We start from the raw sequence: 223,558 nt of genomic DNA on the forward strand, positions 1-223,558 counted from the left end.
TATATAAATCACATTTCTGATCATGAATACACAAACTTGAAATTAACATAAAAAGAAATTAAACACAATATCATTTACATAAGAAAATATTTCTATGTTAATTTAATGTCTTCTCTACGCTTCCGTAGTAGTGACGCTATGTGATTGAGACACACACACACACACGTACAATGCCGTGCGTTAGCTGCATGAGGGCATTAAACTAGCCTAAGCATAAGCGGATTAAGGACTGAATTCAGGAAGGTGAAATTGCAAATAAACTGTCGCTAGTGAATGAGATGCAGATAAGGACAAATGGTCGGGAGTTGAAAGGTGAAATTGCAAATAAACTGTCGATAGTTTATGAGATGGAGATAAGGACAAATGGTCGGGAGTTTATCGATGCAGGTGAGGATATTCACATAGGTAATAATACTACAGACACACCGCGCATATGGATGCTGGGAAGAGTTAATGAATGGCCCTGTATTCTATAATTGTACCCAAGTTAAGAGAATTAATTAAACCCCAGAGTTATTTGACTCTCATCACATTATAGTTATTCAGTGAAAAATATTGTACTGTGGTGAGCTTCATTTGGCCTATGGCAAGTTCGAAGTTTACCGTTATAATCTTTCATTTAAAACATTCATAGTGTTGTATTTAGCATCATTATTATTCAAGTTATCATATCCTTTTATTTCAGTTTTTACCCCTGTCTTTTTCTCATCATTTCGCTAGCTGTCTAGTGTCGCATATCTAGACGCGTCTGCGAGGGCAGCATAGCAACTATTGCGCAATTGGGGATTCCCGAACTTTTGTAACACGTTAAACTTGTTTGCAGTAGGTTCGACCTTTTACCTCATTGACATCTGTGATTGTTGTTGGAATTTTGAGCAGCATTCGTTTGCGTTACTTGTGACAAATATTCTACATAGGCCTAACGCACGGTTTTTTTAAAAACAATTTCACTCTTACCGCGACTCACCTCGGGAACACACGAGTCGCGATATAGTAAACAAACTCGTTAACAAGAAGACGTTCACGGAAAGAGAAATGTTCATTCTGTGACGAAGACTGCACAGGAAATTGTTCTTTCTGGTGATAACAGGACAGTACAGTTTTTTCTAGCCGATGACGGTGCAAGGCTAGCCTTGGTGAATCGCGGGACGACTTTAATGTGTTAGCTTGTTTCAGTGGGCATTATGTCAGAGTCAAAACGCCTACGAGAGGAGGGGAACAAACTGTTTTTGAAGGCTTTAACAGAAGGCTTGTCACCCTTTCTTGCCAAAGACAGGCTTTCAAAGGCTTTAAAATATTATTACCAGGCAAATATAAATGCTCAAACGACAAACGAAGCGAGCTCAGCGCTTAAAAACATCGGAAAAACACATTACCAGATGGCCAAAATAATATGGAAAGAATGCACGAACTTGACATTAAGGTCTTCGCTCAAAAGGAAGGAGAAAATGGAAGACGAGATTAGATTCCATGCGAAAGAATCTTTAAATGAATTATTTTCATCGCTGCAAAGAGGCTGTGGCCAATCAGAAGCTTGGCGTGATAAGATGGATTCCGATATCTCTGCGGTGTTTAGCGATGTCGTTTCGTTCGTCAGTTTCGGTGATTTTGACCGACGAGTAGCGGCCATGTTTGTTCTAGCCAAGTGCATGGCTTGGAAAGAGCTGAGAGCCCTTCTACTTGTCCAGATCGCTCAAGTGTTGTATCAGCATTCAGTGAATTGCCTGGAGGAGGAGGATTTTCGAGGAAGTCTGAGGGCGGTCCATGAAATGCACTATCCGTTGGAGGAAGCCGAACGTTTGACGTCATACGAAGAGATGAAGACAGACATCCGGGTACTTAAAGCTGATTCTATGTACCAGCTAGCTTCAGCCGGTGAGTTTCATACTAACAGCTCTTTGCGATATATCAAGAGCAATGCTCAGTCATGGAGCTAGTCACATCTAGACAGTATTGGGCAAGAGAAGTGACCTTCATTCGAACACTGAGGATGGGATAGGGTGGGTGGGTGATTCGTGAAGCTACTGATTATAAATATTATTTTCGCTTTATATGAATCATTTTTTATCGACCAACATGCATGTATGTATAATGGAGGAGAGTTGCGACATATACTGCCTACAGGACTAGTATTTGTTTTGAAGCATGCGTATAAATTTCCCCATTACCCAATCCGGTTCTGTTGACGACTCTGGCTCACTGTTTACCACTCCCTCCACCAGTGTCGTCGAGGGACAATTTTTCATATCACAGGGCCCTCTTTTTTTTATCAAGTCTTCATGTTTCCTTAAGCAAATTATGATAATGAAAATACATTATTCTTTATTCCATATTTTTCTGGTCCCCCTATTTGAACCCGAGCGTCGGGACTGTAACCTCTGAGTACCTCTCGTCGTAAACTCCACTATACCATACTTCCCCCCCCCCCCCCAGCCCAACCACCACCATCCTTGTGTAACTGCTTATTGAAAATTAGATATGAAGTTTAAACTGTTTTTCTTTTGATTTTTTCTTATTGTAACTGACCACCTACTCCAATGCATTTCAGAATCCATGCAGACTTCAGCAATAGCTTGTGAACAACTTGCACGTTTGTTGCAACAAATCGAATTTTTGAACATGAATATGGTTTTCGATACCTTGGACATGTTTAAAGATGCTGCATTGAAAGCCAGAGAGATCAACCTAGAACAAGAGGCAATGGCATGTTACTATCAGGGACATATCTTCGAAAAAGTTTTGAAACTCAAGCAGAAAGGGAAAACGTTTTATATGAAGGTTAGATAATGTTTTTTTTCTCTGAAGTTTAAGACTTTTAGTAACTCAACAATATCAATGCACTTGCTTACTAATGTTTCACTTTTGTTTAGGCAATGCACAGGAGGTTGATGAGGGGAGTCTCTATAGCGGCGCTTCTGCGTGGCATAATTCTTGTAGTGCGCGTGCGTTATACAATATTGTCATTACTAACCAAGTGAACGATACCTACGCGTGACTGGACGTTGAAAACTAAAAGTTTCATATAGTCTCAATACATTTACAGTTACAGAGACTAGCTGCGTAGCCAACTTATTCTGAGCCTGTCACGGCGCTCACAAGCGCCCTAACTTTCTAGGTACTTACATAACCCAACTCCCTGGTGTGTTGTCCGCCCAAAAAGTCACACCATGAACAACCGAAATGTTCTTCCTAATAGTAATACTGATAAGCCCTCCACGCGCACTACAATACTGCGTATTTGCAGGCAAATGCAGTTCTAGTTTGTAATATATTTGGTATTAATCTATTTGAAACATTCAGGTAATGGAACTAACAGAGGCTGCCAAACCGAAATTATTCAACAACGAGAAGTGGTACAGAGATTGTACGGCCTCGTTGAAGATAATGCAGGAAGAAGCCAGGCAAAGAGATGACAGAGCCCAAGAAGAAGCGAGAGCAAAGTTTCGAAAAGAAATGGAAAAGGAATTGAACGCTTTAGCAGAGGCTAAGAATAGTAGAAGTGTCGTGGAACTACTCAAACATGTGTATTCTAAACACCCACCTAAGGTAAGAAAAGCCAAACCCATGCGTTTGTTACTTTCTTAATACACGTCAATTTTATAGACACACGGGGGTGCCAAGCGATTGCCTACATTGAATTATATAACAAATATACAAATGAAGTCTGGTAATTTCTATAATTTCGATTACAAAGCCTCAACCTTATCTATTTTTTCCCCCATTTTTTTCTTTACAGAATGATCCCCCAAAGTTAGATATCAAGGAAGTTGAAGACTGGGATGAAAAGGAACAGAGCGTTAAAAAGCGTCTTCTGATAAAGGCCATGAGTGACTACCATCCAGACAAAAATTCAAAAGATGAATATGGAGAAAAATGGCATTTTCTGACAGAAGAGATTTCCAAGAACATAACATACTTCCATGAAATGCTCAAATGATCTCAAGTCGGACTATTGAATACCTAGAAACTAAACTGGTTTCGAATCTCTGGAAATAAATCAGGGTCCATAGCCTAGTGGTTAGGGTGTCCGCGTACAGAGCGGGAGGCCTTGGTTCGAATCCCGGTGGAGGCTGGAAGTTTTTCACTGTTCTTGATTTTCCAACTCATTACGATTTTCAATTATATATATTCATTTGCCTTTGTCATTAACCTCCATTTCATTGAGAAAAGTATACAAAGTATCTCTTTCGAGATCCTGCTTTAGGAATCACAAATGACTTCGAGTTGTTTAGAATCATGTTTGATCTCTAGGTAAGGCAAATATGTGACCAAAACAGAAGTAGTATTTTTCGATGCAGGTGACAAACGCCTACAGCGGAATTACGACCTTCCTTACCGGTTTCGAATCCCTGGACATACAATCAGCGTCCATAGCTAAGTGGTTAGGGTGTCCGCATATAAAACGGGAGGCCGGGTTCAAATCCCGATGGAAGCTGAGAGATTCTTCACTGTTCTGGATTTTCCAACTCATTACGATTTCAATTATATATATATATATGTATATATATATATTTTATATAAATATATAAATAAATGAAAATCGTAATGTGTTGGAAAATCAAAAACAGTGAAAAAACTTCCAGCCTCCACCGTATATTTAGTCTACTTATACGGTAACTTACAGCATGTTGTTACTCGAGTTCCACGCCTGCTATGTGCGGCGATCATCAGACTGGACGTAAACATTGTGTATGTGACCTTAACATGTTATTTCTTCCTAGCACGGTCGGGCGGTTTGTTGACATGGTGACACTTTGAGACGAGCTCTGTTAATTGTTTATATTGTCCTTGGTATGTAAGATTGCCAGATTTTCTTCTTCGCAGAGGACCGGACCGACCTGGCACTGGACAGATTCACGTGTATGCGTATTTGATTCCTTTACTATCTCCCAGCTTATATTGTAGCTTTTTTTCCCTCTCTTTTCAGGTTCCATACGTACTTTGACAGTTTTGTTTCTTTTTGTTACCTTTCATGCCTGAGAGATTTTATGTGGTTGTTGAATCGCTGCTTCAAGGGTCCTCCTGAAATGCCGATGTACGATGTGTCAAATGTGACATGGGTTTTATACACTATTGCGCTGGTTAAACATTTCCCGTGTAGGGGGCAGCTTTTTCCAGATCTGCAGAAATGCCGTGACAGTCAGCTACAGCTGCACGAAAAATATGAAGTCAATTATTCAATCTCATAATTCTAACATCACCAAGCAGACCAGCAATTCGACCTCTACTAGGTCATGCAACTGTAGATCTACAGAAAGCTGCCCCCTACGCGGGAAATGTTTAACCAGGGCAATAGTATATAAAAATACATTTTGACGAGTTAAACACCTCTCGACAAAAAGTTAATTTTCAAATTGTTAACATGAAAAAGTTCATTTTTATATTTCAGGAGTTTGGAAAGTTCTCAATTTTATTTTACTTTTTTGTTTATTAAATCGGCCATAGACATAATTAAAAAGGTGGAATCGTTCCAATGTCCGGTAAATCGTTGATCTCTGAGTGGAATTATTACAACTAGAACCAAAGATTGGTCTACACTCTCCCCTGTATTGCTTATGTGCAGTATTTCGATGAACTAGACTTGTCCCCCAATTACTGCATATCATTTGACCCACCTCTTGGGTGAATCCATGCATTAGCTACACTGTTGTTTCCGTATTGAAAACGATAGTTAGGCCTACTACTTTATGTGATGGCTGCGAGATATTAAAATGATAACGGTATATCAATTCCTGGGTGTTATTTCACTTTATAGACTGTGTGTTAGAGGAGGAAGGTGATGAAGGGTGGTGGAGCGGAGCAACGAGTGCAGTCACGTGAACAATATCACTGATACAAGTGGCTGTAGCCAAAACGTAACAGTCATCAAAGATAAAAGGGGTGTTACCATTTTGCTGGTTCAAAATTGCGAGAGTTGTTAAATAAAACATATACAAAATAAGTGACTTTTGTTTCATTTTTCTGTACGTTTATTGTGTAAAAAAAAAAAATCCCAAACAAATTGGAAATCATAATGAAAATTTAGAGAATATAGTCAGGTTATTTATTATGCCAACAAAACCATAATGTATCCACAGTGTGAACCAATACCTTCTGAAACATGTAAATGATGGGCTTTATGTACAGCCCCCCCCCCCCACCCACACCACCCCTTCCAACTCCCTCCAACTTTTGGTAATATACTAACCGAAGAACAAAATGAATTAATGTCACATATTCATATGACGAAAGTGTAATACAAACTGGTACTTGAAGCAAGTTGCTACTGACACAATTGTGAATATGTGTAGCAGCCTAGAAAAGCATTTTATAAATGGTTACCATCATAAACAAACTTCATGAACATCAAAGCAGCTCTGCCAAGTTTTACACTAAATTCTTACCTGGGTGTTATTTCACAAAATAAAGTCTGTGTCAGAGAGGAAGAGTGCACTGTGGGAGGGAGGGGTACTATCAAAATTGACTCACAAAGCGTGTATTTAAAAAGTTTCAGTACTGGGTTTGAAATAGCTTTCGACAGATATGGCAGGTTTTATCTACGACAGTTGATTATAATAATCGTTATTGAATCATTTGGCGATGTGTTAAGAGTACGAAGGGAAAGCAGAAGGGGGGGGGGCATTATTAACAAAATGAGAGAATGCTTAGAGCAAAATACTGAAAGATTTCATATTAATCAGTACTCACAGCCACCAATGAGGACAATAATTGCTGTACCATTAATCCGATTAACTCCAAACCGGTCGGGATTTGAATGAAAATTTATGTTGCGTACAAAATAGATATTTTTACCCTGTATTAAATTATACATACAGTATAGGATGCTGCTGGGATGTAAGATATTGAAATGTAGATATTGAAACAAGAAATACAAATCTGCATGATATAAAGCACAAGCTACATATTTGTATATTTTGAGAATTGACATCCAATTGATGCCGATATATTAATTTCTGCCAGTTTCATTTTTCAAATTATGAACTTCTACCGGATGAGTCATAATTCTCTCCATCGAAATGGCCAATGGTTATCGTCAAAAACAAGGAACGTTTCCACGTTAATTGTATAATGGCTGTTTAAAGTACACACTGAAGATTATAAAAAGCACAGTGCAATTAAGAAACATTAACATGATGGCTGAACTGAAGGTTTCAAGAAAATGACAAACTTTCACATTAAGTTAAACTATTTTTTTGTTAGTTTGTGTCAAGTCAAGAAAACCAGTTTGGGGTACTTTAGTTTTGAAGAAAACTAATAGATGAGATTGTCAAAACTATTGCAAACATTTTGAACGGTCCTTTACAAGATGGCGGAGGATTGCATACTGTCAACTTTTGCTGAGCTCGGTTACAAACTCACAGAGTAAGAAAATGCTTTTAATGAAATACATATAATAGCTAAAGATATACTGATATAAAAAAACACATTGTTAAACATATAAGCTAAATAATACAAGTTTGTCATTTGATGCTATACAAACACATGCATGTAAACTTCACAAAATACGGTGGCCAGTCAGTCATTTTGAATAAACTTGGTTGTATGGATGTTGTTTATGTCATAAAATTGTACAAAAAAATGACTGGAAGCGTCTTTGACAATGTTAACAATGTCAAGAGAACTCATACATATTGTTTTGGTGATAACTTAACTATAAATAACCTTGTCACGAGATTGTTAGCTGAGATGTTTATAAGTAAAAAAACAGAAACAATATCAAGTTCAAAGTTATTTTTCTACTTTGGAAATCTTGTCTTTTTCCTAGCGCAGGCAAGCAAATTATTTTAAAAGAAAGATTCGGTTAAAACAAATCAAGCGCTATCAGAAATTAAAGCTTTAAAGTTCAAAGAATTTTTCACAATACGACGTGATCTAATATTAATCTAGCACACATTTAAGGCATTAAACAGTTTATTTCCTAGAGCTGCATAGATTGCATAATTAAAAAATAGATGAATTTCTTGAACATTTATTGGTGGTGGAAATACAGACTGCAAGACAAAGTTTTCATAAATTATGAGGGACCAGTTTACCTCTGTCTGTCTCTTGTTAAGTACAATATCGATTAAATACCAACTCAAAATATGGGGTTTTAACACTTTGGTCAGTAGACTGACCACAAGATTAAGGCTATAGACCATTTGGATAAGGGTACTGATAGTTTCAGCAATAGTGGTTAATTCACAGATCAAGTTACTAACGGGAACAACACGCCAACTAGAAACACCTGTGTATTCCCAATTCAGGGGGGAGGGCAGGGATGTGTGGGGGTTGGGGGAGGGAGAAGGGAGGCAGGGATGCGTGGGTGGTTGGGGGAGGGAGAAGATCTGGAGGAATAACTTTTGTCTCCATTCCAATTCCTCCCCTAATCTCTTATCCTTAATTATGAAAAATAGATTTTCAGTGTGTGTTACTGTGGGATGAACTAGAGCGCTCAATCCTGACGAGCTCCACGAAACGTAAACTTGGCAGCTTATGATAACTTGTTCTAGTGATCTGTGCTCAATGCAGCAAGGATGCGATGTTTCCAAACATTTCCCATTTTAATTCTGACCGAGAAGCTCCTAAAATTCATTTACAATAACCCTGGACACCTGTTTGATTCCTTTTCTTTCATTATCAGATTATGAGCAATGTAAACAAATTGGCTAAATATGCTAAATTGGTCACAAAATTGATAAAACAAACAAAACATTGTAACAAACATTACACCATTCTTTGACAGTTTTGGAATATCTTTTTGGATGACGTCACATTTTTTTGACATATTTTTTTGTAGCAACAGAAACTGAATGAAAAACAGTCTTCGCTGACATGTAGTACAATCAAGCGATACTTCTTTTTGCTCCACCCATCTCAACTCTTGATGATGGCGATACTGATCTGTTACCTCAGTCAGTAACGGTCGTTGCATGATGCAGTATATTTTCTTCCACATCAAATCTTTGCATGGTTTTCTTCGTACCGACATCCCTAAAACAACGATTAAGTCAATAGGTTTTCAATTGTTTTACCTCCGATCTCATAGAAAGATAATTACTATTCATAATTAGCGCCTGAAAAGTAATTCTAACAATTTCATAATAAATACCGGATTAGCTCTTCTTCTTCTTCTTGATTCATTATAGTATCGACACTAGGCTTGAATAGTTTGTACAGAAAATTGACATCCTGATCATACTGTCGTTGATAAATCATATGTCATCTTGAGCCGATAGAAAACAGTCTTGCCTCTTCCGTTAAAAACCTGTCCAAAATTGAAATCCTTTCTACACCGTCCAGTTCCCATGACGATTTCAGCAAGCGGTCTCTCTTCTTCTTTTACCACCAACCCTTTTCCTCTTGATCCGCTTGTCCAAACATCTGCCTACAAGCCGGAGAATTCTCCTCAAACAGTTTGAACGAATTGTCTTCGACGTAGACGAATTTAGAGAGGTCTGCGGAAAAGGCTCCCTCAGAGTTTTCACTCTGCTCATATTTATTCACGAAATTCCTGCAGTGTCAAAGAGACAAATAACTTGACATACATAATTTTGGCCAGCACCGAATATCATGGGGGATTTGTTACCATTTAACTTCCCTTTTATTCTCAGCTTCTCTCCTAGAACTCTTCCCCAACTTCTCTCTTCCCCTCCCCTCCTCTCCCCGTCCCTCACCTTAGAAAATAAAATAGACAATGGCTAAATCTTTAATCACATACTAACTTTTCCTCTTGCTATTTTGCCTTGCCTAGGCTTCCTGTTTTTTTTCTTCAAATAACCAGTTTGTAAAGACATCGCTATTAAGCTATAGTTAAAGTTTGTTCGTCTTGCAGGTAAAACTTGCTTGGTTCTTAGAAACATTGTTTCGGTAAGAATGTTTCAGCGTATGTCATATATGTCTTATCAAGCAATCATTATTGAATATGAAGCAACATTCAGTTGATTCCAAAGTTCGTTTTTAAAAAATTCATAGCTCGGACCGATTTTTCGTGTTAGCCATTAATCATACCTATACAGAAGGCAAATCTTTAGCATTGAACTGATAGGAGAAAAACTAGGAGGAAAAAAAAACAGGCAGCAAGCAGGACAATAAAATATATAAAAAATGTCTGACCTATACTGCAATGGATCTTGAATCATCTGTAGACAAAACTGTGGTGGTAAAGATGCAAATTTGACTGAAGTTACAAAATTGACCACACCCATGGCATCTGCACCATAGTTGATTCCGGTTTTAAAGGGGGCGACATCGATGGTCGTAGAGCCTCTTATTGACATAGCACCTCTGTTAAAATGAGAGACAGGAGAAATGTGGACGGTCGTAAGAAACCGATGCATTCCGAAAACTTAGACAAAAATGAACAACATTCAAATTCAACGTTCAACTTTCAAAAGGAGACAAATATCTGCTTGGATACCAAACTTACGTCCGAAATAGCACAATATTTCGCAAAAAAGTCTTACCAAAAAGTTAGGAATGCAAGCGGATGTAAGCATGCTATATCATATTTCCACTGTGTAAGTTGTTTCGATCGAAACTATGTTCCAAGCTTCAACTTTTAATGTCAAAACGATTTCAAAGGGGGAACTCCTGGGACTTCTCTGTGGTTTCTGCCCTTGTCATATGGGAAGAGCAATATGGTAGATATTTCGACTGCTTAGATGTTAACTTAAGTGAAAAAATTAAACCCCAAGAAAACAAAATTACAAACTTGTTAAATACAGTTGTAGTAAAAGTTCTCTCCCATAGACTGAAATCTAAGTCTCCTCCTAGATCAACAGACGCACAACCCTGGACTTCCACGTTAACTGTGACACCGGACTGAAGGGTTAATTTCTGAAAAGGAGAAAGAAACAACCATTTTAAGTTTTGCTGTTTTTTCAGAACATTGATTATGTGAATACCTACATATATACCCCATTTGATTACGATACATTATGACGTGAATGTCAAATAAGTGTTACCAACTGACATGACCAAATATCAAACAGATGGGTTTCTAGAAATCTACATTCCAGCAGTCATGTTAATTTGATAACTTGTCCAAAATGGCAAAATGACTGGCAGCCCCAGCAAAGAAATGATTACATAGTTATCTCCACCAAATTAACTTAGGGCCGACTAGCCAAGAATTTCTCTGCTGGCTCTGTTCAAGGTGTTTGGCATGATTAAAATGATTGAAACAGGGAGTGTTAGCTCAGTGGTTAACGCCGGTACCTTTCAATCATAAGGTCTCGAGTTCCAGTCACTCCAAGATTAATGTATGTCGTCCAGTTACAGAGTTGTTGACAATTGACAATTCATAATCATGGACATTAAAATATGAATCTTAGAGACTGACTTCGGTCAGCTTGCAGCTTTGATAAGCCAATGATGGCTTCTTTGCGAGTTCCTGCTTGCAGGAGGATCTAAAAGACATACAATACATACAAAATGGGTAAGGAAAGGAGGTCCTAACCTGTGAGTGGTCATGTAATAAGACGTTGCCATGGAGAGGAGAGATGGCGGTATCGGCTGATCCTAGATTCCAGGCCATGCTCATGATGTTACCACCTCCAGACATGAAGCTAAGTGGTCTTAGTTGTATGTCCATCAGTTTCACCGATACTCCAGCCGCCACATTCCCTTGATCGCCGGTGTCTTCTCCAAAAAAGGATTCCAGACCTCTCGAATATAAGTTAACCTGACGTTAGAAGAAACGGGACGTAAACAAAATGTACACATCCTGCAAAAATGCCGAAAAAACTGCGAGCTATATATTGAATTCATGATTGCCCCATTTCTACTGGAGGTGATTAAGTGAAAACAAGTCTCCAATGTGGTGGAATGACAAGAGTTTTACAAAATTTTGTAATGAGGTAAAAATGCTGTTAGGAACAGAGTAACCATACGTCCATGTTGCCTGGATATGCCTCTTCTATATCTCCATCTTATATGAGCGTCCAGGCGGATCTACATGTCCCAATGTCCAAATTTTTGGGGGGTTCTTTTTGTGAAAGCAAAATGAAAATGTCTCTACAATGTATTCATCAAATTTAGTATCACTTTCATGTGGGTACCATTCAAAATGATCTTATGCTACTTAATGGGAAGGGAAGAGGGCACCTTTCAACTTTTAGATCACTACTTAGGCAGCAGCAGCTTAGCTTTTCCTCCATTATTCAGATAACAAAAATATGGCAACCCTAAAGAAGGGGAAGTAAAGACAGCTAGGAAGCCATGGTCAAGATGGGTTCATGGACTCTCTCGATTAGTTGTCACTACATGATCCTCAGCCTTTATCCATTTGGTAAAATATCAATGACTTACCTTAAGGATTTTAAGAGAGTCATTTATCCTTACCCATTTGTTAAAATATGATCAAGGACATACCAATAGGACTTTAAGAGAGTCATTTAACCTAACCCATTTGGTCAAAAAATCTAGGACTTACCAAAAGGATTTTAAGAGAGTCATTTAAACTGACCCATTTGGTAAAATATGATCAAGGACATACCAAAAGGATTTTAAGAGAGTCATTTAAACTGACCCATTTGGTAAAATATCAAGGACTTACCGAAAGAATTTTAAGAGAGTCATTCACTGCGTCAAGATCGACATCAAAATGACTTTTTCTAAGAAGGCCGCTTCCCGTCATTTGTAAGTCAAGCTCATAAAAAACGGTAGAGTCGCCAGTGTCTGGAAAGTAAAAAATAAGATTAAAAACAGAGAATTATGGAAATAATTCCCAGTTTGTAACTTGTTGTGACACATTATAATGTCACAACATGAATTGTTTAATACCCCTGAGAAAGTCAAACCATCACTTTTGAAAAACATATATCTCTACTTACCCTAGGCCTCTAGCATAGCAGAATTACAATGGCCTAGCCTCACACACTTGTCAAGATATATTCATGAGGGGGGATTTATTCTGATCTATGTACAAAACTTTTCCACTAAGTATACTCCATTTCGTTTTTATTCTGAATGTTTGGTGGGTACAGCTCAGCCAACATGACATAATGCATTATAGAAGGTTAATTAGGTTTATGCCAGATAAATTATTTAAATTTTCTCCCCCCCCCCCTATGACATGTCATCCCTAGTGGTAAGACACTGGCCTTATAGATACAGTCTATAAATGTTTTGGGTGGGTACAGCTCAGCCAACCTGACATCATGCATTATAAAAGGTCAATTAGGTTTTTATGCCAGATAAATTATTTCATTTTTCTTTGCCCCTACCCTATCACATCTCATCCCTAGTGGTCTGAGCTTATAGATACAGTCTATAGTTTTTTTTTGGGTGGGTACAGCTCAGCCAATCTGACATAATGCATTATAGAAGGTTAATTAAGTTTACACCAGCTAATTTATTTCATATTTCTTTTTCCCTATCACATCTCACCCCTAGTGGCCTTATAGATACAGTCTATAGTTTTTTTGGGTTGGGTACAGCTCAGCCAATCTGACATAATGCATTATAGAAGGTTAATTAAGTTTACACCAGCTAATTTATTTCATATTTCTTTTTCCCTATCACATCTCATCCCTAGTGGCCTTATAGATACAGTCTATAGTTGTTTTGGGTGGGTACAGTTCAGCCAACCTGTTGTAATGAACATAGTCCAATGCTATGTATATCTCTAAATGCACATTAATCTTCAATGCAGTCAGTTCAGTTGATCTCTTGTGCTCTGCCCTGACCCTAGATAAAGAGTTTTACAAGGCTTGTGGTTAGACAGCATAACAAAGCCTGATACTGACATAATACAGCCTGTTTACTTCTGTCTGGGTATAGTGAACCTACCTGCCTACCTGATGGCGATACATAAATAAACAAGCAGACAGAAATCAATGAGTAGTGGGAAAAGTAATGATGGCAAGTCTACCTTCAAGAGTCAAGTTTGGCAATCTGTCATATTTTCAGTTTTCCAACAGGAATGACAAGTTACACACATGATGTGAGATATTTTGAAATTTGTGAGAGCCATGAAAAGGACCGTTTCTTGGCAACTGTTTCTGGAAGAATGCCAAATTACTCACTTGAGATATATATTCATTAATTTTACTGCAATGTTGAAACAATTAAAAAAGTGGGGGTATTATGTTTGTTATTGGTAATTAAACTACTGAATCATTTGTTGATCAATTGTAAACATATTTACATCTACATAGAAACAATTTGACCATTTTGTTGTACTTGATCAAAATATGCCAACTTATAAAGGGACAATCACAGTACATCTGGGAATCAATAATTCTTACGGACAAAACTTTGTTGCTTACCTGCTAAAACATTCCTATAAGATTTAGAAAAGCCTCCAGTTACAATATTAGCATAATTTACTGCTTGGGTTTCCTCCAAGACCTCTCGTATTGTTGCCCTGTTACACACACACAAAAAAACAACAATGTCAAATGAAAGAGGAGATTTTTAAGATGTTGTTGGTAATTTAGAGTGTATACAGGATGATATAAACCAAAACAGCAGTACATATTAACATAAGTTGATCATAAACATAACTGATTCATTTTCATGACAAACAGCCACTTACTTGTCAAAGTGGGTCCTGGGTTCTGGGGTTATGGGATAAAGTGCTAGATGTTACCCAATTCAGTAGGTTAGATATATTTGTGGAAAATGTGTAAGCAGATTGGAGATGGGTAGAACAAAAGCAAATAAATCATCAAGCTATATATTAAGCTCCAACAGTTTTACAATAGTGTGTTTGTTTACATTAATTGGTAATTAAAAAAAAAAAACAGAGATATCCCTATGTGTACTCACCCAGCAGCACTATCTAGTTCAGACAATGTCTCCAGTTTAGAAGAAATAAATTTACTGAGCTCAAAAGTCTCCAGATGTGGCAGAGAGAGGGCGATGTTTAAGACGTCCTGTTTGCAGGGTTTCTTGGTGAGCAGTAGGAATACTGCAGATGCTCGAATAACGTTTGAATATCTCTTATGGTTCTGATGATAGAAGTTATTCAGTTGTCTCTTAATCTGAAAGAAAGGAAGGAGAGCGAGAAAGAAAGACAGGTTTTTAAGATTGGTAGACTTATGACTGATTAGAAGAGCGATTACAGATTGAAAGGATTAAGAATGTTTAATGATAAATAGGATTAAGTGTGATTAGAAGGATCAAATATTCATAAGCACATATAGAAAGAAATGCGAAGAAAATCACATACGGGGCAGATGTGAGGGAGTGAGGGAGGGAGGGAGGATACCCTTTATAGAATGTCTAGGTAGGTAACTAATCATTTAAGTAATACCTGAAAGGAGGGAAGTGTTACCTATATCGATATACATCAATTTCACTGAAACTTTAAGTACATTGATTTAAATTTGAGATTGACAGGTCTTCTTCATGTTGTTAATGTTGTTTGTTCATGTTGTTTGTTCGTCCTCTGTAACATGCATGCTTTCCTCCATACCGTGGAAAACTATAACATTTCAGAAGACCATGCTTTGATCACAGGGTAGACACACTCAGAAGCTATCCTTTGAAGTAACTAATTCCTGTATGAACATACATTAGTAGGGTACTGTGTTGAGTACATACATGTATGAGTACAAATCAACAAAGCAAGATAGAGATAGAGAGGGAGAGAGTACAGGTTACTATGCTATAATAAGGGTATGGGTACAGGTCTACTGTCGGGTACACAGAGATAAATACAAATGTCCTTGAAATAGGGTACAACTGCCTCCCAGCGAATCCTTTACTGCGATGTCTATACTTACGTCTCTTGTGAAGAGTTCTTCTTCAAATACATCTATAACATCGAGAGCGACCTCTATGACGTCCTGGTCCTCCTCTTGTCCTATCATCTCAACGATGGCAGGAAGGGTAGAGGGTTGTCCTGCATTCCTAAGAGCATACAGGGCCAGTTTACGAACAGAGTCCTCTTCAGCCGAGAGAATGTCTGTGAAAACTCCCAAGGCGTCTTGCACCACCTACAACAAAACAGAATGAATAAAATACTGATAAGACCAATGTTTAAGTAGATAGAGGATGGGTTAACTGGGAGGGGCGGATGGAGATTAGGCAGGACAGGATGGCTGGTGAAACGGACATGGAGGTGATTGGAGAGGGTGGGATGGGATAGTAGAAATGAGTTGACTTAGGATGGCACGTTGAGGCTTTTCTCTTCTAAGTTATAATCTATTCCACTTTGTGGCAAAGGGTGGGGGAGGGGGTGCAAGGGGCAGAGCATGAAGCCTCAATGAGGGATACCATACCTCGATGCACTACTGTATACATCACAATTACAGCTTCAAAAGACTTCAATCATGTACCTTAATTAAAAGTTTAATACTGAATGCAGCAAAGGGTTCTTCGTTCGCATTTGATAAATGTGCATGCAGGTCATATGGGAACTTAAATTTGAAAGTTAGTGGCAAGATATAATCATTTCAAGACAGCCTCTAAGCTTGCTCTTGTCAAAAAGTGAACATTCCACCAATGAACAACAGTCAGATCTAAATAAGTTTCTGCTGCTACTAACCTGACCAGCACAAACTTCTTCTTCGACACAAAGAGTCTTGATGAGAGCTCCAACGGTGAGAGCCAGAGATATCTGAACATCTTCACTGCCGATTTCACCTCCTTCCACAAGTTCCTGCCAGACAAACGGACACATATTCATTACATTTCAATAGTGTTTTGGAATTGCTGCAATTTGAAAATTGTAATCTTACCCTGTGTAAATCTGAATATGTCTAATGACATGCTACTCAGGCACGTAGCCAAGGGGGGGGCGAAGGGGGCAGCCGCCCCCCCCTTGAGCATATTTTTAAATTTTTTTTTTAATGTTTTTATGATATCGCTAGTATTTTCAAAAGAGAAAATGCTAAGATGCAACTTACAAGGCCTGGGAAGTGCCTTTTCCAGCTATCTGGGAGGCATTTTCAGCCAAAATTTTCTTGTACGCTTTGCGACAACCATGGTGGCGCTACGCTTAGATAGTTTGCAATGCCGAATCTACAGTTTCGCCCCTCCCTTGGCAAATTCCTGGCTACGCGCCTGATGCTACTTGAGAATGTTTTAATGGTATGACTCAAAAAGTAACATAAAATACATCAACAAAATATTAATAACAGAAAAAGTACGAGCACTAATTTATCAGTGGAAATGTCAGGCATTCACAAAGTGATAGCTGAATGTAATATTAGCAATATGTGTGCATAAAATTCATACCAATTTCAAGGAGAATGCTCTCCCACGAAAAATTAATTTCATCTGATTTAATTTGACTTATAGATGATTTATTTTTCACTTACCATTAAGTTTGAAACCTGAAGCTCTAATGGGTGAGAGTTAAAGGCTGTGACCACCAAGAACCTCTCCAGCATTTCTGCTGATTCTTCGCTGCTAAAATCAAGGATCTCCATCGCTGCTTCCCATGATGAACTGGTCTGAGTTGATGCCAAAACATCTAACAACTGTGGGCTGCAATGACAGAGGATTCAATTTAATTTTTCAATTTATTCAATTCATATTTATTAGAGCAAGACTAGGTATGTCAACATGGTTACCATTCCTGGTGGCGCAAATGAAATACAACGTATATGGATTCTATAAAGTGTTCATATAAACATACATGTTCATGGCCCTTCCTGACTCAGAGATCTCTCCAGTATTAAGTTTTACTTTATATCTTCTATGTCAGGCAGTAATTATTCATAGGTTAAGGTATTTGTACATTGTTTGTTTAGTAAAACTCAAGGGATAGGAAACAAACAGATGCTAACCTAACCATGTTATGATCATGGACGTTCACCTGCTTACAACAAGCCTTCCCTCTTGTCCACTGAGTGTTCATAATTGTTACACATTTCTCTTACCCAGGATTGCCACCTATAACATCCCCACTGGTAGGAGTATTCTCAAACTACTGTAGGAGGCAACGAAAACCCTAATCATCATCCCTGCAGTTAATTTGCTAACATTGACAGTGCTTAGATGCAAAAGTAGTGCTATATTTTGCACATTTTGAAACAATGTTGAAGAATTTCCAATTGCTCAGGGTTGTACTGTAGTTTAACTAGATATCATCAATGTTTTAATGTACTGTACTTTACTCTCTGGAACTTATTGTAAAATACTATGTCGATGGAGGGAGGGGGGGGGGGGCGGGTTGGGGTGGTTAAGCCCCTTGCTTTTTCTGGGGGAGAGCTAAGGCCCTAGCCCCAGAAGTACATGTGTTTGTGCCCCTGGTTGTTAGAAGGCACTCTCACTGCCACACCATACCACAGATTGTCATGGTTTAGCAATATGATAAATTATGTTACTCACATTATGTCCTGGTTTGCATCATTATTTAAAACATCTAGAAGGCTTTGTTTCCCTGACGATCTGAAGGATGCCAGAACTTCAAGGAAGGACATGGATGAATCTGCTTGGGCAAGTAGATCCGATGAAAGGCCTTCGTGGTAGGCCTCCACGATATCAGCTGCCTGGTAATTTAAAAACACAGACAAATCAAATATCACATGTATGCACGACTCTAATATTCCCTTAGGGAGGCCATTAGTTGTTCATGCATAATTTCACTTATTTTAATTTGGGCACAGGAAAAAACCCAGATTGATCACAACCCCTATTTGAAAAACAGATTTTATTCAAAATTTGACTCATCAGAGTTTCCTCTTCTACCGTTTTTAACAGATTCAGTATAGCACATAGCAAACAAAAAATGCATTTGAATTCTCTACCAATTCCAAAGTAAACTTGAGTTTTCAAAGCTGTAAATTTGATATGTATGCATGCTTTGGAATGAGGCTAATGAGCCATCACTGGGTTTTTCTAGCATTGTGTATCAGTCATCTCTTCTTAGATGACAACCTTGACTCATCCAATGCTGGTGATGCTACCTGGTTAGAATTTGCTCTACAAATGGCTGTACATTTTAGTGACATGCCAAAGTGACAGATAAAAATATGTATAAGTCAACATTATTTTATGGCAAATTATTTGAGTATAAAAATCCCTCCAAGGAAGCTGGCAACTAAAATCTATTTTAATGTTAACAACATTTCAAAGAACATTTCTGTCAAAGGATATCATCCATTTTCCATTTAATTCTTGAGAAAGTGAAGTTACCTTCCTGATTTTATTGTCATATATGATTGATAAAACTCACAACACAACACTTTACAGATTCCTGGGCCATAACCCAACTTACAAGAGTAATAATATGCAAATTGCATAAAAAATGAATATTCAATGAAAAACTTATCAATTCAGGCTATCATGTAGCTAATGCAATTTGAACAAAACACAACGATACAGTCAGTAGCACTCACCGATTGACACTCATCACCACACTGCTGTTCGATTAAAAGTAGATGCAGCGATTGTTTAATATAGTCTCCCTGACTGAGGGCGACAGATTCCGCATTGTCACCGGCAAGTTGTTGACCTCCAGCTTCAGAGCTCACAAAGGCAAGAGCTTGGCTGCAAGAGAATAAATGATTGTATTTATATCAGACTTCAAAACTTTTATTGTCAAGGGTATCCATCAGGGGAGGGTACACTCCCCTGTACCCATTCTTTTTGACATGACAGGTAATTGCTAATTCCTGGCTTCCCAAGCACCTCTATCTCATATATACTGGTCACAGATGCACTTCCAATGGATACAAGTTTGCATTCAAAGAGAGAGAAAAAATCTGCTAACTAACTTCATCTCTTGCAGAAAGGCTGTATAGGTAGATAAATAAACTTTAGGGGGCAGCATGAATGTAATTACAGTACAGAGGCAGTGAGATCATTTCCTATCAGTTCTCTTTGAACTGTCCAATTTCAATCTATTGAGTGTTCAATGTTTCAATCAATTCATCTGTCCATCTGCCTAATTTACTTGTATCCAACTTCCTTTGTCTGTTTTCCTTTTAGTCCATCTCTGAATAAGATTCTGTCAGGATCAAAATGTCTTTCCCTCAAACTCTTAAATACAATTTTTCAATAGCATCACCTATCACACATTTTGATAAGCTTATAGCAGCAGTCTTGCCTCCTAAATGCTGGTGTTTATGGCTTCTTAAAGGCAATCCCCACCTAAATCCATTACTATACAGCACTGGTGAACTATCTGTGCTGCACTCTTCCTCCATCCAAGACAAAAATTTGCAAATTACAAAAAAAATAAAAATAAAATTACATTTAGTGAGCTTACTTTGATTTCACAGACGATGAAATAACCTCCCGGAGATTGATATGGGTAGTGTGTATCTCCGTGGCAACAGCTGATTGGATGATTCCATCTTCTGAGACAGTGTATGCAGACGATGCATGTCCAGGTAGACTTACACTAAGAATTAACTGTGGATGACTAGTGGATACCCATTGGCTGTCCTGTTGACAGGTCTCAAAATCCTTTATTTTGGTTACTTTAGAACCATCTCGTGTGTATGTCACAGAGCAGTCCCCTGATGCATCTGACTGTGGTATAAGGAGAAAGATTAAAATTAAGTCTTAATTGTTTTATATTTATCTTCAGATTTTAGATGGGAAAGAGTTAGCCAAGAAAATACATTCCCTCCAACAATGAAGTTTTTTTCTGCCCAGCCCTGTACCTAACAGCAACATTTGCTAAACAAACTCAGAATATCCTCACCTTTACAATTTATCCATTTTATTCATTACAGGTTTAGATCATTACCTCACTACTGTCACTCCGGCAACAGGAAATATCATTAGAACTGTTAACAAGACAAAACATTACATCTTTTACACATGGAGTTCTGTTTTAATGACATACAGTATTTAACCTATAGCAAACGAAGTATAGGTAATAGTGTAATACTTACATTACACGTTAAGTTTCTAATCTCATGTTCCAAACCGAGCTTAAATTTAAGTATTTATGTTTGCCAAACTGAGTGGTATCGAAGCAGAAAACTAGAGTTGGTATTTGGAATGAAAATATAGCAGTCTTCTTTCCCTGATACGTCATGCATGCATGGTGTAGCTAGATGTAGGACCATCTGATATGAATGTGTTGTAGAATACCTACCACAGAGCTGTGGAGAACTGTTTCTAAAAAGCACCATCTGACGTAGTGGCGGGACTTTGTCGGGAATCCGCACTTGAGGCATTTAAATATATTGTAGATACTAGTGCAAGATTCAATTCATGTGCTGGTACTTAATGACTTGTACTCCAACTGGTACTCAAGCGAACGGGGAATTCGAATGGTATTCATGGTTATTTTGGTTTTGGTGTATTCATACTAAAAGTTTGCATTAATTCACAGCTCAGATATTAAACACCTTTTGTGGGATTAGGGCAGCGAACTAATGACAATATATATATATTTTGAATGTTTCAGGTTTGTGTATTGTTGCAGACACAATCAGCTGCTCCTCACTGTGTCAAAAGTATGTAGATATTGTCAACATGATGAAATTCATAATCACTGGAATGTTTTGAAGGTTTGGCATTGATGTGAAATGATATTAAAAGACTAGAGACAAGAGGTTAATAGAAAGCTCTAGATATACAGAATACAGGGAGTGTGTGCAGAAAAGTAAGCTGAATATAAATATGATGCTAGTACACCTCACCTCAGTGACTGTGCCTTCAGCATCTTGGAGTTGAAGAAATCCTACGATGCCCTTTTTCAGGTTAACTGATGATGATGAATCTGATGCCGAGACGAAAATGTTGGCAACTTTGCCCGCGACCCACTCGAAGAAGACAGGTTGACTGGACATGACCTCCTCCGATGACAAGAATACATTCTGGTCGTCGCTCCTCCCAGAGACATTGAAGACTTTCGTATCTTGAAACTTGAAAGATGGAAAAAAAAAATTAGTTTGACTAGAAGTAGCTCAACAAAAGCTAATAATTGACACTGGCATTTAGAAATGTCAGATGATTGGTCCAAACCAAAGCAATCATACAGTATTCCAAACCATGTGACCTGGTAAATTAATGTTTTGATGAACAATGTATCCACCTGAAACACTCTTGTAGCATGCACAGAATGCCATTTGTGAACAGTCTCAAATGGAAGGTGGAAAGCCTCAAAATGTTACTGAAAAAATTTGCCAAGCTACAGTCAGTTCTAGCTTCAGAGTAAACTCCAAATTGAACCGAAGCAGGTAAAGAGCAGTTTAAAGTAAATTTATAGACAATATATGCATATGGAGCAGTGGAACAACTACCATTTTTGTTATGGAGTGTGGGTGGCAGGGTGGGTGGGGGAGGGGGAGGGAGCTAGAATCCTTGGGGAGGGGTGTCAGGGAAGGGAGTTGTCTCCCTTCTAAGAAATGTTAATAAACTGTATTTTCAAACTTAGAAAACAATGTTGAAGTTTTAACTGTTTTAGGGTGAATTTATGTGCTTTACTAGAGAAATTCTTTGTAATATTCTGTCTGTCAATGGGAGGCAAGACTCCCCCCCCCCCCCCCTTGATTTTATGCAGAAGCGAATAAAGCCCCTGACACCCTCCAGCCATAGAAGTATACCTGATTGTCCCTTTGATATAGAGGATTAGAAGATTCAGCTCACCACAAGTTTCATGAGTTGACTTTGTTCCTTTTCCCACACAACGGACAGGTCTAGCTGGGTTGATAATTTAAAACCAACGTCACTGAATGCGCCTTCTGTTTCCTCTCTCTCTTTGTCGTTTAACCTGACTTCATTTTCATAAGTGTACTGGTATGTATTACCCTGTTTGAACTGAAGAGAATAAGCTGCAAAGAGAAAAGATGTGCAATATTACAAATAAATATATGCATGATTTGAGGTTGTGGAGTTATTGCAATTTTTAAATTTTGGCCCCTCCACATTGGGTTCGATAACAGTTTGCGCCTAAATGGTCCCAAACATAATTGGCCCAAACAAGATGGCTCAAAAGTATATTTGCCCACCAAAAATTGAGCTCCCAAAAAATATTGGGCCCGAAGAATGTGTCCCAAAATGCATTTGTGGCAATAAAATTTGGGCCCACAAATTGGCTCAAAATGTTTGGGGCCCAGATTGCCTACATGTACCAGCTATAAACCAACAACTGTATACCAAGTAAGGCTACAATCCTACATATAAGGTTGCAGAGTTATTACAAGGTAATGATTTTTATGTTTGACCCCATAACCTCATTAATATTCATAAGGTCAGCGCCAAAACCGATAGGGCACACCTTCTTACTACAATACATCTACATAACAAGTATGACAAATATCCGTCACTTCTTGCAGACACAAGCAAGTATCACAAATGCGCACACGCACACACCAACCTGACTGCATAGGTTCCTTTGCTTCCAGCAAGGAACCACAAAAACATTTGACAATTAAACCCAATCAAACAAATCAAACAATCAAACCCTGCAGTACAACTGCAAAGCTGACACAAACAAACCAGAAGTGAGATAAGCTACATGGATAAACTAAAAGCAATATCATTTTCATTGACATGATTTCAGACAATGCATGAATGAATGCCATGGAATATTTCTGAAGGTGAGTTCAATGACAGAATCTCAGATGTTACCACGGTGTATATATTTAACCCCCTTGAAACCACAGACACTACTATCACCAGCTTTGGGAGGCTAGTATTATCACAATACTGTAGATAAACAACCCTAAGAATACCAACATTATCTCAACCTTGAATGAATCTGTAGTAGTCCAAAGGGATCACTGATTTGACTTTGTCCTTTAAACTGTTTGAATCTGATAAAACAGAAAGCAGTATGCTGTGTTCTAAATTTCCACTGATGCCAGTTACCACAGCTGTTGGTATCAATTCCAGTTTAAAATCGGTACACAATGTACATAAATCAAAGAGTTATCGACCAATTCACAAGATTACCTGTTTGTATAAATTATTCAGCATTGCTTGGCAAAATGCCTCGCAAAATGGCAAAAAGTGGATATACAATCCAAGAATGACAATTTCTTGTTTTACACAGGAACCATATGGTATGTTATAAGAGACAATAGTTCAGAGTTTTCAAAACTGCAATTATACAAAAATTTGGACACTAACTTATTCATTTTGCTATAATTTCAATCCAAAATATGTGTCCCTAAGTTTCAAATTAGAATCAACATATTTTAACACAAACTACAGGCAATTAATATTGCTTGATTAGCTGAAAGTTTAATTTTATACTTTGACTTGTAACTAGTAATAGGGTGAATGACAATGCAAGATGCTGCTTTAATGGTCACTACTGTCCCAGCTTATTAAACTTGCCAAGGAGCTGATGCATGTGCACCACTGCTGTACATATTACATGTGTACTCAAACTTATTAGCCACATAATGTAGTACAAAATGATTATTAATGCAATTTATTACCAACGTATGTGCATGTAATGGTAATCAACAAAGATATATGTCAGGGTCACTTTACAGCTTTTTCTTTCTTCTTTTTATGTGTGAATTGTTATATTGTACACGTTACAACCCATACATGTATATATATCACCTAACTATTCTAGAAAATCAAATGTGAAATACAGAGCCCTTCTAAATAAGTGGTGTGCATAGGATTTGAGGGGAGGGGGGAAGGAAAAATTTGATCTTTCCTCTGACTGATTTAGATAGGGGCATGAACCTTTATGAATGGGACATAGGAGAATAAAGGACTTTATAAAGGGTTCTTTAAAGTGGACTCTGATGAAGGGGTTCTGGAGGATATCCTCCACCCCACCCCACTCCCCCCCCAAAAAAAGAAAATCTGAAAGAATGGATGTCAAATGATGCACTCTACTCTAATTTAGGTCTATCATTAGCTCAAAACAAAAAAACATGTGTTTATAAAATACTCTTGACTTATTGTTATGAGATTGAAAAGGAGGAGTTGGGAGTACAAGCATAGCAGTGGTGTAGTTTCTCCTGGCTGAATGTAAATGACCCCTGACCGAATCATTTTCCCACGACTGGCAATAAGTGGTGAGGTGTCATGGCCTCTTCACCCATTCCCTCTATGCGTGCCACTGGCGTGCGAAACAACTGTGACTTTCAAAACATGTTTTTTTTTCTCTTAATGAAGACACCATCCTACTCTCTAATAATTAACAGATTCCTCACTGTCTGGCAAAAACTGAAAAATCAGAAACCTTCATAATTAGTAGTTTTGAAATGAGTTGATGCTGTTTAAATTTTACTTTCTTGTGGGATGGACAGTGACTGATTTAATAACTTCTGTCATAGAAACAAAAGTCAAAGTTATAATCAATAACCACAGTGCATATACTGTATCTTACCTGCTGCCATGCAGACTGTGAAGAGTACTGCCACCTTGATCATCATCGTCTGTTAAGGAAATATATTCATTATAAGCATGTCAAGTAATGTTCATCAAAAATTGTGACGGTTAAAGAACATTTAACTTACCACCAACTTTTAGCATGTAGAACTTCCAGCTGACAGGATGGCCAGTGTAAAGTGTTGTTTTTATTGTTTAAGTGGGGGTATGGTTGGGGTTGGCAAACGGAATTGTGTTATTCCTTATCCCAGTATGAGTATCAACAACAAACTTTAGTAGAGGACAAGTGTTCCAATGTATGACTACTTGAGTGGAGCGCACAGTCACCTTGGTCAGCTTCCTTTATTGTTTACTTTCATACATGTACAGTACATGTGATATTGAGTATTTATGCTGGAAATAAACTGTTTCATTTCATTTCATATTTTGGGTGATCATATGTAACGTTTTCTTTTTCAAGGAAATTTCATGGAAGATTGTATTTATCTACTTTCCAAATAGACTGCCAGAGTGCCAGTCACCAAGAAGTAATATGCGAGATAATTAAATGTTTCAGTGAGAAACAGAAATGCACTTGAAAAGACATACTAGTCTGTAGCCATGAATTTTCTAGCAAACTTGAGCCAATTCAGATGTTTTTCAACATATTGTTACAAACTTCAGGTCCAATTTGATTCTTTGATTCAAATTTAAACCTAGGCTTAATGATAAACAAAACAGGGAAGTACTGACAGTAGTAGTCCATATAATCTTCAAAATATCTGTCACCATATTTTGGCAAACTTACTTTGGAAACTGTACACTGCTAGCAATTTATTTTTATTTTACCAGCTACAGCAATTGCTCAAGGACCCATTGTTCAGTGTGTCACCAGAAAAGTATCCATAATATACAGGATTAAATACATCCCACTTATCTCTGCCAAGGATTATTCAAGGTCCGAAAACCATACACTACAATTAGCAACATAGCTGTTCTGTTACCGTGACAAACATGATTTGTACAACACTAACCCTAGCGTAAATGCTTGTCACATAGTGAGACCTGATAAAACTAACGACTGGGTAATTGTTATCTCCAACATCTGTAACATGAACTTCACGACCTAGGCCCTATAAGTATTTTTAACAACACATAAAAATCACGATTTTTGTTTCAGAATCTAGTTACATGTCGTTTTTATCGCGCTTACCCTCCTTCAAATGCCAAACGTTACACAGTGAAGAAGATGACCTTCGTAGGATGAACAACGTAGGCTAGCAGTTTTATAGGCCTACTGTAACCTAATCCCTAGATACGGAACCTCCTACTAGCGAAACGGCAAACTGTATCACGTACCCAGAAAGCAGTGTAAATCAACCTACCTCACACAATATTTCTTCTGGATGTGAAAGAAATTATTCTTCTCTGTCGTTTTCTGTTTCAATGAAGGCTTCAGCTTGTCCCTTACAGTGGAAACCCAGGTACTCAGCTTGACGTGTACTGTATTACCGGTTACGAAGTTGAAAGAAAGTTTACGTTAGCTGCAATTGTCAGTTATCCCTTCTGCACAATGCAGACCCCAGCTGATTGTATGTAAATTTGCTAACTACAAACTGCAGACTGTATTTCTTCCATATCATGCAAGGTAGCTGTTGTTTGACAAATGGCCTTTACAGGTGGCATGCTCGTATGAGAGTCTACACCAATTCGGTAGGATGTTCCAAAATGCAACAGGAGAACCAAAATGCAACAGGAGAACATCTTATGTTAGCAATCAGGATCTGGTTTTGTCGTGCAAAAATCGGGCCAATTGAGGCAATTTTAGACCCGTTTAGGTCTCCTAGGAGTAGCATACGAAAATTGCTTACTACCAACTGAGTGATGTTTGTTTGTTTACAAGTGACGAAAACTTCAGGCTCTGATAGTATGCTATAATTTGGGGCCAATACAGACTACCTTTAAGGTAAAATTACCCCTGATTCTAAAATTATTATTATTGTGCAACTTCAATAGACCGCAATCAAAATACACACACGCTTAAGATATAAAGGGGAGGGCACGATCTGAGAATTTACATTTAATCATGCTTTTGCAAGAACAAATGTTTTGAAAGTGATTTTTTTTAAACCAATTTCCTAGGATTTGGTATGAACTTCCCCCTGAGACCAGGAATTTGCCATTGTGTGGTTCCTACCAGTCATTATGATGTGCAATATTAAGGAACATTTCTTAGCTTTATCACACGTGTAATTTGTCAATTTTAATTCTTATATTTCTTATGGCTATATTTGTGAATATTATATATTTATTTTAGTTCTTAGTCCCTTATTGTAAGGGTGTACAGGTCTCCGGGCTACAGGAATTTGGTCTCCTTTTGTACATCCTGATCAGCTTTGTGTTTTCATATTTTGGTGTTTGTATACTCTTTTTGTGATTGGATCAAATATATAAGGAAATGAAAAAAAAAATGAAATCCTTGTTTTGGTTTAGTTTTAAAGCGCCAGTTCATTTAAATACCTCGCAATACAATATGGAAATCTGACGCTTTAAAGAGACAATAGGATCTTCATACAAGGTAATACAATGAGGGTATCATCATGTCAGAAAAAAATTAGTCGTTGAAATGAGAACATGACTAAACATTATTTGACTTTCTGGTACATATGTAATCCGTCTTCCCCCCCCCCCCCCTTCCCATGCCGCATACTCAAACTTGTGTCTGGGTCCCTGCAACTAGTCAGAATTGTATTCAGCTATGGTTATCCTCCCAACTGAAAAACAAAAGGTAACAAAAATCCAACAATTGTGTATACACATATATGTGCACCGTACAGATCGTATATTTCGTCACTGAAGCGAGTTTCACCTTTGATTTCCTTTCGAATAGTGCGTTCTGCAATTTGCACCAATCTTGAAACTGTGACAGTGAATCACAAAAAGATAGCAAGGTCGAAGGTCACCTTCACTGTAGATTGCGCAACACCTTGGCACGATGGCAACACTCTTCGAGCTCATAATAACAAAATTAGAGGATTAGTTTAACTGTAAAGTGACTGTAGACGAAAGGTTAGAAGATTATTAAGTTTTCAACAATACGACTGTTTGACCCTTCTATGTTTTTTTTACAGTAGTTGTAACCAAGGCAATGGTCACTGTCCTATATCCTTCAACGACCTAAGCCTAACGTTACGGTTCACCCAGCGCTATTGAAATTGAGCTAGGCCCTAGGCTTAGTTTTAATATTATGTTACAGTTACTCTACAGTAACCAGTATGGCAGTAGCACAGGAATTCGTAATACGAAGCAGCAATTTCATTTCGGTCAAATCTAAGATGCAGAGAACAGTTTCTGAAAATACAATACAATCAAAACCTGTCAAAAGCAAAATAAAAACTAACATTAAACTGCTTATAGCCTATCACTATCAGTTCTTTAGTTTAGAATAGAAGTTGAGTTCAATTTCATCTTCATCTTCAATTTCGCTTAGTGCACTCGATAACACATGCAGAAACAACAAGTATGCACAGGCCTACCTTCAATATTTCTTTTCCACAAATGACAGTGTAATATAACACAATTTATTGGAAGGGAAAACCTCATATTGCTAGACCAATTAATGGAAATGTCTGGTGGAAGATATTGATTAATTGTCCTCATAGTTCTTATTTTTCTCCTTCTAACCATGTGAAAATTGTCCCCATTCGACGTCTTCTTCTTGTAGAAAGCTGGTTTACAAATTCACCAGTTTCTCACCAAATGCACCCTGTTCGAAGGCATCAATTTGGTGAATGACGTAATGCGGGCAAACAGGCAAAACGGGTGCTTGAAGTTCGCACTCCCATTTCAGCAAAAACACACTGTCGCATTTACACGCACTGGTGGTTGCCTTAATATTTATGTACACATTGCAAACGCAGTATGAAGCCTACCATGCCCAGTTGGTACATACATAGCACTACACATACTGTAATACACGCTCACTCTCAAATAGGGTTGGGCGATATTTGCTTTTTAATGTCACGATAAATAGTTCAAAAATTATCGCGATATTTCAATAATTACGATAATTTTTTCTTGTTGTTTTTAGTTAAAGTTAAAGTTGAAGGTTTACAGTCTTGTATGAGGCTAATGCCTCCTCACACGACTTTACAACTTAACCCCTGGTCATTGGTAACTTGTCACACCCACACACCAAAGTGTGCACAATTCAATCAGTCTCTCCTGGGACACCACAGTGCACCACATCCACGTGTCCCCTGGGGAACTTCCCATAGGGTGCAGCCACAAGCCGGCGCACACAACTATATTTACAAGTTACCTCACAAGTCCCCATTCATACACCTGGGTGAAGAGAGGCAATGGAGATAAAGTGCCTTGCCCAAGGACACAACGCAATGATCTGGCTAGGACTCGAACCTGCAATCCTTAGATCACAAGTCCACTGCCTTAACCACTTGACCACAACGCTCCCACAACGTTCGCGAACACACTAAAAACAACTGCCTTTTTCCCACCGGTGTTTTCGCGCAGCAAACACACCGAGCATAATGGCGTGGGGTTCAGGGGCCCGCCTTAGAGCCCCGTTGGGGTCAAGGAGTGGAACCCCTTGTGGGGGTCCAGGGGGCGAAGGACCCCAGAAAAGTTAAGTAGTTTTGCGTGTCTGGCGATAAAAAATTCGCAATTGAGGATTCAAAATACTGACTAACTTTATGAATTTAAATTGTCACGAAACTGATGAAAGTTTAAAATGACAAGTTAAAGTAGCTATATAATGTGATAAAATGAAAACAGAAGTAATCTGTCTTACAATCTTTATAAAGTTTAACTTACAAAACTGTCGATATTATGAAACAAACTACGTTCGGCAAAGCCCCCTTTCTAGACTGCCTAACAATCAGTTTACAACTGCAGTGTTTAACCGTACTTAAATATCACGGTAGGCTACATGTGCTTCCAATTTTCCCAGGTACCTTACCAAACATGTTACAACCCCCCTGTCTAACACCTGTTTGTTAACATTTTTGGCACGGTTCCAAAAAACTTTTTATGGAGTAAACTATTTTGGCTCCACTCTAGAATTAATTAGGTCAGTCAGTAAAGGATCGGTAAAGTTATGCGAAATATTATCTTAGACGTTAAAGGAAAGTAGGTAAATATCCCCGTAACATTAAGGTAAGTAAAACACACCTCAAGCCAACCGACTCCTCCGCATGAACAAAACAATCTATTCCCCATGATACACGAGGCACAGTCTATACCATACAGACATAGCATGATATCAAGGCCCCAATAGCTACAGTATGGCCATCTTTATGAAATTAAACCCTGTAATTCCATGTTTTAGGCCACCAGGCGTGATTAACTTAATGCTAAATATTGTTTCCATGTCCTTGTAGAAATCGTCAACTTTGCAAAATACAATTAGTTGTGTTTTTGTTGTTACGTGAGATCCGTAACCGACGAAGTGGTTAGGCTATTTACTATACACTTAACTATGGTAGGATATTATTATTTTTTTGGGGAAATTCTAGAAAATACTTTCTTTTCCCCCCGCTTTACACCAGATGTGGTCTTCTGGTTTATTCATAAATGGGTGTACTAGAGCCTTGTTTACATGACACTTGTTGCATTTAGCACGGCCACTTTCGCGTGAATTTTTTGAAAGTATTTTGCTCGATCTTTCGTAAAATTAGAAAGGTGTACCAACTTACTTTTCGTACACAATTGGTAATTTCTCTACTGATTTTCAGAGTTTTGTTCTCTATACAGTCAATGTTGTAAAGGACGGGTTTTTTACGAAGTGCAAAAGTCAGTAAATGTAGTTGATAAACTTTATTTCTTTTCAACTTTCTTAACCATGGAATGCTAGAATAACATTTACACATAAAATGGAGATTTTTTTTCTACATTTATTTCAAATTTCTTTCACAAGAAATTATCGTCATTTGTTCAATCCTCAAAAAATATCGTCTTGAAAAAAAATTATCGCGATAATAATAATTTTCGATATATCGCCCAACCCTACTCTCAAACCACAGTTCATAAACCTTTCTTCGAAATCGCTGAAATAAAATTCACTGATCAACTTTACAGAAAAAGGAAGCTTCTTTAATATTACTTGAAAAGTATTTGGAACATTGAAAGATGAAACTTGGCGGAAATGATGTCAGAGCAGAATGTAGTACCAGGAAGCTTAGGCTTCGTAGAACTGTGCGATCGTAAACTTTACAGTAGCCTTCATGCAAACATTCTTCACATTGGAGCTGGACAGCTCAATGTAAACAAAGAAGAGACTGCTGTTCAAACTTATTTTGTGTTACACAAAGATCACAGAATCACCAATGCACTACATATATTACGGCCTTGCAATTTTGTAAAACATATATAATTTATAAGAAATTTCACCAAAAATTAAAGAAGAAATTAATCTGTATTCAAAGGTTTTTTTTGTTGTTACTACTGTAGGAACTGTATGCAGCTTGAAAACATGTTTGGAAAATTGTTTATCGTTTTTTAGGTAACTTCTAAGGGCTACCAGACTATTCTTTTAAAATATAAAAACAGAACATTTCAATTTGAATGCAACAACAAAGTTGCTGTTAAACATTTTGAGAACTTCAGATGCAAACCCAGGCTTAATATCCAGATTGAATTTCCAGCCAACAACAGCAATATTTCTGGATGATATTAGAGTGATAGTTATGTATAAGTCAGAAAGTTGTTCCTCCTGCAAAACGTTTAAGCTCTCACTGAGTTTCTTTATAAACTGATTGTAAATTAATCTGGGTAAATCGATCCCCACGATATGTCATCATACTATATATGTGTCCATGGTGTGAAAAAAAAGTACCTGTTATTTGTAAATTAATATAAAACAGTCGCTTGCAATGTTAGCCATTTTTCTATTTTAATTAATGTAAAAAAATCTTCATCACTTTGTTTTGTTGCAGAGAGTGTCTCTCCATTATTGAAAAATGGAAAACAACCTGGTATCACATAGTGGTTGTGACGACATTAGCAATCTAACTTCTATTGAGAGCAGAGTACCGGATTTGCACCCAGCAAAGTCACAGGAACCCTCATTGGTAGTGTCAACGCCACAAGCAGTGCACATTTCATCAGAGAAAGCAGGAAATGCTGAAAATGGTGATGCAGAATTAAAACCAACTTTAACGATAAGAAATGAAGCAAATGTGGCTGGAGGTCAAGAAGTGGACAAGCCAGTATCGAAGCGGCAAATGAAACGAATGGCTAGGCATCAGAAATGGCTTGATCTTAAACCTCTGAGAAGGTAAGGAACAAATGTTTTGGGTTTTTTTTATGCTGAGGGTCAGCAAAAATAAAGTTCTCGAATAAACTGAGTACTTATTAATCACCATGTGGGTCTCCAGGCTGATGATGTAGGCATAACTTATAACTGGAGTTTGGGTGTCGCGAAGAGTCATGACTTGTCGTGAGTCCATAATCATACGGTCTGTTTTTGTATTCTAGCATCGTTGCTTGTAGTTGTAAGCATCCTCATTGACTCTTTACTGGTACGTGTGGCATTTTGGAAATGTAGATACAAGTGCAACATTAAGTAAATATTCACACTCCCGTCTCCGAGCCATTTACAGTACTTCTACTTCGTATCCACACCTTGGGAAATTTCATTTCTATTTTGTACTCTTGCTGTTGTACTTGTATTGCAAGTCTGCCAAGGTTCTGGTATTGAAAGCAACAGGCAGTGGGGGCAGAACCGGGGGGGCTTGGGGGGGCTCAGCCCCCCCAATAAAAAAGTTGAGGGGGCAAACGCATGAAAAGCCCCCCAATATTTACCAAGGCTCCGAAACGTGCATCTGCCCATTTTTCAATGCATACTTGTCGATCTGTTAGATGCACACGTATACTATATTGGTGTAATAATTTTAGTAAATGCTGGGGGGACCCTTGGCCCGTCCCCTGGCTATAGACCACATTGTCACCCCAACCGCGTCTTCACGCCCCGTGAAAAGTGGAAGCAGTGAGTGTGAGTACCGGTAAGCGTAACACAACTTCGTCTTAGGACAATGACTTGCCGCATTTCAGCCAGTTCTCCAACATCCCCTTACTCAGTGGCGAAGCGTCCATACAGTCAGGGGCGGATCCCCCCCCCCCCTCCTGACGGACTCAAATGGACTGCTGGCGCCCTTTTCAGCTTTTCACTACGTTTTACTTATTCGCGATTATTGACTATTTTATTGCGCTCTCATCTACCTATTGACATTTGTCATATTCTGTTGGTGTAATTTTCCGACAAAATGGCGACGACACCTATTTATTCTCCGTTTATCTGCTAATTAGCAAGGCCCGGCAAGGGTCATTTCCTGCAATCTATAGAGTATCTTTACTCAAAAATTTTCTGTACGCTCCGCGCCAACCTGTGGTGGCGCTCCGCTTAGATAGTGTCGAAAGCGCCCCTACAGACCAATCTTGCCCCCCCCTGACCAATACCCCTAGCTCCGCCACTGCCCTTACTACACTCTAGAACGTCTTTGCGAGTACACTACGAGTAATAGCTACTCTCTTAAAACACCATCGAATATACAAATTACAATGCTTTTACAGACTTTCTCGTGCAATCTGAGAAATTGCAGGCTTGAGACCCATATTTTAGGGCTAGGTATTCGCAGCATAAAACACTCGGGAAGTGCCGTTTCCGGCCATCTGGGGGTTTGAAAAAACCCAAAATTTACTTGTACGCTCCGCGCCAACCGATGGTGGCGCTCCGCTTAGATAGTCTCCACACATTAGCCCCCCCAATAATTTTTCCGTTCCGCCGTGCTTGGCAACCGGTTTAGTTTTCATTCCCCTAAATTTCAGGAGATAATGCCTTATTTCTACTTTCCAACAGGCTCCACTCAGTTTAGTATTATTTACATTCACATTCTTTATATAACAAGTTGTTTGAATGGAAGATTCACACTCAAGATATATAATAAATAGTTACGGTAGCCAGGTATACTGTATTTCCAAGTATGCTTCTTATAAATGTACATTGACTTGATTCTCTAGACAAAAACAGAAGGAGAAGATGAAGGATAAAAAGAGGAAACAGAAGGAAGAGAGAGAGAGACTGGGAATCGATGAAGATAGTATAAGAGGTCCCAAGCTGATCAAAATGTCGGACCCTGAAGCTAGCAAAGTATCCATTGCTATCGACTGTGGCTTTGACCACTTGATGAACGATATGGTGAGTATATTTACATCTATGTCTTACAGGTGTTTGAATAGTGTTTGAATAGTGTTTGAGTGATTGGCAGCAATCACTAAGGCTGGGAATAGGGGGTAAAATATAAAACACACAACAAACATGAACTGTGTATGATAAATGAAAGTAAAAATAGGCTGGTCCCACATAAGACACTAGATTTGCTTAAAATGCTAGTTAATAAGCACAGGGTTATGTTGCTGTTTTCACTATAATAGTTACTGTGTGCCTTGGAACACCTTCTGTTCAATTAAACTAAGGATCTATACCCAGGTATCTCCCCCTCCCCTCCACCCCACCGATTTCAACCACATTTCTTTTCCCTCTTTTTTCCCCTACTTGTCTTCCAACTTTGTCTGCACTATATTTTTCAAATGTACACAAATGGCCTCTCTTCTGGGCAAAAATTGCTGTCCCTAGCTAAGGCTTTCTGTTCATGTCACTGTTAGAAACTTCTTATAATCTGGATTTTCACTTTTTCGGTATGAAATCTGCAGGAAGTCCGTAAGGTTGCCAAGCAGATTCAAAGATGCTATGCGGCCAACAGACGTTCTCCGTCACCATTCCAGCTCCACCTCTGCAGTTTCAAAAGCAAGACGAAATCCTGGTTTGATGGAAGTATCCAAGGCTATTCTAACTGGGATGTAGGTATAAAAGCACCCTCCTGGTCATGTGACATGCCAGAGTATTATCAATTAATATCAATCATATCAATAAAGACAGGTATTTAACACAGTATCAACTACAATGAATTTTGTAGCAAACATTTGAAACTCTTAAATTGCAGTTTTAAGTTTATAGGAGATGAAAATTTAAATACCATCTTTATCTTAATATGACTGAGGCATTTGTTTTGACCAACTTCTCAAATATCTAAGGAGATTTTCTCTCCCTTGTAGAAGATAACAGGGTTTAAAAGTTTAAAGTAACTCAAAATTACTCCAACCATAGCTGGTAGGGGTTGTGGAAGAGTACTGAAGAAACTGATATGCTATTTCAACTTTTCAAATTTAAATTAAAAGTAGACAGGTATTTTGTGACGGATGGTGATGAGCTTTTTACAATCTCCCAATTGTTTCACAAGTATCATATTTTGGATCTGTTTTTTCACCTCCGACTAGGTCCACATTCACGATACATCTGTCGAAGAAGCCTTTCCTAAAGAAATGGTAGTTTACCTGTCTTCAGAGTCTGAAAATGTCCTGCAGCGACTAGATCCTTCAAAGGCCTATATTATTGGAGGGTTAGTGGATCACAATCATCAAAAGGTAATTATATATAAGCTACAGCTGCAGTTTTGGTGTTTTACTTCCTTCCTATAGGTGCTGGTGAAGATATTCAAAAACAAAAAACATACCTTTTGACAGGAAATGAAGGTTAAACTAGCATACATTGTTATAATAGAAATGAAATAACATCATCTGTTGAAGCCATTAAGTTTATTTTAGCTTTAAATAGTATTCAATATTATTAATGTACCACTGAAAGAGGAAACTATAAGTTACAAAAAAGGTAAAACATAGGAAAGCATGTAAAATAGATGTTAAAAAGGAAATATTTTCTTTTATTTCTGTTAAAGGGTATAACCCTTCTTTTTACTTTGCTGTTCAAGGGTTTATGCCATCAAACTGCTGTTGAGAAGGGCTGGCAGCATGCCCAACTACCCATCACTGAATTTGTAGAGATTAATGGACGGAAAGTTTTGACAATCAATCAAGGTAACAAATGTTAACCTTTAATAGGCATCTTAAAAGTTCTTAAACTTGAGTGCTAAATATACCATATGGTCTCATGTTAGAAGGGGACATTGGCATGAGTGGATGTGGTGGGTTTTTCTATTGTTCGCAGAAATCCAACTGCATTTCAAGTTAAAGTGTTGATGAGAAATGTATTGAAAAGAGAGAAAAGCGTTGTGATATTTTAATGATACCTAACAGTTTAGAAGTTTGTCCCATCCCCTTCGCTCTCCTCTCTTTCTGCCTACACTGCAATTAAGTGCAAGACTGTTGCATTAAATAACAATATTAGTTGATCATTATGTGTAATTTCATACAAGTATATCCTTTCTTCATATCATGTTTATCTTACACCAATTTTACTACGAAAGTGATTTATGAGGATATTCCAGTGGTTGAAGCTGATTTCGAAAGAAAATATGGCTCTGAGCTTTCTTATCAATATCTATAGAACAAATCCTGTTATTAGTTTTCACCCCAAAGATATGAATTGTAACATTTCTAAGGAATTTTGTGAAGGTATCTCCAAATAGTGTAATGTAGTAACTGATCTGGTGAAATGGTTGGGTTTGGTGGCGCTCACTGTTCTTACGGTTTGGGCCATGATAGCTGCCATAATGGATAATAAAGTAGTTCTATGCCAGTTTAGCATGTAATTAATTAATTAACCTCTTCATATTTAATCATAGATGTCATTTTGTTATAAGTTAATTCCTTCTCTTCAGACAAAAGGCCATGATTGATGCTTTTTTCAAATTTAAGTTATTATTTGACTACTAATAGTTGACATGACTATTATTTTTTTCCCCCCTTTTCTTATCAGTGTTTGAAATTCTTCTTGGATTTGCTTCTACTAATAACTGGAAGGACTCATTTTATCAGGTGTTACCGGCACGGAAAGTGAAGACTTACGCCCAAGACAGCTCGGCAGATAAAGCCGCTATCGGATCGGAAGAAAGAGAGGCAGGACTATCGTCAGGTGGAGCGGACCAAGAGAGAAAAGAAGAGGACAGTTGCGAGGAGATGAGGCTGATCCAAGCCAATGAGCAGTCTTGATGTCCTTTCAACCAAAGAGAATTAAAGATGATTATCATCTCACCCTTACCTATGGTTAAATCTTTGGCCACAAAGATTGATGAAAATAGTTTCTCATCTAAAGAACCACAAGTACATCTGTTTAATGGTTCATGCCTACCTTTGTCACATTTGAGGAGGGGAGGTGTAGATGGCTGCAGGAAAGCAATGTGATGCAAATTTATGATAAGATTAAACATTTCAAAGCAGATAGAATGAAATGATAACTTGTCTACTGCCCAAAGAAATATACCCGGGGTGGGATGGTGAGGACCTATTTGAGTCCCCATCCATCTCATATGACCAGGTGGAGGAAATAGTTTTAATAATGTATGTACTCATACCTGAAGGCTATTATTTGTTTAATAACCATTAGTCAATATGTGAAGGTTTCCAAGGGGAAGATGCAAACAAGGAAATAACAATAAAAATGAAAAGAAAAATAATCTAGTTGATTTATTTTTTCTTGTATTTCACTGCATATTACACATGAGAAAGTAATACAAATGTAGCAAAATATACAAAGCAAGCCAGGATTTCAGATAATAAAAAGTGCATCCAAAGATAAAGAGGGATTTTAAAACAAGCTATGATTGTCAAGAAATTTTATCTAGACTAGTCATCATGTCCTGCAGATAAATAAAAACTTGTTTTAAAATCATTCATTATAGAGATGAGTTGCTCATTGCAATAACATAGTTATATTTAAGCACAGGAACAGTGAAAGCCGCACCAAGGCTGGAAATATTTATATCCTACATTAATATTCAGTATTCATAAACTATACGACACAACACACTCCTACATGATACAATGATGATATAAATATTAAATTTTGTTGTTTTGAATGTGGAAAATATTTATCCACCAACAAACTTAACAACTTAACTGTTCATTTTAATGTCCACTTATAGGCCAAAACAAACATAACAATATCTTACTTTATTGAAATTGCTTCAAAATTGCAATAGTAACCAACTATTTCTTGTTTTAGTAATAGGAGGTTCAGCTGTTTTCTCCAACAGATTTCTTTCTTCATGTTATAATGTTATAAATATAAATCAGAATTAATTCATAACCCATAACTTTTTAACTATAAGCACATATCTCAACTCAAAAGTTTTTGAACTTTTGAAAGCAATAGGATGTTTGAAAAGTACTGTTTTTTCTTCCAAAATGTGAAACCCTATGGTAATAATCGTATTGGAAGTTGCTCTGAACTAATATATATTTTGTCGCAATTAAGAGCAATGCAACTATTGTTTACTATCTTCTACTAGACTACTGCTAGGAGCTTTACAGAGAATCTCCCCAAGCTATTCAATAGGGTAATTAAAAATATATTAAAAACCCAAATTAACCTTTATTACCCTAAAGGAAATTCCACATCAGGGCAAAGGAATTATTCTGGTTGTCTGAGGGACAACCAAGCCATACAGTTTGGTTGTTCACACAGCAAAGTTGGTTGTCTGAAAATTTAGCACAATATCAAGGATCCGTATGTCACTGTAGGATGTACACTGTAGGGGAGATGGGTAGGTTGGTGAACAGAACACCAGCTTTGGGGTGGTAGCAATTTATCATTTTAACTTTTGGGAGTACTAAGTTACAATTTAGTTGCAAAAAGCTAGTTGTCCATTGGACAACCTACACAGCTGATGTGGGATGACCGAACAGACATTTAGTTGTCTTGGACTACAGCTCTACGATAAAAAAATTTGCCCTGCGCATGATGTATAAGGTAATTTTTTGTCAGGTCTTCCAAACAGCAATGTGTTGTACTTACTAATCTATGAATAAAATGAAACTTTTGACACAGAGTTATCATTAAGCCTTAAGGTAATAAACTGGTTGTCTGTCGTGAACTTCAAATAATATCTTGAAAGACGAAATGCGAAGCCATCTTAGACAACCCTTAAAAGTCAGCTGTGCCCTAACAGAATCAATTTTTAGCATGGTAAATCAAATAGGCTGCTACCACACGGTTCTCTGTAACAATGGATACTATTGGGTTAATTTACTCTCACTACTGCTCAACAAGATCACTGACTTGTTGCTCTTCCAGCGGGAGATAAACGCTCCCGTTGAGGTGACTCGGGGGAAGATGGTACTTATTCTTGGTTTCCTTGTGTCCTCGATGATATGTGTAACCTTTGAGGCGTGCCGGGTACTGGAGATGTTTGGGTGTGGCCCTGTGCACCACCTCTTGGTGAACCAGTCCGAGTCTGTGGTCGAGATGTTGGACGAACGGAATGGTCTATCTTCAAGATGTCTGGTTTGTGACTGAGAGGTCTGAGTGACGGGTTACCTAGTTGAAAACAGCAAAAAAATAAAACAATACAAAAAGAATCCTTCATGTAAGATCCTCTCAGAGGCATACTAGCATAACCAATAAACCCCAAAATGAAATTGTCAGGGTTTGAAATAACCAACAACACAGTGTCGCTATTTCATCTTTTTGATTTTCTTTTGTTTGAGACAGTAGAGGTTAACTTTGCTATAGTACCATACAAACTTTGACTTCCTTGTCACTTTAGACCAGGTAACTGTCATTATCCCTGCTGTAAAATTGGCTTTACCATCAAGTCCATCTAGATGTTGGACATTTTGCGAGCAAGTGTGAAGTAGAACAGTATTACAATAAACAAAAGGGCGAGGAGGGTTGGGGCTGGTGGGGGGGTGGGATTTCAAGGATATCTAATGTTACCTTTGTATATATTCTGATTCCATGACACAGAAGCCCAAGTATATTTGGAGATTCTATAAAGGTGATTAACAAGGAACGCTTATGCCTTAAGGGTAACAGTCCCTTTAGGTACTGCAAAATGACACAAACCATACATCTAGTTTAGTACAGCAAACTATCAATAGGTCAATGTATATGCTGAATGTGAATATATACGTACCATTGCCATCAAATTTGAATTGTTCCCTGGGAGAGCCGGGTAATTTCTTGTCTCCCTGGTAGGAATATCTGGAGAAGCCGGTACCAAGTCTACCCATGCTGGTACCTGCACGGAGCCTGGGGGAGGGCCTATCCATCTCTGCGTACCCGTTTTCAACAATCATATTTGACGGTGGTTGAGACATTGGTCTGAAATCCAAGAAGCTATCGAATGGAGTCACTGCTGGCTCCTCCAGCTGTTTCCAGTAGGTGTCCTCAGCTCCAAGAGCCACTTTAATTATGTTCAATGCCAAATCTTTTTCTGTGGAAGGAGTAGAAAAACAGTTATTTGTTTTTCCTTCATAATCACTGTTATCGACTTTCACACCCTTATTCCCTTACGACTCGATTTTAAGAAATGAATATTTGATGATGAATGCGAAAAATTGACATCAAAGCTAGCTCCTACATATATATAGAGTACATGGGGAAGATGCCTGAAGGGAGATATTGCACCTGCTCCTCACCCTACATCAGCACCATTTACAGCAGGCTTACCAACCCCCCCCCCTCTCCTCAACCCCTCCACCCAAGAAAAATATGTATACATCACATACCAAATAGGAAACAGGAGTGCTTACCTTTATCCCCACTGGAGACCAACCATTCTTGCACTGCTCCGATTGAATCTGTTTGTAAAATTTGACACAGCATCTCTAGAACCTACAGAGGACAGCAAAAAAGGAGTTAATTGGGTTACTATGGAAATGGTGAAAGGAGATAAAATGGTGAGTTAGGTAGCATGGTGGAGCACCAGCAAAGTACATTGAAGTAAAAATTTATTTACAAAATGTAAGCCATGATAATATTGTTCACTTGTCATTCCCTCCCTGCATGACGTAGTCTTAAAAAACAAAACATTCAGCTTAACATTAAGTGCAATGAAAAATAAAGCAAAGATTTTCTACAAAAGTGTTGTTAATTTAACAGCAAGGGCATATCTTAAATTTAAACTGCTCTTTAAGAAACATAAAATGAGTTCCAAAATTTATTCCAGAAAAACAGACAATTTTGTTTTCTAGTTTTTTTACTAACTTTATTTCGAGAAATACTGGTAAAACAATGAAAACATGATAACAATGATGCAGAATGGAAGTGAACTTTTGTTGTCGATGTAGAAATTGATATACAGACAACTGACTGGGAAACTTATTTTACAGAATCGAGGAAGATTTAAATAGCTATAATCATTAACACAGTTAGTGCGAAGGGTTGCACACTTGATTTTCTCAACAATAGTTTGCATGCCTCATAAGCAATCAAGCAAGATTTTCCTTAAAATTTGTAATTTAATTTACATATATACTTCTTTTCTCTTTGTGCAACTGGTATTCAATAGGAGATATTACACTGTAAGTCAACTAGACTAACATACTGCTCCATCTGTATGTAACTCTTACTGTACTTAGATCGAGAACATGTATCAAAATATTTGCAGGTATTACAATAACTTGGTCCACATGATCCTCACCTAACTCAAAAACCAACTTCAAAGAATTCAAAAAATGGATAAACAGCTATGCCTTTTAAACTGGATCACGACTTATGTTACCTTGAAACTATCGTATTACCTCACCATAGAAATGGATACTGTTTAGGAGAGAAATTCTACAGGTAGACATGACACTACCAGCAAAGTGGTGCTGTGTAGCTTATCCCAAGGCTTTGAGAAAGGAATTACCCCGGTAGTAACAGTTTGGAAGATCTTACAACAAGTACATCAAAGTGGTGGACTTACAGATCCGCCTTTACAATGATTTGGGTTTTTGAAGGAACTGATTTCATTCTAAGCAAGTAATTAAATGTCAGAAGTGACCAGGGAGCTTTCATATACAACTTTTTCTTTGTTCAGACTTTGTGAGATTATATTGGTTTTGAAATTTAAAGTAAATGTAGCACTGTGTGTGTTGGAGACATTGAAATAACTGATCCTACACACATGGTGAATACAAGTTGAATGATATGACTGAATATAACCTTTCAGACAAACATATTTGTTCAATGCCACAGGTAAGGCGATAGCGGCAGATGAGAGTGCAAATGAGAGATGGTGGGGTGGAGCAGGGGGGGGGGGAAAGGGGGGAGTTTGGAGATTCCCTCTTGGCTCATTTTTCTTCTCCTTCCATACCTTTTGCAAGAAGTATTACTGAGCTACAATATCTTTTTCACCCACCAAATTTTCATTGCTCTGTTCTGGAGCTATGTGGAGAAACGGTTCCCTCTGTCTCTGACGAGATGCACCCCTGGACATTGCCCTTGATGGGGGCGGTATTAATCTACCAGTCTCAGCTGAATACACACTGGTCCTCTTTGGCTGTTCCCTCTGGTAATCCTTCACCTCTTTAGGAAGTCCGAGCCCTGCCTTATCTACCAGGGATACCAATTCATTTCGCCAATCATCAGTATAAGGTACTGTGAGTGCAACAGAGAATTACTGTAAAACATCAAATAATTGTGTACTGTAAGATGACATATAACAAGAGTAAAACAAAAGTCCTAGGTAGATACGGTGGGGGGAGGGGTAGGGGAGGACAGGGGTACGAGAATACATGGCTTACGGAATATTATCTGCTGGAAAGTCAAAATTCCCAGAAAAACTATTTCAACACTGTACTTTTGAAATTGTGATAAGCTAAGACAATGTGGCTTGAGATTATTGTAGAATGGAGATGTTTTACAACAATCACAACATGAAGCTGAACACAAAACTAGTTGGACTGCAAAGAAGACATGTTATTGGCTTGATAATGGTGGAAAATTCAACTTCTAATCCCAGGTCACATGGTATTCTCACGATTAACAGAAAACAAAATATTCACAGAACGAATGAATGAATAGTGCATTTTCATAATAAATAGAAGACTGATGTTTGTGATCAATTGCTGATGAACAATAAAACCTGTCTAATGTGCTATCTATAATGAACTTCTAAAGTATACTATGGATGACATTTCAGTGTGATGAGAAAAACTTTCAGGCTTTAAGGTGGATTCAGGCTTTAAGGTGGAACCTTTAAACTATGTATCACTTTGTCTAAACTACCTGTTATAATGACTCAAGAGTGTATGAAAGACCAGTGGTTGGCCAGCAACTGTTTTCTCATGAACATCTATAGGCTTTGTCAGGAAAATGGTGTTATTTAAGGAAAGACCAGAATTCAGTTACCCTGACACAGCTGTAACTATGCATAGCAAACATTGCTGACCATGGGACTATAAAAAAGAAGGTAAAATGGTCAATTTTTTTAAATCAACCAGAATTTTGAGCTCATATCCAGAACTAGGTATTACCATCATTTTTGTAAGTTTGCTAATCGAATTAGTAGCCTCTGTAGCAACTTTGCAAATCTTACACACAAACATGCTATTTGGAACAAAATCCTTTGGTACTTTTAGAGGTGGATTTAAAAACACAAACTTCCCATAACATCTTCAGAGAGTAATTCTGTAAATTGAACTTTGTGAAAGTGGAATTTTGGAACGACTTGAACAAGTTGAGCAGAAAAGTTGAGTAAAATCATAAGACAGTAGCCTACAGATGAGTTTTTTTTTAGTTTTGGTTATGTAACATTACTATCATTCATAAGTAAGAAGTGTCTAAACTGTTGTTAATATAGGTACAAACTACAAAAGACTACAAACTAAATCTAAGATTTTGCCGAACTATTTCTATTTCTTACAATGATTAGCCAAGTCCTTGAACCCTTTAGGGTAGGTGCTCATTCCTGTAATGGTGTTTATTGGGTAACGATGGGAGTTGAGTACAGGGTTCTGGTTGAATATCCTGTAAGGAGCGCTTGAAATGCGAGGAATGTGAAATGAATAAAGGCTCCTCCTCTCGGCAGAGGAGGGAGCCCTGAGCAGATTGGATGGTTCTTTAATGCTGCCGTCGTCATGTACAGCACATATTGGCACATCCAAGAGGCCTAATGGAAGGAGATGAAGAAATGGAATGAAGTAAAAATATGAAATGATATGGTGAAAAACCATTCTTTTCAGCTTTTTTTTTTTATTGGAACAGACATTTTCAAACAAATGATTAGTGGTAAAATTGAAGGAATGTACTCCTTTTCTTGCTTTTTTAATTTTTTGACAGATAAATGGAAGAAATCAAAGATGATGATGAAAAGTATCAACTGTTTAATAATGTCTGGTATCAAAAAAGCTGGAAAGAATGTAGCTTGGGAATCAGGATATAGCGTCATGTGATATGAATGTTCCCGTTATTACTGAAAGGGTTGTAGAATTTAGTTATGAATTTGCAACATTAATCAATCAGAAAGAACTGATCAATAAAATGTACAATTTGTATCTGTATTTGTTCCCTAAATTTTCTTTAAATTGCTGGTGAAATTTCATATCACATGGACACTGCATACTGTTCCCAGGAAAGTCATTTCGACATGCACATGGTACTCGTTAACTTACTCAGCCCAAAGTTTGGATCAGCCCGTTCTCTTACTGAGACAGGGTTCTTCTGAAAATATTTGCTGGCTTCAAGTTGATTTACTTGGTGGGCTTGTAAAGGTGGATTGATATGGTTTGGATGGTAATTTATGGATTGAATTGGCAGCCGTACTGGAAGAGACTGCCTCACGTCAGTGTTCCGCTGGTTACGAAATCGTAACCGTGGATACTTAACAAACCCGTCATCGTGCACTGCACAAATTGGGAAATCTAACAGACCTGGAAAAAGATGCGAAATCTATTGGATCAAAACATTCACATAGTTAGCAAAATGAATTTTTCTTGAAGACTTACCAACTATGTAAAATCCATTCTATTAAGCAGAACAGTTTTATATTGCTGTAAGAACCAGTTTAATGTTCAACATAGGAATTCATTCTGCCAATTAATAAATAAGAATTCTGTGACTCAATGCTTCTCATTGTACAGGGTGCAGTCAAGGAGTAATAAAGTATAAATAATTTGTTTGCTGACAGTTTTCAGCAACTTTTGCCTATAATTACTGAACATTGTGTGTAATATTCAGCTATAGCTTGATCTACATACATGTTTTGGACATATACTTAACATTCCAGCAAAGTTTTTAAGCACCATCTGTAATTACATTAATGCAACAGTGTACCAAACTACGAAATATTATACTATTTTAAATTAATATTATATTATTAACTGTACCGATCACTTTGACAAATGATATTACTGTCCTTTGGCCCTCCACTTTCTTTTTTTCAGTTCTGAATCATTTCTCCCAAATACGGTAGAAAGCCCAAGCAATGGTCACCCATGCGTGATTGACCTTTGATAACAATTTCAGTTCTTGCGCACCTGCAAAGTATTTCCAACACCACATTTAACATTCAATTGTCTATATTTGCCCTTCTTTATGCACATGTATAGCTTTCAACTTTTCATGATGCTGGCAATTACTCATGCAAATCTTGACCTGGACACTTTGGCCTACACTCTCCACTTACCTTTAATGTGTCTGACACGGCCTGGTTGTGGGTTGTGTCTTGCGAAAAAGGAGCTTTGGGTCAACTGACCAAACCGTACTTTAGCACCAGTGGCTGGTCTGGCACCAGCAAAATCTTTTTGAGTCATTGGTAGCATGTGGGTTTTGGCATTGTGTTCAGGAACAGAACCCAGTGTACTCCTTACAACTAAGGGTTCACCTCCCTCTGGTTTGAAGAGTGGCATGATGGCAAAATCGTCTCCACTAGCTGAAGAAATTATCGTGAAAATTCAAACTAAATCAAAGTACAGAACAAATGTCAGTTCTAAACCAAAAAAAAAAAAAGGTTTGGTCACTACAGGTAAGTATTGGGCCTCGGATACAATAGTCTACAGCAAACAGAACAACTTGTATTCTAACCTAAACATTCACTTAATCTTTTACGATTATTAACGATACGTGTTTAAATACAAGTATTAACTGATGCTACCAAGTTAATGTAAACCATTAATTTAAAGTTAGGCCAAAGTAAGCAAACTTACATAGCGTTGATCCACCTGTTGTTCGCTCACTTGTTAGTAAATGAATCCTTAAATCCCGTCTTCGCAGCAACTGTAAATTATGCCTTCTGTTTCTTCTTCAAAATTTACTCATATTTATCAAATCAACATTTTCTATTACAGAAAGATAATTGGCTTTATTGCTAAGGGACACTGTTTGGCAATCTCAAGCACTCGTTGTCCTGTCTGATCTGATGGGTACGCATGGGGTACGGAAACAGCACAACCGGTTGCTCTGTGTTGTTCCGCTTGAAGTGTCGGTTGCTATGCAACAGGCTACTTTCACTTGTACGAAATACATGTCCCACCGGTTTGTTGATCTTCACGCCATACATTGACAACGGATGTCCTCTAGGCCTTGCGTTCAGACAATTGGTATTACGTAACGACATCAATATTACAATAGAGTGCGCAGACGGTGTCACCTTGAGGACACTTCACAATCGATAGGATGAGTGTTTCGTCACATTGTTGGAAAACAGATGAATTTAGGATCCTCTCAACTACAATATGTTGTTATTATTGTCTGATGCGCTATTGAAAGCGCTCACACATATAAATATCACGGTCATTAACATTCACGTCGTTTATGCATGGCAAGCCATATGGGACAAACACCGCATAATATCCTCTTATTAATTCGAATATATACACAGACAATAACTGGCTTGACTTATAGCTTTCACAACAGGCGCGTAGCCAAAGGGGGGGGGGGGCGACCCACCCCTTGAGCATATTTAAAAAAAAAAAAAATTGTGATATCGCTAGTATTTGCAAAAGAGAAAATGCTAAGATGCAACTTACAATGCCTGGGAAGTGCCATTTCCAGCGATCTGGGAGGCATTTTCAGCCAAAATTTTCTTCTACGCTTCGCGCCAATCATGGTGGCGCTACGCTTAGATAGTTTGCAGAGCCGTATATAGAGAGAGTTTGGCCAACCATGTAACCGATTTGGATTGGTCGAGAGGGAAAACGCCCACACAGGGTGGTAAAATAGGTCCACTTGAAAACTTTATAGCAGACGACACGCATACTCACAGTGTATAGACTATCGTTTGTGTACACGAAAAAAGTACGAAATTATGAAAGAAATGGTGCTGGGGATGCTGCAATCGGTCAGAACATGGATATTGTTGTTTGATTATCCGACTGACCATAAAAGAAGAGGAATTTTTGGAAGTAGAAAGAACAAGATGGAGATCTAATGAAAAAAAGTCTGTGTAGCCTAGGCCCATACTAGCCATAGGCCCTAGTGTAATACGAGTAATGTACAAGCAATGCGAGAATTTTACGTTCAGACTGGTTTATGTAATTACATGCATGGCTATTCTCTCTCGTTTTACGATCCACAAATTCGATTTCAGCTCTCCTAATCATAGGCATGGCAGTTTCAGTCGCACATATAGTTATCCTAATTCCTAGTTATTGTATGCCTAGGCTATGCCTAGCCTAAAAAAGTATCACTTTTAGTTTAATGTAAAAGGGTGGGCTAGCCTCTAGGCATCACGTAAAGCCCTAATCCTTAGTTAAGCCCGAAGCATAAGTTAAGCCTGGGCTTAGTTAGACCTGGACCATTCTTGCTATTACTACAACTGTTATAGCACATTACATAATATGGCACAGTATAAGGCCCAATTCAACTAGGTCTAAGGAAAACAAAGTAGCCTAGGCCTAAACTAGTTAGGCTAGGTCTATACTCATTGGCAACTTGTGGGTTGTGTACACATACAGGCCTAATTATATAGACCCTTTTAGTATGCCATAAACAAGTGCCCAAATGGTTAAATGATCTTGGTTTGTGTTAATTGTCAGCATTGGCCTAGCCTTTTTAGGCTAACATGAATTCAGCCAAATTTTTTCTTCTTCAAAAGTATAGCCTAGGCCTTGGTTTAATTTGGATGCAGTCAACTATCATTTATCAAAGTTGCATCAGTACCTCCTTATTCCCTTAATTGACACCCACATTGACGATTGAAGTTAAAAAAAATCTTTTTAAATTATCTTTAGACAGTAAATTTTAACTCCCTGAATTTCAGGACTTTTTTTACAAATCAAAGGTGACATGTGCTCTGAAGAAAAACTCCTAACATAAAAAGCCACAGTTAGCATACTGTGATAATGACAAACCTGGTGAGTGACAACTAGACTGAAATCCAGTTCCTGCAACCACAGCAATAAAGTCTTTGTTTTAATCAATGCACTTGTGTGTTTGAAACTTTCAAATGGACACTCAATGGCAGTTGGTTAAGATATAAGGTTTTACCTTCATCATGGAGAGTTGAAGGGAATCTGCCTCATCATCTGAATAATGGACTCAAGGATAGCAACAAATTATGATTGGATAATGATTTTGAGTAAGTAAATATCTGGCAATTTGAAAGTTTGTATTATTTTTTTACTTATTATTTAAGCTGTTTAGCTCACACACAAGCAAATGATCAAGTGACAACAACCGATGCAGTATATTTAAAGGTATTGAAGACTTGCCCTAAACCGCATGCCCCGCTCTGAAAAAGTTTACTTTCTGTTGCTTGCAAGTGAAGTTTTTTTTGTGTCGCTACAAAATGCAGACAGTAATGAAACCTGATACCTTGTTATCTTTTATCTAGACCTGAGATGTCCACGCTGCTATGTGCACTGTGTTGTGGGTATTGACTGTGATGTTTGTATTGACTGTACACTAATGTCTATTTACAGATGGTAGCAAGCTGTATGTGTATTTTCTGGGATCAATGGTGGTGTCTAACACTTCTGTTACACCGCATTCGAAACTAGGTCAGATAACCGGCATGAGACGTTTCTTTGTGCGGGAGTCTCCACACCCTTTAAGGAGAAATATTTATATCCCATTAATAGAGAAAGAATTATGTTTCAATTGGTAGCATGCAACTTAAAATTTTGCAAACATTAGATACAATCAAACAATAACAAGGTTCATTTACAAGGTAATCTACTGCCATTTATTTCACATTAGTCTGTCACATCAGAAGGTCACAGCTTTCAATAATTATACAAACAAATTCCCTTGATGGGTGCTTGGTTAGATTCCTGCAATTTTCAAGTTTATCAATGTAATAAGTTCTGAATGTGGCAATGTGGAGAAGCTTTGGGATAATCTGTGGATAAGACTGCCAGACTATCAACAAGATTCCACATCCATGCAACTCCAACTGCTTCCTTCACCTCCTTGCAGATGTACCACATGTCCAAAAAAAAGTCAGCATTTAATTAAAATCTGGCTTCCTCCTGAGCTGGCAAATACACATGAATTGTCAAGTACAGAGGTCAGTGTGAAACCAATGAAAGATCTTCTCAGCTTTCAAGAAAACAAAGACTTGAAGCCAAATTGACAGAGGCCACACTGATACCATTCCACTCTCATAAGATGAAGGTATAACCGTATAACACACACTTCATTTTGCTTCTGCGATGCAGTGCCTGGTAGACTGTGAGGGTCACCCAATGGATGTTTTAACAACTGCCTGGTTTATAGAGCTCTGCAACAGATAATTCATCCTAATGTCTAGTCGTCATCCTGTCATGGCCTTGAGCAAGTTGAACCCACTTCAACACAAAGCAGCTATTGAATTCTTGTCTAGGTACTGTCAAATCCACATCACCATCATTGCTGGTTCCAGCTACGCTGACCATGATAAAAGAGTACAATGAGGGTTTTTTAATTCACCCAACAGAGCTTGCATTCCAGTACCTTTGGGCAGCTGAAAAGATATTCAGAAATTGTTATATATGAGTGTGTTTGTATGCATGCATATGTGTGATTTTCTTGCTTTACAGAACAGCTCCATTTTGATAAGCTATGTAACGCGGAAACCTGCCAATCATATGTTTGAAATAGGACAGGCTGAAACGATTCTTAAATGAAAAGCTTAACGACTTCTTGCATTTTTATACATCACTGTTCAGGTAAGGCCAGTAAGGGCAGTATGAAGAATAAGTAACAATTAATAATTATCATTATGGCCATTTGCTGTCTGCATAATAACAAACTGAATGATGTCATCAGCCCTGTGCTCAGTTGACAACACTGACAAGTAGGCACACTATGTCAGTGTGATCCATTAAACCTTATTAAGGACATGACCGTATAGTATATATGTTAATGGAAAATACATAAGCTACAACATACACCAGTATTCAGTTGTTGCAGGTTTTTTTTTTCTCGACAGACCCATTCAATCTGTTGCACCTACTATAGCCTAGTACTACATTCCTGAGAAATTAACACCACAATATCATTCTTAGGTTTGCCCACAGACTCCCAACTATTGCTAACTCCTACACTCAAGTATATAGTTTAGTTTAGTAGAAAAAAAGACCAGGAGAGACATTCAAGTCCCCATTAAGGACCCTAAGGCTATATGAGAGGAATAAAACCGAGGACATCAAATGTCATACCCAATTACAATGCTTAATGTACTCATCCAAAGTATTCTTAAACCCATTCACACTACTTGCAATTCAACCTTCTCAGGCAAACCATTCCATTCATTCACAACCCTTGTATAAGTTGTATTAGACTTTAGAGAAAAAGTTATGCCGAATATTAATCCTACTATGTAACTTCTGGAGTTTAATACAATGACCTCTGGTACAACTACTTTTTGGCAAACCTGAAAAGATCAGTGAAGCATAAATTGTCATTTTATGTGTAGGCCTACTTTATTTAATTGAAGGATCTATTAATGTAGGCCTGATGCTATACAGTAGTTGTGCGTCTGTAATCTAGCCTAGCCAGGACTGTGATGTGTGCTTTTCGTTTGTATGACTAAAGTAGGACTAGTAGTATGAGGCGTAAAATAAAACAAGTGTAATGACAGGTTTTCAGCTAGTTTTCTATGCATTTCAGGTGTGAAGATAAACGTAAATGTCATTAACTAACGCATACTCTAATTCATTACCTGATATCCATTTTGTTCCTCGTATGCCTGTCAAAATCTGACATTCTGAGTCGCTTCGTTTGTTCGCAACGAGCACAGTGTGCAAAGCTGCTATATATTGTGTGTGGTGTTTTTCGTGTTTCGCGCAACTGGTAACGACAACTGGACCTATTTTGATGCCCATGGTTTGCGTGTGACGTCACAAATCGCCAGTTGGCCAAACTCTCTCTATATACGGCTCTGATAGTTTGCAATGCCGAATCTACAGTTTCGCCCTTCCCTTGGCAAATTCCTGGCCACGCGCCTGTTCCACAAACGAGTTCAGGAGAGATTGTTAAGTTAGTCTATATTAACGTACACCCAGGCCAAACGTATATGGTAGGCCCTGTGAGACGAATACGCCATATTGTATACACGTATTAATTCGAAGACATAGGGCCTACACGTATTCATTCGAATATATATGGGTATTTATTCGATTATATATACGTTTTGATTCGAATATAAGCACATTAAATCAGTCAATCACACTGGCAGGAATATATACAAGTATTAATTCGCATGTATCAGCTGATTTAATATGTGTATTAAATTCGAATCAATAAGTATATATATATATATATATATATATATATATATATATATATATATATATATATATATAGATATATATATATATATATATATATATATATATATATATATATATATATATATATATATATATATATATATATATATATATATATATATATATTAAATCATTTTGACAGGAAAATTGTCTCAGATTCAGATGTGGCTAAACGGTACTCAAACGCGTGCACTTATTTTGAGAACCTGGGGATGATAAACCATGGTGATGTGATAACTGGAACAACTATTTTGGCACCCTGAAAAAAAAGAATTGAAGAAAGATAATTGGGCTGTTATTTTATCATATAATTATAAGAAATTTGATGAAGAACAATATATTGATTAAAAATACTGGACCAATTCATTGGTAATAACATTTAATTCAATAATGTCAGAACACAATTGCATTGCTCAAATTAGATGACCAAACGACCTCAACGCATCATCCATTGTAAGCATGTTTTAGAACAGGGTTATCCAACCTTTGGCAGAGGAGGGCCACATGGAATGATTATGATGAAGGAGGGGCCGCATGACCCTACGCTCGATTTTTCGATTTTTTTTTTGCCCAAAGCCCAAGGCAACAAAATGTGAGCACTGCGCGCGGAGCGCACTGATTTATTTTCCTTCCTGATAGAACAGATGAATAAAGTCCAGACGCCCCCCCCCCCCCTCCGCTGAGAGAGTGCCACACAAACTGATCTGTATGCAGTTTTTTTGGACCCAGAAGGTTCGAATGATTGATTATATAGCTTCAAATTGTTATCAATAAATCTGCTCACTAAAATTTCGCACCGTAGAGCATATCTGGCGGGCCGGACGCAACCCTGCGGCTGGCCGGACTGTGGCCCGCGGGCCGTAGGTTGGACAACCCTGTTTTAACAACATTTAAATTGTTAATGTAATTCTTTTGGGCAATATTGTAACCAATTACAGCATATCTAGAAACATTAATTAGAATCGACAAATAATACAATTACATTATATATACATGTAACATTAAAATACACAGTAATCATTAAAGCAACAATAGGCCATGTCTGCGAATCTTGAACATTTGAAAGAAAACCAACATTATTATCTACTTGAATATTCATTATGAAAGTATGCAGTAATTAATGATCCATAATGGTGAAACTAATTGGCCGTTTCCCTAATTCTTGAACGATAAAATAATATAATGTTTTTTGTTAATTATTATTCATTCCATACAACATTCAAGTATACACAGTATTTGATGACGTTATATTGTTAAACAATGATGAATTTGATAGGCCATTTCCTCTGAAGCTTCAATCACACTACTTTCAATACAATACAACGGTACAATAAATCTACCAGCAATTTTCTGACTAGAGGTTTACCATTTCACAACACCAAGGCCAGGATGTATGGCGAATATTGCATAAGCCACAGAGCGTTCATCGTGCATACATCAATCTTGGTCTCCGCAGTGACATATGGTCGTTAGCAATCTCGGCAAGAAGAAGAAGAAGAAGTCAAAATGTTTCGCGGTCTACTTTCACCAATTTTTCTCGTTGTGTTAACTGACACTCTCCGAGTCACGGAAAGTACGCTGCACGTTGGTAACGGGAACTTGTCACGTTGTTATGATGACGCTACGAGCATTCACACATTTACGCCAGTCGATATTGACAACGAACCCGTGAAGTTGTCCGACTACGAGGGGAAAGTCTTGCTTATAGTGAATGTGGCTTCATTTTGCACTTTCACTAGCCAATACCATGATCTCACTAAACTTAAAAAAATGACAGATTTGGAAGACAAATTTGAAGTTTTGGCATTTCCTTGTAACCAGTTTGGATATCAAGAACCAGGAGAGAATAAATACGAAATTATGAATTGTTTGAAGTACGCCCGCCCTGGATACGGATACGCTCCGAATTTCCCAATTTTCTCGAAGATCGAGGTCAACGGAAAAGACGAAATCGGGCTATTTACTCACTTAAAGGTAAACCATATAACTCACACCTATTCAGCCATGTAATTGCATGTGTTGTGTTTCACAACTAGTGTTGAAATTTTTAAAATCTTATGATACAATAAAAAAATTACAATTTATTAAGTACAATATTTTGGTTACCAAATGAATTATATATTGAATACTTTATCGATTATCTATCATCATTTTATTGGATTATGAAAGTTTCGTCGCCTATACACGGTTGCTTTAATTAGTCAAAAAACAGGCGTAAAAAAAAAAACACCATGACAAAAAAAATATGAAATAAAAGTTACTGACTAATCAAGTCATAGCCTTGTAAAAGTCATTAATTTTCTCTAAGATATTTACTATCATCGCACCGAAATCGTTTTGTATCGAATATTTTTTCATTTATTTCATTTTTTTCATTTTTCATTTATCTTAAAAGCTTATTAGGTCAAAGTAAAAATCGTATTGTAACGTGTTAGCGTTTCTTTTACCAAGATGTCAGGGATGATGTTGAAATCAAAAGGTTAACACCCGGGTGGAAAAGAAGAAGACAGGAGATTTCTGTCACTGCAATATACTACTTTATTAACACTAAGCCTCCTACGACATATAACAAATGTTCTGTACAACTGTTTACAGAATTACAGAATGTTATCGAATCATCTTCGATCATTCTCAAATCTCCAAGCAGCTACACTCCTGGACCCTCAAATGTTATATCAAAGACACTTACATACATATTGACTCTCAAGTCTAGACTGACGCACTATAGTGACTAAAACTGAGCCTTTACACTTGTTAGTATAATACTGTTCCATATTATGCGGGCTGTATACTATTCTACGTCATCTGATAATATTCCAAAAGGTTAACCCAGTTAACTGTACAAACTGCCATATGTTAACCTTGTTTACTAAATCCAATATGTTAGCATGTAAAAAAAAAATGCCATAGGTTAGCATGGACAAAATCTCATATGTAAGCATGGACAAACAATGAGTAAGGATAGATACTACGCTATAACTGCTAGAAGTTTTCAAAAAGCAATTTCCTGGGAGGTTTTTCTCTCTCCAAGCTATTCTCAGACAAGGGCGTAGGAACCCCCCCCCCAGTAAAAAATATGGGGGCGGAAGTATCATTCCGCCCCCCCCCCCCGCTTCGCAAGTCAGAAAGCCCCTTTTTCATTTCCAAATGAGAAAAAAATCTCATTTGGAGCACCATATTGCATCTAAGGCCAGGTGAAAATGCAAAATTATTTACAAAATGGAGTGGGTGTTGAAGTGTGCTATATTTCACCAAATTGCATCTGAGGCCACCTGGAAATGCAAAAAATTTCCAAAGGGGAGGGGGACACCCCTCCCCTTAGACCCCTCCCCCAGGCCGGCCATCAGTCTTCACCCCCCCCCACTCAAAAGTACCTTCCTACGCCACTGTTCTCAGACATTTTGTATGGACACACACAAGATGACTGAATGTCCCAGTGAGGTAAATTTCCTTGAAGGTTGTAATAAAAACAGTTTACGAATTTTGACCAAAGGTGACTGACCGTTTTTGAATATCTAGCATATTTTGGGTCAATACCGCATACCTTTGAAACATAAATTACGTTGGCTAGCTACCCTGCAAATGGTCAGACGACCTCGGGCAGAACACCACGTACGCTCTTTTATATATGAAGACAGTGGCGTAGGAAGGTACTTTTGAGTGGGGGGGGCTGAAGACTGATGGCCAGCCTAGGGGAGGGGTCTAAGGGGAGGGGGTGTCCCCCTCCCCTTTGGAATTTTTTGCATTTTCAGGTGGCCTCAGATGCAATTTGGTGCAATATAGCACACTTCAACACCCACTCCATTTTGTAAACTTAATTTTGTATTTTCACCTGGCCTTAGATGCAATTTGGTGCTCCAAATGAGATTTTTTTTTCTCATTTGGAAATGAAAAAGGGGTTTTCTGACTTGCGAACCGGGGGGGGGCGGAATGATACTTCCGCCCCTCCACATTTTTCACTGGGGGGCTGGCGCCCCCCCCCCCCAGCCCCCCGGGTCCTACGCCCTTGTATGAAGACACTTCTGGGAAGAGTGTATAGCTTGCAAAACGCTCATCAGAGCATGTAAAATACTAGTACGAAAAATGCTGTCTCAAAGTGCTTTCCTCTATCAGCCCCCTCCCCATACCACCATGGAAAAAATTGTACCACTGAATATAGGTAATTTATATTTCTTTGTTATTTTTTATAAATTGATCTTGCAGATCACTGTGAACTTTTTTTGTACTCATTTCGTGGGATTCATCTCTTCGTTACTTTCCAATGACTCCACTGGCAAAATGGAAAGAGAACCTTACAGCCTATATCTGTTTTGCTGAAATATCATATCGAGAGAGACCCACAGAAATTCGACCAAATTCTTTAATTCAGTTGATATATGCTTGGTGAAGACATTACGCCGATATTATAAGCATCCACTAGCGTCTTTGATAAAGTTTTGAAAATCTCATAGGCAGCAGGACTATATTTTACCCTCCGGCCCTACCTTGCCCATGAGAGATCTACATTTACATTTTGCGGCAAAAAAATTTGAGTAACTTCTTAACTTAATGGAAGAGAAAAAAAGAACAATTAAGACCAACTATTTCCTTGATATTCATATGAAAACGGAAATCATCAATGTAAAGATTTTGATGTATCAGAGTCCGAGTCCTCAAGACATAGACTCGAGTCCAGACTAGAAAACTAGAAAACAATCGATTACATGGAACATCGTCAAATGTGTAGTTGAGCTAACCATAGACTACACTGAATGTATGTCGTTTGCAATGTACAGTATGCTACGTTTCGTATGCACTGTTTTTTGTCCGTACTATGCAGAGAAAAGCTGGTATTTACCATACATGTATAGTCTACGCCTATATACAAGTAATGTATAGTCTACGCCTATATACATTACTTGAACATGACCTGCATATATAGAAGGTATTACATGTATGTCTGTCAAACGCGAAGTTACAGTTGTTGTCAATTGATCAAACAAGTAATCTTGATTGCTGAGGAAATATTAATTTGTTTATCAGACATGAATCAAGAATTGATTCTTCTTCTTCATAATTAAATCTCGTTGCAAAAAACATCACAACGATAGGATTATTGTAATATAGTACCATGACACATATTAGTTCATATTTATGACGAAGTTTATCCTATAACGTGCACTGTTGTAGTCATATTTAGCCGCACTGAACTGCATTGCGATATATATGTGACGTGTATATGATTTAAAGGGGTTGGGTGAGGGGGGGGGCAATTCAAAATTCCACGTCCGACTGCTTTGGGTAGGGGTGTGAATGACTTACCTTTATGGAAAAGCCAGAGGCGAATGAAAATATTCCAAGGGGACAATTTCATTTTCAATGAAGGCCCAACTTACTGTAACGTGGTATATCAAGATTTTTTATTAGTTAAAGAATTCACAGGAAGGACTGAGACCCAGCCCCCCTCTCCCCCATCTAAAATTAATATGTTAAAAATGCCCTGTGGTTAATTCTTTAAAATTCAATTAAAACTATATTTGGCCAAACATTATAATATTTGGAGTAAGGCCTTATAGCCCGACCAGAGGCCTTCTACAGAATACATACACGGTGCATGACAAAATTTATACTGACACTTCTGTATAATAATTGTGTTTTTGTTCTTTCACTTTACGGTTAGTCCTTGAAAGAAATAACAATCATAAGTACTTGCCTGCCTATAGTATAATGGAACCTCTCATGTACCGCATGATTCCTAATTAATATCCTTAAGTACGAAATGCTCAAGTAGTCCTTGAAAGAATTAAGAGCCTTGAAAGAATTAAGAGCCACTATTAACTACCTGACTATATGTACAGTATAATGAAACTTGAAAAAGGGTCAGGGCAAGACCAGTTTAGCTAATGATGGCATACCAGGCATGTTTTTTTTATGCAGGTTATTGACATGGTTTTGAGTGTTAATTATTTGTGTTTTGACCATTGCTTTTGAAAATTTATGTACATATAAACGGCGAGATTCGCTTGAAATATATTTCCTTTATCTCTTTCTGTATCGGATCGATTGTTGAAGATGTTACCTTTATGGAAAATCCAGAGGCGATTGAAAATGTTTCAAGGGGACAATTTCATTTTCAATGAAGGCCCATATTACTGTTACGTGGTCAATGAGATTTTTAATTAGTTAAAGAGTTCACAGGAAGGACTGAGACCGAGCCCCCCCCCCCTCCCCATCTAAAATTAATATGTTAAAAATGCCCTATGGTAAATTCTTTTAAATTCAATTAAAACTATATTTGGCCAAACATTATAATATTTGGATTAAGGCCTTATAGCCCGACCAGAGGCCTTCTTCAGAATATATACACGGTGCACGACAAAATTTATACTGACACTTCTGTATAATAATTGTGCTTTTGTTCTTTCACTTTACGGTTAGTCCTTGAAAGAAATAACAATCATAAGTACCTGCCTGCCTATAGTATAATGGAACCTCTCATGTACCGCATGATTCCTAATTAATATCCTTAAGTACGAAATGCTCAAGTAGTCCTTGAAAGAATTAAGAGCCTTGAAAGAATTAAGAGCCACTACTAACTACCTGACTATATGTACAGTATAATGAAACTTGAAAAAGAGTCAGGGCAAGACCATTTTAGCTAATGATGGCATACCAGGCATGTTTTTTGTGCAGGTTATTGACGTGCTTTTGAGTGATATTTGTTTTGTTTTTTTTCCATTACATTTGAAAATGTGTATACATATAAACGGCGAGATTCGCTTGAAATATATTTCCTTTATCTCTTTTTGCATCGGATCGAATGTTAAAGATGTCTTATCCCTGATGGCACGACTGTAATGTTCCGCTTTGATTCCTTAAGCATGAAATGGTCATCGGGATTCGACTTTATTGTGGTGGATAGCTGGTCAGTTTATAGTGTATATACAGATATGACCAATGGAGTAACCAGCCTTTTTCATCTAGGGAAGTGGGTGGGCAGGGGGGTGAGGGGGTGGGCAAAGAGTTCGAGTGGTTGGGCAAGTTTCGCGCGGATGCATTTCGGTTGTTTTAGGTACTTTTGCAATATGCCCCATTCCCAAACATTTGAAACCATGGTAACGGTTTTGATATGAATGTTTCTTTATACTCAAATCGATCAGTTTGTTCCTGAGAATGCATGCGCTTAATTTTTAAAGGGATAGTCCAACTAAATATGTGAACTTGATATATTGTAGATAAAGTCAAGCGCGTAGCAAGGATTTCATCTCCGGGGTGTGGGGCGGATTCAATGACCTGAAAACGAGAACGCTTTGCGCTATGTGAGTGGGATTCAGAGGCGTATGGAACGCCAAAAGGACCACAGTGACATGTACCACTACTAATTTGACATGTACTACTACTAATTCGAAGTGTACTACTACTAATTTGAAGTGTAATACATGTAAAATGTCGCGTACTACTACTAATTCGAAGTGTACTACATCTAAAATGTCGCGTACTACTACTAATTCGAAGTGTACTACATCTAAAAAGTCACGTACTACTACTAAATTGGAGAGATGGCGCTATTCACAATCTTTCCGATACCATGTCATCGAGTTGCGCATCTGCATTAAAATAATGATGAAGAAAACATATTCTTCAATACTCTGTTGATTCAAATGTCTATTTTACAGTTTATACCTTAAGGTCTGTGGCAAATATAGAAAATAGCATGTACTTTGGCACAGCTGGGGAATTAGTAGTAGTACGCGACATTTTACATGTATTACACTTCAAATTAGTAGTAGTACACTTCGAATTAGTAGTAGTACATGTCAAATTAGTAGTGGTACATGTCACTGTGGTCCTCTTGGCGTTCCATAGAGGCGAAGCCCCTGGAAGCTATACGGTCACCCTCCCGGAGGCGAAATTATTTTTCCCACTTCGACGCGGCCATATTAGCATAATGGGCGTGGACTATCGGTCGTTGTTACGGCTTATTGGCTACGTCACAGACTATGCAGTGATATCTCTCGGGTGTTTGTTTGGGTGCTGAAAGTTCTCAATTAAGTTACATGTCAGGGATTCTAGTACACGTACCAGTATAATAAATAGTATAGTACAGAGGGACATTGCTATTTAGTCATAGTTATAGCAGGGAGCTGCTACTCTAACAGTAACAGCTCCCTGGTTATAGTTAATACAGACGCAAGTGACAACTGTTTAATAAAATGGGTAGAATATTTCAAGTCCGTAACAATACCCAGTAGCGTACGTAAACTAATGATGAAAGCACGTAGGCTCCTTACTGCAGTTTAAAAGGGGGTTCATTTATAAATGAACAAATAATTTAGAATGATGGATAAAACAATATGGGGCACAATACAATACATGTATCTTTGTAGGTTTTTAGCATTGAAAGGTCAGTGGGCCTACCTGGTGTAATATGAAGTATAATAATCAATACCACGTGAGGTTCATTTATAACTTTTCCAGACCCTGCTGTCACGGGAGGTTCTTTTCCAAACTTTTCCTGACACGGGAGGTTCATAACACATCTAATAAACAAACACAATTTGATTTTGTGATGGAATTTACCTCAAGAGCTCCATAAGACCCGATTGACTGGGAGAAGCAGTCGCACATCATCATGGATCTCATGAAGTCATGTCTTAGGCCTGAGTATATTGGGCCTGAGTATATTAGCTGAGTATATAATTAAAGAGCTATATACGTAAGAGCTCGAAGTCGAAGTCACAAACTTGCCGGCCTCTGACGTATTTCATAAGCCACGCCCATGTGGCCGCGTCGAAGTGGGAAAAATAATTTCGCCTCCCGGAGGAAGGGCCGACGTTCGAGGTTTTGGCACTAGAAATTCGAGCGCCACGGCCATGGAAAGGACCGCTTTATGATGGATTTTACTGAGGCTTCAGAGCTTTGCATTTTTTTCTCCAATCGGCCGAGATTTTAGCCATGTAAAATTATATCAGAATGTTCAACATACTGCATATGATTAGCCTAATATTGATTCGGGTTTGGTAGAAGTTATACAAGTAGAGAAGGTAATTCTAGCCCGGCGGCCTAGTCAAGTCCGTGGCACATGTGACACTGCGTAGCCAGTAATTACACAACGAACAATACGAGGGTGTCACGGTGGGAAACAAGTTTGAAATTTACAGCCTAGGGCAGGGTTGCCAGTTTTTCTCTAACACAACCGGTCAAATTGAGATAATTTACCGGCCAGATCTAGTGATTAAAGGCCAAAACATTTTTGTTCGATTTCTGCCCCGTATACTATAGCCTACAATTTGATAGTTTGCATTCATTTTCCATAGGGTGACTTTGTGTAGGCTGCCCGCCTAGACAGCTAGCTTTTCAAAAGAGTTGTGAGGGGAGGGGTGGGTAGCTTAAATATACCGCTAGGCATATGAAATTATTTTTAGTCATTAATGAGTAAAGGGTATTCCAATTTCCATACATATGAAACTTTGTGTGAGATCTCTCCACGTTGTTCTCCAAATTCTCCCCGCTAACAGTCCCCTTTCTCTCTCCCTCTCTCTCTCCTTTTTCCCTCTTTGCTTGTCTCTCTTTTTATTCTCTAATTTTTCAGGGGAGTGGTGGAGACCGCCCCATCGCCCCCACCCCCGCTACTTGCGTGGAGAAAGTCACTATATTTGCTTTTAGCTGATAACACTGTTTGCTCTGTTCTCATACTCTTTGCCATACATACCTGTATCGTTCACACTTTGTTTACAAAAGCCTAATTGGATGACCCATTTTTCTTAGTAAAAATTGTTATTTGCCGAATCAAATTTAGAATTTGGATAAACTTTTTGTACTGTTTTGAACTTTTATGTGCGAGACACTAATTTCCTTATTTGGAGCAATAAAGTTTTACTTACTTACTTACTTACTTACTTAAAAAAGAAATTGGCATAGCGATGGGATTTTGACAATTAGGTTCAGGATTTTGGGCTTTCAATTGTTTTGTCTGAAGTTCTCATTTTTGGTCTGGGCTATTCTTTCAAAAGTAAAGTTTAAGCTAACTCATTGTCTATGATTTACTATAATTATGATTTATATGAATTTGTATATGAAGCTCAGTTTCATTGACTTAGGCTTCACTCATTCAGTCACTACAAAACTGTGTGTCCAGCGCCATAGTACATCGTTTTTATTACATAATCGGCTTAAATCTTTATATTCGTTGGAAACAAATTTTCGGTTAAGGCTCTTCTAACGACTGATCAACTGTGTGAATTCTCTCCTACGATGTTGAAATTACGCAAAATGTCATGCAGCAGGTTACAAGTAACAATACCGGATTAACTTCGGACAGTCGATATAACAATGGTATCAAGTGATAAACATACACATGATGTAACAAACATTGTAGCAGGTTATCACGTTGGGTAGCGTATGTGGCGAGGGGAGAGGGCTGGGGGACCTCCTAGCGATAACAGAAAGCAGAATGATGGGATCATATAACTTGAGATGCAATTGGCTGGTATTAATTTAAGAATTCCTGTCAATTGCGGATTAACGTCCACAGCGAACTGGTTTAACTGAGCATTTAAATACGTTGGAGTTTTCGTCCAATATTATATTTTTGGACCACCAATGTCATTTGGGGGGGGGGGGGCAAGTAGGGGTAAGATATTTAACTGGGGGGCTCCCGCCCTGCCCCACCCCGGCCGCTGGTAACGCCAGTGGCTATGACTTAAAACGTCTTCCTGACCAAAATTGCTCTATATCAAAAACGATGTACTTTCTTGGCACTGCATGGGTATACATTGATGTGGATATAAATCCTGAATTCTTGTATTTTTTTTGTCCTGCCAGGAATCGTGTCCTCCGGTTAAACTTGAGATTGGCGACAAAGACGGCCGTTTTTGGACACCATTTAGAGTCAATGACATCACTTGGAATTTCAACAAATTTCTGATCGATCAACACGGCGTTCCTTACAAGAGATATGATTCGAAAGTAGAACCTCTAAATATTGCAAAGGATATTCGTGAATTGGTGAAAGAGAAATAAAAAGATTAGTCAAAACACAGAACAGGCCCGTAGCCAGGGGAGGTGAGGGGAGGTAAGGGGAAGGGGGAGGTGGGAGGGTGTACGGCGTGCGCAGACTGAGCCTACATCTGAGCCACTATCATATATATCAAAGCTTCACTGCAGTAAACTGAAACGAAGTATTGTGCCGCTCCTTAAATTGGTGGTGCACCATCTTATAATCTTTGGGTGCCCATCCAACTCATAACTCCTGGCTACGGGCCTAACAAATTGGGCGAGGGGGAGAAAGAGAGAAAATAAAAAAAAAGGATAGTCCGTGGATGAGGGTTGGAGTGTGGGGGAGGGCGTAAGTAGGGGAAAGGTAAGCAAGCTGGTTTTAATTATGAGTGTTACGGTTAATATAAAAAAAATGTGCTAGAATAGTTTGGTATATAACATCCAGTGGCGTGGTCTTAATATGTATGTTAATGTGCAAGATTGCGGGCTGCCTATTGAGAAACTTGGTCAATAGTATTAAGGCAACAGTTCTCTTTAAGGTAGCTGGTGTTTGTGATTGTGAGGTGGAGGGGTATGATCACCCTCAATTAAAATACTTGAGCTGTTCAATTCTTTTACAAAAACATGCCAAGAAATGTAGGCGTTCATGTATTATATTGATATTCTGTTTTTAATTATTTTCAAGCACAATTATAGATAAGTTCAAATAATTCATAGCAAGTATACTCAAAAACGCACTACTGATGCCGTTTTGACATTTTAAATAACTGACTATTTACAAAACAAACAAAAATTAGGTCTTCATAAATGTTTCAGAATAGGCTAAAACATAAATTAATTCTTGTTAATAACTAAAACTGTTGAAGATAATTCCTGGGATTTTCCAAATGCGCATTTTGATACTCTTCTTATTGTACGGAACATTTTTTTCCCCAATATCTTTGCAAAGCAAAGTGGTTCTTTGACTAATTAAAAAGAAATAGTTTGGATAAAATTTTGTTCCTGAGATGTAAAGTTCTCTTTTTCTTCAGTTTTCAAGCAATCGAGTTTCGTTAAGCGTCACACAGGTAGGTTTGAATTTTATTTTAAACCAAGATCAGATGTTTTGTCATAATTTCGTTCACCAATATCAGTAATTCATTGCCATTTATCCAGATGGAATGTTTTGCACAACAATGAATTTTCCTTTAAGTAAGACGTACATAAACCACAAGTATATTGTCCCGGCCAGGTTATATAACAATAACAGTAAAAAATCCTTATATATAAATAAAGTTACCCATAATTTAGTGTAGGTTTGCAATTATTGTGACTATATATGATTACAGCTTGTTTAACATTGAGGGGGAAAAAACAGTATTATAAAAAAAAGGTTTCAAGCTATGATATGAAAACACGATTTGTTTGTTATAGAATTAGGAAAAGAACACGTCTATATAAAGGCTCACGCGCAGTACGATATAATTATGAGGAACGGTTCGAATATTATAAGAGGTACTCCTAGACCAGTTTTCTGCGTCCCGTGTGAAGGTTTTCAACACCTTTATAAGGCCGAAATGATAAACAAATTTGGATATTCTTAAAATCTTGTGCACGTTACAGAAAACAATAAATGTTGCCACTTCTGACAGACTTTCACAAAGTGTAGATACCTTATTATCTTCTCGTCGGAATTGATAGTAATTTAACCTTAAATTACTGTTTAAGTAAAATTCAAATTCAAATCAACTTTCGACAGAGAGTTTCTCCTTTAAAATTTATTTAATTAGCCACATCTTTCTTTCGGAACTAAACGTTATACGCGTAAAATAGATAGTCTTTTTTGTCAGCAGAAATGACCGAAATGAAACATGAAATATTTTTCATCATAAAAAACAAGACAACAGATAAAGAATTCTAAATTGACATAGATTTTCACTATTTGTCATTCTAAAACTAAGACTACACCCGGCGGACAACGTAGGCCTTTATACAGATTCTAATCTTTCTGTTAATTATGATAATAATGATAATATTAATAAAATTAAAACAGACATTGAAATTTATTGTGTTGTCACTTTCTCATACACTTAAAGGATATCCTGCCTTTTTATTCAAAACAGACTGTAATAAACCAGGCGCGTATCCAGGGGGTAGTGTGAAGGTGTGGGGATGAACCCCCCTTTTCTTTAACCTCACACGAAATTCAAAGTATATAGTATTACATTTACATTTTGAATTCTGGGTTCTTTGGAATCGAAAACAAAATCTATTTTTTTATGGTTTACTAAAAATAAATAATATAGTTTACTTTTCCAAACGGTTATGCATACTTTCGGTAACCTTTATGCCTATCGATGTGTCTGATCGATTGATGAATCATTACCTTTAACTTAATATGTCACACCAACACGTGCCATTGCCCAACACCGCTTCTCGGGGTGGCAATCATATCCCTCCAATGAGAAGCACCCTCCGCACCCACGTGACGTCCGACGATACACCGGCCAACCACACGGTGGAAACCGAGGTGGTTTAGCCGGACGCACATCGCCAGAGTTAGACAAACATCATCCAGTTCAGTTTGTCGTACTTTCAATGCAAATCCTTCGTTGTAAACTGGATTACACGATTTTCGGGAAAGACGTGTTTGTTTGTACTTCATAACCTTACCAGATTTGACCAGAGTAATCTTCACAAAGTTATCCAAAACTGCAAGATTGGAGACAAAAAAACAAAACAAAAATGGGCTGGAAACAGAAGGACAAGGAGAGGAGAACGCACCCCATATTGTTTTATCCTGAATCGTTAAATATAATATAACTTTTTGATCTTCCAACTAAAAGACTTCATTTTTGCAGGTCTTATATAAAGTTATGAGTAATTAAAATCAACATTAAGTTCTTGCTTGTTCTTATTCAAACTAATATTTTTCATTCAGGTTCTTGCTTGTTATTTAAGATATGTTATTTTTCCTTTCTTCTTGCAAGTTTAAAAAGAATTTACGTTAATGTAAAAAAGAGATAAGCAAAGAATATTCGGATATTGATGGAAAAAGAATTCTTTGAAAACAATTTGCCCTGTTCTTCCCCTGTCTTCACCAAATTCCTTCCCATAAAAAGCCCCACCCTTTTCCACAAATCATCTTGTGTATTACATGTGATCTGTACCTGATTTTCCTGGCGTCGATGTCCTCCATTCTGCCAATCTCAGTTGTCTTGCTTTTAGTACTACCAGAGTTAATTTTTCTGCGTTCGGTAAGTAAGTTAACGAGATCAAAATTTCACCTTTACTTGCACTTGGAACCTTGAGTGAATTAAAAAGAGAGATTTAAACAAAAAAATGTTAACAATTTGGTTATCTACTGCAAGCAACAAAATTGTGTTCGCAATGAGTCTAGGCATATACGACCCCAGACTCCAAAGTCAGAGACAAACATTTAAGTTTGACAAAAACAGTCACCAAATGTATCTTATCTTAATAAACGACTTTTGTTGTGACCCATATATATATACCTTCCTCATTAACGAGTATCGCAAATTGTAAATCAACCAACAGTTAGGAGGGCGCTATGTTACAATGCCTTCCAATCCGCACAGTATTTACACACACGCTAGCTGCGCGCCTGCATTTAAAATGTAAACACACTGCCTGACATGGGGGACTCGTGACCAGTTGGTAACCCCCCCCCCCCCCAAATTTTGTTTTTATGTCTGGCCTACGCTTCTCTCCTATCTCATATAGATCCCTCATCGTTTCATGGGTGTCAGCAGTTGGATGGCGCTATATATGTTTACCTTCTCAGGTTTCTTGAGATCACGCCAGATTGTCACGGCATTGTCCAGATCATGATTCTGAGAGAGTGGATATTCCAGTTCGCCGATGGGATCGTTATGAGGGAAATCATCAAGCTCAAACACCTAAATGAAAATGAATTTGAAAAGATAATAAAGTTTCAACTTTTGAGGGAAACTATAAGACTTATGATTTGGATATTGTTAGTAGTGATACACAATAACTTCAAATGATTGTTTTAGCTCTTTAAAATGAACGTAACAATAACAAGAAAAAACAAATCTTACATTGAGACTGTTACGGCTTGACCGATAGGGAACAACATACCATAAAACGAACACCAAGAAAGAATTAGTTTGTGTTTACATTTGTTTGGAATGCATTTTCTAACAATGACAAACCATTTCAAAACTATTTTGACATGCAGACTGTTATAACAAAAGCAGCACAACGTATTCGTTCTTAAAGCTCGAATATTCAGCGATTACTAGAAGGCAGTTCCATGCCGTTTCATATATACTCAACCAGACTAGAACCAGTGTAGCCTACTCTTCGTCTTCGTAGTAGTAAATTATGTAAACATATGACGTAATATATTAAGTAGCCTAAATACTAAGGTGCTGGTAGTGTACTGCTTGAAACAATTCTCTTCTGGAGTTGAAAGAAATAAATTACCTGAAATTTAATCACGAGTTCCCTCACTGCTTCAGGCGTTACACGGAATATAAAATTTTGGCGATACACCGGACTATTGGTTTTACAAACAACCCTGGTTAAGGATACCGGTATACCGTGGTCGGGAGAGAGGGAGACCTTTGCGAATGTATCTGCAGAAGTAGCCTTGTGAAAAGATAACGGAAATTGAAGGTTTTTGATTTTTCAGGTGAAGGAAGGTGAAGAAAATTGGAAGGCGCAACAAAAAGGATAATGTGAACCCTTAATTATGTTGTCTCTATGTTCCTTCCAGGTGACTATGGGCGGAGAGGAAGAGGAGGAGGGGGGGGGGGGGGAGGGGCAAGTCTCTTATTTATGAAGGCCCTCAATAAATGTTATCAATATTTTGTGTATAAATTAGTAAAATTAATATATATTAAGCAAAAAATTACTTTGTTATGCAACCATCCCGACGCACACTATAGCGCCACTGTTTAAAATTGGAATAAAATTTTATTCTAAATTACCCGGTCAACAAATTATCATTAACAAAATGGTCATCCAATCTTCCCTTGAAAGTTAATTCTTACAACATACACTGAAAAGTATATTATTACATACCATAAACTCGACATGAACATAACTTGGAAAATATCATGTACGCTCTCAACAGGTGATACCTTAAAATTAGCCTGTGTTGCACATTATTTACTGTTCTAATCTTTCGGGTCAGTAAAACTAAAACTCCACCCACCTTCCCCTCCGCCGCCCCTCCCCTCCCCCTCCACCCGACCTCACCCTCCCCCTAAACACACCAACTCTTACGATAGCCTAGTTATTGGCATCATACGCCATAAAGACATAGTAATGATTTGGCTTACATGTGGTGTTTTAACCGCTACTTGTGACATTTGCTCAAGGAAAACTCTCAGCTGTTCTAACTCCTTGTCATATGTTATTGCAAATGAAACCTTGCCATAGGGTGGTGGCGCTATCTCCTCTTTTGGAGAAGCATCTTCCTCACCAACAGAGGTCGCACCTTCTGGTTTGTTGTCCGGTGTGTCCACACTTGCACCGCACAAGTTGGCTGGTGTCGACTGGGATTTCTTGGCAGCAAATAAACTTCGCTTCCTCGCCGCTGTGGTCGCGTCATCCTTTAAGCTTACACCGCGGTATGATAGCATTTAACGCGATGTCTTTCCAAAACGGTCTTGACCCGGTTGCGGAGAAAATTTGCCCATTGTCACTGGCGGTTTTGTTAACAGACGTGCTTCTATGGTCGGATCAGAATTCGCACGTGAAAGTCGATGATCAAGTGGTGGTATTCGGGATGTCGTGCAACCGCTACTGTGTCCGCGTTTGGTTCTTTTAGGGTGGACTAAGAAATAATCGGCACCGAGTTTCTCGTAATCATCCTGCGATTCTCGATCTTCCCTTTGGGAAAAACAACGAAGCAGTATACAGATAAGTATTGTCATTTGTATTGTGACACAGATCAAGAAGAACAAGATGGCTATTGGTGGGATTCCTCTAGCGAGCAACCAATCAGAGGCTTTTTGAAGGAATGCCTGAGAGACTTGCCCTTTCATGTTGTAAACGTTCATGTCTGATGACGTCATTCCTGCCAATGTTCCTCACTTTCGAGGTCGAATGATGCATTCGTGTTCCGTCTGCAAATCAAGTAACAATCAAATTAAAATATGGTTATAATACCGTATTAAGTACGCTACACACATATTAACTGGGAAAACCGACGTATTGTGTACTGGGGGTGGGGGGGGGGCATGTGAGAAGGGAAGAGGGGGGGGGGGGTTGAGGACATATACATATAACACGTTTCAAGGCTTAACATATATACGTAGAAACGTTCTAGCAGTCGCATTGCAATGTAAGGGCAACCTTTATCAACGCTCACATTCTATAAGTGATAGTAGTTAAGTTTTGCTAGTCATTGATTCATTCAATAACTGTTAACATATTAGAAACTTTCAAAGAAGGTAAACCCTTAATTTTGATTGTGTAGAATAATCGTATCAATATCTCATCTCCGCTCCCTGTCTCACCCACCACTCACTCGTACAAACCCACTCACCCACCCCCCTCCCCAACCACACATACACACACACACACACAGCAACTTCCAGTGATTTGTTAAATAATGCACACAAAGATTGATTAAAGAGCGACGTGTTTCTATGCAATTATAATCCGTAAAAGATGGGAAATTTACCAGGAAAAGAGACTGTAAAATCCACACAATATTGACAACCAATAACAAAGCAGACCTCTCAATGTTAAGGCCCAGTTTCCATATAAATGAAAATTTAAAAACTTACTTACAACGTAGGAGATTGTTTCCAGTGAAATCCACCGCTGAAAGTAACTTGAAAGACGCCCATTCTACTCGATACTACCACAGGTATGTGGTATAGGCATGTTAGTACGCTTTACATAGAGAGATACACAGGAATTTTAAATGGGGTTGAATTCGTTACGTCATTTGGAATGTAGAAACAAAGGAGAAAGCATGGTTAGAATGTTATGTCTTGCACATGGGATAATATGGTCAAAATTGAGCCATCTGCAAGATTGGCTGCTAAAAGCTGATGTTGTCACCGAAATGGCCTGGGGAGGGGAATGTGCAGAGCGAGGGGGGGGGGGTGGAGGGCTGGAGTGGATGGTGTGGAAATACTTCATGGCGTTCGTATGGAGCCCTACACCAGTTACTTGAGTAAAACTATACAACTAATGAGGTACCGTAGTTGAAAATTGCAAGTTGGGATATATTACTCTAATACTGAAGAAAACCCTGCTGACTTATCTAATATGAAGGAAAAAATCGTTCTGTGTGATGAAAGGTGTCATAAACATGCTTGGTCAAGAAATGCTTTAATTTCAACGTTCAATCTCTTTAACAACTGCCAGTTGGCGTGTACCGAATTAGAAAATGTTGGCACCACTTATGAAATTAATTTGCAGTTAAGGTGATATCAATTAACCGTAAATATCTCACCCCCTGTTTTGTGTCTCTCATTGAGTAACGTCATAATTGTGGACCGCATACAATATTTTTTTACAAAGGATTTAAGTCGTTTTTGTGCCTTTACAAAAGTCTAAACAATAAAGCAACTTTCAAGTATATATAGCGGACCGTAAATTTCCTTTTCGCGGTCCCTTCTCGTTTGGGTGACGTCAAAGGTTGGATAAAAAACCCTGATCATTAACAAGTTGTAAGACGCTTTGTGTGTGTATAGGTGTCCTAAAGGTTATTTTAAAAGAATGTAAATGCACTATTTATTTAATATCATAATTTCCCAAGTTACTCAGTATTGTCCCGGTTCACCTAAGTAACTGCGGGCCGTAGCCCGCTTGATCACCTCTCGTCGGGCCTCTTTTAGCCTTTATGAAAATCTCTCTCTTTCTGTTTGTAATAATAAATATATAATAGTATATATAATAAAATGTATTATAAATAAAACAAAAACCAAACAAAATATGCAGTTATTACTCTACTGTATTGAAGATTGTTAATTAACTCTTTGCATGTAGCGCTATACATACAATACTTGATAATATATGCTAATTCTTTCCTGATCGATAAAATAATTGGACATAAAATATCGTCAATCTTGAGCAAGAATTATTGTCATCGAATGATGAAGTTCACTGCCAAGAACTATGAGGCAATAGATTACCCCTGTATATGAACCATGTATAACTATATAGTATTCATAAGATAAAATGTAAAATTAGTGTTATAACGAATAATCATAATAATAAAAATGATAATGATGATGATTATGCTGGAAATTATGCTTTTACATCCACGACACCGTATCACATCAAAGTACAATGCGATATAATGCTATTTGGATGCAATGTAAGTCTAATAGAATGATGCTGTATATGTACAATTGAATACAATAACTATATACAGTATAAAACAACGCAAGACGCAGTTCGACGAGTGACAATGCAATTCAATCATGCAATTTACTGAAATACAGTGCACATTACAATACAATTATTACTCACTGTAATGTAATACAACGCAATGCATCATAATGAAAAATGTAGGTCTATTTCACAGCCATATAATACCTTTATGTTAGGCTGCTGTTGCATCGTTGAATGATCAATATTATACTCATAGGAAACCTAGGCGTCTGCTGTCAATAGAGAACAGCTATAGAATGTTTTTATAATGTGGATTGTCCGGTGATCATTTGATTTTTCCATCTTATTAGCCTCAACTCCCTTAACTTTTATTTTTATATTTAAAGCATTAACTTTTAAAGCATTAACTTTTAAAGCAATATATACAATGGAATTCACTTCCGGTAAACAATATAATAGAATAGAATGCAACATAACAGAATACAATGTAATACTACAATGCAACACAACGCAATACAATGTAATGTAGTACATCACAATGCAACACATTATGCATTTCAGTGCAGTACAGTGCAATTCACTACAATCTACTCCAATGCACTGCACTGCTATTCAATGCTTTGGTTTATTTCATTGCACGGTTGGGCCATAACATTGATCCATCCTATCCAATGCAAAGCCATATTGGGTGTGTATAGTTTATAGACATAAAGAGGGCGTGTTTGATGTGGACTGTCCGTTAATCATTTTTGCTGTACGTCTTATTTGACTCAAACAAAAACTTCCTTTTAGCTAAAATAAGCCCCACAATCAACCATACAAAACGAGAACAACACAAAGAAATATGATCAAATACGCATTTCAGTGTATAGTACAACTCAATTCGATACAATTCACTGCAATCCACTCCACTGCAATGACATCCAATGCAATCCATTGCAATGCAATACAATGAAATATCATGCAATATAATGTCATGGCACTGTACCACCTTTTATTTGTTGTCTGTTGCAGGAGAAGATTTAATCGTGGTATTCACATATACAGATTCACTGTCGTCGGCTGTTGCTGCACTAGATGGTTTATTCGTGGGAGTATCATATACAGATTTACTGTCGTCGGCTGTTGCTGCACTAGATGGTTTATTCGTGGGAGTATCATATACAGATTTGTCGTCGGCTGTTGCTGCACTAGAGGGTTTATTCGTGGGAGTATCATATACAGATACACTGTCGTCGGCTGCTACTGCACTGTAGAGTTATTCGTGGGAGTATCATATACAGTTTTACTGTCGTCGGCTGTTGCTGCACTAGAAGATTCATTCATGGGAGTATCATGTACAGATTCACTGTCGTTTCCTGCCGCTCCAGCTTCAGATTGATTTAGTGTACTCGCATATACAGAAGATTGAGAGCCGCTGGATGTTGCGCCGTAAGATGGATTCAATTGATCCATATGTATCGATTGCCTGTCGGGTTTACGCGACTTTGATGTAGTCGGTCTGCTAGATTGTGTGGTACTCCGCGTCGATTCAACCCTCTTAAATTTTCTCCTAAATTCAGGATTGGCCACACACAATAGGAAGAACATTAAGATGCCCTGAATTGAGATGAAGAAACAGTAGAGATAATCAAATATCAGAGTTTTGGTATCGACGGCGGCGAGAAATCCAAAAAGCCAAGACAGACCGAGAACGAACCAGAAGAGAACTGCGTGGCGGACTCGCTTGATGATTTCGTTACGTTTGGCGTTGTCGATAGTTCGGCTGACCATGAGAGGGCGACAGAGTATCTTACGAATCACCAGGATGAAGATGACGAAATTAAACACAAACATGGCGACGATTTCCATCAAGAAACCAAAGTAGTATGCATAACCAGGATGGATGAAACAGCTTCGGAATAGAAGAAAGAAAATAAAACTGTTAGCCAATGGAAAAGAAAAACAAGAAAAAGAAGGAATTGATAGAATATATTTATTAAATACATCTGTGCTTTAAGAGATATAAACATAGGTCGGTAAACAATGTTTCGGATATAATATGCCAGTAACGTCCATTGATAGAACGCGAGGATTTTCCAAGTCCCGATAAATGTTTGTAACATTTTTTTTATAAAAAAAAATCATTTAAATATGATTTACATAAAATTAATAGAAAAACTACATTAATTACTTACTAGTCGGAAGTTTGAAAATTAGTGGTTTTGTCGAGTAGCACTACAAGAAGGGCACATAGAGCTGATAATCCTGAAAATTAGTAAGAAATAAGAGGTTAATTTTTTTAAAGTTTAATGGGTTTGATCGGCAACGCTATCAAATCTTACAGAATATCCCTCAAAGTAAGACTATGCATGTATAGGCCTAATAAGTGTACAAACTAAGAAATCATCGTCGATTCTCTTCACCAAAGGCAGTTTATAACGTCAAACGAATTAATGATTCCATTCGCTGCTCAACGTTTTCATTTTGTCACCCAGAAAATGTCCCCATATTAGTGTACATAATTTTTATTGTTGAAAATTTCACAATTTTTGTATTATTTTGTTAATCATTATCCGAGATGATAAACGTTCAGTAATTTAGCTCATTTTTAGTGCCAAATTTAGTATCGAAACGATCAAAATTAATGTAGGCCTACAACCCGTACGTCTATCATAACAGCATATGGTCAGGCCCTTCCCATACCTTTGTATGTAAATGTACCAAGAGTATGTACATCGATTTAGTATAGGCTACAATGACCACCTAAGGTTGGTTTTAGCTAGCTGTGATATGAAGTGCGAACATGACGAGTATGGAACGCCAAAAAGTCACCTTAAGATCAGCAGATATAATGATGTTCTGAAGGCAGTTGTCCGTGCATCTAAACGATGTCCCGTTGCCATGTGGATGTTAGAAAGTTATCGGTATCAAAAATTGTGTTGATGGGGCAAAACTGGACCATACAATTCGTTAAATGCACGTCTATACACATTATTGCCATGTTAAACTATTTCCCCCACTTTTTGAAGTTGTACTATCGAAGCCCCGACCCCACCCCACCCCGCCAATGATGATCCAATTCTGTGTAACTTGCCTCAAATGTAAATTTATGTTTGGAAACATTCATCTGAGAACTACATTCGCGTTGGGATATTTCTATAAGGTTATATATTTGTATTTAGATACTTCAATATAGGCTCACGTACCATACGCTAGTAGACAGGCTATTGGTATAAAGTGTCGAACAGTGCTCCTGTCAGCTTTCAGGAATAAATAGTACATGTTCATAGCTTCTGCGGACATCCAAGCTGAAGTAGCAAGGGTAAAGAAATGGACGAACACTGAGGCTACCGTACACCGGACCTCCTTTCCCACTGCTAGAGGGTTCACTAAGATGGCGATATAGAATCCCAGTAGAGAGAGACAAAGGTTGATGTGGATATGAGTTGGCTGCTTCGACCTAAACGATCTAAAGTAAAAGAAAATGATGTTTTCACCTTATCAGAAAATCTGTTGAAATATATCAATAATTACTGGCATTTATATTACTGTGATAGAAATGATTTTTTGATGAATGATTCTCTGTTTGGGAAATATTATGCTTGGAGTATCCAATATGCTAGGTTTAGTAAGAACCGAGTAACTCCACGAGGTGACGTCATATGGCCAATATTCTTCTTGAACATTTCACCACCTATACTGTATCCATTCAAAATCATTCTCTTTACTACCGATAGTATCTTGCAGCATACTAACAAAACACGGTGCTACTCTCTTAATTCGTAAGATTGACAAAGTCAGTGGTAGCTAAGATTGACAGTAGTTTTCAATCTATTTGATTGAAAATGAACTGAAATCTAAGCTAATAGATTGAATACGTCTTATCCTTGACTTAATCGTTTCTTAGATTTACAGATATATCCAATGAAAACGCTATAGAATCAAGTCACGTGGTGCAAATAAAAGTCAGTCTTGTAAAGATTGACTTTTATCCAATCAGATTACGCCAAAACAAATACCAACGCTGCCTATTGTCCAATCAGATTTCGCAAAACCAAATACCCACTGCTGCACCGCGTACGTACACACAGCGTAATACATTATACCGGTCTTCTATATACTGCTCTGCACAACGCACTGCATGAAACGTATATGATAGTACACAGCACTGATTGACTGATTGTGCCAAAACAGCGGTGTAGTTTAGTTCAGTTTCTTAAAACCTTTCGAAGAAGCCTTCTCATTTCAAGAAAGATGACAGGAACCGTTAGAAATTTTCTGGCGAAGAAAGAGTTCACGGAGGAGATAATCACTATTCTAGAAGGTTCGTATTTTTGACTTTTTAACACCTTTCAGCTAGTTGTCGATCATGTAGCCTAGCATTTCGCTGTTCAGTCTGCTTAGTTGCTGATCTACTAAGCCTATGATAACGTTAGGCTTAACGTTAGGCTTTTCTTATTGTCTGTATTTCAAAATGCTCGTTTTATACGCTTTCATTTACTCCTTTAATTTGTGTATCTGCCCATCTTCAATTTTCCTTTTCTTTTATTGTTGCATTTCCTACTTTAATTATATTAGACTTAAAGTTAGGCAAGGGTCTATTGTGACTTTTGGCGAAATGAGGTTTAACGCACTGCAGAGAAAATCACATGCGTATGTGCATGCGGTTTAATTCAATTACAGTAGGCCTAGGCTTTATCGTGATACATTTGAAACATTCATTCAACTTCGGTTGTGTAGTCTAGCAGCATGATAGATAAAGACCATCGCCATATTCTTATTGAAACTTGTTAGGCCTATGGCAGGCAAGGCCTAACGTTAGACCTAGCCTTGGCCCTTGCTAGTGCTAAAATCAACTGTTAAACACTACAGTGCTGTGTTTCCTTCATACCTTCCCACCACATCCCTTGTGCAGAGTGTACAAAATTCTTCACACAGTGACAGTCTAGAATAGTATAATATCACGCTAGAATTGTATAGGAGAAAAAGTCATCAAATGATAAATCATTAATCACATTCCAGTTACTACTAGCTAGGAGAAACCCTCATGAGGATACTATGGCGCGAGAAAGCGGAATATATTGTGTACAACAATATATATGCTTTACTTGCAAAATATATACATGGTTTACTTCAAAAATACATTTTAGACATATTTATATATATTCTGAAAAAAAAATATTCTCTGACACAAAAACATTTATAATATAAATATACATTCTCTAAGAGAAAAATATATATTTTCTTTCAATATATATATATATATATATATATATATATATATCTTGTTAAGAAACATATATATTCTCTGACAGAAAAATATTTTTCTCTAACAAAATATATAAATTCTGAGACAGAAAAAAAAAATATTTTACAGGAAAAATTATATTCTGTGCAAAAATATATTTTTATTGTGTGTACGGAAAATATATATATTCTCTAACAACAAAATTCTATTCTGTGCGAAAAAATATATTCTGGTCGAAAAATATATATATGCTGTACAAAGTACCAAAACATATATTCTCTGACAGAAAAATATTTTTCTCTAGCAAAATATATAAATTCTGAGACAGAAAAAATATATATTCTACAGGAGAAATTATATTCTGTGCAAAAATATATTTTTATTGTGTGTAAAGAAAATATATATATTCTCTAATATTCAAGACCTATTCTGTGCGAAAAATATATTCTGTACGAAAAATATATTCTGTGCGAAAAATATATATGCTGTACAAAGTACGGAGCTCTGTAAGTGCTGACTGAGATGTTCAGTAACTTCAGCAGTGACCAGCCTGTTCTTTACACTGGCCATTCATAAAACGCACATGTTTGCTCAGAATCTTAATGCAGTTCATAGTTAGTGGGTTTGCGATATCACATTGCACATGATAGTACCAGGGATTATTCCATAACAACTCCCTGATTGTACTACGGTACGTTCGACAGCGAAGCCTTCTGTACCGTACGTAACTAGCCGGCTTAACAGTAACTGCTCACTTCTTCACATTTCAAGGTTATTAGTTTGGAACGTTAGCCGGTGTGTTACGTAAGCAGTTTGCCAAACCTTGCAAAGGAAACGAACGTGTGAAAGTCATTTGCACAGCTCAAATTTCCTGCGATCTACCGCAAGTGCCTATTGAAATCTGTAAGGCAGGTAAACTGTTACGTCAGTGGTGCAGGGCGCATTTCACTCAATTGTATATTCTTTTTAGAGATATATATTTGTACGTAATATATTCCGCTTTCTCGCGCCATAGGATACACCTTATTGCCCAAAGGTTAATGGGACCCTTGAACTACAAGCAGTTCACAGAACAAGGTCAGCAGCTGTGGGTTGGTCATACTGAAACTGTATATATGTGCAGTATATATATAAAAAGTGTGTATTCTCTGGACAGTAGGGTTAAGTGTGTAGTGATGCTTAATGCTTGTACATATCATGTTGTACTTATATGCAAGAAGTTTACTGCTCATTAAAATTGGTAAAGGCTTGTGACTTCTCTTGTCAGTTCAATATTATAATCCATATCGGCATAATATCATAATATCAAGCACAGTGCCCACAGATGGCAAAAGTGTGGATAGTATAGACTATCTAGTACATTTATTGCACTGTTACGGTACACCTTCTACGGTTACTGTGCATACATAATTACATGTGCAATAAAACAATTTGAGTGCTTTTCTATGATTTTTCTCAACCTCACTGACTCCACTATGCCATAACGACATACATAACTAGCCCATCTATTTAAATCTTACTTCAAATGGTGGCATAAAAGTTGAAAATTTTGCAACTTTCAACTGTGTTTTTCTCCAAGATATTATCCGTTGGAATCCCAATAAACCTCACCGATAATATGAATATACACTACGAACGTCATTGACCAATCCATAATACAACACCATGCTTGATTTGTGTACAGTCTATATGGCAGTTGTACCAGGGAGTTCCATTACAACTCCCTGGTTGTACCAACGCAAAGTCTTGAATCTATTTTTAGCAACGGCTCATCACTAAACCTGCATATCTCTGATTGGTTGAATTCAAACTAGTAGGTTTGGGGGAACTGTATGCGATTAATTTTAAATATCGAGTTTGTCGTGGACACTTTTCTCATTATCTGCAAATATCTTATAAATATCTTAGTTGGCTCTTTTGTGATTGATATATGTAAAAAACTTGATGGACATGTCAAAAAAGTATAATACGGCGACCAAACGCAAAATGCTACTTTAAAAAGCAGTTGAACATATTTTTCAAGCTTAAGCGTTAAAGAGTTAGCTCAACTGCAGAAATCATCCTCATTTCAGAAAATGGATAAAAGGAGAGCATTACCATGTGTTACAGTTATTACTCTTTTCTGCTTGTTATCCACAGAAAGGAACAGATGTTGAAGAAGCAACAAAGTTGAAAGAAGATCGTTTCAAGCAGCCATTGTTGCTATCCCTTGGTGCAGAAAAAGATCCGAAACAGTTCTTTGTAATATTGGACCGCATTGCAATTTCAGGAGGGCTTCATGTGGTGGATGCTTTAGACAGACTGTTTAAGTGTCATTTTGTTTTTAATGTGGAGTACTCTCCAAGTTTGCAACAATTTTGGGAATTTATTGCTGCAATGAACTATGAAGTACTACCTCCAGCAACAGCAAAACCACAGGTCCGAGCTCTTGGTGCAGCAATAAGAGCACCACCCAAGTAATGATATTGACTTAAAATGGTGTTTACTGATGAAATATAAATAAAAGATTTAGCATTTAAAACAAGCATGCATAATTTTAGTTCAGCTCGGTATTCTTACCAGGTTGTTTTGTTTTAACCAAAAGGGACATAGCCTCAGTTTTTTTTAATCCAATTCAGGTTCTTATTTGCCTATTGTATCTATAGGAAAGGCTAATTATTCAAATTTTCCTTTTACACCTGAAAAAATCTTCAGTATGTTATTGCAAACTTCATTCTTTAACTTTAGAATTATGGAACACCAGTATTAAGCCTTCATCTTTAGCACATGAAAATGATTAAACTTATGGAACTCCAGTATTTCCCATGTTTTGTTTATCACTGCATCAGTAAATGCATGCCAGTGTTTTAATTATGTTTTATTTTAGCCTTCATCTTTAGCACCTGAAAATGTTTAAAATTATGGAACTCCAGTATTTCCCATGTTCTGCATGTTTTGTTTTCTTCACTGCATCAGTAAATGAATATAATTCGTCTACAAAGTACATTCAGTCTTTTCTGTTTCTGGTGTTTTCCTCAAGCGAAACTAAGTGGACATACTCTTATGTTTATAGCTTCTGTTTGAGAGTAATTTAATTGGGTGACAAAACCAATTGTTTCAATATATGTTTACAAAATTAACGTTGAAAGCTTAAACATAGACAAACTGCAAAACGAGTGACAATCATGATCATATTGATTGACAGTCCCAGTCATATAAATAAAAAACATTTTTAGACTAATAGTCATTCTAAATTAGATTCTAAAGTCAATCTATTAGATTTCTACCTTTTCAATCTATAACAGATTGAAAGTCAGTTTTTATGATCGAAGAGTCAATCGTATGGAATGACTTTTATCAATCTAATTGACTGATAGTTACAATCGTTTTAGATTGAAATTTAAAAGTCAATCGAATTTAGATTAAGAAAACCAATCCATTAGATTGATATATTAATCTTAAAAAACACTGACTTTCAATCTTTTAAGACTATTTTTTTTTTCAATCTTAAGACAGATTGAAAGTCAATCTAAGCCGATTGGTCCCTAATATCAATCTGCCAAAGATTTAAAATTCAATCTTTAAGAGTGAAAAGTCAATCTTGCGAATTAAGAGAGTATACTAACGTGCCATATGGCCAGGCTGAAATCGACATATGTTTAATTACATTGGCATATGTCAATTACGTACAGTGTGACCCCTATAATCTGAATATGAGCCAATGAGAACACGAGAAACTCTCATTTGTTGAGAAAGCGAAAGATGTCGATTTCTCGTAAATATAAACAGTTTGGGAATTGAGAGTCCGAGAATATGACATATGTAACACTTCAGTTGACATGTATGTGTCAGTTTCAAGACCAATGGCGTCTTTTTAATTTCCGTATAGATAATTGGTTACATACATCATAAGACAGACAAGCGTTAAGTGTGGATAACTTACTTTAAGGAGACAAATGTTACCAGACATGCTATCAGAGCCAATCCTGAGATTATCGATCCGATCAAAGTAATAAACTGTAGAGCAATTTGAGCCTCGAAGGATCCCTTTCGAACTCGCTGTTGGAGTGGAGAGCACATAAAAACAAAACAAATGGGGTTGAGTTTCTGAAAGGTGGCCGAAACAGGAGTTTCTTATGTGTAATCATGCTGTTGTATATATATATATATATATATATATATATATATATATATATATATATATATATATATATATATATATATATATATATTGTTACTCAGAGTTCCACGTGTCGTGCGACCATCAGATAACTGGACCAGATTTATACTGCGCTCTGTCCACCGGACATAGAGCACTCTGCGCCAAGATAGACGCCAATCAACCAAACCAATATATCGCAAATATATATATATATATATATATATATATATATATATATATTTATATATTGTTACGTTGGAATGCGAGAGGTCTCGTTAACTCATTTTTAACGAGACACAAGCCTGGGTTCGTTTCCGTAAGGAACACAGACAAATTGACGAGTCTAGAGAATTTGAATGAGAACGTAAACTATATTGAACAATGGAGTCTGAACCAACAACAACAAGTGGTTATTACAAATATATAGTTTCCGGTTTCTACGTTTCGCGGAAGTCCTTTGCACATCTCGCGAACATTCCAGAGAATCCACGAAGATGTGCACAGCTTTCACGCGATCTCACGTAAACCGATGTTAACCCGAGACCAGCGCGTCATCATAAGGAATATACCAGAACAATCGTGTATTATAATATTCTGACACGGTAACCCGACCTAATTTCTCAAATACTGATTTATCACGTAGGCAATTTCAAAGACTTTCTATATAATAACATTAGGTTCCTCACTAGCAGTAACTAGCGTTAGGCTACAATGGGCCCTCATAACAATATATACATAAAGTCTGTTCAAAGTATCTCTTTCGAGATCCGGCTTTAGGAATCACAAATGATTTCGAGTTGGTCAGCATCATGTTTGATCTCTAGAATAAGGCAAAATATGTCACCAAAAACAGAACTAGTATTGTTCGATACAGGTGACAAACGCCTACAGTGGAATTACGACCTTCCTCCCCGGTTTCGAACCTCTGGACTTACAATCAGCGTCCATAGCCTAGTGGTTAGGGTGTCCGCGTACAGAGCGGAAGGCCCGTGGTTCGAATCCCGGTGGAGGCTGAAAGTTTTTTTCACTGTTCTTGATTTTCCAACTCATTACGATTTTCATTTATATATATATATATATTTATATATATATATATATATATATATATTATCCAGGGGATGCCATCCACCCCCACCCCCCGTCGAACTGTCATAGATATATCGTCAATTAACGATGACTTCTAAAAGTGATATTGATAGTGATAATTGTCCCCGTTCCCGAGCTACGTTTGCTGGAATTAAAACTGAAAATTCTCTATGAGCGGTGGAATACTAGTATTTTCTTGATATCTCTTGTAATATTTTAGATTATTTTTTGACATATATGCAAAAATAAAAGAAACAACAGTCTTTCCCTGCTTTGAAGTGTACTACCAAGGAAGGGTTCTAAATAGCGAGAAAACTTTGATTATATTACTCACTATAAGAATCGCAAAACTGCCCAGCTTATTACATGAGCACGTAGTCTGAGCAGAATTATCATCCGAGATCCTTTCACACCCGTCTTTTGTCCAAAATCCTTCCCCGGTTTTTTCATCATAATCCCAGACAACACAGTCTTGTGCTTCAATAGCTTCTTGCTCAGTTATCGTCTGCGGGAAGGAAAAAGCAACGGGTTTGTAACAGATGGGCATACAGGGAAGTCTCAATCCGGGATTATCGGACCTGCACTTGAAAAACTGTTAATGGCTATATTTTTACCGAACAGCTCCCATTCTAATATTCAAGATATCCTGATACTAGGAGTACAATTAAAATTTTACTGAATTAACCATTAATATACATAGTACATGGATATAACCAAAACAAAACATATTTTGTTCGTACATTTAAGTTATAGAACATACGTTTCTATATCATGTGATGACCTTCCATGAAGGGCGTTATTGCTTAAACAGGGAGGGGCTCCATGGTGGTCAGTATGTGGTTATCTACTTGTTTGCGTCATTATGCGTATACAAGTCCTCTACTTTGCGTATATGCGTATGTTAGTCCTCTACAGGGAGTCCTCTACTTTGTTAAGCCATCTGAAGGTTTTTTAGAGGACTTCCTATCACATTGTTTATATTCACGTGATAAAGCAAATAAATCAATCAAATCAATCAATCAATATGTGGACCCAATGTGTGTTAACATCAAATTAATTTCTTCTTTGTTTGAAGCTTGCTTCAAGATTCCGTTTTCGTTGCAACGCAGAGTAAGTGTCATCGATGGTGCTATATCCAGGGTCAAAGTTCGATACAGTAGACTTATATATATGTCGACGCCTTAACACTTTCACCTATTTGTTGTATAATACTGTTTCTCTCTCAAAATACCTCACCCACTCCCCCCCCCCCCCGTACAGCTAGAGGTCCACAACATGTTTCCAGATAATCCGCACTTTTAGGTCTGAACTAATTTTCATAGAGGAGTCGGGAGGAACGAAGTCATTACAAATGCACATGATACAATTTCAACCAAAGTAAAACTTTACCAAAATTGTTTTGAATGTCGTGACGACAGCAGGTGAACCCGGTGGAAGATTTTCGATGCTGGTATCCGCTAACCGTAAAATGGCTGAGATGATTTGACTTGCAACCCTTTCTGTAACTGTTGAGTTATCGCCCTCGTCTTTATTTTCTTCTAAGTTTGTGGGCATCGATGGTCTGAACAGAACATCGTTACCGTAGAGTATGAAAGATACTGGAACTGCTGTCAACTCGACACCAGCTATAGAAGATAAATAAACATTATAGATTAAGTGGTAATGTAAACACATCATTTCTCAATAGTTATTCAATTTTATTCAAATGAAAGCTAAATATGGCTTACGTCACTGCTTAAAAGTACAAGTGATATACAAAAGAAACATTTTACCTTCTCCAAGCAAGTCTAGAACTGTAGAGGGAACCGATATGGATGTAACCGTTCTCTCGAGTGGTAACTCGTTTCCATCAGAGAATAGTCGAGTATTGCCTTCTTGAAGAGCGCCACCGATTACCGGCGTCTCATGTTCCTGGAATACATTTGCAAATGCTAAGCTACTACCGATAGTCTCCCTATTTATTTTCACCGCAGTTACCCCAACGTTGTCAAGGACTGTCGAGAAATTTCCTTCACTGCTTTGAAAGTTCGTGACTTGTTCCTCCAAGGCGGCGACAGCTCTTTCACCTCCTACCATTTTGTCCTCAAACGTATCTTGGTCCAAATCCATGAGATTGTTGATGATTCTTACCACTGGTTCGGTGATCTATCTCCAAGGCACAGAAAATATCTTATTATTATTATTATTATTATTATTACTATTATTATTATTATTATTATTATTATTATTATTATTATTATTATTATTATTATTATTATTATTATTATTATTATTATTATTATTATTATTATTATATAAACATGAATTGTTCTTCATTTGCTTCTTTTTCTCAGAAATGACGTCATATGTTCCTGACCCACTCCCCTTACCCATCCTCCCCCCTACAATCCCCACCCGATCCTCATCTATGCAGTAAGCAATGAATTACTACCGACAGATGTCGTGTAATGACCCCGTAGTATTTAACTATGAAAGTATAGCGGTGAGTGTCTTTTGAATACCGCTTACGACTTGATACCGTGTAACTCTGTCTACTTACATTAACAGAAGCCTCTCCTGCTCCCGTGACCGCTTCCAGAGTCAAGATTACCAACCCTAGTACCTCTGGGTCTTTTTCCAAAACTTCCTGATCATTTGATATTGTTTCTATTGATTCTGCATCCATCTCGACCTCTTCAGTTATGATATTTCCTTCGGCGAGAGTCTTTAAGATAAGTAATTACAATAATTAAATATAATTATTAGTTAATTAAATTCGAAAATCATTACGAGGCGGAGGTGAAGGAAATGGGAAGGTATGTTATCTGTGTGTTGGGTTGAGGTGGGGGGGGGGGGACACCGTCATGTACAGTTTTGTTTTGAAGGTTTATGGTTCATGATTTTAATATATTTTATATTTTACTATAAAACGTACACAACTCGAAACATTATAACGAAATTGCAGGTGTTTCCTTAAACGTAACTCTGTGAATCATTACATAGACCCCTACCCCTATAAGTCTGCGACCGACCCAATGATCTCCCTACCTTCATTGTCTCTGCCGCAGCAGAAGAAAGAGAAGGAAAAAATAGTTTAACAACATAAATAACCACTAATAAAGATCGAATTAAATAAGAACGTAAAACTTACTCTTAAAATGTCGTCGAGTTCCAATACAACTGCCGAAGTTGAGTCAGTGGCTGTTAAGAATGGGTTAACATTAGAGCATAACCATGCAGTGTCGAAATATTTAGGTTAGTCAAAAGGTTATTTATGTATCGCTGAATGCGTTGTTAATGAGGAAGGTTGTCTTACCGGGGCTGGAGGGGGGGGGGGGGGTCTTGCGAGACTGGGCTTTCAAGTGGAGCAATAAATCAAGGTTGGGGTTTAGAAATATTCCCTTTAACTTGATCTGTTCACCTCGATACACTCGCTTGTTATCATGCTATATTTAATTTTAGAATTACTGTCCCAGTCGTTTTAAGCGAATAGATTGATAGCTGTTGATACTCAATTGAGAACTCAATTGTGTGATAATGGTAGCCTTACAATGTAATATATTTATATTTTCAGGTACGGTAGAGAAGAAGCATTTTCTTTTCAGGCGAAAAGAGCAACGGTGGTCGGTGTTAAATTCAACACTTCTTAATCTTTCCTTTAAAATCCGAATTAATTAGTACTGAAATAAATTATTTCGAAATGGCAAACTTACTTGTTTCTTCCATGGGCGGTTTCGCATCAACTGTTTAAAGAAATAAGAAAATTTGCGTTATTCTAAACAGTGTGGCTGCAGTTCTGCCATAATTGCAAGCCAGCCAAGTATGCGTTATAGGCAGACGTTATGACCCCGTCGGTGTCCCATCGACAAAAACTTCTATAGAACATAGCTTAACGTGTGGGTTTTGTTTTTTCCTCTTTCCGAGCGTTGAAACGGAGTTGATATAAAAAACAGTAGGACTTTATGGGCGAATCTCATTGCCGATTAAACCAAACTGCAATAATTCATTAATCCGTGTATGATTATCAATACCATTCATTAATTATTATTATTATTATTTTTTTTTTTTTTGTTGAAATTTTTATTTGCATCCATCTCTTCTGCACAACATATTAAGTTGAAAAGAAAGAAAAAATTCGCTTTATGACACCAAAAGGACATTTCCTTTATCAATAATGCAAAGAATCCCTTAGCAGTTTAATTTCTTTGTGCTTTTTGTTATTGATAAGTATATACATTTCAACACTCAAGAAAAATGAAAGCTTATGCTTGAAAATATCATAACTTGGAACGCTTTTGTTAATTCTGCAAAGGTAAATATAATATTTGGCATAAAACATTGTCAGGCTATACCATTTCATTTTGTTCTCGTAATCATAACCAAAACACACGTGTTCGTACTCAACTTCAACTTTTGAATTAAAGATTTCAAGATATATTTTGTTCCAAATATCTCCAACTGCGCTACAGCGCCAGTAAAGGTGGTCTAAAGTTTCAGTAGACTCGCCACAAAAACTGCAACTTGGGTCGTCAATAATGTTAATTTTACTAAGAAAACTATTTGTAGTAATGATACGATGGATAAACTTGTACTGAAAGCTTCTTAATTTAGTATCTCTAATCTTGCTACAAGAACCAAAAATTTCACTCCAGTTTAAAGTGGTGCCTTTAAAATCATTGTCCCATTTTAAACAACCACGTGGTTGCTCAATACAACGGCTGTTAAATTTATTATAAGCATATTGACAAATCTTAGTAGTACCATATAGTTGCGCTAACATAACCTGCTGACTACATGGTTGCTTCGGCAGCTGCAATGAATATCTGGATGGTACCCACGTACGTGGGATAGAATGTATAATCCCATTCAGCTTAGTAAAGGGGAAGCTTGGACAATTAAATTTAGCAATAAAAGCAGTATACGATAGAGGCCTGCCAGACATGTCATAAAAATCCCGGACATAAAGCACATTTGAATTAAAACACTTCCTGTACCAAACTACTTCATTATTAATCTTGATAAAACTGTTGTTCCAGATAATCTGATCACCGTAATTCGCCACCGGGGTTTCAAAGGTGAGATCGCTCCAAGCACAACAGCAGTTGCGAAGAAACTCGTGTTTAACCTTGTTAAAAATATCATTTCCCTTGAAATTACAGCTAAAAAGAAAATCCTTACCAACGCTTTTCAAAAAATAGTCGAAAAGGACTTTCCAATGGCCAAAATTATGATCTGTATATCTTTTAATCCAAGTGATTTTCATACTTTTCATGAAATCATGCACGTTAATCATATTCAAGCCGCCTTCTTCCTGTGGCTGCATTAAAATTTTCCTCTTTATTTTGTCGCCCTTTCCTCTCCAAATAAAGTTAAACAGTAAACTATTTAGTTCCTTTAAAAATGATTCTGGAGGGTTAGGCAGAACAGAGAAGAGGAAAACAAGTTGTGACAAAGCAAAACTCTTTATGATAACAATTTTACCATAGGGAGTCAGATCACGAGGAGACCACATATTTAGGACACTTTTCAAACGTGAAAGTTTTGGCAAATAGTTTAAGGGAAAGAGGTCACTTCTATTATTCGTAAGTGTAATACCAAGAACCTTAATAGGACCATCTGTAAAGGGAATATTATAAGAACTCTGACCATTACCATTCTCATTATTATCGCCGATAGGAAGAATGTTAGACTTTTCGAAGTTGATCTTCAGACCAGAAGCTTGTTTAAACTCTGTTAGTATCTCAACAACTCTCTGTAAAAAACGATCGATATTGTCCAGAAAAATAGTTGTGTCATCAGCATACATAGACACTTTAATGTTAACATTGCCTACTGGAAAACCGACATACATACGGTCAGCTCGTAATTTCAAAGCCAAAATTTCTGCACACAACACAAAAAGGTATGGGCTTAAGGGGCAGCCTTGGCGCATCCCCCTTTTAACAGGAAAAAAGCCAGAGGAAACCCCGTTATTCAAAACGCAAGCCGTACAATTTGCATAAAAGGTCTTAACCCAACGAATAATGCTATCCCCAAAATTGGAAAGTTGAAGTGTATGGTACAAAAAATTCCAATTAACACTGTCGAAGGCTTTTTCAAAGTCAACGAAAAGAATGTAACCTGGCACATTTTTATCCTGTGCATACTGTATAACATCTAGGATCAGTCGAATATTTTCTCCTATATATCGGTTTTTAAGGAAGCCGGTTTGATCATGATGGATAACATGCGGCAAGACCTCTTTGAGTCTTGCAGAAATACAAGAAGCAGCAATTTTGTAGTCTACATTTAAAAGTGAGATTGGCCTCCAATTACTAATTTTCTTAATGTCTTTACCATCTTTAGGAAGTAAAGTAATAACAGCTCTGCCTTGCTCCGAAGAAAGTTTACTTATCAGATATCCCGAGTTCAGCGACATAACAACGAAAGACTTAATTTCTGGCCAAAAAAATCTATAAAATTCAGCTGGCAGACCATCGCTGCCAGGTACCTTACCAGAAGCCATACTCTTAAGTGCATTCCAACATTCCTCTTCAGTTAAGGCACCTTCACAATTATTTCTTGAATCGTCGTTCAAACCCGTAATATGAAGCGACTCAGTAAAAGTATTATCCAAGCAAGCATCATTACAAGTAGCATATAAATTTTCGTAAAAAGTTCGCTCAACGTTTAGAATTGCGTGGAGATCGGTAAACTCAGTCCCATTGTCATCAACTAGAATTTTAATTGACTTGCGCTCACTGTTTCGCTTCTCTAAATTTAGAAAGTATTGTGTATTCCGTTCACCTTGTTCAACCCATCTCGCTCTAGAGCGAATAATAATACCATCAATTTTGCCCTCGTAAATGTCGTCAAGGCTGTGCTTAGCGTTTGAAATTTGTAGTTTAAGGGACGGAGTGGGGTTGAAATTGTATTCAGTTTCTAATGAAACAATACATTTTTGTAACGTTTTTTCCCTCTCCCTCACAAGACGAGACCTTTCTTTAGAATATTTCATGGACCAGGAACGAATGAGGAATTTTAAATATTCCCAAAAATGTTGTGGATTAGTTGCATCTAAATCCCATTCTGCCAAGGCACCAGAAACTAACTTACGAATTCCTTCTACGAAATCTGCTTCTTTCAATAGGGAAGTGTTTAATTTCCAAAACCCCCCGCCTCTCTTAAAAGTCGAAGCACGCATCTTAAAAATTACCGCATTATGATCAGACTGAATGGTCGATAAAGTATAACAGTCGTTACACAAAGCTAGCAAGTTGGTTGACACCAGAAAAAAATCTAACCTACAACTATGGCCATCAATAATATTGGAAAACCATGTAAAAAGGTACTTCTTTGGGTTCCTCTCCCTAAATACATCAACTAAATTAAGTCCCTGTATGCATTCAAAGAGTATCTCTCTCGCTCTAAAATTATTATTATTATTATTACTATGATTTTAATTATTATGATTATGATTAAGATTAAGATTATTTTTATTATTATCATTATTATTATTTTTTATTATTATTATTATTGTTATTATTATTATTATTATTTCTCTTATCATCATCGTAATAATAATAATGATAATAATAGAGAAAGAAAATCATGATACGCTCTCCTCAGATACACTTAACAAGCTAACTGTCGAAAGAAATAAACTCGAGAAATGCTTTGATTATAAATTACATGGTATTATTGTCCGTTCTAGAGCTAGATGGGTGGGGCAAGGTGAAAAAATACAAGCTACTGTTTAAGTCTTGAAAGACGTAACAAATCCTCTAATGTTATTCGTAAGTTAAAAGATCGGGGTGGTACCGATATTACTGATACCATCTTAATTCTTCGAGAACTCTTTCTATTTTATGAGGATTTGTATACGAGCCAGGGTAACGACAATTTTCTCTTTTTTCAAATTTTCAAAATTGTTAATTGTTTAACTGTTTAACTGTTGATGAAGCCAAACGTTATGATGGTCCATTAACAGAGGATGAGTGTAGATCTGCTCTTTTTTTCAATTTGTAATTGAAAAAGCCCAGGGAGTGATGGCCTTTCAGTTTAGTTTTATAAACATTTTTGGCCAAATACTAGTTCATGATCACTCATTCCCTCAATTTTGCTTTTCAGCAATCTGCTCTCTCCATGGAGCAATCACGTAGTTTGATAACGCTCATTCCGAAACCAGATAAAGATCATACTTTGGTCAAAAATTTTCGTCCAATCTCATTGCTAAATATAGATTACAAAATTTGTTCCAAGGTGTTAGTAACGAAAATAAAAATTATTAACTTGATCATCGGCTCCAGTCAAACAGGCTACGTTAAAGGTCGTTTTAATGGAGAAAATATTCGTTGTAATTTGGACACTATGGACTATCGTAGGAATAATTCGATCCCTGGATTTTTACTTTTAAAAGGCTTTTGATAGGTTGAAATGGGACTTTATTTTTCACTGCTTACATTTATTCAAGTTTAATGATAACTTTTGTCGGTGGGTTCGTACCCTCTACGCATGTTCGTCTGCTACGGTTTGCAATAATGGTTTTGCATCTCATTATTTTGACATTACTAGAGGTGTTAGACAGGGCTGTCCCTTAAGTCCTTATATTTTTATAATTTATGTAGAACTGTTGGCTATGAAAATTAATGCTAACGAGACTATTAGAAGGTACTTCTGTTCTTAATGAGGAGCTTAAAATTCTTCAGTACGCAGACGACACAGTTTTGTTTTAGATGGTTCTTATAATTCATTAAAGGAGACTGTTTTAGTTTTGAAGCATTTTGAATTGGCCTCAGGACTTACAAGTCCAATATTTTCCCTCTTGGTCCTTTCATTGGTCGTTAACCAAATTTGATTGTTTTGTATTCGTTCAAGTGGATTGAAAGCCAGGTTACTGATTTAGGAATCGTTGTGAGTAATGACCGTGACAGCCTTTTCTGGCTGAAGTTTATGTCAAAATTATCTCGGCTAAAGAGTATTTTGAACTTGTGGTTATGTCGTGATTTAACCCCAATTGGTAAAATTATTCAACCAGATATTCATCCTCAGGAATATTCTGGAGCAAGTAAACGAATGGAATGCTACACTGTACATCCACTTCGTCGACTTTGAAAAAGCCTTCGATTCCATACATCGAGACAGCCTTTGGAACATCATGCGCCAGTATGGAATCCCCCAGAAACTGATCCAGATGGTCAAGACCCTTTATGAGGACTTCCAGTGCTCTGTCATCGATGAAAATGAAACAACAGACTGGTTCCCAGGGAGTGAAACAGGGCTGCTGCATGTCAGGTTTCCTCTTTCTACTGGTAATTGACTGGGTCATGAGGAAAACTGTAGAGGGTGACAGAACTGGAATCCGATGGAACTTCACAACCATGCTGGAGGACCTCGACTTCGCAGATGATCTCGCCCTTCTATCCTCAGCAATGAATCACCTTCAGCACAAGAAAACCAAACCGGAAGACAATGCAGCCAAAGTTGGACTTAAACTGAATAGCAAGAAATGCAAAGTCATGAAAGCCAACAGCAAGACTGATGACAAATTGAAGGTCAGAGTGAATGAAGTGGAAGAGGTAGAGAGCTTTACCTATCTTGGTGCAAGTGTTTCAAAGGACGGTGGAGGCACAGCAGATGTCAAGAAGAGAATAGCCTTGGCCAGCGCACAGATGAAGCGACTATCAAACATCTGGCAAGCCAGTGACATCAGCAGAAAAACAAAAGCCTCCCTTTTCATGAGCCTTGTCTTGTCAGTCCTACTTTATGGATGCGAGACTTGGAAACTGACGAAAGGAGAGGAAAAGAAACTTGACATCTTCCAGACCAAATGTCTAAAGAGGATTTACAAGATCAGATGGCAACAGCACGTCTCAAATAAGATAGTTCTAGAGATGACAGGGGCAGAGAAGATCAGCGAGGAGGTGAGGAGACGGAGATGGAAATGGATCGGCCATGTGCTGAGAAAAGACCAAAACGACGACTGTGCTGTAGCCCTCGGATGGACACCTGAAGGAAGAAGGAAAAGAGGCCGCCCGAAAACCACGTGGCGACAAATGGTGGAGGTTGAGCGGAACTGCGCAGGCTGGAGTACATGGAACATGGTACGCCACGCAGCTGCCAACCGAACCCAGTGGAGGATTGATGTCCGGGACTTGTGTGCCTTCTGGCACAGAGAGATTTAAGGTTAAGGTTAAGGTAAGGTAAAATTATTCTGGTTAAATGCTTTGGTATTCTCAGTTTGTATAGTTATTTCAATGCTTGCTTAAACGTAATACGTTGATTAGTTCTATCCCAGAAGGTGGGCTGAATGCAGCTCATATTAAAAGTTTCATACACGGTTTGAAATGTTCCTGGGTTAAGCGTTATACTAGTAGTAACACTGCTTTTTGGAAGTTGTATTTAATTATCACCTTAAGGATTATGGGGCCCATTTGGTGTCTGATTGTAATTGTAAGGCAGTTCCATGCACACAAATAATGTATTTATCAACGATATTTTACACGGTTGGACGCTTCCAAAAGTATCATTGAAAATTTTGAAAGTCAAGTGATATGGAATAATCACTACATAAAGGTGAATAATCGTATTATTTCTTATAAAGCATGGTATTACAATGGGATCAAATTTGTAAGCGTCCTATCTGTTACAGTTGCTGTTTGAGATATATCATTACAGGTTGGTTCTTCCCAGCTGACTTGAGTCCCAGCTGCCATACCAACTTCTACTTGTCCAATAGGGCCCATTGGAACATTCTCACAAATTGGTGCCGTTCTATCGACTGAAGGGAAAATGAAGTCAGTCAGTGCAGTCAAAGGTTGTACAGTGTCGTTCACATGTCTATTAAGTTTTGCCAAATCATGATTTAGTCCCCACAGGCACATTGGCTGAAGATTCAGCTCCACATAAGGATCCTTTAACTCTTGAGATCTGTCCATAAATAAACCATTTCCTCTGAAACTTATATGATAAGGAAATCTCTTCAATATCAATTGCCAGATACTTCATCAAAATGATGTCCACTCTTCACTGCTGTGTTTATAGGTTGTGAAACTAGATGCAAGAGAGAGATCTCTATAAGAAATAGCAATTACTTTAAAGTTAATTCAAATTAAACTATATATTTCTGTAACTTAGACAATATTAATTACCAAAAGTTACAGTGACTGTGAAGGAACACATTCCACTGTTCAGTGCCTGATCTGTACAGGTGTAGGTCACAACTGTCATTCCCATCGAGAAAAATGACAGAAAATGTACATACTACTACAGGTGGTGTTGTGTCCACTATAATACATAAAAACAACAGTATGAAAGTAAGCCATATCGGATTTTTTTCAAAGCAACCCCATATGGCACTCTGTTATTTGAATTAGGAATATGATACCAACATGGTTAAAGTTGATATCAACTATTTGAAAAGTTTTCCAAGAAATCCTGCCACAATGCTACACTATGTTGATATTGCTACACATTCAAACAATCTACCTGATTTTATAAATGATACCTCTTAAGCAGCAATCAGTTTCTATATCTGATATTGAATATAAACTCTATCTTTTCTAAAAGTTACCCAAAGAAAACTTGTTTTACCTGGACTAACAGTTATGGAGAAAGTACATGTTGCAGTGTTTGAGCTGGCATCAGTAAAGATGTAGTTAACTATGGTAGTTCCCAAAGGAACAGATTCTCCAGGACCAATTGATCTTGACAATAACATTGCTGTTCCTGAAACATCAGTGGCTGTTGGTTCCACCCAGAATGCCACAGCCGAAGTAACTCCCAATTCAACTTGAATAGTTTGCTCAACTGGACACAAACTGATGATTGGACTAACTGTATCAACTGCAAAGAGTTACACGATCAGAATTTGTATTTTATAGTAGACTGAAGGCATATTATAGAAATGGTTGGTAATATCTAGACATTCAATATACACTCAACAACTAATCCACCAAAATCACGGTGGTTATGCAAAGTTTGCCTTCATCTGTTCAATTTCATTCCACAATTCTGGATGTTCAGACAACTCATATGATACCATGTATTAAGAATTTCATTTCATTTATTTGTTTATCAAAACGTACAAACGTAGAACAAGCATATATTAATTAATACGATGTTTATGTACATTGCAAAGAAAGTGACCTAAAGAATCCTTTGTAGGCTTGTCCAGCACGTCACATGCAGTCAAACCAATACAAATGGATAAGGAAATGTATATACTAAGAACATCACAAATCAAAATATAACAAAAGAAATGCAGAAGAGGGAAATGTGGTAATTTCTCAGATAGATATTTCCTAATTTTCTTATGAAAGATGTAATAGTGCTAAAATGTTTAATATCCTGTGACGATGAGTTCCAAGAAGAATTTCCACAAATTCTCAAACAATGATTTGCAGTTTTAGTTCTAAAACGAGAGGTGTGAAGGTTATCAGCCGACATAGTGTCATAATTGTGGATTTTAGAATTGTTAGCAAAGAAATTTGCTGGGAGTAGATAATGAAAAATGTGGTAAGCTGCAAAGGTAGCTACATTGACATTCATTTCATTAACAAGCTTGAGCAAGTTCAGAGAAGAAAACAGAACAAATATTGTGGCTTCTGAAAGTTATACATAATCAAAAGTCAATTTGGCAGACAACCCAGCCTGCTTTTATTGACAAGTGAAGCATACTAAATGCTAGTATTACCTGTTATCGTCCATTGATTGAAAACTTCACACGATAATCTCGTTACCGTATACACAGAAACAATTAAATAGCACAATTAATACTTCTATAGGTTAACATAGGTATCTAGAAAGAATATATGATGAATATTGATATCTTCTTACTAGCGTCTATGGTCACTGTGAAGGAGCAAGTATTCTGATTTGACGAAGCATCGGTGCATGTATATGTGACAAGCATCATCCCAACAGAGAAGAAAAACGGTGAGGTGGCTGATTGCATAGAAATTCGACCAGTTCCTGACAGATCAAAACAAGTAGGCTCTATCCAGGAGACTTCAGTACCAGCTGTTCCAAGCTCTACGATTTGTCTAATATCATTTGGTAGGTTAGTACATTCAGGTGGTGTTGTGTCCACTGTCAATCAAGATACGAATAGAGTATGACAAGATGAAAGAAATTAAGCTGTCAAAAAACATAAAGGGGGTCAACAGGAACAACAAAGAATACCTTCAGCAATGAATGCAAAATGTAACAAGAACAGAGAAATTGAAGTAAGGATTTGATTTCATTAATAGAAACAACATGGCTATCAGATATAAACTACAATACTAACATCATACATCAGAGCCACAATTAAGGGAGATGAAAGTCTTGATCATATTATTAGCTCACGATTACACAAGCTGAGCAAAATAGTGCTTGATTAACCAAACTATTGCTATTTGTTTTCCTCCACAAGTATGTTGAAAGTTAGCAAATTCACAATTTTCTTAACTCATATGTAAATGATAACCACCTCAGTTGAACTGAGAAGTTATTCAGCCAAAGTTGGTCTTCAGTTACAACTCTCAGATGCAAATAAAATAGTTTCAACAGCTGCTCTATCATATGAAACTGTTACCTTCAAAAACTGTGACACTAAAGACACACATTTCACTGTTCCCTGAGGCATCAGTACAAGTGTATATAACTTCTGTCTGTCCCACTAGAAAGAATGAGCCTGGAAGGAACGTCCTATCTGTTACAGTTGCTGTTTGAGATATATCATTACAGGTTGGTTCTTCCCAGCTGACTTGAGTCCCAGCTGCCATACCAACTTCTACTTGTCCAACAGGGCCCATTGGAACATTCTCACACATTGGTGCCATTCTATCGACTGAAGGGAAAATGAAGTCAGTCAGTGCAGTCAAAGGTTGTACAGTGTCGTTCACATGTCTATTAAGTTTTGCCAAATCATGATTTAGTCCCCACAGGCACATTGGCTGAAGATTCAGCTCCACATAAGGATCCTTTAGCTCTTGAGATCTGTCCATAAGTAAACCATTTCCTCTGAAACTTATATGATAAGGAAATCTCTTCAATATAAATTGCAAGATACTTCATTAAAATGATGTCAACTCTTCACTGCTGTGTTTATAGGTTGTGAAACTAGATGCAAGAGAGAGATCTCTATAAGAAATAGCAATTACTTTAAAGTTAATTCAAATTAAACTATATATTTCTGTAACTTAGACAATATTAATTACCAGCAGGTACAGTGACTGTGAAGGAACACATTCCACTGTTCAGTGCCTGATCTTTACAGGTGTAGGTCACAACTGTCATTCCCACCGAGAAAAATGACAAAAAATGTACATACTACTACAGGTGGTGTTGTGTCCACTATAATACATAAAAAACAACAGTATGAAAGTAAGCCATATTGGATTTTTTTCAAAACAACCCCATATGGCACTCTGTTATTTGAATTAGGAATATGATAGCAACATGGTTAAAGTTGATCTCAACTATTTGAAAAGTTTTTCCAAGAAATCCTGCCACATGCTACACTATGTCGATATTGCTACACATTCAAACAATCTACCTGATTTCATAAATGATACCTCTTAAGCAGCAATCAGTTTCTATATCTGATATTGAATATAAACTCTATCTTTTCTAAAAGTTACCCAAAGAAAACTTGTTTTACCTGGACTAACAGTTATGGAGAAAGTACATGTTGCAGTGTTTGAGCTGGCATCAGAAAAGATGTAGTTAACTATGGTAGTTCCCAAAGGAACAGATTCTCCAGGACCAATTGATCTTGACAATAACATTGCTGTTCCTGAAACATCAGTGGCTGTTGGTTCCACCCAGAATGCCACAGCCGAAGTAACTCCCAATTCAACTTGAATAGTTTGCTCAACTGGACACAAACTGATGATTGGACTAACTGTATCAACTGCAAAGAGTTACACGATCAGAATTTGTATTTTATAGTAGACTGAAGGCATATTATAGAAATGGTTGGTAATATCTAGACATTCAATATACACTCAACAACTAATCCACCAAAATCACGGTGGTTATGCAAAGTTTGCCTTCATCTGTTCAATTTCATTCCACAATTCTGGATGTTCAGACAACTCATATGATACCATGTATTAAGAATTTCATTTCATTTATTTGTTTATCAAAACGTACAAACGTAGAACAAGCATATATTAATTAATACGATGTTTATGTACATTGCAAGGAAAGTGACCTAAAGAATCCTTTGTAGGCTTGTCCAGCACGTCACATGCAGTCAAACCAATACAAATGGATAAGGAAATGTATATACCAAGAACATCACAAATCAAAATATAACAAAAGAAATGCAGAAGAGGGAAATGTGGTAATTTCTCAGATAGATATTTCCTAATTTTCTTATGAAAGATGTAATAGTGCTAAAATGTTTAATATCCTGTGACGATGAGTTCCAAGAAGAAATTCCACAAATTCTCAAACAATGATTTGCAGTTTTAGTTCTGAAACGAGAGGTGTGAAGGTTATCAGCCGACAAAGTGTTATAAATGTGGATTTTAGAATTGTTAGCAAAGAAATTTGCTGGGAGTAGATTATGAAAAATGTGGTAAGCTGCAAAGGTAGCTACATTGACATTCATTTCATTAACAAGCTTGAGCAAGTTCAGAGAAGAAAACAGAACAAATATTGTGGCTTCTGAAAGTTATACATAATCAAAAGTCAATTTGGCAGACAACCCAGCCTGCTTTTATTGACAAGTGAAGCATACTAAATGCTAGTATTACCTGTTATCGTCCATTGATTGAAAACTTCACATGATAATCTCGTTACCGTATACACAGAAACACTTAAATAGCACAATTAATACTTCTATAGGTTAACATGGGTATCTAGAAAGAATATATGATGAATATTGATATCTTCTTACTAGTGTCTATGGTCACTGTGAAGGAGCAAGTATTCTGATTTGACGAAGCATCGGTGCATGTATATGTGACAAGCATCATCCCAACAGAGAAGAAAAACGGTGAGGTGGCTGATTGCATAGAAATTCGACCAGTTCCTGACAGATCAAAACAAGTAGGTTCTATCCAGAAGACTTCAGTACCAGCTGTTCCAAGCTCTACGATTTGTCTAATATCATTTGGTAGGTTAGTACATTCAGGTGGTGTTGTGTCCACTGTCAATCAAGATACGAATAGAGTATGACAAGATGAAAGAAATTAAGCTGTCAAAAAACATAAAGGGGGTCAGCAGGAACAACAAAGAATACCTTCAGCAATGAATGCAAATTGTAACAAGAACAGAGAAATTGAAGTAAGGATTTGATTTCATTAACAGAAACAACATGGCTATCAGATATAAACTACAATACTAACATTATACATCAGAGCCACAATTAAGGGAGATGAAAGTCTTGATCATATTATTAGCTCACGATTACACAAGCTGAGCAAAATAGTGCTTGATTAACCAAACTATTGCTATTTGTTTTCCTCCACAAGTATGTTGAAAGTTAGCAAATACACAATTTTCTTAACTCATATGTAAATGATAACCACCTCAGTTGAACTGAGAAGTTATTCAGCCAAAGTTGGTTTTCAGTTACAACTCTCAGATGCAAATAAAATAGTTTCAACAGCTGCTCTATCATATGAAACTGTTACCTTCAAAAACTGTGACACTAAAGACACACATTTCACTGTTCCCTGAGGCATCAGTACAAGTGTATATAACTTCTGTCTGTCCCACAAGAAAGAATGAGCCTGGAAGGAACGTCCTATCTGTTACAGTTGCTGTTTGAGATATATCATTACAGGTTGGTTCTTCCCAGCTGACTTGAGTCCCAGCTGCCATACCAACTTCTACTTGTCCAATAGGGCCCATTGGAACATTCTCACACATTGGTGCCGTTCTATTGACTGAAGGGAAAATGAAGTCAGTCAGTGCAGTCAAAGTTTGTACAGTGTCGTTCACATGTCTATTAAGTTTTGCCAAATCATGATTTAGTCCCCACAGGCACATTGGCTGAAGATTCAGCTCCACATAAGGATCCTTTAGCTCTTGAGATCTGTCCACAAATAAACCATTTCCTCTGAAACTTATATGATAAGGAAATCTCTTCAATATAAATCGCAAGATACTTCATCAAAATGATGTCAACTCTTCACTGCTGTGTTTATAGGTTGTGAAACTAGATGCAAGAGAGAGATCTCTAGAAGAAATAGCAATTACTTTCAAGTTAATTCAAATTAAACTATATATTTCTGTAACTTAGACAATATTAATTACCAGCAGTTACAGTGACTGTGAAGGAACACATTCCACTGTTCATTGCCTGATCTGTACAGGTGTAGGTCACAACTGTCATTCCCACCGAGAAAAATGAAAAAGGGGCATTTGATCTCATTGTCACCGTTGCTGTTCCCGAAAGGTCGTCACATGTTGGCTCTTCCCAGTTTACAATGGCTCCAGGGACACCCAACTCAACAAACTCCACTACACCAGTTGGAAGATTCACACATGTAGGATCAGTTGTGTCCTCTGGGAAGGAAAAATAACAAGCAGTCTTAAAGTAGATTATTTCAAAGCGGAAAATAACAAAAGAATCATATAGGAGGTGAATGAAGTATTAAATCAAGTTGGTATCAAAGAAACAAAAGTCATCAAGAATATCAGTGACAAAATAGTTTGTTCAATATAAACAACCAAAGTGACTTTAAGGAATAATTCTGAGTTTTCAGTCACTTACAAACTCTGGTATAATAGACTTGAAACCAAAGAGATCAGATCATAAAGAAACAATCATGACTCATAAACAAACAAACAAAACACCTTTTACGTTACCCATTATTTTTTTTTACCTCTACTGCCATTTTTATCACAAATCAGAGACACCAAGATCAATTACATTACCCACAAATAAACAGTGAAGATTAAAGTTTGAATCAATAAATGATCTTTCTCATTTCAGCATACACACTATGATCATTTATGTGACATGTTTCACCACTGAGTCAATCAATGTCAAGTCTGGAAACCACCATTACCTGTTATTACAGTAACTAAAAACGGACATAACTGTGAGTTTCCTGAAGTATCAGTACAAGTGTAAGTCACTGTTGTCATTCCAACTTCAAAGAATGAAGATGGATTATGTGTTCGCTCAGTCACAAATGCTGTTCGAGATTGATCTTCACATGTTAGTTCTACCCAGTCTACTAATGTGCCCGTCACTCCAAGTTCTACTACCTCCAAGACTCCTTGAGGAACATTTGCGCAAGTTGGTGGTGTTGTATCAACTGTGAAAGAAAGGGTAAATCATTTTCAAGTCACATGTTCAGAGATATGGGTTTACTTATAGAGCAAAGACAAGAGACTGGTAGCTATTAAGTTACTATGAGAATGTGTAAACAAACGTCATCGATATGAAAGAATCAAAGCTCATCTAAAATTGCTGCTGTGCAACCACTGAATGAGGACTTTAATTAGTGAAGGAATGGATGCAACAATTCTATGGCTGTCTAGTAATTCTATGAGCACTAATTGATAAGAGAAATGTTTATCCACAATCATCACATGTATATGGTTTCAAATGACCAAATGTAGTCTTCTTAACTGTAAAGATTTAATACGGATATATGAACTAAATGTTCACCCAGTTACAACATCATGTACTGAAATAAGCTAACCTGTTGTTATGCATACACAAAATATACAAGTTGCTGAGTTGCCAGTATTATCAGAAAACACATATGTCACAGTAGTTTTTCCAACAGAGAAGAATGACCCTGGGCTTTGAGATCTCTCTGTAAGGGATGTAACTCCAGAGATATCTGTAGCTGTTGGCCCTGTCCACACTGCAATAGTCCCAGTGGTACCAAGCTCAACTTCAAGCGGTACATCATCTGTACATACTACTACAGGTGGTGTTGTGTCCACTATAATACATAAAAACAACAGTATGAAAGTAAGCCATATTGGAAATTTCTTCAAAACAACCCCATATGGCACTCTGTTATTTGAATTAGGAATATGATAGCAACATGGTTAAAGTTGATCTCAACTATTTGAAAAGTTGCAGATAATTTTCCCAAGAAATCCTGCCACAATGCTACACTATGTTGATATTGCTACACATTCAAACAATCTACCTGATTTTATAAATGATACCTCTTAAGCAGCAATCAGTTTCTATATCTGATATTGAATATAAACTCTATCTTTTTCTAAAAGTTACCCAAAGAAAACTTGTTTTACCTGGACTAACAGTTATGGAGAAAGTACATGTTGCAGTGTTTGAGCTGGCATCAGTAAAGATGTAGTTAACTATGGTAGTTCCCAAAGGAACAGATTCTCCAGGACCAATTGATCTTGACAATAACATTGCTGTTCCTGAAACATCAGTGGCTGTTGGTTCCACCCAGAATGCCACAGCCGAAGTAACTCCCAATTCAACTTGAATAGTTTGCTCAACTGGACACAAACTGATGATTGGACTAACTGTATCAACTGCAAAGAGTTACACGATCAGAATTTGTATTTTATAGTAGACTGAAGGCATATTATAGAAATGGTTGGTAATATCTAGACATTCAATATACACTCAACAACTAATCCACCAAAATCACGGTGGGTATGCAAAGTTTGCCTTCATCTGTTCAATTTCATTCCACAATTCTGGATGTTCAGACAACTCATATGATACCATGTATTAATAATTTCATTTCATTTATTTGTTTATCAAAACGTACAAACGTAGAACAAGCATATAATAATTAATACGATGTTTATGTACATTGCAAAGAAAGTGACCAAAAGAATCCTTTGTAGGCTTGTCTAGCACATCACATGCAGTCAAACCAATTCAAATGGATAAGGAAATGTATATACTAAGAACATAACAAATCAAAACATAACAAAAGAAATGCAGAAGAGGGAAATGTGGTAATTTCTCAGATAAATATTTCCTAATTTTCTTATGAAAGATGTAATAGTGCTATAATGTTTAATATCCTGTGACGATGAGTTCCAAGAAGAATTTCCACAAATTCTCAAACAATGATTTGCAGTTTTAGTTCTAAAACGAGAGGTGTGAAGGTTATCAGCCGACATAGTGTTATAATTGTGGATTTTAGAATTGTTAGCAAAGAAATTTGCTGGGAGTAGATTATGAAAATGTGGTAAGCTGCAAAGGTAGCTACATTGACATTCATTTCATTAACAAGCTTGAGCAAGTTCAGAGAAGAAAACAGAACAAATATTGTGGCTTCTGAAAGTTATACATAATCAAAAGTCAATTTGGCAGACAACCCAGCCTGCTTTTATTGACAAGTGAAGCATACTAAATGCTAGTATTACCTGTTATCGTCCATTGATTGAAAACTTCACATGATAATCTCGTTACCGTATACACAGAAACACTTAAATAGCACAATTAATACTTCTATAGGTTAACATGGGTATCTAGAAAGTATATATGATGAATATTGATATCTTCTTACTAGTGTCTATGGTCACTGTGAAGGAGCAAGTATTCTGATTTGACGAAGCATCGGTGCATGTATATGTGACAAGCATCATCCCAACAGAGAAGAAAAACGGTGAGGTGGCTGATTGCATAGAAATTCGACCAGTTCCTGACAGATCAAAACAAGTAGGCTCTATCCAGGAGACTTCAGTACCAGCTGTTCCAAGCTCTACGATTTGTCTAATATCATTTGGTAGGTTAGTACATTCAGGTGGTGTTGTGTCCACTGTCAATCAAGATACGAATAGAGTATGACAAGATGAAAGAAATTAAGCTGTCAAAAAACATAAAGGGGGTCAGCAGGAACAACAAAGAATACCTTCAGCAATGAATGCAAATTGTAACAAGAACAGAGGAATTGAAGTAAGGATTTGATTTCATTAATAGAAACAACATAGCTATCAGATATAAACTACAATACTAACATCATACATCAGAGCCACAATTAAGGGAGATGAAAGTCTTGATCATATTATTAGCTCACGATTACACAAGCTGAGCAAAATAGTGCTTGATTAACCAAACTATTGCTATTTGTTTTCCTCCACAAGTATGTTGAAAGTTAGCAAATACACAATTTTCTTAACTCATATGTAAATGATAACCACCTCAGTTGAACTGAGAAGTTATTCAGCCAAAGTTGGTTTTCAGTTACAACTCTCAGATGCAAATAAAATAGTTTCAAAAGCTGCTCTATAATATGAAACTGTTACCTTCAAAAACTGTGACACTAAAGACACACATTTCACTGTTCCCTGAGGCATCAGTACAAGTGTATTTAACTTCTGTCTGTCCCACAAGAAAGAATGAGCCTGGAAGGACCGTCCTATCTGTTACAGTTGCTGTTTGAGATATATCATTACAGGTTGGTTCTTCCCAGCTGACTTGAGTCCCAAATGCCATACCAAATTCTACTAGTCCAACAGGGCCCACTGGAACATTCTCACACATTGGTGCCGTTCTATCGACTGAAGGGAAAATGAAGTCAGTCAGTGCAGTCAAAGGTTGTACAGTGTCGTTCACATGTCTATTAAGTTTTGCCAAATCATGATTTAGTCCCCACAGGCACATTGGCTGAAGATTCAGCTCCACATAAGGATCCTTTAGCTCTTGAGATCTGTCCACAAATAAACCATTTCCTCTGAAACTTATATGATAAGGAAATCTCAGCAAGATACTTCATCAAAATGATGTCAACTCTTCACTGCTGTGTTTATAGGTTGTGAAACTAGATGGAAGAGAGAGATCTCTAGAAGAAATAGCAATTACTTTCAAGTTAATTCAAATTAAACTATATATTTCTGTAACTTAGACAATATTAATTACCAGCAGTTATAGTGACTGTGAAGGAACACATTCCACTGTTCATTGCCTGATCTGTACAGGTGTAGGTCACAACTGTCATTCCCACCGAGAAAAATGAAAAAGGGGCATTTGATCTCATTGTCACCGTTGCTGTTCCCGAAAGGTCGTCACATGTTGGCTCTTCCCAGTTTACAATGGCTCCAGGGACACCCAACTCAACAAACTCCACTACACCAGTTGGAAGATTCACACATGTAGGATCAGTTGTGTCCTCTGGGAAGGAAAAATAACAAGCAGTCTTAAAGTAGATTATTTCAAAGCGGAAAATAACAAAAGAATCATATAGGAGGTGAATGAAGTATTAAATCAAGTTGGTATCAAAGAAACAAAAGTCATCAAGAATATCAGTGACAAAATAGTTTGTTCAATATAAACAACCAAAGTGACTTTAAGGAATAATTCTGAGTTTTCAGTCACTTACAAACTCTGGTATAATAGACTTGAAACCAAAGAGATCAGATCATAAAGAAACAATCATGACTCATAAACAAACAAACAAAACACCTTTTACGTTACCCATTATTTTTTTTACCTCTACTGCCATTTTTATCACAAATCAGAGACACCAAGATCAATTACATTACCCACAAATAAACAGTGAAGATTAAAGTTTGAATCAATAAATGATCTTTCTCATTTCAGCATACACACTATGATCATTTATGTGACATGTTTCACCACTGAGTCAATCAATGTCAAGTCTGGAAACCACCATTACCTGTTATTACAGTAACTAAAAACGGACATAACTGTGAGTTTCCTGAAGTATCAGTACAAGTGTAAGTCACTGTTGTCATTCCAACTTCAAAGAATGAAGATGGATTATGTGTTCGCTCAGTCACAAATGCTGTTCGAGATTGATCTTCACATGTTAGTTCTACCCAGTCTACTAATGTGCCCGTCACTCCAAGTTCTACTACCTCCAAGACTCCTTGAGGAACATTTGCGCAAGTTGGTGGTGTTGTATCAACTGTGAAAGAAAGGGTAAATCATTTTCAAGTCACATGTTCAGAGATATGGGTTTACTTATAGAGCAAAGACAAGAGACTGGTAGCTATTAAGTTACTATGAGAATGTGTAAACAAACGTCATCGATATGAAAGAATCAAAGCTCATCTAAAATTGCTGCTGTGCAACCACTGAATGAGGACTTTAATTAGTGAAGGAATGGATGCAACAATTCTATGGCTGTCTAGTAATTCTATGAGCACTAATTGATAAGAGAAATGTTTATCCACAATCATCACATGTATATGGTTTCAAATGACCAAATGTAGTCTTCTTAACTGTAAAGATTTAATACGGATATATGAACTAAATGTTCACCCAGTTACAACATCATGTACTGAAATAAGCTAACCTGTTGTTATGCATACACAAAATATACAAGTTGCTGAGTTGCCAGTATTATCAGAAAACACATATGTCACAGTAGTTTTTCCAACAGAGAAGAATGACCCTGGGCTTTGAGATCTCTCTGTAAGGGATGTAACTCCAGAGATATCTGTAGCTGTTGGCCCTGTCCACACTGCAATAGTCCCAGTGGTACCAAGCTCAACTTCAAGCGGTACATCATCTGTACATACTACTACAGGTGGTGTTGTGTCCACTATAATACATAAAAACAACAGTATGAAAGTAAGCCATATTGGAAATTTCTTCAAAACAACCCCATATGGCACTCTGTTATTTGAATTAGGAATATGATAGCAACATGGTTAAAGTTGATCTCAACTATTTGAAAAGTTGCAGATAATTTTCCCAAGAAATCCTGCCACAATGCTACACTATGTTGATATTGCTACACATTCAAACAATCTACCTGATTTCATAAATGATACCTCTTAAGCAGCAATCAGTTTCTATATCTGATATTGAATATAAACTCTATCTTTTTCTAAAAGTTACCCAAAGAAAACTTGTTTTACCTGGACTAACAGTTATGGAGAAAGTACATGTTGCAGTGTTTGAGCTGGCATCAGTAAAGATGTAGTTAACTATGGTAGTTCCCAAAGGAACAGATTCTCCAGGACCAATTGATCTTGACAATAACATTGCTGTTCCTGAAACATCAGTGGCTGTTGGTTCCACCCAGAATGCCACAGCCGAAGTAACTCCCAATTCAACTTGAATAGTTTGCTCAACTGGACACAAACTGATGATTGGACTAACTGTATCAACTGCAAAGAGTTACACGATCAGAATTTGTATTTTATAGTAGACTGAAGGCATATTATAGAAATGGTTGGTAATATCTAGACATTCAATATACACTCAACAACTAATCCACCAAAATCACGGTGGGTATGCAAAGTTTGCCTTCATCTGTTCAATTTCATTCCACAATTCTGGATGTTCAGACAACTCATATGATACCATGTATTAATAATTTCATTTCATTTATTTGTTTATCAAAACGTACAAACGTAGAACAAGCATATAATAATTAATACGATGTTTATGTACATTGCAAAGAAAGTGACCAAAAGAATCCTTTGTAGGCTTGTCTAGCACATCACATGCAGTCAAACCAATTCAAATGGATAAGGAAATGTATATACTAAGAACATAACAAATCAAAACATAACAAAAGAAATGCAGAAGAGGGAAATGTGGTAATTTCTCAGATAAATATTTCCTAATTTTCTTATGAAAGATGTAATAGTGCTATAATGTTTAATATCCTGTGACGATGAGTTCCAAGAAGAATTTCCACAAATTCTCAAACAATGATTTGCAGTTTTAGTTCTAAAACGAGAGGTGTGAAGGTTATCAGCCGACATAGTGTTATAATTGTGGATTTTAGAATTGTTAGCAAAGAAATTTGCTGGGAGTAGATTATGAAAATGTGGTAAGCTGCAAAGGTAGCTACATTGACATTCATTTCATTAACAAGCTTGAGCAAGTTCAGAGAAGAAAACAGAACAAATATTGTGGCTTCTGAAAGTTATACATAATCAAAAGTCAATTTGGCAGACAACCCAGCCTGCTTTTATTGACAAGTGAAGCATACTAAATGCTAGTATTACCTGTTATCGTCCATTGATTGAAAACTTCACATGATAATCTCGTTACCGTATACACAGAAACACTTAAATAGCACAATTAATACTTCTATAGGTTAACATGGGTATCTAGAAAGTATATATGATGAATATTGATATCTTCTTACTAGTGTCTATGGTCACTGTGAAGGAGCAAGTATTCTGATTTGACGAAGCATCGGTGCATGTATATGTGACAAGCATCATCCCAACAGAGAAGAAAAACGGTGAGGTGGCTGATTGCATAGAAATTCGACCAGTTCCTGACAGATCAAAACAAGTAGGCTCTATCCAGGAGACTTCAGTACCAGCTGTTCCAAGCTCTACGATTTGTCTAATATCATTTGGTAGGTTAGTACATTCAGGTGGTGTTGTGTCCACTGTCAATCAAGATACGAATAGAGTATGACAAGATGAAAGAAATTAAGCTGTCAAAAAACATAAAGGGGGTCAGCAGGAACAACAAAGAATACCTTCAGCAATGAATGCAAATTGTAACAAGAACAGAGGAATTGAAGTAAGGATTTGATTTCATTAATAGAAACAACATAGCTATCAGATATAAACTACAATACTAACATTATACATCAGAGCCACAATTAAGGGAGATGAAAGTCTTGATCATATTATTAGCTCACGATTACACAAGCTGAGCAAAATAGTGCTTGATTAACCAAACTATTGCTATTTGTTTTCCTCCACAAGTATGTTGAAAGTTAGCAAATACACAATTTTCTTAACTCATATGTAAATGATAACCACCTCAGTTGAACTGAGAAGTTATTCAGCCAAAGTTGGTCTTCAGTTACAACTCTCAGATGCAAATAAAATAGTTTCAAAAGCTGCTCTATAATATGAAACTGTTACCTTCAAAAACTGTGACACTAAAGACACACATTTCACTGTTCCCTGAGGCATCAGTACAAGTGTATTTAACTTCTGTCTGTCCCACAAGAAAGAATGAGCCTGGAAGGACCGTCCTATCTGTTACAGTTGCTGTTTGAGATATATCATTACAGGTTGGTTCTTCCCAGCTGACTTGAGTCCCAAATGCCATACCAAATTCTACTAGTCCAACAGGGCCCACTGGAACATTCTCACACATTGGTGCCGTTCTATCGACTGAAGGGAAAATGAAGTCAGTCAGTGCAGTCAAAGGTTGTACAGTGTCGTTCACATGTCTATTAAGTTTTGCCAAATCATGATTTAGTCCCCACAGGCACATTGGCTGAAGATTCAGCTCCACATAAGGATCCTTTAGCTCTTGAGATCTGTCCACAAATAAACCATTTCCTCTGAAACTTATATGATAAGGAAATCTCAGCAAGATACTTCATCAAAATGATGTCAACTCTTCACTGCTGTGTTTATAGGTTGTGAAACTAGATGGAAGAGAGAGATCTCTAGAAGAAATAGCAATTACTTTCAAGTTAATTCAAATTAAACTATATATTTCTGTAACTTAGACAATATTAATTACCAGCAGTTATAGTGACTGTGAAGGAACACATTCCACTGTTCATTGCCTGATCTGTACAGGTGTAGGTCACAACTGTCATTCCCACCGAGAAAAATGAAAAAGGGGCATTTGATCTCATTGTCACCGTTGCTGTTCCCGAAAGGTCGTCACATGTTGGCTCTTCCCAGTTTACAATGGCTCCAGGGACACCCAACTCAACAAACTCCACTACACCAGTTGGAAGATTCACACATGTAGGATCAGTTGTGTCCTCTGGGAAGGAAAAATAACAAGCAGTCTTAAAGTAGATTATTTCAAAGCGGAAAATAACAAAAGAATCATATAGGAGGTGAATGAAGTATTAAATCAAGTTGGTATCAAAGAAACAAAAGTCATCAAGAATATCAGTGACAAAATAGTTTGTTCAATATAAACAACCAAAGTGACTTTAAGGAATAATTCTGAGTTTTCAGTCACTTACAAACTCTGGTATAATAGACTTGAAACCAAAGAGATCAGATCATAAAGAAACAATCATGACTCATAAACAAACAAACAAAACACCTTTTACGTTACCCATTATTTTTTTTACCTCTACTGCCATTTTTATCACAAATCAGAGACACCAAGATCAATTACATTACCCACAAATAAACAGTGAAGATTAAAGTTTGAATCAATAAATGATCTTTCTCATTTCAGCATACACACTATGATCATTTATGTGACATGTTTCACCACTGAGTCAATCAATGTCAAGTCTGGAAACCACCATTACCTGTTATTACAGTAACTAAAAACGGACATAACTGTGAGTTTCCTGAAGTATCAGTACAAGTGTAAGTCACTGTTGTCATTCCAACTTCAAAGAATGAAGATGGATTATGTGTTCGCTCAGTCACAAATGCTGTTCGAGATTGATCTTCACATGTTAGTTCTACCCAGTCTACTAATGTGCCCGTCACTCCAAGTTCTACTATCTCCAAGACTCCTTGAGGAACATTTGCGCAAGTTGGTGGTGTTGTATCAACTGTGAAAGAAAGGGTAAATCATTTTCAAGTCACATGTTCAGAGATATGGGTTTACTTATAGGGCAAAGACAAGAGACTGGTAGCTATTAAGTTACTATGAGAATGTGTAAACAAATGTCATCGATATGAAAGAATCAAAGCTCATCTAAAATTGCTGCTGTGCAACCACTGAATGAGGACTTTAATTAGTGAAGGAATGGATGCAACAATTCTATGGCTGTCTAGTAATTCTATGAGCACTAATTGATAAGAGAAATGTTTATCCACAATCATCACATGTATATGGTTACAAATGACCAAATGTAGTCTTCTTAACTGTAAAGATTTAATACGGATATATGAACTAAATGTTCACCCAGTTACAACATCATGTACTGAAATAAGCTAACCTGTTGTTATGCATACACAAAATATACAAGTTGCTGAGTTGCCAGTATTATCAGAAAACACATATGTCACAGTAGTTTTTCCAACAGAGAAGAATGACCCTGGGCTTTGAGATCTCTCTGTAAGGGATGTAACTCCAGAGATATCTGTAGCTGTTGGCCCTGTCCACACTGCAATAGTCCCAGTGGTACCAAGCTCAACTTCAAGCGGTACATCATCTGTACATACTACTACAGGTGGTGTTGTGTCCACTATAATACATAAAAACAACAGTATGAAAGTAAGCCATATTGGAAATTTCTTCAAAACAACCCCATATGGCACTCTGTTATTTGAATTAGGAATATGATAGCAACATGGTTAAAGTTGATCTCAACTATTTGAAAAGTTGCAGATAATTTTCCCAAGAAATCCTGCCACATGCTACACTATGTTGATATTGCTACACATTCAAACAATCTACCTGATTTCATAAATGATACCTCTTAAGCAGCAATCAGTTTCTATATCTGATATTGAATATAAACTCTATCTTTTTCTAAAAGTTACCCAAAGAAAACTTGTTTTACCTGGACTAACAGTTATGGAGAAAGTACATGTTGCAGTGTTTGAGCTGGCATCAGTAAAGATGTAGTTAACTATGGTAGTTCCCAAAGGAACAGATTCTCCAGGACCAATTGATCTTGACAATAACATTGCTGTTCCTGAAACATCAGTGGCTGTTGGTTCCACCCAGAATGCCACAGCCGAAGTAACTCCCAATTCAACTTGAATAGTTTGCTCAACTGGACACAAACTGATGATTGGACTAACTGTATCAACTGCAAAGAGTTACACGATCAGAATTTGTATTTTATAGTAGACTGAAGGCATATTATAGAAATGGTTGGTAATATCTAGACATTCAATATACACTCAACAACTAATCCACCAAAATCACGGTGGGTATGCAAAGTTTGCCTTCATCTGTTCAATTTCATTCCACAATTCTGGATGTTCAGACAACTCATATGATACCATGTATTAATAATTTCATTTCATTTATTTGTTTATCAAAACGTACAAACGTAGAACAAGCATATAATAATTAATACGATGTTTATGTACATTGCAAAGAAAGTGACCAAAAGAATCCTTTGTAGGCTTGTCTAGCACATCACATGCAGTCAAACCAATTCAAATGGATAAGGAAATGTATATACTAAGAACATAACAAATCAAAACATAACAAAGGAAATGCAGAAGAGGGAAATGTGGTTATTTCTCAGATAAATATTTCCTAATTTTCTTATGAAAGATGTAATAGTGCTATAATGTTTAATATCCTGTGACGATGAGTTCCAAGAAGAATTTCCACAAATTCTCAAACAATGATTTGCAGTTTTAGTTCTAAAACGAGAAGTGTGAAGGTTATCAGCCGACAAAGTGTTATAATTGTGGATTTTAGAATTGTTAGCAAAGAAATTTGCTGGGAGTAGATTATGAAAAATGTGGTAAGCTGCAAAGGTAGCTACATTGACATTCATTTCATTAACAAGCTTGAGCAAGTTCAGAGAAGAAAACAGAACAAATATTGTGGCTTCTGAAAGTTATACATAATCAAAAGTCAATTTGGCAGACAACCCAGCCTGCTTTTATTGACAAGTGAAGCATACTAAATGCTAGTATTACCTGTTATCGTCCATTGATTGAAAACTTCACATGATAATCTCGTTACCGTATACACAGAAACACTTAAATAGCACAATTAATACTTCTATAGGTTAACATGGGTATCTAGAAAGAATATATGATGAATATTGATATCTTCTTACTAGTGTCTATGGTCACTGTGAAGGAGCAAGTATTCTGATTTGACGAAGCATCGGTGCATGTATATGTGACAAGCATCATCCCAACAGAGAAGAAAAATGGTGAGGTGGCTGATTGCATAGAAATTCGACCAGTTCCTGACAGATCAAAACAAGTAGGCTCTATCCAGAAGACTTCAGTACCAGCTGTTCCAAGCTCTACGATTTGTCTAATATCATTTGGTAGGTTAGTACATTCAGGTGGTGTTGTGTCCACTGTCAATCAAGATACGAATAGAGTATGACAAGATGAAAGAAATTAAGCTGTCAAAAAACATAAAGGGGGTCAGCAGGAACAACAAAGAATACCTTCAGCAATGAATGCAAATTGTAACAAGAACAGAGGAATTGAAGTAAGGATTTGATTTCATTAATAGAAACAACATAGCTATCAGATATAAACTACAATACTAACATTATACATCAGAGCCACAATTAAGGGAGATGAAAGTCTTGATCATATTATTAGCTCACGACTACACAAGCTGAGCAAAATAGTGCTTGATTAACCAAACTATTGCTATTTGTTTTCCTCCACAAGTATGTTGAAAGTTAGCAAATACACAATTTTCTTAACTCATATGTAAATGATAACCACCTCAGTTGAACTGAGAAGTTATTCAGCCAAAGTTGGTCTTCAGTTACAACTCTCAGATGCAAATAAAATAGTTTCAAAAGCTGCTCTATAATATGAAACTGTTACCTTCAAAAACTGTGACACTAAAGACACACATTTCACTGTTCCCTGAGGCATCAGTACAAGTGTATATAACTTCTGTCTGTCCCACAAGAAAGAATGAGCCTGGAAGGAACGTCCTATCTGTTACAGTTGCTGTTTGAGATATATCATTACAGGTTGGTTCTTCCCAGCTGACTTGAGTCCCAGCTGCCATACCAACTTCTACTACTCCAAAAGGGCCCACTGGAACATTCTCACACATTGGTGCCGTTCTATCGACTGAAGGGAAAATGAAGTCAGTCAGTGCAGTCAAAGGTTGTACAGTGTCGTTCACATGTCTATTAAGTTTTGTCAAATCATGATTTAGTCCCCACAGGCACATTGGCTGAAGATTCAGCTCCACATAAGGATCCTTTAGCTCTTGAGATCTGTCCACAAATAAACCATTTCCTCTGAAACTTATATGATAAGGAAATCTCTTCAATATAAATTGCAAGATACTTCATCAAAATGATGTCAACTCTTCACTGCTGTGTTTATAGGTTGTGAAACTAGATGGAAGAGAGAGATCTCTAGAAGAAATAGCAATTGCTTTCAAGTTAATTCAAATTAAACTATATATTTCTGTAACTTAGACAATATTAATTACCAGCAGTTACAGTGACTGTGAAGGAACACATTCCACTGTTCATTGCCTGATCTGTACAGGTGTAGGTCACAACTGTCATTCCCACCGAGAAAAATGAAAAAGGGGCATTTGATCTCATTGTCACCGTTGCTGTTCCCGAAAGGTCGTCACATGTTGGTTCTTCCCAGTTTACAATGGCTCCAGGGACACCCAACTCAACAAACTCCACTACACCAGTTGGAAGATTCACACATGTAGGATCAGTTGTGTTTATCTCGGCTAAAGAGTACTTTGAACTTGTGGTTATGTCGTGATTTAACCCCAATTGGTAAAATTATTCTGGTTAAATGCTTTGGTATTTCCCAGTTTGTATAGTTATTTCAATGCTTGCTTAAACGTAATACGTTGATTAGTTCTATCCCAGAAGGTGGGCTGAATGCAACTCATATTAAAATTTTCATACACGGTTTGAAATGTTCCTGGGTTAAGCGTTATACTAGTAATAACACTGCTTTTTGGAAGTTGTATTTAATTATCACCTTAAGGATTATGGGGCCCATTTGGTGTCTGATTGTAATTGTAAGGCAGTAACATGCACACAAATAATGTATTTATCAACGATATTTTACACGGTTGGACGCTTCTAAAAGTGTCATTGAAAATTTTGAAAGTGATATGGTATAATCACTACATAAAGGTGAATAATCGTATTATTTCTTATAAAGCATGGTATTACAATGGGATCAAATTTGTAAGCGATTTTGTTAATAAGGGTCGTCACTTTTTATCTTTTTCTGACTTTAGAGAAAAGTGTCACATCAATTGTCCTTTCACTATTTAATATGGTGTTGTTAGTGCTATCCAAGGGCATTGGAGAAGGTCATTGAATCACAGTAATACTAATACTGAAACGTTGAACACTCAGGCTATTAATCAAACTCAATATCAGTCACGGTTTATTTATAAGCAGCTTATTCAAAGGGTAATCACTCGTCCTAAGTTTATTATTAAATGGAATGATAAGTTTGATTTAAATGAGAGTCAATGGAATGTAATCTTTCAAATTCCGTTTGAGTCTTTATGGGAAACAAAAATAAAGTATTTCCAGTATCGCTTTCTTCACCGTATTTTGGGAACAAATTATTTATTATTTCAAATAAAAATGACAGATAACCCTCGTTGTAATTTCTGCGGAGTTAATGATGAAACAATAGAACGTCTTTTTGGGAATGTTATATCAGTGCTAGCACCTGTTTTTGACGTTGGGCCAAAAAATTTCAATAGACAGTTTGTTTTTTCGAAGAAAAATGTTTTCTTTGGTATCAACTGTTATCAAAACATCCATTGAACTTTCTAATTTTGTATATCAAATATTACATATTTCAGAAGAAAGTTAACAATGGTTCGTTGATTGTAAACGAATTTTGGTATACGTTCAAATTTCAACTACAAGTGGAACGCCAATTACATAAGAACAAATTGCATGGACCGTTTCTGTTTCAGACCTTAAAGGCCACTTTTAGAACGTACCCATTTTTATTTGAAGAATAGTGGTTGCTGTCATGCCATTACTGTTTTGTTATATATATATAAAAGATTTAATGCAGAATGTTTGCGTTTATGCATTTTAAGAAAAAATATGTAATATATGTTGTTGTTGCAAAAGATGAACAATAAATGATGGCCATTTTTTTATATTATTATCATAATTATTATTATTAGTAGTAGTAGTAGTAATTGTAGTAGTAATAGTAGTAGTAGTAGTAGTAATAGTAGTAGTAGTATTGTTATTATTATTGCCTCTTTACTACAGTGTACAGTGTGCATTTGGGAGAGGAATGTATGTAAGCATGTATTGGTCGGTCTGTCGTGGTTGTCACTGATCGGTTCTTGCATATAGGGTAACCAGAATATACATAGAACTTCGTTCTGGTATGATTTGTTATGTCTTGGCATTTCCTTGAAAGGACTTCAGAAGTTATGAAGTTTAACAGTTATAACTTTATTGTACCCGAGGCTCTGTTTTATGCATGACCTGCTCACCACAAAAGAGCAATAGCTACAACCATTCATGCCTACCTGACACCAAATGACTTTGTGGGATTTATTTGTTCAACCTAGAAGTCGAAACAATACTCGTGGCATTTTAGTTAGGTGTAAAGGGTGAAGGTAGTAAAGGGTGATAAAGGAATAGTTACTTAACAAAAACGGTATAAAGCTATATGACCACCTCTATAACAGAGTGACATGAAGTGAGGAGCTGACGTAATCATCTATTTGGCTCTCAATCAGTCGTCCAGAAATGAACGTAATTTCAATGTGAACATCTTAAATAGTGGTTTAAGAATGGAAAGGCTATTCTTACTTGAAGCACGTTGTTTGAAACAAGAGACTTTACACGTCCTTGGTTTGAGGCAATTGCTTGGCTATACTATGATATGAAAATACCAAAATGTCTGCCTAAGCAGTTAGTCTTCATTTAACACAAGATTAGAGATTTACGTTATATATATATATATATATATATATATATATATATATATATATATATATATATATATATATACGTATACATATACATATACATATACATATATATATATATATATATATATATATATATATATATATATATATATATATATATATATATATATATATATATATATATATATATATAGTGCGTGATGTTAGAGCATGCGCGAACATGTATAACATTGGCTAGTATATGAAAACAGCATTGGTTAATTATACCTCCTCTCAGTGATGTAAACTTAAGCATATAGCATGATATATACACATGTCAGAGGAACGAAATGCGAATGTACTTCTAGAGGGTCGACCCTAACCAATGAAACTTTCCCTTCAAAAAATTGAAATAAAGAGAACTCTCTTACCAGTTACTTCTACTGTAGGCGGTTCTTCTGTAGACGATTCTTGTGTGGCTGAATAGAACAAGATGCAATTTTTTAATGAGTAAAATTTTGTCTCAATAACCGTCGTTTACTCACCAAATTCGAGAAGATATTGATCGAAATCATAAATTTGATGATCCTACCACTCCCCTAACTCATTTCCCTCTATAATATCCTTCTGACATAACTAACCACCCATGCCACAATAGTATGTTTCGGAGTTTTTTGTTGTTGTTTGTATATTCTTAAAGACATTTTGATGATTATGAGGTATGCGAACCAACAGATAGTAACCATATTAAGTCTTGTAGCTAACTTACAGGATTCATGCAGCTAACATGTCAGCACCGCCGTGGAATGTTGAAGAGAGTGGGGGAGAGGCACAAACAATCTACTTCACGCAACTCTTCAAAACTGTGGTGGTGGTGGTTGGGAGGGGGGTGGGGGAGGGGCGCAGCTAGCACTCTATCCACTGTTTCTACACCGACGAACAAATCCAAGCCCAGGACACCCGGCTAGTCCGGGTGTCATTTCCGTGTCCGGACACAACGTGACCTACAAATCAACAGGGCATGATGGTGGTTTAGGAATATATTACAGATGTGTAGACGGAAAGAAGAACCATAAGGACTGCATGTGACTTTCGAAACACTGCTTGTAAAATCTAAATAATGCAATATACCGCAAAACATCATAGCCATCAATAGGTACAAGTCAAATACATGGGTCATTTTAAGTTCAAACAAATGTGTAACTTCCTTAATACTTCTTTAATATCTATGACATCTCTATAATACCTATATGTAGTATGGCGAAAGTAGAAATAAAACTTCAGGAACTTTATTAAGACGCTATGCATTAGATAATTGTGCAGTGTAGGCCAGTACCGTAATTATGGAACATATCTATATATATAACTTAGTGTGAAATATTGAACACCAAGTGATAATTTGTGAAAAATTACAACATTTTGTTAGAAATTTCAAGCAGTAAACACGCATAAACATCCGCGAACACGCATAATCACGCGGAATCTCATAACACACGTTATCCGAAAACCATAGTTCTTGCTTGCACAACCCCTCTCGGGTTGCGGATTCCCTCCCTCCCTCCCCCCCCCCAACAGGTTTGCAGTTATGTGTAAATAGTCGCTCATGATTGGTCGGAGAAGTTACGTCATCACCAATGAAACCTACACTTCAAGGTTGCCAAAATATTTCGTCCCATAATACGGTGTTTATTCAATAGTTTCCTGTGTTTGTAATTAACCCCAATGAAAATACATGTAATTCAAAAGAAAAGTTGTTTTAATTAAGCCTTGGTTTTTCGCGTACCATTTTCCAAAGTTTAGACAGGAAAATCCAGACTAACTAGAGGCCTAATCTAGTCGCGCAATACATTCACGCCGTATTTGTACCGGTTCAAACTATTGCTGCCGTTTTGCGTATATTCATTCAAGACTCGTGAACTCACGTCGTGAAGTTGATTTTAGTGTACTCATTCGACGAAACGAATTCCTATTTCAATAGAACGGCTCACGAATCTTGGAGAACGTAATACCGAACCCAATGGAATGCAGCGTCTGTATTATAAGTATTACATGTAAAATTAGGGCGTTTAAAAGGAAACCCCGTAAACTGGACTTAACTAAGTGTAACAAGTCAATCAACGAAAAAATTAATCTGTTCAGCTAAAGCACCATGATTCAGTGACGTCGATGAACTCATTCATGGTTTGACATTTCATGACATATGGACCTTATCATTCTTCTGATTCAGTGTAAGAAAAACTCCCTATAATCGCAAACCTTTTTGTGAAGAAAATTCGCTCCCGGGCTGTGGTGAATGTACTAAAAAACACTATCAATATTGTTTACGATTTTAAATTATTTAGAACCTTGGCAGAAGAAAAGAAGTGAAACAAGCATGACAACAGAATATACCCATTTTACTTCCTCCATAGACGTGATCAACACGATAGCTGCTTGACAAGTAGGATCGAAAACGAAAAAAGTCTTCAGAGGAGAGGAGCGTGGAAGGCGGAGAGGTTTATAGGCTGATGTACCTTGTACGTAAATGTGACATTCATGATTATTTGTTTCAACTAGTATACAACTACTATTCTGTGGGTGGGAAGAGAATGCGGACGATCGATATTATTATATAAAGAGTATTAAAAGATATTGGCATATACTTACGCATCTCCGTACCTAACCCCCATCGAAAGTTACAACTCGAAAGCGTCGCGACCGCTAACAACAATGACAATCGTCGATGGTAATGAAACATATCGGTGGTTTTACTAACAGGAATGTTCTAAATACAGGGTTATTGATAGCCTAACAAGAATGTTCGAATACAAGGGTTATAGATAGCAATGCTCAGTTTCGCTAATTTCCTCTCAGTTATCAAGGCTCCTGGTATTTGAGAGTGCAGCACCGAGTGTATAACATAACAGAAGTATAAATCTCAAATATGAGCCAAAAGTGACGTGACGTAGCTCTGATATCACAACTTTTTCAATTGAACCTTCACGTTGCAGTATTGGACCGGTAGGCCTATGTAACACGTACAGCCAAAGTGAATACGACATGGGCACCGTAGCCTACAACAATTTTCTACCGGAGCTAAACCGACTACATTTTTCTTTTGAGAACTGGTATAGTTAAACGGTTCACTGGATATCAAAATATATACAATGGCATACACAATGGATATATAAGGGAAAACCCGAAGGGATTTAAGGTGTGTTGTTCTACCCTACATTCTTTTGTTTGGCATTCACTTTCCTGCGTGAAAACAATCGAACTTGCATACTATGCCCATCCATATAGGTCACTAACTTGACAGTATGTAAATATTGTCTTTGTCTCTGTAACTCAAATATGGCCCAGACCTAACACCACAAAGTTGGAAAACATTAAAATTATATTGTATAGAAAGTAACCATGAGAAGAAGGAAGAAGGAAGTTATACCCATGAGAAGAAGGAAGTATAAGAAAATGGTTCTTCTTAGCGACACAATTGGCTATCCTGTTGTTTGACACCTCTACTTTCTTTCCTTGTTGAACCAATACAACGTACTCTGTGTAAGTAGCCTAGTTAATAAATCATAGGACATGCATACAGATATATATATATATATATATATATATATATATATATATATATATATATATATATATATATATATATATATATATATATATATATATATATATATATATATATATATATATATAATGATATTAGCCAGTGGTGGGAGACCAGTGTGGAATTCAGTAACCAATGGTACCCTTTTGGAACTGGTTTGACGAGTTTGTACGTCAATGTTTCGGTACGGGGTTTGCTTTTAGCCTTTTTGATGGCATCTTCAATAGTACCCCGAAAATACTGTATGTTTAGGAGGTGTTGTGACAGTTCTTTAGTGCGGGAATCACAATCGACTTCAGAGGAGCAAATGCGTCGAATGCGCAACGCTTGACTGTACGGAATATTTCTGGTACGGTGGCGTGGATGGTAACTGCTTGTTAAAAGGTAGTTGTGCTTGTTCGTGGGTTTATTGAACAAGTCTACTTTGAGTGAACCATTGTATAGGGTCACAGTGGTGTCCAGGAAGTGAACGCCATGTCCAGAAATATCTTTTACAGCTTGAAGGAGAAGCCTTACCGGTACTGTTTAACTTCATATTAAATGTAACTCATATCATATTATTTTACGGTTTTTTCAACGTAATATTAACCAGGTTTAAACGTTGATATGAAACATACAAAGACCTTTAATCGTGATATTAATATCACGTGAATCATTATTGAAACAAGTTACCTTTTTCACTTGTTTTCTCAGAGGTCTGTTCCTCGGTAGCTGGAATTAAGAGAAATATATAACAAATAGACTAAGAATAATGACGTCAATGGCGTGCCATAGACTCTCGTTCTCTCTTCGGACCAAAAACGCAGCCGACGTGGCCACTCTCTCTCTCTCTTTCACCTCCCTCGATCAACCACTCTCTCGATTATTGATTCTCATTCATATGTGGGAACCAGCCGCGACGAGACCCAGGTCTCGCCCCACGGAAAGTTATGTGATTGGACCTCTTGGGAGGTGTCATTTTCCCTTACATTATAAAAATGTAAATTATATCTAGAAAATACATTATCCTTCATCCCATATTTCCCGGGCTCTCTATTTGACTCCGGGCCCCGGGGCTACAGCCCCTGACCACCCCTACCTTCAGTTCCGGTGGTAACAAAGAAGCATTTTTATTGTTTTGTTTTTAAATTTTTAAATTCAAGTGCTTACTCGATGGTCTGTCTGTTGTGGATGCAACGCTGGTAACTGAAAAATACAATTTATCAACATATATTACATCATTATGGAACTTACAATATCCATGCTACCTTGCTATATGAATGTCTTGCTCGCAATTTATTAATATAACATCAGTTTAATTAATAAACCATCCATCTTACCGTTCGCATGTGTGAACACATCATACATTAGTTAGTTTTGTGTATATGAGAAAAATGCTTACTTGAAGGGCTGTCTGTTGTGAATGCAACGTTGGTAGCTGAAAATATAATTTATCAACATATATAACATCATGCAAAACTTACATTATCCATGCTCAGTGGCGTAGGAAGGTACTTTTGAGTGGGGGGGGGGCTGAAGACTGATGGCTGGCCTGGGGGAGGGGTCTGGAATTTTTTTGCATTTCCAGGTGGCCTCATATGCAATTTGGTGCAATATAGCACACTTCAACCCACCCACTCCATTTTGTGTTTATTTTTGCATTTTCACCTGGCCTCAGATGCAATTTGGTGCTCCAAATGAGATTTTTTTTCTCATTTGGAAATGAAAAAGGGGTTTTCTGACTTGCGAAGCGGTGGGGGGGGGGGCGGAATGATACTTCCGCCCCACCATATTTTTCACTGCCCCCCGGTTCCTACGCCCTTGTCCATGCTGCCCTGTTATATGAATGTTTTGCTCGCAATTCCCTAATATAACATCAGTTTAATTTATAAACCATGCATCTTACCGTTTGCATGTGCGAACAAATCATACATTAGTTAGTTTTATGTATATGAGAAAAATGCTTACTTGATATCTATTATATATAATCCGTCTTCCCTCCCTTCCCATGCCGCATACTCAAACTTGTGTCTGGGTCCCTGCAACTAGTCAGAATTGTATTCAGCTATGGTTATCCTCCCAACTGAAAAACAAAAGGTAACAAAAATCCAACAATTGTGTATTCACATATATGTGCACCGTACAGATCGTATATTTCGTCACTGAAGCGAGTTTCACCTTTGATTTCCTTTCGAATAGTGCGTTCTGCAATTTGCACCAATCTTGAAACTGTGACAGTGAATCACAAAAAGATAGCAAGGTCGAAAGTTCACCTCCACTGTAGATTGCGCAACACCTTGGCACGATGGCAACACTCTTCGAGCTCATAATAACATAATTAGAGGATTAGTTTAACTGTAAAGTGACTGTAGACGAAAGGTTAGAAGATTATTAAGTTTTCAACAATACGACTGTTTGACCCTCCTATGTTTTTTTTTACAGTAGTTGTAACCAAGGCAATGGTCACTGTCCTAACTCCTATATCCTTCAACGACCTAGGCTAGGCCTAACGTTACAGTTCACCCAGCGCTATTGAAATTGAGCTAGGCTTAGTTTTAATATTATGTTACAGTTACTCTACAGTGTCAGTAACCAGCATGGCAGTAGCACAGGAATTCGTAATACGAAGTAGAATCTCCTTTCGGTCAAATCTAAGATGCGGAGAACAGTTTCTGAAAATACAATACAATCAAAACCTGTCAAAAGCAAAATAAAAACTAACATTAAACTGCCTATAGCCTATCAGTATCACTATCAGTTCTTTAGTTTAGAATAGAAGTTGAGTTCAGAGGAAGCTGACTGAGGGTCACATACATTAACAAGTAACATAATTCGTTTAAATTAAAATGATGATTGATTACCGATCTCCCTCCCAGAGCTAGATGTGTGATTTTGAATCTTCAATTTCGCTTAGTGGACTGGATAACACATGCAGAAACAACAAGTATGCACAGGTCTACCTTCATGATTTCTTTTCCACAAATGACAGTGTAATTTAACACAATTCATTGGAAGGGAAAACCTCATATTGCTAGACCAGTTAAAGGAAATGTCTGGTGGAAGATATTGATTCATTGTCCTCATAGTTCTTATTTTTTTCTTTCTAACCATGGATGTGAAAATTGTCCCATTCGACATCTTCTTCTTGTAGAAATCTGGTTTAACAAATTCACCAGTTTCTCACCAAAAGCACCGTTTGTTCGAAGGCATCAATTTGGTGAATGACGTAATGCGGGCAAATAGGCAAAACGCGTGCTTGAAGTTCGCACTCCCGTTCAGTTTGTACTCTTGCTGTTGTACTTGTACTGCAAGTCTGCCAAGGTTCTGGTATTAAAAGCAACCGGTTTAGTTTTCATTCCCCTAAATTTCAGGAGATAATGCCTTTTTTCTACTTTCCAACAGGCTCCACTCAGTTTAGTATTATTTACATTCACATTCTTTATATAACAAGTTGTTTGAATGGAAGATTCACACTGAGTTTATGTAATAAATAGTTATAATAGCCAGGCATATATACAAGTATGCTTCTAAAAAATGTACATTGACATGAATCTCTAGACAAAAACAGAAGGAGAAGATGAAGGATAAAAAGAGGAAACAGAAGGAAGAGAGAGAGAGAGACTGGGAATCGATGAAGATAGTATAAGAGGTCCCAAGCTGATCAATATGTCGGACCCTGAAGCTAGCCAAGTATCCATTGCCATCGACTGTGGCTTTGACCACTTGATGAACGATATGGTGAGTATACGTACATCTATGTCTTACAGGTGTTTGCATAGTAATTTGAGTAATTGGCAGCAATCATCAAGGCTGGGAATGAGGAAGAGTAAAATATAAAACACACGACAAACATGAACTGTGTATGATAAATAAAAGTAAAAATAGGCTGGTCCCACATAAGACACTAGATTTGCTTAAAAATGCTAGCTAAGCTGCTGTTATCACTATAATAGTTACTGTGTGCCTTGGAACACCTTCTGTTTGGTTAAACTAAGCTTTAGCACGTATCTCCTCCCGACACCCCCTCCGATTTCCACCACATTTCCTTTCCCTCCTCTCTTTTCCCCTACTTGTTTTCCAACTTTGTCTAATATTTCATATAACATTCTCACTTTTTATGTCCTGTTGATAAATATATATATTTATACTGGAAATAAATAAATGAAATGAAAAAAAAACGTCTTTTTCAAATGTACACAATTGGCCTCTCTTCTGGGCAAAACTTGCTGTCCTTAAGCCAAAGCTTTCTGTTCATGTCACACTGTTAGAAGTATTCTTACATAATCTGGATTTTCACTTTTTCGGTCCGAAATCTGCAGGAAGTCCGTAAGGTTGCCAAGCAGATTCAAAGATGCTATGCGGCCAACAGACGTTCGCCGTCACCATTCCAGCTTCATCTCTGCAGTTTCAAAAACAAGATGAAATCCTGGTTTGATGGAAGTATCCAGCGCTATTCTAACTGGGATGTAGGTATAAAAGCACCCTCCTGGTCATGTGACATGCCAGAGTATTTTAAATTAATATCAATCAAAGTATTATAAACAGATGTTTAACACGGTATCAACTACAATGAATTTTGTAGCAAACATTTGAAACTCTTAAACTGCAGTTTAAGTTTATAGGAGATGAAAATTGAAACACCATCTTTATCTAAATATGACTGAGGCCTTTGTGATGACCAACTTCTCAAATATCTAAGGAGAATTTTTCTCCCTTGTAGAAGATAACAGGGTTTAAAAGTTTAAAGTAACTCAATATTAACAATATATATATATTAACAATATAAATAACAATGTAACCATTGCTGGTAGGGGTTGTGGAAGAGTACTGAAGAAACGGATATGCTATTTCAACTTTTAATTAAAAGTAGACAGGTAAATTGTGATGGATGGTGATGAGGTTGTTGCACAAGTATCATATTTTGGATCTGTTTTTTCACCTCCGACTAGGTCCACATTCACGCTACATCTGTCGCAGAAGCCTTTCCTAAAGAAATGGTAGTTTACCTGTCTTCAGAGTCTGAAAATATCCTGCAGCGACTAGATCCTTCAAAGGCCTATATTATTGGACGGTTAGTGGATCACAATCATCAAAAGGTAATTATATATAAGCTACAGCTGCAGTTTTGGTGTTTTACTTCCTTCCTATAGGTGCTGGTGAAGATATTCAAAAACAATAAACATACCTTCTAACAGGAAATGAAGGTTCAACTAGCATACAATTTTTACAATAGAAATGAAATAACATCATCTGTTGAAACCGTTAATTTTTTTGAAGCTTTAAATAGTATTCTATATTATTCATGTGCCACTGAAAGAGGAAACTATAAGTTACAAAAAAAAGGTAAAACATAGGAAAGCATGTAAAATAGATGTTAAAAAGGAAACATTTTCTTTTATTTCTGTTAAAGGGTATAACCCTTCTTTTTACTTTGCTGTTCAAGGGTTTATGCCATCAAACTGCTGTTGAGAAGGGCTGGCAGCATGCCCAACTACCCATCACTGAATTTGTAGAGATTAATGGACGGAAAGTTTTGACAATCAATCAAGGTAAAATATGTTAACCTTTAATAGGCAACTTAAAAGTTCTTAAACTTGAGTGCTAAATATACGACATGGTCTTATGTTAGAAGGGGACATTGGCATGAGTGGATGTGGTGGGCTTTTCTAATGTTGAACAGTTCGCAGAAATCCAACTGCATTTCATGTTAAAGTGTTGATGAGAAATGCATTGAAAAGAGAGAAAAGCGTCGCGATATTTTAATGATACCTAACAGTTTTAGAAGTTTTCCCCATCCCATTCGCTCTCCCCTCTTTCTGCCTACACTGCAATTTAGTGCAAGACTGTTGCATTGAATAACAATATTAGTTGATCATTATGTGTAATTTCATACAAGTATACCTTTCTTCATATCATGTTTATCTAACACCAATTTTACTACGAAAGTGATTTATGAGGATATTCCAGTGGTTGAAGCTGATTTTGAAAGAAATATGGTTCTGAGCTTTCTTTATCCATATCTATAGAACAAATTTTGGTAGGAATTTTTACCCAAAAGATATGAATTGTAACATTTTTAAGGAATTTTGTGAAGGTATTTTGCAATAGTGTAATGTAGTAACTGATCTGGTGAAATGGTTGGGTCTGGCGGCGCTTACTGTTTTTACGGTTTGGGCCATAATGGATAATAATGTAGTTCTACGCCAGTTTACCATGTAATTAATTAATTAACCTCATGATATTTAATAATAGATGTCATTTTGTGATAAGTGAGTTCCTCTCTTCACACAATAGGCCAAGATTGATTCAATTTTCAAATTTAAGTTACTATTTGACTACTAATAGTTGACATGACTATTATTTTTTCCCCTTTTCTTATCAGTGTTTGAGATTCTTCTTGGATTTGCTTCTACTAATAACTGGAAGGACTCATTCTATCAGGTGTTACCGGCACGGAAAGTGGAGACTTACGCCCAAGACAGCTCGGCAGATAAAGCCGCTATCGGATCGGAAGAAAGAGAGGCAGGACTATCGCCAGGTGGAGCGGACCAAGAGAGGAAAGAAGAGGACAGTTGCGAGGAGATGGGGCTAATCCAAGCCGATGAGCAATCTTGACGTCTTGTCTACCAAAGAGAACTAAAGATGGTTACCGTCTCACCCTTACTTATGGTTAAATCTTTGGTAGCAAGATTCTAAAGAATCACAAGTACATCCCTTTAATGGTTCATGCCTACCGTTGTCACATTTGAGGAGGGGAGGTGTAGATGGCTGCAGGAAAGCAATGTGATGCAAATTTATGATAAGATTAAACATTTCAAAGCAGATAGAATGAAATGATTACTTGTCTGCCCAAAGAAATCTACCCGGGGTGGGAGGGTGAGGACCTATTTGATTCCCCATCCCATATGACCAGGTGGAGGAAATAGTTATAAATAATTTATGTACTGATACCTGAAGGCTATTATTTGATTAATAACCATTAGTCAATATTGAAGTATCCATGGGGAAGATGCAAACAAGGAAATACAAAGAAAAATTAAAAGAAAAATAATCTAGTAGATTTTTTTTGTCTTGTATTTCACTGCATATAACACATGAGAAAGTAATACAAATGTAGCAAAACATACAAAGCAAGCCAGGATTTCAGATAAAGAGGGATTTTAAAACAAGCTATGATTGTCGAGAAATTTTATCTAGATTAGTCATCATGTCCTGCAGATAAATAAAAACTTGTTTTAAAGTCATTCATTACCGAGATGAGTTGCTCATTGCAATTACATAATTATATTTAAGCACAGGAAAAGTGAAAGCCGCACCAAGGCTGGAAATATTTATATTCCTACATTAATATTCAGTATTCATAAACTATACGACACAACACACTCCTACATGATACAATGATGATATAAATATTAAATTTTGTTGTTTTGAATGTGGGAAATATTAATCCACCAAAATAATTAACAACTTAACTGTTTATTTTAATGTCCACCTATAGGCCAAAAAATGTAACAAAATTGCATTAGTAACCAACCTTTTCTTCTTTTAGTAACAGGAGGGTTAGCTGTTTTCTCCAACAGGTTTCTTTCTTCATGTTATAAACATAAATCACAATTAATTCATTACCCATAACTTTTTGACTATATCTCAACATATAACTCAACATATCTCAACTCAAAATATTTTTGAACTTTTTGAAAGCATAATAGGATGTTTGAAAAGTACTGCTGGGAGCTTTACAGAGAATCTCCCCAAACTATTCAATAGGGTAATTAAAAATATATTAAACACCCAAATATACCGTCTTTATTACCCTAGGCTAAAGGAAATTCCACATCAGGGCAAAAGGATTTATTCTGGTTGTCTGAGGGACAACCAGGCCATACAGATTGGTTGTTCAAACAGCGAATTGGTTGTCTGAAAAATTTAGCACAAAATCAAGGATTGGTATGTCACTGTAGGATGTACATTGTAGGGGGAGATGGGTAGGTTGGTGAATAGAACACCAGCTTTGTGGGTGATAGCAATTTATCATTTTACCTTTTGGGGGGTATTTAGTTACAATGCCATTCAAATTTGTTGCAAAACGCTAGTTGTCCATTGGAGAACCGCCACAGCTGATGTGGGATGACCGAACAGACATGTAGCTGTCTCGGACTACAGCTCTACAATAACAAATTTGCCCTGCGCATGTTGTATAAGGAAATTATTCCTGTCAGGTCTTCCAAACAGCAATGTGTTGTACCTGCCAATCTATGTATAAAATGAAACTTTTGACACAGCGTTATCATTATTTCTATATCCAGATTACCATTGCTATTTGTTTTATCTTACGTAGAGGGGGTCTACCGCTTCACAAGCTTTTAGTAGCTTTCTCGTAGAACTCCTGAACAATTCTTTTTTATCTTATTGCTATCATTTTGCATTGGTATTCTGTGGTTCAAATAAAGTTTGGATTCAGTTCAATTCAATTAAGCCTTAAGGTAATAAACTGGTTGTCTGTCGTGAACCTCAAATAATATCTTGAAAGACTAAATGCAAAGCCATCTTAAACAACCCCTTAAGTCAGCTATGCCCTAACAGAATCAATTTTTTAGCATGGTAAATCAAATAGGCTGCTACCACACGGTTCTCTGTAACAATGGACACTATTGGGTTAATTTACTCTCACTACTGTTCAACAAGATCACTGACTTGTTGTTCTTGTAGCGGGAGATAAACGCTCCCGTTTAGATGACTCGGGTGAAGATGGTACTTATTCTTGGTTTCCTTGTGTCCTCGATGATATGTGTAACCTTTGAGGCGTGCCGGGTACTGGAGATGTTTGGGTGTGGCCCTGTGCACCACCTCTGGGTGAACCAGTCCGAGTCTGTGGTCGAGATGTTGGACGAACGGAATGGTCTATCTTCAAGATGTCTGGTTTGTGACTGAGAGGTCTGAGTGACGGGTTACCTAGATACAAACAGCAAAAAAGCAACCATAAAAAATTAATCCTTCATGTAAGATCCTCTCAGAGGCATACTAGCACATAACCAATGAACCCCAAAATGAAAATGTCAGGGTTTGAAATAACCAACAACACAGTGTCGCTATTTCATCTTTTTGATTTTCTTTGTTTGAGACAGTAGAGGTTAACTTTGCTATAGTACCATACAAACTTTGATATCCTTGTCACTCTAGACCAGGTAACTGTCATTTTCCGTGCTGTAAAATTGGCTTTACCATCAAGTCCATCTAGCTGTTGGACATGTTGCGAGCAAGTGTGACTAGCTTTTCTATATATGAAGTAAACAGTATTTCAATAAACAAAAGGGAGAGGGGGGGGGGGGTGTGATTTCAAGGAAATCCAATTTTACCTTTCTATATATACTGATTCCATGACACAAGCCCCTAGTATATTAGGAGATTCGATAAAGGTGATAAACAAGGAATGCCAATGAAGGGTAACAGTCCCTCTAGTTACTGCAGAATGACACAAACCAAACATCTAGTTAAGTACATCAATCTATCAAAAGGTCAATGTATATGCTGAATGTGACTATACGTACCTTTGCCATCAAATTTGAACTGTTCCCTAGGAGAGCCGGGTAATTTCTTGTCTCCCTGGTAGGAATATCTGGAGAAGCCGGTACCCAGTCTACCCATACTGGTACCTGCACGGAGCCTGGGTGGGGGTCTATCCATCTCTGCGTACCCGTTTTCAACTATCATATTTGACGGTGGTTGAGACATTGGTCTGCCATCCAAGAAGCTATCTCATGGAGTCACTGCTGGCTCCTCCAGCTGTTTCCAGTAGGTGTCCTCCGCTCCAAGAGCCACTTTAATTATGTTCAATGCCAAATCTTTTTCTGTGGAATGAGTAGAAAAACAGATATTTGTTTTTCCTTCACAGTTTTCGACTTTCACACCCTTATTCACTTACGACTCGATTTTAAGAAATGAATAATTGATAATGACTGCAAAAAATCTACATCAAAGCTAGCTACTACATGTATATAGAGTACATGGGGAAGATTCCTGAAGGGAGATATTGCACCTACTCCTCACCCTACATCAGCACCATTTACAGCTGGCTTACCAACCACCCCCCACTCTTCCCCCTCCACCCAAGAAAAATATGTATACACCACATACCAAATAGGAAACAGGATTGCTCACCATTATCCCCACTGGAAACCAACCATTCTTGCACTGCTCCGATTGAATCTGTTTGTAAAATTTGACACAGCATCTCTAGAACCTACAGAGGACAGCAAAAAAGGAGTTAATTAGGTTACTATGGAAATGGTGAAAGGAGATAAAATGGTGAGTTAGGTAGCATGGTGGAGCACCATCAAAGTACATTGAAGTAAAAATTTATTTATAAAATGTAAACCAAGATAATATTGGTACTTTGTCATTCCCTGCATGAAGTAATCTTAAGAAAAAACACATTTTAGCTTAGCATTAAGTGCAATGAAAAATAAAGCAAAGATTTTCTACAAAAGTGTTGTTAATTTAACAGCAAGGGCATATCTTAAAATTAAATTGCACTTTAAGAAACATAAAATGAGTTCCAAAATTTATGCCAGAAAAACATAAAAACGTGGTGAAGTGTATAGCCTAGTGGTTAACGCCGGCGTCTCCCAGTCATGAGATCCCCGGTTCGATTCCCCGCCGACAGCAATGTGTGTCGTCTGGCAAGGGTGTTGTTCAATAACAACTTCCTGACATGGACGTTAAATGGATGTGTGCCGAGAGATTGGCTTCGGTCAGCTTGCGAGTCTACAAGCCTCCATGGCTTATTTCGCGAGTTCCTGCTTGCGGGAAGATCACATATACATACATACATACATACAAATACAGACAAGGTTTTTTTCTAGTGTTTTACTAACTTTATTTCGAGAAATACTGGTAAACAATGAAACATGATAACAATGATGCAGAATGGAAGTGAACTTTTGTTGTTGATGTAGAAATTGATATACAGACTAGTGACTGTGAAACTAATTTTACAGAATCGAGGAAGATTTAAATAGCTATAACCATTTACACAGATAGTGCAAAGGGTTACACACTTATCTCAACAATAGTTTGCATGCCTCCTAATCCAATCAAGCAAGATCTTCCTTAAAAATTTGTAATTTAATTACATATATAGCAATTACTAGGTATTAGACTACTTTTCTCTTTGTGCCACTGGTATTCAAAAGGAGATATAACTCTGTAAGTCGAGACTAACAAACTGCTCCATCTGTACATCTCTCACTGTACTTAGGTCGAGAACATGTATGTATCACAAAATTTGCAGGTACTACAAAAACTTGGTCTGCATGATCCTCACCTAACTCAAAACCAACTTCAAAGAATTCAAAAAATGGATAAACAGCTATGCCTTTTGACCTGGATCACGACTTATGTTACCTTGAAACTATGGTATTACCTCATCATAGAAATGGATACCGTTTAGGAGAGAAATTCTACAGGTAGACATGACACTACCAGCAAAATGGTGCTGTGTAGCTTATCCCAGGCTTTGATAAAGGAATTACCCCGGTAGTAACAGTTTGGAAGATCTTACAAACAAGTACATCAAAGTGGTGGAACTACAGATCTGCCTTTACAATGATTTGGGTTTTGAAGGAACTGGTTCATTCAAGCAAGTAATTAAATGTCAGAAGTGACCAGGTAGCTTTCATATTCAACTTTTTCTTTGTTGGGACTTTGTGAGATTATATTGGTTTGAAATTTAAAGTAAATGTAGCACTGTGTGTGTTGGAGACATTGAAATAACTAATCCTACATACATGCTGAATACAAGTTGAATGAAATGACTGAATATAAACTTTCAGACAAACATATTTGTTCAATGCCACAGGTAAGGAGATAGGGGCAGATGAGAGTGAGGATTAAAGAAAGTGGGTTGGGGGGGAGGGGGAAATTTGGAGATTCCTCTTGGCTCTTTTTTCTTCTCCTTCCATACCTTTTCAAGAAGTATTACTGAGCTACAATATCTTTTTCACCCACCAAAGTTTCATTGCTCTGTTCTGGAGCTATGTGGAGAAACGGTTCCCTCTGTCTCTGACGAGATGTACCCCTGGGGTGTGCATTTGAAAATGTCTCTCTTCGACAATGTTACAAGATGAGCTGATATATATAGCATACATTGCTGACCATTAGACCATAAAAAAAGGGTAAAATGGTCAAATTTTTTAAATCAACCAGAGTTTTGAGCTCATATCTAATACTAGGTATTACCATCATTTTTGTAAGTTTGCTAATGGAATTACTAGCCTCTGTAACAATTTTGCAAAGCTAACACATGAACATGGAACAAAAACCAAATGGTACTTTTTGGGGTGGATTAAAAAACAGAAACATCCGATAACATCTTCAAAGAATATCTCTGCAAATTGAACTTTGTGAACATGTAAATTTGGAAAAAAAAATTCACAAGTTTAGTGAAATCACAAGACAGTAGCCTACAGATGAGTTTGTTTTAGTTTTAGTTATGTAACATTACTAACATTCATAAGTATGAAGTGTCTTAACTGTTGTTAATTTAGGTACAAACTACAAAAGACTACAAACTAAATCTAAGATTTTGCCATACTATTTTCTATTTCTTACAAGAATTAGCCAAGTCATTGAACCCTTTAGGGTAGGTGCTCATTCCTGTAATGGTGTTTATTGGGTAACGATGGGAGTTGAGTACAGGGTTCTGGTTGAATATCCTGTAAGGAGCGCTTGAAATGCGAGGAATGTGAAATGAATAAAGGCTCCTCCTCTCGGCAGAGGAGGGAGCCCTGAGCATATTGGATGGTTCTTTAATGGTGCAGTCGTCATGCACAGCACATATTGGCACATCCAAGAGGCCTGATGGAAGGAGATGAAGAAATGGAATGAAGTAAAAATATGAAATGGTATGATGAAAAACCCTTCTTTCCAGCTTTTTTTGTGGAACAGACATTCTCAAACAAATGATTAGTGGTAAAATTGAAGGCATGTTCCCCATTTCTTGTTTGTTTTTGATGACAGATAAATGGAAGAAATCAAAGATGATGATGAAACGTATCAACTGTTTAGTAATGTCTGGTATAAAAAAAACTGGAAAGAATGTAGCTTGGGAATCAGGATATAGCGTCATGTGATATGAATGTTCCCGTTATTACTGAAAGGGTTGTAGAATTTAGTTATGAAAATGTGTATACATATAAACGGCGAGATTCGCTTGAAATATATTTCCTTTATCTCTTTTTGCATCGGATCGAATGTTAAAGATGTCTTATCCCTGATGGCACGACTGTAATGTTCCGCTTTGATTCCTTTAGCATGAAATGGTCATCGGGATTCGACTTTATTGTGGTGGATAGCTGGTCAGTTTAAAGTGTATACACAGATATTTAGGTCTTCATAAATGTTTCAAAATAGGCTAAGACATAAATTAATTCTTGTTGATAACTAAAACTGTTGAAGATAATTCCTGGGATTTTCCAAATGCGCATTTTGATACAGAACATTTGTACGGAACATTTTTTCCCCCAATATCTTTGCAAGGCAAAGTGGTTCTTTGACTAATTAAAAAGAAATAGTTTGGATAAAATTTTGTTCCTGAGATGTAAAGTTCTTTTTCTTCAGTCTTCAAGCAATCGAGTTTCGTTAAGCGTCACACAGGTAGGTTTGAATTTTATTTTAAACCAAGATCAGATGTGTTGTCATAATTTCGTTCACCAATATCAGTAATTCATTGCCATTTATCCAGATGGAATGTTTTGCACAACAATGAATTTTCCTTTAAGTAAGACGTACATAAACCACAAGTATATTGTCCCGGCCAGGTTATATAACAATAACAGTAAAAAATCCTTATATATAAATAAAGTTACCCATAATTTAGTGTAGGTTTGCAATTATTGTGACTATATATGATTACAGCTTGTTTAACATTGAGGGGGAAAAAACAGTATTATAAAAAAAAGGTTTCAAGCTATGATATGAAAACACGATTTGTTTGTTATAGAATTAGGAAAAGAACACGTCTATATAAAGGCTCACGCGCAGTACGATATAATTATGAGGAACGGTTCGAATATTATAAGAGGTACTCCTAGACCAGTTTTCTGCGTCCCGTGTGAAGGTTTTCAACACCTTTATAAGGCCGAAATGATAAACAAATTTGGATATTCTTAAAATCTTGTGCACGTTACAGAAAACAATAAATGTTGCCACTTCTGACAGACTTTCACAAAGTGTAGATACCTTATTATCTTCTCGTCGGAATTGATAGTAATTTAACCTTAAATTACTGTTTAAGTAAAATTCAAATTCAAATCAACTTTCGACAGAGAGTTTCTCCTTTAAAATTTATTTAATTAGCCACATCTTTCTTTCGGAACTAAACGTTATACGCGTAAAATAGATAGTCTTTTTTGTCAGCAGAAATGACCGAAATGAAACATGAAATATTTTTCATCATAAAAACAAGACAACAGATAAAGAATTCTAAATTGACATAGATTTTCACTATTTGTCATTCTAAAACTAAGACTACACCCGGCGGACAACGTAGGCCTTTATACAGATTCTAATCTTTCTGTTAATTATGATAATAATGATAATATTAATAAAATTAAAACAGACATTGAAATTTATTGTGTTGTCACTTTCTCATACACTTAAAGGATATCCTGCCTTTTTATTCAAAACAGACTGTAATAAACCAGGCGCGTATCCAGGGGGTAGTGTGAAGGTGTGGGGATGAACCCCCCTTTTCTTTAACCTCACACGAAATTCAAAGTATATAGTATTACATTTACATTTTGAATTCTGGGTTCTTTGGAATCGAAAACAAAATCTATTTTTTTATGGTTTACTAAAAATAAATAATATAGTTTACTTTTCCAAACGGTTATGCATACTTTCGGTAACCTTTATGCCTATCGATGTGTCTGATCGATTGATGAATCATTACCTTTAACTTAATATGTCACACCAACACGTGCCATTGCCCAACACCGCTTCTCGGGGTGGCAATCATATCCCTCCAATGAGAAGCACCCTCCGCACCCACGTGACGTCCGACGATACACCGGCCAACCACACGGTGGAAACCGAGGTGGTTTAGCCGGACGCACATCGCCAGAGTTAGACAAACATCATCCAGTTCAGTTTGTCGTACTTTCAATGCAAATCCTTCGTTGTAAACTGGATTACACGATTTTCGGCAAAGACGTGTTTGTTTGTACTTCATAACCTTACCAGATTTGACCAGAGTAATCTTCACAAAGTTATCCAAAACTGCAAGATTGGAGACAAAAAAACAAAACAAAAATGGGCTGGAAACAGAAGGACAAGGAGAGGAGAACGCACCCCATATTGTTTTATCCTGAATCGTTAAATATAATATAACTTTTTGATCTTCCAACTAAAAGACTTCATTTTTGCAGGTCTTATATAAAGTTATGAGTAATTAAAATCAACATTAAGTTCTTGCTTGTTCTTATTCAAACTAATATTTTTCATTCAGGTTCTTGCTTGTTATTTAAGATATGTTATTTTTCCTTTCTTCTTGCAAGTTTGAAAAGAATTTACGTTAATGTAAAAAAGAGATAAGCAAAGAATATTCGGATATTGATGGAAAAAGAATTCTTTGAAAACAATTTGCCCTGTTCTTCCCCTGTCTTCACCAAATTCCTTCCCATAAAAAGCCCCACCCTTTTCCACAAATCATCTTGTGTATTACATGTGATCTGTACCTGATTTTCCTGGCGTCGATGTCCTCCATTCTGCCAATCTCAGTTGTCTTGCTTTTAGTACTACCAGAGTTAATTTTTCTGCGTTCGGTAAGTAAGTTAACGAGATCAAAATTTCACCTTTACTTGCACTTGGAACCTTGAGTGAATTAAAAAGAGAGATTTAAACAAAAAAATGTTAACAATTTGGTTATCTACTGCAAGCAACAAAATTGTGTTCGCAATGAGTCTAGGCATATACGACCCCAGACTCCAAAGTCAGAGACAAACATTTAAGTTTGACAAAAACAGTCACCAAATGTATCTTATCTTAATAAACGACTTTTGTTGTGACCCATATATATATACCTTCCTCATTAACGAGTATCGCAAATTGTAAATCAACCAACAGTTAGGAGGGCGCTATGTTACAATGCCTTCCAATCCGCACAGTATTTACACACACGCTAGCTGCGCGCCTGCATTTAAAATGTAAACACACTGCCTGACATGGGGGACTCGTGACCAGTTGGTAACCCCCCCCCCCCAAATTTTGTTTTTATGTCTGGCCTACGCTTCTCTCCTATCTCATATAGATCCCTCATCGTTTCATGGGTGTCAGCAGTTGGATGGCGCTATATATGTTTACCTTCTCAGGTTTCTTGAGATCACGCCAGATTGTCACGGCATTGTCCAGATCATGATTCTGAGAGAGTGGATATTCCAGTTCGCCGATGGGATCGTTATGAGGGAAATCATCAAGCTCAAACACCTAAATGAAAATGAATTTGAAAAGATAATAAAGTTTCAACTTTTGAGGGAAACTATAAGACTTATGATTTGGATATTGTTAGTAGTGATACACAATAACTTCAAATGATTGTTTTAGCTCTTTAAAATGAACGTAACAATAACAAGAAAAAACAAATCTTACATTGAGACTGTTACGGCTTGACCGATAGGGAACAACATACCATAAAACGAACACCAAGAAAGAATTAGTTTGTGTTTACATTTGTTTGGAATGCATTTTCTAACAATGACAAACCATTTCAAAACTATTTTGACATGCAGACTGTTATAACAAAAGCAGCACAACGTATTCGTTCTTAAAGCTCGAATATTCAGCGATTACTAGAAGGCAGTTCCATGCCGTTTCATATATACTCAACCAGACTAGAACCAGTGTAGCCTACTCTTCGTCTTCGTAGTAGTAAATTATGTAAACATATGACGTAATATATTAAGTAGCCTAAATACTAAGGTGCTGGTAGTGTACTGCTTGAAACAATTCTCTTCTGGAGTTGAAAGAAATAAATTACCTGAAATTTAATCACGAGTTCCCTCACTGCTTCAGGCGTTACACGGAATATAAAATTTTGGCGATACACCGGACTATTGGTTTTACAAACAACCCTGGTTAAGGATACCGGTATACCGTGGTCGGGAGAGAGGGAGACCTTTGCGAATGTATCTGCAGAAGTAGCCTTGTGAAAAGATAACGGAAGTTGAAGGTTTTTGATTTTTCAGGTGAAGGAAGGTGAAGAAAATTGGAAGGCGCAACAAAAAGGATAATGTGAACCCTTAATTATGTTGTCTCTATGTTCCTTCCAGGTGACTATGGGCGGAGAGGAAGAGGAGGAGGGGGGGGGGAGGGGCAAGTCTCTTATTTATGAAGGCCCTCAATAAATGTTATCAATATTTTGTGTATAAATTAGTAAAATTAATATATATTAAGCAAAAAATTACTTTGTTATGCAACCATCCCGACGCACACTATAGCGCCACTGTTTAAAATTGGAATAAAATTTTATTCTAAATTACCCGGTCAACAAATTATCATTAACAAAATGGTCATCCAATCTTCCCTTGAAAGTTAATTCTTACAACATACACTGAAAAGTATATTATTACATACCATAAACTCGACATGAACATAACTTGGAAAATATCATGTACGCTCTCAACAGGTGATACCTTAAAATTAGCCTGTGTTGCACATTATTTACTGTTCTAATCTTTCGGGTCAGTAAAACTAAAACTCCACCCACCTTCCCCTCCGCCGCCCCTCCCCTCCCCCTCCACCCGACCTCACCCTCCCCCTAAACACACCAACTCTTACGATAGCCTAGTTATTGGCATCATACGCCATAAAGACATAGTAATGATTTGGCTTACATGTGGTGTTTTAACCGCTACTTGTGACATTTGCTCAAGGAAAACTCTCAGCTGTTCTAACTCCTTGTCATATGTTATTGCAAATGAAACCTTGCCATAGGGTGGTGGCGCTATCTCCTCTTTTGGAGAAGCATCTTCCTCACCAACAGAGGTCGCACCTTCTGGTTTGTTGTCCGGTGTGTCCACACTTGCACCGCACAAGTTGGCTGGTGTCGACTGGGATTTCTTGGCAGCAAATAAACTTCGCTTCCTCGCCGCTGTGGTCGCGTCATCCTTTAAGCTTACACCGCGGTATGATAGCATTTAACGCGATGTCTTTCCAAAACGGTCTTGACCCGGTTGCGGAGAAAATTTGCCCATTGTCACTGGCGGTTTTGTTAACAGACGTGCTTCTATGGTCGGATCAGAATTCGCACGTGAAAGTCGATGATCAAGTGGTGGTATTCGGGATGTCGTGCAACCGCTACTGTGTCCGCGTTTGGTTCTTTTAGGGTGGACTAAGAAATAATCGGCACCGAGTTTCTCGTAATCATCCTGCGATTCTCGATCTTCCCTTTGGGAAAAACAACGAAGCAGTATACAGATAAGTATTGTCATTTGTATTGTGACACAGATCAAGAAGAACAAGATGGCTATTGGTGGGATTCCTCTAGCGAGCAACCAATCAGAGGCTTTTTGAAGGAATGCCTGAGAGACTTGCCCTTTCATGTTGTAAACGTTCATGTCTGATGACGTCATTCCTGCCAATGTTCCTCACTTTCGAGGTCGAATGATGCATTCGTGTTCCGTCTGCAAATCAAGTAACAATCAAATTAAAATATGGTTATAATACCGTATTAAGTACGCTACACACATATTAACTGGGAAAACCGACGTATTGTGTACTGGGGGTGGGGGGGGGGCATGTGAGAAGGGAAGAGGGGGGGGGGGGTTGAGGACATATACATATAACACGTTTCAAGGCTTAACATATATACGTAGAAACGTTCTAGCAGTCGCATTGCAATGTAAGGGCAACCTTTATCAACGCTCACATTCTATAAGTGATAGTAGTTAAGTTTTGCTAGTCATTGATTCATTCAATAACTGTTAACATATTAGAAACTTTCAAAGAAGGTAAACCCTTAATTTTGATTGTGTAGAATAATCGTATCAATATCTCATCTCCGCTCCCTGTCTCACCCACCACTCACTCGTACAAACCCACTCACCCACCCCCCTCCCCAACCACACATACACACACACACACACAGCAACTTCCAGTGATTTGTTAAATAATGCACACAAAGATTGATTAAAGAGCGACGTGTTTCTATGCAATTATAATCCGTAAAAGATGGGAAATTTACCAGGAAAAGAGACTGTAAAATCCACACAATATTGACAACCAATAACAAAGCAGACCTCTCAATGTTAAGGCCCAGTTTCCATATAAATGAAAATTTAAAAACTTACTTACAACGTAGGAGATTGTTTCCAGTGAAATCCACCGCTGAAAGTAACTTGAAAGACGCCCATTCTACTCGATACTACCACAGGTATGTGGTATAGGCATGTTAGTACGCTTTACATAGAGAGATACACAGGAATTTTAAATGGGGTTGAATTCGTTACGTCATTTGGAATGTAGAAACAAAGGAGAAAGCATGGTTAGAATGTTATGTCTTGCACATGGGATAATATGGTCAAAATTGAGCCATCTGCAAGATTGGCTGCTAAAAGCTGATGTTGTCACCGAAATGGCCTGGGGAGGGGAATGTGCAGAGCGAGGGGGGGGGTGGAGGGCTGGAGTGGATGGTGTGGAAATACTTCATGGCGTTCGTATGGAGCCCTACACCAGTTACTTGAGTAAAACTATACAACTAATGAGGTACCGTAGTTGAAAATTGCAAGTTGGGATATATTACTCTAATACTGAAGAAAACCCTGCTGACTTATCTAATATGAAGGAAAAAATCGTTCTGTGTGATGAAAGGTGTCATAAACATGCTTGGTCAAGAAATGCTTTAATTTCAACGTTCAATCTCTTTAACAACTGCCAGTTGGCGTGTACCGAATTAGAAAATGTTGGCACCACTTATGAAATTAATTTGCAGTTAAGGTGATATCAATTAACCGTAAATATCTCACCCCCTGTTTTGTGTCTCTCATTGAGTAACGTCATAATTGTGGACCGCATACAATATTTTTTTACAAAGGATTTAAGTCGTGTTTGTGCCTTTACAAAAGTCTAAACAATAAAGCAACTTTCAAGTATATATAGCGGACCGTAAATTTCCTTTTCGCGGTCCCTTCTCGTTTGGGTGACGTCAAAGGTTGGATAAAAAACCCTGATCATTAACAAGTTGTAAGACGCTTTGTGTGTGTATAGGTGTCCTAAAGGTTATTTTAAAAGAATGTAAATGCACTATTTATTTAATATCATAATTTCCCAAGTTACTCAGTATTGTCCCGGTTCACCTAAGTAACTGCGGGCCGTAGCCCGCTTGATCACCTCTCGTCGGGCCTCTTTTAGCCTTTATGAAAATCTCTCTCTTTCTGTTTGTAATAATAAATATATAATAGTATATATAATAAAATGTATTATAAATAAAACAAAAACCAAACAAAATATGCAGTTATTACTCTACTGTATTGAAGATTGTTTATTCACTCTTTGCATGTAGCGCTATACATACAATACTTCCTAAAGGTTATTTAAAAAGAATGTGAATACACTATTTATTTAATATCATAATTTCCCAAGTTACTCAGTATTGTCCCGGTTCACCTAAGTAACTGCGGGCCGTAGCCCGCTTGATCACCTCTCGTCGGGCCTCTTTTAGCCTTTATGAAAATCTCTCTCTTTCTGTTTGTAATAATAAATATATAATAGTATATATAATAAAATGTATTATAAATAAAACAAAAACCAAACAAAATAAGCAGTTATTACTCTACTGTATTGAAGATTGTTAATTAATTCTTTGCATGTAGCGCTATACATACAATACTTGATAATATATGCTAATTCTTTCCTGATCGATAAAATAATTGGACACAAAATATCGTCAATCTTGAGCAAGAATTATTGTCATAGAATGATGAAGTTCACTGCCAAGAAACTATGAGGCAAAAGATTACCCCTGTATGTGAACCATGTATAACTATATAGTATTCATAAGATAAAATGTAAAATTAGTGTTATAACGAATAATAATAATAATAAGAATGATAATGATGATGATGATAATGATGATGACGACGACGATGAAGACGACGATGAAGACGATGAAGACGATGACGCTAACGCTGACGATGGTGATGACGACGATGCCGATGGCGACGACGACGACGATGTCGATGACGACGACGACGACGACGAAAACGATGCCGATGATGATGACGACGACGACGACGTTGATGATGACAACATACAATGACGTGCAGTGAGGTTATGCTAACAAGTAGGCTATATAGGCTAAAACGTAGTATTAGACATATAAAACCATAGTAGACTATATAGGGAAGTAACCGGAAGTCTATTGATCAATCTCGCCAAATTCATGCATTGATTCTTTATTCAATAATAACATTTTTTCACACAGGATGACCCTTTAGTTTGTTCGAAAAGATACGTAACTGTCGTCTTATTATGCTTCTGTTGTTATCTTGGAAATTATGCTTTTGCATCCACGACACCGTATCATATCAAAGTACAATGCGATATAATGCTATTTGGATGCAATGTAAGTCTAATAGAATGATGCTGTATATGTACAATTGAATGTAATAACTATATACAGTATAAAACAATACAAGACGCAGTTCGATGAGTGACAATGCAATTCAGTCATGTCATTTACCTAAATGCAGTGCACAGTACAATACAATTATTACTCACTGTAATGTAATACAGCGCAATGCATCATAATGAAATGTAGGTCTATTTCACAGCCATATAATACCTATGTTAGGCTGCTGTTGCATCGTTGAATGATCAATATTATACTCATAGGAAACCTAGGCGTCTGCTGTCAATAGAGAACAACTATAGAATGTTTTTATAATGTGGATTGTCCGGTGATCATTTGATTGTTCCATCTTATTAGCCTCAACTCCCTTAACTTTTATTTTTATATTTAAACCTTAACTTTTAAAGCCGTAACTTTTAAAACCTTAACTTTTAAAGCCTTAACTTTTAAAGCAATATATACAATGGAAGTCACTTCCGGTAAACAATATAATAGAATAGAATGCAACATAACAGAATACAATGTAATACTACAATGCAATATAACGCAATACAATGTAATGTAGTACATCACAATGCAACACATTATGCATTTCAATGCAGTACAGTGCAGTTCACTACAATCTACTCCAATGAACTGTACTGCTATTCAATGCTTTGGTTTATTTCATTGCACGGTTGGGCCATAACATTGATCCATCCTATCCAATGCAAAGCCATATTGGGTGCGTATAGTTTATAGATATAAAGAGGGCGTGTTTGATGTGGACTGTCCGTTAATCATTTTTGCTGTACGTCTTATTTGACTCAAACAAAAACTTCCTTTTAGCTAAAATAAGCCCCACAATCAACCATACAAAACGAGAACAACACAAAGAAATATTATCAAATACGCATTTCAGTGTATAGTACAACTCAATTCGATACAATTCACTGCAACCCACTCCACTGCAATGACATCCAATGCAATCCATTGCAATGCAATGCAATGCAATATCATGCAATATAATGTCATGGCACTGTACCACCTTTTATTTGTTGTCTGTTGCAGGAGAAGATTTAATCGTGGTATTCACATATACAGATTCACTGTCGTCGGCTGTTGCTGCACTAGATGGTTTATTCGTGGGAGTATCATATACAGATTTACTGTCGTCGGCTGTTGCTGCACTAGAAGGTTTATTCGTGGGAGTATCATATACAGATACACTGTCGTCGGCTGCTATTGCACTGGAAGAGTTATTCGTGGGAGTATCATATACAGATACACTGTCGTCGGCTGTTGCTGCACTGGAAGGTTTATTCGTGGGAGTATCATATACAGATTTACTGTCGTCGGCTGTTGCTGCACTAGAAGATTCATTTATGAGAGTATCATGTACAGATTCACTGTCGTTTCCTGCCGTTCCAGCTTCAGATTGATTTACTGTACTCGCATATACAGAAGATTGAGAGCCGCTGGATGTTGCGCCGTAAGATGGATTCAATTGATCCATATATATCGATTGCCTGTCGGATTTACGCGACTTTGATGTAGTCAGTCTGCTAGATTTTGTGGTACTCCGCGTCGATTCAACCCTCTTAAATTTTTTCCTAAATTCAGGATTGGCCACACACAATAGGAGGAACATTAAGATGCCCTGAATTGAGATGAAGAAACAGTAGAGATAATCAAATATCAGAGTTTTGGTATCGACGGCGGCCAAAAATCCAAAAAGCCAAGACAGACCGAGTACGAACCAGAAGAGAACTGCGTGGCGGACTCGCTTGATGATTTCGTTACGTTTGGCGTTGTCGATAGTTCGGCTGACCATGAGAGGGCGACAGAGTATCTTACGAATCACCAGGAAGAAGATGACGAAATTAAACACAAACATGGCGACGATTTCCATCAAGAAACCAAAGTAGTATGCAAAACCAGGATGGATGAAACAGCTTCGGAATAGAAGAAAGAAAATAAGACTGTTAGCCAATGGAAAAGAAAAACGAGAAAAAGAAGGAATTGATAGAATATATTTATTAAATATGTATACATCTGTGCTTTAAGAGATATAAACATAGGTCGGTAAACAATGTTTCGTATATAATATGCCAGTAACGTCCATTGCTAGAACGCGATGATTTTCCAAGTCCCGATAAATGTTTGTACCATTTTTTATATTAAAAAAATCATTTATATATGATTTACATAAAATTAATAGAAAAACTACATTAATTACTTACTAGTCGGAAGTTTGAAAATTAGTGGTTTTGTCGAGTAGCACTACAAGAAGGGCACATAGAGCTGATAAACCTGAAAATTAGTAAGAAATAAAAGGTTAATTTTTTTAAGTTTAATGGGTTTGATCGGCAACGTTATCAAATCTTACAGAATATCCCTCAAAGTAAGACTATGCATGTATAGGCCTAATAAGTGTACAAACTAAGAAATCATCGTCGATTCTCTTCACCAAAGGAAGTTTATAATGTCAAACAAATTATTGATTCCATTCGCTGCTCAACGTATTCATTTTGTCACCCAGAAAATGTCTCCATATTAGTGTACATAATTTTTATTGTTGAAAATTTCACAATTTTTGTATTATTTTGTTAGTTCAGTAATTTAGATCATTTTAGTGCCAAATTTAGTATCGAAACGATCAAAATTAATGTAGGCCTACAACCCGTACGTCTACCATAATAGCATATGGTCAGGCCCTTCCCATACCTTTGTATGTAAATGTTCCAAGAGTATGTACATCGATTTAGTATAGGCTACAATGACCACCTAAAGGTTGGTTTTAGCTAGCTGTGATATGAAGTGCGAACATGACGAGTATGCATGGAACGCCAAACGGTCACCTTAAGATCAGCAGATATTATGATGTTCTGAAGGCAGTTGTCCACGATGTCCCGTTGTCATGTGGATGTTAGAAAGTTAACGGTATCAACAATTGTGTTGATGGGACAAAGCTGGACCATACAATTCGTTAAATGCACGCCTATACACATTATTGCCATGTTAAACTATTTCCCCCACTTTTTGAAGTTGTACTATGGAAGCCCCGCCCCAACCACCTCACCCGCCAATGATGATCCAATTCTGTGTAACTTGTCTCAAATGTTAATTTATGTTTGGAAACATTCATCTGAGAACTACATTCGCGTTGGGATATTTCTATAAGGTTATATATTAATATTTAGATACTTCGATATAGGCTCACGTACCATACGCTAGTAGACAGGCTATTGGTATAAAGTGTCGAACAGTGCTCCTGTCAGCTTTCAGGAATAAATAGTACATGTTCATAGCTTCTGTGGACATCCAAGCTGAAGTAGCAAGGGTAAAGAAATGGACGAACACTGAGGCTACCTTACACCGGACCTCCTTCCCCACTGCTAGAGGGTTCACTAAGATGGCGATATAGAATCCCAGTAGAGATAGACAAAGGTTGATGTGGATATGAGTTGGCTGCTTCGACCTAAACGATCTAAAGTAAAAGAAAATGATGTTTTCACCTTATCAGATAATCTGTTGAAATATATCAATAATTATTGGCATTTATATTACTGTGGTAGATATGATTTTTTGATGAATGATTCTCTGTTTGGGAAATATTATGCTTGGAGTATCCAATATGCTAGGTCTAGTAAGACCCGAGTAACTCCACGAGATGACGTCATATGGCTAATATTCTTCTTGAACATTTCACCACCTATACTGTATCCATTCAAATCATTCTCTTTACTACCGATAGTATCTTGCAGCATACTAGCCAAACACGGTGCTATACTAACGTGCCATATGGCCAGGCTGAAATCGACATATGTTGAATTACATTGGCATATGCCAATTTCGTACAGTGTGACCCCTATAATCTGAATATGAGCCAATGAGAACACGAGAAACTGACATTTGTTGGGAAAGCGAAAGATGTCGATTTCTTGTAAATATAATCATTTTGGGAATTGAGAGTCCGAGAATATGACATACCGGTATGTAAAACTTCAGTTGACATGTATGTGTCAGTTTCAAGATGGCGTCTTTTCAATTTCCGTATATATAATTGGTTACATACATCATAAGAAAGACAAGCGTTAAGTGTGGATAACTTACTTTAAGGAGACAAATGTTACCAGACATGCTATCAGAGCTAATCCCGAGATTATCGATCCGATCAAAGTAATAAACTGTAGAGCAATTTGAGCCTCGAAGGATCCCTTTCGAACTCGCTGTTGGAGTGGAGAGCACAAAAAACAAAACGAATGGGGTTGAGTTTCTGAAAGGTGGCCAAAACAGGAGTTTCTTATGTTTAATCATGCTGTTGTATATATATATATATATATATATATATATATATATATATATATATATATATATATATATTTATATACTGTTACTCAGAGTTCCACGTGTCGTGCGACCATCAGACAACTGGACCAGATTTATACTGCGCTCTGTCCACCGGACATAGAGCACTCTGCGCCAAGATAGACGCCAATCAACCAAACATATATCGCAAATATATTTATATTTATTTAAATATATATAAATAAATATGAACATATATATATTATCCAGGGGGTGCCACCCACCCCCCCCCCTCTCCCCGTCGAACTGTCGTAGATATATCGTCAAGTAACGAAGACTTCTAAAGTGATATTGATAGTGATAATTGTCCCCGTTCCCGAGCTATGTTTGCTGAAATTTAAACAGAAAATTCTCTAAGAGCGTTGAAATACTAGTATTTTCTTGATATCTCTTGTAATATTTTAGATTATTTTTTGACATATATGCAAAAATGAAAGAAACAACAGTATTTCCCTGCTTTGAAGTGTACTACCAAGGAATGGTTCTAAATAGCGCGAAAACTTTGATTATATTACTCACTATAAGAATCGCAAAACTGCCCAGCTTATTACATGAGCACGTAGTCTGAGCAGAATTATCATCCGAGATCCTCTCACACCCGTCTTTTGTCCAAAATCCTTCCCCGGTTTTTTCATCATAATCCCAGACAACACAGTCTTGTGCTTCAATAGCTTCTTGCTCAGTTATCGTCTGCGGGAAGGAAAAAGCAACGGGTTTGTAACAGATAGGGGATACAGGGAAGTTTTGTCTTTTTCTATCTCAATCCGGGATTATCGGACCTGCACTTGAAAAACTGTCAATGGCTATATTTTTTAACATCTCCCATTCTAATATTCAAGATATCCTGATACTAGGAGTACAATTAAAATTTTACTGAATTAACCATTAGTATACATAGTACATGGATATAACCAAAACAAAACATGTTTTGTTCGTACATTTAAATTATAGAACATACGTTTCTATATCACGTGATAACCTTCCATGAAGGTCGCTATTGCTTAAACAGGGAAGAGCTCCATGGTGGTCAGTGTGTGGTTATCTACTTGTTTGCGTCATTATGCGTAGATATGTGGACCCAATTTTTTCTTTGTTTGAAGCTTGCTTCAAGATTCCGTTATCGTTGCAACGCCGCAGAGTGAGTGTCATCGATGGTGCTATATCCAGGGTCAAAGTTCGATACAGTAGACCTATATATATATTTAATATGCTCAATCTCGACGCCTAAACACTTTCACCTCTGTTGTATAATATTGTTTCTCTTTCAAATACCTCATCCACTTCCCCCCGTACAGCTAGAGGTCCAGAACATGTTTCCAGATGATCCGCTCTTTTAGGTCTGAACTAATTTGCATAGAGGAGTCGGGAGGAACGTAAATGTACATGATACAATTTCAACCAAAGTAATACTTTACCAAATTTGTTTTGAATGTCGTGACGACAGCTGGTGAACCCGGTGGAAGATTTTCGATGCTGGTATCCGCTATCCGTAAAATGGCTGAGATGATTTGACTTGCAACCCTTTCAGTAACTGTTGAGTTATCGCCCTCCTCTGTATTTACTTCTATGTTTGTGGGCATCGATGGTCTGAACAGAACATCGTTACCGTAGAGTATGAAAGATACTGGAACTGTTGTCAACTCGACACCAGCTATAGAAGATAAATAAACCTTATAGATATGTTAAGTGGTTATGTAAACACATCATGTCTCAATAATTATTCAATTTTATTCTAATGGAACGCTACGTATGGCTTACGTCACTGCTTAAAAGTACAAGTGATATACAAAAGAAAACTTTTACCTTCTCCAAGCAAGTCTAGAACCGTAGAGGGAACCGATATGGATGTAACCGTTCTCTCGAGTGGTAACTCGTTTCCATCAGAAAATAGTCGAGTATTGCCTTCTTGAAGAGCGCCACCGATTACCGGCGTCTCATTTTCCAGAAATACATTCCCAAATGCTAAGCTACTACCGATAGTCTCCCTGTTTATTTTCACCGCAGTTACCCCAACGTTGTCAAGGACTGTCGAGAAATTTCCTTCACTGCTTTGAAAGTTCGTGACTTGTTCCTCCAAGGCGGCGACAGCTCTTCCACCTCCTACCATTATGTCCTCAAACGTATCTTGGTCCAAATCCATGAGATTGTTGATGATTCTTATCACTGGTTCGGTGATCTATCTCCGAGGCATAGAAAATATCTCATTATGATTACACTCTTAAAACGTTGGTTAAAAAAGAATGGTATAGGACCGCCGTGCACTTAATTGGTTAGTTTGTACCCTTAAGTTGGTTAACTGGCAGTATTTGGGCTATTCCAATAAGTATGTACATTTCACAGTCCGACGTTTAACCAACTTGTTTATAACTTTACCGCTCACTGAGTAAAAAATTCGCGCGTACACATATAAGTACATTAACACGTCATGCATAGTACGATCCCTGACAGGGTGGTTTAGTAATCAAGATTACAGCTAACGCCATGGCAGATATCGAAGACAGTGCTGTCTTGATTTTCTTGAAAAACTACGAGGTCGAGTCTCTACATGAAACGTTTAACGGTAAGTGTAGCTTAACATCGGTAAAAAGTATAAACTTATGTGGGCACTGAGACCGTCAGTGACAGTATAACGTTAGGCTCATAGGCCAACGTTAGGCTTATACTAGGCTAACGTTATTAATACTAGTACTATACTACTACTAGTGTAGGCCTAATGCTAAGCTATTTCTGCCGTAGGCCTAATACTGATATTATGTAATACTACCACTAGTAACAGTATACTACTAAACTGCTACTGAGTTTAACACAGTGGTTTAGTCGATGTCAAATGTTATGAATCGTTTTCGTGTTTTTCACCATATAGTGTTATTGTGTAAATGATAAAGGCCTAATTATTAATGAAAATGTGGTATCCTTTAAAGTCAAAATTCAAAAACTTCGACCTACTGTATATAGCCTAGCCTAGTGAATACACTAGGCTAGGCTAAGTAAGACTTGTTTAATTATTTACACACTTATAACAGTTAGGCTAAAGATAGATCAAATGTGATGCCACAAACTTTTTTATTTTGATTTATATCATACATATTTTGGAGGATATTTATGAGAATGTTTGCATGATAACTCAACAAGGAATGATTTATCATCGCCATACATACTGGTGCATAGTGAGTAGATAAACCTCATGTTTTTTGGGGTCATATCATGAATATTAATGAGCCACAGGATCAAACATAAAAATTTTCAAATTGCAATAACTTGACAGCCATTATTCATTAAGTCAGAATTTCTTCATGTTTCATATATGGTAATATTTGTAGATAGTGTGTGCATGCTGATGATTTTTAATGGGAATGACAGATCTCATTACATTTCGACTCGCATCACTTTTCTATAGACACAGCATCAGTTGTACCACTGGAGGTGAATTAGTTATTTAGTCATAACCTACTTAATTTTAAATTAATTTTCTCCCAGTTTTAGAGTAAAATGGTTTTCCAATTTCCTCTAAATCAAGATACCAGATTCATCTCATTGAAGACTGTGATACTGAAATCTATTTTCAATACTACCATGATTATATAGGCATCATTACTGAATTATTTCTAACTGAAGTCAGCACTAGGGTGACAAGGCCTTTTAATATGTTCGAAATATCAAAATGGATGTTCAATTATCACATCGGGACCTCTAATACTGTAACATAGGCACTGGTTTCCAGTGGGCTTCATCTCCCAATCTAACCAAGGTATTAATGAAGTTTGTAGTTCAGTAGGTACCCTCCTTATTCCATAAAATATCAGAATTCTGTAACTTATTGATTATATGTGCAATTAGGGTCAAACCCATTACTTTTAGGCTCATTACTTAAGAGAAATTGTCATAGTGTTCCCTGGGACAATACTGTTTCATCAGTAAGCATACAATATTCTGTGAGGACAGTATGGAGTGCCACAGTGTCCTTAGTCATAGCGTCCATATTGTTACCGTGCCGTTGTGGAACATGTACAAGACATGTTTGTGGTTTGCTGGGCTAAAAGCCTATGTTCCAACCAGCTAGGAAGTTTTAAATGTTGGTGTACAACAGCCTTACATGTAGATCAATAAGTCACATACTTTTCTGAGTTGACTTGAAATTTGCTACCATACGTCAGTGTGTAAGATCTGAAGCTATAAGGAAGGCTTGATTTTCAGTTTGATAAAAGAGTATTCTGATTTCATGTGCAGGAAGCATGGTATTGCAAAGGTGCTGCAGGACGACCGGCGACAGGGTATCTAGAAGAGCACCTACGCTACGTACGTAAAAAGAAGATTGCCATGGTGAAAGATTCCCCCGGTGCATCAAGTCCACCTACTCCTTTGACTAAAGTGTCCACTCCACCAAAATTGAGAGGTGTGTAATAGGTTTTTACCAACTATTCTCAGGATTTGACTTATCTCTCATGCCATGACAATGATCAAAGACTGGCTTAGGAGTTAGGACACGTTATACCTGCCACAACCAATGGTAACTTCAAAATTTGATGTTAAGGCATCTCTGTTTAGTAGGAAATATATGTTTTTATTGTCCTTGCCAGAGGCTGATCTGGAGAACAAAGAGGAATTGGTGATGAGGACTGAGTGGCTGAAATGTTACATGGAACCAAGGGAGAAAGTACTGGACTTCATGAGGCAAACATCAGTTTAGAGACAACAGCAGATCAAAGACCACTCAACTAACATTTCAGATATTCTGAAAGAGTATCCCAGGTTGTTAGACCGTGGAATGGTAACTATCAAATTTGAATTTTTGCTGCTTAAAGACAAATACGTGGGTGATTTTGCATCAAAAATACTAAAGAAGCGAGCTCTGAATACACATATTACGAAGATACTATTCAAGACCATTATCCTTTAACTCTTGAAAAAGGAAGTGGAAAAATTACTAGCGAGGTTTTGATTAGCAGAAACACTGAAATTAATTAAGTCACTAACCTCACTGATGAGTTAATACTATATTTCACGTTGAAGCCTATTTGGCCAACTTAAAAACAGTACTTTGATTGACTACACTTCTAGTTTGATTGGTAAGAACCAGTTTCACTGCTTTTTTGAAATGATGGCATTATATTTTAAATCTCTTTTAATTTATGCCTGGAAGTTTATGACAGTAATCAGCCACACAGTGAAGAAAACTGACTGACTTTTAATTCAACCTTAGGCATCTGGCAGATCAGTATGCATTATAAAGACCAGATTGGAAAAAAATGTTATTTTTGGATGAAAATCTTGCTTTATTCAAGGATATAGCTAGGATTTAAAGAAAGGTTGCTGATGCTGAGTGTGGAAGAAAGGTACAGATTCAAGCGGTATAATAAGGTTTACAATTTGTACAAAGTTTTTTTTTTTTTAATATGGTGTCTTTGCCATTCAGTGCTGGTTTTATGTGCAATGTTTGCTCTGCATTCTTGCAATTGTGTACCAATCTAACAACTTGTCTATCATCTTGTTACAGGAAGACAAGATAAATTATTCCCATGAATATATGCTTTCGTCAGTGATGATACCACAAATGTTAAATATTGAATGTTTGCAACTCAAATTTTCCCACCACATTAAAAAAATATTAAAAAAAAAACATTTTTGAGCTGTATTCTGAGATATTTTCAAAGCATGTGTCAATAAATATTAAATACTTTTCTTTCCCAGATGTTTTCTAAATGTTATTAAACTAGCCAAAGGTATCATGCAGTTGGATTTACCAAATCCAGCTTCAACAATACAATAGTTTTTGTATAGATGCATGGAACCAGACTTTAACAAATTCAGTGAGAGTGATTTTTTAATGGATCCTAGCTGAGGATCAAAACAAGAATACACTTACACACATTAAAGTATTCTATTTCCCTTTGTTCTGTCATATAGAACAAGATTTTTCAGTGCTTTGGCCTAAGCATGAGGATCACCTGTATGAGAAATGGGACTTGTACTACAATGGGATTATAGAATATGGCAAACAGGTTGAAAATTGGCAAGGCCTTCTTCGATTGGTGTACGTTGACCTGGAGAGTTTGTCTATTGGTAAGAGTGCTTCATATTTCAGTGCACATGGTTGTATTGGTAAGAGTGCTTCATATTTCAGTGCACATAGTTGAGCTGATTTAGGTTTTGCATGTTGTTCACTCCTTGCAACCTTTTACCACCATCACACTAGGAACTTCCAAAAGATCAGGTTTCACCAATTATCTGTAATATATCTGATCTTGTTCTCAAAATAGCCTTAGTTTACTTTTTGTAAAGACAACAACACTTCCTTTTCTTTGTTTGTAAAAATAATAAACTGAAATTGAACAAAAAGCATCAATGGGATCTGTTTCAGACAGAAACCAAGTTGGGTTGGTGCAGGTATATTCCTTTGCTTGGACTCCATCTGACCCATCTTGGGGATTTCATTTAAGCCAAAAGCTAGTGACTACTATTAGAAGGCAATAGAACACAAAATATGTCAAAGGTTCATCAGTGTTTTGAGATCTGAATATATAATAAAATATAAAGAGTAGTGAAAATCGCAAACAGGTTGTAATAGTAGCACAACATTATGCATGTGGGCTTTTAAAGGAGACATGTATGATTGAAAATAAACATACAGAAAATACCAAACAGATGCTAACTTATCTCATTGCATTCTCATGATATGCCATTTTCTCATTGCATTCTCATGATATGCCATTTTCTGATATAAATGACTTGAAGGACTTCTAGTGTTAGAGACAAATAAAGGCAAGGGAAAATACAAATAATTTGTATTGTACGGGTACTGTACGTGATACTGACAGTTTATATATTTAGTGGTCATTAATTGTGTTATATTTTTATGCACAAGGACTTTGTGAACCTTGGAGGGAAGATAATCTTTGGTTATGTTTTGTCACTTTCACAGATAAGAAGAAAACATTGGCATTTTTTCTTCTTCCAGTCATCTTGAGAGGGAAAGGAAAGGGAAAGAAAGGATTGTGTTCAGTAAAAGAGGCAATCACCTCCTTCGTGGACATTCAACCAGTAGGTTTTTAAGCATTCATTTGCCCACTTGTTGGAGTTCATTGACAACATGCTTATGACATATGTGTTTTGTAGTTTGTGATGGATTGCTTGTAAAAGTGGAATCTCAACAATTATGCTGGATTTGTGTCAATGTACATAGATGCTCCCAAGCACATGAACCATATTCCGTTTGGTTCAAAATGGATAATTAATATTCATGAGTGGGCAGGGCCTACGTAATATTATTTAAATATTGATTTCACAACAACAATATGCTTGTCAAATTTTGCTCAATTTGGTAAATGACAGTAGTAGGATATGGGTCACTTGTGTAGCTGATTTTAACTAATAAATTATGAGTTGGTGATAAAAAGTTAATGATAGTAAAAGTATCTTCTAAACATGATAACTAAACAGTAAATTTCAAATGTATCAAACGTTCATAGTACTTTTTTAAAACTAGCATGTCATTGTAAGCATAGATATGGGTGGTTATGAAGTTTGGCTGTGCCAAGTATAATTTCATATAAAGTTTTTTCTAAATACAAATCTGCTAGAATGGAGGGCTTTTTGCTGTCACAACTTCATATTGATTGACAAAGAGCAGCTTGTGAGAATTTTCATTTTTTTCAATTTTTCTCACAGGAAGTGGCTGATATTCTACAAATTTCAAAGACTATTGATGCCACAAAAAAACCGCAGCCATTTGTTGTATGCAAAGGAACTCTCTTGGCACCAACCCAAACATTCGTTATACTAGAACGGAGGCCAGTCCCTCAAGAATCACTACTGAAAGCTATCGATTTCTGTTTCAAAGCAATGTACATTTGGACATGGCTTACCAACCTTCATGCTGTCTTGTGTGGCAGTTCATTCAAAATGTGATTTATGAAATCAAAGAAGCACATGTGCCAAGTTGCATAAGAGATCTTAGATCATTCTTGGCCTTTAAAAGTAATTAGTGGCTTAAAAGAAAAGAATTGTAAGCAAGATATTCATGGCTGATATTTTACAAAGTTCAAAGGATATTGATGCCACAAAAATACTGCAGCTACTTTTGTATGCAAGGAGCCCTCTTGGTACCAACCCAGATATTTGCTATTTTAGAACAGAGGTCAGTTTCTCACAAATCTCTTCTATTAAAGCTGTCTTTTTCTGTTTCATGGCAAATGTGCATTTTGGACATGGCTTATCGACCTTCATGCAGTCTTGTTTGGCAGTTCATTCAAAATGTGATTAATGAAATCAAAGAAGCACATATGCCAAGTTGTATTATAGCATTCTTGGCCCTGGAAAGTAAGAAGTGCCTTAAAAGGAAATTGTAAGCAAGAAGCTCATATAATAATTGTAAGCAAGAAGTTTGTATAATATTACTATTTTAAAATTCACACACCCGATAGCATCATCTTGAAGGGACATTTAATTAAAACTCATGATATGACATTTCCTTACTTATTTTTATTGGAATCCCGATCTGGTCAACTGATCTTTCATGAGTGAGTAAGGTTTAATGTAGGTAAATTTCACCTACACATGTATCCCTATATGTGGTGAAGATATATATACTATACATCCAAATACTGGAAATAAGAACAATGCACTGGCTGCAATGTACTGCATATATCATAAATATGTCTCTAAATGTAATCATGTACACCACATATGTATGTGATACTCAATGTAATTCTTAATTAACTGTATGTATACTATAGGTAAACCTTGATTAATCAGATCATGATTGATGTTTAGATTCATAGATTGTTTATACATCAATTGATCTATAGCTACATATATGAGATATTGAGTGTTACAAGTTTTCTATGAATAAGGTTCTTCTTGAAGAGTAGAGGTTTTTTACATTGTGCCACCTTAAAGGTCTGATAGAGCACAGCTAAGAAGTTGTTACATCCAAGCATATTTATGTGTTTTGTTTTGTTTGTATTTTATTCACATGGTTCAGCTGGTTATTGTTTTAAATAAAAACAAGATCTCAAAATGTCATCCATCTGGCTTCTGTAATGTAACTGTTTGTTAATTTTTCAATATTTTTCAAGGAATTGTTTACTCTTTACATTGCCATATTCAACTGATTGTTGCAAACTAGGTCTGCATGAACAAAACTTGTGAGGAATCTTTCAACTACATTAAATAAAATCCACTGAGGATCTCATCCATCACTGTCCAATATATTGGATTCGCCAACATATATTGGGCAATGGAGGCTCATTTGACCCCCCCCCCACCCTTTTGTAATGGTAAAAGCCACTGCCCAATTTAAATGTAGTAATTGCCCAATACAATGATTTTTAATTCCCCAATTTAATGATCCCTACATTTGTAAGTTCACCAATGATGGGCATAATTTACACAATTAATTTAACCAACAACTGTTGGGTACAAACTTATAGTTATTTTATTGGTTGAAATTGTTACCCAACGGCTGGTTAAAGCCGTTAACCAACAGGTGTTGGTTAAAATATCACCAATAAGTCGAATTTGACAAACGTGCCCAGTGTTGGTTAAGGTATTGGTTAATTTTTTAACCAACTGTTTTTAGAGTGTATGATTATTATGATATATTATGATTAGTATTATTATGATTATTATTATTATTATTATTATTATTATTATGATTATTATGATTATTATGATTATTATGATTATGATTATTATTATTATTATTATTATTATTATATAAACATGAATTGTTCTTCATTTGCTTCTTTTTCTCAGAAATGACGTCATCTATTCCTGACCCACTCCCATCCAACCCCCCCCCCCCTACCGATCCTCTTCTATGCAGTAAGCAATGAATTACTACCGACAGATATCGTGTAATGACCCCGTAGTATATAACTATGAAAGTATGGCGGTGAGTGTCTTTTGATTAGCGCTTACGACTTGCTACCGTGTAATTCTGTCTACTTACATTAACAGAATCCTCTCCTGCTCCTGAGACCGCTTCCAGAGCCATGATTACCAACTCTAGTACCTCTGGGTCTTTTTCCAAAACTTCCTGATCATTTGATATTGTTTCTATTGATTCCGCATCCATCTCGACCTCTTCAGTTGTGATATTTCCTTCGGAGAGAGTCTTTAAGATAAGTAAGTATGATAGTTAAATATAATTATTGGTTAATTAAATTCAAAATCATAACGAGGCGGATGTGAAGAAAATTGGAAGGTATGTTAACTGTGGGTTGGGTTGGGGGGGACACCTTCATGTACAGTTTTGATTTGAAGGTTTATGGTTCATGATTTTAATATATTTTATATTTTACTATAAAACTTACACACAACTCGAAACATTATAAAGAAATTGCAGGTGTTTCCTTAAACGTAACTCTGTACATCATTATATATACCCTTCCCCTATAAGTCTGCGACCGACCCAATGATCTCCCCACCTCCATTGTCTCCCCCGCAGCAGAAGAAACAGAAGAAAAAATCCTTAATTTAACAACATAAATAACCACTAAAGATCGATTTGAATAAGAATGTAAAACTTACTCTTAAAATGTCGTCGAGTTCCAATACAACTGCCGAAGTTGAGTCAGTGGCTGTTAAGAATCGGTTAACATTAGAGCATTACCATGCAGAGTCGAAATATTTAGGTTAGTCAAAAGGTTATTTATTTATCGCGGAATGCGTTATGAATGAGGATGGTTATCTTACCGGGGCTGATGGGTGGGGGGGGGGAGAGGGGGTCTTGCGAGACTGGGCTTTCAAGTGGAGCAATAAATCAAGGTTGGAGTTTAGGAATATTCCCTTTAACTTGATCTGTACACCTCGATACACTCTCTTGTTAACATGCTATATTTAATTTTAGACTTACTGTCCCAGTCTTTTGAAGCGAGGAGGATTATTGCTGTTAATACAGAGAACTTAATTGTGTGATAATGGTAGCCTAGCAATGTAATATATTTTATATTTTCAGGTACGTTAGAGAAGAAGCATTTTCTTTTCAGGCGAATAGAGCAACGGTGGTCGGTGTTAAATTCAACACTACTTAATCTTTCCTTTAAAATCCGAATTAATTAGTACTGAAATAAATTATTTCGAAATGGCAAACTTACTTGTTTCTTCCATGGGCGGTTTCGCATCATCTGTTAAAAGAAAAAAGAAAAAGAAAAAATGCGTTAAACAGTGTGGTCTGCGGTTCTGCCATAATTGCAAGCCAGTCAAGTATGCGTGATAGACGGACGTTATGACCCCGTCGGTGTCCCAATGACAGAAACTGCTATAGAACATAGCTGAACGTGTGGGTTTTGTGTTTTTCTTCTTTACGAGCGTTGATACGAAGTTGATATAAAAAACAGTAGGACTTTAGGGGCGATACACATTGCCGATAAAACCAAACTGTAATAATTCATTAATCCGTGTATGATTATCAATCGCATTTCTTATTTATTTAATTAATTTTACCATTATGATTACGACGACGACGACGACGATGATCATGATCATGATCATGACCAAATATTAGTAACATGATCACTGATTCCCTCAATTTTGCTTTTCAGCAATCTGCTCTCTCCACGGAGCTATCACGTAGTTTGATAACGCTTATTCCGAAACCAGATAAAGGTCATACTTTGGTCAAAATTTTTCGTCCAATCTCATTGCTAAATCTATAGATTACAAAATTTGTTCCATGGTGTTAGCAACGAGAGTCAAAAAGTACTTAACTTGATCATCGGCTACAGTCGAACAGGCTATATTAAAGGTCGTTTTAGTGGAGAAAATATTCGCTGTATTTTGGACACTATGGACTATTGTAGGAATAATTCGATCCCTGGATTTTTACTTTTTATTGATTTTGAGAAGGAATTTTGATAGGTTGAATTGGGACTTTATTTTTCACGGCTTACATTTATTCAAGTTTAATGATAACTTTTGTCAGTGGGTTCGTACCCTCTACGCATGTTCGTCTGCTACGGTTTGCAATAATGGTTTTGCATCTCATTATTTTGACATTACTAGAGGTGTTAGACAAGGCTGTCCCTTAAGTCCTTATATTTTTATAATTTATGTAGAACTGTTGGCTATATGAAAATTAATGCTAACGAGACTATTAGAAGGTATTTCTGTTCTTAATGAGGAGCTTAAAATTCTTCAGTACGCAGACGACACAGTTTTGTTTTAGATGGTTCTTATAATTCATTAAAGGAGACTTTTTTAGTTTTGAAGCATTTTGAATTGGCCTCAGGACTTACAAGTCCAATATTTTCCCTCTTGGTCCTTTCATTGGTCGTTAACCAAATTTGATTGATTTGTATTCGTTCAAGTGGATTGAAAGCCAAGTTACTGATTTAGGAATCGTTATGAGTGATGACCGTGACAGCCTTTTCTGGCTGAATTTTATGTCAAAATTATCTCGGCTAAAGAGTACTTTGAACTTGTGGTTATGTCGTGATTTAATCCCAAATGGTAAAATTATTCTGGTTAAACGCTTTGGTATATCTCAGTTTGCATAGTCATTCCAATGCTTGCTTAAACGTATTACGTTGATTAGCTCTTTCCCAGAAGGTGGGCTGAATGCAACTCATTAAAAGTTTCATACACGGTTTGAAATGTTCCTGGGTTGAGCGTTATACTAGTAATATCACTGCTTTTTTGGAAGTTGTATTTAATTATCACCTTAAGGATTATGGGGCCCATTTGGTGTATGATTGAAATTGTAAGGCAGATAATGTATTTATCAACGATATTTTACACGGTTGGACGCTTCTAAAAGTGTCATTGAAAATTTTTGAAGTCAAGTGGTATGGAATAATCACTACATAAAGGTGAATAATCGTATTATTTCTTATAAAGCATGGTATTACAATGGGATCAAATTTGTAAGCGATTTTATTAATAAGGGTCGTCACTTTTTATCTTTTTCTGACTTTAGAGAAAAGGGTCACATCAATTGTCCTTTCACTATTTATTATAGTGTAGTTAGTGCTATCCAAGGGCATTGGAGAAGGTCATTGAATCACAGTAATACTAATACTGAAACGTTGAAGACTCAGGCCATTCATCAAACTCAATATCAGTCACGGTTTATTTATAAGCAGCTTATTCAAAGGGTAATCACTCGTCCTAAGTTTATTATTAAATGGAATGATAAGTTTGATTTAAATGAGAGTCAATGGAATGTAATCTTTCAAATTCCGTTTAAGTCTTTTAAGGGAAACAAAGATAAAGTATTTCCAGTATCGCTTTCTTCACCGTATTTTGGGAAAAAATTATTTATTATTTCAAATGAAAATGACAGATAACCCTCGTAGTAATTTCTGCGGAGTTAATGACGAAACAATAGAACATCTTTTTGGGAATGTTATATCAGTGCTAGCACCTGTTTTTGACGTTGGGCCAAAAAATATCAATAGACAGTTTTTTTGAATATCAACTGTTATCAAAACATCCATTGAACTTGCTAATTTTGTATATATCAAATATGACATATTTCAGAAGAAAGTTAACAACGGTTCGTTAATTGTAAACGAATTTTTGTATAAGTTACAATTTCAACTACAAGTGTAACATCAATTACATTAGAACAAATTACGTGGGCCGTTTCCGTTTCAGACCCTAAAGGCCACTTTTAGTTGGTACCCATTTTTATTTGAAGATTTATTTGAAGATATATATATATATATATATATATATATATATATATATATATATATATATATATATATATATATATATATATATATATATATATATATATATATATATATATATAAAGGATTTAATGCAGAATGTTTGCGTTTATGTATTTTAAGAAAAAAATATGTAATATATGTTGTTGTTGCAAAAGATGAAAAATAAATGATGGCCAATTTTGTTTTATTATTATCATAATTACTACTATTTTTAGTAGTAGTAGTAGTAGTAGTAACAGTAGTACTTTTAGTATTATTGCCTGTTTCATACAGTGTACAGTGTGCATTTGGGAGAGGAATGTATGTAAGCATGTATTGGTCGGTCTGTCGTGGTTGTCACTGATCGATTCTTGCATATAGGGTATCTTATCAGTATACATAGAACTTCGTTCTGATATTGGCTTGTTATGTCTTGGCATTTCCTTGAAAGGACTTCAGAAGTTGTGAAGTTTAACAATTATATCTCTATTGTACCCGAGGCTCTCTTTTATGCATGACCTGCTCACCACAAAAGAGCAATAGCCACAACCATTCATGCCTATACCTGACACCAAATGACTTTGTGGGATTTATTTGTTCACCCTAGAAGTCGAAACAATACTTGTGGCATTTTAGTTAGGGGTAAAGGGTGAAGGTTGTAAAGGGTGATAAAGAATTGTTACTCAACAAAAACGGTATAAAGCTATATGACCACCTCCCAACGCTTCCTTAAGTATATGTTGGCATCATTTCCAGAATTTTGTCCACTGTGGCCAACCATGCCCCGTTAAGGTCAAAATGATTTCTATGTCATTGTGTTATATTTGTTGAAACCCAGCAGGTGTAATCGCGACAACTACAATCTGCAATGCACTCCATACATTTTGAGTTTCCCCGTCTGAATCATGCACGACATTAAAACTGGCAATGATGTTGAAAAATCGTAATCGTAAGTACACATACGCGTTTTAATCGTGACGTGTGCGATGGGTCCAACACTAACAGAGTGACATGAAGTGAGGAGCTGACGTCATCATATATTTGGCTCTCAATCAGTCGTCCAGACATGAACGTAATTTCAATGTGAATATCTTAAACAGTGGTTAAAGAATGGAAAGACTATTCTTACTTGCAGCACGTTGTTTGAAACAAGAGAATTTATACGTCCTTAGTTTGAGGCAAATGCTTGGCTAAACTATGACATGAAAATACCAAAATGGCTGCCTAAGCAGTTAGTCTTCATTTAACACAAGATTAGAGATTTACGTTTATATATATATATAGTGCGTGATATTAGAGCATGCGCAAACATGTATAACGTGGGCTAGTATATGAAAACAGCATAGGTTAATTATACAGGTACCTCCTCTCTGTGATGTAAACTTAAGCATATAGCATGATATATACACATGTCAGAGGAAAATAAATGCGAATGTACTCCATAGAGGGTCGACCCTAACCAATGAAACTTTGCCTTCAAAAAATTGAAATAAAGAGAACTCTCTTACCAGTTACTTCTACTGTAGGCGGTTCTACTGTAGGCGGTTCTTCTGTAGGCGATTCTTGTGTGGCTGAAAAGAACAAGATGCAATTTTTAATGAGTAAAATTTTGTCTCAATAACCGTCGTTTCCTCAACAAATTCGAAAAGATATTGATCGAAATCATAAATTTGATGATCCTGCCACTCCCCTACGTCATTTCCCTCTGTAATATCCTTCTGATATAACTAACCACTCATGCCACTATAGTATGTTACCGGAGTTTTTTGTTGTTGCTTTAGACGCCTTGGTTATCCGTCCAGATGATAGGGAAAAGGGTGTTTGGTGGAAGGGGGAGGGTTGGGGGGTGCAGGGGGCTCTTCCACAGACGAATTCCATGTTTACAGTTGCCCAATAGAGCTGTCTCATTTTGTAATATCCAATAGCCTAATTTGTTTATTCTGAAGGACATTTGATGATTATGAGGTATGCGAACCAACAGATAGTAACCATATTAAGTCTTGTAGCTAAATTACAGGATCCAAGCAGCTAACATGTCAGCACCGCCGTGGAATGTTGAAGAGAGTGGGGGGAGAGGCACAAACAATCTACTTCACGCAACTCTTCAAAACTGTGGGGGTGTTGGTGGGGAGGGGGGTGGGGGAGGGCGCAGCTAGCACTCTATCCACTGTTTCTACGCCGACGAACAAATCCAAGCCCAGGACACCCGGCTAGTCCGGGTGTCATTTCCGTTTCCGGACACAACGTGACCTACAAATCAACAGGGCATGATGGTGGTTTAGGAATATATTACAGTTGTGTAGGCGGAAAAGAAGAACAGCCAAAGTGAGTTCCTCGTTCCCCATAAGGACTGCATGTGACTTTCGAAACACTGCTTGTAAAATCTAAATAATGCAATATACCGCAAGACACCATAGCCATCAATAGGTACAAGTCAAATACATGGGTCATTTTAAGTTTAAACAAATGTGTAACTTCCTTAATACTTCTTTAATATCCATGACATCTCTATAATACCTATATGTAGTATGGCGAAAGTAGAAATAAAACTCCAGGAACATTATTAAGACGCTATGCATTAGATAATTGTGCAGTGTAGGCCAGTCCCGTAATTATGGAACATATCTATAAAGGCCTATATAACTTAGTGTGAAATATTGAACACCAAGTGATAATTTGTGAAAAATTACAACATTTTGTTAGAAATTTCAAGCAGTAAACACGCATAAACATCCGCAAACACGCATAATCACGCGGAATCTCATAACACACGTTATCCGAAAACCATAGTTCTTGCTTGCACAACCCCTCTCGGGCTGCGGATTCCCTCCCTCCCACCCCCCCCCCAACAGGTTTGCAGTTATGTGTAAATAGTCGCTCATGATTGGTCGGAGAAGTTACGTCATCACCAATGAAACCTTCACTTCAAGGTTGCCAAAATATTTCGTCCCATAATACGGTGTTTATTCAATAGTTTCCTGTGTTTGTAATTAACCCCAATGGAAATACATGCAATTCAAAAGAAAAGTTGTTTTAATTAAGCCTTGGTTTTTTCGCGTACCATTTTCCAAAGTTTAGACAGGAAAATCCAGACTAACTAGAGGCCTAATCTAGTCGCGCAATTCATTCAAGCCGTATTTGTACCGGTTCAAACTATTGCTGCTGTTTAGCGTATATTCATTCAAGACTCTTGAACTCACGTCTTGAAGTTGATTTTAGTGTACTCATTCGACGAAACGAATTCCTATTTCAATAGAACGGCTCACGAATCTTGGAGAACGTAAAACTGAACCCAATAGAATGCATAAGTATTGTAAAATTAGGGCGTTTAGAAGGAAACCCCGTAAACTGGACTTTACTAAGTGCAACAAGTCAATTAACCAAAAAATTAATCAGTTCAGCTTAAACAAACACCGTGATTCAGTGACGTTGATGAACTCATCAATGGTTTGACATTTTATGACCTATGGACCTTATCATTCTTCTGATTCAGTGTTAAAAAAAACTCCCTATAATCGCAAACCTTTTTGTGAAGAAAATTCTCTCCAGGGCTGTGGTGAATGTACTACAAAACACTATCAATATTGTTTACGATTTATAAATTATTTAGAACGTTGGCAGAGGAAAAGAAGTGAAACAAGCATGACAACAGAATATACTCATTTTACTTCCTCCATAGACGTGATCAACGCGATAGCTGCTTGACAAGTAGGATCGAAAACGAAAAAAAAATCTTCAGAGGAGAGAAGCTTGGAAGGCGGAGAGGTTTATAGGCTGATGAACCTTGTACGTAAATGTGACATTCATGATTATTTATTTCAACTAGTATACAAGTACTATTCTGTGGGTGTGGGAAGAGAATGTGGACGGTACGATATTATTATATAAAGATTATATAAAGATATTGGCATATACTTACGCATCTCCGTACCTAACCCCCATCGAAAGTTACAACTCGAAAGCGTCGCGACCGCTAACAAAAATGACAATCGTCGATGGTAATGAAACATATCGGTGGTTTTACTAACAGGAATGTTCTAAATACAGGGGTTATTGATAGCCTAACAAGAATGTTCGAATACAAGGGTTATAGATAGCAATGCTCAGTTTCGCTAAATTCCTCTCAGTAATCAATCAAGGCTCCTGGTATTTGAGAGTGCAGCACCGTGTGTATAACATAACAGAAGTATAAATCTCAAATATGAGCAAGAAGTGACGCGAAGTAGCTCTGATATCACAACTTTTACAACTGAACCTTCACGCTGCAGTATTGGACCGGTATAGGCCTATGTAACACGTACAGCCCAAGTGAATACGACATGGGCACTGTAGTCTACAACAATTTTCTACCTGAGCTAAACCGACTACATTTATCTTGATAGTTGAACGGTTCACTGGATATCAAAATATATACAAGGGCATACACAATGGATATATAAGGGAAAACCCGAAGGGATTTAAGGTGTGCTGTTCTACCCGACATTCTTTTGTTTGGCATTCACTTTCCTGCGTGAAAAACAATCCAACTTGCATACTATGCCCATCCCATATAGGTCACCAACTTGACAGTATGTAAATATTGTCTTTGTCTCTGTAACTCAAATATGGCCCAGACCTAACACCACAAAGTTGGAAAATCATTAACTTTCTATTGTATAGAAAGTAACCATGAGAAGAAGAAAGAAGAAGGAAGTTATACCCATGAGAAGAAGGAAGTATAAGAAAATGGTTCTTCTTAGCGACACAATTGGCTATCCTACTGTTTGACACCTGTACTTTCTTTCCTTGTTGAACCAATACAACGCACTCTGTGTAAGTAGCCTAGTTAATAAATCATATAGGACATGCATACAGATACATATAATGATATTATAAGTCTCGTGAAAGTACCATATAATGTCTCGTGTAAGTACCATAACATAGACTCTTATAACAATCTGCCTCCTCATTACGGTATATCACTGTACCACCACAACAGTAGTAGCCTAAACAATAAGTTTGACGATATTAACACTTTCATTTCTGTATTAAATAATGACTTTACGGTAATTGGATTCACAGAAACCTGGTTCAATGATAATTTTTCTCGCCTCATAAAATTGGATAATTACAAACTTGTTGAAAAACATCGTAACAATAAACGGGGCGGTGGAGTCTGTCTACTTGTACATAAAGATATAAGTTTTATTTGTAGACCCGACCTATCAATTTTTAATAATTCTATAGAATCTCTCTTTATAGAGGCTACTAACATAAATTCAAAAGATAAATTTCTTTTCGGCATAGTCTACAGACCACCTAATGGTTCTGTAGATGAGTTTAATGTTAATCTGGAAAATATTTTCAATATCATTTCGAATAAAACCTGTAAAACCTACATAATGGGAGATTATAATATTGATTTAACGAATGCAATCAAATCAACTACGTTTTTAAATATTCTCTATTCGAACGGATTCATCCCTACAATAACTGTCCCAACTCGTATTAGTAGCATTACCACAAGCCTGATAGATAACATCATTACAAACGATGATTCTACGATTACTTCAGGGGTTCTCATCACTGATATAAGTGACCATTTTCCGATATTTCTAAAAGTGGTAGGGAAGAAAATCAGATCTAACAACACCATCTATATACGTAATTACAATACTAACAACATAAACGGTTTACTTCTGAAATAAGGGACACATATTGGGATAATGTTTTAAACGAAAATGATGTCAATTCTGCCTATAATACCTTTTTTAATTTTCTCAGTTCAACTTATAATACTTGTTTTCCTATTCGCCAAATCAATCATAAACAGCGTCGTAGAAAGAAACACCCCTGGATTACGAATGGTATTTTGACTTCCATTAAAAGGAAGCACAAACTTTACAGACGTCAGTTAAAGTCTCCTACAGTTATGTACGAGTCTATGTATACAACGTATCGTAATAAGCTTAATCAAGTAATCAGACTTTCGAAAAAGCTCTATTTTGACAATAAATTTAATGAGAGCAGAAATAACACAAACCATACATGGCGTACTATTAATGAAATGTTGCACAATAACCGTAAAGAATCATCATATCCTGCTGTTTTCAAAGATGGTGACCAAGAAACCAGTGATGAAAATAACCATTGCGAATAACTTCAACAATTTCTATGTAAATCTTGGACCATCGCTTGCTAGTAAAATAAATAACAAAGGTAAAAACCATCTATGATAACAATAGTCATTCAATATTCACATTCCCAGTCACTGAAGAAGAACTAATTAAAATTGCAACTTCCAACTTGAAACCCAATAAAGCAGCAGGATATGATGATTTCAAACATGGTATTATAAAAAATGTTATTCCTTTTATTGCTAAGCCTTTGACCCATATATGTAATTTATCATTTAACACTGGCGTATTCCCAGATAAACTTAAAACGGCAAAGGTTATACCAATCTATAAAAAGGGAGATTCAAATGTATATGAGAATTATCGACCGATTTCATTGCTTTCCTGTTTTTCTAAAATCATAGAACGACTTATGTTCAATCCCATATTTAATTTTCTTAACCAATATAATATTCTCTGTAAAGAACAGTACGGCTTTCGACCCGAACATTCTACTGAACTGGCTTTGGCAGATGCACTTAACAGTTTACATACTAGTCTTAATAATGGCAAAAATTGCATAGGTGTATTCCTCGACCTTTCGAAGGCGTTTGACACGATCGATCATACCATCCTTATCAATAAATTATTTTCATACGGCATTAGAGGAACTACTCTCAACTGGCTTGAAAGCTATATTTAGAACTGCAGATATCAGTATACCTTGTATAAAATTTCTAGATCCGATCTTGCTAAAATTCGTTGCGGCGTTCCACAGGGTTCAGTCTTAGGTCCTTTGTTATTTATTCTATATATAAACGATATTTGTCATGTCTCCAAACTAGCCAAAATCATTCTCTTTGCTGATGACACCAGTATTTTCTTCGAGAGCGACGACATAATCACATTATCTTCCAACGTGTCAAATGAATTAAATAAATTCTGTAATTGGTTTTCAGCCAACAAATTATCACTAAATGTACAAAAAAGTAATTACATTGTCTTTAATACTCGTAATACACTTATTTGGAATAAAGATATATGTATGGATGGGAAAATAATTAAGCAAGTTTATACTACTAAGTTTTTAGGTGTAAATATTGATTGTAAACTTAGCTGGCGCAACCATATTTCAACTATTTGCAGTATAATTGCACGGAATGTTGGCATATTATCTAAGTTGAAATATTATCTATCGGAAAACATACTCAGAACACTATACCAGACCCTGGTTGTCCCGCATCTCACTTATTGTTCCATTATTTGGTCTGGTACATACAACACCAACCTTAACAATCTTATAATACTCCAAAAGGCAGCCATTCGCCACATAACACACTCAGCCCCACGTGAGCACACCAGTCCCCTATTTAAGAAACTCAACTTACTAAAATTGCACGATCTCATTAAAGTTAAGCTTGCATTATTTGCCTACAAGACCTGGAATGGATTACTACCAGCTGCCTTTGACAATTTTTTAACCAGTAACAGAGATGTACATAATCATAACACGAGGCATGCTAATCATGCCCACTATAATCTCTACAATACCACCATTGGAACTTTAAGCCTACAAAACCGTGCAACAAAAACATGGAATCTTCTAATGAACGATTTAAAGAGTAAAAAGTCAGTCACATAGCTAGTTACTGACTAAAACTAAATTATACCTGTATGTAATTACTATATATATATATATTGAACATTTAATTTGTACTTATATCTATGTATATATTCATACACATATATATATTTTGTTTTCTTTTCTTTTCTTTTCTTTCTTCAGGGAGTCTTCCACATTGTTAAGCTTTTAAGCTTTATGGAAGACTTCCCTCCACTTTGTACTTTTGTGGCAAACAAATAAATATTAGCCAGTGGTGGGAGACCAGGGTGGAATTCAGTGACCAATGGTACCCTTTTGGAACTGGTTTGACGAGTCATGTACGTCAATGTTTCGGTACGGGGTTTGCTTTTAGCCTTTTTGATGGCATCTTCAATAGTACCCCGAAAGTACTGTATGTGTTTAGGAGGTGTGGTGACAGTTCTTTAGTGCGGGAATCACAACCGACTTCAGAGGAGCAAATGCGTCGAATGCGCAACGCTTGACTGTACGGAATATTTCTGGTACGGTGACGTGGATGGTAACTGCTTGTTAAAAGGTAGTTGTGCTTGTTCGTGGGTTTATGGAACAAGTCTCTTTGAGTGAACCATTGTATAGGGTCACAGTGGTGTCCAGGAAGTGAACGCCATGTCCAGAAATATCTTTTACAGCTTGAAGAAGAAGCCTTACCGGTACTGTTTAACTTCATATTAAATGTAACTCATATCATATTATTTTACAATTTTTCTCAACGTAATATTAACCAGGTTTCAACGTTGATATGAAACATACAAAGACCTTTAATCGTGATATTAATATTACGTGAATCATTATTGAAACAAGTTACCGTTTTTACTTGTTTTCTCAGAGGTCTGTTCTTCGGTAGCTGGAACAGAGAGAAATATATATAATAAATAGACTATGAATAATGACGTCAATGGCGTGCCATAGACTCTCATTCTCTCTTCGAACCAAAAACGCAGCCGACGTGGCCACTCTCTCTCTCTTTCACCTCCCTCGATCGACCTCTCTCTCGATTATATATTTCTCTTTCATATGTGGGAACCAGCTGCGACGAGACCCAGGTCTGGCCCCACGGAAAGTTATGTGATTGGACCGCTTGGGAGGTGCACTGTCATTTTCCCTTACATTATAAAAATGTAAATTATATCTAAAAAATACCTTATCCTTCATCCCATATTTCCCGGGCTCTCTATTTGACTCCGGGCCCCGGGGCTACAGCCCCTGACCACCCCTACCTTCAGTTCCGGTGGTAACAAAGAAGCATTTTTATAGTTTTGTTTTTAAATTTTTAAATTCAAGTGCTTACTCGATGGTCTGTCTGTTGTGGATGCAACGCTGGTAACTGAAAAATACAATTTATCAACACATATTACATCATTATGGAACTTATATTAATTATCCATGCAAAGTTGTTATATGGATTTCTCTGCTCACAATTTATTACAATCCGTTCGCATGTGCTAAAAAAACATACGTTAGCTAGTTTTGTGTATATGGAAAAAATGCTTACTTGTTGTTCTGTCTGTTGTGGATGCAACGTTGGTAGCTGAAAAATATAATTTATCAACATAACATCATTATGGAACTTACATTATCCATGCTACCTTGTTATACGATTGTCTTGCTCGCAAATTATTAATATAACATCAGTTTAATTAATTCATAAACCATTCATCTTACCGTTCGCATGTGCGAACAAATTATACATTAGTTAGTTTTATGTATATGGGAAAATGCTTACTTGTTGGTGTGTCTGTTGTGGTTGCAACGTTGGTAGCTGAAAAATATAGTTTATCAACACATATAACATCATGCAAAACTTACATTATCCATACTACCTTGTAATATGAATTTTGTGTACGTAATTTATTAATATAACATCAGTTTTATTCATAAACCATGCATCTTACCGTTCGCATGTGTGAACACATCATACATTAGTTAGTTTTATGTATATGAGAGAAATGTTTACTTGTTGGTCTGTCTGTTGTGGTTGCAACGTTGGTAGCTGAAAATATAGTTTATCAACATATATAACATCATGCAAAACTTACATTATCCATGCTACCTCGTTATATGAATGTTTTGTACGCAATTTATGATTATAACATCAGTTTCATTCATAAACCATGCATCTAGCCGTTCGCAAGTGCGAACAAATTGTACACTAGTAAGTTTTGGGTATAAGGGGAAAATGCTTACTTGATGGTCTGTATGTTGTGGATGCAACGTTGGTAACTGAAAAATATAATTTATCAACATATATAACATCATTATGGAACTTACATTTTCCATACTACCTTGTTATATGAATGTATTGCTTGCAATTCATTAATATAACATCAGTTTAATTTATAAACCATGCATCTTACCGTTCGCATGTGCGAACAAATTATACATTAGTTAGTTTTATGTATATGAGAAAAATGCTTACCTGTTGGTGTGTCTGTTGTGGTTGCAACGTTGGTAGCTGAAAAATATAGTTTATCAACATATATAACATCATGTTTAACTTACATTATCCATGCTACCGTGTTATATGAATGTTTTGTACGTATTTTATTAATATAACATCAGTTTAATTCATAAACCATCAATCTAATCGTTCGCATGTGCGAACAAATAGTACACTAGTTAGTTTTTTGTATATGAGAAAAATGCTTACTTGTTGGTCTGTCTGTCGTGGTTGCACTGTTGGTAGCTAAAAAATATAATTTATCAACACATATAACATCATTATGGAACTTACATTATCCGTGCTACCTTGTTATACGATCGTCTTGCTCGCAATTTATTAATATAACATCAGTTTTATTCATAAACCATCCATCTAACCGTTCGCATGTGCGAACAAATAGTACATTAGTTAGTTTTATATATAGGCTATGAGGAAAATGCTTACTTGTTGTTCTGTGTGTCGTGTTTGCACTGTTGGTAGCTGAAGAATATAATTTATCAACACATATTACATCATTATGGAACTTACATTATCAATGCTACCTTGTTATACGATCTTCTTGCTCGCAATTTATTAATATGACATCAGTTTAATTCATAAACCATTCATATACCGTTCGCATGTGCGAGCAAATCATACATTAATGAAGGGATAGGTGACATAATCGTTCCCGAGGACCGACCTGCGGCTCTCGACGCCTCTGGTGGTGAACAAGAGTGACGTAACTCAAGGGGCAAAAAAGGTGGTTTTAGTAGAAAATTAAATGATCCCGCTCCCTACAAAAAAATGAAAAATGTCATAACAACAGTCCTTTTGTCCCTACTTGGCGTATGTGCACCTTTAAAGTAAAGAAAATATATGTTTACAAAGGCCTTACTTCATGCCGTGAGAGAGTGTGAGAGGGTAGGACTGGTATGAGATGAGAATGACTAAGGGCGTGATTTTTCTCAACATAAATGTCATTAATGGACAAGGAACGAAATTCAACCCCAGCTAAATGATATTCCATGAGGCGCCGTCTGTCAAAGTTAAAGAGAAAACAATCAAAAAGATGAACAAGCAAAAGAAGAATATAGCAGTTACAATATCGTTATACTAACCCATATCGCCTAGCACCTGTTGAAAGTTACAACCGCAAACCATCGCTATGGCTAAAAGGGTTGCCAACGCAACGCAACGGTTAACAACGCATGATCGTAGATTTACTAAACATGGAATCCTCGAGAAAAAAAAAAGAATCAACGAATCAACAATACACTAAACTTGGTGAACGAAACTAACACGAAGTCTGGCACTTTGAAGGTTTGAATCTGTACACCACCGCTGTCTTAACCCGATAGAGTAAATCCACAGATTTCCATGAACAGTCCAACTGCTGTGTGGACCCTATCAATATAGATTTGGACAGGTGTAATGACCTTCAAACGGCTAAATTAATGCGTCACAACGCTAAACACGAAGGGAAAACTTAGATCCAGACTGGCATACCATAATGATAATGGTAACTTGTACCAAGGACCCTTGCAATGAGGAAGTACACATGAAAGTGTTTCCCTTCGTCGTGCAAGACAATTAGATATTGTTGTTATGCAAACAGTGTTGCAATTGCTTTTATGTAACGGTGCTACGTAATACGTAAATATAACCTGAATCTTTTATGTGCATATTGTCACAGTCAACACACGAGAAAAAATAATAGTTCACTGTTTTTTTTTTTGTATAAACTGTACTAGTGGTTATGGGAGTTCAATACAACACCACATGTGTCATCACACTATAAGTGACCTTTTTCATTCCGCTTCGAAGAATCTGATTTGGGATCATAAATCAGGTCATGTCCGTTTGTTACTGTCAAGGGCGTAGGAACCGGGGGGCTGGGGAGCGCCAGCCCCCCCCCCAGTGAAAAATGTGGAGGGGCGGAAGTATCATTCCGCCCCCCCCCCCCCGCTTCGCAAGTCAGAAAACCCCTTTTTCATTTCCAAATGAGAAAAAAATCTCATTTGGAACACCAAATTGCATCTAAGGCAAGGTGAAAATACAAAATTAAGTTTACAAAATGGAGTGGGTGTTGAAGTGTGCTATATTGCACCAAATTGCATCTGAGGCCACCTGGAAGTGCAAAAAATCCCAAAGGGGAGGGGGACACCCCCTCCCCTTAGACCCCTCCCCAGGCCGGCCATCAGTCTTCAGCCCCCCCCCCCCACACATCACATGAAAGTGTTTCCCTTCGTCGTGCAAGACAATTAGATATTGTTGTTATGCAAACAGTGTTGCAATTGCTTTTATGTAACGGTGCTACGTAATACGTAAATATAACCTGAATCTTTTATGTGCATATTGTCACAGTCAACACACGAGAAAAAATAATAGTTCACTGTTTTTTTTTTTGTATAAACTGTACTAGTGGTTATGGGAGTTCAATACAACACCACATGTGTCATCACACTATAAGTGACCTTTTTCATTCCGCTTCGAAGAATCTGATTTGGGATCATAAATCAGGTCATGTCCGTTTGTTACTGTCAAGGGCGTAGGAACCGGGGGGCTGGGGAGCGCCAGCCCCCCCCCCCCAGTGAAAAATGTGGAGGGGCGGAAGTATCATTCCGCCCCCCCCCCCCCCCGCTTCGCAAGTCAGAAAACCCCTTTTTCATTTCCAAATGAGAAAAAAATCTCATTTGGAACACCAAATTGCATCTAAGGCAAGGTGAAAATACAAAATTAAGTTTACAAAATGGAGTGGGTGTTGAAGTGTGCTATATTGCACCAAATTGCATCTGAGGCCACCTGGAAGTGCAAAAAATCCCAAAGGGGAGGGGGACACCCCCTCCCCTTAGACCCCTCCCCAGGCCGGCCATCAGTCTTCAGCCCCCCCCCCCCCGCCACTCAAAAGTACCTTCCTACGCCACTGGTAACTGTTAATATAGAAAGTTCGTCAGTGTACGGCATATTCCATGTAAAGGATGATGCTCAGTTGCTTAAGAGTCTGAAAACTAGGATGGTCGTTCAGAGAATATTAACAATTTAATTATTGTCATATTTATATAAATTTAGTGTTAGGATACAGTAAATGTGTATTATTTTGCCTGCTTGGCGTTCCAAGATATCCCCAGAATGAGCCCGAAGTTTCTACAACTGTCACTACACTATATATTAGTGTTTCTACAACTTTCACTGCACTGTATAACTCATGAGAAGATGTAGAAAAATATCCATAACGCATGTTTCTATTCTTTATGAATCGTTCAACGAGAGTGTGCCTGAAGCATCCATAGAACAAAGCTGAACTGGTATAAATTCTTGGACCTGAGAAGCGAAAGAGAGATGAACATCACCTCCAGGAGACCGTCAAGATTCTCGTTCCTGTGCTCAGAAGCCATATAAAGAAAGCCTAATTTGCTCCGTTGTCGATATTATACTATGGCCTAGCCTACATTGTAGTTGCCTTAGCCTGATTTATACTGCTGTACAATGTTAATAGACACTACGCATATTCATATACACACTTAGAACAAAAGGGACTTCGGAGCAACCTTTTGGGTTCTTCACCTTGTCACAAATAAAGCACCCTTGTTGGTTCTTTAAAGAACCCTACGGAAGGGTTTTTGAGAAGAACCCTATGGAAAGGTTCTCTGGAAAACTTGTTAGGTTTCTTCGAGGCACCACTATATTTACAAAGGGGGTTCTTCAGGGCACCGCGTTTTCGTAAATAGGGTTCTTCGGGGCACCATGTTTTCATAAATATGGTTATTCGGGGTACGACTATATTCACATACGAGGGTTCTTCAGGGCTCCACGTTTTCAAAAATAGGGTTCTTCGGGGTACCACTATATTCACATACGAGGGTTCTTCAGGGCTCCACGTTTTCATAAATAGGGTTCTTCGGTGTACCACTACAATCATATATAGGGTTCTTCCGAGCACCACCGTTTTTATATTTGGTTCTTCAGGGCTCACACATCGTATACACATAAAAACCACAGAATGCTCATCTTAAAGATAACTTTATGTATTTGAAAATCACATAAAAACATGCTTACAGATTCGAAATTCAACATTTAAAATGTCAAACGTCTAATAAAATTATTCATTAAAAAATCCAATAACGTGATTGGTTGGTTGTTAGGCGTTTAACAGTCTTACTTCAACGGTCAAAGTCGAACGTTCCAGAAGCAGAAAAACTTCAATATTAAGTGCAAAGTTGGTTTAAAATAAACATACCACCTATGTATGTATTGTATACCCTTCTCCATGTGAAAAATAATATTTAGAGGAAACCTTCAATTAACTAGAAAGTGAAAAGTGAAAACTCAAGCTATACATAACCGTTGAAAGGGAAATAACCTCAATTGAGGAAAAATAGCATATCTGAATATTACAAACACAACTGTTAATCCCTGTAACATTGTTATCCCCCATTTGAATGAAGCCCGCTCATACTGTGGCATACTTAAAAAAGATGGTTCAGTGAACAGAAAACCCTCAATTGTTTGGTTGATGGGGGTTTTACCTTAACAATCAGTCATATATGCCAGAGAGGTGGGAAAAGCAGGGTATAGTCTAGTAAGGTTGAACGTCCTGAGAGAACTCCATTGGAGTATGATGTCAAGACGACCAATAACCCAACTGACCAATCAATCAAGTTCAGGTTACCGTGAACAGCGCCATCTACTTGCCCGTAGAAACCAGTTAGGAAGTGAATTATAGGGAAAAGAAATAGGAATGAAGCGGAAAGATAAGAAATAATGTGAATGAATGGATCTGTTTATTAGTTGTACAGAAATCTTTATGAAAGTGCAAAAAAACGGGATTTAAAAAGTCGGGAAGATGTGCTTAGATCTTCTGGCACAAATTTGTATATGCAAGAAATTGTGAGAGGGAAATGTTTGACGAAGTTAGAACCATTAAGGAGGTGAGAATGGGTGAGATAAGAGTGTCCAACCGGAGATGTATGATTATGGTTTACCCCTTGGTAACATAGTTAAGTTCAATATACACTACAAGAGTGACATGTCAAATATATAACATTATCTAAGAACCACCACAATGATAATGCTTAGTGTTTTGTTTCTACTGTGAAAAGGGAAGCAGGTAAGGTATTCCACAATTGATGTTAATAATATGAATGTTACACCCACCATTCACAACATGAAAAACAATAGCTAACAATATGAAGTTGTGAAACAAGAGACATGCAGTTGAAGGTTTATCACCATTACATAAGTTTTACATTTATCTCTACCTATAAGCTTGCCCACAATGCATAATGAAATTGAATGTGAACATGCCATGAAATTGTACATATCAGTTAACAATATTATTATGCCAAATATGAAACAGAACTGATACATGGTTGCTCAAATTAAGATTTTTACATAAAACTCTTACAGCTCAATGCATGACATCAAAAACAAAACTGCACATCTTCAGACTATGAGCTACCTGTGCACTAAATATGAACTGAATCAATTGCACAGTCTTGAGATATTGTGCTTACACGTTGGGTGTCACAAACATACATCTACACGCACATGCCAGTATAGGTTCCTGATGCTTTCTACATACATATAAATGCCAGCATAGGTTCCAGAAGCAATCGCATCGGAACCACAACCAGAAAGCAATAGTGCACATCTAAGGGCCATGGGCATTTGTGACTGACAGAGGACCCCATTGTATTTTCTTTTGTATTTACCACCCTAACTCAAACACTAACAATAAACTCTCTATTGTATGTCGCTTTTGACTTTTTGTTCCCATTGTAATTGCCGACCGAGGACCAGGAAATCCTTTCTTCTGGTCCTCTGGAATACAGGCACACACACATGCCAACAGGACCGCATTGGTTCCTGATGCTGGTCGCATCGGAACCAAAAAGTGTCAAGAACTTGTAATACATAAGAAAGAAATGATTATAGGCCACAGACCATAATCAAAAATTTCACAGTGAGAAGCCACCCAGAAAATCCGTCGGCCAACTGCAAACACTGCCAGACACCAACAATGGGTATTAATGAGTAAGCTCTGTATGTAGACGAATTACTGGCATTTGTACACTTTTTGAACTTTTTAATTTAAAGACAAAGGAATGTATAAGTCTTTTTGAGGTCCTTTGGGTACTCAAACCCATAGACCCAAAACACTGCCATCAAAAGTGCCACACCCAACGTAACATCACAAGAGCCATCGTCTATGATGGGGCTGCACCCCTCTGCCACCACAGTGATGGTTTCTGCATGAAGAATATCTGTTTCTCCATGTATTTTCAGCAAAGGCATGGAGTTTGTTTCTTCCTGAAGTATGATAAACATACAAGTTTTTTTTTTGTATATTTGTATATTTATTTGTTTCATCACAATTTACAGTGTGACGGGAGGTCGCCTATAAATCCTGCAAGGCTTAACAAAGTAGGAGACTCCCAAAAAAAGAGAAAAAGAGAGAAAAACTTAAGAATAGAAAAAGGAAAGTTAATAGTAGCATCTACAATGAGGAAATAATCGAAATGACGATAATTGAAATTAATAATCTTAATAAACAATCCTAACAATCTTTATAATTATCTTAATCACAAACACACACAAGAATAAATCCATCAATAGTGAGAAATAATTACAGTTTGGAGATTCCTTTTGAATACAGAGTAAGAAGGCTTATTCTTAATATTATCCTGGAGATTATTCCACGTGTTTATAACACCAATACGAGGGCTTAAAGAACCCTTAGTACTTCGATGGGATAAAACATGTGCGTTATTACAATTGCGTGTTTGATGGTTGTGGATTAGTCTATTACTATAAATAAAATCTTTAAAAGCCTCGGGTAGCAATCCATTCCATGCTTTATATGCAAATGTTGCAAGCTGGACTCTTATAATATCATTTAGTTTTAATAAATTTAATCTTTTGAATAATGGGCTAGTATGATCACGTGGTGCAGCATGTGAAATATGGCGGATAGCTCTCTTCTGGAGGACACATAGGTGATTAAGATTTGTAGAATAGGTTCCTGACCAAATAGTCGTGCAATAAGTTAATTGGGGTAAATCAGAGTTATATAAAGTGTTCTGAGTATATTTGGAGGTAAATAATGTTTTAATTTGCATATAATACCAGTATTTCTAGCCACTCTGTTAGACTGCTGATATATGATCACGCCACGAAAGTTTATTGTCTATGTGTACACCCAAGCAAGAACTTTGTAGTGTTAACCCGATTAATAATTTTATCATTCATGGTAATATTGTGATCCCATCTGAATGAGTGACTAGCATTAAACACCATATAATTAGTTTTTTTCTATATTAAGAGATAATTTGTTTGCTGCAAACCAGCTGGAAAATTTAGTTAATTCAGTAGAAACAGTTTTATGTGATGAGAGTAGATTTTGGGAATCGAAGAAAATATTTGTGTCGTCGGCAATAATATTGTTTAGCTATATCGGAGACATTAACGATATCATTGACATAAATTATAAATAATTATAAATTGTTTCGAAAATTTTGCAACAGGACTTTCAAAACATCCTATGACCATTATCCCAATACATTAACTTTGAATGATGGATTTGATGTGTAATCACCAACATGGGCGGGATTACAGGGGGGAAGAGGAGGCATTTGCCCCCCCCCCCACTTTTTCTCAGACCTTAGTTCACTTTTTTGTCGTTTTTGCAGACAAATGTGCACAACCCTAATCGAAATTATTCCCCCGCAACAGCTCCATCAAATAGGCCTATTTGTTTCGAATCTAAGTCGAATTTGTAACATCGTAACATGAAGCATATAGAATAACTAGAGCTGGAGCTAGCACATGGTTCGCAGCACACGTTACGAATCCTGGAGCTAACAAACTAGCGATTCAATTCTGCATGTGATGAATCCGCGGCATGTGCTACAGTGCTAGCTTCAGGAATTGATTTTCAACGTTGCTGCTCTACTGATTGCTTTGAATAACTAAATCCAGAGAAACGATTTACGAAAGCCAGATTTGCATATTGGGTATATCAATAATTAAATTCAATACACTGACACATGACACCCCCCCCCCCCCCGTATCATTCAACAATATGCAATTGTAATGTGATGTAATTTCTTTACTGCTTGAAATCCTGGAATGATGCATGCACATCGAATAATGTAAATTACAAATTGGCACTAACACATGTATGTATGTATGTATGTATGTATGTATATGTGATCTTCCCGCAAGCAGGAACTCGCGAAAGAAGCCATGGAGGCTTATAGACTCGCAAGCTGACCGAAGCCAATCTCTCGGCACACATCCATTTAACGTCCATGTCGGGAAGTTGTTATTGAACAACACCCTTGCCAGACGACACACATTGCTGTCGGCGGGGAATCGAATGTAACACATTAAATCCATTGTTACAGTATACAGCACTCGGCAGTTTCGGTAGGGGGGTGGGGTAAAGATATGTTTAGCCCCCAATATTTGCCAAGTGCTCCAAGAAGTGGGGACCGCGGGAGAATTTCGAAGTGGGTGCTGAACATATTCTTGATCGGTCCAATGCACAATATACTAATAATTTTAGGGTGAAAGAACTGTCTAGATGCGATTTATTGTTACCAGAGGTGTCATTTTTGCTGATCTTGGATTTCCTTTTTGCTTAAATTTTGACGCGCCGCGCCAACTGATGGTGGTGCACCGCCTAAATAGTGACGTATAAGCTTCAGTTGTACATAACCATAGTTCTTCTATCAGCCCTCCCTAAATTTACACAGGTTCATTAATTGTTTAGATGCAATTTAAAGCCTATATAGGTGTTAATTTTACCGATCTAAGGGTACCTTTCATCAAAAATTTCGACGCTCCTTGCCAACCGATGATGACGCTCCGCTTAGATATGTGACGTATTACAAAAGTTGTACATCACCATTTGACCATATGTTCCACTATCAATCCTCTTCAAATTTTTAAACGATAATTAACGATCTAGATACAATTGCAGACATGTGATCCATATTTCAAGGATGGGTACATGCAGCTTAGAGCATTCGGGAAGTGCCGTCTCCGGCCATCTGGAGGGTTTGTAAAGCCAAAAAAATTCTTGTACGCGCCGCGCCAACCGATGGTGGCGCTCCGCTTAGATAGTCTTGCTGGCAGGTTTGCCCCCCCCCCCCACTTTCACAACTCAAATCCCGCCCCTGATCACCAACATGGGATTGCTTATATCGAGGTATCGCAACACAAGAAAATGTGCCAAGGTATGGGCGGGGGTCACTAATTCAATTCGCTTTCCACGCACCCCCCCCCCTCTAACTTAGTGTGATTTGAATACCTTACCTGTGTGTAACTAACAGGATTTTTCCTTTTGATTCGGTCGATTATATGTCTTTTCTGTAAGCCACAAGAACAACAGCAACACACTGGGGTAACATTTTTTCCCAATTAACATTAAAAGGGCTTTAAAAGGGCCTCCTGACAAAGGGGTGGGAGGGAGGCAGAAAGATGTGCCCTCTGTGGGCCGGGTCTTTTACCATTTGCAACATGTGCGTTGGACCCTCTGCATACGATGGCACTCATAGTTATTGTTACTTACTATTTACCATCACCCACCCCATCCCCTCCCTTCCACATTGAGAGGCAAATTGACAACCCCCCATGGCTTGAAGACGATTTCACACATACTTATCAGCCTCCACAAAGCATATTATATTTTGCAACTACTGGTTATTTTACAGGAATTGGAAAACAATACCTCGTCCATACTTTTATGTCCCAGGGGTGGATCCAGTATTTGAAAGAGCAAGGGTGTGACCCTGGAGACCTGAAAGCTGACTCCAATGTAGGAATTTTCTCATCAATTAAAAATGACTGAATACTTAGTATAAGACATAGAACATTACATTAGTTCCTTAGATAAAGCACAAAATGCAATGGTAAAATCAAAGACTTTTAGGACCTCAAATGTCATGTTTACACTGCACACAATAAAATTTTCAAAGACAAATGGTGTTGAAATAGATATACCATATCAAGAATAGGCTTCTCTCCAAAGTCACTTTTAAAGAAGGATGTGAACTAGTGTACAATTATATATAATGACAAAAAGAAAAAAATGCTCGAACGAAACCAACGACAGCCTGTGCAGTCATCCCTCTCTTGATCATGAAGTAGGCAGTTACCAATGTAGCTGATCGACTGTAACCTTCCACGCAATGGACCTGGAACTGTATCTGGACAAAATCAGAAGAGGATGGTAAACAAATTACTACAAAAGTTGTTACATCTGTGTTATTTCTACTGAATCTATCAATTTTATTCACATTTATGTACATTGTGTAATAATTTGTGATATGAGACATGGATGTCACATTAAACTCTTCAGATGTTAAAATTCTTCTTTTTTTCCGATGATACAATAAAAATCCCTCCACAACTGACATGATGACCCTTTTTTGGTTCCCCGCTGGAGGCAGAAGGAATCTATGCAATGGTGATGGTGCGTGTGTGTGTATGTGACATTTGCTTGTAAACACCGTAACTCACAAAATTCATGGTGGATTAACTTATTAAGATTCTATTTTTTTCTGTGGAGTTCTATGATCATTTGGGGTCAACAGACGTTAAAATACTTAATTTATAGGTCCATCTTGGTGAGTGCAAGAGACCTACTGAAATTAGTGGAGGACAAAGGTCATTTCCAGTCAACTTTAAGTCAAAGTTTGAAAATCTTGTAAACATGATAACTCAAAAAGTACACCTTTGTGGAACTTCATACTTAGTATGTAGATCGAGCTTGGTGAGTGCAAGACCCTATTGAAATTGGTAGAGGTATTAGGTAAATTGAGGTCAACAGGGAATGTTAAATTCTCCAATGCTATGATTTTCTTTTGGGGAACATAGTTTGGCCAAATTCAGTTCACTTTTGTGAAGGGGCTCTATAAGTCTTCAACAAAACATACAGTCATCCAGGAACTGAAATCTGCTTCAAAGAGTTGATAGTCTTGCTGAACACAATTAGGGCCCTTATAAGTTTTAACCCTCTGAGCTTCAAGGGTTCAACATGTTATCTCAAAAATAAGGGGTTAATCAACGGTCTAGCGTGCGTTACTCACAGGATTAATGCACGATCGGGGGATAATGCAAGCGATGCACGAGGGCGGAGCCCGAGTGCATCCAGCGATAGCATTAACACCCGGAGTGCATTAATCCTGTGAGTAACGCACGCTAGACCGTTGATTAACCCCGTTCATTCATACACTACCATTTGTGTGGGGGGAAAATCATAATACAAAACATTTTTGGTTACATATAACCAAAGATTTATTAAAGTGATGCCCCGTAGTTTTACCGTGCGTTACTCACATGATTAACCACGGTCAGCTGACCTGAATGGACCAATAGGATTTAGGAATCTTTACTAAGTATGAATGAACAATATCTAATTGTGTTGCACCACAAAGGAGAAACTTTCATATATACTTCCTCTTTGCAAGGTTCCTTGATACAAGTTACCACTATCATTATTATATGCCAGTCGGGATCTATAATCTCGTATGTAATGCCTGCGTCGTGACGCTATCTAAATATAGCACCTTTGCATATTGGTTCGGCTTTATGCTGATAGGGTCCATACAGCAATTGGACTGTTCATGGATATTGTGCTTGTCTTCCTCGCCTTTTGCCGTTATATCTTCGGATTTACTTTATCGGGCTTAGACAGCGGTGAGGTACATATTAAAACCTACAAAGAGCCAGAGTTCGTGTTAGATTTCGTTCACCAAGTTAATCGTTGATTCGTGAATTCTGTTTTTTTTTTCTCGAGGATTCCATGTTTAGTAAATCTACGATCATGCGTTGTTACGTTAGAAACTTGGCAAACCTTTTAGCCATAGCGATGGTTTGCGGTTGTAACTTTCAACAGGTGCTAGGCGATATGGGTTAGTATAACGATATTGTAACTGCTATATTCTTCTTTTGCTTGTTCATCTTTTTGATTGTTTTCTCTTTAACTTTGACAGACGGCGCCTCATGGAATATCATAGCTCTGGGTTTAATTTCGTTCCTTGTCCAAAATCATAAAACTCATATAGGACATTTATGTTGAGATAAATCACGCCCTTAGTCATTCTCATCTCATACCATACCCCTCCCTCTTACACTCTCGCATGCATAGCATGAAGTAAGGCCTTTTTATATATATTCTTTTGAAAAGGTGGCTCATACGCCAGGTAGGGACGGAAGGACTCAGTAGTCATAACATTTTTTTTTCGTGTGCTAACTGTGGCAATATCCACATAAAAGATTCAAGATATGTTTACGCATGACGTAGCACCGAAACCCAAAAGCAATTGCAGCACTATAATGCATATCAGCATATATCTAATTGTGTTGCACCACAAAGGAGAAATTTTCATATATACTTCCTCAATGCAAGGGTCCTTGGTACAAGTTACCATCATTATTATCATTATTGTATGCCAGGTCGGTCCCCGGGAACGATTATGTCACCTATCCCTTCATTTTTTCCGTATATTATGAAAATTCTTAATCTCATATTTTCTCGGACCCCTCCATATTTTCCGAGCACTCTCCGTTTTACCGGGTTCATTATTGACTGAAGCCCCTGAGCCCCTCTCGTTAGGTCTGTTCACCATAATTAATCAGTAGAATATATATACCGTTTAAATCACTTCCTTTAAGTCGTGTTTCTATTTGGCTATGTGGTTTTTCCCTCCAGGTATATATATTACCTACATATAGTCGTAGCAGTGGAACCTTTGTTTAGAGCGAGTAGTGGTATGGAATTTCATTATTAACAATGTGTAGTTCATACAAAAGAAATGACTCCATGGTTGTTTGAAGGTTATTTCCCCTTTTATGCTGACGTAGTTACACTAAGTTCTCAACAAAGTAAGATCCTAGAAGACCCAAATTTCCCATAACAGGTTGCCGGGGCAGACTATATCCATAGTTGTACAGATAATTACCACTCAAATTTCAAAATATATATATATTTTTTTTCATTTTGTGAATCAATAGGCAAAACCACGATGTCATCGAACATCACAGGAAGGCTATTCATATTAAGTTTATCAACGTTTAGATTAACCGAACGAAAGTCAGACTGATGAAGATCTAGTGACAAAGTCTCAGTTTATCGAAGTCGAAAATGATATGTTTGACAGTGATTTGTGGGACAATGATATGTGGGACGGTGTGACCGTGATATGTGTGGCAGTGGTATGTATGACAGTGTGACAGTCGTATAAGTGACGGTGGTATGTGTGACCGTGTGACAGTGATATCTGGGACAGTTTTACAGTGATATGTGCGACGGTGTGACAGTGATATGTGGGACAATGATATGTGGGACAGTGTGACCGTGATATGTGTGACGGTGGTATGTGTGACAGTGATGTATGGGACAGTTTTACAGTGATATGTGGGACAGTAATATGTGTGACGGTGGTAAGTGTGACGGTGGTATGTGTGACAGTGATATGTGTGACACTAATTCATGGTCAAAAAATACATTTTTTGGTTAAACTAAGATCATTGGCTGACTAATTTGCTCATAATACAAACGTTACTTCTAGTGCTGCTTTTGGGAGCTGAGCTACCAATAAGTTTATCTACAATTATAGGAAGAAACAAGTTAAAGATACTTGGAAGCCATGTAAGTTTTGTAAGTACCCCTTTAACTTCAAGCATAAAAATAGCACCATAACTGATATTTTGAATAATTTTAAGTCGTGAAATATCTTTACAATTGAAGAGGTTAATTGGGGCTTGGCATTGAAAAGCAGAGGGAAATGCCCTCATAATGTTCAGAAATAAGCTAAAAATGCATGTAATCATTTTCCGAAGTCTAATTTGGTCTTGGAAAATTGCCCTCACATCAGGCAAGACATTTATATAACAAGGAAGCGTGGATAATGTAAGTTTTTGCATGATGTTATATATGTTGATTAATTATATTTTTCAGCCACAGATGGAGCATCCACAACAGACAGACTATCAAGTAAGCATTTTTCTCATATACATAAAACTAACTAATGTATGATTTGTTCGCACATGTGAAAGGTAAGATGCATGGTTTATAAATTAAACTGATGTTATATTAATAAATTGCGAGTAAAACATTCATATAACAAGGTAGCATGGATAATGTAAGTTATGCATGATGTAATATATGTTGATAAATTATATTTTTCAGCCACAGATGGAACATCCACAACAGACAGACCATCAAGTAAGCACTTGAACTTAAACTTTAAAAAAAAAAGTATACAAATGCTTCTCTGTCCCACCAGGTCTGAAGGAAGGGGTGGTTAGGTGCTGTAGCCCCTGGGTCCGGAGTCAAATAGGGAGCCCGGAGAAATATGGGATGAATATATATACATATACATATTTACATTATGTAAGGACAAATGACATCTCCCAAGAGGTGCCATCACAAAACTTTCCGTGGGGCAGATCTGGGTCTCGTCGAAGCTGGTTCCCACATATGAATGAGAAATATAAAATCGAGAGAGTGGTCGATCGAGGGAGGTGAAGGAGAGGTGGAGGCAGCTGCATGGCTGCGTTTTGGTCCGAAGAGAGAGAGAGTTAGAGAGTGAGTCTATGGCACGCCATTGACGTCATTATTCTTAGTATATTTGTTATATATTTCTCTTTATTCCAGCTACCGAGGAACAGACCTCTGAGGAAACAAGTAAGCATGTAATATGTTTCAATCATGATTCACGTGATATTAATATCACAATTAAAGGTCTTTGTATGTTTCAAATCAACGTTGAAACCTGTTGAATATTACGTAGAGAAAAACCGTAAACTAATGTGATATGAGTTACATTTAATATTAAGATGAACAGTACTGGTAAGGCTTCTCCTTCAAGCTGTAAAAGATCAGCGGTTTATTGGCCCAGCTTTCTGTTTTTTTATCAGTTATTAACTTCTAACTTAAAAACGATTGGAATGTATATATATATATATATATATATATATATATATATATATATATATATATATATATATATATATATATATATATATATACATATATATATATATATATATATAGATATAGATATAATATATATATATATATAAATATATATATATAAATATAAATAATATCTATATATATATAAACAGATATCTATATATATATATATATATATATATATATATATATATATATATATATGTATATATAAGAGTATACGTTCTAATATAACTCCTTATTACGATTCATTGTTTCACTACGCTCACTACGCACACGCTCACTACGCTCACTTCCCCCAAAGGTTTCAGTGTCCTGATATGAACGTTTTCTCAACAGCCATTACTTTAGAGACGGAGCGTGAAATTCTACTCATGGATATTATTAATGTAAGTTTTAACTTCTATCTTAAACTGTTTAAATGTTCATCTTTCTTTTCTAATTTCTCGAAAAACGAAACGTTGCATGATGACTAAAACATCTTGAAATATGCTTTCTCTCAGGTTGGGTGGGGGGGGGGGGGGGGAGGAAGTTGGAAAGAGCAGATTGTGGTCAAGGGTTTATGAGGGATGGGTTTTTGTTATGTCCCTCTTTAAGGACATCTCACATTACTCGAAGTTTCGAAGGTGTGTTTTATTTTAGTAAGAATCCTTATAAGTTAGGGAGAAATAATATTGTTGACCATTATCGATACTTATCGCATTATTGCCTGGATATTTCTCCCCAGCCCCCCCCCCCCCGCCTCGTACGCCTATGGATATTTCTCCCCAGCCCCCATTTACGTATATGCTTGAATTCTATTCAGACAATCTCCGGAGAAAACACAACCACCGAAGAGGTTGTGATGTCCTCGGAAACGATAGCAGAAATATCGGATGATGAAGACTTTTTGGAAGAAGATCCACAGAGGATAGAGTTAGTCATCTCGTCTTTGGAGTCAGTCGTGGGAGCAGGAGAGGCCTCTATCAACGTAAGCAGATCAACCCACTGTATTATGAAATTGAGTGCGCATGCTCAATGTGGGGAAGATGAGAATCACAAGCAACTCGTCGTCATATCTTCAGAAATATACGGAGTCATATTGGGCATGAGTTTGTAATGGCGCATTGGTTACTGGTGATGGGGTGGCGGAAGGATTGGCTGTCGGGAAGGGATGGATGGGGGAAACATAATACCTGACGCCACGTCTAAAATAAAATTAAGGTACAATCCACAGTAATTTCGTGTTTATTAAAGTTTTCTTTTTCTCCGTGATAGGTTACGGAACCAGTGGTAAGAACCATCAACAATCTTATGAATCTAGAGCAAGATTTTCTAGAGGATGGCATGATTCAAGGAGGCAGGGCTGTGGCTGCATTAGAGGGACAAATCACAAATTTTCAGACAAGTGATGGAAATTTCTCCACAGTTCTTGACAACGTTGGAGTAACTGCGGTTAAAATAGACGCGAGGAGTGTTGGTAGTAGCTTAGCTTATGCGAATATATTTTCAGAAAATGAGACACCGTTAATCGTTGGCGCTCTTCAAGAAGGCAATACTCGACTATTCTCTGATGGAGACGCGATACCACTCGAGAGAACGGCTACATCAATATCGGTACCTACAACGGTTTTAGAACTGCTTGGAGGAGGTAACAAAGTCTCTTTTAAACATCATTGATACTTAACATAGTAACGTAACCAGTTTTTTTTTTTTTAAACGATGATACGGCTTTATTATATGATTACTTATGAAGGAAACTTGAAAATAATTCATATATGATGTTAACTAACTTAACATAGCTCATTTTTAGTATATAAAATTGTAAATTTCTCCAATCCCTGCAGCTGGTGTCGAGTTGACAGCTGTTCCGGTAACCTTCATAATCTATGGTAATGATGTTCTGTTCAGACCATCAATGCCGACAGAGGCAGAAGAGAATTTAGAAGAGGAAGATAATTCCACAGTAACTGAAAGGGTTGCAAGTCAAATCATCTCCGCTATTTTACGAACTGAGGATACCAACATCGTAAATCTCCCACCGGGTTCACCTGTGATCACGACATTCTTAACAAATCTGGTAAAAAAATGATTTCTTGTGAAAAGAGTTTACAAGTCACTTTCTTTATATGGATGATTACAGATGAATTACTCATTTTAGTGTTCCAGTAAAAGTTTGATTCAATTCTTATATTTAACGCTTGGAATCTATTGATAGTTAAGGTTGTCTTAACATCGGTCAGTATGCACTTGGATCAAATATAGTTGTAATGTCATAGATGTACACTGACGAATATCACTTTAGTGTTGCTTTAAATGCTACTTAGTTATTGGCAGAATTAGGATTTTTATTATTAAAGGTATTCTGCAGTTTATAAGATAACAATAAAAGACATGTGATCAAATTCTGTTACGAGTCATCTGCTTAGATATAAATCAGAAACTTGAATAGACCATTTACATTGAGCTTCCCTTGTCATGAGCCTGTTATTCCATTTTCACTGCAGACAACAACTGTAAATGAAACTATCGAAGCACGCGACTGTGTTGTCTGGAGTTACAATGAAGACACGGGGGAAGGATTTTGGACAAAAGACGGGTGTGAAAGGATGTCGAACGATAATCTTGACCGTACCATGTGTTCATGTGATCGGCTGGGCAGTTTTGCTATTCTCATTGTAAGAATTTATTATTTTATATTCCAAATTTGTTTTCTGTTAGAAGCAGATGCATGCCACACCCGCAATCATGTGTATATCTATACATCCATAATATTTTCTACACAGAAACTGCACAATGTACACGCAAAGGATAGAAGATTTAATATAGGAAGCAGCAAATCGACAATTCATTGTTGCTAATGAAAGACAATGATCATTGAAAGTGAAAATAAGAAAGAACTAAGGTGTATCTTTTAAGAAATAATCAATCAATCTGAACAGAAAACTTCAGATTAAAATAGAATTAATCCTTTGATCCAATAACATTACTGTTTCTTACTATTAAAATGTCATTGAACATGCACACATTTGTTCAGGCTCGCGCTTTACAGCAAATGGTTCATATAACTGTCTTAAAACTACTGTTTGATATCTTAATTTGATATAATATAACCAAGCGATATGAACAACGCAACCGACTTTTACCTAAATTTGGAAATAGTGTCGAAATCGTCACAACTTCATCGCATTAAAGGTGAAAGGTCAACCGCACCAGTGACGTCAGACATGAGTGATATATGCTTATAAAGCGTATGCCTGCTTTATCGATGTTAAGAAGGAAACACATAATGGTTCTGATATGGAACATGCATAAGTTGTAATTTTCAGCATTTCTTGGAATACCATACATGGAATCACATGTGAAGTAAGTAATAAACACTATACAACAATATGACTTAACATGAGGCAACCGGCTAACTTTAACTAAATCCATTCATATTTTCTCTTGTTCAACAGAGAGTTCGTAAGGGACCCGTGGAGGTTCAAGTTGCTCTATATTATATTACTCTGATCGGATCGATAATCTCTGGATTAGCTCTGATAGGATGTCTCATTATCTTTGTCTCCTTCAAGTAAGTTACTGAGCCTAAATAAAGTCTATCATAAATGACGTTCTTGGGCAAACACTCCCCCACTTTAGCGTTACTTCTTTCGCTATCGAACGATTGTTAGTTTAATTGTAACAGCTGTGATAATATGTTACGAGTGCCATTTATATCGGCATAGAAGATTGTCTAAATGTATTTTGTAAATGTAATTAAGTTAACATTAAATATGTTCGACATTTATAAAGATCTGTGTCTTTCTCTATTGAGATTCGATATCGTATACCCAAGATAGAGCCTGGGCACAAAACTAAGCAATTTGACCCTTTTGGTCTGCAATGCCCTGTAATCAGGATGCGGAGGTGATTTAATAATAATAAATAATATATAATAATAATCAGCAGTTATTTTTCCGACGCTTAAGAGACCACAAATGTGGGAGAAGCCCGCAAGGGCTTATCGATTACAACTTATACGTCGGGTGACTTCCAATTCAACATGTTTAACTCAAATTATGAATCTTTTCAAATTAGATAGTCATTTCAGATGGGAAGACCATACATTGCTCTTGGATGAAAAACCCACCTTACTATGACCCGGCCGGGTATCGAGCCCGGAATGTCATTTAAGTGTCGTTACATAACAAAGTACCGTAGTAGCAGGAAATTACTGAAGGTCTTTGCTAACTGTTAAAGATTATCTTTAAAATTTGAAGTAATTTTATGTTAATTTTCATTTACTTTAGTTCGTTTTGGTCGAAGCAGCCAACTCATATCCACATCAACCTTTGTCTATCTCTACTGGGATTCTACATCGCCTTCTTACTGAGCCCTCTAGCAGTGGGGAAGGAGGTCCGGTGTACGGTAGCCTCAGTGTTCGTCCATTTCTTTTCCCTTGCTACTTTGGCTTGGATGTCCGCAGAAGCTATGAACATGTATTATTTATTCATAAAAGCTGAAAGGAGAGCCGTTCGACACTTTATACCAATAGCTTGTCTACTAGCGTATGGTAAGTGAGGTTTTGGGTAAAATTATAACTTTTCAGTGGGCTGGGATCATTCACGGATTCCAACAGAATACCAATGACCGTATCAAATGGCCGATTACTTTTTAATATGTAATATGGACTGGTCCATAGAGTACTACCCAAAGTTGGTTTGACAATTGATCAAACTTCGACTTGTGTGCCATTTTAGTTTAGTCACCAAAGGAAAATTGTTTAGCGATTAAATAATGATGAAATATAATTTTGAATATCATCATATTTCTGACTAATTTTTTGTTATCATCAGGATTACCGGCTGCGTGTGCTCTTCTTGTGGTGTTCCTCGACAATAGCACTGATTTCCAATCTGCCAGCTAGTAAGTCTCCGATATTTTGATAATTTCAGCCTCTGTCTTCTTTCAATTACGAGGATTAAGTGTAAGCCATGCACATGGCATATATGGTGATGATACATACCAAAAGCGCTCCTTGCTACCAGTTTTTTTATCTTTGATTTGGTTCAGGAAGAATGTGATTCAAAGTCTTTTTTTCCACGTTTAATTAGCATGCAATGACCGACACGACTAAATTCACTAGCTTAAGCATCAATCATTTCCCACTTCAGGAAGGGTGTAGGATCAGTGTTGGTGGTGGTGATGGAGGGTGTTGGGGCCGGTATACGCGGCGTTACTAAATTATTTTCAAAATAGAAAGAACTGGTGGGGATGTTTAATTCCAAATTACGACAAACGTGCACGAAATCCATTTAATGCCACATGCTGCTGAAACCATTCCCTTAGGATACTTTTTGACAATGACATAGTGATATTATACATTTTAAGTACGATAAATATTCGGTAATTACTTCTTCATTTACCCCATACTAGTGCCTAGTTGCATTAAAAAAATTTGCCTTGAAATTAACAACCCTAATCCTTATATTGTATTTTTGCTTCTCTTTCTCTCAAATAATTTTTCCCTGACTAAAGCTGCTTCATCCATCCTGGTTATGCTCTCTACTTTGGTTTTCTGACGGAAGTGGGTGCCATGTTTGTGTTTAATTTCATCATCTTCATCTGGGTGATTCGTAAAATACTCTGCCGCCCTCTCATGGTCAGTAAAACAGCCGAGAACGCCAAACGTAATGAGATCATCAAGCGAGTCCGCCACGCAGTTCTCTTCTGGTTCGTACTCGGTCTGTCTTGGATTTTTGGATTTCTCGCCGCCGTCGATACCAAAACTCTGATATTTGATTATCTCTACTGTTTCTTCATCTCAATTCAGGGCATCTTAATGTTCCTCTTATTGTGTGTGGCCAATCCTGCATTTAGGGGAATGTTTAGGAGAACGGATTCTACGCAAACGAAGGTTACCAGACAGACTACGACAAAAAATGTGTCATCTTCACAGCTCATGTCAAGTAGTCAGTCTAACATACCTATGAATAGTATGGACAATCCGTCAACATCTGCAACGGAATAAATCCTTTGGTTTTGATTTTGTGAAATCAAGTAGAAACTGCAGAGTTGACATTCTTTTGCATTTTATTGTTGTTGCATTTCTGCATGGTCAGTTGCTTTGTTTAATTGAGTCGTCATATCATCATTGTACACTTAGGAGAGTTGTAACTTAGTAGTGTGTGTTAATGACAAGTGCAACCAATAGTGCTAACGTTTGGCGTTCCCCAAAGACCTGTGTTGTGACCAAAGCTGTTTACAGGTTACTCTGCCCCTATAGTAGTTATTGCAGGAATCACAACCTTATATGTTCAGATGTTTGCGAATGACACCCAATTATTGATGTTATTCGACTTAGATACCATCACAGTGGTGAACATGTCATTCAGCACCACATTGAGGGGATGGGGGAGGGGGAGGGGTGCAATGCAGACCTACGATTATGGATGAAAGTTAACCACCTCAAATTGAACGATGGCAAGACTGATCTACTTGTTGTAACTCCTCCACACTTCAAGGAGAGGGTGTTAAATAACCTGGCTTTGATCATTCTGTTATTTAAAAAATATGGGAGACAAAGTTTGTGTCTTGAGTAGGGTAGAGTCGGTTACATTTTATTAAAAACGACTTTTGAGAGTACAGAACAAGTCAATTTTGAGAGAACCCAGTCACCAATGTATCCTCTGGTGCCTTTAACGTAGTTGTTTTTCTAGTCTGCTTCATCAAGTTTGATCCTGCCGAGAGATGAAAATTAAAATTCGAGTTAAGGTTTTGCTGATACAGATTGATCAACTTTATATATGTCAAAACAGAAAGAAGCAATCTTTACATCAAATGTAGGATAATGCAAACCCAAACTTTGATATTAAGGTAACATGTCTTATATAAGAAAGTAACAGCAACGATATTTTATTTTAACAACGTAGTTACAAAACAATATTTCAAAAAAGGGGTCACACTAAATAAAAAAATGCACTTATCTACAATATTGCTTACTACCTTAGATACTACTAAATGGCCTACTCTTGTAAATGTTCTTGTAAATTGCTTACCTCGCATGCACTTGGCTTCAGTCTATAGAAGCTTCTCAAATCTCATTACCCTGAGGGAAAATTGTATATATTAATAATCGTTATACATAGCTGCTATATGAAATGGAGTGAATTACAGATGCATTTATTGGTATCTGCCGAGAACTGATGAAAAATTGAAATTCTGAGTCAAATATTAGTCAATTACAGTTTAGTATTATTAAATTAAGAACGAATTTTCACATGAATGTATTTATAACAAGCCGATCTCAGTATAAACATTTGGTAAAAAGGTGTCTTTTATGATATTTGAAGTTTCTTGACAAATTCATACATGCATGATTAGGAGCAGTCCTCCGTCATATCAATTCCTTAGCGCCATTCCCTGTGCGGCACGCGAACTGAGTTCGACCGCCGCAGTTTTAGGCCTATGACGTTATAAGGAATAAAGATCTGTACGATAAAGTTTATCAACAAATATTTCTGAAGTTAAATGGGCGTACTTTACCATTATTTGAAATTCGTATATATTCGATAAACATGCAAGTATAACACTTTCGATAGAAACACTTTTACAAGAAGAAAGTCACTAAACGATGGAATACCCAGTGTGCATTCTTCTGGAGCACAACATCCGGCTCCTCCAGTGAAAGCGCAGCCGCAGTCACAAGAATTTCTCCGGGGTCGGATCGCTTTATTTTCAAACAAGGAATAGAAAATAAGACATCAGGTTGTTGGTTTCGCTCAAGTATAGTTTACAGTATCGATGGCTTGCTTTGCACATCTTCTTGCATAAATGTTTCATTCCATTGGGGGGGGGGGGGCATTTAACTTTAAGTGAATTCGTGACTAAGTCATCTTTATACACGGACAAAATTCACAATACTGAAAATAGTATAAATATATGTGTCCTATAGAACATTCTTAATCGTCCCGTACTTCGAAACTCAAACATAAGGATATGTGAAATATCAATAAGACCAGATAGCTGTTACTGATAATGTTCAAATACAGGATAAAAACAAACTTGAATAAAAAGAAATAGAAGTGGAAAAGACAACTTGCAGGTAGCGAGGAGACAACTATGGGAGGTTATAATAAATATCAACTAATACATGACAATGTTCAATAGTAACCAAATTGTTTTGATCATATTAATCATTATTGTTTATCGGCACATTAAAGACAAATCGATTTTTGAAGAGTAACCATAGTAGTTCAAAGGCTCCTATAGTATTATGTTCGAAAATAATATTATAATTAAGTATCCATTTTTAATATTCTTACTACCGCTGGAGCGAAAATAACAACGCGATCTGTGTTTACTACACATGTTGCATAGGGAAAGCGATATATATATATATATATATATATATATATATATATATATATATATATATATATATATATATATATATATATATATATATATATATATAATTATATATATATATATGTATAAATATGTATATATATATATATATATATATATATATATATATATACATATATATATAATATAAAGAAATCAAAGTAGAATAAACAAAAGCAAAACGCGTTGAATGAAAAATAGAGAAAGTAGTGCCAAACCTAATGACAACATATTTTACGAAACGAAAATTTCAGATACCAACTAAACAAGACCCCAAAGCTTATCAAAATTAAACAGTCATACTATTGGTGTAAATAACTTACCGTGCGGCGCAGCGTTGATAAACAAGATCATCATACTGACAAGCACAAGAACCATCTGGAATATCATAGTAGAAAGATACTTGTGAAATAAAACTGCAACAATGTCTATAATAGCCCACAATTTAATAAGTGTTAAACTTAATCTACAATAATCATCACATTAAGTCAATTTGACGAAACATACCGTCGCTAATAGGGCAAAATCCTAATAAAATTTTTGTTCATTTTGAACTCTTAAGGCATAGCCTTTTATGAACACATTTAAGAACTATTCAGCAAAAGGATTAATGCAGAATTAATAAAAAATTGAATCCAAATCGTGCTTCCAATGAATGTAAGGGTGTAATATATATATATCACCATTGTGAATTTTGCAAGCTATTTATAATTGCCAGAGATGTAAACCTTTCGGTTCGAGATCCCTCAATTTCTTCCCTTTACATACTATACATGAACTTTTAAATTTAAAGATATGAATCTGTCAAAAGATTGATCATAGTTTTAATTTCATTCCAAATAGTTTAAAGAAAAGGTTGAAGGCCAAAAGTATTCGCTTATAAACAACAACAAAAATATACAAACCGCTGATAAATATAATATACCCAAAATCTTATATGCTGCTTTGTAATGAAAAATTAAATACGCCGTACTTACAAAAACTTTCAGATTCATTGTTATTCGGAGCTGTTCAAATCGGGCTGGTGAAAGTTTAATCTGCTTATATCTTCGATGGAAAGTGTCGATTAATACCTGCAAACGTCCCTTTTATACTTTGGAACGTTCATGGTTTTACCCTGGAGATAAACGATGTATGACGACTGCGTAGTTTCTTACTTTCGACGCCCAGTAGCAAAATGTATCTTTGTTATCCAGATCAAACTTTCTCACTATTAATAATATTTACGGAAACTTTTATGTGCCATAAAGTTTTCATATATCTTTACGTAAACATTTCAGCATATATAAAATAGTTTTATCTCTGTACTTTGGAATTGTTCAGTGTTCGAAGAGAGATTATTTTAACTTATTTACTCGGTGACACTCTAAGAATTTAGATTTTTTAACTTGAATAGTTGATAAACCTCTTCCCTTTCATGTTACCCCTCCTCTCTTGAATCTAATTTTGTTCTATTCATTGCTCAGTTTACTGTCCATCTGTGTTTCTTGAGGTGTTCTTAGTTTTTTCTCGTTTTCAGTGAGCCTCTGAAGAAGATCCTGCTAGGATCGATTCGCCTGTCCCATCTAACCCCTCTGATCCCCTGTATACCCTCTACCAAGTAACATATCGACCCAACACAGGATTTTTTTTTGCAGTGGATGAGCAGCTTTCTAACAGCTTTTTTTTTTCTATTTGATAAACCTAAACAGTTTGTCTTCCTTGGAAAAACCGGAAGTCTCCCATTTATATAAAGAATAATTGTTACATGCAACACGCTTGCGTTGCAAATGATTATTTCGTCAAGTTTTATCCAAGATTGTCAATTATGAATGAGTTATGAGTGCATACTAAATCTTTTCTCAATTTTTAAACGGAACGACATACAGGCTGACAGACACAACGACAAACTGATAATTAAAGGGATGGATGAAGGATAGATCGATAGATGGATTATTTGATAGGCCAATTTGTTTGCCTAGTTTACCGTAAGTGGCGAAGAGGAGGTCATTCGGTACCAATTATTGTTCCAAACATTCATGAAAACTGACTGGTGCAAACTAGTATTCTTATCGACTTTGGTCCCCTTTCGAAATATCCAAATGTCGGTTAAAGGGATTTTCTTTTTATTGAAGAAAAGATAGCCCACACTGCTAGTTGAAACCCGCATCTCAATAATCTTACCCCAGACTTGAGATACGTTTGATTGAATGCAGCATATATATATATATGTTACTGGCTATACCTTCAACAACAGGAAGTTGGATCACAGTAAGGAGGCCTTCAGAAGGCTAATTTAAACTATAATTATGATCTTTTTGTTGATTTATCTTCAGTTTGCTTAGCTGGCAAACGTCTCTGTACTAAGAATTCCATCAGAATGTATCCTTTATGTAGAAATATTCGTCCATCTATTGGTAAATTATTTTCAAATTATAAAGAAACACAAAGACCTTTTTTCAGCTGAATTGCCCTGATGACATCATCCATTCTGCTATTGCAAGATGCATGTATATACAAAATATCACCAAATTTTGAAATTCTCATTTTCTCGATACAAATTGCTTTGATGATGTGTTTTTCGCCTAAAGACCATTTCTCATAATTTTGTGCTAAGCAACCACCTTCAGCCACCAGAATATCCTTTTTATACTGCCCACATAATAATAACATGGCATGTTTTTAAACAGAAAACAATTGTTTTGATATATTAATAATCAATGTTTATCGACACATTAAATTATATATATATATATATATATTTATATAATTGAAAATCGTTATGAGTCGGAAAATCAAGAGCAGTGAAAATTCTTCCAGCCGCCACCGGGATTCGAACCTGGGCGTCCCGCTCTGTACGCGGACACCCTAACCACTAGGCTATGGACGCTGATTGTATGTCCAGAGGTTCGAAACCGGTAAAGGAAGGTCCTACTTCCACTGTAGGCGTTTGTCACCTGTATCGAACAATACTAGTTCTGTGTTTTGTGACATATTTTGCCTTACTCTAGAGATCAAACATGATGCTAACCAACTCGAAATCATTCGTGATTCCTAAAGCCGGATCTCGAAAGAGATACTTTGAACAGACTTTAGTCCTATGTTAATGAAATGGAGGTAAACGACTAAGGAAAATGAATATATAATTGAAAATCGTAATGAGTAGGAAATCAAGAACAGTGAAAAAACTTCCAGCCTCCAACAGGATTCGAACCTGGGCCTCCCGTATAAATATATATATATTTATATAGTATATATATATATATGTATATATATGTATATATTATGAAGTCTATAACAGAGTGTAAATCTGATCAATTCGACTGTAAATGCCAACGGTTTGAAAGAAACGTATGTAGCTTACATTTAACGACAGTTGCCAAGTTGGTTTGACAGACTGGCGTTGTATAATGCAGGTATACAATACAATACTATACAAAGTAGTGAAACCATCTTTCCGAGACGTTGAGCTTGGACAGTTAGTTTATACCACGCGATCTCGTGAATACATCATTAAGTTCAAAAGCACACACGAATATGCATTTTTGTTACGCCTTGTAGCCTTATTTCAAGAACACGAAAGTTTTAGTTTTTCACAGTTTATTGGACCAAAATGTTCAGTTTACCATCTACGCTACAATACAATGAAGCAAAACGTCTAAGTGCACCCCATCACAAGTATGCCTAGCAGTTTATAGCATATTAACTTTGTACTTGAAACTTGTCAACATGAAAGATACCACTCGTATTTAATGTTACCATAAAGCAGTTATCATCATATTTTTGTGCCCAAAATCTGTGAATTAAAGTACTAAATGTCATTAGGTAAAATAAGATTGACTTAATCTACTGCATCATCCATCCATTCATTCCATCCATCCATCTACCTACCCATTCATTCCTTCAGTCAATCATCCATCCATTCATTCATCCATATATCTACTCATTCTTTCCTTCCTTCATTCCTTCATTCATCCTTCTATTCATCCATCTATCTATACCCATTCATTCATCCATATATCTACTAATTCTTTCCTTCCTTCGTTCGTTCATCCATCCATCCATTCATTCATACATCTATCTATACCCATTCATTCCTTCAGCCAATCATCCATCCATTCATTTATCCATCTATCTACCCATTCATTCCTTCAGTCAATCATCCATCCATTCATTCATCCATATATCTACTAATTCTTTCCTTCCTTCGTTCGTTCATCCATCAATCCATTCATTCATCCATATATCTATACTGCATTCATTCCTTCATTCAATCATCCATCCATTCATTTATCCATCTATCTACCCATTCATTCGTTCAGCTCAATCATCCCATCCGTGTATTCATAATCCATTGCGTTACTATATTTTCTTGTATCTTTCTATCGTGTGGTTTAGCCCTACACCTATAGAGCAAGCCTTATACAAAACCCACTGTTGATGAAGCCATCTGCCACTGGAATATCCTTTAATACTCGTGTTTCCTGTCATATTAATATGGAATAAATCCATTTTTGTTCCCCAAAGTTTATTTTCATGCAAGATGAGTCATATAGTCAGTTCTAAAGTACTGTTAGTCAGTAATCACTCATTTTGTGATGAATAGTAAAAGTTAGAGGGCCTGACATTTTGATCCTAGCAGGATCTTCTTCAGAGGCTAACAGAAACGAAAACCAAACTAAGAACACAATCCTCAATCCTCTCGTCATTCTTAACTTTCATCTTAACACCTATCCTTTGTTGTGTCTATTGTTGCTCTTTTCATGGGTCTTTTGTCTAATTGAATTGTCTGTCCATCTGTGTATCTTAATGTGTTTTCTCGTTTCATTTTAGCCTCTGAATTGAAGAATATCCTGCTAGAGTTTAACTTTTGTATATTACCCTGCACAGGCATTTTGCTGTAGATAAGCAGTTTCCACACAAAGTTTTCTCTCGGTTGAATAGTGTAGCTAAACTATATACAACCCAAAGCGTTAATGTGATCTACCCACGTTGGTGGTCATAATACTTTTGATCTTATCTGTTGATGAAACACAATTTGGAGTAGACTATCATTAACCATATCTTGCAATTTCTTGATACTTTTGTCGTTTTTTTGTCAAAAGCATGGGGCGTAGTACAGGTGCCCAACGCCTTTCTTACGGGGAGGGGGCAGATAGAACCTATTTTCTAAAACGAAAATTGTAACCAATTTTTCGGGGGCCAGACACATATTTTAAGAGCTTAAGGACCCTGCCTGCCCCTCCTCTTTGCTGTTACTGGTCAAAAGCGATGTAAATTGATATTAGGAAATTCAAACTCTGTAGTCGTGTTTCAAACAGGTATGTTAGTATAGTGTTTGACATACAAATTGTTATTTTAGATAAAACAAAATCAATTCCGGATTATATTACCTCGGTCCGCACATTTAAATGGTATTGTTTTGTTATTGTTAGTTTTGATATTGTTAGTTTTAAAATTCCTACGGTATGTATTATAATTCTGTGATATATAACAAGGCGTCTCCGTTTGCGTCGTATGTTGTGGTGATAAGCTGGTTGTTTAACTTTAAAACGTATCGCTTCACTTACCAATCAAGTTATATTCGCGTGTATGGAGAGAACCAGCCTTCCATGGACTAATATACAGTAACGTCTTCTTGACGCCAAGCTTCACTCTGTACTTTGGTGACAATGACTACCCTTGACAGCGCAATCAACCCTCGTAGTATACTGATCAGACCACCGTATGTTACAAACCGAAATTTGTCTATTCAGCAGTGTATTAATATTTTTAGCAATCAGTTTAATCTTTATTCCTTTCTATTTTTTTAGTTTTATTAGTCTCTTATTTTTTTTCTATGGATTTACCATCCCTGTTTCTTTCTAACCTTAAGTTTTTGATGTTAACAGACTCCCCCGGGCCAATGTGAGATTAAATTCTCGAACTCAATTATATAACATTTTATCTTTGGCTTCAGGTTTTTGTACAGAAGTGTATGCGCGGACGCAATTTTTTGTATCTGCTGGATTCAAACTTTTTCGAGCAGATACGTCCCCGGGACGAACGTTTCAAAATCCTACTAAAACACTAGTACGTGATTGGTTATGTTCGATATCAGATTACGATATCATTTTATTTCCTTACCAGGTGCGTATCCAGGGGGGGGCGTTGGGGGCGCGCGCCCCCCGGGTAAGAAAAAGAAAAGAGAAAAAAAGAGAAGAAAAAAGGAAAAAAAGAGGGGAAAAAAAGAGGAGGAGGAGAGGAAGGAAGGGAAAAGAAAAAGAAGAAAGAGAGAAAAAGGAGAAAAGGAGGGAGTAAAGGAAAAACGCGAAGACACCGGGAAGAGAAAGAAGAACAGTGACATCATTACAGCGCTGAAGGGTAGCCAGTGACGGATCAATGATTTCGTAAAAGTGTGACTCACCCTACCCCTTACACCGACAACTCCATTTTTTGACGTTTCCATTTTCCTCTCTCACTAATGATCTATATATATACTATATATGGTCTATCATAACGCGTGTGTAGAATTGTGCTATGAAACCAACTGTGGTTGGTCTCGAACTCGACCGTGTCGTCGGGGAACATGACGCATTTTGGGATGGGGGCGACCGACCGCCCCCCCATTCATCATTTTTTTAAATGATATCGCTAAGTAATTTCAAAATATAAAAGTGCTTAGAGGCAACTTACAAGGCCTGGGAAGTGTCATTTCCAGCGATCTGGGAGACATTTTCGGCCAAAATTTGCTTGTACGCTTCGCGCCAACCTATGAATTTGTAATGAATTTGTAACGCAAACAGCAGATATAACATCATATCAGTGAGCATGAAAATGGCGTTCCAGGATGAAAAGCCTCAAAACTGTCCGACTTGCCTGAAAAAATAACCAAAATTTTTCGCGCGCCAAGCGCGCGTTCAACGTGTTCGTGTCAATATCATATAAGCAAGCGTCGGTTATTACATCGCATGACATCATGTACCGTACGGTCCGTTCAAATTGCGCAGTATACCGCGGGATGCTAATGTAAACAACGACATGTCTCATGTAGATGTATAAAAAGCATGGCATGGAGGTCCAATTGTGTCAAAACTCTCTTTTACATTAGTAATGGCGAATTAGGGCCTGTACCCCCGCCGCGCAGTGGCGGACCGTCCATATGGTCAGGGGGGCGGATGCCCCCCTGACGGACTCAAATGGACTGCTGGCGCCTTTTTCAGCTCTTTACCACTTTTTACTTATTCTAGATTATTGACTTTTTTATTGCGCTCTCATCTACTTATTGACATTTGTCACATTTTGTTGGTGTAATTTGGCGATGACACCTTATTCTTCGTTTATCTGCAAATTAGCCAGGCCCGGAAAGGGTCATTTCCGGCGATCTAGGGAGAATCTTTACTCAAAAATTTTCTGTACGCTACGCGCCAACCAGTGGTGGCGCTCCGCTTAGATAGTGTCGAAAGCGTCCCCTCAGACCATTCTCGCCATTCCTGACCAATATCCCTAGCTCCGCCACTGCCGCCGCGCCTCCTACGCCTATGTGTGTAGTGTTCGCTTTCGGAAATATCTGCTATTTTTTCATTTCCGAAACCAAGTTTTATAATACCCGTTATAACAGGTTTTAATATTTCTACACCAATAAATTAACTGTGTCTGAATTTTCGAAAATTTCTGACCAACATTCTACATCACACTTCCCACTTCACACTCTACTCGTGCAATTTTGACCGGTCTGTTAGGGGTTGAAGGAAGTTTTTTCTATATTGGTTGTCCATAGATGAAATTTTGTACAACATTATGGGTATGTTTTGAAGTGAGTTTATTCGCGAGAAATGTGAAGTTTCAAATTCTGAACAAATATGGGGCTTAAAACCTTGAAAAGTGGGGCTGACGGGTATTGTGGGCCGGGACGTAGAATCACCTACAAAAGCAAAGACCCACAGGAGATGCGATCAGGTCGAACATGATGTATGCCGGGTTGACAATCTTCAAAAAGGTTATGGATGGAAAAAAAAACTATTAGGAAATACTTGGTTCTCAGGCAAAAAGTGTACATCTGGTTGGTCATTTCAAGCCCGAGAAGTGCCGTTTCCGGTGATCTGGGGGGTTTCAAAACAAGAAATTTTCTTGTACGCTGCGCGCCAACCGATGGTGGCGCTCCGCTTAGATAGTAATTCGCGCCCCCCGGGTTAGAAAATCCTGGATACGCGCCTGCTTACAGTGTACTTTTCACCACATTTAAGTTTGAGTTGCAACACTGATAAAGTGATAATGGTTATTAGACCAGGTGTAAAGGTACTTTTTAAGAAAAAAGTCGCCCAGGAAAGAACCTGGGCACGAAAACCAAACTACCAAACGACTGATCCGCTCTCAGCCCAAATCCCCTTGCATCGGGACTGTGACTGTGTGATCATCGTCAGGTATGCATCACCATTCCCCTCGAAAGGGAACAGATACTACACATGATCTTAGCCAAAAGGCCGAGAAGGGATCGACCAGGTGTAAAGGTTGGCGCTTAACTGTTTTCATTTAGGAGCCAATGGCTACTATTACTTCCCTTCTGTACAGCACTGTTATTAATGTTGTTTACTGGGTGGGACAAACAGGATTAAACGTAAGTTTGTGGTTCTTTAGGTCAGACAATGTTTCGATCCAAATCTCTTGGAAAAACAAGAACCATGGATTGTGTCTAATGGATTTCATTTATTTACAAAATAATACATGAAAAATGCGAAATGAACGGAGAATATCTAATACTTCAATGACCAAGTGCATTTTGATCTCTGTTAGAACCAGTGGCGTAGGAAGGTACTTTTGAGTGGGGGGGGGGGGCTGAAGACTGACGGCCGGCCTGTGGGAGGGGCTTAAGGGGATGGGTTTCCCCCTCCCCTTTGGATTTTTTGGCATTTCCAGGTGGCTTCAGATGCAATTTGGTGCAATATAGCACACTTCAACACCCAATCCATTTTGTAAATAATTTTGCATTTTCACCTGGCCTTAGATGCAATTTGGTGCTCCAAATGAGATTTTTTTCTCATTTGGAAATGAAAAAGGGGTTTTCTGACTTGCGAAGCGGGGGGGGGGTGGCGGAATGATACTTCCGCCCTCCATATTGGCACCGGTTCCTACGCCCTTGGTTAGAACTTAGCATAAAGTACGAAAACTGTTTACAAATGTCACAATGTGATTTGATCCTATTCACAAACTTCTACCAATCTAGATCAGTTTCTTGAGTATTTGGCCCGAAAATGTTTTTAGCGGCTATACATGATTCAATATTTCCCCAGTATTATCTGTAAGACTATAATAAGCAGGCGCGTATCCAGGATTTTCTAACCCGGGGGGCGCGAATTACTATCTAAGCGGAGCGCCACCATCGGTTGGCGCGGAGCGTACAAGAAAATTTCTGGTTTTGATACCCCCCAGATCACCGGAAATGGCACTTCTCGGGCTTGAAAATGAGCAACCAGATGTACACTTTTGCCTGAGAACCAAGTATTTCCCAAAAGTTTTTTCCATCCATAACCTTTTTGAAGATTGTCACCAGTCACACATCATGTTCGACTTCATTGCATGTCCTATGGATCATTGCTTTTGTAGGTTATTCTACGTCACGGCCCACAATATCCGAAAGCCCCACTTTTCAAGGTTTTAAGCCCATTACTTGTTGAGAATTTGAAAATTCACTTTTCTCGTGAATAAAATCACTTCAAAACATACCCATAATGTTGCACAAAATTCAATGTATAGACAACCAATATAGAAAAACCTCCTTGAACCCCTAACAGACAGGTCAAAATTGAACGAGTAGAGGAAAGTATGATGAAGAATGTTGGTAAGGAAATTTTGGAAAATTCCGACACAGTTAATTTATTGGTGTAAAAATATTAAAACCTCTTATAATGGCTTTCACAAACCTTCGTTGAAGGAACAGAAAAATAGCAGATATTTCCGATATCAGGTATATCGAAACCGAACACTTCACTCATGTGCGTAGGTCCCGTAGGAGGCGGGGGCTGCAGCCCCCCCCCCCCCCCAATTGTTTTCCCATTTTTATCGGGCACCTACTGAAAGAAAAATAAATAGCAAGGAATAGCTTAAAATTATCTCCTTGGTAATTTAAATAAAGTTCTAAGCTTGGCCGACATTACTACTGTAAAAGAGAGTTTTGACATAAATGGATCTGTATGCTTTTTCTCCATCTACATAAGACATTTGGTTGTTTACATTAGCATCCGGCGGTATACTGTGCAACTTTGACGGACCGTAAGCAGGCGCGTATCCAGGATTTTCAAACCCGGGGGGCGCGAATTACTATCTAAGCGGAGCGCCACCATCGGTTGGCGCGCAGCGTACAAGAAAATTTCTTGTTTTGAAACCCCCCAGATCACCGGAAACGGCACTTCTCGGGCTTGAAATGACCAACCAGATGTACACTTTTTGCCTGAGAACCAAGTATTTCCTAATAGTTTTTTTTTTCCATCCATAACCTTTTTGAAGATTGTCAACCCGGCACACATCATGTTCGACCTGATCGCATCTCCTGTGGGTCTTTGCTTTTGTAGGTGATTCTACGTCGCGGCCCACAATACCCGTCAGCCCCACTTTTCAAGGTTTTAAGCCCCATATTTGTTGAGAATTTGAAAATTCACATTTCTCGTGAATAAACTCACTTCAAAACATACCCATAATGTTGTACAAAATTTCATCTATGGACAACCAATATAGAAAAAACTTCCTTCAACCCCTAACAGACCGGTCAAAATTGCACGAGTAGAGGGAAGTGTGATGTAGAATGTTGGTCAGAAATTTTCGAAAATTCAGACACAGTTAATTTATTGGTGTAGAAATATTAAAACCTGTTATAACAGCTATTATAAAACTTGGTTTCGGAAATGAAAAAATAGCAGATATTTCCGAAAGCGAACACTACACACATAGGCGTAGGAGGCGCGGCGGCAGTGGTGGAGCAATGGGTATTGGCAGGCGCGGCGGAACGGAAAAATTATTGGGGGGGGGGGCTAATGTGTGGAGACTATCTAAGCGGAGCGCCACCATCGGTTGGCGCGGAGCGTACAAGAAAATGTTGGGTTTTTTCAAACCCCCAGATGGCCGGAAACGGCACTTCCCGAGTGTTTAATGCTGCAAATACCTAGCCCTAAAATATGGGTCTCAAGCCTGCAATTTCTCAGATTGCACGTAAAAGTCTGTAAAAACATTGTAATTTGTATATTCGATGGTGTTCTAAGAGAGTAGCTATTACTTGTAGTGTACTCGCAAAGACGTTTTTGAGTGTAGTAAGCGCAGTGGCGGAGCTAGGGGTATTGGTCAGGGGGGGGGCAAGAATGGTCTGTAGGGGCACTTTCGACACTATCTAAGCGGAGCGCCACCACAGGTTGGCGCGGAGCGTACAGAGAATTTTTGAGTAAAGTTACTCCCTAGATTGCAGGAAATGACCCTTTCCGGGCCTTGCTAATTTGCAGATAAACGGAGAATAAATAGGTGTCGTCGCCATTTTGTCGGAAAAAATTACACCAACAGAATATGACAAATGTCAATAGGTATATGAGTGCGCAATAAAATAGTCAATAATCGCGAATAAGTAAAAAGTAGTGAAAAGCTGAAAAGGGCGCCAGCAGTCCATTTGAGTCCGTCAGGGGGGGGGGCATCCGCCCCTGACTGTATATATGGACGCTCCGCCACTAAGTAAGGGGATGTTGGAGAACTGGCTGAAATGAGGCAAGTCATTGGCCTAAGACGAAGTTGTGTTACGCTTACCGCTACTCACACTCACTGCTTCCACTTTTCACGGGGCGTGAAGACGCGGTCGGGGTGACAATGTGGTCTATAGCCAGGGGACGGGCCGAGGGTCCCCCAGCAATTACTAAAATTATTACACCTATATAGTATACGTGTGCATCAAACAGATCGACAAGTATGCATTGAAAAATGGGCAGATGTACGTTTCGGAGCCTTGGTAAATATTGGGGGGCTTATCATGCATTTGCCCCCTCAACTTTTTCAGGTGTCATCGCCAACTTACACCAACAAAATGTGACAAATGTCAATAAGTAGATGAGAGCGCAATAAAAGAGTCAATAATCTAGAATAATTAAAAAGTGGTAAAGAGCTGAAAAAGGCGCCGTCAGGGGGGGGGGGCATCCGCCCCCTGACCATATGGACGGTCCGCCACTGCGCGGCGGGGGTACAGGCCCTAATTCGCCATTACTAATGTAAAAGAGAGTTTTGACACAATTGGACCTCCATGCCATGCTTTTTATACATCTACATGAGACATGTCGTTGTTTACATTAGCATCCCGCGGTATACTGCGCAATTTGAACGGACCGTACGGTACACGATGGCATGCGATGTAATAACCGATGCTTCCTTATATGATATTGACATGAACACGTTGAACGCGCGCTTTGCGCGCGAAAATTTTTGGTTATTTTTTCAGGCAAGTCGGACAGTTTTGAGGCTTTTCATCCTGGAACGCCATTTTCATGTTCACTGATATAATGTGATATCTGCTGTTTGCGTTACAAATTCGAACAGGCGCGTAGCGAGGAATTTGCCAAGGGAGGGGCGAAGCCTGTAGGCAAATTATCTAAGCGTAGCGCCACCATAGGTTGGCGCGAAGCGTACAAGAAAATTTTGGCCGAAAATGCCTCCCAGATCGCTGGAAATGGCACTACCCAGGACCATTTGTTAGCGCGAAGCGTACAAGCAAATTTTGGCCGAAAATGTCTCCCAGATCGCTGGAAATGACACTTCCCAGGCCTTGTAAGTTGCCTCTAAGCACTTTCTATTTTGAAATTACTTAGCGATATCATTTAAAAAATGCTGAATGGGGGGGGGGCGGTCGGTCGCCCCCATCCCAAAATGCGTCATGTTCCCCGACGACACGGTCGAGTTCGAGACCAGCCACAGTTGGTTTCATAGCACAATTCTACACACGCGTTATGATAGACCATATATAGTATATATATAGATCATTAGTGAGAGAGGAAAATGGAAACGTCAAAAAATGGAGTTGTCGGTGTAAGGGGTAAGGTGAGTCACACTTTTACGAAATCATTGATCCGTCACTGGCTACCCTTCAGCGCTGTAATGATGTCACTGTTCCTCTTTCTCTTCCCGGTGTCTTCGCGTTTTGCTTTTACTCCCTCTTTTTCTCCTTTTTCTATCTTTCTTCTTTTTCTTTCCCTTCCTTCCTCTCCTTCTCCTCTTTTTTCCCCTCTTTTTTCCTTTTTTCCTCTCTTTTTTCTCTTCTCTTTTTCTTACCCGGGGGGCGCGCGCCCCCAACGCCCCCCCCTGGATACGCACCTGATAAGGCAATATGAGCCTATACATACAACATAGAAAATTTACTGAAATATTATTCCGATCAGTATAAAAGTCTTATCATGTGTCTTGCCGGGATGTGCCAGCAACCATATTAATGTGCGTCTTCTGATCATAGGCATAACCAACCCTTTTCGCAAATTGTGGCGGGGTTGGGTCTGAGCCATGTTCCACTTAACCTAAGTAATATACTGCCCGAAAAAAAAACTGCCAATATTCTTCCCGAATTTACCACTTTATGAGGGCTGTATTCACAGTCCCGCCTCCTACGTCTATACATACATCTATTACTCACATTTCTATACCAAATAATTTATGCCATTTTGAAAAAGACAAGAAAAATTGTGTGACTGCATGCATCCGATCCGGTAAGTCATTGTTCAATGATTTTTCTAATTTTTCTCGAGTATCCTTTTGGACTAGTTCACTTATTGAAAGAGGGGGCGATGTACAAGTGCCATCCAATTCAAGGCTTTGACTTGTGTGCAGCAGTTGAATAAAGTGATTAAGTTATTTACCTTACAATACGACTTTCATTATATTTTTTATTTTGTATTATGTAGCCTATGTATGTATGTTCGGATGTATAAATTATGTCCCCCCTACCTGTGACTATGGATTGACCCCACCCCCCCCCCTGGCAGAATGAATATAGATATGTAGCTGTATTAAGCAAGGTCAACTTACATTTTAATGTTACAGATCAATGTCGAGACCGATCGGCATCATTGGTACCCACGACAGAGACTGTTTAGATCAAGGTTTGAAAAGAACGGGGATAAAAGTGGGGTATAGGGAAAAGGTTTTCGCGGCAATTTGTTTTATAATTACAAATCTTAGCTGAAAGGCGTAGGAGGATACTAATGAAACAAAATGGGGGTTAATTCGTTGGTGATACAGGGTGTCCCTGAGCACATTGGGATCACTTTTAAGCGTCGTAAAAATAACTGCTGATTATTAAATATCTTGCTTATTGGTCTCCGGAACACTGTCCGAAATAATTTGATGATAGACAGAGATACAGATGGATGAATGTCGATGGCATTAGCCAGTCTGTATTGCTGGAATGTACTAAAATATCACTTTTGAGGTCAATAACCACACAGACAACATTCCTAACACACATGCACAACAATCCATCTAGAATACAGTCCAAATAGATTAATTTGACGATAACAGGGCAGTAAAAACATCAGAAATAGTAAAAACTTCGAAAATTGGTCTTTGATCAATTGACGGTTTTTAAAGTAATGGCATATAATGTATGATTTTGTGTGTCTTTTGAGAAATGATTGATTGGAAAATTTGAATAAACCTTTCCTATTTTGTTGTACCTTTTTATCTGAAAATATTCACCTAAAACAAATATGAAATTGAAAACTTCAAAAGCACTGTTAACACTACTGTTAGTATTATTTATTTCCTTATTATCTTCTTTAAGTCAAATTTAGCTGTGAAATACAATTGAAAAAGCTAGCCAAAGGAAAGCTATTGTGACAATAATGGATGGTTCAATAGGCTAAATGCATACACATACAAACAATTTAAAGCATAATTTGAAAGAAACTTGTGCAGCACCGTTACACAGAGAATACATCACCATTACACAGATAATTACATCAGTGAAGAGTATTTGAAGCAATGTCAAATTTCAAAATATATATGCTACACTTTATATGCTACACTATATTTTGCTATTTATGTGCTACACTATATATGCTTCACTCAGTGGTTATAGCTGATGCCTTCCAATAATAAGGTCCCAGGCTCAAGTCATTCCAAGATTAATGTATGTCGTCCAGTTACAGAGTTGTTGACAATTGACAATTCATAATCATGGACGTTAAATACGAATGTAAGAGACTGACTTAGGTCGGCTTGCGGCTTTGATAAGCCAAATGAGGCTTCTACGCGAGTTCCTGCTTGCAGGAGGATCTAAAATACATACTTTACTGCATTAATTGAATTGATAACAGTTTCTTAAACGTGAATGCAACGAAACATTACAATGACCCCAGCAACAACTAGAGAACCAGTTTTACAAACAAGGTACTCCTTTGTTATAAACCATCTTCTACAGCCATTGACCTCTTCTACTATTGTCATTCTTGTGTCTATTACTCAGTATTATTTCTGAAGCTGAGTTAAACCCTAATTGTAGCTTTCAAAGTAGATTATGTAACATACATGATGTGTAAAGTTTGTAAACATAGCAGCGAATTCTGATCATAAAGGCTATACATAAATACGAAGGTTACACAATCCTCTAAAATGCCAAAGAACTAGATAACTATAAATTTTAAGACATACAATTAAATGTGCAACCAGAAAGAGAGATTGTTGCTACTTAGTCTCCCTCCCTCATTCCCACAGATACCTGGATGCCATCCAAATAATATTGTCAGTAAAATACTCTAAACTTTTCATAAAACTAAAACACAAACAAATACTACTGTAAAAAGTAATACTTGGGAGAAGATACTTTTTCTTTTTACTATGGTAGAGTAAAACCAATTATAATTTATAAATTATAAAACTTAAATGAAATTAACTTCACCATACTCGTTATGCAATGTAAGAGCAGGTGTACTGTTAGTGCAACCGCCTGAAGTGACCTGTGTGCTATAAATTAAAATATGGCTGCAACATTCCTGTAAATTGTGCATCTTGGTTTAAGTACTGTATTAGTTGCCTTGTACTTTTGCCTTGTACTTTATTTGTAACATTAAGACAAATGAGATCCCATTCCAGTTTTGTCCACTCCTTCTTCACCAAAGTCTTAGAAACTTAACGTTGCTGAAGAGATTCACGGTATCCTGGGAAATTAGTAACCTTTTGGTGATTCTGAAAACATAAATAAACATAAATAAATGTCATGATATATATACTACTGAGCTAATCTGTAGAATGAGTAAACAGCCATGCATATTATTAAACATTCCAATCTGAATAAACACACTCAACAGCAACAGATCTGTAGTGTCGATGCTCAGTACTTAATTGATATACCACCTCATACCAGAAGCTTATGTAGAAAGGTCATATAGTAAGACTGGGAACAGATGGTACAATTTTTGCAAAATCAGTCAAATAATATTATCCAAACATATCTGCTGGAACCCACACTGTTGTGTTAGATTATTATTAATTGTTTGACTAGATCCAAATTTGGATCTAGTCAAACAGTTAACTGCACACACACACAAGATCCAGCCTGTATCTCCGCCTCTCTTGACCTCAAATAACCTATCATTTAAAAGATTACACCACATGTAAGTTCACATACTTATTTTGAACCACTACAATATCATCAATTATGTGTGGTCGTTTCTGCAATCCATATAAACACAGCGTGACTTGAAGGAGCTATATGAAGACTCAATGAGTGTAATATACAATTGTCTCTATATAGTCATATTCCCTGTAACATTCCCTGCAACATTACCTGCAACATATCCCTCAACATTCCCTGCAATACTCCCTGCAACTTTCCCTGCAACATTCCCTGCAACATTCCCTGCAACATTCCCTGCAACATTCCCTACAACATTCCCTGCAACATTCCCTGCAACATTCCCTGCAACAATATTCCCAGCAACAATATTCCCTGCAACAATATTCCCTGCAACAATATTCCCTGCAACAATGTTCCCTGCAACAATGTTCCCTGCAACAATATTCCCTGCAACAATGTTCCCTGCAACAATATTCCCTGCAACAATATTCCCTGCAACAATATTCCCTGCAACAATATTCCCTGCAACAATATTCCCTGCAACAATATTCCCTGCAACAATGTTCCCTGCAACAATATTCCCTGCAACAATGTTCCCTGCAACAATATTCCCTGCAACAATGTTCCCTGCAACAATATTCCCTGCAACAATATTCCCTGCAACAATATTCCCTGCAACAATATTCCCTGCAACAATATTCCCTGCAACAATATTCCCTACAACATTCTGGTTTGCTTTATTATGTCACTGTATTCATCTTAAACATGTTGTATTTTCAAAGATAAAGAATATTTAGTACCTGAGCACCTTGAAGTTGTCACTGCTGCAGTTTGAGAAGCTGTTAATCAATTGCTCTAATAGAGGATTTCCAATGCATACTTGTAGCATGCTAAACATGTGAAGATACTCCAAGCCACAGGCACCTTTAACAAGCTTCATTACTTCACCTTGCTCTGCCGTAGGGAAGCCCTCTAACTCCTCTAGATACCGCCCAGAGATTCTCAAATCCTCAAGATTCTTCCACTCTCCTACCACATCAGCGAGACATCTGCAAAGTTCATTTGGCCAAGATGTGTGTAGAAGCTGCAAGTTCTTGAAATTCTGCAGTTGACCCAAACTGTCAACAATGTTAGAAATTATACGAGGAGATAAACCTTGAAGTGAGAAACGAAAGTGTTCCAGGGAAGTCAAGTGACGCAGACTTTGCGTAAGAATTGCAGCTCCTCTTTCGGAAATTTCATTCCGTCGATACTCCAGAAAAGTCAGCTGCTTTAAATTTCCTAGAGCTTTGGCAAAATCTTCACTAACTTCTGGAGTTGCCAATGTCTTTTCTAGAAAAAGTGATGAAATATTGCTCAGGTGGGCTAATGATTCTGCAAAGATAGGACCAAGAGCGTTACTGGCAAGGTTCAGATCCTCTAATTTAACAAGACATTCCAAAGCCTTGGCTATGATATTACTTTCGGATATTTCCATGTTACAGAAACTCAAGTTGAGAGATTGGAGGTTGGCAAGGCTCTCTGATTGTAGTACTTGTGCCAGGTTCTGGATACAGTGGCTTAAGTTCTGTCCACTCAAGTGCAGTGTAGTGAGTCTGAGACTATTCATTGTCCTGAGGACTGGTTGAATGCTCGTGTGACTACACTGCCAATCTTCCAGTATCTGTACCAGATGATACTTAGAGACATACTCATAGTGGTTCCAGTGATCCATCCCGACTAAGGACTTCTTATACTTTGTGGCACAAGACTGCCGTAACACCTCTAATTCTGACTGTTCCTTCCTGGTATACTCTTGCATGTACGCAGTGTGCAGCCACTCAGCTGAAGGGAACAGACGAGAGAGTTCCCTCATTGATGAAGTAGTCTGAACGCTCAGAGTCAACAGTTGAAGTGAGTGTATAGTCTGAAAGAATCACAATACAAGAATAAGAATCTTTGATTAGCTTTCAAGTTCCATTCCTTCAGTAGGCTGGATTCCATTACTCCTAGTACATAACCAGACCCGCCCACCAAATTCACACAAGTAATTAGTGTAATGTTCTATGCGTACACTATGAAGTCAATAGATGTCTCACCCTCAATGGTGCACTTAGCTGTGAAGTTTACATTTTTAATGGTCGTCCGGTTGCCTGAGATGACAAAATTTAGTTAGGACAACCAAAATCAGATTTGGAGGTCATCTGCAAAAAACAACTGCTTACATCAAATTCAGTTTGCACCATAACTAAACACCCCCAAATAGGTTAAATGATAAATTGATACCAGCTGCATATCTCTTCTGAGATATCTGAAATAAACCAAAAATAGAAGTAGGCCTATGATCTACCTGAAGGAGTTTTACTGGCCCGAAGCTAGACATCTCTCCTACAATGTACACGTTGACCACTCTTTGTTATTTTGGTACACTTATTCAGACAACCAAATTTACTGTTTGGACAACCAAAAGGTTAGATCTGGTTGTCCAAGGGCCAAACACAAAAAAAAATCCTTCATAATTTGCTCTGTATTTAGTTATGTCAACCCAAAGATGTTTTGTGGTCTAATTCTCAAAGGTGCACTTAACTGAACATTGTATTAAGCCACCATACCCACTAACTGTTGCCCCCCCCCCTCCCATACACACCCCTTGGTGCAATTAGCTGAAATGGTTTATTCAGCTTTCTTTGTCCTCATACGGTGCATTTAACCATCTCACTCCCCAAAGCACTCAGTTGAGACTGTATTTAGTCGTCACTCACCCAAAAGTGCAATTAGCTGACCAATACAGTGTATTCAGCTTAACAGTTATTAAAGAGTATATAAACAACTTCCACCTCAGTTCTTACATGTACAGAGGGCTAGGGAATGTCTGCTACAAAAGCTGTTAAACGCATGGCCTGATCTCTCATAATCTGTTTTTTGTGTGTTAACCCATAACTTCATTTTTAATGCATCCAACACAGTGTTAATGGATATCTACGGAAACTAGAACTCAATGTTCCAAATATTGATGTAACTTACATGATGGTTGCAGCCAGATCCAGTTCCACTGTCAATATACTTAAAGTAATATGCCAGGGCTTCAGAGGTATAACTAGATATACCAACCATTCGGATTACTCCACCCTCTAGTATTTGACACAAGAGACCATTCATGGCTCCACAACTCTGGGCTTCATAGTTGACCTGAAGGCAAAGCTCCAAATATTTCTGCATTTTATGACATTCCTGAAGTCCCAGAGTGCCATCATAGTAACATTTCGGCTGAAGGTTTTCTTGGAAGACTTTGAGAAGTACCATGAGTATGTCTCTTGCAGCAGCCTCGCTTCTCCAACTAGCAAACAGCAGAACATAGGCTAAGTCTAGAATCCTGCCAATGCTTTGGAGAGTGTGTAGGTATTCCTTGAACTTGATGTCACTGGCTTCCTTGACTTTGGCTAAGTGTGATCCAGCACAGTACTCTTGGATAACTTTGTGGTAAAATGAGACATGACCTCTTCTCCTCTTACCCTTTCTCCCCTTTCTTGAAGACTGATGGACTAGTTTCTCTTCAAAATTAAGAAGCCCTGTCATCTTGCCTTTCTGTAGAACTTCCATTCCAATCTTGTTTTTCAGGTCAGCACACAAGAAAGTCAGTTCCTGTCGCTCCTTGAAGAGGCCATCTAGAGCAGTTTCTCCCAGGGCCTGAATTATGTCATCGACTTCATCAGATTCATCCATATCTTCGTCATCGGTACTGCTCATTAACTCGTCCTCGTCGATTCTATTCGCAGAGTTAAAGCACGAACACAGCCACTCAAATAACTGGCCGAGACGTGACGGTGGGTTGAGCAAGACCTCAGGATCACTCTTCCAAAGATGACACAGTAAGGATGTCAGCAGTGGAATGCATGCAATGTTCTCTTTCAGATTGTTGACTGCTAAGTAACTAATAAGCTTATGTCCAGCATCAGAATCTTTCTTGAAGGATTTCTCCAAAATATAGTGGTCTACATTCTCTGACGAGAATCCCTTCACTTCATAGACGGTGCAGTCTGTGAGGTCTTTGCTCTCGAGGGCCTTCCAAGGCCGCATGGTAACAAGGACACAGCAATGACGCAGCCTATCCCCTCTCAGCATTTCAAGGACATGTTCCTTTTCTTCTCCTTCTTCAGTTGAATATTCATCATAGCCATCAAATATAATCGCAATCTTGTCCTCCTGATGAAGGACAAACTCCTCCAAGATCTCTTTAGAATACTGACCATCTCTTGGTAACAGCTGTGACATGATAGCATCCCCAAAGCTCTGATCCGGTGGCATGTATCTCATTTTTAGCACAAAGAGTATGTCGTAGTTGGTCAGAGGTGACTGCTGATCTTCCACAGACCAATCATAGGCGAGTCTAGCGACAGTAGTGGATTTACCACTACCGGCCTTTCCTCTTAAAATGCTCCTTGTTCCCTGTTGCCTTCTCTTCTCAAATGAAAAGAGTTTGTGGTGTGAATCTAGTGGGACTTGCAGCTGGCGTTCCCGTGGGTCAGGGTTATGCATGAGGAGTTCCACGTTGGTATATATGTTTTGTATGGGAATCTTTTCCCCTTCCCACGGTGATACTGGAACTTTGCACAACTTGTTCAGGTAGAACCATTTTAAGTCTTTCTTCAACTTCAACACAATGTCTGCTGGGGATTTACTTATTTTATCTCTAGGTAGTTCACCTGTAAAATTTATCATGAGAAAAAAGAGGCAATTAGCATTTAAAGTCCTTGTTTCAAATGGCAAATATTATAGATAATATCTTAGGAACCATAACTTGAGTATCTCCATTCTCAGGTACAAGATTAGTTGAGGCTGATGTTCTTGAGGTACCAACATTAGAAACTTGCATTACAACAAACATATATGCATCACCATAACTGCATACATAAAACCTGTATCCAAACTACAGTATGTACTCTTTGGTTCATTTTGACTTAACAATTTGATGATAGAAACGTTACAGCATAGAACCAGGAAATGAAAATGTTTGGTGGTTCTGATGAGCAAACATATCCATAGTGTGGTAAGCCATACTGTACTTGTTAATATACATGAACTTGTTCACACCAATATGAAGACGAGTTTCTATTGACTTATGCGGCAACATATAAAGAAAGGTACAAGGAACCAAAGTCTGTTCAGTGCCTGGGTATGAAAGCAGATACATGCATGAATATTAATGAGGTCAAATTTGATCTCATAAGCATGCACTGTATCTATATACTGTACTTCTCCAAGTATATATGTATCTAGAGCTAATTAGACATACTATTTCAGAGGTATCTGATAAATAATTTTATGATCACTGATTAATATCAATATGCACATAATATGCACACATAAAACAACAGGGTTAATGGAATGTAGTGTGACAAACCTAATATGTCAAGGATGAAACTCTTGGAACATTTGGTTCTTGTCTTGTGTTTAAAAGTCATTCTTACATGATGAAATTTAATTACATAGAGATGGAAATATCATGAAAATATATATAACATCACCATACCAGCATGAACCAAGCTTTACCTGAAGCCCTGCCCATTCATTAATATTCATGGCTGGTAACCAAAATTAATCTACTCATCACAGGGCATCTACCTGCTAAGTATGCCATTGATTCAACTTGTGGTTGTTGAGATATCATGTTATTACTCCGGTATTTATATAGCGCATAATCCACAAGTTCAATGCGCTTTACAATTAACCATGGTCATTGGTAACTTGTCGCACCTACACACCAAAGTGTGCACAATTCAAACAATCTCTCCTGGGGCACAACAGTGCACCACAGCCACATGTCCTCTGGGGGACTTCCCATGGGGTGCAGTCACAAACCGGAGCACGCAACTATATTTACAAGTCACCTCGCAAGTCCCCATTTATACACCTGGGTGAAGAGAGGCAATGGAGATAAAGTGCCTTACCCAACGCAATGATCTGGCCAGGGCTCGAACCTGTAATCCTGAGATCATAAGTTCACTGCCTTAACCACTTGACCACAAAGCCCTTACAAGCTGTTTTGACAATAGTCCCACAAGTCCCACCCATCATCAATACTTATGAGGTAAAAATTGTTGTTGCAAAGAACATGCATATGTAATTACATCACCATACCAGTATGAACTAAATAGGACATACAGTTGAACAGATACTGACATGCTCAGAATTTATGTTGAGCCCCACCCACTCATTAATATGCATGATACCCCCACCATAAAACAAAAGGTATCATCTACTAATCATGACCAACATACCAAGTATGACATTGATTCAAATTGTGTTTGTTGACCTATCATGTTTACGAGCTGCTTTTGAAGATTTCCCATTAAGCCCCACCCACTCATGAATATTAATGAGGTAAAATTGTTGTTGCAAAGCACATTTACTTACTATGTAGTTACATCACCATACTCAGCATGAACTTGGACATACGGTTGAATAGATATTGTCTTTCTCAGACATTTATGTTAAACCCTACCCACTCATTAATATGCCAGACATCCCTACCATAATCAAAAGGGATCATCTACTGACCATGACCATACTAAGTATGATATCAATCACATATTTCCTTCTTGACATACTGTGTTTACCAGCTAGGACATCATACACACACAGGCCAACTTGACTGCATACGTTCTAATGGATGCCATATATAGCATCGGAACCAAAAACAATATTTGGGCCATTACAGTAGCTTTAGAAAGCTTTTTCAATATCCCTGGCTCACACAAAGGGACACCTTGGAGAAGAGACAAAGTGTCTCTCTTCATCTGTAATCAAGTGAATAGTCTACACATATTGCAGCACTGCAAAGAAAAAGTCTGTTCCTGGTATTACTCCCACAAACCTTTGCACACATGCTCTGCCAGGTGATTCATCTTGGCATTCCTTAAAGCCTGTGCTAAACTCCTGTATGAGGCTGTGACTCCCTTTTCTTGTCTCCATAGTGACAGCATTTGAAAGATTGCCTCCAGCATGTTGCCTACATGGTTTGAGTTTAGAGCCTGCAGTTGACCATCCTTTATCCCCAGATATCTCCCTATCTTCATCCATTGTGGACCTATCTGTTCTGCTAAATTCTGGAACAAAGAAATAAAGTATTAGAGATATCATTTTTTAGCACTAACATTGGGCCCACGACTAGGCTTTACAGATATCACTTCTTAACACTTAATGTTTAATCAGGGATGAGACTGAGCCGGGGAAAAAAAATCTGAAATTTATCGATCGAATTTAGAATTTTTTTGTCAGGTAAGGAGGGCTTAAATACAAAATGGTGGACTCTAGATGGAATCTATCACATCACGGAACTCGCCAAAAAAGTGTGGAATTTCTGCTTGTATAATTTATCCATTAGCTTTTTTGAACCAAAAGAGAGCTTTTTTGCTTGCTTTGTGCTACTTGATTCCACCACTGGTCAAATTCGGTGTTCCTTCCCTTCACAGTCCAGCATGTTCGGCCAAAAAAAAAAAAAAAAAAAAAAAAATTAAATAAAAATAATAATAAAAAATAATAAAAAACGCGAATTACGAGAAAAAAACGCGAAAATCAAAAAAAAAAAAAATCGGAAATCCGCGTTTCCGCGGAAGAGTCTCATGCCTGTTTAATAGACCTTTGGGGCATTTCCATTGACAAAGTGGACATGGGTGCAAGAAATCATGTCTGTAATGACAGATAAACATTGGTTATATTTTGTTGACATACAAATCCTGGGTTATGGAATGGATATGATATCTTTCTTAGTATTTCAAGAGATATTGGTAGATGACTTAATTGTTCCTGATCTCCTGGACAATTAACTATACAGTGACATATTTTAATGATTTGGTGATTAATAATCATATAGTATATAGTTGCAAACCTACCAAAATAAAGTTTTAAAATGCTTTATTCAATACACTAATGAACGATGTAATGTGAGTAACCCAAATAGAGACTTTATTCGCGTAAATAAAACACAAGGATTTTAATAATCTAATTGGATTTTCGTTCCTGCTCACCATCCTTACTTTGAAGACAGATAAAGGAAATATGTGCATCAGAATATTAGGGAATGAAACATGAAACATGAGTAACCGTGAGAGGAAAATGGGATTATTCTGACACACAATCACTAAGTACACAGCACCTTGCAATCAGGGTGGCAAACACCACATTTACCCATAATGCAATGTAGGGATGCACCGGATATCCGGTCCGGCCAGACTATCCGGCCGGATAGTGAGCAATTATCCGGTTCCGGTTCTGGCCGGATATTTTTCAAAATCCGGCCGGATCTTTTTCAAAATCTGGCCTGAATTATTCCTTCAAAAGGTGTTGGTATTAACTTAAATCAATGTAAACTATTTCCAAAAATTAATAAAAACATTCAAAGTAAGGAAAAATTAGGTTTAACATGTTTAATTTAATTTTCTCAATGGTCTGACGAACTTATTTTACTAAAGAATGTAGATTACACCACTTCAAGTCATATTTAATCTCATAAATGGGGTCTTAATTTCACCTTCTTTATAATATGCGTATACCTCACCTAAGATTTGCTCCTTGTTTCATACTTCTACTTCTTATTAATGATTTTCTTTTGTGTAATGAAAAAATCCAGTTCCGGCCGGATTTTATCCGGCCGGATTTCATGTACTATCCGGCAAAATCCGGTTCCGGCCAGATCAAAAAAATTGGATCCGGTGCATCCCTAATGCAATGCAGATCTGGTACAACCTATGCTGTGCACAAAAATAAGTTCTACTCTTTTCGAAACCTAGTAATCTGTGATATATAGATTGGAAATTCTTGTCGGCTATGGAAGAATTACTCCATACCTTCATGAGTTTAGTGGCGAAAGTTGGGATTATGGACAATTTTATATGTGGACAAACTGTAACATGAGTAACCTAACATGAGTAGGCTACCCATTTTTGTGGAAATTAACAATTTTACAAAACATTTTGATATTACTCTTGATGTGTACTAATAGTCAGGTTCTAAAACCGTATAAAGGTGAGTAACCATGAAATTGTCCTATGACTCATACCTGAGAAACTTGAAATACTAGCAAAACACTTGAATATTTATGTAACACAACATCAAGTTAAATGACCTTTAACCTCCATGAAACGCTCATGATCAGTATCAATTATTAAAGTCATAAAACAGGCTTAGTGATTTCTTGGTATAAATTATATGCCAACACTCAAAAGTAACACAGCATATAAAATGTTCAATACATCAATTCATAGTTTTTACTTTCTAAGGAGTTTAATAGGCTTGCAAAGTTTTCAGACTATTGAGGTCTGCTGGTGTCAGTTTCTACTAAGATAGATTAACATTCAAGCCTTGAAATTCAGGCTATTTACTGCCTATAATAATGCCAGTGGATGTTGGGTGAAAAGGAAAAACAAAGGGCACTGGTATTGCTGCCTGTAGACATTAAAATATGGGTACATGATAAGTTGGGTAATAACATATCAGTCAAAGAATCTGTATGATTTCCATACCTAACATATTTATGCCCTGTATAACTGCTTAAATTGTAATCAGTGCTCAAATATTAATCCGCTGCTCTAGCTAGCACAAGAGCCTTATGCTTGGAGCTATGTATTGTGTTTACAGAATTTGCCCTGAAACGGCTTCCGGACCTCCTCAATTAATCCTACAGTCGTAATTTACTAGGACAGACCTTAAAATGCCTTATTTTGTTGTTTTTACTAGTTACTTTTTTACTACATAAACAAACCCTCATATCCTAAGGTATAAGGATAGTAGTCCAGTCTTATTGAGTCACTTGCTAGTGCTAGCCAATAAAAATTTGCTGTAAGACAGCACACACTTGTTTCATTTTGGGGGGCCAAGAGCAGAAGTTAAATTAGTTTCTAAGTCTATTTAATGAGGCCTACAGTTGGTAGAATTGGCCCAGGCAGTTTCCTGCACGTGGACAATGGGAGTGCAAGTGGAGTTCCACTTGTTTGTGTTTGCTTCATAACAAGGTTGCACTCAAGAGTCAAGACAGGAATTTGGGGATGGGTCAGCCAGTGCAAGGTAGAATGGATTGTGTTAGCTCTGTTGGTCCAGGGAGCTGTTATGGAACATAACAGCTCCCTGATTACACCAGGAATTAAAATCTGGGAAAGTCTAACTGTTATTATACTTCAAAATAAAATAAAATTGTTTAGCAAACTGCTTATCAACTAGAGAGCCTGTGTAAGAGAATGTGTAAAAGTAAGTTGGCCTGATGTTTCGATCTTAGCAGGATCCTTCTTCAGAGGCTAAAACCACAATGAAATTAAAAGACAGCCATTTTCTCTCTATTTTTGTTTGTACCTAAACTGACTAAAACAAACACAAGGATGGGGTCACCTGGAAGAATTCATCACTTGGCAGTTCGATCTCCTCTTGGCAACCTGCCATTCATATCTTGTCAGGATCTTCTACCTGAGGGCATAAAAGAAGCAAAGAATGACAAGACAGTTTTCTAAAGTGGAAGGAAAAACTTTTTACTGCCTTTTGGTTGACCATCTAATGATACAATTCTGAGCATATTTAACTATGACCACTGACCTAACAATATTCTCAGTAAGTCTTTTTACTTTTTTGTTTCAAAAACTGTAAAAGTTGAAGTAACTGGAAGTAGGTTCTAAGAATTACCTTCCAACCATCATTAGGTGCACTACAGTACATGTATGAGAAGTATCATGTTCAAAGAAGCAGCACAATGGAAGTTGTGCTTACAAAATTATCAGCTTTTGACCTACTGTATGTTCACCTCAAGTGACATTGATCTATTTACAGTGTGTCTACAGACTAGATACATGAAGTTCTACCCAACTGATACTTTTGAGAAATACTGCAGAGTTAACAAGGTGAATCACATACCTACAGAAGCTTAAACATGCCATCAACATAAGAAAAGTTTGCCCAAATAAGTCAACATTTTTCAGTAAATTGTTTAGATAACAAGATAATATCTTATCAAATATCAGAAAAAACAAGAGCCCAAGGGCACTGTGGTTCCTTGCTTGGGGTATACGACAATACACACAATATTATCAAGCAAGATTGGGCTTAAATAGTCAAGTAATTGTGGTCCTACATGTACCCATAAAGTAACCAACACTATAGCCAACACTTTTGTGATCACAAATTGTGATCGGATTTTGATCAAAATGCACTTTTGAGATCTGAACATGGCGTCAAAAATGTAAGAAATATTAGGTCACCTACAAGCGGGTCAACAGATATGATAACATTATTGACCACAGATGACATGACCGTTAAATTTGAAAATGTTCCACCACCCCATTCACAACTTGTCCCAAAATATCAACCGTGTCACACCTTGGCATTGGGATTTAATTGCATTAAATGTCTAAAAGTTAACTTTGAACTTGTATACATAACTTCACACACAAAGGTCACTCGGAGGTCAACCAATTGACATTTTTGATCAGTGAGACCTAAATTGAACATCAAAACTGTAAAAACTCATACATTTTTTCTTTGCCCATTTTTCCCCCCAAAATACTCTTTTTTTAACATTAATTAATTTTAACATAAATAACTTCGCACACGAAGGTCAAACGGGGGTCAACCCATTGACATTTATGATCAGAAGGTACCTTTGACATCTGAAAATAGCATCGAAACTGTAAAAATCCCCAAAACAAGTAAAGGTTGGTGACCTTGGATCACATGACCGTTAAGTTTGAAAATATTCCCCTATACCATTTGCAACTTGTCCCAAAATATCAACCGTGACACACCTTGGCACTGGGAGTTATTGCACTAAATGTCTGAAGATTAACTTTGACCTCATATAACTGAATCCACAAAGGTCACCTTGGGTCAACTCATTGACATTTTTGATCGGTGTGACGTGAATATAGCATCAAACTATAAAATTTCAAACATTTTTTTTCCGCCCATTTTCTCCCCCCAAAATACTAGTTTTTTAACATTAATTGACCTTTGGTGACCTCTGATCACATGACCTTTAAGTTTGAAAATATTCCCCTTTACGATTTGCAACTTGTCCCAAAATATCAACCATGTCACACCTTGGCAATGGGGGTTATTGCAATTAATGTCTAAAAATTAACTTTGACCTTGTATAACTTCGCACACGAAGGTCACACGGGGGTCAACCAATTGACATTTATGATCAGAAGGTACCTTTGACATCTGAAATAGCATCGAAACTGTAAAAATCCCCAAAACAAGTAAAGGTCACCAGAGGTCAAATTGAGGTCAAAGGTCACCCAGATGCGGGTCAACAATTGGATTACATTGAAGCAACTTCCAACCCTAGCGGACAATTTATTCTCGAGTTATCGCAAAAAAACTAGTTTTATCATTAATTGACCTTTGGTGACCTTGGATCACATGACCGTTAAGTTTGAAAATATTCCCCTATACCATTTGCAACTTGTCCCAAAATATCAACCATGACACACCTTGGCACTGGGAGTTTTTGCACTAAATGTCTGAAGATTAACTTGGACCTCATATAACTGAACCCACAAAGGTCACCTTGGGTCAACTCATTGACATTTTTGATCGGTGTGACGTGAATATTGCATCAAACTCAAACATTTTTTTTGGCCTATTTTCTCCCCCGAAAATACTAGTTTTTTAACATTAATTGACCTTTAGTGACCTCGGATCACATGACCGTTAAGTTTGAAAATATTCCCCTTTACCATTTGCAACTTGTCCCAAAATATCAACCGTGACACACCGTGGCACTGGGGGTTATTGCATTAAATGTCTGAAAATTAACTTTGACCTCGTATAACTTCGCACACGATGGTCACACGGGGGTCAACCCATTGACATTTATGATTAGAAGGTACCTTTGACATCTGAAAATAGCATCGAAACTGTTAAAATCACCAAAACAAGTAAAGGTCACCAGATGTCAAATTGAGGTCAAAGGTCACCCAGATGCGGGTCGACAAATGGATTACATTGAAGCAATTTCCAACTCTAACGGACAATTCTTTCTCAAGTTATCGCAAAAAAACTAGTTTTTTATCATTAATTGACCTTTGGTGACCTCGGATCACATGACCGTTAAGTTTGAAAATTTTCCCCTATACCATTTGCAACTTGTCCCAAAATATCAACTGTGACACACCTTGGCACTGGGGGTTATTGCATTAAATGTCTGAAAATTAACCTTGACCTCGTATAACTTTGCACACGAAGGTCACACGGGTGTCAACCTATTGACATTTTTGATCGGAAGGTACCTTTGATATCCAAATCTAGCATCAAAACCAAACATTTTCTTTTTTGTTCGTTCCCTCCCTAAATAAGCGCATTTTTTCTAATGTGACCTTTTGACCTTGGTTTCAGATGTAGTTTTATCTCCTGATTACAAAAAACAAAACGACAAGTCTGTACAGCCATCCTATCTCCGACCGAAAAACTTTGACCCCATATAACTTCGCACAAAAAGGTCACACGGGGTCAACCTATTGACATTTATGATCAGAAGGTACCTTTGACATCTGAAAATAGCATCGAAACTGAAAATCCCCAAAAACACGTAAAGGTCACCAGAGGTCAAATTGAGGTCAAGGGTCACCCAGATGCGGGTCGACAATTGGATTACATTGAGGCAACTCCCAACCCTAACGGACAATTCGTTCTCAAGTTATTGCCAAAAAACTAGTTTTTTATCATTAATTGACCTTTGGTGACCTTGGATCACATGACCGTTAAGTTTGAAAATGTTCCCCTAACCAGTTCACAACTTGTCCCAAAATATCAACCTTGTCGCACATTGGCACTGGGAGTTATTGCAGTTTTAATATTTTTGGTTTTTGGACCATAACTGACCTTTGGTGACCTTTAGGGGCACCAAAAACAATAGGGCACCCCTTCTCCATATGGCGGATCTATGGTCCAAGTTTGGCCTTAATCCAACATTCCCATATTGAGATAGAGCGTACCCAAGCAAGTGTCACAGACACACACACACACCCACATACGCCAACCTGACTGCATAGGTTCCTTTTGCTAAAGCAAGGAACCAAAAATTGGATTGCTTAGTTGCTTTAACCGAGCAATTGAACAATTTTCTGCAAAATGTTTAATAGACAACTTATCGTACATACAGTACCTCTATGCCACAGTGATTACTTTGTTAGAAGTGAACCAATCAAAAGCAATAAGATTCCATGTGAGTTTAACAGGTTAAGCTATTCAATACTGAAATGAATCTATACAGGTAGCTCTAACCCTGCCCAAGAAAGTCCAAAGTTTAAAGTCAAACTAACAGGCTAGCACACGCTGTTTACAAAGCAATTATTAGACCTGTTGTGCACACTTTCATTTTCACTAGTCGTTCATTATCACTATCCATTCCTAACATGTAACATGTCCATCGAGACAATTCTTACCGAATCCAATCTGAACAATGCAGAAGGAGCATTCCCTTTAGTAATTAATACAGACATACAGCTGAATGATATTAGACTAACAACAATTAAAAGCTACCATGGTTTATAGACTGTTGACCGTAAAGGATTAACCTTTTGAAGCTGAGAGTAAAAATTAATAACCAGAGAGACAGCACGATTAATAGTGATTCCATGCCATGTTTTATATGTCATATGTTAAATGTAACACTGTACACAGAAGTTTCACAGTTTGACTGCAAGCCACCTTTAAGCTCCAAAGATGTTCATTAGATTTTAGGTATTCACAAAGCTGAATCTACATGTGTACTAGAAGTATGAGTTCAGCCAGCTTTACTTTAGGAGTAAATTTTGTTTGCAAGGTTTTCAGACTGGTGAACTCAAATGCCATTTGACCTCACAAAATATGTGGGCGTGCTCAGTAAGGTGGATCAACAAACCACAAATTTCACTGAAGGTTTACTAAATTTGGAAGTTATCATATGAACACAAATTGTTGACACTTTGACCTCAGGTGACTGCAAATGACTTGCACCTCTATGGCCAATAATTGGCCACTTTTATTACCTACAGTAAGTTGGATCTACATACCAAGTATGAATTTCATCCAAGCTTTGCTTGTGAAGTTATCGAGTATTAAAGATATTCAGTCTTTGACCTCTATAGTGACCTCAAAATGACATTTGTCCGGGGCAGATAACAATAGGGTTAAGGTGGATTCGTATACCAAGTATGAAGTTGAACCAACGACAGGGTTCTTACTTTCCTTTTAATGACAAATCTACATATCAAACATAAAGTTTAACAAAGGTTTACCTTGACCTTGAACTCTCTAGAACAATTATACTCCCTAACAGACTGCCTACATTCCACATCAGAAGTTTGATCTAGCATTACTTACAATTAGAGTTATCATGTTTCTATGGTTGTCAGTCTGTCAGACTGTACCTTCTCCTGACCCATATTGACCTTTTGAGCTCAACATTAACAAAAGGGATGATCTACTCACTATGGGGCTAAATTTGTACCAAATACAACAGAAATGATACAGTCCACCTATGTAAACAACCTGCATTAGTGT

At 37.3% G+C, this 223,558-nt stretch overlaps 14 protein-coding genes, 1 long non-coding RNA gene and 1 other non-coding gene across 32 annotated transcripts in view; 5 read left to right on the forward strand and 11 right to left on the reverse strand.

Moving 5' to 3' along the window:
* The first annotated feature begins 703 nt into the window (after positions 1-703).
* On the forward strand, positions 704-5,941 carry LOC139968777 (uncharacterized). The gene is made up of 4 exons (XM_071973148.1): positions 704-1,875; positions 2,549-2,778; positions 3,301-3,546; positions 3,737-5,941. The coding sequence occupies exons 1-4, from the start codon at positions 1,185-1,187 to the stop codon at positions 3,935-3,937; spliced, it is 1,368 nt and encodes a 455-aa protein (XP_071829249.1). The 5' UTR covers positions 704-1,184; the 3' UTR covers positions 3,938-5,941.
* On the reverse strand, positions 4,864-26,736 carry LOC139968776 (microsomal triglyceride transfer protein large subunit-like). Of its 2 annotated transcripts, none has more exons than XM_071973144.1 (17): positions 26,565-26,736; positions 25,199-25,247; positions 22,489-22,673; positions 21,540-21,764; positions 20,150-20,415; positions 19,278-19,428; positions 18,268-18,428; positions 17,253-17,421; positions 16,478-16,591; positions 15,714-15,926; positions 14,755-14,969; positions 14,253-14,350; positions 12,539-12,660; positions 11,441-11,665; positions 10,694-10,818; positions 10,096-10,266; positions 4,864-9,493 (listed from the first exon to the last, which is right to left on the reverse strand). In XM_071973144.1, the coding sequence occupies exons 2-17, from the start codon at positions 25,242-25,244 to the stop codon at positions 9,322-9,324; spliced, it is 2,658 nt and encodes an 885-aa protein (XP_071829245.1). In that variant the 5' UTR covers positions 25,245-25,247; positions 26,565-26,736; the 3' UTR covers positions 4,864-9,321. The 2 variants fall into 2 exon arrangements, with proteins under 2 accessions (XP_071829245.1, XP_071829248.1); XM_071973147.1 differs by lacking the exon at positions 26,565-26,736 and adding an exon at positions 26,393-26,510.
* A 1,398-nt stretch (positions 26,737-28,134) lies between these two features.
* Positions 28,135-37,667, forward strand: LOC139968779 (uncharacterized). Its single transcript, XM_071973151.1, has 7 exons — positions 28,135-28,248; positions 32,133-32,473; positions 34,216-34,393; positions 34,909-35,055; positions 35,533-35,679; positions 36,024-36,129; positions 36,971-37,667. The coding sequence occupies exons 2-7, from the start codon at positions 32,157-32,159 to the stop codon at positions 37,201-37,203; spliced, it is 1,128 nt and encodes a 375-aa protein (XP_071829252.1). The 5' UTR covers positions 28,135-28,248; positions 32,133-32,156; the 3' UTR covers positions 37,204-37,667.
* Positions 37,668-37,672: 5 nt separating this feature from the next.
* On the reverse strand, positions 37,673-46,680 carry LOC139968778 (protein TBATA-like). Of its 2 annotated transcripts, none has more exons than XM_071973150.1 (7): positions 46,126-46,680; positions 45,606-45,851; positions 43,845-44,090; positions 42,339-42,577; positions 40,747-40,828; positions 40,128-40,427; positions 37,673-39,529 (listed from the first exon to the last, which is right to left on the reverse strand). In XM_071973150.1, the coding sequence occupies exons 2-7, from the start codon at positions 45,826-45,828 to the stop codon at positions 39,333-39,335; spliced, it is 1,287 nt and encodes a 428-aa protein (XP_071829251.1). In that variant the 5' UTR covers positions 45,829-45,851; positions 46,126-46,680; the 3' UTR covers positions 37,673-39,332. The 2 variants fall into 2 exon arrangements, with proteins under 2 accessions (XP_071829251.1, XP_071829250.1); XM_071973149.1 differs by lacking the exon at positions 43,845-44,090 and adding an exon at positions 44,593-44,850 and having other exon boundaries at positions 46,126-46,675.
* A 6,381-nt stretch (positions 46,681-53,061) lies between these two features.
* Positions 53,062-63,300, forward strand: LOC139968782 (glutathione peroxidase 2-like). The gene is made up of 2 exons (XM_071973155.1): positions 53,062-53,646; positions 62,476-63,300. Exons 1-2 carry the CDS (start codon positions 53,179-53,181, stop codon positions 62,671-62,673), a joined length of 666 nt encoding a protein of 221 aa, XP_071829256.1. The 5' UTR covers positions 53,062-53,178; the 3' UTR covers positions 62,674-63,300.
* Positions 63,301-63,583: 283 nt separating this feature from the next.
* LOC139968780 (synaptotagmin-1-like) lies at positions 63,584-69,563 on the reverse strand. Of its 3 annotated transcripts, none has more exons than XM_071973153.1 (6): positions 69,418-69,563; positions 67,959-68,747; positions 67,099-67,263; positions 66,426-66,548; positions 65,799-65,934; positions 63,584-65,340 (listed from the first exon to the last, which is right to left on the reverse strand). In XM_071973153.1, exons 2-6 carry the CDS (start codon positions 68,259-68,261, stop codon positions 65,030-65,032), a joined length of 1,038 nt encoding a protein of 345 aa, XP_071829254.1. In that variant the 5' UTR covers positions 68,262-68,747; positions 69,418-69,563; the 3' UTR covers positions 63,584-65,029. The 3 variants fall into 3 exon arrangements, with proteins under 3 accessions (XP_071829254.1, XP_071829253.1, XP_071829255.1); XM_071973152.1 differs by having other exon boundaries at positions 69,414-69,530; XM_071973154.1 differs by having other exon boundaries at positions 69,308-69,444.
* A 691-nt stretch (positions 69,564-70,254) lies between these two features.
* Positions 70,255-117,843, reverse strand: LOC139968783 (uncharacterized). 3 transcript variants are annotated; one of them, XM_071973156.1, is made up of 36 exons: positions 117,436-117,843; positions 115,221-115,268; positions 111,720-111,974; positions 110,981-111,232; positions 109,736-109,987; positions 109,169-109,417; positions 108,527-108,778; positions 107,770-108,021; positions 107,157-107,411; positions 106,418-106,669; positions 105,174-105,425; positions 104,606-104,854; positions 103,964-104,215; positions 103,207-103,458; positions 102,594-102,848; positions 101,855-102,106; positions 100,611-100,862; positions 100,043-100,291; positions 99,401-99,652; positions 98,643-98,894; positions 98,018-98,272; positions 97,279-97,530; positions 96,034-96,285; positions 94,966-95,220; positions 94,227-94,478; positions 92,982-93,233; positions 85,124-85,153; positions 84,562-84,611; positions 83,971-84,135; positions 83,204-83,576; positions 82,821-83,056; positions 81,766-81,936; positions 80,127-80,242; positions 74,163-74,425; positions 73,152-73,221; positions 70,259-72,868 (listed from the first exon to the last, which is right to left on the reverse strand). In XM_071973156.1, exons 1-36 carry the CDS (start codon positions 117,524-117,526, stop codon positions 72,217-72,219), a joined length of 8,319 nt encoding a protein of 2,772 aa, XP_071829257.1. In that variant the 5' UTR covers positions 117,527-117,843; the 3' UTR covers positions 70,259-72,216. The 3 variants fall into 3 exon arrangements, with proteins under 3 accessions (XP_071829259.1, XP_071829257.1, XP_071829258.1); XM_071973157.1 differs by lacking the exon at positions 92,982-93,233 and having other exon boundaries at positions 70,260-72,868; positions 117,436-117,842; XM_071973158.1 differs by lacking the exons at positions 92,982-93,233; positions 94,227-94,478; positions 94,966-95,220 and having other exon boundaries at positions 70,255-72,868.
* Positions 117,844-118,515: 672 nt separating this feature from the next.
* LOC139968788 (uncharacterized) lies at positions 118,516-169,732 on the reverse strand. 9 transcript variants are annotated; one of them, XM_071973170.1, is made up of 9 exons: positions 169,274-169,732; positions 168,618-168,653; positions 168,381-168,416; positions 168,150-168,185; positions 167,918-167,953; positions 167,688-167,723; positions 167,226-167,261; positions 119,540-119,575; positions 118,516-119,101 (listed from the first exon to the last, which is right to left on the reverse strand). In XM_071973170.1, the coding sequence occupies exons 1-9, from the start codon at positions 169,314-169,316 to the stop codon at positions 119,046-119,048; spliced, it is 351 nt and encodes a 116-aa protein (XP_071829271.1). In that variant the 5' UTR covers positions 169,317-169,732; the 3' UTR covers positions 118,516-119,045. The 9 variants fall into 9 exon arrangements, with proteins under 9 accessions (XP_071829271.1, XP_071829273.1, XP_071829277.1 ...); XM_071973172.1 differs by lacking the exon at positions 119,540-119,575 and adding an exon at positions 167,022-167,057; XM_071973171.1 differs by lacking the exons at positions 118,516-119,101; positions 119,540-119,575 and adding exons at positions 166,497-166,577; positions 167,022-167,057.
* LOC139969258 (tRNA methyltransferase 10 homolog A-like) lies at positions 120,933-125,287 on the forward strand. Its single transcript, XM_071974173.1, is given in 7 exon segments — positions 120,933-120,997; positions 121,928-121,991; positions 121,994-122,107; positions 122,689-122,835; positions 123,319-123,465; positions 123,813-123,918; positions 124,752-125,287. Coding segments are annotated over 7 exon segments (876 nt in total). The 3' UTR covers positions 124,985-125,287.
* LOC139968785 (uncharacterized) lies at positions 127,044-128,101 on the reverse strand. Its single transcript, XM_071973163.1, has 2 exons — positions 127,918-128,101; positions 127,044-127,321 (listed from the first exon to the last, which is right to left on the reverse strand). Exons 1-2 carry the CDS (start codon positions 128,099-128,101, stop codon positions 127,125-127,127), a joined length of 381 nt encoding a protein of 126 aa, XP_071829264.1. The 3' UTR covers positions 127,044-127,124.
* Positions 128,530-137,861, reverse strand: LOC139968784 (synaptotagmin-1-like). 3 transcript variants are annotated; one of them, XM_071973161.1, is made up of 7 exons: positions 137,717-137,861; positions 136,258-137,046; positions 135,402-135,566; positions 134,729-134,851; positions 134,104-134,239; positions 130,376-133,645; positions 128,530-128,609 (listed from the first exon to the last, which is right to left on the reverse strand). In XM_071973161.1, the coding sequence occupies exons 2-6, from the start codon at positions 136,558-136,560 to the stop codon at positions 133,335-133,337; spliced, it is 1,038 nt and encodes a 345-aa protein (XP_071829262.1). In that variant the 5' UTR covers positions 136,561-137,046; positions 137,717-137,861; the 3' UTR covers positions 128,530-128,609; positions 130,376-133,334. The 3 variants fall into 3 exon arrangements, with proteins under 3 accessions (XP_071829262.1, XP_071829261.1, XP_071829263.1); XM_071973160.1 differs by having other exon boundaries at positions 137,713-137,828; XM_071973162.1 differs by having other exon boundaries at positions 137,607-137,743.
* On the reverse strand, positions 138,871-162,632 carry LOC139968787 (adhesion G-protein coupled receptor G2-like). The gene is made up of 12 exons (XM_071973169.1): positions 161,916-162,632; positions 159,505-159,567; positions 155,438-155,467; positions 154,872-154,921; positions 154,291-154,455; positions 146,145-146,517; positions 145,757-145,992; positions 144,861-145,031; positions 144,087-144,202; positions 143,198-143,460; positions 142,214-142,283; positions 138,871-141,925 (listed from the first exon to the last, which is right to left on the reverse strand). The coding sequence occupies exons 1-12, from the start codon at positions 162,004-162,006 to the stop codon at positions 141,022-141,024; spliced, it is 2,532 nt and encodes an 843-aa protein (XP_071829270.1). The 5' UTR covers positions 162,007-162,632; the 3' UTR covers positions 138,871-141,021.
* Positions 169,733-179,646: 9,914 nt separating the features above from the next.
* LOC139968791 (adhesion G-protein coupled receptor G2-like) lies at positions 179,647-189,316 on the forward strand. The gene is made up of 13 exons (XM_071973181.1): positions 179,647-180,073; positions 182,122-182,157; positions 182,353-182,388; positions 182,821-182,850; positions 183,481-183,530; positions 183,947-184,111; positions 184,399-184,771; positions 184,968-185,200; positions 185,628-185,798; positions 186,579-186,694; positions 187,413-187,675; positions 187,959-188,028; positions 188,641-189,316. Exons 1-13 carry the CDS (start codon positions 179,965-179,967, stop codon positions 189,131-189,133), a joined length of 2,145 nt encoding a protein of 714 aa, XP_071829282.1. The 5' UTR covers positions 179,647-179,964; the 3' UTR covers positions 189,134-189,316.
* Positions 189,317-189,688: 372 nt separating this feature from the next.
* Positions 189,689-190,645, reverse strand: LOC139968792 (uncharacterized). Its single transcript, XR_011793535.1, has 3 exons — positions 190,474-190,645; positions 190,161-190,210; positions 189,689-189,842 (listed from the first exon to the last, which is right to left on the reverse strand). It is a non-coding gene; the product is annotated as an uncharacterized lncRNA (long non-coding RNA).
* A 9,118-nt stretch (positions 190,646-199,763) lies between these two features.
* Positions 199,764-199,964, reverse strand: LOC139969302 (U2 spliceosomal RNA). Its single transcript, XR_011793690.1, has one exon. It is a non-coding gene; the product is annotated as a U2 spliceosomal RNA (small nuclear RNA).
* A 5,670-nt stretch (positions 199,965-205,634) lies between these two features.
* The window catches only part of LOC139968793 (uncharacterized), a 19,545-nt gene continuing 1,621 nt past the window's right edge, over positions 205,635-223,558 (reverse strand). The window contains exons 2-6 of the mRNA XM_071973182.1: positions 218,414-218,488; positions 214,908-215,139; positions 211,058-212,736; positions 208,855-209,960; positions 205,635-207,663 (exon numbers count right to left, since the gene is read on the reverse strand). Of these exons, the coding sequence (XP_071829283.1) occupies positions 207,588-207,663; positions 208,855-209,960; positions 211,058-212,736; positions 214,908-215,139; positions 218,414-218,464 (3,144 nt within the window). The 5' untranslated portion in view covers positions 218,465-218,488 and the 3' untranslated portion in view covers positions 205,635-207,587. The remainder of the gene's footprint in view (positions 207,664-208,854; positions 209,961-211,057; positions 212,737-214,907; positions 215,140-218,413; positions 218,489-223,558) is intronic.

The sequence above is a fragment of the Apostichopus japonicus genome, chromosome 6 (genome assembly GCF_037975245.1).
Source record: "Apostichopus japonicus isolate 1M-3 chromosome 6, ASM3797524v1, whole genome shotgun sequence".
Classification (NCBI taxonomy): Eukaryota; Metazoa; Echinodermata; class Holothuroidea; order Aspidochirotida; family Stichopodidae; genus Apostichopus; species Apostichopus japonicus.

Coding starts and splice junctions, on each gene's coding strand:
- LOC139968777 (XM_071973148.1), top strand. CDS start 1,185: ATGTCAGAGTCAAAACGCCTACGAGAGGAGGGGAACAAACTGTTTTTG. Junction 1,876..2,548: donor GTACCAGCTAGCTTCAGCCG/GTGAGTTTCATA, acceptor AATGCATTTCAG/AATCCATGCAGACTTCAGCA. Junction 3,547..3,736: donor ATTCTAAACACCCACCTAAG/GTAAGAAAAGCC, acceptor TTTTCTTTACAG/AATGATCCCCCAAAGTTAGA.
- LOC139968776 (XM_071973144.1), bottom strand. CDS start 25,244: ATGATGATCAAGGTGGCAGTACTCTTCACAGTCTGCATGGCAGCAG. Junction 16,592..17,252: donor TTCAGGTTTCAAACTTAATG/GTAAGTGAAAAA, acceptor TTTGTCTGGCAG/GAACTTGTGGAAGGAGGTGA. Junction 10,267..10,693: donor ACTACAACTGTATTTAACAA/GTTTGTAATTTT, acceptor TCATTTTAACAG/AGGTGCTATGTCAATAAGAG.
- LOC139968779 (XM_071973151.1), top strand. CDS start 32,157: ATGGAAAACAACCTGGTATCACATAGTGGTTGTGACGACATTAGCAAT. Junction 32,474..34,215: donor GATCTTAAACCTCTGAGAAG/GTAAGGAACAAA, acceptor TTGATTCTCTAG/ACAAAAACAGAAGGAGAAGA. Junction 35,056..35,532: donor AAGGCTATTCTAACTGGGAT/GTAGGTATAAAA, acceptor ACCTCCGACTAG/GTCCACATTCACGATACATC.
- LOC139968778 (XM_071973149.1), bottom strand. CDS start 45,828: ATGCCACTCTTCAAACCAGAGGGAGGTGAACCCTTAGTTGTAAGGAGT. Junction 42,578..44,592: donor TGATCCAAACTTTGGGCTGA/GTAAGTTAACGA, acceptor TTGCACTCACAG/TACCTTATACTGATGATTGG. Junction 39,530..40,127: donor ATTCAAATTTGATGGCAATG/GTACGTATATAT, acceptor GTTTTCAACTAG/GTAACCCGTCACTCAGACCT.
- LOC139968782 (XM_071973155.1), top strand. CDS start 53,179: ATGTTTCGCGGTCTACTTTCACCAATTTTTCTCGTTGTGTTAACTGAC. Junction 53,647..62,475: donor GGCTATTTACTCACTTAAAG/GTAAACCATATA, acceptor TTGTCCTGCCAG/GAATCGTGTCCTCCGGTTAA.
- LOC139968780 (XM_071973153.1), bottom strand. CDS start 68,261: ATGCTATCATACCGCGGTGTAAGCTTAAAGGATGACGCGACCACAGCG. Junction 67,264..67,958: donor TAGCGGTTAAAACACCACAT/GTAAGCCAAATC, acceptor TCTTTTCACAAG/GCTACTTCTGCAGATACATT. Junction 65,341..65,798: donor ATCGACGCCAGGAAAATCAG/GTACAGATCACA, acceptor CCAATCTTGCAG/TTTTGGATAACTTTGTGAAG.
- LOC139968783 (XM_071973156.1), bottom strand. CDS start 117,526: ATGTTTCATTACCATCGACGATTGTCATTGTTGTTAGCGGTCGCGACG. Junction 109,418..109,735: donor CTCCATAACTGTTAGTCCAG/GTAAAACAAGTT, acceptor TATGTATTATAG/TGGACACAACACCACCTGTA. Junction 74,426..80,126: donor GTAACATTTGTCTCCTTAAA/GTAAGTTATCCA, acceptor CTTTTACTTTAG/ATCGTTTAGGTCGAAGCAGC.
- LOC139968785 (XM_071973163.1), bottom strand. CDS start 128,101: ATGTCTCAACCACCGTCAAATATGATAGTTGAAAACGGGTACGCAGAG. Junction 127,322..127,917: donor GTTCAAATTTGATGGCAAAG/GTACGTATAGTC, acceptor GTTTGTATCTAG/GTAACCCGTCACTCAGACCT.
- LOC139968784 (XM_071973161.1), bottom strand. CDS start 136,560: ATGCTATCATACCGCGGTGTAAGCTTAAAGGATGACGCGACCACAGCG. Junction 135,567..136,257: donor TAGCGGTTAAAACACCACAT/GTAAGCCAAATC, acceptor TCTTTTCACAAG/GCTACTTCTGCAGATACATT. Junction 134,852..135,401: donor AACTCGTGATTAAATTTCAG/GTAATTTATTTC, acceptor ATTTTCATTTAG/GTGTTTGAGCTTGATGATTT.
- LOC139968787 (XM_071973169.1), bottom strand. CDS start 162,006: ATGTTTCATTACCATCGACGATTGTCATTTTTGTTAGCGGTCGCGACG. Junction 145,993..146,144: donor TCTAGACTTGCTTGGAGAAG/GTAAAAGTTTTC, acceptor TATCTTCTATAG/CTGGTGTCGAGTTGACAACA. Junction 142,284..143,197: donor AGCCTGTCTACTAGCGTATG/GTACGTGAGCCT, acceptor ACTAATTTTCAG/GTTTATCAGCTCTATGTGCC.
- LOC139968788 (XM_071973170.1), bottom strand. CDS start 169,316: ATGGTTTGCGGTTGTAACTTTCAACAGGTGCTAGGCGATATGG. Junction 167,724..167,917: donor CACAACATACAGACCATCAA/GTAAGCATTTTC, acceptor CTATATTTTCAG/CTACCAACGTTGCAACCACA. Junction 119,576..167,225: donor CACAACAGACAGAACAACAA/GTAAGCATTTTT, acceptor TGTATTTTTCAG/TTACCAGCGTTGCATCCACA.
- LOC139968791 (XM_071973181.1), top strand. CDS start 179,965: ATGTTTAGTAAATCTACGATCATGCGTTGTTACGTTAGAAACTTGGCA. Junction 182,851..183,480: donor ACAGACCTCTGAGGAAACAA/GTAAGCATGTAA, acceptor TTTTCTCAACAG/CCATTACTTTAGAGACGGAG. Junction 188,029..188,640: donor GATTTCCAATCTGCCAGCTA/GTAAGTCTCCGA, acceptor CCCTGACTAAAG/CTGCTTCATCCATCCTGGTT.